This window comes from Mauremys mutica, chromosome 13 (genome assembly GCF_020497125.1).
Source record: "Mauremys mutica isolate MM-2020 ecotype Southern chromosome 13, ASM2049712v1, whole genome shotgun sequence".
NCBI classification, from domain to species: domain Eukaryota; kingdom Metazoa; phylum Chordata; order Testudines; family Geoemydidae; genus Mauremys; species Mauremys mutica.
The window spans coordinates 52,537,969-52,743,425 of record NC_059084.1 but is presented as its reverse complement, the minus strand read 5'-3'; the positions used below and the strand labels follow the sequence as shown (position 1 = coordinate 52,743,425).

The following is a 205,457-nucleotide window of genomic DNA, read 5'->3' as shown; positions in this document are numbered from 1 at the left end:
CTTTCCTATTTTTATATGAAAGCAATGTTTTGTGTTCTGGTGCATGTTGCTTGAATAATAAATTGTTGCACAACAAGAGTTGTTTCTTTTAATAATATTAAATGATTTTAACCTATAAATAGAATAGAAAGAACCTATAAATGGTAGAGAGATTTTCCCCTCCAGAGGTGTTAGCTCCAATCCAGCTCCATGTTGTGGGGGAGACTTTCTGATTTGGGGGAACAGGGAATGGAATATGGGCCTTTCCTCTCTAGGGGGCATCAGCTCTGATCCGTGCCAAGGCAGGGAGACTGGCTGGCTCTGGGGATGGGGAATGAAATACAAGACCTTTCCCATCTTGGGGTGTTGGTTTAATTTCACTCTAAGCCAGAGAGATTGGCTGGGATGAGTGAACAGGCTACAGGGCCTTTCTCCACTCTGGCCGCACATTGGAGGGACTAGATGTGGGGCAAAGGCAGAAATGAGGGAATGGGATTTGGAGACATTTTAAAAAATGAAAACAAAGAAATCATTTTTTTCCCCTTTTGCTACATGAATAAAATGACATTTCTTCCACCTTAACCAGAGTCCATGAAACTCAGATTGTTCTGGCTGTGAGCTTTTTGGCCCTCGTAAAATGAGGATATACAAATTGCATAACTAATGGAAAGAAATTCATAAAATAAAGAGATTCATTAATTGTGAATATTAAAAATATCTGAGTGCAGCTGGGAAAATAACTGATCTTTCGGTTTAGTGTTTGTATGAAAAATAATAAAAAGTTTTTCTCACCAAAATGAAAACATTATGTTTTGGGTTGAATACAATGATTTGTTTGACCTGAAATGAAATGTTTCAGTTTGGGGTGTTTATCTTTATTTAAAATAGTTAAATCTAACACCATTCTCATACAAAAAGTTAAAGCATTTTTTTTGTTTCAAAAATGCCAAAATGAAACATTTTGACTTTTTTTGGAAAGTTCTTACCCCCCCGCCCCCACACACATTTCTGGCCGCAACTATTTGTTAAATGTGACCCCTATACATAAACAAATTTCATTGACTTGAAACTGTATATTCTGGACAATAAACTAGCCACAAAACCGAAAGCCCAACCCTTACCCCACTCTAGGCAGGGCTGAGGTGCCTTAGCACAAAGGAGCTGGAGAAGCTTGCCAAGAATCAAAGGGTTTCAGAAGCACACTGGGGATTTAGGAGTGCAAATCCCATTGACTCGGAATAGAAATTGTGCTTCTAAATCCAAGATGTATTTTCTAAAATCCCAGCCTCTTCCTGGTTCTAGTCAGGGCTTTTCTGCCCAGAAAAATGAGGCCCTCTATTCCTCAAAGAGTTTTCAGTCCAGGAAGACTGAGTAAGAAATCCAGAATATGAGTGCCATTATTTATCCTATCTGTTATGGTCCTACCTAGAGAACAGTGCCTGATGGTGGACACTGAATATACCCAAAGTAACTGAGATCTGGGTCCCATTGTGCTGGGAGCTGCACAGACAGAGTCAGAGACAGCCCCTGTCCTGAAGAGCTTATAGTCTATGTAGACAAGGCAGGAAAAGGGAGTGGAATTGGCTACAGCACAAACCAAAGTGGGCGGAGTTTTGGTACACGCCTGTTGTAAGGTCTATGCTTAGTACATTCCACTAAAGAGCTAAGCAGCTTGAAAACCAGTCTCTGAAACTCAGCACACTCTGGGGTGGAGTTTGTTTGTTTTATAAAACAGGGGAATATGGAAAGTGCACAGCCACATTTCCTGCTTAGCGCTGGCTAGTCCCCAACCCTGCAGCTCTCGGAGACACAACCCACAGCCCCCTGGGTCCGTGGAGTTACCAGCCAACCCCCTGGGATCTCTCCCTACAATCAGAAAGATGCAAAACTGGCTCAGCTTCGTATCCATTCTATTCACGTTCAAAGGTAATTTAATTGCTGAAGATGTTGGAGGTTCTTTTACATATGAGTCTTACAATCTGTTTTTTTCCATTCAGGAGTCCAAACAAGCAATGAATTTGTGGCATCCGGTGGAGAAATTAAAGTGCTCGGGGACTCTCTCCGGATCTCCTGCAAAGCCTCCGGATTCAGCTTTGGTGACTACGGCATGAACTGGGTCAGACACGCTCCTGGGATGGGACTGCAGTGGGTTGCCACGATTAGCAACGCTGGGGATACAGTATATTACTCTGAGTCTGTGAAAGGGCGATTCACCATCTCCAGAGACAATTCCAGGAGCCTGTTGTATTTGCATATGACTGAGCTGAGACCTGAAGACGCTGCTGAGTATTACTGCACGTGGGACACAGTGTGCAGAAGGCAGTGGGAGCTCAGACAAGAACCTTGACTTGTGGTTGTTGGGGGAGCAGATTTCTGCTGGGGAAGCTGAAGGCTTCAATGCTAGAAAATCCTGATAGAAACAGGCGGAGACAATCCACTCTGTGTTAACAAGGGTTACCTGTTCCATCTTCTTTCTTTCTCTGGAACTGAACACCAAGAAACTTTTCCTTTTCCTCTGGCATCAGCTCTTTCCTGTCCCCTTGAGCACCTGAGTTTCCCCCACACTCCTGTTCCACAACTCCCACCAAAGGGAGTGCTGTATGATGGGGCAGAAGGAAATCTTGCAAGGTGTGGAGGGATGTCTCTAACATGGACTGGGGTTAAAGAGAATATATGAGATTTTATGTTTTTCTTGAACAGGGCACAAGGATTGGGTGTTTCTGACACACTGGATGTGCCCGTCTATCTATCTGGGTTGTATGCAGTGTTGTTGTAGGATGTTGGTCCCAGGATATTAGAGAGACAAGGTGGATGAGTGCACATCTTTCATTGGACCAACTTCGGTTGGAAAATGGGACAAGTTTTTGAGCTACACGACCTGAGGAAGAGCTCTGTGTAGCTCAAAAGCTTCTCTCTCTCAACAACAGAAACTGGTCCAATAAAAATATTACCTCCCCCATCTTTTCTGTCTGTCACCTAGTGGTTACTGTAATATAAATAACAAATACTAGTACCTGTGCTTTGGGCTGTTAATAAAAACTATACAGGACCAGACGGCAATACCCTTAATCAGGTTGAATAGTTCCATTGAAGGAAGGTGGCTACTTTTTGGAAAAAGTACTACCAAATGTAAAAGGATCACAATGTGACCCAGAGTCATGGACAGACCTTGTCCCAAGCAGTATACATCTTGAACAGACCAAGGAATAAAAATAAAAAATGAAATAAAGAAAAGAAAAAGGAAATGGGACCAGGATGCAACATAAGGCAAAGTAGTCAGCCCATGTGAAAATGAGCCCAGCTGTGGTTATTTCCATGAATATTATTTTCCCCCTCAGACAAGCAACACCAAACTGTGGTGTATTAAATGGTGGTTATTCTGGGCTGGAGTTCATCTGGTTTTTATAAAATGGAACATGTGCAAAATGCCTAACTGAAATTCCTGTTTAAAGCCAGCGATTTGCCTGACTCTGCAGCTCTTGGAGAGAAAATCTAGACAATCTGCATCGCCCTGTGTCTGTGCAGGTAACAGCAAATTCCCCATAGAACTCTCCTCAGAATCAGAGACATGCTATTATGGCTCAGGATTGCATCCTCTATTGGTTCTCAAAGGTGATTTAATTCCTATGGACATGGGAGATGCCCAGTTATTATTAGAGAAGTCTGAATGTCTCTTTTTTTTCTACCTAGGGAGTCAGTCAAAATTAGAATTCGTGGCATCTGGTGGAGAAGTCAAAATGCTCAGGGACTCTCTCCGGATTTCCTGCAAAACCTCTGGATTCAGTTTTGGTGATTATGGGATGACCTGATACAGGATCACGCCTGGAAAAGGTATCAACCATTAGCTATTGGGCCAGAGATACAAAAAGTTATGCTGCTTCAGTGACAGGTCGATTCACCGTCTCCAGGGACAGTCCCAACATCCTGCTGTATTTGCACTTGACTAACCTTAGACCTGAGGATGCTGCTGAGTATTACTGCATGTTGGACACAATGTGCACAGGGCACTCGGAACTCCGATAAGAATGGGTTTTACTGCAGAAGATTTCTGCCGAGGAAGCTAAAGACATGAACAGTAGCAAATCCCAAAGGAAACCGGCTCAGACAATGTGCTCAGCTTTAACAATAGTAACAGGTTACCTGTTTCCATCCACTTTCTTCCCTGACTCTGGATCTTGGGATTCCTTCCCCTAGTACCAGCTTTCCCCAGCCCCCATGTGCAGCCTTCATTCCCCTGCTCCATCCAATCTAAGTCTCCAGGGGACAACAGAAACCAAGGCCTCTCATCACCTGGCCTTGTAGGGACCCCTACCAAAGAAACTTAATTGTGCTTCAAAATGGGGGCAAAAGGAGGTCTTGGAAGATGTGTGGGGATGTGTCCACATGGGAGAGGGGACAAAGACAACACGCAGTGTGTTAGTGGGTTTCTTAAACAAGAGGGCAAGGATTGGGGGCTTTGCCATATTGGATGTGACCTGTGCAGGCCTCTATCTACCTAGTTATCTAATATAAACAATACAGAGTAATGTTTGTGCTTTGTTCAGTTAAAACAAACAAACAAACAACATAGAGGACCAGAACCAGAGCACTTCAATCTCCCTGGACACTCAATAACAGACCTAAAAATGGCAATTCCTCAACAAAAAAACTTCAAGAATAGACTGCAGCGTGAAGCTGCAGAACTGGAATTAATTTGCAAACTGGACACCATCAGATTAGGCCTGAATAAAGACTGGGAGTAGTTGGGTCATTACAAAACCTAAACCTAATTTCCCCAATACTAATTTCCCCCTACTGTTACTCACATCTTCTTATCAACTGTCTGTAATGGGCCACTCTCTTACCACTTCAAAAGTTATTTTTCCTCCCTTGGTATCCTGCTGTCAATTGATTTATCTCATTAGACTGACCTCACACATGGTAAAGCAAACCTCATCCTGTCATGTATTTATACCTGCTCCTGTATTTTTTGCTTCATTCAGCCAATGAAGTGGGTTCTAGCCCACACAAGCTTGTGCCCAAATAAATTTGTTAGTCTCTAAGGTGCCACAAGGACTCCTCGTTGGTTTTGGACTTGTGGTTGTTAGGGGAGCAGATTTCTGCTGTAGAAGCCAGAAAATCATGGTAGAAAAAAGCAGAGAAATTCCAGTTTTCTTGAAGGAAAAGAAAGAAAAAAATTAAAGAAACCCTGGGTCCATCTGTGCAAGAGAAAGTTCATTTGTATGCACATCTATTCAGAGTTTGGTGTGCAATGAATAGGCACATGCAAATGTGAATGCCTTATACACTGCATTTGACTGAAGAATGCAAGTTAAGAACTAGAAAAATGGGTCTTTTTAGACTCTAAAATGTTGACTTGCATTTTATCTTGCTTTATACATTAGGATGCAAATTGGGGCTGATAATTTAGGGGCTAATTTTAACCATGATACCATATTCTTTATGGGCCAGATTTCCCAATATACTTAGATCCGTAAAGATGCAGATGGAAGTCAGGTGATAAATATCTTTGAGGATCCAGGCCCTAGTGAGATTTTTAGATTCTAAGTAGGTTAGTCAGTTAACTGCTATTTAAATCAAAACCATTTAGCATCTAGCCTATTTAGACACCTTTGAAAATCCCATTAGATGTCTATCTGCATCTTTAGGCATCTAAGTACATTGGAAAATCTGGCCACATGGTTAGGATTTTCAAAGGAGCCTAATAAGTTTGGTGCCCAACTCACATATTTGAAAATGCCATCCAAAATGAGATTAGTTGAGAAGTACGGCACAGTATGGGCAAAGAGCTGGGGAGGTGGTGGAAGAACAGAACTGGAAGCTTAAACATTTCAGATTGTGAAGACAGGAGGTATCTATGCATTCTTTTCTCGCTACGGACCTCCATTGCGAGGTTCGTAAAATCAAATATTTTACCACAAACATCAAGATGGGTATTTTAAAAGTGATTTAGGCACCTTAATCCCATTGAAATCCAATAGGAGTTGGGTGCCAAAGTCACGTATGCTCCCTGGAAAATTTATCCAAGGTATTTATATGGGTCACATTACCATAGTATTTGTTTTAACATATTTATCCTCACAGTGCTCCTGTCAGTCACCTGGTGAAGCTCAAAAGCTTGTACACCTGGGAAAATGAGGTATAAGGAGCATGAGGGTATGTTTCTCAAAAGTACTAAGTGATCTAGGAGCCTATAAGTCCCATTTTCAAAAGTGACTTAGGCACTTAGGGAGGCCTAAGTATCTTTGAAAATCAAGCCTACGCTTAGCTCAGTCACAATTTCCACCTCTCTGGTTCTCCTGAATTCTTTCCTTTCAATAAGAGTTTGTTGGCATTTGTTCTTTGTATGTCTCATCTCATCAATGTATTTTGGTGTCCCAGCTAAGAGCAAATATTTGTTCAGAGTCAGAGAAAAGAGTCTCTGGGTGTATTAGTGTGAAAATGTTTTAGAAAAGCCTTTGAATTTACAGTTTGTTTAATCTGGTTCCAGAATATGTGTATCAAAAGAGGCAGCACAGCGTGGGAACATTGCGTCCAGAACTTCACACGACAGATCATAGAACTGGTCTAGAGAACGTTACACCGACCACAGGCTATCAGGATTCTCTACCCATGAGTAGCTGATTCGATTTCCTCTTTCTCACACTGGGAACTAAAAGGACAGATTCCTTATCTGGTGTAAACTGTGCTATGGCAGTGTACAGCAGATGAGGAACCCCCAATCTTAAAATCCACTGGAAAAGGCTATGAGCGTCTCAAAAATATTTTCATTTTTAAAATCTCAGTATTAGAAACATTTTCGAAGATCCTCCCAAGGTAAGACAAATTGCTGAGTTGTAATTCTTTTTGATATATTTAAACTAAATAATTTTTAATTGATGGGCCAGCTCCTCAACTGGTATAAATCATCAGAGCTCCACTGACCTCACCACAGCTGTGCTGATTTATAGAAACCGAAGTTCTGGGGTAAAATTTTCAAAAGACACAAATGACGTAGAAGTCTAAGCCCCATTTTCAAAAAGGTATTTAGGCACTTTAAGGTGCAGATAAGATGTAAATAAGTGCCTGGTGGGATTTTCAAAGGTATTTAGGCTCCTAAAGATGCAGATAGACATCTAGTGGGGTTTTCAAAAGCACTTAAGCAATTTAAGCAGCTAACTGCCATTGAAATGAATAGGAGTTAACTGCCTAACTCACTTAGGTACTTTTGAAAATGTGGCCCTGTAAGTGCTAAGTCATTTTTAAAAATGATACTTAGTCTAAGATAGTTTTGAATTTTTTACCCTTGATCTGATATTTTCTATATGAATATACTGTGGTCTTGGTAAGAGGCAGAAAACATAGCTTTTTATTTTTAATTTGAAAAATTCAAATGGAAGGAGTGACAACTAACTTTTAAAGAAAATCTCCCCTCAGATATTTTATTTTGGAATGGGTAAAGGCATTAATACAAGGCACGGAAGGGAAGAACAGTCACTTTTCCTAGGAGAGTCATGAATGTGTATGTGAAAGAACTGGACTAGCTACTTAAAAAGATTAATGTTTATCTTGCACGCTCCTTTGCTTTGTCTGACAATTCAATGGCTTACTACACTCAACAAGGAGATGTAAAGATATTTGGATAGATTTTTAGGAGCATACTTTATTTTGCTCAATAAAATTGATCCTTCCTGCTGCAGCAAACTGAATTAAATTGGAATGAACAGAGTTTTGAGAAGTCACCTCCCTTCATACCCTGCCACAGCCATAGAGGGGGACGACAACTTTGTAAAGAAGTGTATCACTGTGGACTCTGACTCTCCTGGGACAAAAGTTACAGTAGATCCAAGTAAGTTCTTGAGGTAAACCATTTTAACATTATGGAAAGAGAATTCTTATAAGTCTATATGTTATTATAATCTGGAAAATCACAATGTATTGATTTTTTTAAATCGAAATATTATGCATTCCTGTTTTATGAAGGCTTCTTTACATGATTACAAATAACTATGTGTCTAGGGAACTATGTTTTAGTAAAATGGATCCAAATCCTCAGCAGGTTTGAACCAGCATTCTTTCAGTAAGTCACTGCAGCCAGACATCTCACTGGTGTAAATTGGCTGTAGATCCATTGGAGTCAGTGGGCCAGAACCCCAGAGGGCATGAATCCTCTGTAGCACCATTTGTGTCGGTGGGCCAGATCCCCAGCTAATGTAAACTGGCACAGCTCCATAGAGGTCAATGGAACACTGTGGCTTTACAGTACCTGAGGATTTGGTCCATTATGATTAGAACTTGAAGACACGATTGGAATTAAGAAGAGAAGTTTAGTTTTGGGTCAGTCCATTCTTTGCTGGGCTCATTCTTTGCCTGCACATTTTCTGGAATTATTGCTGTCAGGTTGCTGTGTCATATTTATATCCCATGACAAAACGCAAAACTCTCTTCCAGTTTGGGTGATGGTTTGACATCTCTAACCTGTAGCACAGAAAAATCTTATAGCAGGTACTTCTGATTTCTAATATAAATTGATATAGTTACCACTCTCCAAGGGAGCGTATTCCATAGTCTCTTTGTTCTCTGTGTGAGCATTTTGGTTTATTACCCAGACAAAAAATATTTTCTTAATTTATCCAAGTTTCCTCTCACTAGATTCCTGGAAAAATCCTGAACATTTTTCTTATTCACCCATGTTGGGAAGCCCCTTTGTCTGTTTTCAAAGAGTTGTCACTTCCTCCCTTAGTTTTTGCTTAGCCATTCAATACATGTCTACTTCTTCTTCTTCCATCCAGTATCAACAATCAAGATCCTGTCCCAACCAATAGGACTTGTGCTCCTAAATCACTTGGAAGCTTTTTGAAAATCTCAATGTAAATAGACTAGACAAAGTTGAAGGGAAAAGGAATGACCATTACCCCCATTTTACAGATGGGAAAAGAAAACACAAGAGAGGTTGGACTGGGACTAAGGCAATCTTGGTTCTAAAACTTCCTCTTGGATCGACTCCCTGAGTGGTTTGGTGAAGTGACTTCATCTCTCTTTGCCTCAGTTTCCAATGTGTAAAATGGTGCTAAAAGTTCATTAATTCACAGGCCTATTTTCACAAAATGGGATTCTTTGACTTTAACTTGAGTTGGGCCAGAGCCCAATTTATGAATATCTATAAGGTGCTTAGAGATCACTTTCATATAAGAAGATACATCAGCTGAGCTCTGTAATAAAGGTGGAATGCCTAGCAACTTCACTGGGTGAAAGGGTCAAATTCCACCCACAGTTACATGCACATTACCATGTTAAAATCAATAGACATACATCTGCATAGATAAAAGCAGAACTTGGACCCTTTCATACCTCAGCAATCTTCAGCACAGAAAAGATATCTGGCATGCAGATGATCATAGAACAAAAGTGTGCTTTTGTTCAAAAGAGGTTTCCTGCCAAATTGATATACGCCCCCCACCCCCAACAGCCCAAGCTGTTTTATGCTCTGCAGCGACATAAAGCCATCTTAACTGTCTGATTAAATTGGGCTTGTGGCTGCTTTGGGTTGCTGGAGTGGTGCAAAGAAGGTAGAGTTTTACTGGTGAAGCCAGTTCTTGGATTCAAATAGAAAGAAACACATTTTCTTTCTTCACCTTTGAGTTTGTTCATGAAATCAGAGAACTGAACTTGAAAATGCCGAGGTAGAAATTCAGTTACCAACTCTGCATGTATATATGAAGATGCTGCAGACATTAAATTTGGACTTTTAGCCCTTCATTCTTGAAAGAGATTAGTAATTTTGGGTGCCCAACTTGGGATCCCATAAGTGGGACTGATTTTCAGAGTGTGGATGGCACATATATTTTGAATCAGGCCTCCTTAAGGTGTCCTAAATTGGGGAGCCAAAAACTGAAGCCCACCAAATCACAAGTCACTTTAGAAGATCTTGGCCATTATGCCCTTAACCCCTAACCTCAACCTCAGCACCTAACCCTAAAATGTCCTGTGAGATTTCTTTTCATGACAACAGTGACATTCAGAGTTGAGCTTTTGCACTGCCATGCATGACAACATGATCAATTCCTCCTTTCAGATAACCCAACACCTTCTCAGCCTTCTCTCACGATTTTGAAGTCTGCAGACTCCAGTGGTTCAACTGCTTGTTTAGCAAGGGATTTCTACCCTCCTGAACTGAAGATGTCCATGAATGCTGACAGCCCAGTTCTATATGAAACCACTGAGCCTGTCCTTTCATCTGGAAAATACCGTGCTGTAAAGGTTGCCAACATTACATCGAATGAGGATGTGCATTGCTCAGTACAACACCACAACCAAAAATTTAATACAATTCTAGCATCAGAGAGACCACCAGGTATGCTGTTATGGGTCAGAGAAGAATGACCCCTAGTAAATTCTTTAATACTGGACAAGATCCTCAGCTTGTGTAAACCATTGCTGTTTCATTGAAGTCAATGGAACAACACTGATTTTCAACAGCTAAGGATATGTTTTTCAGGCTAGAAGGGAGCATTATGATCATCTTATTTGAGTTCCTGCATAACCCAGGCCCGAGAAGTCCATGCAGCAGTTCTTGCAGTGAAGGGAATGAGTCTTCCCTACTCTGTTCATTAGCACTTGTGGGCAGACCTCCATTCTCAATTTTCTGTGTCCAGTTTACAGTTTAGATTTTTTAAATCTGCATAAGGAATTTGCAAATTAGCTACTCTCATCCTCTAATCATCTTTGAAATCTGAGATTCCATGTGATGATGAGTTTATCACCTCCCTTGGTAACACCCACAGGTTAATTACCCGCACTGTAGAGAAGTTTCGTAATATTCCCAGTTTGATATTATTGACTTGGAGAGGGCTTTTCAAAAGTACCTAAGGGCTCGATTCACAAAGGTATTAATGTGTCTAAAGATAAATATTGGCCTCTAGTGGGATTTTGCAGCAGCATCTAATAGGTTAGATGCCTGAATCCCATTGAAAGCCAATGGTACTTAGGATCTTAACCTGTTTATTCCCTTTTAAAAATATTACCTCCATCTTTAGTTGCTTACCTTTCAAATCTGGCCTTTTTAAGCCTAAACTCCACTGACGTTCAATGAAACTTTGGCTTCCAAATGCCTATATCTCTTTTGAAAATGAGACTTAGGATCCTAAGTGAAGTAGGGACAGTTTAAAAAAGCTATTTAGCCATTTATAGATGCACCTAACAGACTTTTCAAATGGACCTAGATTCTTAATTTCTACTGATATCCACTTTTGAAAATCCCTTTAGGAGCCTAGCTGCAAGGTAATTAAATACCTTTAAAAACCGGTGAAAAATTTACCCTAGATCTTCTTCTCTTTTTGTCTCCTATGCTAGAAATCCTCTCCCTGTGTAGGTACTTTTAGAATGCGAGCCCATCACCTCTTAATATTCTTTTAAATAAGTGAAATAGATACAAATTGGGAGATAATCTTTCAGGGCTTCGTCATCAGTCCCAGCTGATGTTAACTGGGGTGGATCCACTGAAGTCAAAAGTGCTATTTACATGGGCTAAGAAACTGGATCTCGGTCTAGAAACTTAACTGAATCAAAAATCTCAGACATTTCATTTGTTCATCATGGAAGGTTTGTGTTCATCGCTTGTGTTTCATTTTCTTTCTCTTCAGTTTTAACAACTCCTGCACCTACCACAAGCCTGATGGAGGTCTGCAGAACTTCAACTCTTAGCCTTCAAGGTTAGTTTGAAAATACATGGAATTTTAGGGCTTGATTCACTATTGAGTTATTCCAGTTTTATCTCATCGTAACCCCATTGATTTCAATGGCGTTACACCAGTGTCTACTTGTATTTCAGTGGTGAATCAAGCCTAGAGACCAGATCTTCAACTGATATAAATCCATTGGCTTCCATTGGCTTCTATTCCAGTTAAGAATCTGGCCCAAAATGTGGTTAGACTCACTGAAAACTATTAGTGCTCTGAACAGGGCCGGCTCCAGACCCCAGCGCGCGCCAAGCAGGCGCGTGGGGCGGCATTGTCCCGGCAGGGCGGCATTTGGCTCCGGCGGACCTTCCGCAGTCATGCCTGCGGGAGGTCCACCGGACCTCTGGGACGAGGGGACCTGCCACAGGCATGACTGCGGAGGGTGCGCTGGTCCGGAGGCCCGGACGGAGCTCCCGCAGGCGTGTTCGCGGATGCTCCACCGGAGCCGCGGAACCAGCGCACCCGCCGCAGACACTTCTGCCCCGGCCGCGGGACCGGGGAAGGGCGGCGAGCGCGCCGCCCTACTTGGGGCGGCGTAATTTCTAGAGCCGCCCCTGGCTCTGAACAATGTAAAATCATCACATTTAGGGCAAAATTGTCCTTTGCCATCTGCACTGAACATCTGTTATCCTAGAGTCAGATTTCCAGTGCACATTCTGCACTGTTTCTACACCTGCAAAACTGTATCAGTTTGTTTACCACATTGTTTTTGTGCTGATAGCAAATTACCACTTCAAAGCCACAATCTCTCTTGCACTTTTGCAGATGAAGATATGGAGAAAATGAATGCACTGTCTATCACTGTGCTGGGCTTGAGGGTGTTGCTAACGAAAAACATTGCCTTGAATATGCTCCTGGTCACTAGATACCTTTATTTCTGAGGTAAGAACTGAGGGTCAGTGGGGTTTATGCAGTGCATAGACCCTTTTTATGTCCTCCAAAGAGCTGTGCATTACCCGTAGGGGAAAAAGATTGTTCAGTTTCCAGTGTCTATCCTCCCATCCTCTTTTACTAATGAAGAAACAAGGCCTTGAGATTCAATCACTGATTTTAGGTTTTAGAGCTGGGTTCAAGTCCAGGTATCCTCTACATTAATTTAGGAAAGACAGACAAAGCCATATTTTAAAGGCTTTTAAGCACATATGCACCTAACAGGTTTTTAAAAAGGAGTAGGCACCTCACCCCTATGGTGCATTTGAAAACTCCTATTTTCATCTTCATGTGACAAAATACCTTTAAAAACCTGTCCCTTAGGACGGAATTTTGAAAGGGGTTTTAGATTCCCTGGAAAATCTCAGAATTAATCTCTCTGCGTTCAAATGGCAACAGATTGTGGAGAAACTCCTAGGTTGAACAGGGGAATGGAGGGCATATCTTATGAGAGGAAAGGAGGTTAAAAGAGCGTGTCTTGTTTAGCCTAGCAGAATGAAGGCTGACAAGGGATTGGATTGATCAGGAGGGTAAACACCAAAGGGCTATTGAAGCCAGCTGCGGCTCCAGGCACCAGCAATGCAAACGCGTGCCTGGGGTGGCAAGCTGCGGGGGCCTCCCTGCAGGTCCCTGTGAGGGCGGCAGTCAGGCAGCCTTTGGCGACGTGCCTGCGGGAGGTCCGCCGGTCCCACGGATTCGGCAGCCTGCCTGACGTGCTTGGGGCGGCAAAAAAAGCTAGAGCCGCCCCTGATTGAAGCTAAGGGACAGGGCAGGCACAAGAACAAATGGCCATGAATCTTGTACATTCGACTGGAATGTACAAGAAGGTTTCTAACCATCAGAGGAGGGATGTTCTGGAGCAGCCTTCCAAAAGGAGCAGTTCAGGCAAACAAGTAGTTTAAAGATGGAGTTTGGTATGTTTATGAATGGGATTATATGACGGCATTGCCTAGAATAGCAGGAGGTTGGATTTGATGACCCAGGAAGACCCTTCCCATTTTACGTTCCTCTGGGCCTAGGTTCTCCACCCGTAAAACAGGGAGAATGATCTTCTCTGTCTCATCTATTTTGGATGTTTAAGGACTTAGATGCCCAACTCCCATTGGAAATATACAAGACTTGGACACCTAATTCCCCTATGTTCTTTGAAAATTCCACCTGAAGGAGCTGATGCAAAACCCATTGACTTCAATGGGACACTTTCCACTAACTTGAGTGGGTTCTGGTCCAGCACTGATGTGAATATACTTGGAAGAATCTGACCCATGAGACATAACAACAAGCATGAACTGCTCTTTTTCTTACAGGTTGGATGAAGGGAACAAGCAATGATTTGAAGAAGATAGCAAATAATTCATTGGCTTTTTTTCTTTATTAGAGCTGGTCAAAAAATGAAAATCAAATGAAACTTTCCAAGTTGACATTTTTGGAGGGTTCAAAATGGAGCCAACTTTTGTGTTTTCCAAAATCTCCACTGAATTTTTATATAACAAAAAATTAAATTTTTAATTGAAAATATTGTTGAAATAATTATCAAAATTTTCAGTCTACTGAAAACCTGCTGTTTAGCAAATGAACAAATAAGTCTTTTGATATTTTCAATAAAATTTTCAATACATTTTGTGAAAATTTTCACAAAAATTTAAAATATTTAAACAATGACTTTTTTGAGAGAAAAATATTTTTTGAATAAAAGCTCTTTTGGATTAAAACTATTTTTTCCAAAATTTTGACTAGCTCTTCATTTTATTTTACTTTCCCTTAGCACTTTTAGTTTTTCTTTTATTTTTTCCAGTATATTTTAATTTTGAATAAATCAGCTCTTTCTAGATATATGAAATGCTAGTTTCAACAGATGCAGTTAAACGTCATATTTTTTTAATTGTATTAAATGGCAACATTTACTGTTTGTTTGTGCTAGCTGTATTAGAATGATTTTTATTCTAATCTATTTTATGTTTTAATAAAGTCAAACCCAATTAAAGAGATTCATTTTATTTTACGTACATATGACAGACATATAGAAAAGCTAATTTCAGTATAATTGGATTTTTATTCAGAATTATATTAAGTGAAGAGTGCCTCTTAAGACCTAGATTTATCCATGTTTTTGTTTTCTTCATGAATAATTTTAACAAAAATGAAACATTTTCATTAAAACTTTCAGTGGCAAAATTCAACCGAATTGAAACAGTAAAATATTCTTTGGCCAAAAAACTGCTGAAACCAAAATCTTTTTGTTTTTCAGATGAAAATTTTCAGTTTTTGGCTTTCCAACAAAAAATAAACCACAAAAATTCTCAAGGAAAGCAGACACTTCCAATGTATAATTTTGTTTAATTAAATACCCAGTTTTCCATGAAAATGTTCTAATGGAATTTTTTTATCAGATATTACATTAATATTCTATTGCAATTTATTTTATGGCTTAATAAATTCAAACCCAGTTAAAATGACTGATCTATATAAATGTTACTTGTATTCTTATTTTGATTACATATGACTGTCGGAGAAAAACTCAGTTCTCGCTTTTTGTTTGGGTGCAGCAAAATCAAATACTTTATTATTTCTCCAGTAATTACAATGGAGGGAGAGAGTGCCATAGGACACAGGGTCGCCCCAGTCCCGGACAGGTCTCTCAACTGGTAAACAATTACAGCAAGCTTTATACCTTTGTTACAGACAATTTCTAGCAATAATACAGACGGTAAAAAGCAACAAATACATTTTGTTTATACATAAGCTTTTCTGCTATCTTATTTGTCTATTGCAATTTATTTTATGGCTTAATAAATTCAAACCCAGTTAAAATGACTGATCTATATAAATGTTACTTGTATTCTTATTTTGATTACATATGACAAATGTATGTAGCAACCCTAACCCTAAACCTCACTTATTAAAATTTTGTTCACATCCTGAACTATGAGGATTTACCTCTTTTCGAACACTGTTGTTTTTCAAATCTTTACTGCTATAAAGGCACATTCTAATTTCTGTGTAAATGCCCAGTCCTCTTCTGAATGCTGCCTGGCTTTTGGCCTCAATGACTTCTCGTGGCAATGAGTTCCACAAGCTAATTTCTCATTGTGTGCAAAAGTATTTCCTTTTCTCAGTTTAAAAATTGTTGCTTATGGTCTTTTTTCTCTATTTACAAATTATGCTTTGCTGTGAATGTTCAGAGGTCCAAAGTTTGCAAAGTATATACAATCTAAAGCAAAGATGGCAATTATGAATTGATTTCCCACCAAAGTAGCAGCAATATTTTTTTTGAAAATTCTAACAATTTAAACCAGCTTTGTTTTTCTCCCCCTGCCCATTTTCATAAGAGTCACAGAGAAACGAGTGACATTCAAAGTTCACACACACACACACAAATACTGTTATTTTTGCTGCCATCTGATAACAGGCAGGTGCTGCAGGGAGGCATGGGTATTTGGCAGTCTGACAAAGAAGAAGGTTGCTGTGGTAACCTGGATCTTAGAGACACATCTGTCCACATGCTCCGCTTCACACCAACTTCTCACCCCAAAGTCCTGCCAGCTTTTAGTGAGTAGCAGAATGAAGCTGGAGGGCTGGGGTTGCACACTGCAAATAAGTCACATGCTACAAACCACTGAACACACACACATTTTTTTTAAAAAGCATTTAGACAACTTGGGACAGATCCCCACCTGGGGGAAATGGCATTAGCGCATCTGAAGTCAGGGTGCCAGATCCACAGGTGGTGTGAATCAGCATAGCTCCACCAGAGTCAATGGGCCAGGCCCCCAACTGGTGTAAATCTGAGTTGCCCCACTGAAGTCAAAAGGTCAGATCAGCAGCTGGTATAAACTGGCCATGGTTCCACTAGAACAAATAGAAACAATGAGGAGTCTGGTGGCACCTTAAAGAGTAACAGATTTATTTGGGCATAAGCTTTCGAGGGCAAAAAGCCCCCTTCATCAGATGCATGGAGTGAAAATTACAGATACTGGCATAAATATATCAGAGGGGTCACCGTGTTAGTCTGGATCTGTAAAAGCAGCAAAGAATCCTGTGGCACCTTATAGACTAACAGACGTATTGGAGCATGAGCTTTTGTGGGTGAATACCCACTTCATTGGATGGCATAAATATACCGACACATGAAGAGAAGGGAATTACCTTACAAATGGAGAACCAGTATAAGCTAGGTGGCTATGGTTTCACACTGTAAATAAGTCATATGCTACAAACCACCAAACACATTTTTAAAAAAAGCATTGAGATAGCTTGAGACAGATCCCCGCCTTGTGGAAATGGGCATAGTGCAACTGGTGCCAGATCCTCAAGTGGTGTGAATCAGCATAGCTCCACTGGAATCAATGGGCCAGGCCCCCCAATTGGTGTAAATTAGATTTGCTCCATTGAAGTCAAAAGGTCAGATCAGCAGCTGGTATAAATTGGCCATAGATCCACTAGAATCAGTAGAGTTACACAGATGAATATCCATCCCTCTGTTTCTAGAGAACATGAGAAGTCTCTGTTCTGATGGCTAGGTTGAAAGCTAGATTGATAAGTGAAGAGCTCCCACTAGTGTCAGGAGTGTTAAAAATTTTCTAACTCAAGCACATACATTTTTGAAGAGGAGTCGCGAGTGGGATGAGGGATAGGGTCAGGTATTGAGGTTAAAGTTAATCATTAAGAGAAGAGTATAATTTGCATTGGGAGTAGCATTACAGTTGGAATACTTTCTTTTACCACTTTGTTTTCTGACACAGACAAGAAGTCTCTAATGTGGATGTTATTATTGTGTGTGTTTCGATAGCATCTAGTGGGCCCCACCCGTATCTAGGCCACGTTGTGCTGGGTGCTGTACAGACACATCGTAAGAGCATGCCCAGGCCCCAAAGGCCTTACACTGTATATAGGCAAAGGGTGGAAAACAGGAAATATCATTGTCCTCGTTGTGCATGTGGCCTTTGGAGGCTGAGATTTTGAAAACCACCCAAGGGATTTAGACTTAAATTTAAAAAGTTCTAATTCTGAAAATCCTGGAGTACGGGACTTGTCCATGATCACACAGGGAATCTTTGGTAGAGCCAAGAATTGAACCAAGAGACCAGAATCCCAGTTCACAAATACAAGACCTACCTTTCCTGACACATATTTACACATATACACAAGCGTGCAGTTACTGTAGAGCCCTGCAGACACCCGGTAGCACTGTGGATGGCGCAGTAATAGGTAGCAGTGTCTTCAGCTAGGACGGCAGAGATCAGCAAGTGGAAGGCTTTTCTGGCATGATCCCGCCTCACAGAAAAGCGCTCCTTGACAAAGTGAGCATCAAACGACCTTGAATTATCCCTGTAGAGGAGGAGCTGAAGGGCTTTGTTGGAAACCAGGCGGTACCAGTATAAACCTGGGTCCATTTGCGGAGTATCATAATTGCAGCTTAGCTTTGTTTTGTTTCCCATCTTCACTGTGAGGACTGAGGGGGTCTGGGATATTTTGTGGCACAGGAAGCCTTTGCCTGCGAAATAAATTTTACAGGAAATCAGAATAAATAACTAGCGCAGCATGGAAATAAGTGGTTCGTTGGCTACAGTGATTAATCCAGCTGGAAGTGTGAATCTCCTGAATTAAGGTGCCAGTTACACTGGTGTAAACCCAGAGTAAATGTCCTGCCACCAGTCAGTTTAATGTGGACTTACAGGAGTGCAAGCGACTTTACTGATAAGGGCACATGACGAAAGAAAGAAAGAAAGAAAGAAAGAAAGAAAGAAAGGAAAAGGTTTACAACTGAGACAACTTACAAAATAGCATTAGCAGTAAATTATTTAGCACAAGTGTCTGAGTCAATTTTCTGCTCTCGCTCATGGTGGTAGATAAGAGTTTGAAACCTTCTGTGACCTCTGCTTCTCAGAGATTATGATAGGAAGAAGGAGCACAGTTTTGTGTGTGAGTGATTATGTGAGGATATGTAGAGGGTGTGTAGGGAGAGGATTATGGGTAACATTTTCAAAAGCACTTAGGAAATTTAGGAGCCTAATACTCATTAGCTTTCAATGAATCTAGGGCTCTTTAGAACTTCGGTCACTTTTGAAAATGGGACTTAGGATAAGAAGCAGTTTAGGCGATTTGGAAAATTTTACCCCACAAGTTTGTGGAAGCCAATTTATGGTGACAGCTTTACAGGCGAGGGATCACTCTTGTGCTAAGGTTGCCAAAAGTCACCATGTCCATTTGCGTGTGCATGTCTCTCTCTGTGAGTGTCTCTGTAGATATGTGAGTTTACATATGTGTATAAATAAACAGTTATACCTACTCATGCCTGTATGTGATTGTGGCCATGTGTATCTTTGTGAAGGACTTGTATCTATATGTGTGATGACTGTATGTATATACTGTATACATGAATATGTGGCTGTGGGTTGTTATGACACCATATGCATGCAAGTTGGTGGGGGTGTGCGTACATGTGGATGTTAGGGTATGTGTGTGTGTATACGTGTGTGCCTCCCCATAGTAAATTTGTGCAACTCTTTATGTATATGTGACTGTGAGTTTGTGTTTGTGTGAGGTTGTGGGTGCATACGTAGATAGTTTGTGTGCTTGTCTATGTGTGTTATGAAGGCTGTGCAAATGTGTGTGTGTAAATGAGAAACTGCATGAGAGTGTGTATACCTCTTTGTGGCTGTGAATGTGTATAAGCCTGGGTGTCTGTCAGTGCAACAATATGTGTTGGTATCTGAGTCAGTAGGGGTGACTGTGCATATCTGAATCTATGACTGGGTATGTTTTTGATTGTGTGACTGTGTGTGTTTGTGGAGGGGGGTAGAACTGAGAACAAGAAAATGAAGAGAGGGTGAAATGGAAATCAATCAATAGCTTTGTATAAAACTAAACCAATTAGCAAAATACATTAAAAAAAATCTTATTGCACAGCACAACCCTATTGTAATAATAGGAGATGTATCTATCTCCTAGAGCTGGAAGGGACCTTGAAGGATCATTGAGTCCAGCCCCCTGCCTTCACTAGCAGGGCCAAGTACTGATTTTTCCCCAGATGGCCCTTTCAAGGATTGAACTCACAACCCTGGGTTTAGCAGGCCAATGCTCAAACCACTGAGCAATCCTTCCCCCCTGTTAAAAACTCCCTATACAGGTTATCTCATTGGATTCTACCTGCCAGCACAGCTCTGGCCAATTTTTCAATTATGCACTTCAATTTAGAGAGGAATCAATATCTTAAATAATGTGTAACATTTCTTATCACCAGCAATGTGGATTTGAATGAATTTCTTTCTGTGGTCTCATTTGCCCCCTGCTGGTGAAATCCTTAATTTTTCTGCTAGCAAAATTTTAAATTGAACAATTCCAGTAAATAGGTCAAAGGAAAAACAATTATCCTCTGCTTATACCACAAGGCACGTGTCTTCGTTTTTCTTGCAGTTTTTCATCTTGTCAGCTGGCTGGTGCTTCTGCATGCCGAGCAATGACAATGCGGTTTGCTGGGTGCAGTGATCAGGTTGCTCCCTTTTAAAAAGAAGAGGGAATGAGGCGATCGCGTTCTAAAAGGAGCCCTGAAGAAACTTTCCCTTTGGACAAGTGCTACATTAACCGTATGACAAAGTAAGTGACTTATAAAAACTACGATGGAATTTGGGAAACCTTTTTCATGTTCGCCTCAAGGATTTGGATACTCAGTTCAGTTAAGCTTAGTGGAAATCAGACATTCAAATAAATTTCAGTCATGTCTAGTCTGAAGGCAGGAATATCATATTAGTAGGGTTAGGTAATGATCCTGTGGAACTCATTGCCACAAGGTACCATTCTGCTCAAGATATTAATAATGTTCAAAAAAGATTTGGACGTCGATATGAATAATGGGAACACCCAGTATTATGTTAGAGGTCTGACATGTATTAAGGGTATAAACTATAGCTGGTCAATCAATTCCAGTGGAAGGTTTTTCTGTCAGAAAATGCTGTTTCATCAGAATTAAAACTTTCTGCTAAAGGTGTGGATCAAATGCCATCTCAGAAAAATATGGAACAGATCATTCTGATGAGGTCAAAACATCCTTTTCTGATATTATTGGAATGGAAAATTTCAATGTTTCATTTCAAAATGATTTTTTGCTTCCAAATGTTTAAATTAGTTTTTTTTTCTGTTAAAAAAGAGGCCAAAATCAGAATGAAACATTTCAGTTGTTTGAATGTCAGTGCTCTGGTAGACCAAAGATAGAATTGTTTTGAAAATTCCATATCTGTGGAAAATTTCAATTTTTTTGTTTACAATTTGGAATAAAAACTAATTTCAAAAGTCTTGAAATCTTTCATGAAACAGAAATTCTGCTTCCCTCCAGCTTCAGTGCACAAACCAACCATTAAATGATGGGGTCAAGAAGAAACTTCTCCTCTGGACGGATAAGTACTAATGTCCAGGTATCTATCAACTTCTTTTGAAGCATCTGGTACTGACCATGGCTGGAAAAGGGCATTGGACTAGATAGAACATGGTCGATTACTTTGTGCCTATAAACCTCTAGAGTTTTTGCAGAGGGACTTATCACTGTGGGAACAAAGTGTTGCATCCTCTCCACTGACATTTGAGGATGGATCAGACCGCTTCAAATGCCAGGTAAGAACCACATCAGCACAGGAACTTTTTATACAATAAACATATATATATATATATAATTATAAAAATGTTCTTTTAGTGTGTTGAAATAGGACTCAGGAGATCTGGGTTTAATTCCCAGCTCTGCCACAAACTTTCTATGTGACCTTGGGCAAGTCACTTAATCTGCCTGTGTCTCAGTTTCCTCATCTGTGAAATGGGTGTAATGATCCTTCCCTATGTCACACTGGAAGGTTAAATATTAAAGTTTGTAAGTCATCAGTCAGATATAGCACTGATGGGAAGTCATATAAGTAACCAAGCAGAGAGACAGAACAGAAATATATGCATTGGTTGTACTTCCCCCCCCATTCCACTTACAAATGTCCCAGATACTGATTCCTCATTGATGTCAGTGGGAGAGTTTCTGTTCACTTCCGTGGCTTTTGTATTAGGCCCTTGCAGGGAGGTTTTCAAAGTTGTTTAAGTTCTTTGACCCTTTAATTTTGGCTGAGGTTTTCAAAGGAGTCTCAGGGAATTAGGCACCTGCCAACTATTGGAAAATCCCAGACTTTAATGGGAATTGGGTGTCCAAATCACATAGGAAATCACAAATCTCGCCCTTTCATGAATGAACACATTTTGAACATCTGTAAGGACAGAACTCCAGTAAGCTTCATACTCCCAGATTTCCAAAGTCCTAAAGCAATTTAAAAAAACATTGTGTATTGTGAAGCATGTCTGGAAATTGGGAAGAGTATTCAAGGAAAAACTCTTAATCTAAACTGGGCTGTAAGTAATTTACAAATGAGGAAGAAGAAGGTTTTGATGGTAAGTGGCTTAGGGGAGATTTCTGTAAAGTGGAGTCATGCTGTGGTGATGCTGATGGGTATAATGAACTTGTCTTTGGATCAGGAACTAAACTTAAGATTCAGCCAAGTAAGTATGAACTTCATTTAAAACCTGCCTGTCCTGATTTTTCACACTAGCTATCTAGTCACACTATGTCCACATGGAGGAATTGGCTAGCCGAATTATTCTCGAATAGCTCTTCTAGTATAATTTAGCTATTTTTGTATGCTCCAGAATAATGTCCCCATGTGGACATTCTATTACAGAATACAAGTGATTTTATTCCATCATAATTACTCCACTTTGGGAACAGTCTCGTTATTCTGAATAGCGTGTCCACACGGGGAGCTACTCGGATACAGTTTATTCCACAATAGCTACGCAGATCAGTTTTCCCGTGTAGACAAGGCCTAAAGGAGTTAGATGGCCAGTTCCATTCCATAGAACCAGGTGGCTTTGAAAATCACCGCCCAAGGGTCAGCTCCATTTGTCTGCTCTGGCTACTTTGTGCTATGCTGAGGGTGCAAAGTAGCAGAGAACTGGGTTTAGCTGACCAGTTAAACGGGTGGCTGTCAGTTTGTGAACCAGCCTTGGGAACATGGCTGTGATTTTTGCCAGGGGGTTAAATTAGCAGACGTGTGGCCACGCTGAATGAAATGGTAATGACTGTCTGCGGAAAATGCAATTTTAACGTCATTATTTCAGTAGCATCGAGACGCCTCAGCTGGACTTGGGACCCCTGTACCAAAAGCACAGTGATGGACACTCCCTTCCCTGAAAGATTAAACAGTCAAAGGGTGGCAGGGGAAATAGAGTTACAGAATGGTGAAGTGACTTGACCAAGTCACATTATAAAACAGTAGCAGAGCCAGGAATAGAACCAAGGTTTCCAGACTCCCTGTGCAGTTCTTTAGCCACTAGACTATGCTTCATCAAGCTGTGTGTAATTTGTAACAAAGGCTGAGATTTACAAAGCCACCTGTGATATCTGTATGCCCAGGTCTCATTAATTCAAGTAGGATTTGGGCATACAAATCCCATAAGTTCTTGTAAAATACCACCCCTATCTTCCACTAACGCTAAGGAGGATATGTAAATGAATCTCTTAGATGGATTAAAAAAAATGTCACCCACACCCTTTCAGGCTGGGATTTCCAAAGAATCCTAAGGGAGTTAGGCACACAAATCCCTTTGAATGTAGATATGAACTGCGTGCCTAACTCACATAGGCCACTTTGCAAATCCCAGCCTGGGGTTTTTATAACCAGATGTCAGAACTCCTTTCCCCAAGAGCTGTTAGAAACAATTCTGGCAACATTTGGATCAAATCCCCAGCTGGCGTAAATCAGCATCGCTCCATTGAAGTCATGTGTGAGACCCTTCGCTGATGTAACCTGGCATCGCTCCACTCAATGGAGCAGAGCTGTGAGAATTTACCAGGACTGGCCAGAAAATAACAATTCTGGTCCATGAAACAATTGTGAGTTTTACAGTTTGCTTCCATTCCGCATCAGAATGAAATGGAGACCTCTGGAAATCTAGAAAGAGTGAGAGAGACCCCAGAATAGCCACTCGCCCAGTGGCTGTTGGAAATCCAATTTCAAGCCCCTGACTTGCTTTTGAAACTTGCATCCATGATGAATTAATGGATTAATATATATGGTGATAAAGGCGGTCTGGACAGACAGACAGACAGTTAGATTGCTAGCTAGGCAGAATGTTCACAATATGCAATGACGGCAGCTCACAGAAAAGGCTAGTTCCGTAGCTGAGCAGGGGGAGGGTTCTTGTAAAGGGCAGAGGGACTGTGTCGATGCCAACAATTTCAAGTTCACATTTGGGAGAGGGACAAGATTAAAAGTTGAGCCAAGTAAGTGTTTCCATTGCAACTGGCCAAACACTGTAATTGTTTGTATTCCCGAGAGCATATCGCCAGCGAGAATCATCGGGGTGTGTAGGGTGATACACAATGCAAAACAGACCTGGAGACAAAGTGGAGAACACTGTGTGTTTGAGGTGGGGTTTTTGTAAAGTGATGGACGTATGTGGGAATCAAGGTGACAGGAAAATGATATTTGGAGCTGGGACTACACTTAAAGTACAACTTGGTAAGCACTAAACATTCAGATAGAGGGAATTTGATTTTGCACGGACCATAAGTGGGCATTGGAGTCACTCCTGCTGATTGGCCAAATATTATGAGCACCAAGTTGTATTGGGTTGATGGCTGGTACAATGGGACTTTCTTGAGAGAAGTTTAAACAAAATTTGGAATTTTACGCAGAATATTTTTAATCAAAATGTTCTTGATATTTGAGAAAACTAAGCTTTAAAAGCAAAGATTGAGCTGCAGAAGGGATCTGGATGCACGAATCCCCTAGCAACTTTGAAATCTCACCCAAAATATTTACATTTTTCCCCAGATATATTTTATTTTTAGAAATGGTTCACTTTTTAAAAAATGTCTTCAAGTGGTGAAGCAGATCAATCAAAAGAGGCAACGTAAAAAGTCTGAGACATTAAAACTCTTTCTGATAAAAAATGGAAATTTTCAAGAAAATAAAAATGCTTCTATGGAAATTTCTGTTTTTGAAAATTTGCCAGTTTTTGTCTTGTTTTACTGAACTACTATGAATTAATTAGATGGGAATGAGAAGAAAGGTAGAGATTTTCAAAAATGCCATGGGTATTTGGATGTCCAATTCCCATTAAAATTTACTAGGAATTAACTGTGCATCCAAATCCCATAGGTGGCTTTGGAAGTCGCAGATAGACACTGTTGCCTTCATCTGGTGTAAACGTGTGTAGCTCCATTAGATCTGATTTACAGCAGCTGAGCATCTGGCCCTCTGGCTGTGTGTATTGTTGAAAGTGATGTAGGTTCTTTGGTGAGCGACTAGTTTTTGTAAAGCTCTCTGTGAGAGTGTAACACTGGTTCTAGCGCTGAGAAGCTCACATTTGGAAAGGGGACAAGGTTGTCTGTATATCCAGGTAAGTTTCAACGAAACAAACTCTCTATAAACGTATAGGGTGAAATCCTTGGATGTGGTGACTCCACATTGACTTCAGTGGAGTTACACAACGTGATAATTTGTTGTCCTGAACTGTACCATTTTCAACCTAGGCTAGAACCACAGCTAGCATAATTTGGCAATGAATAAAACTATGATAAATTACACCAGTTGAAAATCTGGCCCCTAATATTGTTCGTGTTTTTGTAGAAAATGTTCATGTCCTCACTGGCTAGAGAATGGGACATTTGTGGGTGCGTACAGGTAGGAGATGAGAATGTAATCTCAATCACTCAAGTGTAAATCATGAGTAACTCCATTAGGGGCCATTGGGGCCAATTCTCTGTACACTCAGAACAGTGTAAATCTGGAGTAACTCAACTGAAATCTGAGAGGGCGTAGGTACTTTTCAAAAATTTACCCTGGGTGCCTAAATCCCCTAGGGAGCTAAAGACAGACAGATAGATATATCACATTATGTAACAAATATACCTTATATTTCAGAGAGGAAATGAAGGGGAGTTTTTGTTAAGGGCTTAGATGCTGTGAGAAACACCAATGGGAAGCTCACATTTGGGAGTGGAACACAATTAAAAGTAGTGCCAAGTAAGTCACTCAGTTTTAACTAAAGCAATTTTCGGATGGGCTTTCCAAAGAAGTCTAAGGGACCTGAATCCCATTGGTTCCAATGCAAACTAAGCACCTAACTCTGTTAGACTTCTTTGAAAATCCCAAGCTTAAATATTAGAGCCCACTAATTGTTGATGTGAATCATCTAAATGGAGGACAAAGGCTGAGCTTCGAGTAATGAATGATATAGATAACGAGTAAGAGATTCATAGAAATGTAGGGCTGGAAGGGACCTCAAGAGGTCATCCAGTCCATCTCTAGCTCTGTGGCAGGATTAAGTATACATAGATGATCCCTGACAGATGTGTGTTTAACCCTTTTTTTTAAACCACCAATGATGGGGATCCACCACCTCATTCCACATAATAAGAGAAAGCTGAATTCACTTTTTGGTTGCTATGAGTTTTTGTAAAGCAGTTGACTGGTGTGCTAATGATGCCAGCAATAAGCTGACTTTCGGAGCTGGAACTAGATTGCAAGTGCGACCTGGTAAGAAAGATGGATTGGAGATAGGGTGTAAATAAAGGGAGAATCGCAAATGATCATTTAAGTTTTGATAGTGGTCTCCCATACATTCAGTTGACCATGAGTGCCAGTTCTTAAGGCCATCACAATACATTGTCTTTGATGCCTAACTCAGTAGTTCATTTTGCTGTTGAGAATGTAGTTTTACAGTTAATCCTACTTGGCTCAGTAAAATAGCGTTGGGTAAGTACTCACCCAACATGACCAAGCATTGGACAGTCAAGTCCTTGGTTAGAAATGGAGTGAGAACCTTTAATTGGATAGATAGAGAAAGAAACTGCATCTTGGATGAAAGTTACTTACAACACTATGTGTAAAGCCCTTGTTTTGGTGTAAGACTAGAGGTGACAGGTTTAAGCTCACATTTGGAAGAGGGACAAAGCTTAAAGTGAATGCAAGTAAGTTAACAAATATTTATATGAATTCTTATCTCATAGATCAGGGTTTCTCAAACAGGGGTCACCGCTTGTGCAGGGAAAGCCCCTGGTGGGCCAGCCTGGTGTGTTTACCTGCCCCATCCACAGGTCGGGCCGATCACGGATCCCACTGGCCGCGGTTCGCTGCTCCTGGCCAATGGGGGCTGCTGGACGTGGTGGCCAGTAAGTCACTCGGCCCACACCGCTTCCAGCAGCTCCCATTGGCCCGGAGCAGTGATCCACGGCCAGTGAGAGGCACGATCGGCCCGACCTGCGGATGGGGCAGGTAAACACACCGGCCCGGCCTGCCAGGGGCTTTCCCTACACAAACGGTGACCCCTGTTTGAGAAACCGTGTCATAGATTATAGGTCCAGATGGGGCCATTAGATCATCTGGTCTGACCTCCTGTGTGACACAGGCCTGAGATTTCACTCAGTTGCCCCTATGTTGAGCCCAATAACTTGTGTGTGACTAAATCGTATCTTCCAGGACTGCACCCGTCTTGAAGACATCAGGGGAACGAGATCCCATCTCTTCCATTACTAGTTTGCTCCAATAGTTCACCCTCACTGCTAAAAATGTGTGTCATGTTTCTAATTTGAGTTTGTCTGGCCTTAGCTTCCAGCCACTTGTCCCCCAATCCAATACCCTGTCTCTGACAGTGCCCAAGTACTATCTATTAAATAACAATGAAATAAATTAGTATTAAATAAGTCTTGTTTCTTAAATAGGAATTATTAATAGTTCCATTTTTATTTCTTATACTTTCAATTTCCGTGTTTGATTCTTATACTTTCAGCTGACAATAAATGTCTTCATAACAATTAAGGCCACTTTATATTAAGGCCTTTGCTACTCAGCGCTGTTAGACATGGAAAAAGAATCTTGGCTGCTGTAGGTAGAGAAGGAAAGGATCACTTTGGGGAAAGTTACCATTAGTCACTTTTTGTAAAGTCCTGTGTTATGGTGTAATGCTGGTGCAGGCGCCTATGCACTTATCTTTGGAAGTGGGACAAAACTGACAGTTGATCCAAGTAAGTCTGAATTTTAACAGCAACTTACAGTAATTTACACCAAGAATGTCAAACCTGGCAGTCTAAAGGGAGGCTCCTAAATCCCATATTTGGCCACCTAAAAACAATTCCGATTAATTTTCAAAGGTGCCAAGCACCTGTAACTCCCACTGACTTCAAAAATCTTAGCAGGTGCTCAGCACTTCTGAAAATCAGGACAAACTTTTGTGTACGTATCTGAATCTGGACTGAAGAGTGTAACTTTAGTCACTCAGCTCCAAGAATGCTGGCATTTTGCTAAAGACATCCCTAAATATTCAGTTTGTGCTTTTATACTGGAATTTTCAAAGGCTCTTTTGGGAATTGGGCTTCCAAAAGATGCCAAATATTTCAGTCTCCTTTGAAAATCTCAGCTTTAAAGCTCTGACTTTCCAGATATTGTGAGTGAAATATGTGAGGGAATACATTGTGAGTGAAGTATACCAGGAGAAAAAAGAAAGAAGAAGCAGAAACAGATTTTTAAAGGACAGACATTTACAACTGGCTAAAGAGACTTACAACACAATAGTTTTCTTAACATTCTTGTCTCTGCATGGTTTTTTATGCAATCCACATCACCATGAATGAATGCTATGAAAGTCATGTAAGTGCTGGTGAAGATTTTACCGTAGGGCTAGATTCTGCCTTCTTATAATCACAGCTTACTCCAGGAAATGTTCTGTTTATTTTGTCTCATTTTCACTGGGGAGAGGTGAACCCCATTTTGTGGATTTTTAAAAGAGACTATGGGAGGCAGGGCCCCAAATCTCATTGAAAGTCAGTAGGACAGATGTGCCCAATTCAGTTAGGTTCCTTCGCAAGTCCCAGCCTGCTTGTACAGGTTGTGACTTTCAAAGACCATGTGCTTGAGTTTTTGTAAAGCATCTGATCACAGTGATAATTCAGGTGTCAACAATAAGCTCATCTTTGGGCAAGGAACATGCTTAAAAGTAATTCCTGGTAAGTGGAAAACTCAGAGACGCTTTACAATGGCTTTTTTATCTGCTGACCATATTTCACTCTAGCTTGTGTGCTTAAAGTCACTCCTGCTTCAGCAAAGAGCATGATTCAAGGACTTGAGAATAGGCACAGTAGATAGCTTAGGTGATTTTGAATATCCCACCTACAGTAGGGATTAGAGACCTAGTTCCCATTAGTTTTAATTGGTTATCCAAATATCTTAGGCAGCTATGAACATTTCAGCATCTATCTATCTATCTATCTATCTATCTATCTATCTATCTATCTATCTATCTATCTGATACTATGGAAATGTAACAAGTTTGAGATCTGAGAGAGAGAGAGAGAGAGAGAGAGATTCACAATCTGTAATGAATGCACTTATACAGTGTCAGTTCTGAAGGGAAGGTGGATTTTTGTAAAGGGTTGAGATGCTGTGGGAAACAACAATGACAAACTCATATTTGGCAGTGGAACACAATTGAAAGTAGTGGGAAGTAAGTGGCTCGCTTTCAGCTAGAGAACTTTTGAGATAGAGATTGTCAAAGTTGATTATGGGATCTTGGGTCCCAGCTCTTTGCAGAATGATTAGGAAGTGGACAACCAAGTCCACTAAGTGGTATGAAATGTCCTGAGTGGAAAGACGATCAGTGCGACTCTTGAAGTGAATGGCAAGGGTTGGAGGTCATACATGGGAAAAGAGGTATTGAGAGAAAGCTGAAATCCTGAGATTCCGTGGGTGGGTTTTTGTAAAGCTGTTGGCTGCTGTGCCAATGATGCTGGCAGGAAGACGGTATTTGGAGCTGGGACTAGATTGAAAGTGCAGCCTGGTAAGAAAGAGGAAATTCTTTCATATTGAAATTATTGTGGGTTGGACACGAACAGCCACTGGAGACTATCAGGGGTTGACTCAAGGAACGAGCTAGTTTTGATAACTAAACAATTGGTGTTGAGGTCTTGGGAGAAGAGATGAATCAATGAGAAAATATTCCCTTAGGAACTCTACCTTCAGTTGCACCTGTTTGACCTTATTAACTTCAGTGCTTAATTAACTTCATCCTGCTATTAAGGCCCCAATACAGTAAAGTGGTCAGCACCTGCTCTGAGTCACATGAATTATACCGCTGAAGTCATTGGGGCGACACAAGTTGCTAAAAGTTAATCATGTTCTTACGTGCTTTGCTAAAACCCCATTGACATCGAAGCACTGACTTCAATAGGATGGCCGGATTGGGCCCACTGTTTTCACAATTAACACAATAGGGTATGAGAAAAACAATGGAAGGATGCGTGTAAATTACATGTCCTCAATGACTGAGAGCTGCTCTAGAAGATTTTGTAAATCTTTTACATACAAAGATCTCAGAAGTAGAGGATCTAAATTCACATTAGGGAAAGGATCATATTTGAGGGTAAATCCCAGTAGGTCAGGTCAGGTCAAGTCTATCTATCTATCTATCTAAAGATTGGAATAAGTTCTTGTACTAGTAAGAAGATTCAAAGATCACAAAAAAACATAGATGCTGAAGTGTTTGTAAAACAATAGAGGTTGGAGTTCTTGTTAAGCTTTTTATGACTGTGATACTACTGGTGGCCGCTATGACATTATCTTCGGGCAGGGGACGCGTTTAACAGTAAATCCAAGTAAGTGGAAAGATCAGAACACTTGACAATGATTAGTTTAAAGTCTGAAAATGATCTAACCTAGCTTTTATGCTTATTGTTGGTGATACTTCAATGGAATGCAACCAGCTCTGGATTGACTAAGGGAATAAGGACAGTGTATCAGTAGGAGACCAGATCTTTAACTGAAGTACATCTCCATTGAAATCAGTGGAGCCAGGCAAATTTACATCGCCTGAGAATTGAGTTTGTGGTCCCTAAATACAGATTGCCCAACACTTTCATCACAGCCAACAGTTGATGACTGGAAGTAGGTACAGTGTTCAGTTTCTTCATATTTTCTTTTGTGTCTAACGTAGGGTTTTATTCTAACACCTATCACCACAGGATCTGAACTCCTTCCTGAAAAACCTGTTATAAAAGCAGGTCACCCCAAGCATATACTCTAGGAATGAAGTTGTGAATTAGAGTCTCTGTGGTTGAACCCGTTCGAAAGAGAGGGACAGAAAGTCTTTGCTGAGCCTCACCGAGTATATTGGCTGAAAGTTACCAGGAAGAGTTTTTGTAAAGCCGCTTGTGATGGTGCAATGAAGGTATTGCTTATGAGAAGGTCACATTTGGAAAGGGGACTGAGCTCTCCGTATATCCCAGTAAGTCTCAGTGAATAGACTTCTCCGTTGATGTAACAGTGGGCCACATCGCCAGCTCATGTGACTCGGCCATAGCTTTATTGGCAAGCTGGGGACCTAACTCCCTTAGATGCTCTCAGAAATTGCAGCCATCATATTAAGGCCACTGTCTATTAAGGACTGTGCTACCAGTAAGGGGTTGAGTAGCAACCAGTTCCTCAGCTGGTGTAAATTAACATGAGTCCACTGAAGTCAAAGGAGCTTCACTGATTTATTCCAGCTGAGCATCTGGCCCTTAAACAGCACGTGTGGGAGCAAATAACCATCCCTGGTTATTGCAAAGCCCCGTGTTGTGGTGTAACACTGGTGCAGGCAATAACAAGCTCACGTTTGGAAGGGGGACACACCTGAGAGTATATCCAGGTAAGGCTGAGAGCGAATCACATTACCTACCGAAATATGCATGGGAAACTAGGAAACGCCAGACTGGATCAGGTATGGGGTCCATCGCATCCAGGAGCCAGCCTCGGAAAATGACCAGTACCAGCCGCTTCAGAGGAAGCTCTTAAAAACCCTGCAATGGACAGTGATGGGATAATCTTTCCCTAGGGGAAGTTTCTTCCTAGGCTCCATGAGTTAGATCTGGCTCCTGGTCTGAAGCAGAAGAGGTCATATCCCTTCCAATATCCTTATTAACATAGCTCTGGATGGCGTCTTTGGGGGGGATTTTGAAGGAGCAGAGAGCAGTTCTGTACTTATCACCCACTGCAATTCATGCGAGTCAGATCCTTGTTAATACTTGTGTCACTGAAAAGTTTCCCTCTGAGCTACACAATTGTTAGTATTTATTGGTGTATTACCGTAGCTCCTAGGAGGCCCAGGCCTGGCCCAGAACCCCACTGTGTGCTAGGCGCTGTACGAGCATAGAAAAAAGAAGGTTCCAAAGAGCTTACACCCTAGGTATAAAACAAGAGCCAACAGATGGATAGAGGCAGATGGGGGAGTACTGGGAAACAATGAGACTATATTGGTCAGTGTGATAGGAACTGATCTCTGTGCATCAGCAGCTTAGCCATTGCCAACACTTTTGGAGGCATCATGGCAAGGGACGATTTTGCCTTTTTTGGAATCCTGCTAATCTGTCACCTTCCTTGTGTCTTGTGGCAGTGAGTCCCACAGGCTAACTTTTACTATTTTTCCATTGTCACTATTAAAATGTATTGCCTTTTAGTTTTAATTAAATGTCACCTTGTTGCTTTATTATGAGGAAGAATGAGAAGCGCCAATCTCATGCATTGCTTCCTATTCCTTCCTGCATTAAGAAACCATTAGCTTTAGCGCTATTTCAATAATCTCATCAGTATGAAGATCATCTTAAGAATGGCGTGTTAAATCCCAGCCCACCTAGGTCAATGGGAATTTTGCCCTTTGTACCAATAATGCCAGGAGTTAAAAGGAGTGTTGTGCATTTCCATGTTGGTATGATAGGTATTCGCACAACCTGGAAATGAGGAATAGGTGAAACTATAATCAAAAAGTCTGATCTGTGTTACTATATTGGTTTTGTAACTAGTCCTATGTCTAGGAATGTATTCGTAGCACTTCAGGCTACTTTAGGTTAAGAGATATGCTTCTAATCATGTTAGAAATGAAGCAGGATCTTTTGCTTTGTAGTTAGAGAAAACAAAGGCAAGTTAGGTGAAAGTTGACTTGAAAAGTTTTTGTAGAGGCCTGTTGTATGGTGTTACACTGGTAACAACTATAAACTCACATTTGGGAGTGGAACAAACCTGAAAGTCAACCCAAGTAAGTCTCTGAATAATTAGCTACAATGAATTAAGCCAAAAAAAATCACAAAGTTGTGGCTGTGAATTTCAAAGCCCACTTACAGGATTTAGAGAGACATTTCCCATAAATCACTAGGGTTGGGATTTTCAAATGAGTCTAACGAGGGAAGGCACCCAACTCACAATAAATTATATATTGTAGTATCCAGATACTATGGTGAGTGATGGCAATCTAAGAAGATAGATAGAATGCTCAAAATATGTAATGACTCTGTCTGTATTTTCAGAGATGAAGAGAAGAAGTTGGGTTTTTGTAAAGTGTTGAGAGTCTGTGGGAAACACCTATGACAAAGCTGTGTTTGGGAGTGGAACAAAATTAGAAATAGTGCCAAGTAAGTGGCTGGCTGAATTTCAGCTAGAGAACCATTTAGATATTAGATTGCAGGAATCACTGAATTAAATCACCTATGCAAATGATTAATAGATAGCACGATGAGATTGTATTTGCAGACTGAATGCAATGAGTTTTTGTAAAGTGATTGATGGGTGTGTGAATAACGCTGGTACGAAGGTGACATTTGGAGCTGGCACTAGACTGAAAGTGAGACCTGGTAAGAAAGAGGCAATGTTTTCGTACTGAAATTATTGTGGCATAGACCATGAGTGGTCATTCGAGCCAACCTTGGTGTTGACTAAGATTCGAGGAGTATTTTCGGTTCACTAGCAGTTTTTGCAAAGCTTTTTATGGTGGTGTAACTCTGGTGGTGGTTATGGGAAAGCCACATTCGGAAAGGGAACACACCTGTTTGTAACTCCAAGTAAGTCCAAATGAACAAAACCAAAATCATTCTCTGTAAATACATGAATGTCCCAGATCCCCAGCTAGCATAAACCGGCACCATTCCATTGGAGTTCATGGGGCTAGATCCCCAACTGGTGTGAATCAAAGTAACTCCATGGAGATGGTCCAGTATCTTATTGCTTAAAATACTGCACTTTGGTTTTTACTGCCAGTACCACTTGTAGTTTGTAAAAGACTTCCATAACTAAACTGGACAAAAATAGGACCAAATGTAGGGGTCACTGGGGAATTATTTTTTGTTTAAATGGAGGAGGAGTTAGTGGGAGGTTTTGTATCTCCTGCTAGCTTTCTCCCCAGCTAACTCTTTTGTAGGTTTTTGTAACTGATGTGACGGGTGTTAGAGTCCCTCATTTGCACCTGAATGATTGTACCTTTATGTATAGTTTCTGAGAGGAAGAGGAGAGTTCTTTCTTTCTTCCCCCTACTTTTTTGTGTAAAGGGTTGAGAGGCTGTGGGAAATAGCAATGATAAATTCATATTTGGGAGTGGAACAAAGTTAAAAGTAGTGCCAAGTAAGTGGCTTAATTTCTCTTACAGAGACTGATCAATACCAGAGCGCATGGGCTGTTGTGAGTAACACGAGCAGATGCCACAGGCTTGACCTCATGTGATTATTAATAGTTATGAACAGGAGGTTGTGCTGGCTGTTTGGTTGCCAGGAGGTTTTATAAAGGTTTTGGCTGATGTGGGGATGACTGTGACTGGAGGGTCACATTTGGAACTGGAGCTAGATTGAAAGTGCAACCTGGTAAGAAAGAGGGAGTTTGTCCAGACTCAGATGACTGCAGAAGGGACCGTGACTGGACACTGGAGTCCATCCTGGTGCCTCAAAGAAGCAGCTAGGTTTGAGAACCAAGCAATGGGGGATTTGAAGGATCGATGGGTCAATGAGAATATTTCCTTACAAAAACTCTGCCCTCAGATAAACCTGTACGACTCTAATTTCTCACAACTATGCTCTGGGTGACCCTAATGGCTTCAAGGTTGTTTTGTCTCCTTATTAAGGCCCCAACAGAGCAAAGCACTGAAGCATTGGCTTAATTTTCAGCACATTTGTAGTCCAATTGACTCCATAAATGCTCAAAGTTAAGCACACGCTGAACTACTTATTAAAAGCCCACTGATGTCAAAGCCTTGACTTCAGTAAGGGAGCATGTGGCTACAGCTCAGGGCTGCTTTTGGCCCCCTGTTTTTTTCTACTCAGACGGTGTAGAACGGAATGAGAGAAACTCTGGAAGTGGCTGTTGAAATTCCAAGAGCACTTTGAGTGAGAGCTACCCTGGCACATTGTCATCGAATGGGCTAGGACACAGGGTGTCTGAAATGACATTTGGGTCGGACAAATTTGAGAGTAAAGCCCAGTAAGTCAAAACTCTCTCTCTGTCTCTAGACTGAAGACCTGTGTAGCTTGAAAGCTAGCCTCCTTCACCCACAGAAGTTGGTCCAGAAAAACATATTGCCTCTCACCAGATCTCTCCACAATCTAGCTATCAGTTTGCTAATATAGTAAGAGTGGAATGTGGTAAGTTCTCCTTCGAGAGGCGGGCAGGATACAAAAATGTCCATGCTCAAGTTTTTGTAAAGCTTTTGATGACAGTGATAACACTGTTGGCGCCGATAAGCTTATCTTCGGGCAGGGGACTCGCTTAACAATAAATCCAAGTAAGTGGAAAGATCAGAAATTCTTTAATATTGTTATTTAGTTGTTTGAAAACAATCTATTCTACCATTTAATAAGAATGGCCATACTGGGTCAGACCAATGGTCCATCTAGCCCCATATTGTGTCTCTGATAGTGGCCAGTACCAGAGCTTCACGGGAAATGTACAGAACAGGGCAATTTTGGAGAAATCCACTCCTGTCTTCCCCTCCTGGCTTCTGGTACTCAGAGGTTTAGGGTCAGTCTGACCATGGAGTTTCATCCCTGGCCATCTTGGCTAATAGCCGGCGATGGACCTATCCTCCATGAACTTTGATCCCGTATTATATTTATTGCTACTCGTCCTTCAGTGGAATGTGTCCATCTGTGGGGTTAGCAGAGGGAATAAGGACAATCAATCAGTATGGGGCCAGATCCTGAATTCATAGCTATTAGCTTAGCTCCAATCAAGTCAATGGAGCCAGGCCAACTATTCATCAGCTGATGGCCTGGTTCATGGTCCATAAATCCATTGTCTCCAGCAGTGTCATAGACACTAATATAAGTATCTGCTTGGATTCCACTCTAGAAAAATGGGTAGATAGAGGAGTATACATGAGAAAGAAAAGAAAAGAAAAGAAAGTGAGAAGTGATTATTTCCTTAATACTTTTGCCTAATTTGAGTGTTATTTTAGCTCCTATCACCATGGTATCTGAGCTCCTTCCTCTGAACTTTGTCATAAAAGTAGGTCACCCCACAGGCCAATTTCTGTAGCTTCACTGGGGTGCCAGAAACCCTTTCATGGATGGTTATGGGATAATCTTCACCTAGGAAAAATTTATTCTGCACCTCTCTTAATTTGAGATTATCTTGTGCCATGTAGCAGAGGGGTGTAAATACATTGTTAGAACAGATGGAGGGAGACTTCAGCTTTGCTTGATTCTACATCCGAATGGTTAGGGAACTCACAGGGGATGTGAGAGACGCTGGTCCCAGTCCTTAGTCTAAATCAGGCAGATCAGACACTTGTACCTTCTTCTTCCACATGCCAGGTGAGTGTCCGAATCACTAATTCTACCCTGGTCCTGAGAAACCTCTCGAATGAGAGTCTTGTGGAAACCAGCCCATTCTCACAGAACATTTCAATGATGAGGAATCAGAGTTTTACGAAAAGGAAAACTGCTCTGAAAGTTCCTGACCACCTCTAGTATTCATCTTCAAGTCAATGGGACTGCATACATTTTTAAAGTTAAACACATTACTGCTTTATTAAAGCCCCATTGTCTTCAAAAGCACTGACCTCACAAGAGACATAGCTCATTCAAAATAAGGCTGCTTTTGGTCCATTGTTTTCACTGTTAAACCGGCAGGCAATTGCATGGATTTTATGGAATTATGGATTATGCATTAAACTCTGGAATTATGCATTAAAATTACAAGACCCAAATGAATGAGAGCTAAACAAGCAACATTGTGAAGATTTTTCATACAGTGACCTAGATAACAATGACTTTGAATTCACATTCAGGGATGGGGCAAATTTGGGAGTAAACTCCTGTACATAAGTAAAAGTAATTCAGTCAGTCTGTCTATCTATGTGTTAATGCACCCAGACTGGAATGAGATAATTATCCTTGTATAGGCAGGGAAAATCCAAAGATTGCTAAAAAACTTAGATCTCGAGTTTTTGTAAAGCTTCTGATGACAGTGCTAGTGGTGGTAGCAACTATAAACTTTATTTCGGGCAGGGGACGCGTTTAACAGTAAATCCAAGTAAGTGGATGGAGCAGAAACTCCTTAATACTTTCACTATGAAGCCACTATGGAATAGTATGAGAGAAACTCAGGAACCATGTGTAAAAATGATCAAACCAATCTGAGTGAGCAGCAACAGAGCAGGTTTTGTAAAAAAAAATTACATACAGTGTCCTGGGTAACAATCTCTCTAAATTCACATTCTGGGATGAGACCTATTTGAGACTAAATCCCTGTAGATCTCTCATTCTCTCTCCCCTACATAGGCAGCCATCTCTCTCTCTCTCCCCCTTTCCCCCTCCAGTATCTATCTTTGATTTGTTCTTGAGTCAATTCTCAAGTGAGCTGTGTTCTTTCTATAGGCAGGGAGGACTCAGAGATAGCCATAAGCTAAACCGATGAGGTTTTTGTAAAGCTTTTCATGGCAGTGGTAGTACAAGTGGTGGCTATGGAGTTACCTTCGGGAAGGGGACACACCTAAGAGTACATCCAAGTAAGTGGAGAGAACAAAACCCTTTGAAAGGAATGTATTTGTCTGACAATAAGCCAGGGTTAGCGTCTATGCTTAATATCACTCTGGAGTTCATATGAAACAGGGAATTGGTGTGAATCAGTAAGTGACCGACAATATCCAGTAAACGATCGCTACCTGTATCTGGAAGACAGAGAGACAGAAAGAGGTGGGCAAATAGCATAGGAATGGAATCTATGTAAACACCTAGACTGATGGATGAGTGAGAAGATACAGAAGTGGAGTTTGTCCTTTAACACTCTTCTTTCTGTTCATCTTGGGGTTTTACGCTAGCTCCCCATTTCCGTGGTAGATTAGTGGCTTTCTGCAGAATTGGGATCATATCACATCTCCACACTCCTACGCTGTAGTGATGAAGTCTGTTTTTGAGCTAGTGGACAAATCTGTAGCTGGGGTATATTGGCATATCCACTGTCCCAAACTATTTACATGGGAATCTGGAAGAGTGCCTTTCTGGTCTGGATCACTGGAAAGAACGGTGCGGGAGCTCTGTCTGCAGGTCGGGTTCAAACAGAGAGTTGGGAGGCAGAGCTGCACCACTGGTTTTTGTAAAGCTCTTGATTGCAGTGTAATGCTGGGGGCAGTTTGGGGAAGTTCACATTTGGAAAGGGGACAAGGCTGTCTGTACATCCAGGTAAGTGCAATGGACAAAACTCCCCATAGAAATATCCATGGGACAGATCCTCTTGGGGTGCAATGTGCATAGGTCCTTTGACCTCAATGGAGCTGCACTGGGGATCTGGCCTCGCTAGGTTTAACGGAGCTTCGCTGAATTATCCCAGCTGGGGATCTGGCAGCACTGACTTCAATGGAGCTATGCTGATTTGCACCAGCTGGGGGTTTGGAATGACAGTGGTTAGTTCCTACAAATCCCACTTGGTCTTTTAAACCTATTTAACCTGTTGCCACTCATTCGTCTGGGAAATGGTGTCATATCCTCCCTGGACAAAGAACGTAAACTGAGGCTGACATTGACTTTGAAGGGAATTAGGCACCTAATCTGCTCAGGCACTTTTGAAAATCCCACAGGATGCCTGTCTGCATCTTTAGTCACCCCAATACCTTTCAAAACATGGCCCTTAGTCTTCCTGTGCCTCGGGTCCCCGTCTGTAAAGCTGGGGTAACAGCACTTGCCTACCTCATTTGTATTCAAAAGCAACATTGCAAACTTTCTGGCTCTGTTGTTGGAATGGCCAAAGCACCCCAGTCCACAATGCTCTCAAACTCTCCATCAACGTGCGAAGAGGTGCCCTCACCCTATGTAGAGCTGCCCATGGGGCTGCCCCAGAGACTGGTGGATTAGCAGGATTGAGCCAGATCTGGGAACTTTGCTACACAATGACTAGTGGGATCCCATCAACTGGGGTGACTATGGCTGACCCAATGGTCCTCTGATACCTCACAGAGGTGTCATGAGTAGGACCCTACCAAATTCACCATCCATTTTGGTCAATTTCATGGTCATAGGTTTTTAAAAATTGTAAATTTCATGTTTTCAGCTATTTAAATCTAAAATGTCAAGGTGTAATTGTAGGGGTCTTGGACCAAAAAGGAGTTGTGGGCAGTCGCAAGGTTATTATAGTGGGTGGTGCGGTACTGCTACCCTTCCTTCTGTGCTGCAGCTGTTGCTGGTGCTACCTTCAAAAATGAGCAGCTGGAGAGTGGCGTCTGCTGGCTGGGAGCCCGCTCTGTAGGCAACGCTGCCGCCAGCAGCAGCGCAGAAGGAAGGATGACATGATCTGGTATTGCCACCCTTCCTTCTGTGCTGCTGCCTGCAGAGCTGGGCCCTCAGTCAGCAGCCACTGCACTCTGGCCACCCAGACCTCAAGGCAGTACAAAAGTAAGCGTTGCAATTCCATGACCCCCGAAAATAACCTTGGGACCCCCTTTCAACTCCCTTTTGGTTCAGGGCCCGCAATTTGAGAAATGCTGGTGTCCCCCCTGCAATCTGTATAGTAAAGGGTAAAAACACACAAAAGACCATATTTCACGGGGATGAGGGTGGTGGGAACAACCAGATTTCATGGTCTGTGATGTGTTTTACATGGCCATGAATTTGGTAGGGTCCTAGCTATGAGTATAAATACATTAATGACTCTGAGGTGCTCCGTACTATAGTAATGAAAACCAAATAAGTACATAAAATAGATTAGATAGATAAATAGATCTAATAACAACACATAAGGGTAGTTCATGTCATGGTCTTTGCTCCTAATATTTAGAAATGGAGTGAGAACCTTGGGCTGTGTAGGTAGAGAGGCAAACAGCATCTTGGAGCAAGTTTACCACGACCGGTTTTTGTAAAGCTCTGGGCTATAGTGTGCTGCTGGGAGTGGCAACAATAAATATATATTCGGGAGAGGGACAAGGCTGAGAGTGAATCCAAGTAAGTTTGAAGGAAATTGTGATCTACAAAAAATATAGGCCAATATTCTGAAAATAGAGTGTCTGAAATTTAGGGTCCTACTTATATCAAGGTACAGACAGAGATTCAGATATCAACTAGGCTCAAGTTTTTGTAAAGATCCTGTGGAGGGAACAAAATGGACTTTGGGAAGGGAACATGTCTTATAGTAAATCCAAGTAAGTGAAGCAGTGCTAATAATAGCATGAGAACTTTTTACAGAGCTATATCATTGTCTGAAAATATTCGACTATGGTTGTGGGATCTGACTAATGTGACCAATGCTCCAGGGGACTATAATCTTTAGACATGGCTGTGAAATTATCTCTAGTCCTCCCTCCCTCCAAAAAAGGTGAAAATGATTTTTTTTAAAAAGAAGTTTTCATAACAGTTTCTCAGTCTAATGAAAAAAAAATTCCTCCCAAAATATTTTAGCTCCCCAACCCCCATTTTTTCGTAATCTGTTTTCGATTATTGGACAGAAACCTATGAAAAGAAACAATTTTCACAGAAATATCCATTTTGCATCAGCTTTTCAAAGGTATTTTGAAAATCTCTTTGAAAGGTGATTACTACGTGCTTCTATTTGTGTCTAAATACCTTTAAATATCTGGAACTTAGACAATACAGCCATTTTCTATTGTAAAAAAGAGTTTTGATGGATTTTTGAGCACCTCTATAACTATCTCTGGGCTGGCCGAGGGAATGGCAACTGTCATATAGGTATGGGCACAGATCCTTAGCTAGAGTAAATCGACATTGCTTTATTGATATCAGCAGTTATGCTTATTTACACCAGATGATTCTGTGGCCCCATTGACTCCAATGTACTATGCCGATTTACACGAGCTGGAGATCTGGTGTTGGTATGAATATCTAAGCACCCAGATAGTATGGTGATGGACTCCAGTGGAGAAAGATAGACAGACAGATCACGAGTTACCCACTTGGGATACCCTATAATGACTTCTCTTTGTGGGAATTATTGCTAGACGTCTTGCCCAGATATGTGAAAAGAGACATACATCAAAAGAGATGGGCTAGGACACAGGGTGTCTGAAATGACATTTGGGTAGCACAAATTTGAGAGTAAAGCCCATAAGTCAAATCTCTCTCTCTCTCTTTCTCTCTCCATCCATCCAGACCTGTGTAGCTTGAAAGCTAGCCTTTCACCAACAGAAGCAGGTCCAATATAAATATTCCTTCTCACCAGGTCTCTTTAAAATCTATCTATCAATTTGCTAATATATCAAGAGTGGAATGTGATACGTTCTGCTTAGATAGGAGGGCAGGATACAAAAATGTACATGCTCAAGTTTTTGTAAAGCTTTTGATGACATTGATAACACTTCTGGCACCAGAAAGCTTATCTTCGGGCAGGGAACACACTTAACAATAAATTCAAGTAAGTGGAAAGATGAGAAATTCTTTATGACTGTTATTTGGTTGGTTGAAAACAATCAGTTCTACCATTTAATAACCACCACCACACTGGGTCAGATCAATGGTCCATCTAGCCCTGTATTGTGTCTCCAACAATGGCCTGCACCAGAGCTTCGGGGGAATGTACAGAACATAACAATTTTGGAGAGATCCACCTCTGTCTTCTCCTTCTGGCTTCTGGTAGGGAATAAGGACTATCAGTTTGGGGCAAGATCCTGAAATCTTAGCTATTAGCACAGCTCCATTCGAGTCAGTGGAGTCAGGCCAACTATGCATCAACTGATGTCCTGGTTCATGGTCCATAAATTCATTGTCTCCAACAGTGTCATAGACACTAATATAAGTATCTGCTTGGATGGCATTACAGAAAAATGGGTAGATAGAGGAGTGTACATGAGAAAGAAAGAAGTGATTATTTCTTTAATACTTTTTGCCTACTTTATGGTTTTATTTTAGCCCCTATCACCATAGTATCTGAGCTCCTTCCTGTGAGCTTTGTCATAAAAGTAGGTTACCCCAAATGTACGCTCCAGCAACGATTGCTCCTTTGAACTAGCAACTCTATTGACTGGTCTAGTCTGGAAGAGGGGAGAAAGAAAATCTCTCCGTATGTGTTGGTGTGAGTGAAAGTGAATCTTAAGTGACACTGATAAGCAACGGTTATTGTAAAACTGTTTATGAAGGTGTAGCTTTGGTAGCAGCTACAGAAAACTCACTTTTGGAGAGGGGACACAGTTGTCTGTGTATCCAAGTAAGTTCCAGAGAACAAACTTCTCCATGAATGTGTGAGTGGGACAATTTGTCAACTTGTGTGAGCCAGCCATTGCTCCACTGCGATCAATGGGCCAGATCCCCAGGTGGTGCAGATCAGCATAGCTCCAGTGGAACTAATGGGTCAAATGCCCCAGGAAGTGCAAATTGGAATTGCTCCTTCGGACTCATTGGGCCAGGTCCCCAGCTGGGGCACATCTGATGCAGTTCCCTTGGAGTGAACAGAGCTGTGTCATTGTTACACCAGCTTGTGAATCCATGTTTCTGTGCTTGTGTCTTATACAACCAGCTGGCCATAAATACTTATGTAGGTTGGGATTTTTGGAGTTTAAGGGAGTTAGGCATCCAATCCCCATTGAATGATAACGAGATCAAAGCATCTAATTGTATTAGGTTCCCTCAGAAACCCTAGCCATAAGAGTTAAGGCTACAGTATATTAAGGACTTTGCTTAAAACCTGGTCTAAAATGGAGTGAGAGTCTACGATTCCAGAAGCAGAGAACCAGAACCGATTCGTCAGCTGGTGTAAACCAACAGAACTTCTTTGAAGTCAATGGATCAGCCTTGATTTACACCAGCTGAGGATCTTACCCCCAAACAGCATCTTGGGAGACATTTACCTTCCCCACTTATTGTAAAGCCCCGTGTTACGGTGTAACCCTGCTGGTGGTAGCTACAAACTCACCTTGGGGACAGGGACACGACTGAGCGTATATCCAAGTAAGTCCGAAGAAAATCACGTTCTCTGCAAAAATGTGCATGGGAACCTACGAAGTGCCAGCCTGGATCAGATGAAGAGTCCATCTGGTCCAGCCTCTTATATCTGACAGTGACAGTGTAGCTTCACATAAAGGTGCCAGAAACCCTTTCATTGATGGTTATGGGATAATTTTCCCCTAGGAAAAGTTTCTTCCACACCTCAATGAATTTCAGATTATCTTGTTCCATGTAGCAGACGGGTGTAAATACACTGTTAGAACAGGCAGAAGGAGTCTTCACTTTGCAAGTAGCTAGAAAAAGAGTATCCTGGGTGGAAGCTGACATGACAAGTTTGTGTAGAGGTTTGTTTTATGGTGTCACACTGGCACCAACTACAAAGTCACATTTGGGAGTGGGACAAAGCTCAGAGTCAATCCAAGTAAGTCTAAAAATAAACAGCCACTATCATGTAGGGAAAAATCTCAAGGGCACTTCTGAGTTTTTCAAAGCAATCTATGAGGTTTGGACACTTGCCTCCAATTAATGAATAATGCTGGGATAGCCCAAGAAACCTAAGGTAGTTAGGTGCCAGCCTCCCATTAAATCCTATATTGAAGCACCCAGATGCTATAGTGATGGGGGGCAATAGAAGCAGCTAAGTAGAAAGGTAGGTAGGTAGGTAGATAGATGGGGTGGATGGGGATAGATAGATAGAGAGATAGATTGTCTGTCATTTCATAGTCTGAGCATTCTGTGTCATTCTTTTCAGAGATGAAGAGAAGGTGGGTTTTTGTAAAGGGCTGAGAGGCTGTGGGAGACAACTACAATAACTTCATATTTGGGAGTGGAACACAATTAAAAGTAGTGCCAAGTAAGTGTTTTAGTTTCAGTTTGAGAAACTATTAAGTCTTAGATTACAGGGATCACTGAAGTGATTCACTTGAGCAAATGGCCACTTAGGTTGACCACCACACGATGATTAATGGATTTTAGGATGATTTTGTATTTGCTTTTGGTTGTGAAGAGTTTTTGTAAAGTAGTTGGCTAGTGTGGGAATGTTGCTGGCATGAAGTTGACATTTGGAACTGGCACTAGATTGGATGTGCAACCTGGTGAGAAGGAGGGAATTTTTTCTTGCTGAAATGATGGTGATATGGACCATGCGTGACTGTTCAAGCCCACCCTGATGTTGATTAAGATTCAAAGAGTATGTTAGATTACAGTCAAAATCATTCCCACAGTTACAGCTGGTTTTTGTAAAGCTTTTTATGATGGTGTAACATGGGAACTGCCCAAGGGAAACTCACATTTGGGAAGGGGACATTGTTATCTGTTATTCCAAGTAAGTGCAAATGAATGAAAATCTCTGTAAATATATGAGTGGTCCAGATTCCCAACTGGTGTAAATTGGCATTGCTCCATTGGAGACCAAGGGCCAGATCCCCAGGTAATGTAAATTGGTTTTGCTCAATTGGAGTCAACAGGGCCAGGTCATCAAGTAGTGTGAATCTAAGTAGGTCTACAAATCTGGTCCAACACCGTATTATTCCAAATGGTCCATTTTTTCACAGTATGCCACGGATGTTTTAGTAGAAGGGTTTCATATCTTTCTTGGTGTAGTGATAGGAACACACGTGTGGGTTGTTGGGGAATGATTATATTAATGAAGGAGAAGTTTGTGGGAGTTTGTTGGGAGATTACTTGTGTTGGACCAGCTGCTATTTTCTTCTGCCCTTCTAATTTTTGTTGTGAAGTTTCCTGCAGTCCTGCATTTGCACCTTATTTTTGTACTTTTCCTATACTTCCAGAGAAGAATAGAATGTGAGTTTTTGCAAAGTGTTGAGTGGCTTTGGGTAACAGGAATGACAAATTCTTCTTTGGAAGTGGAACAAAATTAAAAGTAGTGCCACGTAAGTGGCTTCATTTAAATTAGAGAAGATATGAACTATTTGATTGTACAGATCAATGAAGTGAATCACCTAACGAAACGACACAGGTGTGGATTTATTCCATTCATAGATTCATAGGTTCCCAGGTCAGAAGGGAGCACTGTGATCATTCAGTCTGACCTCCTGTATAACACAGGCCATAGAACTCTCCTGAATTAATTCCTGTTTGAATGGCCAGAGAGATCAGCGCTGAACAGGGATCAAGGTGATATCATGTGTGATTCGCTATTAGTTTTTGTAAAGCTGTTGGCTGGTGTGGGAATGAAGGTGGAAGGAAGGTGACATTTGGAGCTGGGACTAGATTGAAAGTGCGACCTGGTAAGAAAGAGGGAATTTATCCAGAGCCAGAATATTGTGGCAGGGACCGTGAGAGGTAACTGGAGCCCATTTTGGTAACACAAAAAATGAGCCGGTTTTCAGAACCAAGTAGCAGATGTTTGGAGGGCAGGTAGGTCAGTGAGAGAACATCCCTTTGCCATCTCTTCCCCAAATCAGACCTGTGCACCCCTCATGACTTCCTGGTTTTAGGTCAATTTCATCCTCCCATTTAGGGCCAAACAGAGCAAAGCACTTAAGGACTTGGTTAATTTTCAGCACATGAATAGTCACGAGAGCTGGTTGGGAACCTGTTTTCCCATTCTGCAAAGTTTTTGGGGGATTTAAAAAATGTCCCTGTTCTGCCTCAATATGAACCCGAGACCTTTCAAAGTGTCCATGTAACAGGAGAGGCCGAGAGCCCTGCCTCTGACAAGCCAATTGCCTGGTGGTTTGGGCACTGACCTAGGGCGTGGGGGACCCACTTTCCAGTCCTTGGTCTGCCTGATTTAGAGCAGGGGCTTGAATCTTTGTCTCACGCACCCGAGCTGAGCGCTCTAATCACCAGGCTATTGGCTAGTGTGCTGCAGAGTTCTTTCCACCTCTCCTGTTGCAGCATTCCCACTTCGTGTCAATAATTAGTCATTAGGAAAGAGACAGGCTGATTCTACATCCGAGTGGTTAGGGCACTCGCAGAGGAGGTGAGAAACGCTGATCCAAGTCCTTGGTCTAAATCAGGCAGATCAGACACTTGTACCTTCGTCTTCCACATGCCAGGTGAGTGTCTGAATCACTAAGTCTACCCTGATCCTGAGAAACCTCTCGAATGAGAGTCTTGTGGAAACCAGCTCATTCTCATAGAACATTTCAATGGTGAGGAATCAGAGTTTTATGAAAAAGAAAACTGATTTGCTCTGAAAATTCCTGGCCAGCTCTAGGGTTCACAGTGAAGTCCATCAGATTGCATACATTTTTAAAATTAGGCATGTGCTTTCCTGCTTTATCAACACCCCATTGTCTTCCAAGCACTGGCTCCACAAGAGAAGTATATCACTAGAAAAAAAGGCTGATTTTGGTCCATTGTTTTCACTGTTAAACCATTAGGCAATTGTATCAGATAAGATCTGGAATTATGCATTAAAATTACAAGACTCAAATGAATGAGAGCTAACCTAGTAACATTGTGAAGATTTTTCATACAGTGACCTAGATAACAATGACTTTGAATTCACATTTAGGGATGGGACAAATCTGAGAGTAAATCCCCAGAAGTAAGTTAAAGTAATTCAGTCAGGCAGTCAGTAAGTCTGCCTATCTGTGTGTTAATACACCCAGACTGGAATGAGATAATTATCCTTGTATAGGCAGGGAAAATCCAGATTGCCAAAAACCTTAGATGCTCGAGTTTTTGTAAAGCTTTTGATGACAGTGCTAGTGGTGGTAGCAACTATAAACTTTACTTCGGGCAGGGGACGCATTTAACAGTAAATCCAAGTAAGTGGATGGAGCAAAAACTCCTTAATACTTTCACTATCAAACCACTATGGAATAGTATGAGAGAAACTCAGGAATCATGTGTAAAAATGATCAAACCAATCTGAGTGAGCAGCAACAGAGCAGGTTTTGTAAAAAAAAAATTACATACAGTGTCCTGGGTAAGTCTCTCTAAATTCACATTCTGGGATGAGACCTATTTGAGACTAAATCCCTATAGATCTCTTTCTCTCTCCCCTACATAGGCAGCCATCTCTCTCTCTCCTCCATTTCCCTCCTCAAGATCTATTTTTGATTTGTTCTCGAATCAGTTCTCAAGGGAGCTGTGTTCTTTTGGTAGGCAGGGCAGATTCAAAGATTGCCATAATCTAATCTGATGAGGTTTTTGTAAAGCTTTTCATGGCAGTGGTAGTACAAGTGGTGACTACAGAGTTACCTTCGGGAAGGGGACATTCCTAAAAGTAAATCCAAGTAAGTGGAGAGTCAAAAACCCTTTGAAAGGAATGTATTTGTCTGACAGTAACCCAGGGTTAGGATTTATGCACAATAGAACCACAGGATTCATCTGAAACAGGGAATTGGTATAAATAGTAAGTGATCAAGCATATCCAGGTTTCAGAGGGGTAGCCGTCTTAGTCTGTATCAGCAAAAACAACAAGACATTTTTTTGTTGAAGAATTGCCACTTTTAAATCTGTTATTGAGTATCCATTTATTCTGTTGCGTAGAGACTGTCCGATTTGGCCAAAGTACATGGCAGAGGGGCACTGCTGGCACATGATGGCATATATCACATTGGTAGATGTGCAGGTGAAGAAACCTCTGATACTGTGGCTGATGTGGTTAGGCCCTGTGATGGTGTTCCTTGAATAGATATGTGGACAGAGTTGGCAATAGGGTTAGTTGCAGGGTTTGATTCCGGGGTTAGTGCTTTTTGTTGTGTGGTGTGTAGTTGCTGGCAGGGGCGGCTCCAGGCCCCAGCACGCCAAGCAAGTGCTTGGGGTGGCAAGCCGTGGGGGGCACTCTGCCAGCGCCGCAAGGGTGTCAGGCAGGCTGCCTGCGGAGGGTCCTCTGGTCCCGCAGCTTCAGCAGACCTCCCGCAGGCATGTCCGCTGAAGCCGCGGGACCAGTGGACCGTCTGCAGGCAAGCTGCAGAAGGCAGCCTGCCTGCCATGCTTGGGGCAGCAAAATGCCTAGAGCCACCCCTGGTTGCTGGTGAGTATTTGCTTTAGGTTAGGGGGCTGTCTGTAAGCGAGGACTGGCCTGTCTCCCAAGATCTGGGAGAGTGAGGGATCATCCTCCAAGATAGGTTGTAGATCCTTGATGACGCGCTGGAGAGGTTTTAGTTGGGGGCAGTCTTTATGTAAAAGAATAAGTGGACACAAATCAGGCGTCAAGAATTGTAACATTCAAAAACCAGTTGGAGAACATTTCAACCTCCCTGGACATCAATAACAGACTTAAAAGTGGCCATTCTTCAACAAAAAAAATAAAAAACAGACTTCAATGAGAAACTGTAGAACTGGGATTAATTTACAAACTGGACACCATCAAATTAGGCCTGAATAAAGACTGGGAGTACAAAAACTAAAAACTAATTTCCCCCACTGTTACTCACACCTTCTTGTCAACTGTTGGAAATGGGCCACCCTGATTACCACTACAAAAGTGATTTTTCCTCCTGTTGATAATAGCCCACTTTAATTGAATTGTCTCATTAGAACTGACCCCCCTCTTGGTAAGGCAACTCCCATCTTTTCATGTACTGTGTATATACATCTTCCTACTGTAGTTCAGATATCTGATGAAGTGGGTTTTACCCCACGAAAGCTTATGCCTAAATAAATGTGTTAGTCTCTAAGGTGCCACAAAGACTCCTTGTTGTTTCGACAATATCCAGTAAACGATCGCTACCTATGTGCTGTATCTGGAAGACAGAGAGAAAGAAAGAGGTGGGCAAACAGCATAGGAATGGAATCTATGTAAACACCTAGACTGATGGATGAGTGAGAAGATACAGAAGTGGAGTTTGTCCTTTAACACTCTTCTTTCTGTTCATCTTGGGGTTTTACGCTAACTCCCCATTTCCGTGGTAGATTAGTGGCTTTCTGCAGAATTGGGATCATATCACATCCCCACACTCATATGCTGTGGCGATGAAGTCTGTTTTTGAGCTGGTGGACAAATCTGTAGCTGGGGTATATTGGCATATCCACTGTCCCAAACTATTTACATGGGAATCTGGAAGAGTGCCTTTCTGGTCTGGATCACTGGAAAGAACAGCGCGGGAGCTCTGTCTGCAGGTCGGGTTCAAACAGAGAGTTGGGAGGCAGAGCTGCACCACTGGTTTTTGTAAAGCTCTTGATTGCAGTGTAACGCTGGGGGCAGTTTAGGGAAGTTCACATTTGGAAAGGGGACAAGGCTGTCTGTACATCCAGGTAAGTGCAATGGACAAAACTCCCCATAGAAATATCCATGGGACAGATCCTCTTGGGGTGCAATGTGCATAGGTCCTTTGACCTCAAGGGAGCTGCACTGGGGATCTGGCCTCACTAGGTTTAATGGAGCTTCGCTGAATTATCCCAGCTGGGGATCTGGCACCACCAACTTCAATCAAACTATGTTTACACCAGATAGGAATCTTGTCCATTGAATTAATGGAGCAACTCCAGTTTGTGTCATCTGGGGATCTGGCCCTATTGACTTCAATGGAGCTATACTGGGGGGTTGGAATGGAAGTGGGTTATTCCACTTGGTCTTTTAAACCTATTTAACCTATTGCATTCATTCATCTGGGAAATGGTTTCATGTCCTCACTGGACAAAGAACGTAAACTGAGGCTGACATTGACTTTGAAGGGAATTAGGCACCTAATCTGCTCAGGAACTTTTGAAAATCCCACAGGATGCCTGTCTGCATCTTTGGTCACCCCAATACCTTTCAAAACATGGCCCTTAGTCTTCCTGTGCCTCGGGTCCCCGTCTGTAAAGCTGGAGTAACAGCACTTGCCTACCTCATTTGTATTCAAAAGCAACACTGCAAACTTTCTGGCTCTGTTGTTGGAATGGCCAAAGCACCCCAGTGCACAATGCTCTTAACAGGGCCGGCTCCAGGCACCAGCTTAGCAAGCAGGTGCTTGGGGCGGCCACTCCAGAGAGGGGCGGCAGGTCCAGCTATTCGGCGGCAATTCGGCGACAGGTCCCTCACTCCCGCTCATGCTGAATTGCCGCAGATCACGATCATGGTTATTTTTGTTTGGGTTTTTTTTGGCTGCTCCGTCAACACACAAAGAGGTGCCCTCACCCTATGTAGAGCTGCCCATGGGGCTGCCCCAGAGATTGGTGGATTAGCAGGACTGAGCCAGATCTGGGAACTTTGCTACACAATGACTAGTGGGATCCCATCAACTGGGGTGACTATGGCTGGCCCAATGGTGCTCTGATAACTCACAGGATACATTAATGGCCGTGAAGTGCTGAGTACTCTAATAATGAAGGCCATATAAGTACATAGATAGATAGATAGATAGATCGACTTAATAACAGCATTAAGGATAGTTCGTGTCAGGCCCTTTGCTCCTAATACAGCTAGAAATGGAGTGAGAACCTTGGGCTGCGTAGGTAGAGCTGCAAACAGCATCTTGGAGCAAGTTTACCACGACCGGTTTTTGTAAAGCTCTGGGCTATAGTGTGCTGCTGGGAGTGGCAACTATAAATATATATTCAGGAAAGGGACAAGGCTGAGAGTGAATCCAAGTAAGTCTGAAGGAAATTGTGATCTACAAAAAATATAGGCCAACAATATTCTCAAAGGAGAGTGCCTGAAATGTAGGGTCTTACTCATATTAGGGTACAGACAGAGATTTAGATATCAGCTAGGCTCAAGTTTTTGTAAAGATCTTGATGACAGTGATGAGGGAACAAAATTAACTTTGGGAGAGGAACACACCCAACAGTAAATCCAAGTAAGTGAAACAGTAACAATAATAATATGAGAACTTCTTTATAGAGCTGTATCATTGTCGGAAAATATTCGACTATTAGTTTTCTGTTTGAATCTAACTAATGTGATGAATGCTCCCGGGGAATATAATCTTTAGACATGGCTGTGAAATAATATCTATTCCTCCTCACCTCCCTCCAAAAAGAGGTGAAAATATATTTTTTTAATTCCATCCTTTTCTCAAGCTATTATAAAAAAAATTCCTCTCAAAATAGTTTACATTTCCCCTGCCATTTTTTGGTAACCTGTTTTCAGTTTTTGGACAAAAACCTATGAAATGAACAGTTTTCACAGAAATATCCATTTAGTGCTAGATTTTTAAAGGTATTTTGAAAATCCCTTTGAAAGGTGGTGGCTGTATGCTTCTCTAAAGATGGTATCTAAATACCTTTAAATATCTGGCCTTTAGTCAATACAGCCATTTTCTATTGAAAAAAGAGTTTTGATGGACCATTTTTGAGCACCTCTAGAACTATCTCTGGGCGGCTGAGGGAATGGCAACAGTCGTATAGGTATGGGCACAGATCCTTAGCTGGAGTAAATCGACATTGCTTTATTGATAGCAGCAGAGTTTTATGCTTATTAACACCAGATGATTCTGTGGCCCCATTGACTTCAATGTACTATGCTGATTTACACAAGTGGGGGATCTGATCTTGGTATGAATATCTAGGTGCCCAGACAGCATGGTGATGGACTCCAGTGGAAGAAGATAGACAGACATAGATCATGAGTTACCCACTTGGGACACCCTATAATGATTTCTCTTTGTGGCAACTGTTGCTAGATGTCTTGCCCAGATATGTGCACAGAGGCATACATCGAAAGAGAGGGGAATGCAAATTGAATTCACTTGGTTTTTAGTAGTGCTTGTGTCACTGAATTAACTCTGGAAGCCGCTGGAAATACGTCTTTGGGAGTGGGACTAAATTGGTAGTGAAGCCTGGCAGGTGATGACAACTCAGAAAATCTTTTAAATAGAAAAGTGCTTTTTCATATACTAGATAACCAGCTGGGCTTTCTGGAGGAACATAGATAGATAGGTCGACTAGGAGAGTAACTGCCTAATATGATCCCAAAGGGATTGAAAACATGGATTTATGGGAGAGAAAGGAACACACACATTTGACACATAGAGCAAATACTGTGCATTTTAGTTACGAAGGCGTAAGATGGGAATGAGCCAGGGATGGAAGTTAATGGATGTGGATAGAGGCTCTGAGCATGTTTTTGTTAGACTGCTAAGCACTGTGGGAAAGGCAGTGGCTATGCAGTCACCTTTGGGAGTGGATCGAAGCCTCTTATTAAACCAAGTAAGAGACCTGACATTTACACATTTCAGTGATTTCTGGCAGTGGTTAATTAGCAATGTTGTGGATGAGACAGGCAATTTGAATGGCAAATGTAATAATACGTGAATCTGGACGTTTTATAGTGAAAGACTCCTTGAAATGTATGACCTTGCATTACTGAGATACGAGAACTTCATAGTATTGAGAAAGAGAGAGATTTCAGAGGGAAGGACAGCTAGACCAAAAGATAAGGGATTTGTATGCCCAGTCCCCACTGAGATTAATGTCAGCTGCATGCCCAAATCCCCTAGGCAGCTGTGAATATTTCTCCCTAAATCTCACACACCAGATTCAAGGATTTAGGACGTCTTCATGACCTTCCATTACAACAATGTGATTATAGAAAGAGTTTGAAGGATGGCATCTAAGGTTGGAATTTTCAAAGTTTTCTAAGGGACTTAGGGGCAGATTTTAAAAGATCTCTAGGTACCTAGTGGGATTTTCAAAGTGCCTAGGTACCTAAAACTCATGGTTTCAATGGGTATTAGGTGCCTAGGTGCTTTTGAAAATCCACCAGGTGCCTAAATACCTTTAAAATCCGGCCCTTAGATGCTTTTGAAAATTCCATTGGCCACCTAAAAGCCTTTAAAAATCTGGGCCTTAGGCACAAACTTGAACTACATTTTGATAGGGGTTGAGGATGTGATTCTCTTATGTCCCTTTGAAAATGCAGGTCTAAATATTTCAACCAAATTTTGTAAGGAAAAAAAACAGGACTGGGATGTAGTGAAGATGAGACTATGGAGAATATATGACTGCAATAAACACAGTAAAGGAAGTTAAATGCAGGTAGTTTTTGCTGGGCCTCATATCACTGTGTATAGCAGTGCAGACAAGCCGGTGTTTGGAAGTGGAACCAGGTTAAATGTGAAACCCAGTGAGTATCTGATTATTGAATTGAGAATGTCTTTTGTTAGAAATGACAAGGGGCAATCTATTGCTGAGGGAAGGACAGGGACCGATGGCTGGCTGGCTGGCTGGACAGAAAACTAAGGGCTTGGCTACACAAATACGTTTTTGCAGCAGGCTGGGGTGTAAATGTACCTCACACTAATGTACAGCAGGCAGACAGCAGGACACTACACGGCTAAAACTACCAGCAAGGATGGAGAGGCCCAGCCAGGGTAGAGCAGAGAGCCGTGTAGGATAGGTGGTCGGGTACATACCCACACCCTTCAGGCACGTCTTTACTCCACTCTCCTAAGCCTGAGATGCAGCCACAAAACAAAATCACTGCAGGACTCGGGCCCTGACCCATGCCCCTAGCAGGGTCCTTGGACCTAGGTCCTGAGTGCTTGCTGGCCCGAGTCAGACTGATTTGTGTGTGGACAGAAGCGGGGCTTGGGCTCAAACCTGACTCAGAGCCCGGGCTGTGGGTGCAGTGTACTGATCAGCCGCGGTACACACAGGCTCTTAGTATGCAACAGGCTAAAATGTACCCCCAGCTGGCTGTGAACTAAGTGTTCATGTAGACAAGCCCTTTGAGATTATGATGTCCAATACCAATTGACATTAATGTAAAAAATGTATCCAGTTCTCCATGGCATTTCTCACCCTCAATCTCATGCACTTCATTCCATTTCTTTGTCGCTAGCTTACTGCAATAGAAAAAGACTGACTAGTGGTGTCCGAGTTGCAATTTTCAAAGGCATCCAAAGTATTGCATTTTGTTGGGAGGTGAGCATCTAATTCCCTTGAGCTCCTTTGAAAATGTATATCTGAATGTTTCAATAGAATTTGGTGGCAAAAGTCAGATATGAAATGGAAATGGAACATGAGTGAAGATGCAATGACTAGGTACACATGAAGGGTAGCTGGTTTTTGTTGGGGCTAATATCACTGTGTGTATAACAATGCAGAGAAGCTGGTATTTGGAAGTGGAACCAGGTTAAATGTTAAACCTAGTGAGTATCATTATTGAATTAAGAATTTCTATTTTCAGTAATGATGGGCACATGAAATTGATGAATGTGATTGAACCAGGCTGACTGAACCTGATTTCAAGGATCAAATATCCAAAATGGAAACAGCCGAGTGAGACGGAAAATATTTTTCCATTGTAATGAAAACGCATTTATTTTTTAACAACATTTTTCTTCAAAAGGTTTCAGGTTTGGCTGAAAAAAAAAAAGCAGGTAACATCTGAGTTTAATTTTGATTTTCAGATTTTTTACATGAACCTGAAAAACTCCATTGAAATTGTACCTTTCCCACATAAGTTTTGACAAAAAAGTGAATTTTTATTGAAAAAAACCCAAACATTTCAAATGAAAAATTACAAGAAGTTTTAGAATTCTTTACAGTCAATGTTGTTGCCTTTTAAACCCAGGAATTTATTTACCCATTTGTGCATGATAATCTCTCTTCTTTCACGTGATGAAAACGTAGCATGTGGAATTCATGATGTTGGAGTCTCTGGTGTATTTCAGGATTAGAAGGGGAGGCTGGGTTTCTGGAGTACATTTCTGACTCTTTTACAGCCCACCTGTGAGACCTTGGGCGGATCATTCAGGGTTAGATTTTTAAAAGTACTTAAGTGCCTAACTCCCATTGATTGAAATGGGTTGTAAGTACCTAAATACCTTTAAAAATCAGGCCCTTAATCTCTTGGTGTCTCATGTTTCCCTATGTAACAAACCTTCCTTTTTGCTCTTCTTTCTCTGTATTGTGTGGCTGCCACGGTGCTGGATTGGGACCCAAGAGCACGGGGTTCTATTTCTGGGTCCTATGGTCTTGGGCAAGTTGCTTTATTTGTAATTTTCAAAGAAGCCCAAGGGAGTTCGGGATGTAAGTCCCATTGAATTTCACCTCCTTGAAGCTCTTTTGAAAATTTCAGCATTATTCTCTCCGAACCTCAGTTTCCCCTTCCACTTTTTGTTAGTCCTTCTGTTTAGATTTTAAGCTCCTGGGAAAGAGAACTGTCTCTCACCATGTGTGTGTGCAGCATCTGGCACACGGGGACCTCTGAGAATGACAAAGAGGAATAATAGAGAATAACAGAGGAGCAGGGAATGGCAGAGAGACACTCCAGCTGCATGTGGAACAGTCTGCGAGTGAGCTGACAGTTTATGTAAAGTGTTTGGGGACAGTGTAACTCTGGCAGCGGCGGTTTGGGGAAGCTCCTTTTTGGGGATGGAACTCACTTGAGAGTAATTCCAAGTAAGTCTTGAAGAGAAAAGCCTGGTCTGCGAATATACACGGCTTTTCCCAAGTCTTTCCCACTGGGCTCAGATTCTCTCACCAGTGACACAAGAATAAATCCAGAGTGTGTCCACTGAGTCCAGAGAATAAGCCTGGATAAACCCCAGTGTATCGTAGATCAGATTCTTTTCACTCTACTCAGCTGAATGCCAACCATGTGTCGGCTGAAGGATTCCGAGAAGAAATATGCTTCAATAAGATCCGTTAGGTTCAGGGCTTCATTAGGCCTAAATGTTCCCCCATGTCAATAAGTAATATTTATAGAATGAGTCTGAAGGACATTGGTACAAATGCAGACTCAAGATTTGGTGCGAGCACTCAGAAGTTATGGTTATGTAGCTAGCTAGCTAGCTAGATAGATAGATAGATCACAAGTTGTCCACTTGGTACACGCTATAATGACTTCACTTTATGAGAATCGGTGATGGATATTTTAGCCTTCTGTGTGGAGAGACATACATGAAACGAGATGGTGCTGTAAATTGCATTCACTTGGTTTTTGCTATTACATGTGTCACTGTGTTAACACTGAAGGCAACTGGAAATTCATCTTTGGAAGTGGAACTAAATTGATAGTGAAGCCTGGTAGGTGCTGATATTTCATGCATTCTCTGAGATATGAAAGTGTTTGTTTCAAATGACTGATAACCAAGTGGGATTTCTGGAGGAACATAGAAAGGGAGATGCTGTTATCTGCCAGAAATATCAATGACATAGAAGTGAAGTTTAACTGTAAATGGGTATATGGAGATTAGGCAAAAAGAATGAAAAGATTGAAGGGAATAAAAGAGTGAGAGAACCAGAGATTAAAAAGCCCTCACAACACGTGTGTGTAGAAGGAAAATGTGTGCCATTATAATTAGCCACAATCAGCTCGCACGCAGATAGAGCTCTTGTTTCTCAATCACCTTCTCTCTGCTATCAGTTTCCAGGGCAGGTCCATTAAGCATCAGGATGCCTGTAGGTTTGGGCTCATGTTAATTTCTCCTGTAGGAATTAGACTGAGAAGATTAATGCTTCTTCCTGACGAGTTATTGTAAAGCATTGCATGACTGTGTAAATACAGGCAATCAGAAATTTATATTCGGGCAGGGAACAAGATTGACTGTAACACCAAGTAAGTGAGAACAAACTAAAGGATTTAAAACCACAAACAATCATCATTCCTCCTCCACATTGTCCTTTTTATCGTCAGTGTTGCTTTTGATCCAGATCCTTCTATTTGCCATCTACACGAGGAGACAAAGAGAGAAAAAGAGAAAGAAAGAAAGAAATGGATGCAAAGCCATGGGGATAGATAGATAGATTTTGCAGAGGGAAGAACAGGTGGACTGACAGATGGCTGGGTGGACAAATAGAACAGCTGTGAATTTTGATGCCAAATACCAACTGAAATAAACGTCAAATGTAGGTCCTAATCTCCTAGGCAGCTTTGACTATCTCAGCATAAATCTCACACAGTTGATTGAATTGTTTAAAAATTCTTTATTCCCTCCCATTACAGCAAGCTTTGTGTTACAGAAAGGTGGTGGGTGTCTGAGACTGCAATTTCCAAAGTGTGAATGCTGCTATAGCATTTGGTTTGGTATAAAATGGGGTGAATAAAACTGCGAGTGAGCTGACAGTTTATGTAAAGTGTTTGGTGACGGTGGAACTCTGGCAGCAGCAATTTGGGGAAGCTCATTTTTGGGGATGGAACTCATGTGAGAGTAATTCCAAGTAAGTCTTGAAGAGAAAACCCTGGTCTGCAAAAATACAAATCTTTCCAACTTGGCTCAGATTCTCCTATCAGTGACCCGAAAGTAAATGCAGAGTGTTTCCACTGAGTCCAGAGAGTTAGCCTGGATTGATCCCAGTGTATCATAGATCCGAATCTTTTCACTCTACTGTCACATGTGTCAGCTGAATGCCAACCCTGCCTTGGCTGAAGGGCTAAGACGAGTAACATGCTTAAATAAGATCCATTAAGTTCAGGGATTCATTAGCCCTAAATGATCTCCCATATCAATAAGTTATATTTATAGGAAGAGTTTGAAGGATATTGATTGTGGGTTTTGATACAGATGCCTACACAGGATTTGGTGTGAGAATTCAGAAATGATGGTGATGTAGGTAGATAGATAGATAGATGGATAGATAATTTTGCAGAGGGGGGAACGTGTTGATTGATAGATGGCTGAATGAGCAAAGAGAGAGGCTACAGATTTTGATGCCCAATCCCAGTTGAAATAAATGTTACATGTATGTTCAAATCTCCTAGGCAGCTTTGAATATCTCAGCGTAAATCTCACACACTTGATTCAATCGTTTAAAAATTCTTTAGTCCCTCCATTACAGCAAGCTTTGTGTTACAGAAAGGTGGTGGGTGTCTGAGGCTGCAATTTCCAAAGACATCCAAGAGGTATGAGGCACAAAACTCCTATTGCATTTCATTGGGAGATGAGCACCTAAATCCCTTGGGTTTTTTTGAAAATCCCAGTGTGAATGCTGCAATAGCATTTGGTTTGGTTTAGAATGGAAATGGAATGTACAGGAAGATGCGAATGTTTGGAATACACAAAGGCTATAAACTAAGGGAAGGAGATGAAATGTATTTTTGGGGGTAGGGGGCTTCATATCACTGCGTGGATATGAATGTAGACAAGTGGGTATTTGGAGAAGGAAACGAACTTTATGGACACAATTGAATTGTGTTCACTGTAATTGGTTTCAGGAACCAAGATGGAAATATGCAGAGTGACTCAGAAAATAGTTTTTGTTCACATGAAAAATTCTGTTGAAAACCAAAATGGGTTTGGTTTTACTGACATTTTTCTTCAAAAGATTTCAGGGTTCTGTTGAACAAATGAAAACAGAAAATATTCAAATAAAATCTGAAAAAAAAGTAACCAAAAAAAAAGGAAACTTTTTTATTTTCAGTTTTTGGATGAAAACCCCCAAAATTGCATATTGGACACTTCCCTGAAAAAATTCCATTTGGTTAACACAGCCATTTTTCATCAAAAATATACTTTTGGTGAAAGAGTATACCCAGCCCTGGAAACAATATTGGCATCAAAGAGAGACTCCAGTGCGTGTGGAGCACTCTGCGGGGGATCTGACAGTTTACGTAAAGTGTTTGGGGACGGTGGAACTCTGGCAGCGGTGGTTTGGGGAAGCTCGTTTTTGGGGATGGAACTCACTTGAGAGTAATTCCAAGTAAGTCTTGAAGAGAAACGCCTGGTCTGCGAATATACACGGCTTTTCCCAAGTCTTTCCAACTGGGCTCAGATTCTCCCACCAGTGACACAAGAATAAATCCAGAGTGTGTCCACTGAGTCCAGAGAATAAATAAGCCTGGATAAACCCCAGTGTATCGTAGATCCGATTCTTTTTACTCTAGTCGGCTGAATGCCAACTCTGCATTGGTTGAAGGACTAAGACGAGTAATATGCTTAAATAGGATCCATTAAGTTCAGGGATTCATTACCCCTAAATGTTCTCCCATGTCAATATGTTATTTTTATAGGAAGCATTTGAAGGATATTGGTTGGGGTTTTGATACAGACGCAGACTCAAAATTTGCTGTAAGCTCTCAAAAGTTATAGTGGTTAGATAGATGATAGATAGATAGATAGATAGATCACAAGTTGCCCACTTGGTACACACTCTGTAATGTGGGAGTTATTGCTAGATGTTTTAGCTGTCTGTGTGGAGAGACATACATGAAACGAGATGGTGCTGTAAATTGCATTCACTTGGTTTTTGCTATTACATGTGTCACTGTGTTAATGCTGGAGGCAACCAGAAATTCATCTTTGGGAGTGGAACTAAATTGGTAGTGAAGCCTGGTAGGTGTTATTTTATACATTCTCTGAAATATAAGATATTCATAAATGATCTGGAAAAAGGGGTAAACAGTGAGATGGCAACATTTCCAGATGATACAAAACTGCTTCAGATAGTTAAGTCCCAGGCAGACTGCAAAGGGCTAAAAAAGGAGCTCTCAAAACTGGCTGACTGGGCAACAAAATGGCAGATGAAATTCAGTGTTGATAAATGCAAAGTGATGCATGTTGGAAAACATCATCCCGACTAGACATATACAATGATGGGGTCTAAATTAGCTGTTACCGCTCAAGAAAGATCTTGGAGTCACTGTGGATAGTTCTCTGAAAACATCCACTCAATGTGCAGCAGCAGTCAAAAAAGCGAACAGAATGTTGGGAATCATTAAGGGGATAGATAATAAGACAGAAAATATCATGTTGCCTCTCTATAAATCCGTGATACCCCCACATCTTGAATACCGCATACAGATGTGGTCGCCCAGTCTCAAAAAAGATATATTGGAATGGGAAAAGGTTCAGAAAAGGGCAACAAAAATGATTAGGGGTCTGGAATGGCTGCCATATGAGGAGAGATTAATAAAACGGGGATTTTTCAGTTTGGAAAAAAGACGACTAAGAGGGGATATGATAGAGGTCTATAAAATCATGACTGGTTTGAAGAAAGTAAATAAGGAAGTGTTATTTACGCCTTCTCATAACACAAGAACTAGGGGCCACAAAATGAAATTAATAGGCAGCAGGTTTAAAACAAACAAAAGGAAGTATTTTTTTCACACAACACACAACCTGTGGAACTCCTTGCCAGAGGATGTTGTGAAGGCCAAGGCTATAAGAGGGTTCAAAAAAGAACTAGATAAATTCATGGAGGATAGGTTCATCAATGGCTATTAGCCAGGATGGGCAGAGATGGTATCCCTAGTCTCTTTTGCCAGAAGCTGGGAATGGGCAACAGGGGCTGGATGATTTGATGATTCCCTGTTCTGTTCATTCCCTCTGGGGCACCTGGCATGGGCCATTGTCGGGAGACAGGATACTGGGTTAGATGGACCTTTGCTCTGACTCAGGATGGCCGTTCTTATGTTCTTATATAAAAGTGTTTGTTTCAAATGACTGATAACCAGGTGGGATTTCTGGAGGAACATAGAAAGGGAGATGCTGTTATCTGCCAGAAATATCAATGACGTAGAAGTGAAGTTTAACTGTAAATGGGAATATGGAGATTAGGCAAAAAGAATGAAAAGATTGAAGGGGATAAAAGAGTGAGGGAACCAGAGATTAAAAAGCCCTCACAACACGTGTGTGTAGAAGGAAGGACCATGCCATTACAACTGGCTACAAACAGCTCACACGCGGATAGAACTCTTGTTTCTCAATCATCTTCTCCCTGTAATCAGATTCCAGGGCTTGTCCATTAAGCATCAGGATGCCTGTAGATTAGGGCCCATGTTAATTTCTCCTGAAGGAAACAGACTGAGGGGAAGATGAATGCTTCTTCCTGACCAGTTATTGTAAAGCATTGCATGACTGTGTAAATACAGGCAACTATGGGAAATTTATATTCGGGCAGGGGACAAGATTGACCATAACACCAAGTAAGTGAGAACAAACGAAAGGATTTAAAACTACAAACAATCATCATTCCTCCTCCACATTGTCCTTTTTATCCTCAGCTTTGCTTTCGATCCAGAGCCATCTAGCTACCATCTACATGAGGAGAGACAGAAGGAAATGGATGCACAGATGGAGGCAAAGGCATGGGGATAGCTAGCTGGCTGGATTTTGCAGAGGGAAGAGCCGGTAGACTGACAGATGACTAGACAGGGACACAGAAAGGCTCAGGATTTTGATGCCCCATCCCAATTGAAATAAATGCCAGATGTCTGTTCAAATCTCCTAGGCACTTTCAATATTTCAGCCTAAATCTCACACACTTGAGTCAATCCTTTAAAAACTCTTCATTCTCTCCCATTACAGCAAGTTTGATGTTACAGAAAGGTGGTAGGTGTCTGAGGCTACAATTTTCACAGGCATCCAAGTGTGTTAGGCACAGAACTCCTCTTGCATTTCATTGGGAGATGAGCATCTCATTCCCTTTCGTTCCTTTGAAAATCCCACTGAGGATGTTGCAATAGGATTTCTTTTAGTATAACATGGAAATGGAACATAGGTAAAAATGAGACTTTTAGGAATACATGAGGGCAATAAAGAAAGAAAAGGAGATGAAATGTTTGGTTTTTGTTGGGCCTTGTATCACTGTGTGGATAGTAATGTTAACAAGCAGGTATTTGGAAGTGGAACCAGGTTAAATGTGAAACCTAGTGAGTATCCTGATTGTTTAATGATTTCTTTTATTATTAAAACAAGTGTGGGGGGGGGGGTGAACGTTATGGACACAATTGAACTGTGTTCACTGGAAATAAGCAGAATGAATCAGAAAATGGTTTTGGTTCACATATAAAATTCTGATGAAAGCCAAAATGTGTTTGGTTTTACTGAAACTTTTCTTCAACAGATTTCAGGCTTTTTTTCAAAAATATGAAAACAGAAGGAATTCAGCCAAAATCTGGAGAGAGAAAAAAAAAAGAACATGGCAATGTTTTTGTTTTCAGTTTTTAGATGAAATCTCCCAAAAGTTATTGATATTGGACATTTCCCTGTGAAAAATCCATTTTGATAAAACACCATTTTTCCAAAATACATTCTCAATTAAAAATTATAACCACCTCTAGAAACAATATAGGCATCAAAGAGAAACTCCAGCTCCGTGTGGAGCACTCTGCGAAGGAGCTGACAGTTTATGTAAAGTGTTTGGGGACGATGTAATACTGGCAGCAGCAATTTGGGGAAGCTCATTTTTGAGGAATTATTGCTAGAGAGTAATTCCAAGTGAATCTTGAAGAGAAAACCCTGGTCTCCAAAAAGACACAGTTTTTCCTATGTGGTTCCAGCTCAGATTTTCCTATCAGTGACTCGAGAGTAAATCCAGAGTATTTCCACTGAGTCCGGCAGAGTTAGCCTGGATTCATCCCAGTGTAGCGTAGATCCGATTCTTTTCACTCTACTGTCACACGTTTCAGCTGAATGCCAACCCTGCCTTGGCTGAGGGACTAAGACGAGTAATATGCTTAAATAAGATCCATTAAGTTCAGGGATTCATTACCCCTAAATGTTCTCCCATGTCAATATGTTATATTTATAGGAAGCATTTGAAGGACATTGGTTGTGGTTTTGATACAGACGCAGACTCAAGATTTGGTGTGAGCATTGAGAAGTTATGGTGAAATAGATAGTTAGATAAATTGATCCATCACAAGTTGCCCACTTGGTACACTCTATAATGACTTTATTTTATGGGAATCAGTGCTAGATATTTTAGCTGTCTCTGTGGAGAGACATACATTAAACAAGATGGTGCTGTAAATTCCATTCACTTGGTTTTTGCTATTACATGTGTCACTGTGTTAACTCTGGAGGCAACTGGAAATTCATCTTTGGGAGTGGAACTACATTGGTAGTGAAGCCTCGTAGGTGCTGATATCTCAGACATTCTCTGACATGTAAAAGTGTTGGTTTCAAACAGCTGATAACCAAGTGGGATTTTTGGAGGAACATAGAAAGAGAGATGCTGTTATTTGCCAGAAATATCAATGAAGTAGAAATGAAGTTTAAATGTCAATGGGAATATGTAGATTAGGCAAAAAGAATGAAGGAAATAAAAGAGTGAAAGAAAGAAAATGTGTGCCATTATAATTAGCCACAACCGGCTCACACGCAGATAGAGCTCTTATTTCTCAATCACCTTCTCTCTGCTATCAGATTCCAGGACATGTCCATTAAGCATCAGGATGCCTGTAGGTTTGGGCTCATGTTAATTTCTCCTGTAGGAATTAGACTGAGAAGATTAATGTGTCTCCCTGACGAGTTATTGTAAAGCTTTGCATGACTGTGTAAATACAGACACCTGGAAATTTATATTCGGGCAGGGGACAAGATTGACTGTAACACCAAGTAAGTGAGAACAAACTAAAGGATTTAAAACTACAAACAATCATAATTTCTCCTCCACATTGTCCTTTTTATCCTCAGCATTGCTTTTGATCCAGATCCGTCTATCTATTATCTACATGAGGAAAGTAAGAGAGAAAAAAAGAATGATGCAAAGGCATGGGGATGGATATATAGATAGATAGAGAGGGTGTATGGGGATAGATTTTGCAGAGGGAAGAACAGGTAGTCTGACAAGTGGCTGGATGGGCAAGCAGAAAGACTAAGGATTTTGATTCCCCATTACCAATTGAAATAAATGTCAAATGTGTGATCAAATCTCCTAGGCAGTTTCAATTTTTTGCCCTAAATCTCACACACTTGATTCAACCATTTAAAAAATCCTTATTCCCTTCCATTATAGCAAGCTTTGTGTTACAGAAAGGTTGTAGGTGTCTGAGGCTGCAATTTTCAAAGGCATCCAAGACTGTTAGGCACAGAACTCCTCTTGCATTTCATTGAGAGATGAGCACCTAACTCCCTTGGGTTCCTTTGAAAATCCCAGTGTGAATGTTGCAATAGGATTTGGTGGGAAAAGTTTGTGTATAACAAGGAAATGGAATGTAACTGAAGATGAGTTTATTTGAATTCACAAGGGCAACAGACAAAGGAAAGGAGATTAAATGCATATTTTTTGGTTGGACCCCGTATCACTGTGTGGATAGTAATGTAAACAAGCAGGTATTTGGAAGTGGAACCAGGTTAAATGTGAAACCTAGTGAGTATCCTGAATGTTGAATGAATCATTTATTTTATTATAAATACGGGCGGACGGACAGAACGGACAATTGACCTGTGTTCACTGAAGTTGATTTCAGGAACCAAATGTCCATAATGGAAATAAGCAAAGTGAGTCAGAAAATGGTTTTTGTTCACATGTAAAATTCTTATGAAAACCAAAATGTGTTTGGTTTTTTTGAAACTTCTCTTCAAAACATTTCCAATGTTTGTTGAAAAAAATGAAAACAGAAAAAAATTAGAACAAAAATCTGAAAAAAAAATTAACCAAATAAATGGATTCCCCCCCCCCCCAGTTTTTGGATGAAAACCCCCAAATGTTACTGATATTGGGCATTTCTGTGGAAAAATTCCATTTGGCTGAAACACCATTTTAAACTGAAAAATACATTTTCAATTAAAAATTATAACGAGCACTAGAAACAATACTGGCATCAAAGAGAGACTCCAGCTGTGTGTGGAGCACTCTGCTAGGGAGCTGGCAGTTTATGTAAAGTGTTTGGTGACAGTGTAACTCTGGCAGCGGCGGTTTTGGGAAGCTCGTTTTTGGAGATGGAACTCACTTGAGAGTAATTCCAAGTAAGTCTTGAAGAGAAAAAAAAATGGTCTGCAAATGTACACAGGTTTTCCTAAGTCTTTCCAATGGGCGTCGATATTGCAGGAGTGTCTTGTACGGTGCATTAATAGAAGAGGAAGGTTGGTCTTGTGGGGAAGGCATTGGCTGGGAACTTAGGGGATTTGATCCCATTTCTGGCTCTACCGCAGGCTCCCGCTGTGACCTTGATAAAGTCACTTTACCTCTTTGTGCCTCAATATTCCAGAAGTGATAATTCTTCATTTGTCTAGTTGGATTGTAAGCTCTTTGGGGGCAGGGACCATCTGTCATTATGTGTCTGTGCAGTGCCCAGCAGAAATGGGGCCTCTTGGAGGTCCAGTAATACAAATGGTAAATGATGATGATAATAGACGAAGGAGGGAGTTGCAGAGAGACAGTCCAGCTGCAGTCTGAATTTCAAAGAGCACTCGGCGGCGCAGCTGACAGTTTGTATAAAGTGCTTTAGGATGGTGTAGCTCAGGAGGCAGCAGTTACGGGAAGGTTGTGTTTGGGGATGGGACTCACCTGACAGTAATTCCAAGTAAGTCTTTGACAGAAAGGAATGGCTCAGATTCTACTATCAGTGACACGAGAGGAGATCTGGAGTAATTCCATTAACTTCAGCAGAGGTAGCCTGGATTCCCACCAATGTAACAGATATCGGAATCTAGAAAACTAGCTTTGCCTTCCAGTTGCGAGCCAATCAGTTGACTACATCCAGCAAGAATCACACTGGATACGCTTAAAACAGATCCAATAGACTCAGTCATCTATCGAACCTTGATTCCCCACCCCCCATTTCAGTCCTGTTATTTTGATAGGAAGATACAGATTCCAACTCATATTTTGCTATAAGCATTCAGAAATTATGAGGAGGGCAGCTGTAAGGTAGATAAATAGACAGATATTATTTGCCAGGAACAAATCAGTGAAGTAGAAATGAAATTTACTTGAAAGTCTGAACAGGGAAATTATCGAAAGGCAGGATACAAAATGAAGGGAGAAAGACATGAGAGAAAGAGAGATCAAAAACTCTTGAAACGTGTCTGTAAAAAGAAAGAATGTGTTGTTATAGTTAGCAACACAAGGAGCATACCCAGCTTGAGTTCTTGTTTCTAAATTGCCTTCTCTCTGCAATCAAATTCCAGCTCATGTCCACCAATAATCAGAATGTCTGTTTCTTAGGGCCTTTGTTAATTTCCCCAGTAGGAGAGATATTGAGCAGAAGGTTAGAGTTTCTCCTTGAACAGTTTTTGTAAAGCATTTCCTGGCAGTGTACATAAAGACAGCTATGGGAAATTAATATTCGGGCAGGGGACAAGTTTAACTGTGAAGCCAGGTAAGTGAGAAAAACAAACCAAAACAAATGACTGATTTACCAATCTCACCAATAATCAGACTCCTGCACATTTTCCATTTATCCTCACATTTAGTTGTTGATCTCCATAGATAGCTCTATCTGTCTATCTAAATTGTTCAGCTAGGGCAACAAACTCTTCATCTACATTGTAAACAGAAATCTTTAACAGTCTGTGTCCCCATGCAGAGTATGTGGGAAAGATTTGGAGAGTCTGGGACAGGGATAAACAGAAATAGAAAGTGAGAGACAAATAGGCAAGACAGACAGGCAAAGAATGAGTGAGAGAGAGAATTTTCCTTTCCAACTCAAGCCATGTTATGTCTTAGGTAGATCAGTTCTGTCATACAGATTCCTGAACTACATGCTTTGGTTCTGGAATCTGCCCGGCTTGAGACCTGGATAGGAAAAAGCAGAGCTCCAAGCTGAGGTGGAGACTCCGAGGGCCTGCAGAGCAGGAGAAGGTTTTTGAAATGGAGTTAAGCAATGTGTGAGTGCAGGCTCTGGCTACGACAAGCTGCAGTTCGGGAAAGGCACAAAGTTAACTGTTAGACCGAGTAAGTGCATCTTCTGATTTTAAACTTTTCAAAGTACCAAGCAGAAGGAGAGGGCTCGATCCTGAATTCAACAGAGCTATGTTGATTTAGGCCAGCTGGGCTGTGGCCCATTCTCTCAAATGGAGGAACAGCAATTTACACCAGTTGCAGATCTGGCCCTTTATTTTGATCAAACGTTACATTAAGTTTCCATGTATAATTGGTTTATTGGGGGCTGATAAATTATTGCTAGTTGTTCTAACAAATGGTTATTGAATAGTTGCAGATTGTATTAGAGTCCCACAAGAGAGAAGATTGCTTGGAACCAGGCATCATATAAAAAGGTGGACCATTTATATACCACATCTGTGCAGTGATTAAGGCTTCCTCTGAAGCATTTGATTCTAGCCTCTGTCAGAGTCAAGACTCGGGATTGGATGGCCCTTGGATCTGAGTATGTCACTTCCCACACTTCTATGTGGCTAGAAAAGCTTCCATCCATGTGCTTCTAACACACCCTGCTTATGCCTGTACCAGGCTTATCACATCTGTTCATCGTTTATAAACTTTGTACAGGGCCACCCAGAGGATTCTGGGAGCCTGGGGCAAAACAATTTTGGGGGCCCCTTCCATAAAAAAAAGTTGCAATACTATAGAATACTATATTCTCTGGGGCAAATTGCCCCACTTGTCGGTCCTGCCCCGGCCAGTCCTGACTTTTTATGCACTTTAGTAGAAAGTGCTGAGCATTTTTTCCCGACTGCGCCGACAGTCAGGGGAAGGAATAATTCAGCTCATGATCTGGCCTGCTATCTTCAATGGGAATTTTTGTTTTTCAAACCTGGGCAGAGAAACAGCAAATGCACCCATTTCATGGGGAGAAATTGCACATTTGCACAAGCTAATACTTATTCCTGTTTGCAGAATTGTCTTGTGCACAATAAATGAGCAATAACCACCCCTGTGCCTGTATTAAAAAATTAGATTACGTGCTCACTCTGGATCAAAATGCATTGTGCAGATGTTCCCATCGTGTGGAGATTTGACACTTCTGCCTCTGTGAGGTAGTATCCTTGATTGCATTGCTGATTATTCATTATTCTTATTTGCATTGCGATAGTGTTTAGCATACAGGTGGTTGGGATTTTTTAATTACAATATTTTTTACAGAAAAATGCATATTCCCCTTGAAAACAAAAAACCTGTCTGTGAGAAAGGGTCAGTTTTGATGAATTTCCTGACCAAAAGAAAAAGTCAGAAAAAAGTTTCAAAATTGCCTCTGACATTGCAAAACTAAAAGTTTCATTTTTTTTGGTTCCAAATGACATTTTGTTTAGAAACTTAACTTCATCTATAGTGAAAAAAATAGTTAAAATAAAGGTCAAAATCAAAACAAAATATTCAGAAATTATATAAACAAAAGTGACCCGAAGTAAAAAGAAAAAAAGTCAGTTCATTAGTTCATGAAAATTTGGGACAGAATTATTTTTTCAAAAAAACCCCAAATTTTCATGGGACAAGAGAATAGTTACCCACTCAGCCCTAGTGATGCACTAATCAAGACTGGTACCCCATTGTGCCAGGCACATTGAGAAAGACAGTCCCCACCCTAAAAAATAGATAAGAGAGACAGAGGAAAGATATTTAGATCCATTTTTCAGATAGGGAAAATGAGTCAGAGAGAAATTATCTGGTCTTTTCAAAGGGGATTTCAGTGGGATTTGGGTATCTAACTCCCTTAGGCTTTTTGAATATCCCAGCCATAAGATTTATTTACTTCTGAGATTATTTTAGAGGCGTCACCCAGAGAGTGGGTTTTTGTAGAAGGGTTTGTGGCTGTGTGACATATGGCAATGGGAAACTTGTGTTTGGATCAGGAACGGTTTTGAATGTTAAACCAAGTAAGTAAAACAAAACTTTTTTAATCTAACGGGAAAAAAATCAAAGTCACAAGATGCATTTAAGCTCTGAATTCTCATTATGATTCAAACTCCCTTAAATCCTATTGAAAATACCAGCTTCCTACTGGATGGTCTATGGGTTGGCAATTCTTCCAAGGTAATTGTCTGAACATTTTGGAGTCAACGGGTAGAATTTTCAAAGCACCAAGTGACTTAAGACCTAAGATCCAGTTTTAAAAGTTTCTTAGTTGTTTAAGGCTCATTGAAACTCCAAAGCTTGTCTCTTTTATCTATAGAAGTTGGCCCAATAAAACCCTAGCCACTTTGTCTAAGTGTCTAAGTCACTTTTGAAAATGGGATCTAGGCCCAACAACTACTAATTAAGAGTAAGATTTTCAAAATTTCCTTAGGCATTTTTGGACATTCCATACAAAGATTCATTTATGTTTAGAGCTGGTAAAATTATTTAAATGTTTTTTGAAAACTTAAAAAAAAATCAGCAAAATTGGAAAGACAAACAAAATGTTTTTTCTTGTTTTTCTCATTTGGTTTCTGGGTTATTTGTTTTATCATCATTCTCTCTCTTCTTTCATTCACAAAACATAAAAAAGGAAAAAATGGAGAGAAGTAAAAAGAAAAGGAAATTTGAAACCTCAAACAAAAATCTGAAAATAACAAAACAAAAATTGAAAGTGATTTTTTGGGGAAAATTTTGAACAAATGAAAAAAATATTCCTTTTCAAAACCTTGCAGAATGAACTTGATTTTAATTTTTCAGAAAATTACCAGCACCTTCTACCCTTCCTTTCTCCAAGGATCAAATCCTAGATTCACTGAAGTCAGTGAGCATTTTGCCATTGACTTCAATAGGGCCAGCATTTCATCTCAAGTTTCCACTGCACTAAGAGACGGTGGTGGAACGGCTGTGAATGTAGGTTCAAAGAGAGCAACAAAAAGTTACATGAGCAGTTATTGTAAAGGTTCTTGTGACGGTGATAATGCAGGATACGGCGAGAAGCTCACGTTTGGGAGTGGGACCATCCTCTCTGTAAACCCGAGTGAGTCCTGTAGGGAAAAGAGAGTGTTCTAAATATCACTCAGACAAAAAGAGGCCAGATCCTCAGTTACTGTAAATTAAGACTGCATGTTTTTCTCAAAGATCTGTCTTGGAATTGTTTTAGGGAAGTTCTCTGGCCTGTGCTCGGCAGGAGGTCAGACCAGAAGATCCCAATGGTCTCTTCTGATTCTATGACAGTATCTCCATTGATTTCAGCAGAGGATCTGCCCTCAAAATACAATGTTATCTTTTGTTATTTAAAGTACTGGGTTTGAGTCCAATGGGTTCCTTACTGGACAGATGTGTGGTATGATGATACTGATCGGGTTGTGTGTGTTGGGGGGTTATTATGCTATTTTGAAATAGTGAAAAGTTCTTTGAGGATTTCAAATACTTGAAATTCAGCAGGAAAAGTTTCCAAAGGAGAAGCTGTAGAGGATCACCTTGGCCATATAAAACCAGCAGCCGTGTACACACGTTAGAGAGATGGGAGGAGGGTTAGTCTGAGGGGTAGAAAACTGATCCTGGCTCAGGACTCATGTTCTTCATCTGAAAGGCAGCAGGGCTATGTATCAATTTACATTCCCCTTGGCTCAAGATGTAGATCAGAATGGTCTGAAGCACAAAACCAGACATGCAGCTGTGAATTGGCCCCTTTCTATCGTCCCCCTAATAATTGTTCCAAGGCACACTTCCTGTGATGCTAAATAATAGAGGGTTGAAACACCTCATTGGATCTGCCACAGAATTCCTGTGTGAACTCGGGCAAGTCTCTTCATCTCTCTGTACTTCAGTTCCCTATTTATCAAACGGACATAACGATACTTCCTTGCCTTGGGTCTGCTTAGAGAGAAGCCCTAAGTAGCTGGGAGGGAGTCAGAGGCTAGAGTAGTTAAGACGTAGAAATGAATTCACCATAGAAGGCAGAATCATATCGTATCTATCTCTCTAATCTATCTATCTGGGTGTGCATGGAGATAGATAGATAGATAGATAGATAGCTGTCCCAGGAGGTCTTTTCCAATTCTAAAGTGCATGATTCCATGGTACACAATTAGTTTGTGGCTAGACAATCATGAAATCACCAAGGAATTGGTGTGAGGTGCATTGTAGGTTTCTGGAGGGACTAGGAAACGAGCAGTGACTCAGTAAAGACCCTTTTTGTAAGGGGGATCCTCACAGTGTGTATTCAGGAAACACGAACAAACTCATCTTTGGAAAGGGAACTAAACTGCTGGTTGAACCCGGTAGGTACCTTCAGTCAGTTTGATCCAGAAAGATTCCAGCCATGTGGGGTTATCAGCAGGAATCTCTGGAGCGGGTATAAACTGGGCTTAGCGCCCCTGGAGTCAGTGGCCAGCTCCCCAGCTGCTGGAAATCAGCCATAGCTCCACGGTCAATGGGGCCTGATCCTCAGTTGGTATAAACCAATCATAGCCCCATTGGAGTCAATGGGGTGGGATCCCAGCTGATGTGCATTGATGTAACACCACTGAAATCAATGGCTCAAGTGCCAGTTTACATGAGCTCAGGATCTTATCCAAAATCACCAGGCTCTTACTTTGCCCCCAGGCTTGTAAGCCCAGTTAAGGCTAGAGTAAGCGAGGGGAGTTTTTGCTTGGCTCTAAATCACTGTGCCAAATAGAGGAGGATCAGAGAAGTTGATTTTTGGATCTGGCACTAAACTGATTGTCCGGCCAAGTAAGTAACGAGTATGAGGACAGCAAAATATTTTTTTCTATGCAGAATTTCTTGTCAGTTCTCTTTATTTGTCTAACTTTTTATTGATCTGTTGCTTTTGTTTCTGGGACTAGATTTGGGAGGAGAAGCAGACAGTAAAAAGGAGCTGGGATGTTCAAAAGGGAGTTAAGTGTCCAAGTCCCACTAATATTCCATGTAGGTCAGACTGGATGTTCTACTGGTACCTTCTGACCTTAAAATCTATGAATCTTCCTCAGTAGGTGTCCTTTGAAATCCTGCAAAAATAGCAAATTCAGTGAGCCCCACTAAAGTTACTGTGGTTCTACCTTTACGCTGATTTTTGTAAAGACTACTGGATGGCAAGCTTATTCTCTCTCTCTCTCTCTCTCTAAACACTTTTGTTTGCTTGAGGTTAAACGATATTATTATAGTAATTTCTTGGGCTAAAAAGAACTTTCTTTCTTTCTTTCTTTCTTTCTTTCTTTCTTTCTTTCTTTCTTTCTTTCAGCAGGTTAGAACAGTAGCAAAATTCAAATGTTAGGCCAGATCTTCAGTTGTTTGAAATTGCCACAGCTGATTGAATTGAATTGAATAAAACTTTGCGCATTGACCCTAGCTGAGGATCCAGTCCCTTCATTAGAGGATCACACTGTTAATGTATTCTTTTTAGAAGAAGATTCATTGCTGAATGTGCCTCTCTGTTGGTTCACTCATTTGTGTCACCTCTGGAAAGTGCTTTACAGAGGTAGCAAGCAAGGTTTTTGTTAAGGCTGGTATTACTGTGAGCAATAACAACAATAAGTTCACCTTTGGAACTGGAACAAAGCTAGCAGTGAATCCCAGTAAGTATCAGAAATATTATTCAACATGTCTAATCGGGCAAGAACAAGAGTCTGTTCCATAAAACACACCAGGCAGCAAATTTAAAAGAACTAAAAATACTTACACAGAATTAGCCTGTGGAACTCACTGCCACATGATACCATTGAGCTTGACAGGATGTTTAAAGAAATGATTGGATATTTAAGAATAGAGGACTGGAAGGGGCCTCATGAGACACTGAGACTTCTCCCCTGTTATTGCATCCAACCCTGGCATATCATCTCATTGATTATTGTCGGGAGATGTTCAAAGTGCCTCTGGTATTTAGGAGCATAAATGCCATTGGTTTGCTATGGAACAAATGCTCCTAAATCTGTTAGATGCCTTTGAAAAACTTCTTCATACATGGATAATGGGTGAGATTTTCAAATGTATCTACACCATTTAGGTGCCTATATGCCACTGAAAGTCCCCGGGCATTAGTTGCTTAGCTCACATTGGAACTTCTGAAAATCTCACCCAACGAGACCATGGGCAGTTACACTAGAGAGGGGGGGATGCAACAGAGCTATAAATCTGCCAGCTTTAGGGCATGCGGCAGCCACTAAATGATGTGGAGTTAGGGAAAAACATCAGACTCCTGCACCACTCCCCACGTTGGGGCTCTTGTACGTTCCTCTGAGACAGCGAGTTCTAGTTCTTGCTGGAGCTTGGGCTAGATGCTCTTATCCACACCGGCTATTCCTATGATTGTATTTCTTCAAGGAGGTGACGAGTTACATTTTATCAGGCTAAACTCACCCCCTGTATTAAATTGACTGATCTGAATGGAGCTACACGTGGGAAGAATTTAGTCCCATTATCCCTCTTATTATAGCCACTCAGCAGTAATGACACAAGTCAGGGAATTCAAAGTGGACATTTATTTCAACGGCTGTGATTGGTTCATTTAAAACATATCCAGGATCCCTTGGGGAAAAATAAGCTTTATTTTAAAGGCAACTTTTGTACAAACTAACTGGTCTCATGAAGTTTTAGATGGTTAAAAATACCTGTCATTGTGCGGGTAGGGGTGTGTGTGTGTGTGTGTGTGTGTATGGATAGCTAGATAGATAGATAGTTGGGGTGTATGGGGATAGTTAGCCATGTATGTTCAAAGAGACATGCATCAAAAGACATGACAGTGTAAATTGGTTCACTTGGTTTTTATTATTGTCTGTGTCACTGTGTTAACTCTGGAGGCAGCTGGAAATACATCTTTGGCAGTGGGACTAAACTGATGGTGAAGCCTGGTAGGTGCTGATAACATTTGTAAATGTAAAATTTTCTGTTTAGAATAACTGAAATAAGCTGGTATTTTGGAGAGAAACACAGATAGACAGATGCCCAAAATTGACCTACCTATATTTGTAAATTCAGTTCTCGTCAAAGTATTGAATTTGTATCAATTTAGATATGGGGCTTTACCCAGTGTATGGACCTAAACTCAACTTGCAAAATAAAGTGATGTGTAAAAAAGCACCAGCTTTTCAAAGGTGCTGACAGGGCAGCCTTCCAAAGGCTCCTCAGTACCCAACTACCTTTGAATTAGGCAACTAGGCTCTTTTGAAACTCCCACTAGGTGCCTATCTCTGTCTTCTGCTACCTAAACACCTTTAAACTTCTGGCCCTAGATCCTTAACCCTCCTGTATCACTTGACCAAGGATGGAAGTGCAGGGAGCCTTCCACTGGACAGGAAAAGGCTCTTTCTTCTCGCTCTGTGGTTCTTGTAAAGCTATGAGCTGCTGGGGGGATTCTGGAGATTTTAGTGCTAAACTAATTTTTGGAATGGGAACGAAACTGTCTGTCAAACCGAGTAAGTGGTGCAGTGTTAATAGAGTTTCCATAAATGCAACCTACATGACGTGAGCTAGGAATTTCCAGAGCTGTGATGGTCTTTGCATCATTGCCTAGAGCTATTGATGGATTATGAGTGGGGATAGAGAGCTACATTAATAAATCTGTTAGACAGACAGAGACAGACAGACAGATAGATGGGGTATATTGGCATAGATGGAGAGAGAGAGAGAGGATGGATGGATGGATGGATGGATGGACAAAAAAGCAGATATCATTCTGTATCTACTCACTCAGGACTTCACTTCATTGTGGCAAATCTAAAGGAAGAGTAATGTTCATAACACTGAATTTATAATCGGTTGGGGGATATGGCAGTAATTGTTGTATGGGCCTAAACTCTGTTTTATAAGGAAAGAAAGCAGTTCATGATCCCTGGGTCTTTAATCTTCTCTGCTATAGCAGCAAAGATGGAAAGGTAGGAAGCCTTTCCCTGTGTAGGGATAGGTTCCCTCTCTCACACATATGGTTCTTGTAAGGCTGTGTATTGCTGTGGGAACTATGGGGGAAGCAGCGCTAAGCTCATCTTTGGAAAGGGAACCAAACTCTCAGTTAAACCAAGTAAGTGGTTTTGTACTGCATGGTATGTACAGAGTAATAATCTGATTGATATTCAAACTCAGAGTTACTGGAGGCAGTCTCACTAATTGGTTAGATAGATAGATATGCATGGGGATAGAGAGCTAAACCTAGCTATCTAGACTGATTGCCAGCTAACTAGCTAGCTAGGTGGGGGATAGAGTGCTATACAGATGGATAGCTGAATCTCTCTATGTAGACAGACAGGCAGATAGACAGATAGAAATTCATTACTTTAACATAACTCCCGTCCTGGAGTTTTCAAGATGATCTATCAGGTTGGGGATGTAGCACCAATACTCCATTTCACTGTGGAAATAAAATGATTAATAATGTTACATGGTGAGTTTCCCCCTTCTTTGTTATGGGCCTGATCTAAAAGCAATTAAAGCCACTGGGATTCTTTCCAAAGATCTCAATGGCCTGTGGATCAGGCCTTCTGTGAACAAAGATGGGGATGTGATGAGTCTTCCACTGTGGAGCAAAGGGCTTGGTCTCCTGTGCATGGTTATTGTAAGGCTGCGTGTTGCTGTGGGAATTATGGAGGAGGCAACACAAAGCTCATCTTTGGGAAGGGAACGAAACTCTCTGTAATACCAAGTCAGTGGTTTTGATTTCGCACTTTAACTGAACGCGTGGTTGTGGGCAATACAAATTATTATAGTTATTATATTAAATAAATATCTGTCACCCTGTAGGAAGTGGGTTTGATTCCCTAGAGTTTGCAGAATACAATATAGTTGAAAAAAGTTAAATTATAAGAAGTGATAATGAGGACCTCTAGGTAGGTAGGTCAATCGGTCACAGGTTGCTCTGTTATGGGATGAGATACTGGACTATACTTTTTTCTTTTGGAACCTTGTTTGAAGGTAAAATTCATGTATATATCCCAAGAGCCATAAATTCAAAGAGATGCTGCTGCACTGTGACTGCACTTAGTTTTTGTTACTGGATGCGTCATTGTGTGTCTTCGGGAACAGGCTGGAAACTGATCTTTGGGAGCGGGACGAAATTGACCGTGGAACCTGGTAGGTGATGATATCCAAGATATGCTCATAAATATCTAATAGACTTGAAAACCTAATTTGTATTAATTGAAAACGGGCCACAGAATCCCTTGGGTAGCTTTGAAAATATGAACATCAGTGATTTTTTAGAAGACTAGAGGTGGATCTTTTGCCATGGGTTTTATCACTGTGAGTAACAATAACTTCAAGCTCATCTTTGGATCAGGGACACAAGTAATTTTAAAGCCAAGTAAGTATTTGGAACGTTATGTGGGATTTTCAAATACGTCTCAGGGAGTTGCACTTCCAGTTCTTACTATTTTAGTTCCAACAGGAATATTTTGGGGGGAATTTCTCTGGTTCATATTCTAGATCATCACAGTGGTCCTTTCTGACCTCAGAATCTATGAAAGCCAATGAGAATTAGGCACTTAACTCCCCATTAATTCCCTTTGTAAATGAGGCATAATTCCCTGTTATTAAAGTGATAAATAAAATATAAGAGCAGAAGAAGTGAGAAATTAAGGGAAACCCTCAAGGGCCAGAAAGGATTGGACAAGAGATGGAGTATCTGTCTAATCTTCTGAAGGTGGCATTGATCACTGTCATTTCTGAGCAGGAAAAAATGTCACCGTGCTTCCAGGAGTAGATGTTACCCTTTGTCTGACCCAAATGTAATTGTCCAAGCAGACTCTGAGAGCCAGAGCCTCAATTCTGTTAACTTCCATGTCGTTACATCAAGTTACCCTAGACTGGACACCTGGTCGAGCAATCTAGACCTCCGCATTAGGCACCATCCCGGTTTGACATGTCATCTGGTAGAAGGGAAATGGTCTCTCCATGGTTATTGTAAGGCAGTGTGTTGCTGTGTGAATTTGGGAAGTGGCTTTGCAAAGCTCACCTTTGGAGCAGGCACCAAACTCCTTGTTATTCCAAGTAAGTGGCTTGCTTTTTTGTTGCTGCTAGAGAGTTTGTATAAAAATACCACAGCCAATTTGTGGCTACTCATGGTGTTGGCACAATGGGAGGTAGAGAATGGACGATCTATTAGGTTCCCTCACCTGGGACCATGGCAGGCGTCTTCCTGATGGTAGAACATCCACCACAGATTTGTCCACTTCTCATGTTAGCTGTGTCAAGCAACGGGGATCTACTATTTCCCTGCTTCTCTAGCTAGGGGTCCTCATGGTTCTAGTATCTGAGCCCCTCTTAGTCGAGGCTCAATTCAGATCAGGGCACCATGTAGGGCTGCCAGTTTTGGTTGAACATCTTTCTGGAGGCCTCATTGCATGACATAATCTTTAACTAAAGATTAATCTTTAATTACTGGAGACTCCAGGACAATCCCAGCGGGTTGGCAAGCCTAGTGCCATATTACTGAGTGCTGTAAAAACACATCAGAACAATCTCTGCTTTCAGAGAGCTAACCGTGTAAGTAGACAAAGGGAAGAAGGAAGTATCATTGTGCCCATTTTACAGATGGGGGAACTGAAGCAGAGAGAGCTTAAAACTGGGCTTTTTCAAGCAACCTTTGGGACTTGGATGCCTTTAATTTTTTTTTGTCTATGAATAAACTGGTGTGGCTCCACTGGAGTCAATGAAACAGTGACAATTTCCACCTGCTGAGAATCTGGGCCAAATAGTCATGCTGTGATTTTCAGGGATCACTGAGGGGTTTGGGCACCTGCATCCCACTGAATTCCACTGGCCTCTCTGAAAATCCCAGCATGCTTTTCTCCTTGCACTCTATCGCATAACATGCCCACCTGGCGTCTGCGGTAGATAGATTTTTGTCATGGCGGAGACCACTGTGGGACCACAAGTGGGTTCAGTAAGCTGGTGTTTGGCAGTGGAACTAGACTGGTTGTCATTCCAAGTAAGTTTCCGTCGCTAATTTCTGCTACTGTATGGCCTCTGAAGCAGGGCTGCCTGGACATTCTTTAACCAAAACAGTTTTTCCATCAGAAAATGCAATTTAGACAAAACCATTTTTTTTTCATGAAAAATGTGCTGGTTTCGCTGAAGTTCATTTTTGAAAAAAAAAGAGAAAAATATCTGTGTCCCTCTATTGTTCATTATGAAACCAGGTTTTGTTCTGAAGTTTACTTCATTTCATATAAAAAAATTGAAAATAAAGGGTCAAAACCAAAACCATCTGAATGACCCAAAACAAATTATTTTATGGAATTTCATTTCACATAACTTTTGAAATGGCTTTTCATCCCCATTCAGGATGATTTTTTTTTAAATCTTTCCACCAGCTCTTGTCTTGTATCATTTGTACCACCAGGTCTCCTCTGAGGATGGCAGATCTGGGAGAGTGAAATTCACCTTTGTGCAGAGGGGGCCAGCAGAAGTTATGAATCATCCAAAGCTGAGCTTGAGGGCGAATGTGGCTCCAACATGGTTTATTGGCCTTCCCCCACCCCCAATATAGGAGATATTCCTATCTCCTAGAACTGGGAGGGACCCTGGAAGGTCATCGAGACCAGCTCCTTGTCTTCACTAGCAGGACCAAGTACTGATTTTGCCCCAGATGCCTAGGTGGCCCCCTCAAGGAATGAACTCATAACCTTGAGTTTAGCAGGCCAATGCTCAAACACCGAGCTATCCCTCCCCTTTTGATTTGATTTTCTGCACAGGAAGTGAAGAACTGATACTCTGTGGGATAGTTTAACAGTTAAAATGGTATTTCCAAAGTCACCCAAGTATTTTGGATAAAATTAATAGGACTTGGTTAGCCAAATATCAGAGGTGGTTTTGAACATCATCTCATTGCTTCCTTGTGCTTCCCTGTTGGACTGTCTGTATATCCACCATTTGTCTTGTACTTAGATTGTAAGCACTATGGGAAAGGATTGTCTTTCTGTCGGGTGTTTGTACAGCACCTAGCACCACAGGTCCTGGTTCCTGAATAGGGCTCATAAGTACTGCTGCAATAACAACTCCTACCCCTTGTTTGTAAGGGACAATGTTGAAGCAGCACCCTTCCCCTGACTCCCCACTGAAAGACATCTTTTGCACATAAATTAAAATTTTGAAATCTTCATTTTGGTCAAAATTCTCCAATTTTTTTGGATGAAAAACATGGAAACTCCCTTTTTTGCTAAACATTTTCACTTTGGGTAAATAAAATGTGGTGACCAAACACTGATTCCTTTAAAATGGAAATTGCTATTTAAAAATCAAAAGTATTTAGCTTTTGTTTATGCAACACAAAACTAAAGAAAAGGGCAGGAAAGTTGGGGAAATATTTTTTTTTCAAAATTTCCCACAGAAATTTATTTACATTCCAGCTCTATAAACAATACACAAATCTAAGCTATACATGGTTATGGGAGTAAATAACACTGTGATATAGGTGAGAAATGTCCTAGTAGTTTTTGTTATGGTGTTACGTGCTGTGTGACTAATGATGTGCACAAACCCATCTTTGGAGGTGGAACTCAGCTACTGATAAAACCTAGTAAGTGCTTTTCCTTTCACTCAGTGTTTGAGGGTAAAAATAAACGATATTTCAGGATATTTCAGGAGTGGAAATTTTTTGAGAAGCCCGTTAGGTGCAGATCTGCATTTTTGGCACCTAATATCTTCAAAATTATGGCCCTCGATGCCATTGACTTCAAGGGAGTTATGTTGATTTACAACAGTTGAGGGATTGGCCCATATTGTATTTTATCTAAGAACAAAATGTATCTCAGATAAAACAATGGGCCAGATTCTCAGTTGGCGTAAACCAACATAATTACCTCCGAGTCATAGAAGCTGCATCAATTTACAATAACTTTATTTCTGATTTAAAATTGACTCCTGCTGAGAAAACTCTGGGCATAAATAGATTCACAGAGAGCTCGTGCTCCTTAGAGTGACAGCTGGTGTTTTTGCTGTGGTGCAAATTGCTGTGTGAATCCTGGGAACGAGAAATTGACTTTTGGGAAAGGAACGAGATTGATTGTGGGGCCAAGTAAGTGTGTTTTGGTTTTTAATCGAGACCCATTTTTTAAAAAGGTGAATTTGATTTCCAGAGAGTTGGTTGAACCGGGGGGTTATTTTATTAGGTTTCTCTTACGCACAGAGAGGGACAAGGCACAAATGACAACACGGTTCCCATCTAAGTCCATGGGCATTGGGCACCTGCCTTTAGTATCATTCAAAGAATCTCCCCCCTTGCACCTAATTATGTTTAACTGAGAGCAGGAAGATGTCAGACTATGTGAGCAGCCACTAGCCTCCTGATTCCCCCACCTTGCTGTAACCTTCAAGGCATCACTCTTCTCCTTGAGCAGGGGCTGGAACCCAAGTGTCTGCACTCCCAGCCCATGCTTCTCTCACCACTGGACCCCATAATTCACCCCCAAACTGAGGGCAGAAATTAAGAATCTTAATTCCCAGCCTTTCCACAGTGATCACTAGATCTCTGCTCACATCTCAGAGCTGGGACTAGAACCCAGGATCCTAACCCTCCCCTTCCACAACATGATTCCTTTCCCAGAGCTGGGGTAGAGTCCTGGGAGTACTGACTCTTAGAACCCTGCTCTAACCTACACTTATTAAAGAAAATCAGGGAGCTGTAGCCAGACAAATAACAAAATACATTCACTGGTGTATATTGGTGTAACATCATTGACTTCAATGGAATTACACTGATTTACAGAAGCTGAGAATCTGGTCCATTATGTGGAACAATATCAACATTTCATATCATATTTCCACTGGGGGCATTTTCCTGACAAGGGCTGGAGAACAGCGTACGTTTTTGTAGGGGGAGGAAACACTGTGTGAACTATGGCAACACATTCACACTTGGAAGTGGGACGAGACTTCTTGTGAAGCCCCGTAAGTGTAGCTGATTTTCTTTCCTACTTGACAGAAACACAAATTTTCCCAGTTTTAAAGGTGTTTTCCTTTTAAGTGTGAGGCTGAAATTAGTGTCCAGGAAAAGGAGAGTGAGAAAATTCAATTTGGATTCCACTCTACTGAGGGTAGATGTTATGAACAGCTCTCAGAACGTCCCTCAACGCAGACCCAGAATGGTCCTGTTAATGTACCTCCCAACACAATAGCTAATGCCCATCGGTCCTGATTCACAACCCCCAGCCCTGGGATCTTCACACCACATCCAACTCTTCCAGTGCCCCTTAATCCTGACCTGCAGCCTCCTGCTAGTCCAGTCCTAGGCTTCGCTACAAACACACAAAGCTCTGCCAGTGTCCCTCAATCCTAAGAACAAATGTCTCCTCATTAAATGCCTGGTGTTTAAAATCAGATTGCTGACCTTGAAGTACTCAGCTTAGCCAAGTGGGGTGGGATAGCTCAGTGGTTTGTGCCTTCTTCCCTCAACCCAGGGTTGTAAATTCAATTCTTGACAGGGCCATTTAGGGATCTGGGGCAAAAATCAGTGTGTGGTCCTGCTAGTGAAGGCAGGGGACTGCGCTCAATGTCCCTTCCAGCTCTATGAGCTAGGTCTATATTCACAGGGTTTTAGTTATGGAGGTAAACATTGTGTGAATGCTGCCACAGGGAGATATGGGCTCATTTTTGGCTCAGGGACCAAATTATCTGTTATACCAAGTAAGTGCTCTGCCTTCATGGGTACTTCTGTGATACAAGGGTCGTTTTGGTCTTCAAGGACCTCTTGAAAACAGCTGCTGGTTTTATTGCTGCATTAGTGTTTGGATGGATAGACAGATAGAGGGGTGGATGGGGATAGACAGATAATATCTGTCATTCATTTTGATGGGAGGGATTTTCAAGGGCACCAAGGGTTTGAGGTACTTACTTTCTGTAGGGCCCTATGGAAATCCCATCCTATACTGATAGCCAATGCCATGGGGTGTGTTGCCTAAGGGGTGGATAGTGGCTGCAGCATTGTGCCCCTGGATTCCTGGCCTATGGGCGTCGGTTCCATGGGGGCAGGTACTATTCTCTGCTAGGGTTTTTGTTGCAGTGGGAAACACTGTGTGAAAGACGGTACCTATAAGCTTAGCTTTGGGCATGGAACGAGGCTCCTTGTTAAACCCGGTAAGTCCCCACGGCTGTGTCTTGGGCGTTAGTTGAATTTGTGACTTTCCGAGACTGTCCATTTTTGAGATGTTTGGGGAGTGATTATTTTTGTTAATGGATGTGGGAGATTTACTCAGTGCTGGATGCGGCTTCAGCTTCTCTCACAGCTTTGCCAATGCCCCTCAATTCTGACCCACAGCCCCCAGCTCTCCGAGCCTGGCTTCCTTCTCCCTCCCTGGATCTGCTGATGCCCCTCAATCCCAACGTGTACCCCTCTGCTATCCTAGCCATGGGGTCCCCCTGTACCCCAGTTCATCCGGTGCCCCTCAATCCCAACCTGTACCCCTCTGCTATCCCAGCCCTGGGCTCCCCCTGCACCCCAGTTTATCCAGTGCCCCTCAATCCCAACCTGTACCCCTCTGCTATCCCAGCTCTGGGGTCCCCCTGTAGCCCAGTTCATCCAGTGCCCTTCAGTCCCAACCCATAGCCCCTGCTGTGCCAGCCCTGGGTCCACACCTCAGCTCTGTTGATGTTACTCAGTCCTACGAAGAAAGTTTCTGCTTTTTTGGTATCCTATCACCAGCCTTTAGGGGCTGAGTTCTGCCCAGCTATTTGCAGGGTTTTTGTGATGACAGGAAATGTTGTGTGAACACTGGCACAGGGGCATACAGGTTAATCTTTGGCTCTGGGACTGAATTGTCTGTTAGACCAAGTAAGTGCTCTGCCTTTCCGTTGAAAACATTTCTCAGTTAAAAATGAGCTTTTGGTCTTTAAGGACCTGATGAGAGCAGCAGAGGATTGTATGGATGTTTACACTAGACAAGGTTAGCGAGGATCGCTGTACTGATATAGCTGCACCAGCACAACCTGCTAGCGGAGTGCTCTTGATTTACGGCTTTGACCAGCTTCCCTAACAAAATAAGATACCCAGGCAAACACGCTCTTTACTAGAATGACTGTCCGCGCTAGGCCTGTCGTACGAAATCACACTTCTAACAAAACCTGTTGTACCAGCAGAAGTGTCTAGAGTAGACCTGGTCTTAGTGTAGTACAGCTAGATCTCGTTCTCTCTCTGAATTGATTCTGATGTCTAAGTACCTTCACAGGGAGAAAATCCCTGGCACTAAAGGGCTTCCTGTTCTGGTGGAGAAAGGCAGAACAAAAAACAATGTCTGAACAATTTCAAATTTTTAAAAAAGGCACAATTTTTATAACCCGACCACAGGAACAATCTAAACCAAGGGCAGTGGTAGGTTCTTCATCTCTTGAGTTTTCAGCTCAAGACTGGAAGCCTTGCTGGAAGGCATGCTGTAGTCAAACACACATTACTGGAATCACTGCAAGGATAAGTGAGTGAACTTCTATGGCCTATGTGGTACAGAAGGTCAAACTGCATGACCTGATGGTGCCCCCAGCCTTAAAAAAATATTAAGATCCATATATGGTCCCCATTACTGTGCCATCTGAGCAGCTCACTGTTTTCAGTGTAAGAGTGGAGAGATTATCTTGCCTCTGTATTTGGCACTGGTGCGACGGCTGCTGGAATCCTGTGTCCAGTTCTGGTGGCCACAATTCAAGAAGGATGTTGATAAATTGGAGAGGGGTCAGAGAGGAGCCATGCGAATGATTAAAGGATTAGAAAACACATTTATAGTGGTAGACTTGAGCTCAGTCTATTTAACTTAACAAAGAGAAGATTAAGTGGTCACTTAATTACAGTCTGTAAGTAGCTGCATGGGGGACGAATATTCAATAATGGGCTCTTCAGTCTAGCAGAGAAAGGTTTAACGTGATCCAGTGGCTGGAAGCTGAAGCTAGACAAATTCAAACTGGAAACAAGGCCAATTTTTTTTATCGGTGAGAGCAATTATTCATTGGAGCAATTTACCAAGTGTCATGGTGGATTCTCCATCAAATCAAGATTGGATGGTTTGCTGAAAGAGCCGCTCTAGGAATGATTTGAGGGCAGGTGTCTGGCCTGTGTTACACTGTCTCTGCTGGCCTTGGAGTCTATGAATCTAGTGTATGTAGCCACACACCACCATCGTGAGGTGGGGAAATAGTGTCCCCATTTCACCAATGGGAGACTGAGGCACAGAGCGTGCATGTGATGTGCCCAAAGGAGTCTATGGCAGAGCAGGGATCTGAATCTGGATTTCCCAAGTGCTTTGGCTAGCACCCGGACCACTCCACTTCACACACTGCAGAGCTATCTATTTACCCACATATGTTCTCATGTTTGGATTTTCAAAGGAGCCCAGGGGATTTGGAGGCTCTCATCCTTTAGGTTCCTTTCAATATCCCACTTGGTATCCGTGTCTAATATAACTGGAAACGTTGCCTGAGGTAGGGGGCAGCACCTTCCTCCGCAGTCCTTGCCCAGGGAGGTCAGTTCCTAGTCAGTGGGAAACCCTGTGAATGTTGGCGATAAACCCACCTTTGGGAGTGGGACAAGGCTCCTTGTAGCACCCAGTAAGTGCCCGGGCTCACGTCTGAGCGATTGGCTTTAGTTGAATTCGTGAGTTTCTGAGCATGTCTATTGTTCATACATGTTGGGAGCTGGAGAATAACTCAGTGCTGGCCAGAGCTGAGTTCCCCCCTCACCCCCAATGCTTTTCCGATGCCCCTCATTTCTGACCCACAACCCTTTGCTCCCCTCCCAGCTCTGCCAGTGCCCCTCAATCCCAACCCACAGCTTTCTGCTGCCCCAGAACTGGGATTCCCCTCCCCCTCTCCCAGCTCTGCCAGTGCCCCTCAGTCCCAACCCACAGCTTTCTGCTGCCCCAGAACTGGGATTCCCCTACCCCCTCCTAGCTCTGCCAGTGCCCCTCAGTCCCAACCCACAACTTCCTGCTACCCCCGAACTGGGATTCCCCTCCTCCTCCCAGCTCTGCCAGTGCCCCTCAGTCCTGTCCTCGCAATTCCCTAGACAAAGGGATTCTAGTTAGACCGTTGGGTTTTGCTGTCATGTCTCTTACCCATGTCTGGGGAAAGGGCCAAGAACTTTGCAGGGTTTTTGTGCTGGCAGGAAATGCTGTGTGAATACTGACTCCGGGGGCTTCAAGCTCAGCTTTGGCTCTGGCACTAAATTGTCTGTCAGACCAAGTAAGTTGCCTTCCTTCATATGGAATTTCTTTGCCTTCAAATCCATTTTGGTCTTTGAAGCTGAGTCCTGTTTCTAGGGTCACATATCCATCTGTCCATGCATCTATCCATCCATCTATGTGTGAACAAAAGATTCCCAGAAGGGAAGAATAGACAGATAGACTCACAGATTCCAAGGCCAGAAGGGACCATTGTGATCATCGAGTCTGACCTCCTGTATGACACAGGCCATTCAACTTCTGCTCTAGGAATTATTGTGGGGAAGTTCTCTGGCCTGTGTTCTACAGCAGGTCAGACTAAATGATCACAGTTGTGCCTTTCTGGTCTTGCAATCTATCTAGACAGACATCCTTCCCTTCAGGGAATCGCTTTTTCTTTCTGTTCTGTCTTGCCATATTTCTTTCTCTATATTCTGATTTCTTCCCTCTCTCTGGATGTCTCGCTGTCCTTCCCTCTTTCTTTCTTTCTTTCTTTCTTTCTTACTTGTAGTATCTGACTGCCCAACTCTGTTAAGTCTCTTTGTTGGTTCACTCATTTGTGTCACCTCTGGAAAGTGCTTTACAGAGGCAGCAAGAAAGGTTTTTGTTAAGGTTCTTATTACTGTGAGCAATAACAACTTCAAGTTCACCTTTGGAACTGGAACAAAGCTAGTAGTGAATCCCAGTAAGTAACAGGAATATTATCCAACATGTCTAATCAGGCAAGAACAAGAGGCAGTTCAATAAAACAGACCAGGCAGCAAATTTAAAAGAGCTAAAAATACTTACACATAATTAGTCTGTGGAACTCACTGCCACATGATACCATTGAGCTTGACAGGATGTTTAAAGAAATGATTGGATATTTAAGAATAGAGGACTGGAAGGGGCCTCATGAGACACTGAGACTTCTCCCCAGTTATTGCATCCAACCCTGGCATATCATCTCATTGATTATTGTCGGGAGATGTTCAAAGTGCCTCTGGTATTTAGGAGCATAAATGCCATTGGTTTGCTATGGAACAAATGCTCCTAAATCCGTTAGATGCCTTTAAAAACTTCTTCATACATGGATAATGGGTGAGATTTTCAAATGTATCTACACCATTTAGGTGCCTATACGCCACTGAAAGTCCCCGGGCATTAGTTGCTTAGCTCACATTGGAACTTCTGAAAATCTCACCCAACGAGACCATGGGCAGTTACATTAGAGAGGGGGGGATGCAACAGAGCTATAAATCTGCCAGCTTTAGGGCATGCGCCAGCCACTAAATGATGTGGAGTTAGGGAGAAACATCAGACTCCTGCACCACTCCCCACGCTGGGGCTCTTGTACGTTCCTCTGAGATAGCGAGTTCTAGTTGTTGCTGGAGCCTGGGCTAGATGGTCTTATCCACTCCGGCTATTCCTATGATTCTATTTCTAATAGGAGGTGACGAGTTACATTTTATCAGGCTAAACTCACCCCTGTATTAAATTGACTGATCTGAATGGAGCTACACGTGGGAAGAATTTAGTCCCATTATCCCTCTTATTATAGTCACTCAGCAGTAATGACACAAGTCAGGGAATTCAAAGTGGACATTTATTTCAACAGCTGTGATTGGTTCATTTACTTTACTTAAACCATATCCAGAATCCCCTGGGAATAATAAGCTTTATTTTAAAGGCAACTTTTGTAAAAAACTAACTGGTCTCATGAAGTTTTAGTGGGTTAAAAATACCATTGCTGTCCCTATTGTGCAGCTAGGTATATGTTTATGGAGATAGATAGAGGGGGTGGATGGGGATGGATAGATAGATAGATAGATAGATGGGGTGGATGGGGATGGATAGATAGATAGAGAGAGAGGGTGGATGGGGATGGATAGATAGATTAGATAGATCACATGTTGCCCACTTGGGACACTCTATAATGACTTGTCTGTGTGGGACTTATTGCTAGATGTGTTACTCATATACATGCAAGAGACATGCATCAAAAAAGATGACAATGTAAATTGAATTCTCTTGGTTTTTATTATTGTCTGTGTCATGGTGTTAACTCTCGAGGCAGCTGGAAATACATCTTTGGGAGTGGGTTTAAGTTGGTAATGAAGCCTGATAGATGCTGATATTTCTATAATGTTTTTAAATATAAAAGTGTTTCAAATAACTGATAACGAGCTGAGATTTTTGGAGGAACATAGAAAACCTAAATCTACCTACCTGACTTTCTATATTTGTAAATTCTATTCTGGTTAAAGTATTGAATTTGTAACAATTTGGATATCTTGTTTAGCCAGTGTATGGACCTAAACTCATAGGTCCTTATGAGGAGGATGGATAGCTCAGTGGTTTGAGCTTTGGCCTGCTTAAACCCAGAGTTGTGAGTTCAATCCTTGAGGAGGCCCATTATGGATCTGGGGCAAAAATTGGTCCTGCTAGTGAAGACAGAGGGCTGGACTTAATGACCCTTCAAGTTCTAGGAGATAGGTATATCTCCTATTATTATTAAACTCAACTTGCCAAATAAGTGATTTGTAAGATAGCGCCAGATTTTGAAAGGTATTTCGGCATCTGAAGGTGCTGATAGGGCAGCCTTCCAAAAGTACCTTGGTACCCAACTACCTTTGAATTAGGCAACTAGGCTTTTTTGAAACTCCCACTAGGTGCCTATCTCTGTCTTCAGCTACCTAAACACCTTTAAATTTCTGGCCCTAGATCCTTAACCCTCCTGTATTATCTCACCAAGGATGGAAGTGCAGGGAACCTTCCACTGGACAGGAAAAGGCTTTTTTTTCTTGCTGTGTGGTTCTTGTAAAGCAATGAGCTGCTGTGGGGATTCTGGAGGATACGGCACTAAACTAATTTTTGGAATGGGAACGAAACTCTCTGTAAAACTGAGTAAGTGGTGCAGTGTTAATAGAGTTTCTATAAATGCAACCTACATGACGTGAGCTAGGAATTTCCAGAGCTGCTCAGATACTGTTGTGATGGTCTTTGCATCATTGCCTAGAGCTATAGATGGATTATGAGTGGGGATAGAGAGCTACATAAATAAATCTGTTGTTAGACAGACAGACAGGCAGACAGATAGATAGATAGATCTGATGGACAAATAAACAGATCATTCCATGGCTACTCACTTAGGACTTCATTGTGGCAAATCTAGGTAATGTCCATAACACTGAATTTATAATTGGTTCGGGGATATGGAAGGAATTGTTGTATGGGCCTAAACTCTGTTTTATAAGGAAAGAAAGCAGTTCATGATCCCTGGGTCCTTAATCTTCTATGTTATATGAGCAAAGATGGAAAGGTAGGAAGCCTTTCTCTGTGTAGGGATAGGTTCCCTCTCTCACACATACGGTTCTTGTAAGGCTGTGTATTGCTGTGGGAACTATGGGGGAAGCAACATTAAGATCATCTTTGGAAAGGGAACCAAACTCTCAGTTAAACCAAGTAAGTGGTTTTGTATTGCACAGTATGTACAGTGTAATATATGTGATATTCAAACTCAGAGTTACTAGAGGCAGTCTCACGAACTGGTTAGATAGATAGATAGATAGAGAGAGAGAGAGAGAGAGAGAGAGAGAGAGAGAGAGAGAGAGAGAGAGAGAGAGATGTCCCAGGAGGTCTTTTCCAATTTTAATGCATATGATTCCATGGTATACAATTATTTGTGGCTAGATAATTGTCAAATCACCAAGGAGTTGGTGTGAGATGCACAGCAGGTTTCTGGAGGGACTAGGAAATGAGCAGTGACTCAGTAAAGACCCTTTTTGTAAGGGGGATTGTCACAGTGCTTCTTCAGGATATGCAGACAAACTTATCTTTGGAAAGGGAACTAAACTGCTGGTTGAACCCGGTAGGTACCTTCAGCCATTATGGTCCAGAAAGATTCCAGCCATGTGGGGTTATCAGCAGGAATCTCTGGAGGTGATGTAAACTGGTCAGTAGCTCCATTGGAGTCAGTGGCCAGATCCCCAGCTGATGGAAATAGGGCCTGATCCAGGTCAATGAGGCCTGATCCTTAGTTGGTATAAACCAATCATAGCCCCATTGGAGTCAATGGGGTGGGATCCCAGCTGATGTGCATTGATGCAATGGCACTGAAATCAATGGCTCAAGTGCCAGTTCACATGAGCTCAGGATCTTTTTCAAAATCATCAGGATCCTACTTTGCCTCTGAGCTTTTAATCCCTATGGCTACAGTAAACGAGAACAGTTTTTGCATTTCTCTAAATCACTGTGTCATATACAGGAGGCACAGACAAGTTGATTTTTGGACCCGGCACTAAACTGATTGTCCGGCCAAGTAAGTAACAAGGATGAGGGCAGCAAATGATTTTTTCTCTGAAGAAGTGCTTGTCAGTTCTCTTTATTTGCCTCACTTTTTATTGATCTGTTGCTTTCGTTTGTGAGACTAGATTCAGGAGGAGAAGCAGACAGTCAAAAGGAGCCGAGGTGTTCAAAAGACCCTAGAGGAATGAGGTGCCCCATACCCACTGAAGTTCCGTGTAGGTCATAAGAACATAAGAACATAAGAAAGGCCGTACCGGGTCAGACCAAAGGTCCATCTAGCCCAGTATCTGTCTACCGACAGTGGCCAATGCCAGGTGCCCCTGAGGGAGTGAACCTAACAGGCAATGATCAAGTGATCTCTCTCCTGCCATCCATCTCCATCCTCTGACGAACAGAGGCTAGGGACACCATTCTTACCCATCCTGGCTAATAGCCATTTATGGACTTAGCCACCATGAATTTATCCAGTCCCCTTTTAAACATTGTTATAGTCCTAGCCTTCACAACCTCCTCAGGTAAGGAGTTCCACAAGTTGACTGTGCGCTGCGTGAAGAAGAACTTCCTTTTATTTGTTTTAAACCTGCTGCCTATTAATTTCATTTGGTGACCCCTAGTTCTTGTATTATGGGAATAAGTAAATAACTTTTCCTTATCCACTTTCTCAACATCACTCATGATTTTATATACCTCTATCATGTCCCCCCTTAGTCTTCTCTTTTCCAAACTGAAGAGTCCTAGCCTCTTTAATCTTTCCTCATATGGGACCCTCTTTAAACCCATAATCATTTTAGTTGCTCTTTTCTGAACCTTTTCTAGTGCTAGAATATCTTTTTTGAGGTGAGGAGACCACATCTGTACACAGTATTCGAGATGTGGGCGTACCATGGATTTATATAATGGCAATAATATATTCTCAGTCTTATTCTCTATCCCCTTTTTAATGATTCCTAACATCCTGTTTGCTTTTTTGACCGCCTCTGCACACTGCGTGGACATCTTCAGAGAACTATCCACGATAACTCCAAGATCTTTTTCCTGACTCGTTGTAGCTAAATTAGCCCCCATCATGTTGTATGTATAGTTGGGGTTATTTTTTCCAATGTGCATTACTTTACATTTATCCACATTAAATTTCATTTGCCATTTTGTTGCCCAATCACTTAGTTTTGTGAGATCTTTTTGAAGTTCTTCACAATCTGCTTTGGTCTTAACTATCTTGAGTAGTTTAGTATCATCTGCAAACTTTGCCACCTCACTGTTTACCCCTTTCTCCAGATCATTTATGAATAAATTGAATAGGATTGGTCCTAGGACTGACCCTTGGGGAACACCACTAGTTACCAACATGATGTTCTAATGGTCCATTCTGGCCTTAAAAATCTATTACTCTTCTTCAGTAGATGTCCTTGGAAATCCCAGCGCTAGGGTGTTTGTTACTGGGTTTGTCACTGTGTGGCTTCTGGATCGAACTGGAAACTCATCTATGGCAAAGGCACAAAATTAATGGTGAATCCAGGTAGGCGTGGATATGGGCAGATGTTTCACTGGAAATATACAAGCGTCAGGTTTTGCTGTCCTCCTTAATCATGATGAGTAGCCCCTTGCTTCTGGAGTAGACCACTGAGGTCAAAGGAGCTATTTGGATTCACACCAGCCAAGGGTCTGGCTCATTGGACACAAGGGTCACAGAATCAGGGTGTAAATATGCTTGCTAACAATAACTATGAGCCAGGCAGGAATTCTAGGATACAAACCTGCATGTTTCCTCTTAGTGAGGACAGACTAGTTCACAGACAGTCTCATGAGATAGTGCTTACATGGCTTGGGCTAAATCCTCCGCTGATTTAACTCCAATAAATCAATGGATTTGCACCAATAGAAAAGTTTGGCTCCTACATCTCCTGTTTGGTGCAGGAATTTCTACTCCACTGCAACCTGCCAATCCTGCAAAAATAGCAAATCCGTTGAGCCCCACTAATATTACTGTGAATTATATCTATTGGTTCTACCTTTACTCCCATACTTGTAAAGACTGGTCATTGGGTTAAGTTTATTTATGATCTGTGGTTTGGTTGGTAACTACTTGATGGCAACTTTATTATTTAATCTAATCTAATCTCTTTTGTTATGCTTGTGGTCAAACTACATTAGTGTAGGAATTCCTTTTTCTAAAATAACTTTCTGTCTGTGCGTCTGTCTGTCTGTCTGTCTACAGTTAGATTATTTGTCTGTAGAGCTAGTAGCAAAATTAAAATTTTAGGCCAGATCTCCAGTTGTTTGGAAATCGGCTCAGCTGATTGAATTGAATGAAACGATGGTAGTTTACCCTAGCTGAGGATCTAGTCCCTTCATTAGATGCTCACAGTGTGAAAATGTTCCTTTTAAAAGAAGATTCATTGTTGAATGTGCCCCTTCGTTGGTTCACTCATTTGTGCCATCTCTGTAAAGTGCTTTACAGAGGTGGCATGAGTGGTTTTTGTTAAGGTTCTTATTACTGTGAGCAATAACAACATGTTCACCTTTGGAGCTGGAACCAAGCTGGTAGTGAATCCCAGTAAGTAACCAGACTATTATTCAACATGTCTAATCAGGCAAGAACAAGAAGCCATTCAGTAAAACATGAGAGGCAGAAAATTTAAAAGAGCTAAATATACTTACATATTTAGCCTGTGGAACTCACTGCCCCATGATACCATTGAGTTTGACAGGATTTTAAAAAAATGATTGGCTGTTTAAGAATATAGGACTGGAAAGGGACTCCTGGTGCACTGAGTCCACTCTTCTCTTATTGCAGACAAGCCTGTTATATAATCTCATTGATTATTGGGGCGGGGGATGTTCAAAGTGCCTCTGGTATTTAGGAGCATAAATGTCATTGATTTGTAATGGAACGAATGGCCCTAAATCCATAAGGTGCCTTTAAAAACTTCCTTGTATATGGATTATGGGTGAGATTTTCAAAAGAATCTACATCATTTAGGTGCCTATGCCCCAGTGCAAGTCCTCAGGAGTTAGGTGCCTAAGTCACGCTGGAACTTTTGAAAATCTCACCCAGCAACACCATGTGCAGAGTCATATCAGAGAGGGTGGAATGCAACAGAGCTATAAGTCTGCCTGTTTCCCCGCATGCACCTGCCACGAAATGACGTGGAATTAGGGAAAAACATCAGGCTACCCCATCACTCCCTAAGTAGGGGATCTTGTACTCTCCTCTGAGATAGCGGGTTCTAGTTATTGCTGGAGCCTGGGCAAGGTGGTTTTGTCCATTCTGGCTATTCCTATGTTTCTATTCCTAATAGGAGGCGGCGAGTTATGTTTGATTGGGCTAAACTCACCCCTTTATTAAATTGACTGATCTGAATGGGAAGAATTTAGTCCAAATGTCCCTCTTATTGGAGCCAGTTGGCAGTAATGAGATGAACCAGGGAATTCAGCGTGGTCATTTATTTCAACAGCTGTGATTGGTTAATTTAGTGTACTTAAAACCTATCCAGAACCCCCTGGGAAAAATAAGCTTTCTTTTTAAGGCATCTTTTGTACCAACTGACTGGTCTCATGATGTTTTAGATGATTAAAAATATCATTGCTGTCCTTATTGTGCAGCTAGGTGTGTGTGTGTCTGTTTATGGGGATGGATGGACAGATAGCTAGAGGGGGTGGATGGGGATAGATAGACAGATAGCGGGGGTGGATGGGGATAGACAGATAGCAGGGGTGGATGGGGATGGATAGATAGATAGATAGATGGATAGATAGAGGGGGTGGATGGGGATAGATAGATAGATAGCAGGGGTGGATGGGGATAGACAGATAGCAGGGATGGATAGATAGTTAGATAGATGGATAGATAGAGGGGGTGGATGGGGATAGATAGATAGATCACAAGTTGCCCACTTGAGACACTCTATAATGACTTCTCTGTGTGGGACTTATTGCTAGATGTGTTACTCATATACGTGCAAAGAGACATGCATCAAAAAAGATGACAATGTAAATTGAATTTGCTTGGTTTTTATTATTGTCTGTGTCACTGTGTTAACTCTGGAGGCAGCTGGAAATACATCTTTGGGAGTGGGACTAAATTGGTGGTGAAACCTGGTAGGTGCTGATAATGTTTGTAAAAGTAAATGTTTCTGTTTAAAATAACTTAAATAAGCTGGTATTTTGGGGAGAAACACAGATAGACAGATGCCCAAAATCTACCTACCTATATTTGTAAATTCGGAACTGGTCAAAGTACTGAATTTGTATTGATTTGGAGATGTGGCTTTAGCTGGTGTATGGATCTAAACTCAACCGCCTAAATAAAGTGATGTGTAAGATAGTGTCAGCTTTTCAAAGGTATTTCGGCACCTGAAGGTGCTGATAGGGCATCTTTCCAAAAGCACGTCGGTACCCAACTACCTTTGAATTACGCAAGAAGGCTGTATTGAAATTCCCACTAGTGCCTATCTGCATCTTCAGCTACCTTTAAATGTCTGGCCCTAGATCCTTAACCCTCCCGTATTACGTGACCAAGGATGGAAGTGCAGGGAGCCTTCCACTGGACAGAAAAATGTTCTTGCTTCTCGCTCTGTGGTTCTTGTAAAGCTATGAGCTGCTGTGGGGATTCTGGAGGATTCAGCACTAAGCTAACTTTTGGAAAGGGAACAAAACTCTCTGTCAAACCACGTAAGCAGTGAGGTTTTAATAGAATTTCTGCAACTGCAGTATACACATGCCATGAGCTAGGAATTTCCAGAGTTGCTCAGATACTGTCATGATGGATATATCATTGCCTAGATGTATACATGGATAATGAGTGGGGATAGAGAGTTAGCGGATAGAGCCAGGATGGACAAATAACAGAGTTCATTCTATATCTACTCACTTAGGACTTCACTTTATTGTGGCAAATCTAAAGGAAGAGTAATGTTCATAACACTGAATTTATAATTGGTTGGGGATATGGCAGTAACTGTATGGGTCTAAACTCAGTTTTATTAGGGAAAGAAGGCAATTCGTGGTCCCTGGGCCCTTAATCTTCTATGACATAGCAGCAAACTTGTAAAGGCAGGAAGCCTTTCTCTGTGGAGGAATAGAATATCAGGGTTGGAAGGGACCTCAGGAGATCATCTAGTCCAACCCCCTGCTCAAAACAGGACCAATCCCCAGACAGATTTTTGCCATAGATCCCTAAATGTCCCCATCAAGGATTGAACTCATAACCCAGGGTTTAGCAGGCTAATGCTCAAACCACTGAGCTATCCCACCCTGGTACATGGGCTGCTCTCTCCCTTATACGGTTTTTGTAAGGCTGTGTATTGCTGTGGGAAACTATGAGGGAAGCAATACTAAATTCATTTTTGGGAAGGGAACCAACCTCTCTGTTAAACTAAGTAAGTGGTTTTGTACTTCACAGTATGTACAATGTAATATAGCTCCTTCATATTCAAATCTGACTTACTAGAGGCAGTCTGACCGTTTGGATGGATAGATAGATAGATGTCCGAAGAGGTTTTTTCCAGTTCCATGGTATGCAATTTGTTTGTGGCTAGATAATTGTGAAATCACCAAGGAGTTGGTGTGAGGTGCACAGCAGGTTTCTGGAGGGACTAGGAAATGAGCAGTGACTCAGTAAAGACCCTTTTTGTAAGGGGGATTGTTACAGTGCGTATTCAGGAAATGCAGATAAACTTATCTTTGGAAAGGGAACTAAACTGCTGGTTGAACCCGGTAGGTACCTTCAGCCATTCTGGACCAGAAAGATTCCAGCCATGTGGGGTTATCAACATGAATCTCTGGAGCTGGTGTAAACTGGTCAGTAGTTCCATTGGAGTCAGTGGCCAGATCCCCAGCTGATGGAAATAGGGCCTGATCCAGGTCAATGAGGCCTGATCCTTAGTTGGTATAAACCAATCATAGCCCCATTGGAGTCAATGGGGTGGGATCCCAGCTGATGTGCATTGATGCAATGCCACTGAAATCAATGGCTCAGGTGCCAGTTTACATGAGCTCAAGAGCTTCTCCAAAATCATCAGGCTCCTACTTTGCCCCCAGGCTTGTAAGCCCTATTGAGGCTATAGTAAGCGAAGGGAGTTTTTGCTTGGCTCTAAATCACTGTGCCATATACAGGAGCAGCAGACAGGTTGATTTTTGGTTCTGGCACTAAACTGATTGTCTGGCCAAGTAAGTGACAAGGATGAGGGCAGCAAAAGAAGTTTTTTCTCTGAAGAAGTGCTTGTCAGTTCTCTTTATTTGCCTCACTTTTTATTGATCTGTTGCTTTCGTTTGTGAGACTAGATTCAGGAGGAGAAACAGACAGTCAAAAGGAGCCGAGGTGTTCAAAAGAGCTTAAGAGAATTAAGTGCCTAATTCCCAATAAATTCCATGTAGGTCAGACTGGATGTTCTAATGGTCCATTCTGGCCTTAAAAATCTATTACTCTTCCTCAGTAAGTGTCCTTTGAAATCCCAGCGCTAGGGTTTTTGTTACTGGGTTTGTCACTGTGTGGCTTCTGGATCGAACTGGAAACTCACCTTTGGCAAAGGCACAAAATTAATGGTGAATCCAGGTAGGCGTGGATATGGGCAGATGTTTCACTGGAAATATACAAGCGTCAGGTTTTGCTGTCCTCCTTAATCATGATGAGTAGCCCCTTGCTTCTGGAGTAGACCACTGAGGTCAAAGGAGCTATTTGGATTCACACCAGCCAAGGGTCTGGCTCATTGGACACAAGGGTCACAGAATCCGGGTGTAAATATGCTTGCTAAGAATAACTATGAGCCAGGCAGGAATTCTAGGATACAAACCTGCATGTTTCCTCTTAGTGAGGACAGATTAGCTCACAGACAGTCTCATGAGATAGTGGTTACATGGCTTGGGCTAAATCCTCCACTGATTTAACTCCAATAAGTCAATGGATTTGCACCAATAGAAAGCTTGGTTTCTACATCTCCTGTTGGGAATAGTAATTTCTACTCCACTGCAACCTGCCAATCCTGCAAAAATAGGAAAATAGCCCCACTAATATTACTGTGAATTATATCTATTGGTTCTACCTTTACTCTGATTTCTGTAAAGATTATTCATTGGGTTAAGTTTATTCATGAACTGTGGATTGGTTGGTATCTACTGGATGGGAAGTTCATTATTTTATCTAATCTAAACTCTTTTGTTATGCTTGTGGTCAAACTACATTATTATAACAAGGAGTCCCGTGGCACCTTAAAGCTAACAGATTTATTTGGGCTTAAGCTTTCATGGGTGCCACCGGACTCCTTGTTGTTTCTGTGGATACAGACTAACACGGCCACCCCTTGACACTTTACATTATTATAGTAACTCCTTTGGCTAAAATAATCTTGCTTGCTTGCTATCTTTCTTTCTTTCTTCAGCTTAGATCATTTGTCTGTAGAGTTGGTTGTTTCTGTAGATACAGACTAACACGGCCACCCCTTGATACTTTACATTATTATAGTAACTCCTTTGGCTAAAATAATCTTGCTTGCTTGCTATCTTTCTTTCTTTCTTCAGCTTAGATCATTTGTCTGTAGAGTTGGTAGGAAAAGTTTAGACCAGATCTCTAGTTGTTTGGAAATCGGCTCAGCTGATTGAATTGAATGAAACGATGGTAGTTTACTCTAGTTGAGGATCTAGTCCCTTCATTAGCTGATCACGATCTTCATGTCTTTTTAAAAGAAGGTTCATTGCTCATTGTGCCCCTTTGTTGGTTCCCTCGTTTGTTTCAGCTCTGGAAAGTGCTTTACAGAGGTGCTAAGTGAGGTTTTTGTTAAGGTTTTTATTACTGTGAACAAGAACAACTACAACTTTATCTTTGGAAAGGGAACAAAGCTGGTAGTGAATCCTAGTAAGTATCAGTAATATGTCTAATCAGGCAAGAACAAGAGGGTGTTCAATAAAACATGAGAGGCAGAATATTTAAAAGAGTTAAAAAGCCTTATGCATAATTAGCCTGTGGAATTCACTGCCCCATGATACCATTGAGCTTGACAGGATATTTTTTTAAATGATTGGATATTTAGGAACATAGGGCTGGGAGGGGCCTCCTGGGGCACTGAGTCCACTCCCCTGTTATTGCAGGCAAGCCTGTTATATAATCTCATTGATTATTGGGGCAGGGGATGTTCAAAGTGCCTCTGGTATTTAGGAGCATAAATGTCATTGATTTGTAATGGAACGAATGCCCCTAAATCCATTAGGTGCCTTTAAAAACTTCCTCGTATATGGATTATGGGTGAGATTTTCAAAAGAATCTACACCATTTAGACTATGCCCCACTGCAAGTCCTCAGGAGTTGGGTGCCTAAGTCACGCTGGAACTTTTGAAAATCTCACCCAGCGACACCATGTGCAGAGTCATATCAGAGAGGGTGGAATGCAACAGAGCTATCAGTCCGCCTGTTTCCCCGCATGCACCCGCCACGAAATGACGTGGAATTAGGGAAAAACATCAGGCTACCCCATCACTCCCTAAGTAGGGGCTCTTGTACCCTCCTCTGAGCTAGCGGGTTCTAGTTATTGCTGGAGCCTGGGCAAGGTGGTTTTATCCATTCTGGCTATTCCTATGTTTCTATTTCTAATAGGAGGTGGTGAGTTATGTTTGATTGGGCTAAACTCACCCCTTTATTAAATTGACTGATCTGAATGGAGTTACACCTGGGAAGAATTTAGTCCAAATGTCCCTCTTATTACAGACAGTCAGCAGTAATGAGATGAACCAGGGAATTCAGCGTGGTCATTTATTTCAACAGCTGTGATTGGTTAATTTAGTGTACTTAAAACCTATCCAGAACCCCCTGGGAAAAATAAGCTTTCTTTTTAAGGCAACTTTTGTACCAACTGACTGGTCTCATGAAGTTTTAGAGGATTAAAAATATCATTGCTGTCCTGATTGTGCAGCTAGGTGTGTGTGTGTGTGTGTGTATGGGGATAGCTAGCTAGAGGGGGTGTTTGGGGATGGATAGATAGATATGTGTGGAGATAAAGAGCTAAATCTATCTAGGCTGTCTGCTAGCTGGCTAGCTAGATGGGGAATAGAGTGCTATACAGATGGATAGCTGAATATATCTATGGAGATAGATAGAGACACAGATAGAAATCCATTGCTTTAACATACCTCCTGTCCTGGAGTTTTCAACATGATGCATCAGGTTGGGGACGTGGCACCAATGAGTTTATGGACCAATACTCAATTTCACTATGGAAATAAAATGATCAATAATATTATTACATGATAACTTTCCCCCTTCTCTCCTGTGGGCCAGATCTAAAAGCACTTAAAGTTAATGGGACTCTTTCCAAAGACTTCAATGGCCTTTAGATCATCTCTTTTCTGAACAAAGAAGGGGCTGTAACAAGTCTTCCACTGTGGAGCAGAGGGATATGTCCCCTGTCCATGGTTACTGTGAGGCTGTATTTTGCTGTGGCACTTATGGAAGAAGCATTGTGAAGGTCATACTTGGGAAGGGAACAAAACTCTCTGTAACACCCAGTAAGTGGTTTTGCTTTAGCATTTTAATTGAATGCACAGTTGTGGACAGTACAAAGCTATTATAGCTGTTAGTTTAAATAACTATCTGTCATCCGGAAAAAGTGGGTTTGATTCCCTAGAGTTTGTAGAATACAATATAGTTGAAATAAGTTACATTGTAAGAAGGGTTCACGTGCTATAATAGGTAGGTAGGTAAGTAGATCAATCCATTACAGGTTGCTCTGTTATGGGATGAGATACTGGACTATACTTTTTTCTTTTGGAACCTTCTTTCAAGGTAAAATTCATGTTTACAGCCAAGAGCCATAAATTCAAAGATGACGCTGCACAGTGAATGCACTTAGTTATTGTTATTGGATGTGTCATTGTGTGTCTTCAGGAGCAGGTTGGAAATTGACCTTTGGGAGTGGGACGAAATTGACTGTGGAACCTGGTAGGTGATATTGAAGATATGCTAGTAAATATCTAATGGATTTGAAAGCCTAATTTGTATTATTGGAAATAGGCTGCAAAGTCCCTTGGGTAGCTTTGAAAATATCAGCATCAATGGTTTTTGAGAAGACTAGAAGTGAGTCTTTTTGTCACGGGTTTTACCACTGTGGGTAACAATAACTTGAAGCTCATCCTTGGATCCGGGACACAATTAACTGTAAAGCCAAGTAAGTATTTGGAATGTTATGTGGGATTTTCAAAAACATCTCCAGGAGTTAGTCATAGATATACTTTAGTTCCAACTGGAATATTTTGGGGGGATTTCTCTGGCCTGTGTTCTGCAGGCGGTCAGACTAGATGATCACAATGGTCCTTTCTGACCTCAGAATCTATGAAAGCCAATGAGAATTAGGCACTTAACTCCCTATCAAGTCTCCTTGGAAATGAGGCATAATTCCCTTTTATTAAAGTGATTAAATAAAATATAAGAGCAGAAGGAGTGAGAAATTAAGGGAAACACTCAAGGGGCAGAAAGGATTTGACAAGAGATGGAGTATCTGTCTAATCTTCTTATAGTGGCATTGATCACTGTCATATCTGAGCAGCAAAAAAAGTCACAGTGCTTCCAGGAGTAGAATTCAGCCTTTTTCTGATCCATACTTAGATGTCTCAGCCATGTGGCAACTCCGTTTCACATATCCATTTTAGACAATGTAATTGTCCAACCAACCTCTCAGGGCAAGAGCCTCAACTCTGTTAACTTCAATGTCATTGCATCAATTTACCCTAGACTGAGCACCTGGCCTAGCAATTTAGATCTCTATATTCGCCATCGCAATTTGACGTGTCATGTGGTAGAAAGGAAATGGTCTCTCCACGGTTATTGTAAGGCAGCATGTTGTTGTGTGAATTCGGGAAGCGGCTTTGCACAGCTCACCTTTGGAGTAGGCACCAAACTCCTTGTTATGCCAAGTAAGAGGCTTTAGTTTTGGTTGTTGCTAGGGAGTTTGTATAAAAATACCACAGCCAATTGGTGGCTACTCATGGTGTTGGCACAATGGGAGGTAGAGACTGGAAGATCTATTAGGTTACCTCACCTGGGAGCACTGCAGGTTTCTTCCTGATTGTAGAACATCTGCCATAGATTTGTCCACTTCTCATGGTAGCTGAGTCAAGCAACAGGGAGTCTCTTATTTTCCTGCTTCTCTACCTAGAGGTCCTCCTGGCTATAGTATCTGAGCCCTTCTTAGCAGACTAGTGCCTACAGCCTCAATTCACATCAGGGCGCCATGTAGGGCTGCCAGCTGTGGCTGGACGTATTCCTGGAGGTCTCATTGCATGTCATAATCTTTAATTAAAGATTAATCTTTCATTCCTGGAGACTCCAGGACAATCCCGGAGGTTTGGCAAGCTCAGTGCCATTGTGCTGGTGTTGTACAAACACATTAGAACTGGCCCTGCCCGCAAAGAGTGAGCTGTGGGAGTGTACACACACCGGGTGGGAGGAAGGAAGCATCGTTCTGCCCATTTTATAGGTGTCGGGAACTGAAGCAGAGGGAAATTAAAAATGGGTTTTCCAAGCAACCTATGGGACTTGGATGTCTTTAATTGTTTTAAATCTACATACACTGGTGTGGGTCCATTGAAGTCAATGCAGCCATGACAGTTAAAAATGTGCTAGTGTTCTGGGCCAAAATATTCATGCTGTGATTTTCAGGGATCACTGAGGGGTTTGGGCACCTGACTCCCACTGAATTCCAGTGGCCTCTTTGAAAATCCCAGCATGCTTTTCTCCTTGCACTCGATCGCACAACATGCCCACCTGGCACCTGCGGTAGATAGATTTTTGTCATGGCAGAGACCACTGTGGGACCACAAGTGGGTACGACAAGCCAGTGTTTGGAAATGGAACTAGACTGGTTGTCATTCCAAGTAAGTTCCCGTCCTTAATTTCTCCTGACGTATGGCCTCTGAAGCAGGGCTGGCTTGAATTTTTTCATCAAAACAGCCTTTCCATCAGAAAATGTGAGTTAGAGAAAACAAACTTTTTCATGACAGTGTGTTGGTCTGTATGAAAAATTCTGTTAGAAAAATTAAGAAATGTTATAGTGTCCCTTTTTGATTTTTCATTATGAAACCTTTTTTAAAAAATCACTTTATTTCATATTTGAAAAATTAAACATAAAGAGTGAAAACTAAAACCTTTTGAATGACCCAAAGTGAATTATTTTTTGGAATTACATTTCACTATTTTTTTTTTTTTTGAAAAATTGTCTTTTCATCCAAGTTGAGAAAGATTTTTCAAAAAACCTTTCTAGTCTTAAGCACACATCATTTGTAATATCATTTCGCCTCCAAAGATAGCAAATCCATGAGGGTGAGATTCACCTTTCTGCAGAGGGAGTCAGCACAAGAGTTATGAATCATTTACAGCTTAGTTTGAGGGCTAATGTGGCATACACATGGTTTGTCGGCCTTGAATTGATCCTCTGCACAGGAAGTGAAGAACTGATACTCTGTGGGATAGTTTAACAGTTAAAATGATATTTCCAAAGTCACCCAAGAGTTTTGGATAAAATTGGTTAGCCAAATACCAGAGGTGGCTTTGAACATGGTCTCATTGCTTCCTTGTGCTTCCCTGTTGGAGTGTTTGTATCCCCCTTGTCTTGTACTTAGATTGTAAGCGCTATGGGAAAGGATTGTCTTTTTGTTGGGTGTTTGTACAGCACCTAGCACCACAGGTCCTGGTTCCTGAATAGGGATCGTAAGTACTGCTGCGATAACAAAAACAAATCCTAATTTCTAAGATAAAGTGTGGAAACATAACTCTTTCCTCCTCCCCCACCAGCCCAGTGAAAAATGCCTTTTTCCAAAAAAATAATTTTGAAATTTTTCATTTTGATCAGAATTTTTTTGTTGAAAAACATATGTGCTAAACATTTTCACTTGGGAAAAATAAAATGTGGTGATCAAAAACTAATGTTCTTTGTGGAAATTGGTTTTTGAAAATCATAAGTGTCTAAGTTTAGTTTTTGCAACATAAAACTAAAAAAAGCAAATGTGAAAAATTTGGGGAAAATTAAATATTTTCAAAATTTCCCCACAAAAAATAATTTCCATTTTTGAACCAGCTCTATAAACAGTACACAAATTTAAAATATACATGGTTATGGGAGGATATAGTTGAGAAATGTCTTAGAAGTTTTTGTTATGGTGGTACACACTGTGTGACTAATGATGCGTACAAAATTATCTTTGGAAGTGGAACTCAGCTTCTGATAAAACCTAGTAAGTGCTTTTCCTTTCACTCAGTGTTTGGAGGGTGAAAGAAATGATAGTTCAGGATATCTCACGGTGCTTTTTCAGATACATCAGAAAAAGTGAAGAAGTTAGTTGAGTGAAAACACTGTGCTTAATTGAATAGTCTGGTGTGGATGTTGTTTTCTGATCTTGGTACATAGATTAAGGCTCCAAAGAACATTGCCATCACTCAGATAACTGCAATCTGACCAAATGCAATTTTCAGAGTTTCATGGGATGGCCAAATCCCCTTAATTTCCAAAACCCAACTCTAAATATTCCAGAGAGGGGCTGTATCCCATCTATTTTTCTGTCCTCTCTAATGTAACTCTGGAGGTTTTCATTATCCATATGAACGTCCAGTCCTTTATTGAATCCTTGAAGCACAGTTCTTGGTCTCAACAGTGTCTTTCTGGCAATGGACTATACGTTATGTAAAAAAAAAAAGTCTCTCTTTTGTGCAGTTTGAAATTAAGCTTAAAATAAGGCTACCTAATGTTGTGTTTCTCCAAACAGTAGAAAAAGCGAGTCGGAGTGTCAGCTGGTGTCTATGAACATAGGGCCAATTTTAAAGGTATTTAGGTGCCTATAAGAGCAGAGAGTCATGCAATGGCATTTGAAAAAAAAGAGCCTAGGCACCTAACTCCCATTGATTTCTGGAGAATTAGGAGCGTAGGCTCTTTTGAAAAGCCCACCGGGGCACAGCTGCATTTTTAGGCATCTAATATCTTCAGAAATATGGCCCACGGCACCAAGGACTTCAAGAGAGCTGTGTTGACTTATACCAGTTGAGGAATTGGCCCATATTTTATCCAAGAACAAAATGTATCTCAGATCAAACCAACATAATTCCCTCCAAGTCATAGAAGCGACACCAATTTACAATAACTTTATTTCTGATTTAAAACTGACTCCTGCTGAGAAAACTCTGGGCATAAATAGATTCACAGAGAGCTCGTGCTCCTTAGAGTGACAGCTGGTGTTTTTGTTGTGGTGCAAATTGCTGTGTGAATACTGGGAACGTTAAAGCAACTTTTGGGAAAGGAACGAGATTGATTGTGAGGCCAGGTAAGTGTTTTTAGTTTTTTTTTTATCAAGAATCATTTTTTAAAAAGTATCAGAGGGGTAGCCGTGTTAGTCTGGTTCTGTAAAAGCAGCAAAGAATCCTGTGGCACCTTATAGACTAACAGACGTTTTGCAGCATGAGCTTTCGTGGGTGAATACCCACTTCGTCGGATGCAAGTCATCTTGTATCCAAAGAAGTGGGTATTCACCCACGAAAGCTCATGCTGCAAAACATCTGTTAGTCTATAAGGTGCCACAGGATTCTTTGCTGATTTTTTAAAAAGGTGAATTTGATTTCCAGAGAGTTGGTTGAACCGGGGGGTTATTTTATTAGGTTTCTCTTACGCACAGAGAGGGACAAGGCACAAATGACAACACGGTTCCCATCTAAGTCCATGGGCATTGGGCACCTGCCTTTAGTATCATTCAAAGAATCTCTCCCCTTGCACCTAATTATGTTTAACTGAGAGCAGGAAGATTTTGGGCTACATGAGCAACCACTAGACTCCACTCCCCTGTCCAAGCTGGGGATAGAGCCCAGGTGTCCTGAGTCCCAGCCCTCCGCTCTACTCTAACCCTCTAGCCCCCACTGTCACCCAGAGCAGGGAGTTCAATCCATGCGTCCTGATTCCCAGCCCCTTGCTCTGTCCTTCAGGACAGCTCCTCTCTCTGAGCAGGGGCTGGAACCCAAGTGGCTGCACTCCCTAGCCACTGCATCCAATAATTCCCCCAAAACTGGGGACAGAATTTAGGAATCCTAATTCCCAGCCCCTCCATGCCTATCACTAGATCCCTCCTTATGTCCCAGAGCTGAGAACAGAACCCAGGAGTCCAGGGTCCTAACCCATCCCCGTCCAGCTCACTGGCCTTGATTCCTTTCCAGGAACTGGGAATAGAACCCAGCCTGCCGCAGAGATAGTGGGCTCTAGTTATTCTTGGTGAGTGGAGACTGGGCTATTCCTAGCCAGTCTGGCTATTCCTATGTGTCTATTTCTAAACTTTCTGTAAGGCAACTTCTGTACAAACTGACTGGTCTCACCAAGTTTTAGAGGGTTAAAAAAGATCATTGCTGTCCTGATTGTATGGCAAGGTGTGAGTGTGTGTAGCTAGATAGATAGAGGGGGTGGATGGGGACAGATAGATAGATCACAAGCTGCCCATCTGGGGCATCTAGAATGACATCTCTGTGTGGGATTTATTGCTAAATGCGTTACCCATATACGTGCAAAGGGACATGTATCAGAAGAGCTGACAATGTAAATTGAGTTCACTTGGTTTTTATTATTGTCTGTGTCACTGTGTTAACTCTGGAAGCAGCAGGAAATACATCTTTGGGAGTGGGACTAAATTGGTGGTGAAGCCTGGTAGGTGCTGATAATGTTTGTAAATATAAAAGGGTTTGTTTCAAATAACTGATAACGAGGTGGGATTTTGGGGAGGAACATAGATAAACAAATATCCTAAATCCATCTACCCATATTTGTAAATTCAGTTCTCATCAAAGTATTGAATTTGTATCAATTTAGATATGGGGCTTTAGCCAGTGTATGGACCTAAATTCAACTTGCAAAATAAGTGCTTTGTAAAATAGCGCCAGATTTTCAAAGGTATTTCGGCACCCGAAGGTGCCGACAGGGCAGCCTTCCAAAGGCTCCTCGGTACCCAACCACCTTTGAATTAGGCAAGAAGGCAGTATTGAAACTCCCACTAGGTGCCTATCTGCATCTTCCACTGCCTAAACACCTTTAAACTTCTGGCCCTAGATCCTTAACCCTCCTGTATTATGTGACCAAGGATGGAAGTGCAGGGAGTCTTCCACTTTACAGAAAAAATGTTCTTTCTTCTCACTGTGTAGTCATTGTAAAGCTAGGAGCTGCTGGGGGGATTCTGGAAGATACAGCACTAAACTAATTTTTGGAATGAGAACGAAACTCTCTGTCAAACCAAGTAAGTGGTGCGGTGTTAACAGAGTTTCTACAAATGCAACATATACATGCCATGAGCTAGGAATTTCCAGAGCTGCTCAGATACTGTGTGATGGCCTTTGCATCACTGCTGAGGTGTATTGCTGGATAATGAGTGGGCATAGAGAGCGAGAGCGAGATGGGGGATGGATAAAAAGACAGATCATTCTGCATAATACTCACTTCGGACTTCACTTCATTGTGGCTAATCTAGAGGACGGGTAATGTTCATAACACTGAATTTATAATCGGTTGGGCGATATGGCAGGAATTGTTGTATGGGCCTGAACTCAGTTTGATTACAGGAAGAAAACAATTCCTAATCCCTGGGCCCTTAATCTTCCATGCGATAGCAGCAAAGATGGAAAGGTAGCAAGCCTTTCTTCACGGAGGAATAGGTTCACTCTCTCCCATATACGGTTCTTGTAAGGCCTTGTATTGCTGTGGGAACTATGGGGGAAGCAACCTCTTTGGGAAAGGTACCAAACTGTCTGTAAAACCAAGTAAGTGGTTTTGTACTGCACAGTGTGTACAATGTAATATATCTGAATCACATTCAAAACCAGAGTTACTGGAGGCAGTCTCACAATTTGGATGGACAGATAGATAGATAGATATGTGCGGGGATAGAGAGCTAAATCTATCTAGGCTGTCTGCTAGCTAGCTAGCTAGCTAGATGGGGGATAGAGTGCTATACAGATGGATAGCTGAATATATCTATGGAGATAGGCACACAGATAGAAATCCATTGCTTTAACATACCTCCTGTCCTGGAGTTTTCAACATGATGCATCAGGTTGGGGATGTGGCACCAATGTGTTTATGGACCAATACTCCATTTCACTATGGAAAGAAAATTATTAATATTATTACATGGTAAGTTTCCCCTTTCTCTCCTATGAGCCTGATCTAAAAGCAGTAAAAGCCACTGGGATTCTTTCCAAAGATCTCAATGGCCTGTGGATCATGCCTTCTGTGACCAAAAATGGGGATGTAACGAGTCTTCCGCTGTGGAGCGAAGGGCTTGGTTATTGTAAGGCTGTGTGTTGCTGTGTGACTTACGGAACAGGCAGCACAAAGCTCATCTTTGGGAAGGGAACGAAACTCTCTGTAACAGCCAGTAAGTGATTTTTCTTTAGCATTTTAATTGAATACATAGTTGTGGACAGGACAGCACAAAAGTATTATAATTATTAATACCCATACTCATTAATAATAATGAGTATCTGTCACCCCGAGGAAAGTGGGTTCGATTCCCTAGAGTTTGTAGAGTACAATATAGTTGAAATAAGTGAAATTATAAGAAGGATTCACATACTATAATAGGTAGGTAGGTAGATCAATCGGTCACAGGTTGCTCTGTTCTGGGATGAGATACTGGACTATACTTTTTTCTTTTGGAACCTTCTTTGAAGGTAAAATTCATGTTTACATCCCAAGAGCCATAATTCAGAGATGACACTGCACAGTGAACACTCTTAGTTTTTGCTACTGGATGCATCATTGTGTGTCTTCAGGAGCAAGTAGGAAATTGATCTTTGGGAGAGGGACGAAATTGACCGTGGAACCTGGTAGGTGATAATATCCAAAATATGCTGGTAAATATCTAATGGATTTGAAAGCGTAATTTGTATTATTGGAAATGGGCCTTGGAATCTCTTGGGTAGCTTTGAAAATATCAGCATCAATGGTTTTTGAGAAGACTAGAAGTGAGTCTTTTTGTCATGGGTTTTCTCACTGTGGGTAACAATGACTTCAAGCTCATCTTTGGATCTGGGACACAACTAACTGTAAAGCCAAGTAAGTATTTAGAACGTTATGTGGGATTTTCAAAAACATCTCCAGGAGTTAGTCATAGATATACTTTAGTTCCAACTGGAATATTTGGGGGGGATTTCTCTGGCCATTGTTCTGCAGGCGGTCAGACTAGATGATCACAGTGGTCCTTTCTGACCTCAGAATCTATGAAAGCCAGTGAGAATTAGGCACTTAACTCCCTATCAAGTCTCTTTGGAAATGAGGCATAATTCCCTTTTTATTAAAGTGATAAATAAAATATAAGAGCAGAAGAAGGGAGAAATTAAGGGTAACACTCAAGGGGCAGAAAGGATTGGAAAAGAGATGGAGTATCTGTCTAATCTTCTTATAGTGGCATTGATCACTGTCATATCTGAGCAGCAAAAAAATTCAGCCTTTTTCTGATCCATACTTAGATGTCTCAGCCATGTGGCAACTCCGTTTCACATATCCATTTTAGACAATGTAATTGTCCAACCAACCTCTCAGGGCCAGACCCTCAACTCTGTTAACTTCAATGTCATTGCATCAATTTATGTCATTTCATCAATTTACCCTAGACTGAGCACCTGGCCTAGCAATTTAGATCTCTATATTGGCCACCATCGCAATTTGACATGTCATCGGGTAGAAGGGAAATGGTCTCTCCACGGTTATTGTAAGGCAGTATGTTGCTGTGTGAATTCGGGAAGCGGCTTTGCACAGCTCACCTTTGGAATAGGCACCAAACTCCTTGTTATGCCAAGTAAGAGGCTTTGTTTTTGTTGCTGCTAGGGAGTTTGTATAAAAATACCACAGCCAATTGGTGGCTACTCATGGTGTTGGCACAATGGGAGGTAGAGACTGGAAGATCTATTAGGTTCCCTCACCTGGGAGCACTGCAGGTTTCTTCCTGATTGTAGAACATCTGCCATAGATTTGTCCACTTCTCATGGTAGCTGAGTCAAGCAACAGGGAGTCTCTTATTTTCCTACTTCTCTACCTAGAGGTCCTCCTGGCTATAGTATCTGAGCCCTTCTTAGCAGACTAGTGCCTACAGCCTCCATTCACGTCAGGGCGCCATGTAGGGCTGCCAGCTGTGGCTGGACGTATTCCTGGAGGTCTCATTGCATGTCATAATCTTTAATTAAAGATTAATCTTTCATTCCTGGAGACTCCAGGACAATCCCAGAGGTCTGGCAAGCCTAGCGCCCTTGTTGTAGGTGCTGTACAAACACATTAGAACCAGCCCTGCCTGCAAGGAGTGAGCTGTGTAAATAGACAAAGCATGGGAGGAAGGAAGAATTGTTCTGCCCATTTTACAGACAGGAGAACTGAAGCAGAAGGGAAATAAAACTGGGCTTTTCCAAGCAACCTTATGGGACTTGGATGCCTTCAATTTTTTTATTTTTTTTAAGTCTATGAATAAACTGGTGTGGCTCCACTGGAGTCAATGAAACAGTGGCAATTTCCACCTGCTGAGAGTCTGGGCCAAAATATTCATGCTGTGATTTTCAGGGATCACTGAGGGGTTTGGGCACCTGCATCCCACTGAATTCCACTGGCCTCTTTGAAAATCCCAGCATGCTTTTCTCCTTGCACTCTATCGCACAACATGCCCCCTGGCCTCTGCAGTCGATAGATTTTTGTCATGGCAGAGACCACTGTGGGACCACAAGTGGGTACAATAAGCTGGTGTTTGGCAGTGGAACTAGACTGGTTGTCATTCCAAGTAAGTTCCCATCGTTAATTTCTGCTACTGTATGGCCTCTGAAGCAGGGCTGCCTGGACATTCTTTAACCAAAACAGTTTTCCCATCAGAAAATGCAATTTAGACAAAACCATTTTTTTTCATGAATATGTGCTGGTTTCGCTGAAGTTCATTTTTGGAGAAAAAAAAAAAAGAGAAAAAAATTCAAAAACAGCAGTGTCCCTTTATTGTTCATTATGAAACTATGTTTTGTTTTGAAGTTTACTTCATTTCATATGAAAAATATTGAAAATAAAGGGTCAAAACCAAAACCGTCTGAATGATCCAAAACAAATTATTTTATGGAATTTCATTTCACATAACTTTTGAAATGGCTTTTCATCCCCATTCAGGAGTATTTTTTTTTTAAATCTTTCCACCAGCTCTAGTCTTGTATCATTTGTAACACCAGCTCTCCTCCGAGGATGGCAAATCCGGGAGGGTGAAATTCACCTTTGTGCAGAGGGGGCCAGCAGAAGTTATGAATCATCCAAAGCTGAGCTTGAGGGCGAATGTGGCTCCAACACGGTTTATTGGCCTTGTATTGATCCTCTGCACAGGAAGTGAAGAACTGATACTCTGTGGGATAGATTAACTGTTAATGTGATATTTCCAAAGTCACCCAAGAGTTTTGGATAAAATTAACAGGAATTGGTTAGCCAAATACCAGAGGTGGTTTTGAACATGGTCTCATTGCTTCCTTGTGCTTCCCTGTTGGACTGTCTGTATCCCCCTCGTCTTCTACTTCGAATAAGCGCTATGGGAAAGGATTGTCTTTCTGTCGGGTGTTTGTACAGCACCTAGCACCACAGGTCCTGGTTCCTGAATAGGGCTCATAAGTACTGCTGCAATAACAACAACTCCTACCCCTTGTTTGTAAGGTACAATGTTGAAGTGGCACTTCACACACACACACACACACAAACAAAAGCTGTCATTTGCAAGCTAATTACAACTTTGAAATGTTCATTTGGTCAAAATACTCCAAATTTTACTAATCATTTTCACTTTAGGTAAAGAAAATGTGGTGATCAAAAATTGAGGGTTTTGTTTGTGGAAATTGGTATTTGAAAATCAAAACTATTTTGTTTTAGTCTTTGCAACACAAAACTAAAAAAGGGGCAGGAAAGTTGGGGAAATGAGTTTTTTTTTTCAAAATTTCCCACAGAAAATTATTTACATTTTTGGACCAGCTCTATAAACAATACACAGATCTAAGCTATACATGGTTATGGGAGTAAATAACACTGTGATATAGGTGAGAAATGTCCTAGTATTTTTGTTATGGTGGTATATGCTGGGTGACTAATGATGCGCACAAACCCATCTTTGGGCTTGGAACTCAGCTACTGATAAAACCTAGTAAGTGCTTTTCCTTTCACTCAGTGTTTGGAGGGTAAAAATAAACAATATTTCAGGAGTGGAAATTTTTTGAGGAGCCCGTTAGGTGCAGATCTGCATTTTTGGCACCTAATATCTTCAAAATTATGACTCTCGATGTCATTGACTTCAAGGGAGTTATGTTGATTTACAACAGTCGAGGGATTGGTCCATGTTGTATTTTATCTAAGAACAAAATGTATCTCAGATAAAACAATGGGCCAGATTCTCAGCTGGTGTAAGTCAGCATTGGTCAGTTCCAAGTCATAGAAGCTGCATCAATTTATAATAACTTTACTTCTGATTTAAAATTGACTCCTGTTGAGAAAACTCTGTGCTAGTGCTCCTTAGAGTGACAGCTGGTGTTTTTGTTATGGTGCAAATTGCTGTGTGAATACTGGGAATGATAAAGTGACTTTTGGGAAAGGAACGAGATTGATTGTGAGGCCAAGTAAGTGTGGTTTTAGTTTTTTAATTGAGAATCATTTTTTAAAAAGGTGAATGTGATTTCCAGAGAGTTGGTTGAACCGGGGGGTTATTTTATTAGGTTTCTCTTACGCACAGAGAGGGACAAGGCACAAATGACAACACGGTTCCCATCTAAGTCCATGGGCATTGGGCACCTGCCTTTAGTATCATTCAAAGAATCTCCCCCCTTGCACCTAATTATGTTTAACTGAGAGCAGGAAGATTTTGGGCTACATGAGCAACCACTAGACTCCACTCCCCTGTCCCAAGCTGGGGATAGAGCCCAGGTGTCCTGAGTCCCAGCCCTCCGCCTACTCTAACCCTCTCGCCCCCACTGTCACCCAGAGCAGGGAGTTCGATCCGTGCGTCCTGATTCCCAGCCCCTTGCTCTGTCCTTCAGGACAGCTCCTCTCTCTGAGCAGGGGCTGTCACCCGAGTGGCTGCACTCCCAGCCCATGCTTCTCTCACCACTGGACCCCATAATGTCCCCCAACACTAAGGACAGAATTTAGGAATCCTAATTTAGAGCCCTTCACACTTAACCTCTCCTCACATCCCAGAGGTACGACTGGAACCCAGGAGTCCAGGGTCCTCACCCTCCCCTTTTAAGTCACTGAACTAGAGCCCTTTCTCGGAGCTGGGGATAGAACCCCCGAGTCTTGATCCACAATTATGAAATACAATCAGGGAGATGTAGACACGCAGATAAAATACATCCGGCTGCCATATATTGGTGTAACATCTTTGGCATCGATGGCATTACACCGATTTATAGCAGCTGAGGATCAGGTCCATTATATGGAACAATATCAATACGAGGCTAGGATGTCTTGGCTAATCCATCCTGAAGAGCCCATGTTTGCACAAGGAACAGCTCTTACGTTTTTGTGGGGGTGGAAAACGCTGTGTGAACTATGACAACACATTCACATTTGGAAGTGGGACGAGACTTCTTGTGAAGCCCCGTAAGTGTAGCTGATTTTCATTCCTACTTGGCAGAAACACAAATTTTCCCAGTTGAAAACTGGGCTGCAGCTTGGGCTTTTAAAGGTGTTTTCCTTTTAATTGCGAGGTTGAAGTTTGTGTCCAGGAAAAGAACAAGAATGTTCAATTTGGATTCCACCCTACTTAGAGTAGACGTTATGAGCAGCTTTCAGAACATCCCTCAACGCAGACCCAGAATGGTCTTGGTATTCTACCTCCCAACACAATAGCTAACATCCGTCTGTCCTGATTTGCAACCCCCACTGCTGTCCCAGCCCTGGGATCTTCACCCCACATCCAACTCTTCCAATGTCCCTTAATCCTGACTCACCACTTCCCTATCCCTTTGGGCTCCTCCCTGCAATCTGCCGGTGTCCCTCAATCTCCACCCATAGCCCCCTCCTATTCCAGCTGTGGGCTCCCTGGCCAACACGTGCAACTCAGTCCTACAAACAAATATTTCCTCATTAAATTCCTGGTTTTCAGAATCATATTGCTGGCCGTGAGGTGCTCAACTTTGCCAAGTGATTTGCGGGGGTTTTTGTTATGGAGGGAAATGTTGTGTGAATGCTGCCACAGGGGGATACGGGCTCGTCTTTGGCTCAGGGACCAAATTGTCTGTTAGACCAAGTAAGTGCTCTGCCTTCACAGGTACTTCTGTGATACAAGGGTCGTTTTGGTCTTCAAGGCCCTCTTGAAATTAGCTGCTGATTTTATTGCTGCATTAGTGTTTAGATAGATAGATAGATATTATCCATCTATCATTTTGATGGGTGGGATTTTCAAGGGCACCACGGAGTGTGTTGCCTAAGGGGTGGATAGTGGCTGCAGCATTGTGCCCCTGGATTCCTGGCCCATGGGCGTCGGTTCCATGGGGGCAGGTACCATTCTCTGCTAGGGTTTTTGTTGCAGTGGGAAAGACTGTGTGAATGACGGTACTTATAAGCTCAGCTTTGGAAGTGGGACAAGGCTCCTTGTTAAACCCGGTAAGGCCCCCCCCACCCCGCTGTGTCACGGTGATGGGCATTAGCTGAATTTGTGACTTTCTGAGAATGTCCATTTTTGAGATGTTTGGGGAGTGATTATTTTTGTTAATGGATGTGGGAGATTTACTCAGTGCTGGATGGGGCTTGAGCTTCCTTTACAGCTGTGCCGATATCCCTCAATTCTGACCCACAACCCCCTGCTCTCCCAGCCTGGCTTCCTTCTCCCTCCCCTGGATCGCTGATGCCCCTCAATCCCAACCTGTACCCCTGCTGTGCCAGCCCTGGGCTCCCCCTGCACCCCAGTTTATCCGGTGCCCCTCAATCCCAACCTGTACCCCTGCTCTGCAAGCCCTGGGTCCACACCCCAGCTCTGCTGATGTTACTCAGTCCTACGAAGAAAGTTTCTGGTTTGGGGGATCCTATCACCAGCCTTTAGGGGTTGAGTTCTGCTCAGCTATTTGCAGGGTTTTTGTGATGACAGGAAATGTTGTGTGAACACTGGCACAGGGACATACAGGTTAATCTTTGGCTCTGGGACTGAATTATCTGTTAGACCAAGTAAGTGCTCTGCCTTTCCGTTGAAAAAATTTCTCAGTTAAAAATGAGCTTTTGATCATTAAGGACCTGATGAGAGCAGCTGAGGATTTTATGGATGTGTTAGACCTAGTTTACATGAGACAAGGTTAACTAGCATCGCTCTGTTGATATAGCAGTACCAGCACAACCCGCCAGTGGAGTGCTTGTGATGCTACGGCTTATACATGCTCTTGAAGGAGATTGATAAATTGGAGAAGTTTCAGAGAAGAGCCACAAGAACGACTAAAGGATCAGAAAACCCACCTTATAGTGATAGACTTGAGCTCAATCTATTTAACTTAACAAAGAGAAGGTTAAGGGGTCACTTCCTTACAGTTTGTAAGTTCTTACGTGTGGGACAAATCTTCAATATTGGGCTCTTCTGTCTAGCAGAGAAAGGTCTAGCACGATTCAGTGTCTGGAAATTGAAGCCAGACATAATCAGACTGGAAATAAGGTGTAAAATTTTAATAGTGAGAGCAATTAACTGCTGGAACAATTTACCAAGTGTCATGGTGGATTCTCCATCGAATCAAGGTGGGATGGTTTGCTAAAAGAGCCTCTCTAGGAATGATCACAGTGGTCCCTTCTGGTCTTGGAGTCTATGAATCTAGTGTATGTAGCCACACACCACCATCGTGAAGTAGGGAAATAGTGTCCCCATTTCACCAATGGGAGACTGAGGCACAGAGAGTGCACGTGACGTGCCCAAAGGAGTCCATGGCAGAGCAGGGATTTGAAGCTGGATTTCCCAAGCCCTTTGGCTAGCACCCGGACCACTCCACTTCACACACTGCAGAGCTATCTATTTACCAACATATGTTCTTGTGTTTGGATTTTCAAAGGAGCCCAGGGGTTTTGGATCCTTTCATCCTTTAGGTTCCTTTGAATATCTCATTTGTTACCCATGTCTAATATAACTGGAAACGTTGCCTGAGGTAGGGGGCAGCACCTTCCTTCCCAGTTCTGGTCCAGGGAGGTCAGTTCCTAATCAGTGCTGTCAGGGTTTTTGTTGCAGTGGGAAACACTGTGTGAATGTTGGCACCAGTAAACTCACCTTTGGGAGTGGGACAAAGCTGCTTGTTGCACCCAGTAAGTACCATACTCGCAGTTTTAGCTGAATTTGAGTTTCTGAGCTTGTCTATTTCTAATATATTTTGGGAGCTGGAAAATCACTCAGGGCTGGACAGAACTGAATTTTCCCCACACAAGTTTTTCTGATGCCCCTCATTTCTGACCCACAACCCTTTGCTATCCAACCCTTGGCTCCCCTCCCAGTTCTGTGGATGCCCCTCAATCCCAACCCACAGCTTTCTGCTATCCTAGACCGGGGATTTCCCCCTCCCTCCCAGCTCTGCCAGTGCCCCTCAATCCTGTCATTGCAATTCCTAGACAAAGGGATCCTAGTTAGACCTTTGGGATTTGACTAAGTTGTCTGTCAGATCGAGTAAGTTGCCTTCCTTCATATGTAATTTCTTTGCCTTAAAATCCGTTTTGGTCTTTGAAGCTCAGTCCTGTTTCTAGAGTCACATATCCATCTATTCGTCCATCTATGTATCCACCTGTTCTTTCCTCCAGAAGAGAGGGAAAGAAATACAGGATGAGCAAAAGATTCCTAGAAGGGAAGGATCGATAGATAGACTCGTAGATTCCAAGGCCAGAAGGGACCATTGTGATCATTGAGTCTGACCTCCTGTATGACACAGGCCATTCAACTTCTGCTCTAGGAATTATTGTGGGGAAGTTCTCTGGCCTGTGTTCTACAGCAGGTCAGACTAAATGATCACAGTTGTGCCTTTCTGGTCTTGGGATCTATCTAGATATCCATCCTTCCCTTCAGGGAATCGTTTTTTTTCTTTCTGTTCTGTCTTTCCATATTTCTTTCTCTATATTCTGATTTCTTCCCTCTCTCTGGATGTCTCGCCATCCTTCCCTCTAGAACATCTTTCTCTTTCTCTCTCTTTTATACTATACCTGTGATTATCGTATCTGACTGCTCAACTCTATGAAGTCTCTTTACTATTTAGATTTTTTCATTCTTTTAGGACTTAGGTGAATATTTACTGACGTTGTAAGGAAAAATAGGAACAAGAATCCCTTCATCCCAGAATTCTGTCTCCAGCCATTACCAAAGGCTTCAGAGAATGGCTGGGGAAACCTCATGGTGGAAATTATGGAATAACCTTGAGAGGAATAGCTCAGGGAACCCATCTGTAAGTGCCCACCCTTCAGGAAGCTCTGTAGAACTTCTTGTAAAGGTGGCAAACACTGTGGGATTATGGGACTAATAACAAACTAATCTTTGGAGCTGGGACCAAGGTCGTTGTTAAACCAAGTAAGTTTTTTCCTTCTTTGGACAGAGCAGTGGCAGGGGAAAGACAATTGGTCAGTTTGGCAAAATATATCTATAGTCAGTAAAGGCCATAGAGCAGAGCCTTTACTCACACTGATGAGTTATTTGCATGAATAATAATTGGTCCCTAGCATGAGTGAGACGTTCACAGCCCAGCACTCATATTTTGAGTGTCTTTTTGACGTGTTTCTTGGCTGAATCTGTCTATCTTTGATTTCCAGTCATTGGATCCTGTTCTACCCTTTCCTACGTGGGCTCTTCCTTCCAGCAGACAAAGTTGTAACAGGATGCAGGGGCTGGATGCTGAAGTTAGAAAAAATTTGAAGTGGAAATAAGATGCAGCTCTTTAACAGTGAAGGTGATTCATTATGGGAGCAGCTTCCCAAGGGCTGTGGTGGATTCCCCATTGCGTGGAGTTTTTCAGTCACAACTGGATGTCTTTTTAAAAAAACACCGGAAGTTATGGGAATTGTGGGGTGAAAGTCTCCAGCCTGTGTTATACAGGATATCAGAGTAGCTGACTGTAATGGTCCCTTCTGACCTTGAAATCAAGGGATGTGATTTTCAAACCCTCCTGATGGCCAGATCCCTCAGGTAGCTTTGAAAAATCTCATCGTTTGAATCTATGGAAGTGTATTGAATCAATGTGTCTTTTCATGTGTGACATAAGAGCAAGGAATTACGCAAGGAATGAAGTTCTGCTTTAAAATAAACCATAAGCATATGGAAAGGAAGGTGAGGAGACTGAAAGATGAGTTATTAGTTCAGAGAAGATGCTCAGAGACTATGGTGATGTGGACAATATGAGAACCTGGGCAAACCATTGTCTCCTCAAGAGTCAAAGCAGCAGTTACATTTGTGTCTAAAGCCAAACTTTGCAAATGTTGAGAAAAATATCTTGGCATGAAAGCTCATCAGTTGTGCTAAGATCCAAGGAGGAGTTTGTGGAAGTAATATTAAATCATTTTAATAAGGGACTCCTGAGACTGGACACCCTAAAAGTGCACTGTTCTCAAAGCTGCAAAAAAAAAAAATTTTTTTTTTTGCACAGATATAGTGAAAAATAAGGTGAAGGAATCACATGAAACTTTTTTCACTTGATCCAGGGCTTATATTCTCATAGAATATTTCCTGGAGCTCCCCCCCCCATGCTCCTCCACCAACATACTATGAAAACTGCAAGGGGGTTAACAATATTTACTGGCACTGTGCTCTGGACAGCCCTGGCTGAATTGAAGCCCTGACTTGATCCCTTTTGTTGAGACCTAGAGCACAGTATGGAAAACAAGGGTGATAAATGAAATAGGAGAGAGGGAGTCATGGAGAGAAGAAGTGATCAGGGTGATGGTTTTAGTAAAGGCCCTAAGCATTGTGTGAATACTGGGTCCAGTGTTGGTAAACTGATTTTCGGAGGAGGAACCAAAGTCTTCATCCAGCCAAGTAGGTGGCTTGTCTACATTTGAAGTCCAACCCTCAGAGATTAAGTAGAATTTAATGTAGAGTTATGGAATCAGATCCCTAGTGGGTGTAGATTGTCCATAGCTCCATTGAAGCCAGTGGGCTCAGATCTCCATCTGGTGTAAGTCAGGGGACTTCCCTTGAAGTCAAGAGAGCTGTGAAAATGTCACCAGCTAAAGATCCAACCCTACAGGTTTATGTAAAGCGCCGTGATACTGTGATAATCAAGGCTATAAATATTACTTTGGATCAGGGACTAGACTGACTGTATTGCCAAGTAAGTATATTTGCTACTATTACTAATTTAATGGTGAGTGAGATATATGTATGAGGTGAGATTTTTTTTTTGAAGCTGCTTAATGTATTCCACTGTCTAACTCCCATTCATTTTATCAAGAATTGGGCACCTAGGCCACTTTGGGGTCTTTGCTTTGACACTCTCAGTCTTAATGTATTAATAACCCCCTGGAACTCATTGTCACAAGATATCACTGACTGCTAGGACATTGCAAAACACCCCAAAGCAGTAGATATTGCTCCATCCCTTATTGAATTGGGGTGCCTAAATCCCATCCTAAACAAAAATCTTTATCTCTTTATCATTTGAAAAAAATTGTGTGCAACAAGGGAGTACATGCAAGAGAAATGGGATGAAATAAATATGAGAAAAGCAGATATATTTCAATGGGATTCAGGTGCCTGGGCACTTTTAAAAGTCCCACTAATGTCACATAAGAAATCTGTAATAGAGTGGGAAGTCAAAGCCAGGTCTCTCAATATCACATCAGCCCCTTAATCATTGGACCAGCCTTCCTCTTCCTTGCGCATCCAACCCAGCAGGAGGAGGAGGGTAGGGAGCAGGAGAGAGAGAGAGAGCACAAAGGGGTTCTTGTAAAAGGGATGTGTATTGTGTGGATGGAGGTTCTGGTTGGGGGAAACCCACCTTTGGAAGTGGAATAGTGGTGACTGTGACTCCAAGTAGGTGACTCCTCAATTTAATTCAGAAATGACCAAGAAATGATTGACGAGTTGGAGTAATCTAAGCTCAGTGTAGAGATGGTCAAAGAGTGTCAAGTATTTTTCACAGGAAATTATGAAAAATGTTCATTTTTTTCCTAAATTTCTCTCTCCCCAGATACAAAATCCCCATAAAACCAAAATCCATGAGTCAAAAATGATTTTCAGCTTTCTGTAAAATTTTACAACACTTGAAAACCAAAAATGGAATTGTTTTACTGAAAACTCAAAAATTTATATATATAAAACAATCAGTTTCTGGGGTTTTTGGACAGACAAATGGAAAATTTCATCCAAAATTCATTTTGGCCATTAAGCCATTTGTCAGCAAAGAAAAGAACGAGTTGATGAAACATAATTGACCAGCTCTACCCCAAAAGAAGGGAACGATCTATATGGAAATGTTTGGCACCTGTAGATTGCTGGGATTTTTAAAGGAGTTAGATGCACATCTGTCTCTGAATTTCTCTGGGATCTGGGTGCTACAAACTCCACTGAAAAACCCAGCCTCAGGCCATGGAGCCCCTTACAACAAATAGTCGCTGCTGTTGTTGTTAAGCTGCATAATGCTGTGATGATAACGCGAGGAAACTCCACTTTGGGCTGGGGACAAAGTTGTCAGTTCAACCAAGTATGTGACTTTTTCTCTGTTTGCTTCCCTCCCATATTCTTTTTCTCTCTCTCATGGTTTTATCCTGCTGTCCATCCCTGTAGTATCCGAGCACTTTCCACATATAATTAATAGGAATCACGATGTCCATATTGGATTTGGTATAAATACATTGGCAGATTCTTTGTTTAAAAGCAGAAATGTTAAGGCACTGTTACCAGATTTGAAATATTTTTTCATAACATGTTACCAGTGATTATTGATCAACTTAATTGATTTCTGTGTGCAGAAGTCATGGATTCATAGATTCCAAAGGCAGAAGGGACCATTGTGATAATCTAGTCTGCCCTCCTGGATAACACAGGCCATAAACCTTCCCCAAAATAATTCATTGAGCAGTACTTTTTAGAAAGCAATCCAATCCTGATTTAAAAATTGTTAGTGCTGGAGAATCCACCACAGCCCTGGGTAAACTATTCCAATGGTTAATTACTCTCACTGTTAAAAAATTATGTTTTGTTTCTAATCTGGGAAAGACATATGATAAAATGTGTTTCAGTGATAATTACCTAGCTATAAGGCAGGAAATAGTATTCCCATCCCATGAATATTTTCAAAAGTTTAATTTTTTTCTCCATTTCAAATCAAGACAAAAAGTCAAAATCTCAGAAATATTCATAAACCAAAAAACATTTTTTTCCTGGTTCAGCTCACTCAAAACATTTGTTTCAGTACTTTCAAAACATTTCATTTCAACTTTGACCTCCACACCCCTCTTTTTTTTAAGTCTCATGGGCTTTAATAAATTAATTTCAGTTTCAACTGGAAAACTGGAATTTTTAATTTTGAAAATGTCAAAACAAAATGTTTAGACAATTTCATAATTTTTTCCTCAACATTTTTTTTTCAAGTCAGGAAATTCATCAAAACCAATCTAGTTTTATGAACAGTTTTGGTTTCAATGAATTGGCATTTTTTTAACAAAAAAACAACCACAACATTTAGTTGAAAAATTCATGACCAGCTCTTATAGTGATATAGGATTTCCCAGACTGGGTCAGACCTATGGTCCACACAGCACAATCTCCTATTTCTAATAATGGCCAGAATAATAGGAACATAAGACATAGGACTGGAAGAGACCTCCGAGGTTATCCAGTCCGGATACTTAGGAGGAAGGTGCAAGAAATGCTGATGAGCACAAATAGAGTGGGAGCAAAGCACCCAAATTGCCTTGATTATCAATAGGAGTAGGACGCCCAACTGACCTCTTGTGCCTTTGAGAATCTCTCCTTCGTTAATGAATGACATCAGGAGACGAAGGGCAAAGGAGTTCTCGTAAAGGGAATGAGTATTGTGTGCATGATGGTTCTATCAGGGGGAAGCTGATCTTTGGAGGTGGAACTACCGTTACTGTAACTCCAAGTAGGTATCTCTCTCTTTCAATCCAGAAATGACCAAGAAGTGGTTGAAGAGATACCATAACTAAAACCCAGTCCCAAGGAAAAGATCTCGGTAGAAATGTTCGGCATCTATACCTGGCTGGGCTTCTTCAAGTCATCTAAGGGAGTTTGACCCCAAGGTCTCATTACATCTCAGTGGGATCTGAGTACTGAAACCCCAGCCTGAATCAATGGAGCTTCCAGTTGTTAGTGTGGGGAATGAGCACTGAGTGGGCCAGAGGCCATATGACAAGCAAGTAGCAGCGGCTGGTATTATTGTTAGGCTTCGTAGCACTGGGTGAGGAGCGATGCAAGAAAACTCCAGTTTGGGGTGGGGACAAAGTTATCCGTTCAACCAAGTATGTATCCATCCAGCTGTCTCTGTTTCACAAAGTTTCTTAAAAATACTGGGCCTAAATCCGGAGTAACATCAACAGTGATAAGAGTTTGAACTGGAGGAGGACCTGAATCAGAGACCTTGGGTCTAGTGGGTTTTTGATGAAGCTCAGAGCACTGTGTGTATAGTGGGACAGCTGGAAAGCTAACCTTTGGGAAAGGAACCAGGTTAACTGTGAGCCCCAGTGAGTATTGGTGTTAAAATCAGCCATTCTACTTTTATAACACAACAAAGTGCCAAAGGGTTCTTTGAGGATTCTTTAAAACTTGTATATTTGGTCGGTTTTGATTGATCTGAAATATATTTTCACTGCAGTTGTTGCTACCCTAACTTGACATATGTTGAAATCGGGACAGGAAATTTCAAAGCAGCGTAAGAGCTACATGCCCAAATCCCTCTCAATTGCCATGAAACTGGGCACACAACTCCTGAAGGTCCCCTGAAATCGCCACCTGAAATGTTCAGCTAGTAAAATAACTTTTTGTTAATTCCCCAGAGTTCATGCCCATAGAGATAGTGACAAGAGCTAGCTGGATGGGTGTGTCGGGATAGGTGGATAGATACAAATGATGATAGGCAGTTGGCATTGCCTTGCTTGCAGCTGGGATGTAAGGGATGTATTTGTATGGAGTTGTCTCACAGTGTGTATGATGCAAACAGGTTCATATTTGGAAAGGGGACGGTGCTTTCGGTGATTCCCAGTGAGTATAACAGGCTGTTGGGAAGATAAACAAAACTTTTTTTTGTTTTGTTTTGTTTTTTCCCCCCATTATTGTAGTAGTGGTGAAGAAAAGAGAGAAAATTAAGGGTGAAAATTTCCAAGGCACTGAAGATATTGAGGGCCAGATTTTCAAAGGTGGTTTGGCACCTAAAGCTGCCGATAGGAGCCCAGTTGCATTTCCAGAAGCACCTAACTCCCATTGAAATCAGTCAGTTTTATGAACCCAGATGCTTTTGAAAATCCCACTAAGGAGTCTAAATGCCTTTAAAAATCTGGTGCTAAGTCTCATTTGAAAATGGAATTTAACCTCCTAAGGGTACGTCTACACTGCAAAAAAAGACCTACAGTGGCATGTCTCAGAGCCTGGGTCAATTGACTCAGGCTTGTGCTACGGGGCTAAAAACAGCAGTGTTTGGGCTTGGGCTGGAGCCTGGGCTTCAAAACCCAGTGAGTGGGGTGCGTCTCCTCACAGCCTGGCCTCCAGCTCTGAGTCCAAATGGCTACACTGCTCCTTTTCATCCCCTAGTGCAAGCCTGAGTCTGAGTCTGATCCAGGGTCTGAGACTGATCGGCGTGGGATTGACCCTAAATCACTTAGGGCCCTTTGAAAACGTCCCCGAGTCTACCTTATTCAGTCACTAGAGCCATTTAGAATTCTCCCTGTGTGAGAGAAGGAGAGCGATAGACAGTTCAGTCTTCTAACCAGTCCAATGCAGCGTAGAGGTCAACTCTCCGCTCTGCGTTCCAGGGATGACTGATAAATAATATCCACGAAAGAGCAAAATCTCTCTCTCAGGGAGGACAAAGCACTGCTGGTTTCTGCTAGGCCATAGATCACTGTGTGAATGCTAACAGAGACAAGCTGATATTTGGCAACGGGACCATTTTAACGGTGAAACCCAGTGAGTAGCATGAGTGAATTAAGGATTTCCTTTACTAATAATGATCATTGATAAAACTTTATCGACACAAGTGAATGCTGTTTAGCAAACCTGATTTCAAAGACCAAATTTCCAATAGCAGTGCATCCATTTTTGTGGCATTTTGTATCCCCTTGTAACCATCCAGTGACATACCTTCAGCTGCCCTAAATTGGCTAAGTTTCATGGACCAAAATGGGGCAATACTGAATTACATGAGCCGAGGCTGTCACATGACTGGGTGGGTACTTAGACTCATAGACTTTAAGGTTAGAAAGGACAATCATGACCATCTAGTCTGAGCTTCCTGCACATTGCAGGCTACAGAACCTCTCCCACCCACTCCTGTCATAGACCCTTAACCTCTGGCTGAGTTACTGACATCCTCAAATCATGATTCTAAGATTGATTTGTGCGTGAAATGACCCCTGCCCTTTTAGGATTTGATAGTGTAAGTGTAAAACTGATAAAAAGAAATAATTTCTCCCCCACAAAATGGACAGTTAACCTGTGGAACTCCTTGGCACAGATTTCATTGAGCAGGACAGTCATATGGATAATGATGGAGAATTACATTAGCAAAGAGTAAATCTCATCAGTTTGGAAGGGATATAAACCAGGGTATAAGCCAAACTCTGGGTCCTCTCTCGACTGTCCATTGCAGGGTCGCTTGCACTTTCCTCTGGAACAGCTGGTACTAGCAACGAGCAGAGACAGGGTAATAAACTAGATGGAAAAGTCCCATGTTCTTATCCTGTAGAATTGGGCTTTTCCAAGTTGGGAAGGTGAGAATTGCTTCCACAAAGGAAACAATTCTTCTGATGGCTCCAGTATTTCCTGATAAACGTAGAACACAATTAAATTTAATCTAATTTACAATCTATTTTATTTGCTAAACTCACAAAGAAATGAGAATGAAGCAGTTAGCAAACCCAGGAGTGATCAGGTTAATTTATTTAAACCATTAGTAAAAAGCTCAGACTGGAGAAGAGAGAGGCTAGTTTTTGTTGGGACACAGATCACTGTGTGTTTGACATGAACAAATTGATATTTGGGTCAGGAACCATTTTAAATGTGGAACCTAGTAAGTAATTATGTCAGTCTAGCTACCTTCCCTTGTGTTGTCTCTTTATCATGGCTGGTTGGGAAATTTTTGACAAAATGTTTGGTTTTTTTGGTTGGAAAATGCTTATCCATTGAGAGTGTTTCTCAGGTGCAGGATGGAATTTCTGGTCAAAACATCAGAGTCCCATCCCATAATAGCCAGGTAATTACAACACTTATCTGGCATGCGGGTGACCCAGGTTCTCAGTCCTCTTAATGAGGAATAAGAGGGACACGCACCTGGGTTTCCCACATTGTAGGAAGGGCCCTAACCACCAGGCTATTGGCTATTCTGGAATGTTGATCGCTCGCTCTCTTGCTCTAAAAAAGAATAATAATGAAAATCTGAGTTTTGTTCCAGTGCAGAATGGGGAAGCTTTTCGAAATCTCAAAAATTCTCACAGGATGGGGGAATCATTTCCCTTCCATCTCTCTCTACACCTTTAGCATGGAGATGCTGAGAAGGCTAGAGATGAAATGTAGAATCTGTACTGGTATATTTCACTGTGTATGATACAGGATATAAGCTCCTGTTTGGAAAAGGAACAGAACTCTTGGTGATCCCCAGTAAGTACGAACTTTGGTTGGGAAAGGAAAGTCTTCCTCACCTCAGCTGAGGATTTCTGTATTTCTAACTGTCCTGAAAGAGAGACATTTATACCTCTTCCCCGGATGACTGGATCACACTTCTTTCCTTCATATGATATCTTTATGGTGTAGGTTATGTCCAGTGCCCAAGGGCCAGATTTACAAAGGTATTCAAGCCCTAAAGGTGCAGCTAAGTGCCTAAAGGGAATTTCAAAAAGGCCTAAGTATTAAAGTCCATGGGAGTCAGGCACCTAACCTACTATGGCACTTCTGAAAATATCACTAGGCACCAATTTGCATCTTTAGGCATCTAAACAACTTTGAAAATCCAGCCCTAAATGCTGATCTCAACAATAAGAGAAGAAACTCAAGGAAAATAGTTAAAACCAAGACTCATTGTGGGGTGGGAAGAAATATCATGAACAAGAAGAGAGCTTGTAGGGACATCAGAGGGATCTATTTGTGTAGCTAGAAGGGATTTTGATGGGAAGTGTAGCATTGTGTGAATACTGCAGGAAACAGGCTCATCTTTGGGAGTGGAACAAGAGTATCAGTGGAGCCCAGTAAGTACAGAGGGAAAAGAATCTTACATGGGTTAGAGGGATAGATTGACCATAACATACACAGAGACAAGGTGGTTGAGGTTATATCTTTTACTAGACCCACTTCTTCAGGTCTGGGGAACTAACTCTGTGAAAGGGCTCTGTGAAAGCTCGAAATCTTGTCTCTCTCACCAACAGAAGTTGGTCCAATAAAAGATATCACCCCACCCACCTTGTCTCCATAATATCCTGGGACCAGCATGGCTACAACAACACTGCCCATGACATACCCTGGTAGGAATGCTGGACTGAAATCGAAACAAATGGGGTTTAGTTCCTTGCTTTGCAACAAACTCCTTGGGCAAGTCCGTTACAGGTTTTTCAATGGTACCCAACTCCCATTGATGTTAAGTTAAATTCGGGTGCTCAAATCAATTGAAAGGCCTGGCCTTTCTTGTTCATCCTTGTGCTCCAGAAGTGCTTATTAAACTCCCAATATCATATTGTACCTATATAGCAGAGTACCCAACAGCCTTATCCTTACATTCTGGATTTAGCCCAAAGAATGTTGGCTAAATTGGTAAAGAGATGATGGGAAGTGTGGGGCTGGGGTTTCTGTCATATGACCAATCACTGTGCGGATTATGGAGGAACTCGTGGCAAACTCTTATTTGGGGATGGAACCAGACTGAGAGTGAAACCAAGTAAAATGATCAATATTCTGGGAGCTGATGAATGTGAACATGGAGTAGCAAAAGGCACTGCTTTTGGGTGGGTTTGTTGAAGGAGCCCAAGTGAGTTTGGGCTTGTCAACAGGGGGACACTCAGGAAAGTTAAACCAAATTCACTTTCAAAGTGGATACATATAAGTGGATTAAACCCATGTGTAGACCTTAACTTGGTTTAGTTTAATTCACACCATTAGTTAATTTGAATTAGTTTTGCACAATGGCAGTTAAGGGGGCATGTTCAAAAGCATAAGAAAAGAGCCAGAAAATGTATTTGAGTGCAGGAAAAAATGCCTTACGCTGTGAGATTCAATCTGTTTAGCTTGTCAAAAACAAGCTCAAGCAGTGACTTGATCATGGTGTCTTCAAAGGAGAAGATACTATGTGGAGACTCTAGTGGAGAAAGCTGTAACAAGAACCAATGGCTGGAAGTTAAATCCAGATACATTCAAATTAGAAACAGAGCACAACATTTTAACAGGGAGGGCAATTAACCATTGGAACCAAATACTAAGGGAAATGGAGAATCCACTCTCTCTCAAAGTCTTCAGGCCAAGATGGGGTGTCTTTCTGGAGGATATGCTTTAGTCAAAAACAATACAGGGTAACTGGGTCACTATAATCAGTGATAGGAGGTCAGACTAGATGATCTGTCTCATGAGTTCTTCTGGTTTTTAAATCTATTGAAAAGTCCCATTGAAAACCTACAGGACTGTACTTGTTAATACTTTAGGCGCATTTGAAACTCTGCCCCATTGCATCGAATTCCTGAGCCTCCTTTAAAATGTCCAGCCTGAAGACTTTCCCAGATGGGTAACACTAGGACTAAGGGAGAGAAGGGAGTTGTGCGTACGTACAATGGAAGAATAAATGCTGTATGTTTTAGTTAAGTCGTCCCAGGATGGGAATGAGCAAGGATAGAAGTGGTGCGTGTCTGGCTATGTGGTATTTTTGGGGATGTTTTTGTTGTGCTCATAAGCACTGTGTGAACACTGGTGGCTACAAATTCATCTTCGGGAGTGGGACCAGGCTTCTTGTTAAACCAAGTAAGAGGCATCCATGTTCTCCCCTTGAATCCTTCATTACTATTTTGTATTTGATGGGACAGGTGAATTAGAATGGCAGCGTGCTAATAAATGAGCCGGATATTGGTGTAGCGAAGATGTCCATGCTGTTAGCTTATTGCGATATGAATACCCCCTTCCTCCATTCTAGTTCTCACACTGCTGTCCTTCACTCTAGTATCTGATGGGAACTGATCCAAGGAGATGATAGATGGATAGACATTGTTAAAGTTACTCCTGAATGTTACTGTGGTGAGTGAGGAGTGAATTACCCCCATCCATCCACGATAATGTAAAACACAGAGGTAAACAGAACATTGGTCTGTTATTAGCATGTCCCAGGACTGCTTTCTGTATCTGTAGAGGTCATTTGTGACTTCACTACATTAAATCCTGACCCTAGCCTGAAGGAAGGTGCAGACGTTGGTAAAGGGATCAGAGGAAGTGGAGGAATGACGTTTCTGTCACAGCATCAACCACTGGGTGAATAATGTAGGCGCTGGGGCCAAACTCACTTTCGGGGATGGAACCAGATTAAGAGTGAACCCAAGTAAGTGTGACTTTAAATGTGGTAGTGTGGTCTAGCAGATAGGGGAGCTGTGTCTGATTGATTCCAGACACTCAGCGTCTGTTCCTTTCTCTGCTCTGTGACCTTGGAGGTATAATTTTGCCTCTGTTTTCCATCCCACCCTTCCTCTTCTAGACTGCGAGCTCTGTGGGGCGGGGACCGTCTCTCCACATGTGCTTTACGTAGCTCCCCAGTGCAATGGGGTCCTGATCAATGACTGCTGTGCCTAGGTCTCACAGCAATAGGAATGAGAGTGATCAGAGTGCGGCCCTGGCCTTGGATGGAGATCCTAGGTGTTACGAGAGGCTAAAATCTGACGGGTAGGAAGAGTAACTGCTTAACTTGGTCCGAAAGGGGGTTAATATAACTAGGACTAAGGGGGACACAGGGAAACATTGGACAGGTCAGAATAAATGATGTGTACTTTATCCAAGAAGTGGAAGGATGGGAATGAGCAGGGTGGAATAGGCGTATATAAGATGGTTCCAGGGAAGATTTTGTTGCAGTGATAAACACTGTGTGAACAATGATGGCTTCAAATTCACCTTCGGGAGTGGGACGAGGCTTCTTATTGAACCAAGTAAGATGCGTGTGGTTGATCCCTCTTAATTATTCAAGGAGTTTACATTGGTTTACATTGGAGGTTACAAAGGTTTTACATTGGAAGAGAGGGGCAATTTGGAATGGTCAGGTAATAATAAATAAGTTTAGTGTTGTTTTAGTGAACATGTCAGTGAAGAGAACTAGAAATACCTCTGTCTATCTGTCCGTCTGTCTGCCACACTAATTTGTGAGGGGACCAAATGGAAGAATCTAGATAGCTAGATTGATTGCTCTGTGGAGAGCTGTGCTTTGGGGTTAAACATTATCCAGCTAGATTACAGCCACCAGAGTCCACAGAGGGGATGAGGCTTCTTAGGCTAAGTTGCCCACAATGTTCTCATTAGGCTCATGTTGTCTGTACCCTGGAGGTCCAACTACCACCCTTGGGCTACCATTTCACTGGCCAGTACTCTCTCTATATCCTTAACCCTCATCCACCCGTGTGACACCACAGACAGGCCATTTTGTAGGGCTTTGTACCACAGTGCAAATACTGGAACACTGGGGAAGCTGGTATTTGGAAGTGGGACCAAACTTCTAGTTACTCCAGGTGAGCTGATTTCCCATTCGCTGTGAGCCTTGTTCTAATCTCCACTGGCTACAATGTGTGCTCAGATACTACGGTGATGGGCATGACATAAGAACTGAAAGAGAGAAAGGACAGAGAAGGAGGAAAACATTGAGTTTCAGGTGCTGGATTGGGACTCAGATGGTCTGGGTTCAATTCCTGGCTTGACGCCTGACTCCGACCTTACAATAAATCCCTTTGGCAAGGAGTTTTCCAATGAGCCTAGGGGGATTATATGCTTGTCTCCCATTGGGCAAATAAACCCCTTTGAAACTCAGCTCCCTTACATTTTTTGGAAAAGCCTAGCCATAATCTCTCTGTGCTTCAATTCCTCATCTGTAAAATGGGGACATTACTCCCTTTTTTGTGTGTCTTGTATAGCTAGGCTAAACTCTTCAGGGCAGGGGCTCTTTTTCGCTTCGGTGTCTGGGCAGTGACCTGCACTATGCAATCCTGATCTCAATTAGGAACTTTATGTTCCACTGTCATATAAACAGGAACACAATAGACTTGCACCAGTGTAACCGAGGGCAGAATAACACCCAGGGCATGTCTACATGGCAAGTTAGTGCGCAGCAAGCCAGGGTGTAAATCTACTGCATTCCAGCTGCCAGCATGCCACACACTAACTGTTCAAGGTATCTCTAGCCGCACCCTGGCAATGGCAGAGCTTTCCAGCCCGACTGGCAGGGTGTGGAGGGTTCATTAATTAGTGGTTGTGTAGTGCCTTGGCAATTTCAAAGGAGCCTGAGTTGAATTTGGCACCTAACATGCTTAGGGCGGCATACATGAATAGGGGTCAAATGTTTCTGAATATGCCAACAGGCCAGTTAGATTTTAAAGCTGAAATCTAACAAACTAGATTTGCCAGTCTGATAAATATTATAGCCAATATTCCAATGGACGTCTCAGAGGGTTCTTTGAAAATCTCTCTAGAATGACTATAAAATTGTTATTTAATCATTATAGGGGGAGATCTGCAAAGACACAATTGGATATTTAGAAACCTAAATTCCACTGGAAAAAAAAAAGGGAGTTCATCACCTAGCTTCCCTCTGTGCTTTTGAAATTCTTCCCCATGGTTGGCATTAATTTTGTTACTGCTGCTAAGTCATCTGAGGAGGATGGTCAAGATCTTTGTGATTGTATCCTTGCTTCTCTAGCTGAAGGTGTGATCATGGAAACACCTAATCCATTGTTTTGAGATCAGTGCTGATGAATGGAAGTTGAGGAACAGGTTCTGTGAGCTTAGGCCTGTTTTTGATACAGTGCATAGCACAGTGTGAACTATGGGGCAGGAGATAAATTCATCTTTGGCAAAGGAACAAAATTATCAGTCGAACCCAGTGAGTATGTAACCATTGCAAGATAAAACAACATCAAGGGATTTCAAGAGGTGATTGAATTACGGAAAAAAATAATGGATAAATGTTTCACTAATTGATGAGTAAATATTGCAAAACTGTATCTGAATATTATTCAGTCATCTCTAGAGATGGTAGAAACATTTCTTTGTAAGGGTCTTAACTGAAATTTGATGGGGAAATTAATCAGATAATTTATCCACAAATAGTATTTAACCAACACTAGGATGGGATTTTCAGTGGAGTCTAAGGAAATTAGATGTGTCAATGGGAGTTGGGTAAAGAACTACCTTCATCTCTGTTACCCAGTCCTCGTTCATATATACGTAAATAATGACGAGGGAACTATATGAAAATATGTTTTGTGGTTCTTGAGTGGTACTCTGATACTGTGCTGATGGGCACTGAGAGAGAGAGACTTTATAAGCACATTACTGACGTATGGATGTCAAATATGCCTTGAATATTTATCTTACAGCATTTAGAGATGGAAGCACTTTGATTTATCAGGCTATATAGAGATAGATACTCTGAATGGAAGGATGGATAGAGGTATTGCAATTGAAAGAGAAAGAAGTCGATATCTAGGCATGTTTTTGCTGCAATAATAATTGCTTTTTGCATACTAGTAGCTTCAAAGTCATGTTTAGGAATGGGATGAGGGTTCTTGTTAAACCAAGAAAGTTGCATTCAATGTTTAAATGTAACAGGGGGGAAGTGTCTGTATATTTGGCACTTGAGTGATCATGCAACACATGCTAGATGCTGATATAAACAAGAAAATAAGTGGCTATCTCTTGAGTTGCCATCACTCTAGGTATCCAGAGAACCACTGTAGATTCTCTAGGTCTTCTCTACTCTCCACCTTGGTAACACCCCACTAGTGTCTTTATCACTCCAGTATTTATAAGTCTCTGAACAGCATCTCTTCACTCACTGTCAGTCTGAGGTGGAAAAGTTCAATTCCCAGCAATATATTACCCAGGGTTACAATTTAGGCTCCAATGAAGTCAATGGCCAAAACTTGCACTGACTTCAAAGGTCCAGACTTTCACCCCAGGTTTAACAGTCCAATCCCCTGGCCTATGACACAACCCCCAGGTCTCTCTTCGGTCCATGTCCTAGGTGCTGGGGCCCCCACAACTATCTCACTGTCCTATATTGCTGTCCCTTGAAGACCATTGGGTCTTGACTTAGACACGCTATTTTGTAGAGGTCTGTGTCACAGTGCTGATTCTGGAGCAAGGGGGAAACTCCTATTTGGAAGTGGAACTAAACTTCTAGTTACCCCAGGTGAGCTGAAATTCTATTCTCTGCGAGTAGCTGGACCTGATGTTGATCTAAGTTATGTTAGGTTATAGAAATGGGAGTGACATTGACTCCAATGGACGTACTCCTGATTTGCACTGGGATGAGTGGAAAGAGAACCAGTTCCATTGACTTCAGTAAAATTATTTCTGATTTACATGTGGATGAGTGAGGGAAGAATCACTCTGATCTGTCTGAGATAATGGAAAATATATGGGCAGAGGACTAACACGTTCCTATTTATCAACATATCCTAGAAAGGCTTTTGTGGATCCAAGAGGTCATTTTGTAGAGTCCATAACTGTCTGCCTTATACCCTGCACTTAGCAAAGATTCCACTGACCACTCAGTGAGGAGATGGTGGTGGATGCAGAGTGAGGGTTTCTGTCACGCTGTCAACCACTGTGTGAATTATGGAGGCGCAGGGACTGGACTAATCTTTGGGGATGGAACCCAGCTGAGAGTGAAGCCAAGTAAGTGAGACGTGGCACGAGAACGTAAAAGTGTCCGATGAGCGTGAAGTGGAGCAGAGCAGGGAACAGCTTAGAGTTGTCCATGTTGGATGTAAATAGGGTTAAGGAGAACTAAGAAGGTCAGGGAGTTTGAGGTGGGATTAGGACTAAGCAGAGCAAAGTTCAATTCCCTTATTTACCCTTTTGGGGCAAGTCACTTAAGCTGGAATTTTCCAAAGAGCCTATGAGATTTGAGTGCTCAGGTCCTATTGAAACTCAATAGCAGTTAAGTGTCAAAATCCCAGCTACAATCTCTGTTTCAGTTCTCCAGCTGTAAAATGGAGACATTAATCATTTCCCCACACACACGGTGGCTGAGATTTTAAAAGCCACCTAGGGGATTTGGACACCCAATTCCTATTAATTTGTAATGGGAACCTGACATCTGACTCCTTCAGGCAGCTTTGAAAACCCCAGTAAACTCACTTAGGTGGGCATGGTCTTGGCTCTGCATATGAGCAGTCCCCCAGTTCAATGGGAAAAAAGTATTTCTTTTTAGCAGTGTTACATTTGCTGCCTTTCAATTTCTTTGAACGTCTCCTTGTTCTTGTACTATAGATTTTCATAGCAGAAGGATATGGATAACACAGGCCATAGCATTGCATCCATTTACCCCTGCCCTGAGCCCAATAACTAGCGTTTGGGTAAAGCATATCTTCCAGAAAGCCGTCTGAAGCCACCACAGAGTGGAGAACCCACCATTTCCCATGGTAGCTTGTTCCATTGCTTAAGAGGCTGGGTAAATAGATGTGCCAGATCGACCATCTCTCACATTCATGTTATATGCCTGTAGTATGTCCCCTATTATTCTCTTGACTGGCTTTTTCAAAGCTGCCTCAGGGACTGAGTTCGTCTCCCTTTAATTTAAATGGAAACTTGAATATAATGACATGTGTATTGGAGTTGAACTCAGCAGATGTGGGTTCTTGTCAGAACTCTTCCAGTAACCTTTTACTTCACCACCCTCTGCCTCCGTTTCCCCATTTGTAAAATGGGGATACAGATGCTGACCTCCTTCGAAAAGTGCGGTCAGATCTACTCATGGTAAGAAGCAGGTATTGTTATCAATAACTCTCTTCAGCCCCTTTGACACTCCCAGCCCTCCTCTCTAAAGTATTTTATGAATTCAATGACAGGTTAAGCTACAGAAAAAGGTCATATCAGAAGCTCGAAGCGTAAGAGACAGATAAAAATATTGGTTTCAGGATTCAAAATGAGCAATGGGTTCTGAGGAAACACAGGCCTGTTTTTGACAGCACAATGGGGCTATGCCAGAAACAATCTTATTTTTGGACAGGCACAAAGTTCTCAGTTGAAGCCAGTAGGTATAAAAACCCCTAACAGACAGAACAATGTCAGGGAGTTAGATGTGGAAAATATTATTCATGATATGAATAAATAATGCACTGATTAACGGGGGGAATCTCATCTGTTTGCAGCAATGTGCACTGCTAAGTGATGGGAAAAGAGTAGTTAATACATTAGTCATAGCTGCAAGGAGTCCTGTGGCACCTTATAGACTAACAGACATATTGAAGCATGAGCTTTCGTGGGTGAATATCCACTTCATCGGATGCAAGTGGGTCTTCACTCACGAAGGCTCATGCTCCAATACGTCTGTTAGTCTATAAGGTGCCACAGGACTCTTAGTCTGGATCTGTAAAAGCAGCAGACACGGCTCCCCCTCTGATACTATTAGTCATAGCTAGTGTTCCACCTGCTCCCGCTGATGTAATGTGAAGAATTAGAATGTGGCTGTCAGCCGATATCCAGTGGAGAAGCCATGGAATGGAAACGGGCAGCGAGGAGAGAAAGAAAAGACGGGCAGACCTATGTGGCAGTTGCCAGGGTATTTACTACGTGATAAATACGGAGAGAGTGAAAGGGCCGGAGAAGCGGCCCAATGGAAGGGGAACGAGTGATGGACTGAAGGATAAATAGAGGCACAGACAATGATCGATAGAAAGAGGTGGGTGGCTAAAGTGGTAGAAAGAGTGAGATAAGATTTAGTGCTCATGATCCTTGCAAGTGTTTTCAAAGCTCATTGCAAAGAATATGTGGGCCAAATCCTCAGCTGGTGTAAATCAATGTCACTTCACTTCACTTACCATCTAGTTCCTTCCCCTCCGTGCCTCTTTAGCCCCATTTTACAGAAGGGAATAACAGTGCACAAAGCATGTTGAGAGCTATGGATGAAACGGGTTGTAAAGGTCAGAGGTGACATCTGTTATTGAACCAGCCTCTGCTGGCGAGAGAGACCAGCTTTCGAGCTACGCGGGGCTCTTCAGGCCCTCGAAAGCTTGTGTCTCCCACCAACAGGAGCCGGTCCCATAAAAGAGATTACTTCACCCACCTCATCGCACTAATATCCTGGGGCCAGCATGGCTACAACAACACTGTGTCTAAAGAGTCGGTATTAGTCTTAGAAGTCCCAGGAATGACACTGATTTACACCAGGTGAAGATCTGGCCCGTGTGGAATAAGTGCCGTGAGTCTGATTCTTCTCACACCAGGGATAGGCCAGTAATAATTCCACGATTCCAGTGGCGGCCTCCTGATTTACGCCCCTGTCAGTGAAAGGGGAACTGGCCTCTTGTAGTTCAGGGAGGCAGGCAAGGAATTTGGAGGAGGGAGAGTGGAAGTTGCAGGGGTGTGTGTGGACAATTCTGAGCACGTTCTTGTTGTACCAGAAATCACTGTGTGAACATCAACAACTACAAACTCAGCTTTGGGAAAGGGACCCGGCTGCTTGTCAAACCAAGTGAGAGGCCAGAGTTTTATTCCTTTGGACCGTGGCTAGGGCGGCTGGATTCCCAGGGAGTTTTAAGGGCAATGTAGGGGGGCAACAGACTAGTGAATGTATGTTTGGTGTTGTAGCAGTGACGGTGTCAGTGACGTCCAATCTGTCATCTTTGTCCCATGGATTCCCATCACCGTCGTGTCCGATGGGCATCGTTAGAGCAAATGGAGATTAGGCAGGCAGATAAAGTGGAACCATTATTTTAAATAACCCAAGTGTCAGGGATTCCACCCACTTCCATGAGATGCCATCCGCAAACCAATACTTTCTGTGTGTTGCCCTAACTGGTCTCCCATGACCCCACACGCCATTTTGTAGTGCCTCGTGTCAGGGTGTGAACACAGGGGGTTACAGCAAACTCACATTTGGAGCAGGGACCAAACTTCTAGTATCGCCAGGTATGTTGAATGCCCCAGGGTTTTTTTTAAAACTGGTTTGTCAGCTTCATTAAGAGTAGAATTACATACAGGCGTGTAGGGCAATTCTCCCCATTAGTGTAAATCAGGATACATTGACGCTCAGTTGAGTATGGAGCTATGTTGATTTACACTAGACCTGAAGATGCCCTTGGGATGTTCATTGGCGGGTTTGAGAAAATCAGTAATAATTAGATGTGGGCAGAAAATTGAAGGATATTTTTCATGAAAATTTTCAACAAAAAACAGAGTTTTTTTGGTTCTCATTGGAATTTGCATCAGAAAAGGTCAACTTTTTAGTGGAAAAATCTAAACATCAATAATTCCTCTATTGCCAGCAACTGAAAACCAAAAATATTCAGCTGAAAGTTTTTACCCAACAATTTTTGATTTTCAAGTTCTTTGGGTTTTCCAAAGAAGAGTAATAAATAAATAAATAGAGCAAAGCAGGCAGCTTCCATGAAAGTTTTCATTCAGTTGAAATTTTTCCAACCAGCTCTAATAAGGAAATCAATTTTGTTTTCTTAGCCCTACACAGATATTTTTTTCTAGAGAGTGGTAATTGTCTTGTAGCTAAGGCAGTGGCTAGGGACTGAGAACAACTGGGGTTTCTTTCCAGTTCTGCCAGTGTCTCCCTGTGTGATCTGGGACAAATTATTCCTGGTGCTTCAGCTCCTCCTCTACAAATTCATAACAGGTACTTTCATATCTGTTTCCACTGTAGGATCTTTGGGGCAGAGGGTGTCTCTTCTTCAGTTTGTACACACTGTGCTTCCGGTTTTGTTTGGACCTCTAAGTGTGTTACTGTACTGTGTGTGTGTGCACGTGAGAGAGAGATTACACATATATTCTCTTTATATATAACTGTAAGTGTATATAGACATATATGTCGCTGGAGCTTGGACATTAGCCTCGTTGCTAAGAGGAACTCAGTGGAGAAAAGCAGGGAAGTGGAGTTTTGGCTGCATCCAAAATCACTGTGTGAACTAGGAGGCTCAGGAGCCAGACTCACCTTTGGGAGTGGCACCCAGGTGAAGGTGGAACCCAGTAAGTGAGAAGTAAGATGAGGAATATGGGTTAATATGCAGGGTGCAGACACCAGAGGGGGGTACTTAATTTGTTGGAGGGGCTGGAATAATGGGATGAAACTGAGCAAAAAAGTAAGAAGTCTTTTTAAATGACAAGAGATGCAATAGACTCCCCAGGTGCTCAGAAATCATGGGAAGAAGGGTCATATGTATACCAAGACAGACAGATGGACGGAGATACTGCGGTGAAAGATACCCCAGCTGGAAAGACAGATGGATAATGCAGATGAAATAAAGGGCATAGATGCTGTGGATGGAAGGACAGATAACGAGAGAGGTGCAAGAACAGGTAGCCAGATTTACCTGTCCTGGGGGATGGGGCTTCCATCCCCTTCCCTCGGTGGGTCATTCCACTGTTCAGTGCCTCCTGTGCACGGACAGAGCTCCACACCCAGTCCAGGACGCTAGCCTCCGCCCCACCATTTTGTAGAGGTTTGTGTCACAGTGAGGACTGGGGGATTCAATAAGCTTCTCTTTGGAGCTGGGACTAAACTTGTGGTTTCTCCAGGTAGGTTCACTGTTCCCAAGAGACTCGTTTTGTTTAATCTGCTTTGGAGGCTTGGGCAGCGCTTTCCCCGTTAGCCGGTTGTGTTTTGGCCATTGACCCCAAAGGAGCTGTGCCGCCTGAGGCCTCCTGCGGCTCTGGCCCTTCACCACGAGCCATTACAGGGGTCGGTGGCAGGAGGACGTGCTAGAAGGTGACTGAGAGCCTTGCCCGGCTGGAGCAGACCTGGGGTCTGTCTGCCCCAGTCTCTTTTCTCTGGTAGTGGCCGTTGCCATCATGAATGACTATGGATGGGCCCACGAACGGCCTGTGCATAGTCAGTCTCACTCTTCGCCTGGCCCAGTGACTATCTACTTCTACAAAACCGTCTGCTCCACCTTGGAGTTAGCTGTGCTGCTCTGAGCACCGTTCCCAGACCTGAAGACGAGCTCGGTGTAACTTGAAACCTGGCCTCTTTCACCGGCGGGAGTTGGGCCGGTAAAAGCTCTAACCTCGCCCGGCTTGTGAGGCTCTAGCCCAGGGTTTAGGGCGTGGATGTCTGAGGCCTGCGTTCAAGCCCCCGCGCCAGTGACTTAACTAGCTATAAAAAGTGGAACAGCTTCAACCGGCGAGAATGGGAAAGCCTTCTCCCACTCCCACGCTCTCCCAGAGCCCAGTCTACAGCATTCTGCGGCAGTGCGAGAGCCGGGAACAAATCCCATCTCCACACCAGGCAGAGAAGGGAATTGGATGTGGGTCTCCTACCCGACCCACTGGGCTAATATTGATAAGGGAGCTCCCCTCCGATCTGGGGTAGGCCTGAACCAGAGGCAGGTACCTCTGACAGCCAAGTTTAGACTGCACATGCTTGGAGTAGTTAAAACACTGCCATGTGAGACAGGACTCCTGGGTTCCATTCCTGCCCCCGCGGCTGACTCACTTGGTAACTTTGAGCCAGTCATTTATTCTCTGTGACTCAGTTCCTCAAAATAATGTTTCTCCTTTGTCACCGGGCTGTTGTGAGCATCACTGTATGAAGGCCTGCGAGGCAGCCAGAAATCACATACCTCTATAGATAGATGGACCTGAGAGAACAGAAAAGACCAGCCATTGCGGTAACAGAAATTCACCAATAAGCCATTTTTATTTTGAACAGCATTGTGCAGTGTACTTACATCCCGAGTTGTTATTGGCTGTTTGTGCTACCGTAGCCTGGGAAAGAGGAGGAGCTGACTGTGCTAGGTGCGGTACAAACACAGATCCGAAAGACCGTCCTGAGGTACTTTGCAATCCAAGGGTGTTAAAGTACCATTAGGACCCCAAGCTAAACTTGGAATCCCAGGGACAGCTGAGCTGAGAAGAAAGTGAGAAGGGGTTTGTGTTGATGTGTGCAGTGATGGTTTGCGTTATAGCATCCACCACTGGGTGAGTTTGGGGGCATCTATAAACAAGCTCACCTTTGGGAGAGGAACACAGCTGACAGTGAGACCAAGTGAGTGAGCTACATACAATCCCATATCGCTCACCTCAAAGGGGGAAGATGGTTTGTTTGGGGAGCTGGGATAACATACACTGAGGATGAACATTTTCATAATGGTGACAGAGGGACTAGCTTCCCAAAGTGATGAGACACCACTGTGAGGATCGATTGTAGCCAGAAGGCTGGGATGGGGGATGGATAGATATCAGAAAGGACAGATATTATACAGTGACACAGAGATGTAAGATAATGAGTGGAAAATTTAAAACCATGGAACTTCTTGCCAGAAAATATTACCGAAGGGAGTTTAGTAGGATTTTAATCAGGATATCGTTATATCTGTTTGGATAATGAGGACATCAACAGTTCATGTACATACAAACTAAGATATTTAGAAGGGGTATAACCTCATAATACTCAGGCATAAGCTCTGCCCAATGCGAAGTATTTTGCACCTTTGTCTGGTCTGACCTTCAGTTAAGAAATCTAGCCAGAGAGGGATGGTGGCCATAGTATCGGATGGGGAGTTGAGGCATAGAGAGAGGTTGGCTGGAGGCAGGGGATAGTAGCACGGACTAGATGGGACCTTCTCCATCTCTAACTCTCCTGAGGCTGTGAAGCACAAAGGATTCATAATAGACACATGGGAGGGCCAGTCAGAGACAGGCAAAGGTAATAATTGGAGATATACCCATCTCCTAGAACTGGAAGGGACCTTGAAAGGTCACTGAATCCAGTCCCCTGCCTTCACTAGCAGGACCAATTTTTGCCCCAGATCCCTAAGTGGCCTCCTCAAGGATTGAACTCGCAACCCTGGGTTTAGCAGGCCAATGCTCAAACCACTGAGCTATCCCTGCCCCCCCTGTTGGTCAGAGCTGAGATTCTCTCAGGTGTATAAGGGATTTTTACACTCTGGGGTCATTCAAATTCATGGGAATTGAGCATCCAAATCTGAAAGGCAGCTCTGGAAATGTCCCCATGGTTTCCATGGCGCAAGACATTCGGGAAATAGTAAATAATCCAGAAAAGCTAACTGCGAGCAGAATCGTAGGTGAGAGCAGGACAGTCAGGAAAGCTTGTGAAGGTTTCCTGGGCTGTGTGGAGTTTGGAGCCGATCAGCTGCTGTTTGGATGAGGGACATGGCTAAGGGTCAGCTCTGGTTAGCAGGACACGGATAAAGCCAGAAAAGCAGACTGTGGAGAGTGCATGATGGAACTGGAATGCAGCGCTTCATATTCGGTGGCTGGTTTTCATGGGAAAGATTAATATTACCTGGGGAATGCACTGCTTATAACCCTCCTATGTATTGCGAGAATCTCTCGGGTCATCACACACATCCTAGAGTTACAGAAGTTAGGGATGAAAGAGCTGGGCGGGTCTTTCCCCATCCATGTGCCAATGGTCTGTTGTTCCCTTAATATTCACCAGGGACCTTTTACGATCCTTCCCATCACTTCCTCTGGGAAATCATTCCACGGTCCTCTGACCTGTTTTGTATGACAAGGTAAAGGGACTGTTGCCTGCATTTCGTAGAGGCTTGTGTCACAGTGGGAATAATCAGGGAGCACGGGCACTCGTATTTGGAACTGGGACCAAGCTTCTTACTACCCCTGGTGAGTTTGATTTGCCTAATCCCTCTTAGACAATTATGATGTACTGAGAAACAGTGCTAAAATGACAAGCTTTCCCTTTCAATTCCAAGGGGGCTGCTTGCAGGTTAGGGGCTCAGAGGGAAGTGCATGATCCTCAGCAGTTACTTTGCAAAGAGCCAGCCCAGAGCAAGGTGGGGTGAGTTGTTCCTCTCTGCCTTAGGGAGAAGCCTGCTTTGTGTCTCGCTGGTTTTGGTTCTTGATGATGAGAGTTGTGGAGTCTAAGAGATAAAGCAGTGTTACTTTGCAATCTTCCAGAAAGATAAACCATAAACTACTCTAACTTCCCTGCATGTGTGCTCCGAACATAACCCCAGTGGGGGGTGGGCCAGGCTTTCATGGGGCACCCACGTTGCCTAGACAGCTTTGACAATGTCAGCTTATGTAACTTGACCAAGGTCACACAGAGTCTGTGACGGCAAAGCTGGGATTTGAAGGCAGATCTCTTTTGTACCAGCCCAGCCAAACCAAAAACCGCCTTTCCCTTTACTTCATTAGCCGTAGCACGTACAGACTAAGTGGGACCTAGGAATCCCGGCAGATGGAACTAGATGCATCTTTTCCAGCTCCAATTCCCATGTGATGGTGGCAGAAAAGGGGTCCATCATGGACACATGGGGAAATCCAGTTAGAAATGGATTTATAGACCTGCTGTCCAAAGCAGGCAATGTTCTGGAAACCCTAACTGAGGGCAGAATCATGTCAGACATCAGCCCAGTCAGGGAGGTTCTTGTAAAGGCTTCCTGGGTTGTGTGAATTATGGAGGTGGGGGATATAAGCTCACGTTTGGAAAGGGGACAAGGCTGACGGTCAAGCCAGGTGAGTATAAAATAGCGATGAAATGATAAGAGCAGAACAAGAGTGTGTGTGATGGGGGCAGAAGATAATGATTCATGGTCCATGGACTATAGAGAGATGCCTAAGTGATCCTGCAGCTGGAAAGATAGAAAGCTAGACAGAGGGTTAGGAAGAGGTATGCATGGGGATAGATCAATACCGCAGTGCTGCACAAAGAAAGAAAGGAAGGAAGAAAGAAAGAGAGAGAGAAAATATAATAATGAGGGACTTGCAATTGACAGACAGATCTGAGTAACTAGACGTGTACGTATGCAGATGGCAGGGTACAGATAAGTAGGATCTTGAGGCCTGGAGATTATATTAGGTGCCCCACCTGGGCATGAACCCTTGTATTTAGTGAGAGGGAGTAAAACGTTCAAATGAATGACTTTGGGTCCCATCTTCGAGTGACTCAGGACGCTGAGGGGGAAAAAAATCCTTTGACTTAGAATCCTAAGACCCAGTGACTTTCAACAAAACAAGGGCTCCTGACGGCCAACTTTTCCTAGGTATTTCGGTGCCTAAAGATGCAGATGGGAATTCAATGGGAGTTAGGCACCTTACTCGGTTTGACACATTTGAAAATCCTACTAGGTACCTATCCACATCTTTGGGCTTCTAAATATCTTTGACTGTCTGGCCAAAGGTGCTGAGTGGCATTTTTCAAAAGCACCTAGACACTTAATGTCTATTGATGTTAATGGGTGTTAGGTGCCAAGGGGTTGTTGAAAATTCCACTCGGTGCCTAAATACCTTTAAATCTGGCTCATGTCACTTCTGAAAATGGGACTTTGGCTCCTAATTCACTCAAGCGCATCTGAAAATTTTACCCAGAATCTTTTCACATGATCATATAATTCCTAGATTTACAAGAGTCAGGGTAGGAAATTACTTAGTAAATCACCCAGTCAAACTCCAGTCTCTGGGTAAATATTGGATTCTTGACAGATTTCCCCAGGGATTTCTTCAGTTCTTTTAATAAATGATTCGAGTAATGTGATTTCTCAGTTGAAACGAAATAGTTTTACAAATTTCATGTCACCTGAAAAAAAATCAGACTGAATTGCGACAGTCCCCTCCCATTTTGTAGAGGCTGGTGTCACAGTGAGATAACACAGGGCTATGGAAAAGTCCTATTTGGAACGGGGACCAAACTTCTTGTTACCCCAAGTAAGTTGACCTCTCTGTGCTGCTTTAACCAAAGGACCATCCATCCTTCTCCACCTCCTTTAGCCATTGGGGAGCTGAACTGGGCATTAGGGAGTCTGGGTGTCCAAATCCCCTAGGCAGCTTTGAAAATGTCAGCTTAAAGGAGTCTGTGGTACAGCTGGGAACGGAACCAAGATTTCCTGACTCCCATCCCAAACACAAGACCATCCTCGCCCTTTAATACATTAGCAAGTAGGGGGATGGACCAGCCAAGGGCAGGAGTATGGGCCTAGATGGAACTTTTCCAGCTCCAGTTCCTGTGAGGTTTTGAAATCAAACAGGGTCCATGATGGACACATTGGAACCTCAGCTGGAAACAGACTTGTAGGCTTTGTGTCCAAAGTAGGAAACACTCCGTAAAAACTTAAGTGCAAGCGGAATGTTAGGTAAGGTCAGCGCCATGAAGAAAGTTCTTGTAAAGGTTTCCTGGGTTGTGTGAGTTATAGAGGAGATAAGCTCACGTTTGGAAAAGGGACCAAGCTGATGGTGAACCCATGTGAGTACGGCACAAGGACGAAAGGAGAAAGGCTTCAGGGAGAGAGGCAACCAATTCTCATTGAAATTCAATGGAAGTTGGCTGCCTAACTTTGAAAATATCAACCGCAATGCGGAGGATACGTGATGGAACTGAAGTGAGTGTCTCGGTATTTTGTGGTAGGTTTTCATGGCGAATCCATAGATCTATGGATGGAAAGGAGGATGGATAGATACCACATTGATTAGCCATGAACTTTCAAAATGTCCAGGTTTTGAAAACTGTCTTTTAAACTGTCAGTTTCAAAATGGAATTTGGGTAACTCCCATTATGAACCAAAAATGAGCAATCAAAATGGGTATATTGAGGCTCTATTTATAAGTAATGTAGACAGGGTCAATAATGGGTTATTGGGTTTTATGAGCCTGTCAAAGGCACGGTTAGTATGTACCGTGAACGGTTATAACTCATTAGCAGACGGTGCTAAGGAAAGGTACAGTTCCTGGTTATGAGCTAGCTACTGACTTGTTGGATTCTTTTACAGTCTAAGAACAGTTGTTTAACCATTCAATAAACACCTCTCAGTCATTCCTTTAACTTTTATAAACCATACGTAAATGGAGCCGGAGTATAACGGGCTGGAATCTAGTCTAGTCAGTCTCTATACCCCACTCCTCACCGTAGTATCGCAGAGGGCTGGTAGATCATATTTAGCTGAAATCCACTCTGACAATATTTTTCCTTGCCTTATGCTGTAGGGACCTCGCTTAGTGTCTATGCGAGCTTGGAAGATGGCCAGTTCTATAGCGACAGGCACCAATGCAAAGCCCTGTGGTAGCTAGACAGACAGACACATGCATGGTTTGGAAATGCACTAGCTGACCCACCACGGCCTTAGAACCCTCACTTATTTCTCTGCATGTCATCCTATAAATTCCAGAAAGAAAAATGTGAGAGAAGAATACGGGATTACTGGGTCAGTCAATCCCAGCCTCCATCTCTTAGGCATCGCTGGATTTTCCCCACCCACCTGGTTCCCCAGAGATGTGTTAAATTGTTATGTCCAATGGGATTTCCCAGCCCTTCACTGGGAGAGCATTTCACAAGCTTCTCCACTTCGTACCCAAGAGGAGCAGGAGTTGAAAGAGTCTCCTCCCATTTTGTAGAGGCTGGTGTCACAGTGTGAGTAATGAGGGGCTAGGAAAACTCATATTTGGAATGGGGACCAAAGTTCTAGTGACTCCGGGTAAGTTTTTCTTCTCCTTCTCCCACTCCCCCCGCCCAAGGGTTTGACGTTTTTGTTTAGCCTGGATTCTGTTTGTCTTGAAGCGGCTTCCCATGTAGGTTTAAGGCCAGGTAAGAATAAAAATTGCCCCTATGTTACTATTCATCCTGTTTATGACACTAGTGCCCAGCCCAGAAAGGGGCCCTGTGGCGCTAGGTGCTGTACAGACACAGACGGAGCGGACAGTCGAAAGAGAGCAGACGGGCCCAGGCTGAGGGAAGGGGTCCGAGTGAACAACGGGGTGGCAGGACATGGCGTGTTAGTGCCACGAGTTTCTGAACTGAATTTAGTGAGGAGGGAATCAGCCAAGAGAAAGGAGAAGGGAAGGGGAGGGGGTGAGGAGGGCAGGACAGGGCAGGGGAGGAGGAGGTAGGAGGGCAGTGTGATGTGCTTAGCATAATAAATCTTCACAGTCCCACCAAAATAGAAGAAAACGGATTTTTCCTCCAAAATGGAAACTGCTCCAAAGTACAAATTTTTGCTATGGGGGAAAAAACCAACAGCAGCCATGTGACAAAAATGTGCAATCAAAGAATTGCTAATGAAAAGCTCAAGTGTGGTCATCCAGTCCAGTCCCCTGCTCTCATGGTATTATCCAGACCGGTGGTTCCCAAACTTGTTCGGCCACTTGGGCAGGGTGAGCCCCCTGGTGGGCTGGGCCGGTGTGTTTACCTGCCGTGTCGGCAGGTTCAGCCGATCGCGGCTCCCACTGGCCGCGGTTCCCCTCTCCAGGCCAATGGGGCTGCGGGAAGCGGCGCGGGATGAGGGACGTACTGGCTGCCAGGGGCTTTCCCTACACAAGCGGCAGAACAAGTTTGGGAACCACTAGTCTAGACCATCCCTGACAGGTTGGAAAAAAATCTAGGGCAGTGTTTCCACGTTTGAAAATCAGGCATATTGTATGGGGGAAGAGAGGCAGCAAAGAGAGGTTTCAAGCACCTCCACTTGGTATCCCTAGGACGAAGTAACCGAGAGCTAAACTCTGGGAAATGGAACTAGGTCTGGGAAAGCTCCCTGGAGTGTGCAATCCGGAGGTGGAGGCTCTCAGGTTACAGCTGGAAGTGGAACCGCGCTGGCCGTCAAGCCACAAAGCTGAAATGAGAGAGGCAGACTAGGAGAACTCTCTGCCGGAACCAGAGCTGAATGATTGAGAGTACATAGAGTGAGCACAGTTTATCCATGGATATTTTAAACCATGTTTTCCAAACTGGAAAGTGTAGAAAGCAACTTCTTTCCATTTCAAAATGGAGTCTGGACAACTCCCAGCATGTTTCCAAATTGGTAGAGGAAATTTTACATGTTGGATGAAAACTGAAATGTCTGAACTAAAACTGGTGGGGGGGGGGAAGGGCGTGGTCAACTAAAATTTGAAACTTTTTTTTCCCGAAAAATGAAGAAAAAAATCAGTTTGAGAAGTGGACAAATATCCATTTTCATGAAATGGCCTAATAACTAAAATATTTTGAATGAAAAATTTCAGCTAGTGTACCTAGACTGTTTCCGACTTTGGCACTAAGAACATGTAATTTTGGGGCAGAAACACTAGAATGTGTAAGTGCAGTTTTGGATGCTTGTAAAGGCTTTTGCTGGGCTGTGAATGATGGTGGGGAAATGACAAGCTTACCTTCAGAAGAGGGAGCAGGCGGAGGGTCAAACCAGGTGAGTCTGACCCAGAGAGGCAGGCTACGAAAAGCATAGGATGGAACCAGAGTGCAATGATAGATAGAGAAATTGATGGAACTCGAATCTGTGAGGATCAACTCCATCCAACTTTATGAGGGGCCAGATACTGTGAAGCTGGAACCTATGTAAGCACCTAGGTTGAGGGAACAGTCAGAGAAACCACCACATTCATCCTGAAGTCGCTATTCTGTGCTATATGAAAAGGAGAGTTTCCCTGAGTGCATCCGAAGAAGTGGGGATTCACCCACGAAGGCTCATGCTCCAATACCTCTGTTAGTCTAGAAGGTGCCACAGGACTCTGCTGCTTTCCCCGAGTGGTTTCTCTGACTCATTCTTGGAGGAGGGTATTTGTAATGGTTCAGACTGGGGTGGGAATACCGGGTCTAGGACGGTGACCTTTGGGGCTGGAACAGAACTCTTAGTGCTTCCAAGTAAGTTTCCTAATTAAAATAGCCATTAAGGCAGAGATTTGTAAAATCATCTCTTCTCTAACCAGGAATTTTAATGTGAACAAGGTATCCAGGCCCTGAAGCAGCCAAATCTAGGCCAAAGCATTCTTTTGACTTTTCTAGATCAACCTACAAATATTCTAGTTTATGTGCATTTTCTTTTTTCTTCTTTGTACTTGATTAAGTGGAGCTTTTTGGCACTGCTTGGAAATTATATGCTTTAGAGCTGGTACTCCCCGTGCCCTGTTTAAAAAAAAAAAGTTCAGCAATTTTTAAAACGTCATCTAAATATTTTTCAGAAATGTTTGGTTTCCATTGAAAAACCAAACCCTCTTTTCCCCCCACCCCATTTGTTCTGGTTTGGGCAACCCAGTATGGTTAATTGAAAACAAACGGTTTGGGATTTTGCCACAACAAACAACTCCCAAAAACCCCCAAACAGTTGTCAGGTTTATGGCTCTTCAACAAACATGCCAAAGTTTGTCGCCGAAAGCAGAACTTTATTGCTTAAATATTTTCGTTTCATTGAAAAGCAATTGATGTTGTACCAGCTCAATCCTTTGTTCCCAAAGGGGATTACGTTGTTTTGCCTGTGTGGGGTTCTCTGGCCTGTGTTCTACAGAGCAGGCTAGAGCATTTTGTGATCCCTTCCCACCTTCAGTGTCTGGCTGGGGAGCCAGAGGCCAGGTCTACACTGCAGCCTTGGGCTGCCCAGCGCTGTTGGTTCGGGGCGTGGTGAGCTGGCCGAAGTCCCTCCTTTAGTTGTGGTTAGGGCAGCAAAGCTGCACTTTTACTGACAGAGCTTGTCTCTCCGAGGGTGGCCTGGCTACACTGGCTCAAAGGGCACCTTTGCTGATGTCTGGTGTCTGCACTAGGAGTCCTTTGTGTGCATGTAGCCTAAGGGAGTTAGGCACCCAGGTCCCAACTCTCAGCCTGTGCATGTATGTAAAGTTACCTTCAAGGAATTTGTCCTCCCCCCCCCACCCCCACCCCCCCACCGTGAGTTTAACACGTTCCTCAGGAAGAAACTTCTGCTGTGGGAAAATTGTCTCACAAGGGCCAGATGTTTAAAGATGCTTTGAAAAGCATAAAGGAACTTAACACTCGATATCAATACGTATAATCATCCAGCCACGACAGCCCATTGCGGAGACCCTTATATCTTCCTAGGAAGCAGCTGGCCCTGGGCTATATGGACACTGGGTCTGATGGGGAAATAGCACCCCAAAGACCTGTGGTCAGTTCTTAACTGTGCCACAGGCTCACTGTGGGCAAGTCACTTTCTCTGGGACTTTTAAAGAGATTTAGGCACCAAATCCTAGTGAATGCCAATGGGGTTAATTATGCCTAACTCCCTTTGTGCGTCTTTCTTTACAATACCTGAGCCTCAGTTTCCCCTGGAGTGGGAATACCACTGAGTGGTGTGGGAGGATAACTTGTCTGAGCAACTCAGCTACTACGGTGCAGGGCACCAGATAGGAACTTAAATGTTAGGTTACAACGCTGATGTTGTGCCATTAGAATCGCTTCCATCGCACCACACTAGGAGGTCACAAATGCAGCATTCTGATGTCTTCAGATTCTAAAACAGAGAATATCAGGATGGGGGGAGAAATACAAGAAACAAGGGCAAACACGAAATTTCTTTCTGCGTCAATGGTTAACACACAGAGTGGGGAGAAATTCTTCTTCTGAAACTTTTTTCGGTAGAAATTGCAGAGCTGGCAACACTGCTTAGCATTTCGCGAGTTTGTCAGTTGTGGCAAATGGTTCTTTGGAAAAAGAAAAAACCACCCAAAACTGAAGAAAAAACCCCCAGTGTTTCATTTCAACATCTTTTAAATGAATTCTTGACTTTTCAGTCTGGAAGAACTTTGCTTCAATGTTTAATTTAATTTTATTTAAATAAATTCAAAAACATTTTAAAAAGTGGTCAAAATTGAAACAATGGGGAGTCTGGTGCACCTTAAAGACTAACAGATTTATTTGGACATAAGCTTTTGTGGGCTAAAACCACTTCAGATACCGGCATAAATATACTGACACATGAAGAGAAGGGAGTTACCTTACAAGTGGAGAACCAATGTTATATATACATATTTTATATTTATGCCGGCATCTGTAATTTTCACTCCATTTATCTGAAGAAGTGGGTTTTTTACCCACAAAAGCTTATGCCCAAAGAAATCTGTTAGTCTTTAAAGTGCCACCAGACTCCTCATTGTTTTTGTGGATACAGACTAACACGGCTACCCCCCTGATACTTGGCAAAATTGAAACAAAACATTTAAGTTTTGTCCAAGTGAAACATTGTTTGACCCCAATATTTTTTTAAAACTTTTCCACTCACCAAAACTTTTCATTTCGTCTGACCCCAAACAAACCATTTTTGGTTTGACTTTTCAAAATGACCAATGAACCCCCTCCCCCCCAAATCATTCTATGATTTGTCCAGCTCTAGTTGAACTGTGCCCCAGGCGGATGTCAGCCCTTTAATGGTTGGGGTGGGGCATGGGATTGTTTTTGCAATGCCATTTCCTTGAGTGTGAATTATGGAGGAAATAACAAACTCACTTTTGGGAGCGGGACCAGACTAACAATAAATGCTAGTAAGTAAGGTGACATGTTCGTAGTGTACATCTTTGTGCAAAATCCATGTACAATGGATGGCTCAGTGGGGCAGGGAATGGGATATAGGGCCTTTCATCTCTAGGGGGTGCTGGTTTCAATTGGCCCCAGATCTGGGATGGGATATGGGGCTTTTCATAGCTGGGGGGTAGTTGGAATCCAGTCCCAGGTCAGGGGGACTGGCTGGCTCAGGAAAGTTGGGGGAATGGAATAGGGGCCTTTCAGATGTCCATGGCACTGATTCCCATCCAGAGGGACTGGTGAGGTCAGGGGATAGGATGTGATGCCTGTTACTTCTAGGACACTCGTACCAATCCAGCGCGAGGCTGAGGGAATAGCTGGCTTGGAGAGGATGGGCAATCAGATACCGATGCTCACACCAATCTGGCTGAGAGTTTTCTACACTGGCCTGCATGGAACAAATTTGGTCTGAGGCCACAACTGAACAGGCGTTCACCTCTGAGTCACCACTGGGGCTGGCCTCCCAAGGGGCGGCTCAAGGACTGAGTGGTCCCTGGACTTCCCTGTGAGGCTAGCAAGGCCCTGGCAGTGGAAAGTTGAGGTCCGTTGGCAGGAGGTTTTGTACCGTTGGGACCAGCCCTGTCCATCCTGCACCCATTCTGTAGATAAAGGACCTCAGAGATACCAGAACGCAGCAGCTCCGACAAGCCCTCTGTTCATAGAGAATAACAGGAAATGGGGGCGATAGGGCTGCGGTTATAATAGCACCTATTTACCAAAACAACTTGCAAAGTCTCAGAGCGAGGTGTGAATTCTGTGGGCGGTTACAGGAAATCGGCCTTTGGAGCTAGAATAAAGTCACCGGTCGCGCCGGGTAACCTTGAGAAACAAACACGCGTCACAGGCGCTGCACTCTGCAAAACCAGCCTCGAATTATTATTTGCTCAGTGAGCCATTTGCAAAAGTACTGAACAGTCAGAAAGGGAGTGAAAAAACCACCACCACCATGCACCACCCGCCTCTGCTAGTGCTAGTCAAGGGTTTGGGGTACGGAGCACAGAGTCAGGCAACTAATGATTAACTGTAACACTAATGAAGAATCTATCTGGCCTTTCTCCGGCGATAGCTAGCTAGCCGCCCAACCATATCCATTCTTTCCTCTTTGAGCTCTACCCATTGATCCTCACTCCTCCAACAGCTAACCAACCATCCATCCATCTTTCCCTCTGTAAGGCCTATCCTTGTCTCCCAAATAGTCTAAAACTGAAATCTAGCCATCCATGAGCAGAGATCAGAGAGCAGAACTGCTGCACCACACCAGGACACATTCAGTACAGAATGGGGATGAGCGAGTCACTTTTCTGGGTATCCCAAACCCGTAACAAAGGGAACACAGAGAAAAGCCAGACAACTGAGCCACTGGCTAGAGCATCTGACCTTTGGAGAAAGATTAAAAAAACAAACATCCACCACTTGAAGTGATGATGTCTATGTGGTAATTATCAGCTGGTATTCGAATAGGTGTGGGGAGGAGAAATTTTTAAATCAAGGTTGCTCTTTTTCTAGAAAGACATGCGCTAGTTCAGGGATTGGCAACCTTTGGCACGCAGCTCGCCAGGGTAAGCACCTAGCGGGCTAGGCCGGTTTGTTTACCTGCCACGTCGGCAGGTTCAGCCGATCGCGGCTCCCACTGGCCGTGGTTCCCCTCTCCAGGCCAATAGGGGTGGCGGGAAGTGGCGGCCAGCACATCCCATGGCCTGCGCTGCCAGGGGTGACTCTAGGCATTTTGCCGCCCCAAGCACGGCAGGCAGACTGCCTTTGGCGGCTTGCCTGCGGGAGGTCCACCGAAGCCACGGGACCAGCGGACCCTCCGCAGGCTGCCACCGAAGGCACCCTGCCTGCCACCCTCGGGGCGACCGGCAGAGTGCCCCCCGTGGCTTGCCGCTCCAAGCACACGCTTGGCGTGCTGGGGCCTGGAGCCGCCCCTGTGCGCTGCTGCCTGCAGGCCCCATTAGCCTGGAGTGGTGAACCGTGGCCAGTGGGAACCGCGATCGGCCAAACCTGCAGACACGGAAGGTAAACAAACCGGCCCGGCCGTCCAGGGTGCTTACCCTGGTGAGCCGCATGCCAAAGGTTGCCGATCCCTGTTCTAGTTCAAACAGGAGTTAATTCAGTCAACTCTTCCTGTCCATGTAATACATGAGGCCAGACTAGATTAGAACAGTGCCTGGCTTTCTAATCTATGATTTTGTTCAGCCTTCGCTAGATTAAAGAGCTGCCTACTATCAGAAATCTCTTCCTCGTGTAGACCGGGGGGAAGTTGCCCCTTGCCCAGTCTAGTCTATCCAAGAGGAGGTTATCTTAAGTCTCTCGCTGCAGGGCCTGGTTTTCAGAGTTAGATGAGGAGGCATGCAAGGACTGTGGGTACTGACCCCCGGCCATGTGATTTTTCTCTTTCACAGATCTCCCAGACTCTGAACCTTCTATCTACCAACTGAAGTCCAAAGATGGAAATTTCTCAGCTTGCCTTATCACGGACTTCGCCCCTGATGGCATCTCAGTTGGGAAATCATATGATGATACAACAGAACGCAATGGCTCCATTGTGCAGGTGAAAAACCCATACAACGAAAAAACAGAAGCAAGCTATGGGACGGTGCTTTGGGAAGAGCATGAGAACTTTGACTGTTTCGCTACACATGGAAATAGAGATTTCAAGATGAGTGACAGTGACGAGGAAGGTAAATGTGCGGGCTGGGAGGTGGTCTCTAGGCTGCAGGCTGGGCTCTGGTCCCTGGTTGGTGGTGACCAAGGAAATGACCCGTTGGTGTTGACGTGTGGGAGATATGGATGAGCTGGTGGTGGGGATGATGGGTCTTGTGATGGAATTGCTGATATGGTTTAGAGTTGTCTAAAGGAGTCAGGCACCCAAGTCCCGCCGGACGTCAATGGGAATCATCAGTGAATGGAATTGTTTCTAGGAGGGGTCCAGAGGCACTGGTGCTAGGCAAATGCCATTAAATCTCTTTATCGATGACCTGGAAGTAAATATAAAATTTCTGTTCTTAAAATTTGTGGGTGACCCAAAGATTGGCAGAGCGGTAAACAAGGGGGTGGCCAGGGCACCGCGGTTCACTTGGCCAGCCGGGCCCATTCACATAAAACGTACTTTGAGACGGCCCAAGGCACAGTGATACATCTCGGAACACAGACCATCCCACGGAACGAGGGTCTGTATCCCAGAGAGCAGCGAGGCTGAAAGGGATTGTGGGGTCACGGCGGACGAGCAACCGAACATCCGCTCCCAGTGTGGCCCTGCACCGAAAAGGGCTAATACCCTCTTGGACATGGCAGCAGGCACCCTGCTCACCCGGAGGTGTCCCTTCGCGCCATGTGCAGCTCCTGGCCGGGCTAGCGTGTCCCCCCCCACCACCCCGGTGACCGTCACTGCACCGAAAAGGGCTAATACCCTCTTGGACATGGCAGCAGGCGCCCTGCTCACCCGGAGGTGTCCCTTCGCACCACGTGCAGCTCCTGGCAGGGCTAGCGTGTCCCCCCCCCCCCACTCCGGTGACCGTCACTGCACTGAAAAGGGCTAATACCCTCTTGGACATGGCAGCAGGCGCCCTGCTCACCTGGAGGTGTCCCTTCGCGCCACGTGCAGCTCCTGGCAGGGCTAGCGTGTCCCCCCCCACCACCCCGGTGACAGTCACTGCACCGAAAAGGGCTAATACCCTCTTGGACATGGCAGCAGGCGCCCTGCTCACCCAGAGGCGTCCCTTCGCGCCACGTGCAGCGGTGCAGCTCCTGGCGGGGCTAGCGTGTTCCCCGGCCCAGTGACCCTCACTGCAGCGCTCTGGGGGTTTCTTTGACAGGTGGCTCAGCCCTCTGGCTGGGTCAGTTGTTAGCCCACCGCTGCCAGGGTCACAACTCTCCAAACTATCCTTCCAAACTCTTTACCAGAAACAAAACCTTCTGGCCTGTCCTGCCGCCAGGCTCTGCCCCAGTGACTGAGGGGTTTCCTACAGGCATTCCCCTCTGGCCCTTCCCCCAGCTGGGCCCTGCTAGTGCTTCCACCTGACTCCTGGTACCTCAGCTGGGGCTCGTCCTCGGCAGCCCAGGGAGCGTGCCACCCTGTTACGGGGGGATGGGAGTCGGACTGGGTGGGGGGTGGTTTTACCTGTGTACACAGCCTGGGGGACCCCCGTCCTGCATCCAGCTCCAGCATCCGCATTTCAAAGGGTGCACACAGAGCTACGAAAATCCTCTGAAAGGCTGGGAGATCCCTTGCAGCCAGCTCAGTCTGTTTATCTGACCACAAAGAAGGTCAGGGTGGCTTGATCAGAGTGGAACACGCAGGCCCTGGAGGCAGGGCCGGCTCTAGACCCCAGCGGGGCAAGCACCCGCGTGGGGCGGCCCTTTCCCGGGGGGGCGGCAGGCTGGGCCGGCGGACCTGCCGCAGTCATGCCTGCGGAAGGTCCACCGGAGCCCCGGGAGCAGCGGACCTGCCGCAGGCATGACTGCGGACGGTTCGCTGGTCCCGCGGCTCGCCTGGACCTCCCGCAGGCATGACTGCGGCAGCTCCAGCGGAGCTGCCGGACCAGCGAACCGCCCGCAGCTGCGGGAGGTCCAGCCGAGCCGCGCGACCAGCGGACCCTCCGCAGTCATGCCCGCGGGAGGTCCGCTGCTCCCGCGGCTCCGGGGCGCCTCCCGGGCATGACTGCTTGGGGCGGCCAAAAACGTAGAGCCGCCCCTGCCTGGAGGGCTCTTTCCCCTAGCTGAGAAAGGCACAACAGGAACCCCCGGCTGCAAGCTAAAGCCAGAGAAGCTGAGATGAGATTTGAGGCACAACTTTCTAGCAGCAGGAGTGATTAACTACTAGGACAAAATCCCCGGGGAAGGCTGGATTCTTCAGCTCCGGCTATGTCTGCCCAAGCCTGATGTCCGCCTGGCAGGTGCTTTCCTCAGACACACGATTGGGATCAATACAGGGGTGCCTGGGAGACATTCTCTGGCTGTCTTATGCGGGGGGTCCGACTAGATCTAATATTCCTTCTAGCCATAAAATCTGTGATACTCTGAACCTCAGTCCGTGTGCGCACAGCACCTAGCACTGGAGCCCTGTTCTCAGCTGGCCTCTTAGCACAGCCACTGGAAACATGCGAAACACAAAGACACAAATACTTGTGTGAATTTAAATTGTTTTGATTATTTCTATTAATAGCTGATGGGCATTTTTATTTTTAATTACAGGTGACACCTGCAGGATAACAGAGCTGGATGACAATTTTGAGACAGGTATGGATGCAGTGTCCAGGACAAAGCTAGGACTGAGAAGAGGAAGCATTTACATAAGACTGGCCCGACTGGGTCAGACCAAAGGTCCATGTAGCCCAGTGTCCTGTCTACCGACAGTGGCCAGTGCCAGGTGCCCCAGAGACAGGGCATGGATCACCTGATGATAACCTGTCACCCAATCCCAGCTTCTTGCAAACAGAGGCTAGGGACACCACTTCTTTAACCTGTGGAACTCTCTGCTGCAAGGAATTTCTGAGGCAAAGAGCTTTATCTGGGACTGTCAAAGTGGGCCGAAGGGAGTTAGAGACTGACTTTCAAAGGGAGTTGGGCACCCAACTTGTGAAAATCCCAGCCTCTGTGAACAGGGTCAGCTAGTCTCTGGTGGGGTCAATGTCATCCCATTCCTTGTAGCTTCCAGCTGCATCTAGCCCCCGGGTATGAGCCAGGAGTGAAGCAGACAGAAGCCGTAGCGTGTGTGTGTCTGATCTGTTGTGACCTTTGCTTTCCTGTTGCCTTGCAGACGAGAAGCTGAACCTCCTGTCATTCACGCTGCTGGGCCTGAGAATCGTTTTTGTGAAAGGAGTGGCGGTTAACCTGCTACTGAGCATCTGGCTGTGGAAGAGCTAAAGTGAGTGGGATGGGGAAGGGGATGGGGATCTGTGCCAGCCAGCCAGCCAGTCTTCCTTCGCCCTCTAATCTCTCTCCCCACCCAGCCTTTCCTCAGCAGCATCTCCTGTGTAGCTATCTAGCCATCTTCTCCTCCGGAGCATCTTTCTCTCTGTCCAATCTAGCCATCCATCTGTCCATCCTTCCCTCCACAGTCTCTATTATCCATCAATCCATTCTTCTCAATATCTGTCATCTATCTACCTGTTACCTTCTATCCTTCATTTGCACTTGGGTTATCTATCTAAGGATCCATCTTTTCTATCACTCCTTCCTTCCCAGGATCTGTTTAGTCATCTCCACCCATCCTTTTCACTCGCCAGCTATCCAGCCACCCATTTTCCTGCCCACTGTCCATTACCAAACACATCTATCTACACCCAAACACACACCCCCGTCCATCCAGCCCCCTACACAGCTATCCATCCATCATACCCGCTGTCCATACATCTGTCAATCCATCTTTCCTTGCCAGTAGCTATGCACCTGGCTAGCCATCTCTCCCACGCTCTGGTTTATCTTTCCATTCCTAGTTCTCTACCCAGCACACTGAAATCCCTCATCCTGCCTGGGTCTCCAGACCCGACTGTACTGTAACCAGTAAACTGACCCTCTCGTCCTGCTCTCTCATTGCAGGAGTGGAAGGAAAGAGGACAGATGGAATCTGGAGTGATGGGAATTCCTCAGAGACCTGGTGTCATGTCTTCACCTTCCCATGCAGCAGGAAATATGATGCAATGAATGATCCCCATATCACCTCTGTATATAGGCCTGTTGTATAATGATCTGATGTGCTTTCCCTTAGCAAGTTTTAGAAGGATCTCACCTACCTAGCCTGGTTTTTCCATGACCCTCATCCCTTTCGCCCTCCACAGACTGACACATTTATCCTCATAAGCTCCCAGTGTGAGGCAAGGAATTTTTTGTTAAGTAGAGTTGGTCAACAAATGTGTGGAAACATTTTTTGATGGAAAATTAGGGTTTCAATTTTTTTTGGCAGAAAGTTCCCATCTTCCTAGGGAAAAAAAACTTCAAATCTTCATCAGAAACTCAAAATGTTTGGCTAAAAACTGAATATTTTCAGGGTTTTTTAAGTTTTTGGCCACAAGATTTTTTCAGTTTTTGTCTGAAAATTTTCAGTTTTCAGTTGTCAAACACCAAAAACAACTTTTTAAAACATTTTTTTCCAGGGAAAATTTCAACAAAAAGTGATTTAAAAAAAAATTAGTGTTCATTGAAATTTTCTGCAGAACAAACCAGCTTTACCATTAACCCTATTTTGAAAGGGGGAAATTGAAGCACAGAGAATGAGGCTGAGATTTTCAAAGCCACCTAAGGGCTTTGGGCTCCTGCTTCCCTTGGAAATCAATGGGAATTGTGCATTAAAATCCCCTAGATTGAATTTTACACTCGCTGCCACACACTGGGATTTTCAAAGCAGCCTAGAGGAATGAGGCATCCATCTCCACTTGAAATTCAATAGCATTTAGGCAGCTAGTTCCTTTGAAAATCCAGCCAACACATTCTGATAGCGGTGGGTTCTTTAAGGCAGATGCGTGGAAGTTGATGCTACACAAATTCAGCCTAGCACTAAAGTGCAAATTAACAGTCAGAGTAATTAACCATTGGATGGTGTTAACTAGGCGTGTGTGGATTTCCCCTCACTTGTGCTCTTTACATCAAGACTGGGATCCGTGGCCAACACTCTCTGGCTTGTGTTATATGCAGGAGTTGGGCTAGAGCAGAATGGTCCCGTCTGGCCTCTTGAAGAGACTCATACAAATGACTCCATGCCACAGTCTCTTCCCATCCCCGCTCTGCAGAATTGGCGGCCAGGTCCCGGGCGGTAGAAGCCAGCACCACCTCACCGATTTTCATGCAGTGACAGCAGTTCTGGAGGACGTGCATTACCCAAACACAAGACGGGCGTTAGTCACAGACAGGTTCTGGGCTCATTGCAGGGCAGATGTAATAGCCAGGAAGTCAGACTAGACTTTCATGCTGTAAACGCTATAAATTTATACCAGCTCTGGACTGATCCTACATTTTATTGTTCCAATCTGCATTTATATTGTCCCTTAGCTCTGTTAACCTGACTTTCAAAGTGTATCTCCCTATTTTAAACATTTTTAAATGTGAGATTTGCTCATTTATGCTTTGGAAAAGATTTTATCATTTGTTTTCATTTCCTGCCGAGCTTCTTTGTATGGCGTTGCTGAGATGATCATGTACTCAAACTTCCTCTCCAGTCCGCCCTGGGCTGCTAGTAAAGAGCTTGGCTGATTGTGAGAACTCTTGCTGTTTTGTGTGTCTAGCCCTGGGGGATTTATTCGGACCACCGGCTGGGGAAATACAGGGAGCAAGTCCATCGACAGGACAATGGGTGGGCTTGGGTGAGAAGATGGTTGATTTTCCTACCAAGCATCAAGTCTTGGCCGTTATTGGGAATGGGATACAAGGACTTTCCCCTCTCTCCGGTGCAGGATGGGGGGTCAGGGAATGGAGTATGGGAGCTCTCCCCTCTAGCCAGTTCCAATCCATCCCCACGGCTGAGGGACTTGCTGGCTCAGAGGGGTGGGGAATGGGATATGGGGTCTTTCCCCTCTAAGGGGCACTGCCTGAAAATACCAGCCAAAGCAAATGGCCCACATTGAAACGACAGGTCTTCCGGGGCCTGTCCTAGTCACTAGCCACTCTGCCTCTCCAGCAAGAGCTTCAGCACACGCCAGCGTGAGGCGGCTCCACTGATATCCAGCTGCTGTCAGGAATGGAGGCGAGGACGTCACACACTCATGGGACGGCTCCTAGCTAGCCTCTGCCCAACCATCCTCATCATCTCTGTTCCACCGGGGCCACAGGGAGAACAGAATTCCCTGCCCTCCTCTCAGCACACTCCTAACTTCTGCCCCTCTGCACTAAGTCACCGACTCTCATCCATTCTCATGCTTCAGGGCTGCAGCCAGTCGCTGGCTGACACACGATTGGCCGGATGTATGCCGGATTTCCCCCCCCACACACACACACACCATCCTCTGAAGCTCAGGGATTGGCCCCAGCTGGAGATGGGACACCAGGCAGGGCTGGCCAGGGCGCTGTGGTGATAGGGAATCAATCCTCTGTTTAGATGCTGGGCTGGTGCATCTCGTTCACTTGATCAAGATCACCAGACTGGGGGTCAGGAAGGAATTTGCCCTGGGTCACATTGGCAGTGACCTGGGACGGGGGAGGGGTTCGCCTTCCTCTGCAGCATGGAGCACTGGATTCACCTGAGCATCACTCCCCTAAACAATGCCCTGCCCCGGAGGGGACTGGGACGTACAGGGGGTCAGACTAGAAGTTCTAATGCTCCCGTCTGGCCTAAAAGCCCATGAAATCTACAAGAGAGCCCTTCTCTCCAGGCAAACCACAGCCCCCTGGCACCCGCGGCTCTGAGCCGCGCCCAGCGAGGGAGGGGTTCTGCAAGGCCCCCTCTCACACTGCATGCAGTTCAGTCATCCAGCCAGCCTCAGGCAAAGCGGGCCAGGTGCAGAGAAGGGCGACTGGGACGAGCGGGGCAATGGGGAGCAGCTCGTAGGAGAGGGGGTGGACAGAGCGCTCCCTAAATAGCCTGGGGGGCGAGGAGCACCCAGCAGGGAGCTCTTGCAGCAGCTGAAGGACAGTGTTGGCCGGAGAACAGATGGGTATAAACTGGCCGTGAACACGTTAGAGGAGGCAGGGTCTGAAGCAGCCTCTCAGCAGGAGCCAGTGGAGGTTTAGGACGGAGTGTGGTACGTTTAGGAACAGGATGGACTGCGCCAGCAGGGTACAGGACTCAACAGCCTGGGAGGCGCCTTCCAGCCCTGTGCCCGATCGCTAGGGCCCTACCGAATTCACAGTCCATTTTGGTCAATTTCACAGTCATAGGATTTTAAAAATAGTAAATGTCAGGAGTTCAGCTATTTATCTAGGATCAGAGGGGTGGCCGTGTTAGTCTGTATCCACAAAACCAACAAGGAGTCCGGTGGCACCTTAAAGACTAACATCTATTTGGGCTTAAGCTTTCATGGGCTAAAACCCACTTAATCAGATGCCTGGCTATTGAGCTGAAATTTCAAGGTGGTGTAATTTTAGGGGTCCTGAACCACAAAGGAGTGATGGGGGGAGGTCACAAGGTTATTGGGGGGGGGGCTACAGTACTGTGACCCTTACTTCTGCACTGCGGCTGGCAGTGGTGCTGCTTTCAGAGCTGGGCAGCCGGAGAGCGGCGGCTGCTGGCCAGGATCCCAGCTCTGAAGGCAGCATCGCCGCCAGCAGCAGCGCAGAAGTGAGGATGGCAGGGATGGGACTGTCACACTCTGGGCTGTGGCTGGCAATGGCTGGAGCCGGGTAACCGGAGAGCGGCGGCTGCTGGCCAGGATCCCAGCTCTGAAGGCAGAGCCGCCGCCAGCAGCAGCGCAGAAGTGAGGATGGCAGGGATGGGACTGTCACCCTTCTGGGCTGCTCCTGACAGGATGCTGCCTTCAGAGCTGGGCCCTTGGCCAGCAGCCACCGCTCTCCTGCTGCCCAGCTCTGACGGGCACAGTGCCCCCCCGCAACTCCCTTCTGGGTCAGCCCCCCCCCAGTCTGAGAGAGGCTGGTCTGTATAGCACAGGGGTAAAAGCACACAAAAGACTAGATTTCATGGGCCATGACACATTGTTCATGGCCGTGAATTTGATACAGCCCCACCTGTCATTCACGCTCATGGCCTGCGAGACTGGGAAGGCTCATGACACCCTCGTCACAGATGGGAAACTGAGGCACAGCACTATAAAGTGACTAGTCGGCAGGGAGGGGGAGGGTGTCACCCAGGGAGTCTGAGCACAGCTGGAAATCGAACCCACGTAAAACAATAACTTCCAGTGAGAGAGTCCCACCGCTCAATGCCCTGAGTATCACAGGGGAGGTGACGAGGTGACGAGGGAGATTTCCGACAGCAGAGGACTCTTGACCTGGCACACAAATGCAAACTGGGCTCCTATGGCTGCAGTGTGGAGCTACACAAATTGCTAACACCGAGGGGAATTAAGCACTGGAGCAAAGCCCCTGGAGATGTGGTGGACTCGCTCGCAGTTGGGCTCGGATTTCAAAGGACACTAGGGGAGTTGGGCTCTGGATTTTCCATTGCACAGGGAATACTGTGCGTTTGAACTTCTTCCCCAGCCCGAAACCAACCAGTTTTAAAAAAAATTCTCAAAATGAAATTAAAAAAAAACACAACACAGTCATTCTGGGTCAATCCAAACATCTCCCTCCGATATCCCCAAGACATTTTGTTCTGATTTTGACTTTTTATCACGTTATGATTTATATATAAACAAAAACTCAAAACGACCCATTCCACAATGGGTGGAAAGCTCATGCTGTAATAAATGTGTTAGTCTCTAAGGTGCCACACGTGCTCCTGTTCTTTTTGCGCATACAGACTAACCCGGCTGCTGCTCTGAAACATTCCACAATGGGTGGACGCGACACGGTCGAAATGCTTGGACACATCCCTCTCGACGGTGCCCCCAACCTTTTGATTTTGCTGAAAAATGGCATTTTGGTCATAAACTGATGGGCTGAGCCCATCCTGCGTGGCTCCGTTCTGCACCTTTGGCCAGCCCAGCCTGCATCGAGCTTGGCTGGCTCTTCCCCAAAGGTTAGCTGAGCCGCTAGTGGCCGGGCTAGACACTGGACTCACCGGGGAGCCCACCAGGGCCTGTGTTTTTACCGGAGGTCACATGAGAGGATCTCATGGTCCCTGTTGTCCTAAAATGCACCAGCAGCCAAGAAGTTGGTGCGTTTGCTTCACAGACTTTGAGGTTTCCTACCCGACCCCCGTCCCCGCTTTGGTTTGTTGTTTGTTTCAACAAGTCCCCCCTGCACAGCTGGGAGGCAGGAAATAACAAGTAGGACAGGAAGTGGAAAATGACTCACAACCCAGGTGGGGGTGAGGTTAAGGACACGTCAACATTTCCATGACAACACGGTCGCCCAGAGATCTGGGTCACCTTTGAAGCTCCCCCCCGTGCCAACCACTTCCTCTGGAAAGAGGAGTTAAAAATATGACTGGGGCAGAGAGGGGCACGTGGCGGGGTGAAGGGGGGCACGTGGCGGGGGAGGGGCGAGCACGTGGCGGGGTGCACGTGGCGGGGGAGGGGGGCACGTGGCCAGGTGGCCGTTACACCGCCAGCCGGGGCACAAAGGAGCTGCTGCCCGCAGAGCACGCGGCCCCGACCGCACCCGGGGCGTGTGGAAAACACAAGCTCTGTTTAGTGTCACACAAGGGGAGTGGAAATCACCCTGCGGGGGAGGGGAGCTCTGCATACACACCCTGCCCCTCCCCCCCTCATGCAAGGCCGGGGGGTCCCCTTCGGGATACATCCTTTCACCCGCTATCCCCCCACCTCTGCACCCCTTTATACAGGGCAGGGCCCCCCGGGGAGACGCCCCCACCCCCCTCTGCACCCCTTTATATAGGGCAGAGCCCCTGGGGATACCCCCCACCCCCCTCCGCACCCCTTAATACAGGACAGGGCCCCCCTGGGATCCCCCCACCCACCTCTGCACCCCTTTATACAGGGCAGGGCCCCCTGGGGAGACGCCCCCACCCCCTCTGCACCCCTTTATATAGGGCAGAGCCCCTGGGGATACCCCCCACCCCCCTCTGCACCCCTTAATACAGGGCAGGGCCCCCCTGGGATCCCCCCTACCCACCTCTGCACCCCTTTATACAGGGCAGGGCCCCCCGGGGAGACGCCCCCACCCCCCTCTGCACCCCTTTATACAGGGCAGGGCCCCCCGGGGATACCCCCCACCCCCCTCTGCACCCCTTTATACAGAGCAGAGCCCCTGGGGATCCCCCCACCCACCTCTGCACCCCTTTATACAGGGCAGGGCCCCCAGGGGATACCCCCACCCACCTCTGCACCCCTTTATACAGGGCAGGGCCCCTGGGGATACCCCCCACCCTCCTCTGCACCCCTTTATACAGGGCAGGGCCCCTGGGGATACCCCCACCCACCTCTGCACCCCTTTATACAGGGCAGGGCCCCCTGGGGATACCTCCCACCCCCCTCTGCACCCCTTTGTACAGGGCAGGGCCCCCCGGGGATACCCCCCACCCTCCTCTGCACCCCTTTATACAGGGCAGAGCCCCTGGGGACACCCCCACCCACCTCTGCACCCCTTTATATAGGGCAGGGCCCCCCGGGGAGACGCCCCCACCCCCCTCTGCACCCCTTTATATAGGGCAGGGCCCCCCGGGGATACCCCCACCCACCTCTGCACCCCTTTATATAGGGCAGGGCCCCCCGGGGATACCCCCACCCACCTCCGCACCCCTTTATACAGGGCAGGGCCCCCTGGGGATACCCCCTACCCCCCTCTGCACCCCTTTATACAGGGCAGAGCCCCTGGGGATCCCCCCACCCCCCTCTGCACCCCTTTATACAGGGCAGGGCCCCCCGGGGATACCCCCTACCCACCTCTGCACCCCTTTATACAGGGCAGGCCCCCCTGGGATCCCCCCCACCCACCTCTGCACCCCTTTATACAGGGCAGGGCCCCTGGGGATACCCCCCACCCACCTCCGCACCCCTTTATACAGGGCAGAGCCCCTGGGGATCCCCCCACCCACCTCCGCACCCCTTTATACCGGGCAGGGCCCCTGGGGATCCCCCCACCCACCTCTGCACCCCTTTATACAGGGCAGGGCCCCCTGGGGATACCCCCCACCCCCCTCTGCACCCCTTTATACAGGGCAGGGCCCCTGGGGACACCCCCCTACCCACCTCTGCACCCCTTTATACAGGGCAGGGCCCCTGGGGACACCCCCCAACCACCTATGCACCCCTTTATACAGGGCTGGGTCCCCTGGGGATACCCCCCACCCCCCTCTGCACCCCTTTATACAGGGCAGGGCCCCCGGGGATACCCCCACCCACCTCTGCACCCCGTTATACAGGGCAGGGCCCCCCGGGGATACCCCCCACCCACCTCTGCACCCCTTTATACAGGGCAGAGCCCCTGGGGATACCCCCCACCCACCTCTGCACCCCTTTATACAGGGCAGAGCCCCCCGGGGATACCCCCACCCACCTCTGCACCCCGTTATACAGGGCAGGGCCCCCCGGGGATACCCCCCACCCACCTCTGCACCCCTTTATACAGGGCAGAGCCCCTGGGGATACCCCCCACCCACCTCTGCACCCCGTTATACAGGGCAGGGCCCCCCGGGGATACCCCCACCCCCCCTCTTCACCCCTTTATACAGGGCAGGGCCCCCTGGGGATACCCCCCACCCACCTCTGCACCCCGTTATACAGGGCAGGGCCCCCCGGGGATACCCCCACCCCCCCTCTTCACCCCTTTATATAGGGCAGGGCCCCCTGGGGAAACCCCCCACCCCCCCTCTGCACCCCAATATTCCGGGCAGGGCCCCCCTGGGATCCCCCCCCCCACCTCTGCACCCCTTTATACAGGGCAGGGCCCCCTGGGGACACCCCCCACCCCCCCTCTGCACCCCTTTATACAGGGCAGGGCCCCTGGGGACAACCCCCTACCCACCTCTGCACCCCTTAATACAGGGCAGGGCCCCCTGGGGACACCCCCCACCCCCCCTCTGCACCCCTTTATACAGGGCAGGGCCCCTGGGGATACCCCCACCCCCCTCTGCACCCCTTTATACAGGGCAGGGCCCCCTGGGGATACCCCCCACCCACCTCTGCACCCCTTTATACCGGGAAGGGCCCCCCGGGGATCCCCCCACCCCCCCTCTGCACCCCTTTATACAGGGCTGGGCCCCTGGGGACACCCCCACCCACCTCTGCACCCCTTTATACAGGGCAGGGCCCCCCGGGGATACCCCCACCCCCCCTCTGCACCCCTTTATACAGGGCAGGGCCCCCCTGGGATCCCCCCACCCACCTCTGCACCCCTTTATACAGGGCAGGGCCCCCTGGGGACACCCCCCACCCCCCCTCTGCACCCCTTTATACAGGGCAGGGCCCCTGGGGACACCCCCCTACCCACCTCTGCACCCCTTTATACAGGGCAGGGCCCCTGGGGATCCACCCACCCACCTCTGCACCCCTTTATACAGGGCAGGGCCCCCTGGGGACACCCCCCACCCCCCCTCTGCACCCCTTTATACAGGGCAGGGCCCCTGGGGTCACCCCCCTACCCACCTCTGCACCCCTTAATACAGGGCAGGGCCCCCTGGGGACACCCCCCACCCCCCCTCTGCACCCCTTTATACAGGGCAGGGCCCCTGGGGATACCCCCACCCCCCTCTGCACCCCTTTATACAGGGCAGGGCCCCCCTGTGATCCCCCCACCCACCTCTGCACCCCTTTATACAGGGCAGGGCCCCCTGGGGACACCCCCCACCCCCCCTCTGCACCCCTTTATACAGGGCAGGGCCCCTGGGGACACCCCCACCCACCTCTGCACCCCTTTATACAGGGCAGGGCCCCCGGGGATACCCCTACGCCCCCTCTGCACCCCTTTATACAGGGCAGGGCCCCCCTGGGATCCCCCCACCCACCTCTGCACCCCTTTATACAGGGCAGGGCCCCCTGGGGACACCCCCCACCCCCCCTCTGCACCCCTTTATACAGGGCAGGGCCCCTGGGGACACCCCCCTACCCACCTCTGCACCCCTTTATACAGGGCAGGGCCCCTGGGGATCCACCCACCCACCTCTGCACCCCTTTATACAGGGCAGGGCCCCCTGGGGATACCCCCACCCACCTCTGCACCCCTTTATACAGGGCAGAGCCCCTGGGGATACCCCCACCCACCTCTGCACCCCTTAATACAGGGCAGGGCCCCTGGGGACACCCCCCACCCCCCTCTGCACCCCTTTATACAGGGCAGGGCCCCTGGGGATACCCCCACCCACCTCTGCACCCCTTAATACAGGGCAGGGCCCCTGGGGATCCACCCACCCACCTCTGCACCCCGTTATACAGGGCAGGGCCCCCCGGGGATACCCCCCACCCCCCCTCTGCACCCCTTTATACAGGGCAAAGCCCCTGGGGATACCCCCCACCCACCTCTGCACCCCTTTATACAGGGCAGGGCCCCTGGGGATACCCCCACCCCCCTCTGCACCCCTTTATACAGGGCAGGGCCCCCTGGGGATACCCCCCACCCACCTCTGCACCCCTTTATACAGGGCAGGGGCCCCGGGGGATCCCCCCACCCCCCTCTGCACCCCTTTATACAGGGCAGGGCCCCCTGGGGACACCCCCTACCCACCTCTGCACCCCTTTATACAGGGCAGGGCCCCCCTGGGATCCCCCCCACCCCCCTCTGCACCCCTTTATACAGGGCAGGGCCCCCCGGGGATACCCCCCACCCCCCCTCTGCACGCCTTTGTACAGGGCAGGGCCCCCTGGGGACACCCCCTACCCACCTCTGCACCCCTTATACAGGGCAGGGTCCCCTGGGGATACCCCCCCACCCCCCTCTGCACCCCTTTATACAGGGCAGAGCCCCTGGGGATCCCCCCACCCCCCTCTGCACCCCGTTATACAGGGCAGAGCCCCTGGGGATCCCCCCACCCACCTCTGCACCCCTTTATACAGGGCAGGGCCCCTGGGGATCCCCCCTACCCACCTCTGCACCCCTTTATACAGGGCAGGGCCCCCCTGGGATCCCCCCACCCACCTCTGCACCCCTTTATACAGGGCAGAGCCCCTGGGGATCCCCCCACCCCCCTCTGCACCCCGTTATACAGGGCAGAGCCCCTGGGGATCCCCCCACCCACCTCTGCACCCCTTTATACAGGGCAGGGCCCCTGGGGATCCCCCCTACCCACCTCTGCACCCCTTTATACAGGGCAGAGCCCCCTGGGGATACCCCCCACCCACCTCTGCATAAATAAAGTATAGTCCTCAGCCTGTGTGCAATTCATAATGCTGCCACCAGATGACAGTAGCCTCTGCAGAAACTGCAAGAAAGGAAAGGAAGGAGAAGGAGAAGGAAAGAAAAGAGGGAGGGAGGGAAGGCAGGATTGTGAGGCCTAAAGGTGTTTAAAGAAAAATATCCTCAGGGAATTTGGGCCCATCAGTGGAAAATCTGTCACCACCGGGGGAGAATGAGCCTTTGAAATCCATGGCGGGTGAAGCTGGGCCAGGCCACCAGGTGGCCCCCTTGCCCTGTCCATAGGGACCGATCCCCTGGGGGAGGCCCTGTGCCCCATTCAGGGCCGGCTCCAGACCCCAGCGCGCCAAGCGGATGCTCCACCGGAGCCGCGGGACCAGCGGCCCCTCCGCAGGCACGTCTGCAAGAGGTTCTCCGGAGCCGCGGGACCGGCGACCGGCAGCACCCCCCACCGCAGCATGCCAAATTCCTAGAACTGCCCCTGGCCCCATTCCTTCCCCCTGTGTCAGCCAGGCCAGACTGGCCCGAGGGCGGGAGAGGCAGTGACACGCCGGACTGGCCAGTGCGGCAGGGCTTGGGGAGACCCGGGAGCGGACGGACGGGGCGGACGGACGGGGCGCTCAGCAATCCGGGCAGGTACCCACTGCCCTGCTCTGATCAGTCAGGGCAGGACGGAGGGAGGGGTGTGTGGAGGAGCCCACTGGTCTGACCTGACAGCAGGAAATGTGTGGGGGGGTGTGGGGGTGAAGTGGATTAGGAAAGGGGCAGATTTTAAAGTTTTATTAAAGCTTATGTTAAAAAATGCTGCAGTACCTAGGTTGGGGAAAGAGTCTCTGTCCATGTGGGCACAGTGCCTAGATTACCCACAAATATACAGTTAGTTTGTAACAGTCATGGGATACAGAGAGCACAAAATCACAGGAACCCGGCCCAGTACAACTGAGAATACCCTCATGCCAGCGCACCCGCCCATGCCCCCAGCCCGGAGACATTCCCGGTGGAGAAGGTGCAGAGAGGGGCTTCGGGCTGGGACAGCTTCCGGAGGAGGAGGGGTTGAGAGGACGGGGACTGGTCCGCCCGAGGGGGATACGATGGAGCAGGGGCTCTCACCGAGGGGTACAGAGCTCTGGGGGTGCAGAGCTCTTCCAGGGGGACAGCCTAGGTGGAAAAAGCAGCAGCAGAGTTTCCTACACTGACAGGCTGTTCATGCTGCTCCATCTCCTGTACAATCCTGAGATTCCAGCGGCTCTATAGTTGGAGGGCACCAGTGCGACAGTCGGCCGTCGCTCGGCACGAAGGGGCCTGGGACACTCGGCAGGTTCGGGTGGGATTTTGTCAGCAAGTCACGTTCCAGTGAGGGGAGACTCGGCCCAGAACAGCTGCTCCTATTTCAGAGTCCAGTGGTGGGAGGCCATTTTGGGCAGCGCCCACGGCCGGTTACTCCCCTGGATGCTCTTGGCTTTAAGGATAAACGGTACAATTGTCCTTTGGGAAGGTTTGTTAGATACCTGCCTCTACTGTGACGTGCCATATGGAGCCCTGCAGCAGTGACCAGCCCAGGGCAGCGGGGGGGGTGCCGGCGTGGAAGAGGAAAGGGAGGGTGGCAGCTGGCCCTGAGCGGGCGCTGTGGGGGAGCAGGGCCGCAGGCCGCAGGGGCCGAGTGGCAATTCCAAGCCGCCCGCCCAGGGCTCCGTGTCCCACCGAGGAGGGAGAAGCAGGACGTGCTCAAGGATACAGACGAGGGCTGGCAGGGCTGGCCTGTGACCTGGGAAAGCCGAGAGCCGCAGGGATCCCCCGGCACTTGGGAGAATCCAGAAGTGGAACAGAAAAGCTCAGGACTCCCACCACCAGCCAAGTTCCTCGCCTTGGCTTTCTGGGGAGCATGGGAAGGGGGAACCCACAGCCACGGCTGGGCACTGAGCTCTATTCAACACCGCCGGGTGCTCCCGGTCCCTCCGTGCGAGCACCCAGTGCTGAGACGCACCCCCCAGCGCCAGACCACGTGGGGGGATGGAGTCGCCATCAGAGGCAGGAGCCCCCGGGGCAGGCACCCCTGCCCGGCCTGCGGCCTCCTGGCAGCACCGCCAGGCTTGGCTGCTGATGCCAGGACCAGGGAGCAGCATGTCCGCAGCTGGGTCCTTGCCCCTTTGGGACGAGCCCAGGAACAGGCACCTCCCTGAGAAGACTTGGGGTGACACATGGGGAGGAATGGCAGCCTGGGGGGTGGGAGGACCCATTGGTCTGATCTCAGGCAGCAGGTGTGAGGTCTGATCTCAGGTGTGCAGGGGGACAGCGGCCTGGACAGGCTGGGGGTCCTGCTCCACTGGAGCCAGGTCCGTATCTGGGGTGAGGAAAGCTCCGGGGTTAGATCCACGGGGGGGCTGGGGTAGCAGGGCCCCTGCTCTAACCCAGCCTGGCGTGGAGGGGGGGAACCGGCGAGACGGGCCCGTGTCTGCTCGGCGAGTAGGCAGCAGAGCACTGCGCAGTCACAGCAGCACCTTGGTACCTGCCCCACATGGACCCTGATGTCCTTGACCCGTGGAGAGGCCAGTGCAGACCCTTGAACTGGGGTTTGTCCCAAAGTCATGGCCCTTGCTGGCCTGCCAGCAGCCTCCGGCCAGCCCTGCAACGCCGCCGCAGGAGAAGCCCTGCTCCTGGAAAGCATGCGGCTGGGGGTGAGCTCCGCGCTGGGAGCAGGGACTCGAGCCCTGGGAGGAAAGCACAGGCCGGGGGCCGGAAAGCTTGGGGCGCTTAGCCCAGCAGAGGGAAGGCTGAGAGGGAGCCCACCGCTCTCCCTGAACACCAGCAAAAGGCAACGTCGGCAGGGGACCACACGGGTGGGGAGCCATCAGCCCCGAATGAACAGAACCCGGAAATGAGAGAAAGGTTCCCAGCCCTCTCCAAGGAGCGAGGGCCTGGAGCAGCCGGCGCTAGGCGTGGGGACAAGCCCCCTAGCCGGGCGGGAGAAGGGGATTGCCTGGCACAGCTGCCCCCGCTTCTCAGCTCCGAGCCGCGGCAATGGAGAGACGCGCTTTGGGATCTCAGGAATGGGGAGGGTTTCGTAGGGGGGTGGGCAAACTAAGCCAGCACCCGGTTTAATGCAGCCCTCGAGCTCCTGCAGGGGAGTGGGGTCTGGGGAGCTGCTCCACACGGCTCAGGGAAACAGCGGCATGGCCCCACTCTGGCTCCTGCGCGTAGAGGCAGCCAGGGGGCGCCGCATGCTGCCCCCGCCCCAAGCACCGCCCCCATTGGCTGGGAACTGCGGCTAATGGGAGCTGCAAGGGCAGCGCTGGCAGACAGGGCACCTGGCCGCAGCTCTGCGGAGGAGCCAGGGGGAGGACAGGCCGCTGCTTCCGGGAGCCACTTGAGGTAAGCACCGCCCAGAGCCTGCATCCCTGACCCCCTCCTCTGCCCCAAGTACCTGCCCCAGCCCTGACCCCCCTCCCAGCCTCTGAACCCTCCTACACCCACAACCCCCCCCAAACCACTCATCCCCAGCCAGAGCCCCACAGCCTGCACCCCACTCCGCCGCCCCAGCCCTGACCCCCCTCCCAGCCTCTGAACCCTCCTCCACCCACAACCCCCCCAACCACATCCCCAGCCAGAGCCCCACAGCCTGCACCCCACTCCGCCGCCCCAGCCCTGACCCCCCTCCCAGCCTCTGAACCCTCCTACACCCACAACCCCCCCAAACCACTCATCCCCAGCCAGAGCCCCACAGCCTGCACCCCACTCTGCCGCCCCAGCCCTGACCCCCCTCCCAGCCTCTGAACCCTCCTACACCTCCAACCCCCCCAACCACATCCCCAGCCAGAGCCCCACAGCCAGCTCCCCACTCCGCCGCCCCAGCCCTGACCCCCCTCCCCCCCTCTGAACCCGCCTACCCCCACAACCCCCCCCAAACCACTCATCCCCAGCCAGAGCCCCACAGCCTGCACCCCACTCCGCCGCCCCAGGCCTGACCACCCTCCCAGGCTCTGAACCCTCCTCCACCCCCAACCCCCCCAACCACATCCCCAGCCAGAGCCCCACAGCCTGCACCCCACTCCGCCGCCCCAGCCCTGACCCCCCTCCCAGCCTCTGAACCCTCCTACACCCACAACCCCCCAAACCACTCATCCCCAGCCAGAGCCCCACAGCCTGCACCCCACTCCGCCGCCCCAGCCCTGACCCCCCTCCCCGCCTCTGAACCCTCCTCCACCTCCAACCCCCCCAACCACATCCCCAGCCAGAGCCCCACAGCCTGCACCCCACCCCACTCCGCCGCCCCAGCCCTGACCCCCCTCCCAGCCTCTGAACCCTCCTACACCCACAACCCCCCCCAAACCACTCATCCCCAGCCAGAGCCCCACAGCCTGCACCCCACTCCGCCGCCCCAGCCCTGACCCCCCTCCCAGCCTCTGAACCCTCCTACACCCACAACCCCCCCAACCACATCCCCAGCCAGAGCCCCACAGCCTGCACCCCACTCCGCCGCCCCAGCCCTGGCCCCCCTCCCAGCCGCTGAACCCACCAACACCCACCACCCCCCCACACAACTCATCCCCAGCCAGAGCCCCACAGCCTGCACCCCACTCCGCCGCCCCAGCCCTGACTCCCCTCCCAGCCTCTGAACCCTCCTACACCCACAACCCCCCCCAACCACATCCCCAGCCAGAGCCCCACAGCCTGCACCCCACTCCGCCGCCCCAGCCCTGACCCCCCTCCCAGCCTCTGAACCCTCCTACACCCACAACCCCCCCCAAACCACTCATCCCCAGCCAGAGCCCCACAGCCTGCACCCCACTCCGCCGCCCCAGCCCTGACCCCCCTCCCAGCCTCTGAACCCTCCTACACCAACCCCCCCAACCACATCCCCAGCCAGAGCCCCACAGCCTGCACCCCCCTCCGCTGCCCCAGCCCAGACCCCCTCCTGCACCCCACTCTGCCGCCCCAGCCCTGACCCCCCTTCCAGCCTCTGAACCCTCCTACACCCACAACCCCCCCCAAACCACTCATCCCCAGCCAGAGCCCCACAGCCTGCACCCACTCCAGACCCCCTCCTGCACCCTGAACTCATTTCTGGCCCTCCCACACCCCAACCCCAATTTCATGAGCATTCACGGCCCCCCCATACAATTTCCATATCGAGATGTGGCCCTCGGGCCATAAAGTTTGCCCACACCTGGTCTAATATCCCCCCTCTACACTCCAGCTGCCCAAAGAGGAGCTCCTCCCCAGAGGAAGCAGCTTGCTCTCCCCAGCCAGCCTCGGGCGACAGGAGAGGGTCAGGGGGTGGTGAAGCCCAGTCCAGCTGGTCAGTTGGGAGCTCTCAGCCTATCAGCAGGGGGCAGAAGCTGCCCTCGCCCGTGGTGGCATGAGGAGAGAGGCTCAGAGGCTCAGTGGGGTGGGGGGCGCTCCCCAGTGCCCCAGAGCAGAGTCGGGGGCGCTGTGCTACACACAGGAGGGGGCACAGCTGGCCCCAGGGTGGCACGAGGAGGGGCTGGGGTCCCAGGGGGTTCACTCCACAGGGCAGGGCGTGTGGGGAATAGGGGCACAGGGCCTTGCCCCCTGCGGCTGGTCCGGGGGACAAAGCACACACACAAACAGCTGGGAGAGCGTGTGCCTGGAAGACCCAAAAATAGAAACAAGCCCCCGCCAGCGCCGTCTCAACCCAAACTTTCCACAGCCCCCCTCCCCCCCAGCAGCTGCGGGCCCTGGGCCACAGAGCGATGGTTTCCATGCGATAAGAGCCGGAAGTGGGGGGTGGGCATGGGCTCTGGGTCTCCATGGCAACCTGCTTCCTGCTTCCCCCCCCCACCCCCGAAACTGGGTCAGGCAGAGAAGTGGCTGCTGGGGAGAGGGGGGTGGGGTTGGGTGAGTCTCCCTGGCCTTGGGGGTGTCTGTGAGCTGGTGAGAGGAGAGCCAAGGAGCCCCCCCTCCAGCACAGAAGCGCCAGACACAGAGCCCCAGAACAAAGGGGTTTATTGGGGGAGGGGTCACAGGCGGTGTGGGGAAGAGGCTGGCATCTTCTCACAAGGCCTCGTCAGTTTGCACTGCTGCAGCCCTTCCCCAGGGGGGCAGGACCCACGTCCATGGGGGGCTGGCACACCTGTCCCCGGGCACGGCAGCAGCCGAGCACGAGAGGTAGTCAGGAGCTGCAGGGAGACAGAGGGGGCACAAGGTTATCTGGACTCACTGCAGGGGAAGATAGGGGATCCCCCAAATTACACAGCTCTCCCATGGCCCGACCCCCAGAGCTCACAGCCAGGTTCCATGACCCCCATCTCCTCAAATTCCTTCCCTCTCACAGCCATGGTCCAACCTCCTCCATCGCCCCAAAGTCCAGCCCAGTGAGAACGGCCATCCTGGGTCAGCGCAGTGTCCTGTCTGCCGCCAGTGCCAGTGCTAGGTGCCCCAGAGGGAAGGAACCGACCAGGGAATCATCAAGTGACCCACCCCCCATCGCCCATTCCCAGCTCCTGGCAAGCAGAGGCCAGGGACAACGTCCCTGCCCAGCCTGGTTCCAAGGGGTCCTGACCCCCGTCTGAGAACCTCTGCTGTAGATCATACACATCTCCAGGTCTGTAACCCCAAACTCCAAACACTCCTTGCCCTCCAGGTGCCCTACACCAGGTGCCCTACACCAGGATTAACCCCCTCTCGGCCTGGGCCAGAACCCCGGCTCCCTGGTCCCTCTGCCTCACAGCAGCCAAGAGGAAAGACGTCTCCAGAAATCCTGTTTGCTACTGACAGAGTTCACAGGGCATGTCAGCCTCAGGCAGCACGATGAGCAGTGGGGGTCTTGGAGTCGGGACTCCTGGGTCCTATCCCGGCTCGGGGAGGGGAGCGGGGCCCAGCAGAGGGGCCGGGTGTCAGGGCTCCTGGGCCCTATCCCGGCTCGGGGAGGGGAGCGGGGCCCAGCAGAGGGGCCGGGTGTCAGGGCTCCTGGGTCCTATCCCGGCTCGGGGAGGGGAGCGGGGCCCAGCAGAGGGGCCGGGTGTCAGGACTCCTGGGTCCTATCCCGGCTCGGGGAGGGGAGCGGGGCCCAGCAGAGGGGCCGGGTGTCAGGGTTCCTGGGCCCTATCCCGGCTCGGGGAGGGGAGGGGGCCCAGCAGAGGGGCCGGGTGTCAGGGCTCCTGGGTCCTATCCCGGCTCGGGGAGGGGGGGGGGCCCAGCAGAGGGGCCGGGTGTCAGGGCTCCTGGGCCCTATCCCGGCTCGGGGAGGGGAGCGGGGCCCAGCAGAGGGGCCGGTCTCAGGGCTCCTGGGCCCTATCCAGGCTCAGGGAAGGGGGGGGGGGCCCAGCAGAGGGACCGGGTCTCAGGGCTCCTGGGCCCTATCCCGGCTCAGGGAGGGGGGGGGGGCCCCAGCAGAGGGGCCGGGTGTCAGGGCTCCTGGGTCCTATCCCGGCTCGGGGAGGGGGGGGCCCAGCAGAGGGGGCGGGTCTCAGGGCTCCTGGGCCCTATCCCGGCTCGGGGAGGGGAGCGGGGCCCAGCAGCGGGGCCGGGTGTCAGGGCTCCTGGGCCCTATCCCGGCTCGGGGAGGGGAGCGGGTCCCAGCAGAGGGGCCGGGTGTCAGGGCTCCTGGGCCCTATCCCGGCTCGGGGAGGGGGGGGGGCCCAGCAGGGGGGCCGGGCGTCAGGGCTCCTGGGTCCTATCCCGGCTCGGGGAGGGGAGGGGGGCCCAGCAGAGGGGCCGGGCGTCAGGGCTCCTGGGTCCTATCCCGGCTCAGGGAGGGGAGCGGGGCCCAGCAGAGGGGCCGGGCGTCAGGGCTCCTGGGTCCTATCCCGGCTCAGGGAGGGGAGCGGGGCCCAGCAGAGGGGCCGGGCGTCAGGACTCCTGGGCCCTATCCCGGCTCGGGGAGGGGGCGGGGGCCCAGCAGAGGGGCCGGGTGTCAGGGCTCCTGGGCCCTATCCCGGCTCGGGGAGCGGGGTCCAGCAGAGGGGCCGGGTGTCAGGGCTCCTGGGCCCTATCCCGGCTCGGGGAGGGGAGCGGGGCCCAGCAGAGGGGCCGGGTGTCAGGGCTCCTGGGCCCTATCCCGGCTCGGGGAGGGGAGTGGGGCCCAGCAGCGGAGCCGGGTGTCAGGGCTCCTGGTCCTTATCCCGGCTCGGGGAGGGGAGCGGGGCCCAGCAGAGGGGCCGGGTGTCAGGGCTCCTGGGCCCTATCCCGGCTCGGGGAGGGGCGGGGGGCCCGGCAGCGGGGCCGGGTGTCAGGGCTCCTGGGCCCTGTCCCGGCTCGGGGTGGGGAGCGGGGCCCAGCAGAGGGGCCGGGTGTCAGGGCTCCTGGGCCCTATCCCGGCTCAGGGAGGGGAGCGGGGCCCAGCAGAGGGGCCGGGTGTCAGGGCTCCTGGGCCCTATCCCGGCTCGGGGAGGGGAGGGGGGCCCAGCAGAGGGGCCGGGTGTCAGGGCTCCTGGGCCCTATCCCGGCTCGGGGGGGGGGGGGGCCCAGCAGCGGGGCCGGGTGTCAGGGCTCCTGGTCCCTAACCCGGCTCGGGGAGGGGAGCGGGGCCCAGCAGAGGGGCCGGGTGTCAGGGCTCCTGGGCCCTGTCCCGGCTCGGGGAGGGGGGCCCAGCAGAGGGGCCGGGTGTCAGGGCTCCTGGGCCCTGTCCCGGCTCGGGGAGGGGAGCGGGGCCCAGCAGAGGGGCTGGGTGTCAGGGCTCCTGGGCCCTATCCCGGCTCGGGGAGGGGGGGGGGGGGCCCACCAGAGGGGCCGGGTGTCAGGGGTCCTGGGCCCTCTCCCGGCTCGGGGAGGGGAGCGGGGCCCAGCAGAGGGGCCGGGTGTCAGGGGTCCTGGGCCCTATCCCGGCTCGGGGAGGGGAGCGGGGCCCAGCAGCGGGGCCGGGTGTCAGGGCTCCTGGGTCCTATCCCGGCTCGGGGAGGGGAGGGGGGCCCAGCAGAGGGGCCGGGTGTCAGGACTCCTGGGTCCTATCCTGGCTCAGGGAGGGGGCCCAGCAGAGGGGCCGGGTGTCAGGGCTCCTGGGCCCTGTCCCGGCTCGGGGAGGGGAGCTGGGCCCAGCAGAGGGGCCGGGTGTCAGGGCTCCTGGGCCCTATCCCGGCTCGGGGAGGGGAGCGGGGCCCAGCAGAGGGGCCGGGTGTCAGGGCTCCTGGGCCCTGTCCCGGCTCAGGGAGGGGAGTGGGGCCCAGCAGAGGGGCCGGGTCTCACGGCTCCTGGGCCCTGTCCCGGATCGGGGAGGGGAGCGGGGCCCAGCAGCGGGGCTGGGTGTCAGGGCTCCTGGGCCCTATCCCGGCTCGGGGAGGGGGCCCAGCAGAGGGGCCGGGTGTCAGGACTCCTGGGCTCTATCCCGGCTCGGGGAGGGGAGCGGGGCCCAGCAGAGGGGCCGGGTGTCAGGGCTCCTGGGCCCTATCCCAGCTCGGGGAGGGGAGCGGGGCCCAGCAGAGGGGCCGGGTGTCAGGGCTCCTGGGTCCTATCCCGGCTCAGGGAGGGGAGCGGGGCCCAGCAGCGGGGCCGGGTGTCAGGGCTCCTGGGCCCTATCCCGGCTCGGGGAGGGGAGCGGGGCCCAGCAGAGGGGCCGGGTGTCAGGGCTCCTGGGCCCTATCCCGGCTCGGGGAGGGGGTGGGGGGGGGCAGCAGAGGGGCCGGGTGTCAGGGCTCCTGGGCCCTATCCCGGCTCGGGGAGGGGGGGGGGGGGGCAGCAGAGGGGCCGGGTGTCAGGGCTCCTGGGCCCTATCCCGGCTCGGGGAGGGGAGCGGGGCCCAGCAGAGGGGCCGGGTGTCAGGACTCCTGGGTCCTATCCCGGCTCGGGGAGGGGAGCGGGGCCCAGCAGAGGGGCCGGGTGTCAGGGCTCCTGGGTCCTATCCCGGCTCGGGGAGGGGGGGGGGCCCAGCAGCGGGGCCGGGTGTCAGGGCTCCTGGGCCCTATCCCGGCTCGGGGAGGGGGGGGGGGCCAGCAGAGGGGCCGGGTGTCAGGGCTCCTGGGTCCTATCCCGGCTCGGGGCGGGGGGGGGGGCCAGCAGAGGGGCCGGGTGTCAGGGCTCCTGGGCCCTATCCCGGCTCGGGGAGGGGAGCGGGGCCCAGCAGAGGGGCCGGGTGTCAGGACTCCTGGGCCCTATCCCGGCTCGGGGAGGGGGGGGGGGCCCAGCAGAGGGGCCGGGAGTCAGGGCTCCTGGGTCCTATCCCGGCTCAGGGAGGGGAGCGGGGCCCAGCAGAGGGGCCGGGTGTCAGGGCTCCTGGGTCCTATCCCGGCTCGGGGAGGGGAGCGGGGCCCAGCAGAGGGGCCGGGTGTCAGGACTCCTGGGCCCTATCCCGGCTCGGGGAGGGGAGCGGGGCCCAGCAGAGGGGCCGGGTGTCAGGGCTCCTGGGCCCTATCCCGGCTCGGGGAGGGGAGCGGGGCCCAGCAGAGGGGCCGGGTGTCAGGGCTCCTGGGCCCTATCCCGGCTCGGGGAGGGGGGGGGGCCAGCAGAGAGGCCGGGTGTCAGGGCTCCTGGGTCCTATCCCGGCTCGGGGCGGGGGGGGGGGGCCAGCCGGGGGGCCGGGTGTCAGGGCACCTGGGCCCTATCCCGGCTCGGGGAGGGGAGCGGGGCCCAGCCGAGGGCCGGGTGTCAGGCCTCCTGGGCCCTCTCCCGGCTGGGGGCGGGGGGGGGGCCCAGCTGTGGGCCCGGGCGTCAGGGCTCCTGGGTCCTATCCCGGCTCTGGGTGGGGTGGGGGGCCCAGCAGAGGGGCCGGGTGTCAGGACTCCTGGGTCCTATCCCGGCTCGGGGAGGGGAGCGGGGCCCAGCAGAGGGGCCGGGTGTCAGGGCTCCTGGGCCCTATCCCGGCTCGGGGAGGGGAGCGGGGCCCAGCAGAGGGGCCGGGTGTCAGGGCTCCTGGGCCCTATCCCGGCTCGGGGAGGGGGTGGGGGGGGGCAGCAGAGGGGCCGGGTGTCAGGGCTCCTGGGCCCTATCCCGGCTCGGGGAGGGGAGCGGGGCCGGGTATCAAGGACTGTGGGTTCTAGTGCCAGCTCCCTTCCAGCCGCCATGGCGAACAGACTGGCCCCCACCCCTGAGCCGTACCTAAGGGTCCCCCGGCTCAGCCCACGAAGTTGATGACGACGAGGTGCAGGATGGTGCTGGCGAAGAGGAAGTCGGCGAAGGCCCGTTCTGGAGAGATGCCCTGGAAGTCGCCTTTGTTCTGTGGATTGATCTGGATCCTCAGGCAAACTAGGGAACGAGAGGAGAAAGCACTCTTCAGCCAAGCTCAGCCAGAGCCCGGGGCGCTTGGTTTCAGTCTCTCCTCAGGTGAAGGATGATGCATATGTCTCTCTGCCCCTCCCCCATGTTACCCCAAAGTTTACGGTGTTTTGAGAGCCACAAAGGGTCCCAGGGTGCAGAGTCTGAGCGCCCTCTGTGCTCACTGGGCTGCTGCGTGTTAGCTTTGTTCCCACAGATAGAAACGTGCTTTCATTGTGTTCTGCCAGGAATCAAGCCCTCCAGACCGGTAAACACCCATTCTTTTACCTAGGGAAACTGTGCAAAGATTGTACACGGGCAGCCGTGTTGGTCCCGGGATATTAAAGAGACGAGGTGGGCGAGGGAATCTCTTTTATTGGATCAACTTTTGTTAGCAAGAGAGACAAACTTCTGAGCTTATGGAGAGCTCTTCTTCAGGTCTGGGAAAAGCTCCGTGCACGGCTCAAAGCTTGTCTCTGTGGCTAATGGAAGTTGGTCCAATGAAAGCTATTACTTCACTTACCTTGTCTCTGGCGTGCTACAATTATGTTTCAGTCATTACAAAGTGCGTTTTGTTTGTTTTATTTGTAACCTTCCCTGCCTCTTTCACTTGTAATCAGTTAAACCCATGCTCTTGGTCAATACACTTGTTTTTGTTTGACTACAAACCATCTTAGTGATGTCTGATAAACTGAATAGGTAATAATTGGAGATATACCAATCTCCTAGAAGTGGAAGGGACCTTGAAAGGTCATTGAGTCCAGCCCCCTGCCTTCACTAGCAGGACCAATTTTTGCCCCAGATCCCTAAGTGGCCTCCTCAAGGATTGAACTCACAACCCTGGGTTTAGCAGGCCAATGCTCAAAACCACTGAGCTATCCCTCCCCCCCCGGGAGTTTAGCTGAAGTGAAGGTCTTCAGCTAAACTCCCAGGCTGGTGTGGGCTCTGTCTGTTTGGAGGCGGTGAATGTAATTTGTGTGAGGGTCCCAGGAGAGGGAGCGGATGCTGCGGGGGAGACGCGGGACTGCAAGGGCTGCTGGTGTCACCCGGCGAGCAGTGACCAGGCTGGTGGAAGGCCGGGGGAGGCCAGTGCGCTGGGCACAGGCTGCTGGTGTCACCTGGCGAGCAGTGACCAGGCTGGTGGAAGGCCGGGGGAGGCCAGTGCGCTGGGCACAGGCTGCTGGTGTCACCCGGCGAGCAGTGACCAGGCTGGTGGAAGGCCGGGGGAGGCCAGTGGGCTGGGCACAGGCTGCTGGTGTCGTCCGGCGAGCAGCGACCAGGCTGGTGGAAGGCCGGGGGAGGCCAGTGCGCTGGGCACAGGCTGCTGGTGTCACCCGGCGAGCAGTGACCAGGCTGGTGGAAGGCCGGGGGAGGCCAGTGTGCTGGGCACAGGCTGCTGGTGTCTCCCGGCGAGCAGTGACCAGGCTGGTGGAAGGCCGGGGGAGGCCAGTGTGCTGGGCACAGGCTGCTAGTGTCTCCCGGCGAGCAGTGACCAGGCTGGTGGAAGGCAGGGGGAGGCCAGTGTGCTGGGCACAGGCTGCTGGTGTCTCCCGGCGAGCAGCGACCAGGCTGGTGGAAGGCAGGGGGAGGCCGCTGCGCTGGGCACAGGCTGCTGGTGTTACCCGGCGAGCAGCGACCAGGCTGGTGGAAGGCCGGGGGAGACCAGTGCGCTGGGCACAGGCTGCTGGTGTCACCCGGCGAGCAGTGACCAGGCTGGTGGAAGGCAGGGGGAGGCCGCTGCACTGGGCACAGGCTGCTGGTGTCTCCCGGCGAGCAGTGAGGCTGGTGGAAGGCAAGGGGAGGCCAGTGCGCTGGGCACAGGCTGCTGGTGTCACCCGGCGAGCAGTGACCAGGCTGGTGGAAGGCCGGGGGAGGCCAGTGGGCTGGGCACAGGCTGCTGGTGTCGTCCGGCGAGCAGCGACCAGGCTGGTGGAAGGCCGGGGGAGGCCAGTGCGCTGGGCACAGGCTGCTGGTGTCACCCGGCGAGCAGTGACCAGGCTGGTGGAAGGCCGGGGGAGGCCAGTGCGCTGGGCACAGGCTGCTGGTGTCACCTGGCGAGCAGTGACCAGGCTGGTGGAAGGCAGGGGGAGGCCGCTGCACTGGGCACAGGCTGCTGGTGTCACCTGGCGAGCAGTGACCAGGCTGGTGGAAGGCCGGGGGAGACCAGTGCGCTGGGCACAGGCTGCTGGTGTCTCCCGGCGAGCAGTGACCAGGCTGGTGGAAGGCCGGGGGAGGCCAGTGTGCTGGGCACAGGCTGCTGGTGTCAGGGCCCTGAGCTGAAGCTGCACAGAAGCACCCAGGGTAGGCAGTGACACGACTCCTTACTGGCCTGGGTGAACCCCCGTAAGATCAGAAAGGGGTTACTATGGGTGGTGCTGCCAGGGAAAATATGGTGGGGTTACCCTGGGGTAGGGCTCACATAGATACAGTCACCATGAGAAGATGCTGTTGCCATGCGGGGGGCAGGGGTTTACTATGGGCAGGCGTTGCCATGGCAGGGCGGGGTGACTATAGCATGAGGTTGCCGGAAGGAAGCAGGGAGGTTGCTACAGGAGAACGCTGCCAAGGAAACCGGGGGTCACTGTGGGATGGCATTGCCTGAAGGGAACGGGGGGAGGGGAGGTGGAAAGGAAGGTCACTATGGGACAGGGCAGGGGATTACTATGGGAGCGCATTGCCGGGGGCGGCAGAGTTACTACGGGATGGGGTTGCCAGGGGAAGCGGGGGAAGGGGCTCCTAGGGGACGGGGTTGCCGGGGAAGGGGGTTCCTGGGGGACCGGGTTGCCGGGGGGGTCACTATAGTATGGCGTTGCCGGGGAAACCGGGGGGGGGGTCACTATGGGATGGCGTTGCCTTGCAGGCTGGCCCGTCACTCACCGCCCAGGATGAAGCTGCCCACGGCCGAGATGAAGCCGCTGAGGAAGGAGTTGAAGGGGAAGGTGCTCACGGCCAGGGGAGAAGGCGGGGGTTACTATGACAGGGCGTTGCCAGGGGAACCGGGGGCTTACTAGGGGATGCCATTGCCTGGGGAACTGGAGGTTACTATGGGATGCCGTTGACGAGGGGGGGAGATTACTACGGGATGGCATTGCTGGGGGGCGGGAGGGTTACTATGGGAGGGCGTTGCCAGGGGAACCGGGGGTCACTAGGGGACGGCGTTGCCCCGCAGGCCGGGCGCCGGCCCGTCACTCACCGCCCAGGATGAAGCTGCCCACAGCCGAGATGAAGCCGCTGAGGAGAAAGTTGAAGGGGAAGGTGCCCACGCCCAGGGGAGAAGGGGGGGGTCACTAGGGGACGGCGTTGCCGGGGGAACCGGAGGGGGGGGGTCACTAGGGGACGGCGTTGCCGGGGGAACCGGAGGGGGGGGTCACTCGGGGACGGCGTTGCCGGGGGAACGGAGGGGGGGGTCACTAGGGGACGGCGTTGCCGGGGGAACCGGAGGGGGGGGGACACTAGGGGACAGCGTTGCCGGGGGAACCGGAGGGGGGGTCACTAGGGGACAGCGTTGCCGGGGGAACCGGAGGGGGGGGTCACTAGGGGACAGCGTTGCCTGGGGAACCGGAGGGGGGGGTCACTAGGGGACGGCGTTGCCGGGGGAACCGGGGGGGGGGTCACTAGCGGACGGCGTTGCCGGGGGAACCCGGGGGGGGGTCACAAGGGGACAGCGTTGCCGGGGGACCCGGAGGGGGGGGTCACTAGGGGACAGCGTTGCCGGGGGAACCGGCGGGGGGGGTCACTAGGGGACAGCGTTGCCGGGGGAACCGGAGGGGGGGGTCACTAGGGGACAGCGTTGACGGGGGAACCGGAGGGGGGGTGTCAATAGGGGACGGCGTTGCCGGGGGAACCGGAGGGGGGGGGTCACTAGGGGACGGCGTTGCCGGGGGAACCGGAGGGGGGGGTCACTAGCGGACGGCGTTGCCGGGGGAACCGGAGGGGGGGGTCACTAGCGGACGGCGTTGCCGGGGGAACCGGAGGGGGGGGTCACTAGGGGACGGCGTTGCCGGGGGAACCGGAGGGGGGGGGTCACTAGGGGACGGCGTTGCCTTGCAGGCTGGCCCGTCACTCACCGCCCAGGATGAAGCTGCCCACGGCCGAGATGAAGCCGCTGAGGAAGGAGTTGAAGGGGAAGGTGCTCACGGCCAGGGGAGAAGGCGGGGGTTACTATGACAGGGCGTTGCCAGGGGAACCGGGGGCTTACTAGGGGATGCCATTGCCTGGGGAACTGGAGGTTACTATGGGATGCCGTTGACGAGGGGGGGAGATTACTACGGGATGGCATTGCTGGGGGGCGGGAGGGTTACTATGGGAGGGCGTTGCCAGGGGAACCGGGGGTCACTAGGGGACGGCGTTGCCCCGCAGGCCGGGCGCCGGCCCGTCACTCACCGCCCAGGATGAAGCTGCCCACAGCCGAGATGAAGCCGCTGAGGAGAAAGTTGAAGGGGAAGGTGCCCACGCCCAGGGGAGAAGGGGGGGGTCACTAGGGGACGGCGTTGCCGGGGGAACCGGAGGGGGGGGTCACTAGGGGACGGCGTTGCCGGGGGAACCGGAGGGGGGGGGTCACTAGGGGACGGCGTTGCCGGGGGAACCGGAAGGGGGGGTCACTAGGGGACGGCGTTGCCGGGGGAACCGGAGGGGGGGGGTCACTAGGGGACAGCGTTGCCGGGGGAACCGGAGGGGGGGGTCACTAGGGGACAGCGTTGCCGGGGGGAACCGGAGGGGGGGGGTCACTAGGGGACAGCGTTGCCGGGGGGAACGGAGGGGGGGGGTCACTAGGGGACAGCGTTCCCGGGGGAACCGGAGGGGGGGGTCACTAGGGGACAGCGTTCCCGGGGGAACCGGAGGGGGGGGTCACTAGGGGACGGCGTTGCCGGGGGAACCGGAGGGGGGGGGTCACTAGGGGACGGCGTTGCCGGGGGAACCGGAGGGGGGGGTCACTAGCGGACGGCGTTGCCGGGTGAACCGGGGGGGGGGGCACTAGGGGACAGCGTTGCCGGGGGACCCGGAGGGGGGGGTCACTAGGGGACAGCGTTGCCGGGGGAACCGGAGGGGGGGGGTCACTAGGGGACGGCGTTGCCGGGGGAACCGGAGGGGGGGGGTCACTAGGGGACGGCGTTGCCGGGGGAACCAGAGGGGGGGGTCACTAGGGGACGGCGTTGCCGGGGGAACCGGAGGGGGGGGTCACTAGCGGACGGCGTTGCCGGGGGAACCGGAGGGGGGGGTCACTAGGGGACGGCGTTGCCCCGCAGGCCGGCCCGTCACTCACCGCCCAGGATGAAGCTGCCCAGGGCCGAGATGAAGCCGCTGAGGAAGGAGTTGAAGGGGAAGGTGCTCACGGCCAGGGGAGAAGGCGGGGGTTACTATGACAGGGCGTTGCCAGGGGAACCGGGGGCTTACTAGGGGATGCCATTGCCTGGGGAACTGGAGATTACTATGGGATGCCGTTGACGAGGGGGGGAGATTACTACGGGATGGCATTGCCGGGGGGCGGGAGGATTACTATGGGAGGGCGTTGCCAGGGGAACCGGAGGGGGGGGTCACTAGGGGACGGCGTTGCCGGGGGAACCGGAGGGGGGGGTCACTAGGGGACGGCGTTGCCAGGGGAACCGGAGGGGGGGGTCACTAGGGGACGGCGTTGCCGGGGGAACCGGAGGGGGGGGTCACTAGGGGACGGCGTTGCCGGGGGAACCGGAGGGGGGGGTCACTAGGGGACGGCGTTGCCGGGGGAACCGGAGGGGGGGTCACTAGGGGACGGCGTTGCCGGGGGAACCGGAGGGGGGGGTCACTAGGGGACGGCGTTGCCGGGGGAACCGGAGGGGGGGGGTCACTAGGGGACGGCGTTGCCGGGGGAACCGGAGGGGGGGGGTCACTAGGGGACGGCGTTTCCGGGGGAACCGGAGGGGGGGGGACACTAGGGGACGGCGTTGCCGGGGGAACCGGAGGGGGGGGTAACTAGGGGACGGCCTTGCCGGGGGAACCGGAGGGGGGGGTGACTAGGGGAAGGCGTTGCCGGGGGAACCCGAGGGGGGGGGTGACTTGGGGACGGCGGGGGCGGGGGAACCGGAGGGGGGGGGTCACTAGGGGACGGCGTTGCCGGGGGAACCGGAGGGGGGGGGTCACTAGGGGACGGCGTTGCCGGGGGAACCGGAGGGGGGGGTCACAAGGGGACAGCGTTGCCGGGGGAACCGGAGGGGGGGGGTCACTAGGGGACGGCGTTGCCGGGGGAACCGGAGGGGGGGGGTCACTAGGGGACGGCGTTGCCGGGGGAACCGGAGGGGGGGGGGTCACTAGGGGACGGCGTTGCCGGGGGAACCGGAGGGGGGGGTCACTAGGGGACGGCGTTGCCGGGGAAACCGGAGGGGGGGGGTCACTAGGGGACGGCGTTGCCGGGGGAAACGGAGGCCCGCCCGTCACTCACCGCCCAGGATGAAGCTGCCCACGGCCGAGATGAAGCCGCTGAGGAAGGAGTTGAAGGGGAAGGTGCCCACGCCCAGGCAGTAGCCGAACTGCAGCGCGCCGCTCAGCAGCACGTAGAGCAGATACGCGTCCAGCACCTTGAGGCGGCTGGCGGTGCCGCTGCTGTACTCGGCCAGGAAGCGCCGCACCACGGAGCCCACCGAGCCCCCGCCGGACCCCGCCGCGCCCGACATGTTCGCCCCACCGGCGAGCTGAGCTGGCCGGAAACCACCTATGACACCGCACCGAGCACTTCCGGTTGCCGCGCGCAGGCGCAGAGAAGCAAATGGCCGACTGCGCAGGCGCAGTGATTGACCCCCTTCAGCAGAGCGGCGCAGGCCTATTGGGCACTTCCAGCTCGGATTTGTACTCAAAGCGCATGCGTGTTACTGTGACCGCCATAGGGCGCCGACTCCGATGTTTACGAGGCATGCGCACTGCCGACCTAGCAACAGCAAAGTCCCTCATGTGCGCACGCGTAGAAACGCCCTGTTTCAACTCCGTGTGTGTCTCCATGGTCCAATCAGATTGCAGCGCTAGGCTGTTGCTGGGTAGATTAGGCATTTGAGGAAGGAGGACGAGGAAAAAGGACCGAGACCCCGGAATCATTTCGTACCTATACGGGCACCTGAGCCCCCTCCATATTATATCCCCACGTGTGTGCCCCCCACATATAGTATTATCCCATACACCGCTCTGCTCTCCAGCGTAACCTATGTGCCCCCAAATCACCCCCATCTGAGCCCCCCGCCATACCCCATGTGCCCCCAAATCACCACCATCTCAGCCCCCCGCTATACCCCATGTGCCCCCAAATCACCCCATCTGAGCCCCCCCATACCCCATGTGCCCCCAAATCACCCCCATCTGAGCCCCCCCATACCCCATGTGCCCCAAATCACCACCTCAGCCCCCCGCTATACCCCATGTGCCCCAAATCCCCCCATCTGAGCCCCCCATACCCCATGTGCCCCCAAATCACCCCCCATCTGAGCCCCCCATACCCCATGTGCCCCCAAATCACCACCATCTCAGCCCCCCGCTATACCCATGTGCCCCCAAATCACCCCCTCTGAGCCCCCCCATACCCCATGTGCCCCCAAATCACCCCCCATCTGAGCCCCCCGCTATACCCCATGTGCCCCCAAATCACCCCCCATCTGAGCCCCCCGCTATACCCCATGTGCCCCCAAATCACCCCCCATCTGAGCCCCCCACTGTACCCCATGTGCCCCCAAATCACCCCCCATCTGAGCCCCCCACTATACCCCATGTGCCCCCCACTAAACTATCCCACATCTGAGCCCCATTATAACCCACGTGCCCCCCACATATTCCCCATCTGAACCCCCCATTGTACCCCATGTGCCCCCCACTAAACCATCCCACATCTGAGCCCCCACTGTACCCCATGTGCCCCCCACTAAACTATCCCACATCTGAGCCCCCCACTATACCCCATGTGCCCCCAAATCACCCACATCTGAGCCCCCACTATACCCCATGTGCCCCCCACTAAACCATCCCACATCTGTGCCCCCAAATCACCACCATCTCAGCCCCCCGCTATACCCCATGTGCCCCCAAATCACCCCATCTGAGCCCCCCGCTATACCCCATGTGCCCCCCAAATCACCCCCCCTCTGAGCCTCCCCCATACCCCATGTGCCCCCCAAATCACCCCCCCTCTGAGCCTCCCCCATACCCCATGTGCCCCCAAATCACCCCATCTGAGCCCCCCCATACCCCATGTGCCCCCAAATCACCCCATCTGCGCCCCCCCATACCCCCTGTGCCCCCAAATCACCCCCCCTCTCAGCCCCCCGCTATACCCCATGTGCCCCCAAATCACCCCATCTGAGCCCCCCCATACCCCATGTGCCCCCAAATCACCCTCCATCTGAGCCCCCCATACCCCATGTGCCCCCAAATCACCACCATCTCAGCCCCCCGCTATACCCCATGTGCCCCCAAAACACCCCATCTGATCCCCCCCCTACCCCATGTGCCCCCAAATCCCCCCCATCTGAGCCCCCCCATACCCCATGTGCCCCCAAATCACCACCTCAGCCCCCCGCTATACCCCATGTGCCCCCAAATCACCCCATCTGAGCCCCCCCATACCCCATGTGCCCCCAAATCACCCCCCATCTGAGCCCCCCCATACCCCATGTGCCCCCAAATCACCACCATCTCAGCCCCCCGCTATACCCCATGTGCCCCCAAATCACCCCATCTGAGCCCCCCCATACCCCATGTGCCCCCAAATCACACCACATCAGAGCCCCCCGCTAGAACCCATGTGCCCCCCAAACACCCCCCATCTGAGCCCCCCGCTATACCCCCTGTGCCCCCAAATCACCCCCCATCTGAGCCCCCCGCCATACCCCATGTGCCCCCCAAATCACCCCCATCTGAGCCCCCCACTGTACCCCATGTGCCCCCAAATCACCCCCCATCTGAGCCCCCCACTATACCCCATGTGCCCCCCACTAAACTATCCCACCTCTGAGCCCCCCCCTACCCCATGTGCCCCCAAATCACCCCCATCTGAACCCCCCGCTATACCCCATGTGTCCCCAAATCACCCCCATCTCAGCCCCCCGCTATACCCCATGTGCCCCCAAATCACCCCATCTGAGCCCCCCGCTATACCCCATGTGCCCCCAAATCACCCCATCTGAGCCCCCCTCTTTACCCCATGTGCCCCCCAATCCCCCCCACCTGAGTCCCCCGCTATACGCCATGTGCCCCCAAATCCCCCCCCATCTGAGCCCCCCGCTATACCACATGTGCCCCAATCACCCCCATCTGAGCCCCGCGCTATACCCCATGTGCCCGAATCATCCCCATGAGCCCCCCGCTATACCCCATGTGCCCCCCACTAAACTATCCCACATCTGAGCCCCATTATAACCCACGTGCCCCCCACATATTCCCCATCTGAACCCCCCATTGTACCCCATGTGCCCCCCACTAAACCATCCCACATCTGAGCCCCCATTGTACCCCATGTGCCCCCCACTAAACTATCCCACATCTGAGCCCCCCACTATACCCCATGTGCCCCCAAATCACCCACATCTGAGCCCCCACTATACCCCATGTGCCCCCCACTAAACCATCCCACATCTGAGCCCCAACTGTACCCCATGTACCCCCAAATCACCTCAGCTGAACCCTCCATTGTACCCCATGTGCCCCCCACTAAACCATCCCACATCTGAGCCCCCCACTATACCCCATGTGCCCCCCACTAAACCATCCCACATCTGAGCCCCCATATATCCCCCATGTGCCCCCCACTAAACCATCCCCCATCTGAGCCCCCACTATACCCCATGTGCCCCCAAATCACCCCATCTGAGCCCCCCATTATACCCCATGTGCCCCAATCATCCCCAGCTGAGCCCCCATTATAACCCGTGTCTCGCACTAAACCATCCGCACCTGAGCCCCCCATTATAACCCATGTGCCCCCCACTAAACCTTCCCCATCTGAGCCCCCATCATAACGCATGTGCCCCCCCAATCACCCCCATCTGAGCCCCCATTATAACGTGTCTCGCACTAAACCATCCCCCTATACGCCCCCCTTTATAACCCATGTGCTCCCCAAACCACCCCCACATGAGCCCCCCACTATAACCCCTCCTTTTTCCAGTGCCCTCCCTGTGCCCCTCTGCCCCGGTACAGGTCACTCTGCAGCCCTATCACCCCAAGGCCGGAGGCAGGCACCCCCCGTAGAGCCGAGCCGAGCCCCCCCTTACTGCCGGCTGCACCCTAAGAGTGCCCGGGGTCCTTGGGCCAGTAGAGTCCCCCCCCCCCCCGGGGTCGGCAGCGGCCCCGCCCCACCCTCCAGTTACATAACCCGGGCATGCAGCCCGCCCTCCCCCATTCATAAACCTAAGCCCCGCCCCCGCCCCGCTAGCCCCGCCCCCTGAGTCCCCAGCCGCCCTGCCCCGCGCCCGGATCAGCTGCTGCTGCGATGAGCTCAGCTGGGGGCCGCGTATGGAGGAGGAAGTGGAGGAACAGTGAGTCTGCGCTTCCCCCCCCCGCCTCGCTCATGGGGGGAGGGTTCCCCAGGTTTGGGGAGAGGGGCCCTGGCTCCTCAGCGCCCCTTGGACTGTGCAGCTCGGTGCTTGGGGTGGGGGGTGCCCCCGCCCCCCAGTCCGTGCGCGGGGGGTCCCCTGTGGCCTGGCCAGAGGGGGGGGGAGCTGGGAATGGGGGGCTGGGGAGTTTGGAAGCTGCAGGGCCGGCGGGGAGGTGTCTGGCAAAGGCCGGAGGGGGGACAGGATAGGGGGCTCTTGGGGCAGAGGGAGGGGTTATTGGGGCGAACAGGGGGGAGTGGGGGAAGGAATGGAGGGGTTACTGGCGCGCAGGGGATTGTTTGGGGAGAGGGGAGCGAGGAGAGGGATCCTTGAGGGAGGGGGCTGCTGGGGGGCAGGAAGAAGGGAATTATTTGGGGAGCAGGGGAGGAGTCAGGGGAGGGGACTCCATTGGGGGGACTGAGCATGGAGAGTGGGGGGTTATATGGAGTGAAGGGGGAGGGGGCTGTTGGGGGGGAGTCCAGAGGGGGCTAGCGGGAGGGGGCTATCTGGGGGGAAGGGGGTCGACACATTCTGTCAGATTGTTTGGGGGCAGCAAACAGCTGGATCCTGTTGTCCCCGTGCCCCACTGGGGGAGGGGGGGGTCCCCTGGGTGTGTGTCCCCCCCCCACCATGGGGAGGCAGCCAGCACCTGCTCCCCTGGAGAGTGACTCAGCAATATTCCTGCCCCTCGCCATGGGGCAGCGACCCCTGAAAAGCCCCTGGGTGGTGGTGGTGCAGGGGGGGGCACAGTAGGGGGCAGTGGGACCCTGGGAGAGCAGCTCTGGGGTCCTGTGGGGGGCAGCTGGGACCGCAGTGAGAGAGGCAAAGTGGGGGGTGGGAGCCTCTGCCCCCCAGCAGAGTGAGGGACCCCCCAGCCTGGGGGAGGGGGGAGGTCCCTGGGTCCCTCTATGTGGGGGGTCAGTTGATGCCCTCATTTGGCGCCAGACCCCAACGGGTCACTAATGTGTCCCCCCTCCCCCCATTGCTCCTGTGTTGTCTGTCTGCCCCCCGGCTCAGGCCCCAGGGCTGGCTGAGCGGCTGGCTCCCTGCCTGGCGCCCCACGTCCATGTCCCACCTGAAGAACGTGGAGGCCCGGATCCTGCAGTGTGAGTGCTGAGACCAGCGGGGGGGAGGGGGGCCGGGGGCGGGGGAGGGCTTGGGGTGGATTTCCTATGGGGGGTGGCTGGGGGCAAAGAGCAGCAGCTGAGTAAGGAGGCCATGGGGTATATCCCCCTAAGGGGGCTGGGCTGGAGGCCCCCGTGCTTACACTCCACCCAGCCCCCCCCCCCCCCCCAACTGTATCAGGGAAGCGGGCCCGGGACGCCAAGTACCCTCTATGGGTGCGCTAGCTGATCCAGGGGCTTGGGTAGGAGTCCAGGGAGTGTATCCCTCATGGGAGCACTGGGGGAGCATGTGGGGGGCTGGCTCAGGGCTTGGGGTTGGGCACGGGGACATGCCCCTATGGGGGGGCTGGGATGTGGGGGGCTGGCTCGGGGCCTGGTTGCCAGGCTGGGGTCCAGGCAGGGGCATACACTGCCTCTGGGGGGCTGGCTGAGGGCCAGGGGGCTGGGGTCTAGGCAGGGGGACACCCCCATGGGGGGCTGGCTCGGGGCCCCCCTGACACCTCTCCCCGCGCAGGCCTGCAGAGCCGGTTCGTGGGGCGGTACGTCACCCTGCCGGGCCGGGCGCGCGTCTGGACCGTCTCGCTGTGCCCGGAGCAGGGCGAGGGGCGCACCCCCCTGGTGCTGGTGCACGGCTTCGGGGGCGGCGTGGGGCTGTGGGTGCTCAACCTGGACCGGCTCGGGGCCCGGCGGCCCCTTCACGCCTTCGACCTGCTGGGCTTCGGGCGCAGCTCCCGGCCCCCCTTCCCCCCCGACGCCCAGGGGGCCGAGGCCGAGTTCGTGCGCTCCATCGAGGACTGGCGCCAGCAGCTGGGCATCGGCAGCATGATCCTGTTGGGCCACAGCCTGGGGGGCTTCCTGGCGGCCTCCTACAGCCTGACGTACCCCGAGAGGTGAGACCCCCCCCGCAGCCCGGTCCCCGCTACCTGCCCCCCGATCCTACAGCCTGACGTACCCCGAGACGTGAGACCCCCCCCGGCCCCTGCTACCTGCCCCCCCCGATCCTACAGCCTGACGTACCCCGAGAGGTGAGCCCCCCGCAGCCCGGCCCCCGCTACGTACCCCCGATCCTACAGCCTGACGTACCCCGAGAGGTGAGAACCCCCCACCCCGCAGCCCTGCCCCCCTGATCCTACAGCCTGACGTACCCCGAGAGGTGAGACCCCCCCCACCCCGCAGCCCGGCCCCCGCTACCTCCCCCCCGATCCTACAGCCTGACGTACCCCGAGAGGTGAGACCCCCGCTACGTACCCCCGATCCTACAGCCTGACGTACCCCGAGAGGTGAGACCCCCGCTACGTACCCCCGAACCTACAGCCTGACGTACCCCGAGAGGTGAGACCCCCCCACCCCACAGCCCGGCCCCCGCTACGTACCCCCGATCCTACAGCCTGACGTACCCCGAGAGGTGAGAACCCCCCCGCCCGGCCCCCGCTACGTACCCCCGATCCTACAGCCTGACGTACCCCGAGAGGTGAGACCCCCCCACCCCGCAGCCCGGCCCCCGTTACGTACCCCCCGATCCTACAGCCTGACGTACCCCGAGAGGTGAGACCCCCCCAGCCCGGCCCCCTGCTACCTGCCCCCCCAGATCCTACAGCCTGACCTACCCCGAGAGGTGAGACCCCCCCAGCCCGGCCCCCACTACGTACCCCTGATCCTACAGCCTGACGCACCCCGAGAGGTGAGAACCCCCCCAGCCCGGCCCCCGCTACGTACCCCCAGATCCTACAGCCTGACGTACCCCGAGAGGTGAGACCCCCCCCACCCCGCAGCCCGGCCACCTCTACGTACCCCCAGATCCTACAGCCTGACGTACCCCGAGAGGTGAGACCCCCCCAGCCCGGCCCCCGCTACGTACCCCTGATCCTACAGCCTGACGCACCCCGAGAGGTGAGAACCCCCCCAGCCCGGCCCCCGCTACGTACCCCTGATCCTACAGCCTGACGCACCCCGAGAGGTGAGACCCCCCCAGCCCGGCCCCCCCTACATACCCCTGATCCTACAGCCTGACGCTCCCCGAGTGGTGAGAACCCCCCAGCCCGGCCGCCAGCTTCCTGCCCCCCCTGATCCTCCAGCCTGATGTACCCCGAGAGGTGAGACCCCCCCCAGCCCAGCCCCCGCTACGTACCCCCAGATCCTACAGCCTGATGTACCCCGAGAGGTGAGACCCCCCCACCCCGCAGCCCGGCCCCCGCTACCTGCCCCCCCGATTGTACAGCCTGACATACCCCGAGAGGTGAGACCCCCCCGCAGCCCAGCCCCCCGCTACCTACCCCCGATCCTATAGCCTGACGTACCCCGAGAGGTGAGACCCCCCCAGCCCGCAGCCCGGCCCCTGCTACGTACCCCCCCGATCCTACAGCCTGACGTACCCCGAGAGGTGAGCCCCCCACCCCGTGCATGCCCTGCCCTGCTGCTTGCCCCGTCTCTGCCCTACCCCTACTGCCTGGTCCCCATTCAGCCCTTTGCTCCCCCGTCCACCCCCGTCCACCCCTGCCAGGATCCCGGGGGGGTGAGACTCCCCCATGCCCAGGGGCTCAGAGGAGAGAGGTTGAGGGCAGGTGGTGTCTGGGGTGGGGGTTGAGTCGGGGGCTGTCTCTGTCTGGGGGACGGGGGAATCTCAGGGTGGGGGGGGAGCTGTGCGTCGCCTTGTGGGGGTGTTGGTGCGTCTGTCTCTTACCCTTTCTGCTGCTGCCCCCCCGGCCTGGCGCAGGGTGAAGCACCTCATCCTGGTGGACCCCTGGGGCTTCCCCGTGCGCCCCACCGACCCCAGCCAGATCCGACCCCCCCCAACCTGGGTGAAGGCCATGGCCGCTGTCCTGGGGCGCTCCAACCCCCTGGCTGTGCTGAGAGTCGCTGGGCCCTGGGGTGAGTCACCAGGGGGCTGTGGAGGTGGAGGAATGAGGCTGGGGGATGTGAGTTTATTTTGGGTGGTAACTAGGGGCAGGGGGTGGGACTGGGGGGCAGGAAAGTGAATCTCTGGGGCAGCTCCCCCCACCCCACGTCACGGGGTGTCTGTCTGTCTCCACTTCCCTCCGTCCAGGCCCTGGCCTCGTCCAGCGCTTCCGTCCTGACTTCAAGCAGAAATTCGCAGAGTTCTTTGAGGACGACACCATCTCGGAGTACATCTACCACTGCAACGCCCAGGCGCCCAGGTGAGGGGCAGGGGGGCCCGGGAGCCCCACCCCCTCGGGATCACCACCGTCTCCCAGGCCTCAGGGAGGGAAGGGGTCCCACGCTTCCAGGATGCCAGTGCGGGGAGTTCACCCACAGGCCCCAGCGCCAGGGAGAAGAGACTCGGACGGTGAATGGGACCCAGGTGTCCGGGGCACCATGCCAAGGGAGGGGGAATGGGGACCCAGAGGGTGATCATGGTGAGAGGTGGTTTGTGAGGGAGACGCGGACCGGGCGAGGGACCCAGGCGTTCGGGAATGGGGTATTGGGAGGGAGACGCGGACCGGGCGAGGGACCCAGGCGTCCGGGAATGGGGTATTGGGAGGGAGACGCGGACCGGGCGAGGGACCCAGGCGTCCGGGGAGCGCTCACCCCTCCCCCGCCCCCAGCGGCGAGACGGCGTTCAAGGCCATGACGCAGGCACTGGGCTGGGCGCGGCGCCCCATGCTGGAGCGGATCCACCTGCTCCCGCGGGAGCTGCCCATCACCCTGATCTACGGTGCCGAGTCTTGGATCGACACCAGCACCGGGCGCCAGGTGCGAGAGCTGCGGCCCCACAGCTACGTCCGGCACCTGGTACGGCTGTGCGCCCCCAGGTGTGGGGGCAGAGTCTTGGGGAGGGGTAGCTGGGGGGCAGGTCCATGGGGGCCGGGCCGGGGGGGGAGGGGGCAGGTCCATGGGGGCCAGGCCTAGAGGGGTGCGGGGAAGGGGCAGGTCCATGTGGGCCAGGCCTGGAGGGGGGGTAGTTGGGGGGCAGGTCCATGGGGGCCAGGCCGGGGGGGGGGGGCAGGTCCATGGGGGGGGCAGGTCCATGGGGGCCAGGCCGGGGGGGGGGGGCAGGTCCATGGGGGCCAGGCCGGGGGGGCGGGGGCTGCAGTGAAGGAGGGACGGGAAGGGAGCCATGCACCTTGGGGCAGGCTGCAGGGGAGGCAGGGAGGGGCACAAACCTGTGTCCTGACCCCCCCGCCCCGTTTCTCTCCCCCCCCCAGGCCATCGCCGGCGCCTCCCACCACGTCTACGCCGACCAGCCCGCTGCCTTCAACGCGGCCGTGCAGGAGATCTGCGACTCCGTGGACTGAGGGGCCGGGCCGACCCCACCCAACGCGGGGGCCCAGACCCCCTCCCCGGCCACCTAGGCTCCTTCGCCGCACCCGGAGCCCGGGGCCCCGAGCTGGGGGCGGGGGGGACGCATCAAGCTTGTGCTGATGGAGGGTTTTATTCCTCTGTCTCCTGGGCTGATTCCTTCCCCCCTTCCCCTTTGCTTCTCGCTCTCCTGGGCTGTCCCCTCCCCTGTGGCGGGGGAGGGGGGGACACGGGGGCCTTTCCCCCCTAGGGTGCTAGATGTGATCCAGCCCCAGGGCGGGGGAGGGGGAAATAGAGCCCCCCCCCCCCAGCCATCCGCATCTCCCTCTGCTCTGTGACCCTCCTGATGTGCCTTAGGCTGCTGCAGCCACCTCTGGGGCACGAGGACCCCGTGGTCGTGTGCGCGACGCACGGGTTTGAATGCACGTGGCTGGCAAGCTGCCAGGGGTCCTTTGTCCCTGTTGTGCCCCCGTCAGCCCCCCAGCCTGTGCGGGACTGAACAGCGCGGCCGGCGGCCCTGTCCCAGCTCTGCCCTGGGGCTCGGCCGCGATGCTGAAGCCCAAGGGGTGGTGCCCCGCTGGGGGCCGGCTGGGACCGTCTAACGGTGCCATGTTCTGAACCCGTCGGCTCCCCCGCGGGCCATGCCGCGGAGCTTTGTACAGGAACCCCCCTTTGTGCCAAGTTTCTACCTTAATAAACAAAACAACACTGGAAAACTGCATGTGGTGCCAGGGGTGGGGGGCTTGGCAGGGGGCAGTCCCCATTGCTCAGTGGGGTGGGGGGCTCGGCAGGGAGCGGTCTCCCCTCACTCAGTGCAGTGCCAGGGGTGGGGTGGGGGGCTTAGCAGGGGGCAGTCTGCCCTAGTGCAGTGGGGTGAATGGCTTGGTGGGGTGCGGTCTTCCCTCAGTGCAGTGCCTGGGGGGCTCGGCAGGGGGCGCTCTCCCCTTGCTCAGTGCAGTTGGGTGGGGGGCTCGGCAGGGGGCAGTCCCCATTGCTCAGTGGAGAGGGGTGGGGGCCGGTTCCACCCTCGCTCAGTGCAGTGCCAGGGTGGGGTGGGGGGCTCAGCAGGGGGCAGTCTCCCCTCGCTCAGTGCAGTTGGGTGGGGGGTTTGGTGGGGGGTGGTCTCCCCTCAGTGCAGTGGTGGGTGTGGTCTCCCTTCACTCAGCTCTGACCCCAGTGCCTAGCCTGGTGCTGCAAGGAGCGGTTGGGGGGGGGCTCGGCAGGGGGTGGCCCCCATCACTCAGTGCAGTGCAGCGGTTCCACCCTCGCTCAGTGCAGTGCCAGAGATGGGGTGGGGGGTGGTTCCCCCTCGTGCAGTGCTGGGGTGGGGGGCTCGTGGGGGGGGGCGGTCTCCGTTCGCTCAGTTCTGACCCCAGTGCCCAGCCTGGTGCTGCAGGGAGGGGGGCTCAGGAGGGGCCTGTCGCCTTGTGCTGATCCCAATGGGGTGCTAGGGCGCATCCGACAAAGAGTCCCTGTTTAACCAGTCCTGCGCCCCACCCCAGAGGCAGCTGCATCTCAGCACTGGGTGAATTTTGGAGGGGGGGGCTATGGGACTTTCTCTTCTTCCAACCCCCCCTCCCCCCTTTGAGACCGTCCGGTCCCTGCACTCAGCGGCCCCATGGGACCCCCTTGTGAAGTGACCCCCCTCGCTGCCCCAGTGGTGCCCTGTGGCGTGAGGGCAGCTCGAGGCGTTGGCTGGAGACTGGCCCAGCTGGCAGGGAGAGCCTGGGCTCCGCTGGAGAGAGGTTGAAGTACGAGGGGATGGGGGCCAGTCCCCGGAGACGGTGGGGGGGGGGCGGCAGGATCCCCTGAGCTGCTCCCCGAGGAGCCCGTGACCGAGCCGAGGGCGTCTGCGTGGTTCCCCTGCTCCCTCCACAGCTCAGTGGGGGGGGGGGAGCGGGCCCCTCTCCAGGGGATGGGGGCGGCGAGCCGGTGAGGCCGGGGGCAACGTGCTGCAGGAGCCAGGCTCCGGGCCCAGCGGCTCTGGGGCCTCTGGGCCGGTGGGGACTGGGGCCCCAGAGGCTACGGGGCGAGCTGTGTAATTGGGGCTTTGGGGGGCAGAACTGGGGAATCCCACGGTGCCTGGCAGGGACCTGGTTCCATGGAACCAAAGCCGCACGTCTCCCATTTGGTGGTTGCAGCGAGAACCTCCCCGTTCACGGAGCGTGGGTGGAAAGAGTCTTGATTTGCAATGAATGTCCCCCGCCCCGCCTGCTCCAGGCGCCTTTTGCCCTGTTTTCATTTCGTGCCTGGCCACACGTACGGTTGAAAGGCCTTTGCCGATCGCCGTGAGCCGCGGCGGCACGAGCGGTTTGGATTCTCTTCATCCCCCCCCCCCCCCCCCCCCGCGCACACACTGAAATCGCGCGGTGAATTTGGTGCATAGTTTCAAGCCCTCCAAACATGCAGTTTGTGGTGACAAATCAATTAGTTGAAAAGCTCTTGCTCTGCTTTAGGCCTGCGCGCTTCTCATGGGGTGAGACGGGCGGGTTCTCTCCCGGGGCCTGCCCTGAGCCTGCACCCTGGGCTCGCTCAGCACTGTCCAGCCCCTCGGAGCAGAGCAGCCCATCTCCCCCTCTCCGGGGCGGGTCCCATCCTTGCCTGGGACCTGCCCGGGCTCCGCGCTCCTGCCCGGGCTCCGCGCTCCTGGGCCTGAACCATGTGCCCCAAATCTGTGCTGCTCCCTTCCCGCCTGACCCCGCTGCGCGGCCGCCCCTGCTGACGGGCCCCTCCTCTCCGGGCCCTCCTTGGGCAGAAGCAGCCGGTGGGATCGGCAGAGGCCTCCCAGCCCGGAGCCCCCCCCGTTCTCCTCCATCATCCAGCAGGGCCCCCCTGGGAGCCAGCGCAGCCCCCCCCACCCAGCTCCCCCTCCCCTGGGTGCTGCCGGAGCTGTGGGGAGAGCTCGCTGCAGGGCAGGAGGCTGCTGGAGTAGTCGAAGGGGACGGGAGCAGCGGTGGGGGAGACACCGGGCACCTTCCCCTGGGTCCCTGTTGGGAGAAAAGGCTAAAGTTCAATAAAGAGACCCCCCTGCCCCCCAGCCCCCCATGCTACAGTCCACAGGCTGCGGCTGTGTGTGGTGTGAGGCCAGGGGGCTCCAGGACGCACGGTTCCTGGGTGGGGGGGGAGGGAGGTGCTAGGGGGCACTGGGCTGCAGAGAGTGGGGGACTCAGTAGGGGGCACTCTTCCCCGGCCGTCAGTGCTGACCCCAGGGTGGTGCTAGTACCAGGGTGGCACTAGGGGGTGCTGTGGGGCAGGGAGCAGGGTGGGGGGCTCAGCAGGGGGCGCTCTCCCCTGCAGGCATGGCTGATCCCAGGGCGGCGCTAGGGGGCGTTGTGGGTCAGGGAGCAGAGTGGGGGGCTCAGCAGGGGGCGCTCTCCCCTGCAGGCAGGGCTGGCCACAGGGTGGCACTAGGGGGTGCTGTGGGGCAGGGAGCAGGGTGGGGGGCTCAGCAGGGGGCGCTCTCCCCTGCAGGCATGGCTGATCCCAGGGCGGCGCTAGGGGGCGTTGTGGGTCAGGGAGCAGAGTGGGGGGCTCAGCAGGGGGCGCTCTCCCCTGCAGGCAGGGCTGGCCACAGGGTGGCACTAGGGGGCGCTGGGCTGCAGGGAGCAGAGTGGGGGGCTCAGCAGGGGGCGCTCTCCCCTCCAGGCAGGGCTGGCCCCAGGGCGGCGCTAGGGGGGCTGTGGGGCAGGGAGCAGGGTGGGGGGCTCAGCAGGGTGCGCTCTCCCCTTCAGGCAGGGCTGGCCCCAGGATGGCTCTAGGGGGCGCTGTGGGGCACAGAGCGGGGCGGGGGCTCAGCAGGGGGCGCTCTCCCCCGGCAGGCAGGGCTGGCCCCAGGGCGGCGCTAGGGGGGTTGTGGGGCAGGGAGCAGGGTGGGGGGCTCAGCAGGGGGCGCTCTCCCCTGCAGGCAGGGCTGGCCCCAGGGCGGTGCTAGGGGGTGCTGGGCTATGGGGAGTGGGGTACGTGGGGCTCAGCTGAGGGGCGCTGACTCCAATGCCTGGCCTGCAGGGCAGGTTTCTATCTGGGGCCTCCAGCCCTCTGCTGCGGAGACCTGTTCTCATTCCTTAGCGTGTGCTGCCCCCCTGTGGCCCTTCCCAGCAGGGCCCCCCTCTTGCTGCTGCGGCTGCTGGAATAATCCTAGAAACACCCGGCCACCCCCTGGGCAGCGGCAGGGCCACATAACCGGAGACCAGCTCTGCTGGGACTTTGTCCCCCTCTTCTTAAAAACCTCCCAGGACTGGGACTCCACGATCTCCCCCGGAGCCGGGCCCAGAGCATCGCTCCCCTGAGCATTAGAAAGGGGTTTTTCCTAATATCTAACCTCTCCTCCCTTAACGTGTGCCAGGGCCGGCAGTGCGGAGCCCCGGCCCTCTGGGCTCGCTGCATCGGTTCTGGCTGGACAGTGATTGCTGCAGCCCCGGCCCTGCTTTTCCTGCAGCGCTGTGTAGCCATCACGTCTCGTCCTCCCCTCGGCGGCGATGCCGAACAATGGACCCCCAGCCCCTCTAGAGCAGCCGTCCCAGATCTGACCCCTCTATCTCTTCTCCTGACTAACCAGGCCCAATTGCTTTAACCCAGGGAGCGGCAACCTTTGGCACGCGGCCCGTCAGCGGGAAGCGGCGGCCAGCACATCCCTCGGCCTGGAGCGAACCGCGGTCAGTGGGAGCCGTGATCGGCTGAACCCACCGACCCTGCAGGTAAACAAACCAGCCCGGCCCATCAGCAGATTTCCCTGACAGGCCATGTGCCAAAGGATGCTGATCTCTGGTCTAAGCTCTCCTCAGAGGCTGGGTTTTCTAAACCTTTGATCATTTTTGTTGCTCTCCTCTCCTCAAATGTCTCCAATTTGTCCACGTCTTTCCTACCGCCTGGGGCCCGGATTTAAATGCAGCAGCCATCCGAGGCCAAATAGGGCTGGACCATCATCTCCTGGGATTTACATTGTTCCAACCTCTGAATGATATTTGCCTTTTTGGTGACTGCATCATGTTCTCCCAGGGCTCCTCCATCCCAGACCAGTGGGTTGCCTCTATCTGGCTGTGGGCTGCCCTGGGGCTGTGGGGAACATTAGGGGGTCCCACAGGGGATTGTCAGGAGCGGTGGGCAGAAGTGTTGTGTATTTGGTTGTCATGGTTTTTGTTGCTATGGCAACTGAGTTAGATTATTATGGGTTAGCTCAGCCGGTTTCAACCGGCTGGGTGAGCTCTCTGTCTCTGTAAATAAAATGGAGGTTTTGGTTAGCTGTCTGCTCTCTGGCCTCAAGTGATTGCTTCCTAAACCGGCTGCCCCAAGGACATAACAAGAAGTAAGCAAGGGGAGGAATGGAGGGTGAAGGGGAAGGTGTCTGGCTCTGGGGGGGATGGGACAGAGCCCTGGGAGCTAGACGGGGGAGATCCTGGAGAGGGATAATGGGGTGTGGTGGGACCCCAGGGGACTTGATGAGAGCTGGGGGATCTCCTGGGATCTGGCTGGGGAGGCAGTGGGGCAAGCTGGGGCCTGTCTGGGATCCTGGCGGGATCCTTTTGGGCTCTGGTGAGGATCCAATGAGATCACTCTGGATCTGGCTGAGACCTCCTTCTATGACGCTGTTGGCCTCTTGTGAGGTCACGGCTGGACTCTGAGGTCACAATTTTCCTCTCTCTCCTCCGGGGCTCCCAGGCACGGAGCGGGTGCATGGAGATGGGGAGTGGCGCCTCCCTGGAGCCGATCTCCGCGCCGGGGGGAGCCTGCAGCCGGTGCGAGGCAGGGGAGAGACGGGGGCTCTTTGGGTGCTGTGGGCCCGGCGGCTGCGCAGTGAGTGACAGCACAGAGAAGGGTGGATGGACACACACAGGCCTGGCACGTGAAAGCTGGGCCCTGGTACGTCGTGTCCCTTCCCATCTCACTTTCTTTGCACTGAAATTTGGGGGGCTCCCCCAAGCTTGGGACCCTGTTACAATTGTCCTCCCCTGCCCCGATCAGCTCTGCGTGTGCACACGCACACACTGCCTCCCCTGTGCAATACGTGTACAACGCACAGCACGCGCTAACCGCTCACTGACACACGCTGGCGGGGAAACTGCTCCCATCCAGGGAGCGTTTTCAAGACAGACCAACTCTCCCATCGCAAATCCCCACAAAGTCGGAATCCTCACAAATGTTAATGAATCAGAAATGCCCCCAACAATTTTGGTTTGGGGGCTGTCCATAGCATCGGGGGAGGAGGTGGGGCCTTACTTTTGCATGTATGTGTCAGCGTTGCAAGGGGTGTGTGCATCCTGAAAATCACCACCAAAGGTGGTACGTAATTCATAGCCAGCCCTGGGTCACTCAAAATCTTTCACTTCGGTGGTGATGATTTTTAAATTTTATTTTTACTCGAACATCACTCCAATTTCCACATGAAAAGCTGGTTTTAGAACCAGAAAAAAAAAACTTTTTGGTTTGAAAATGTCAAAACAACTTCAATTTTTTTTTCCAGTTGAAAAATTCATTCAAACTGATCTTTTCCATCCAAAAGTTTTGGTATCAATGAATGGACAGTTGTCTGTTTATTTTTTTTAAAAAAAGGTCAAAATTCCTGCCCGGATCATACTTGTGTGTTGTGGAAGGGTGTATTTTGTGTGGTGCAGGGTATGCTGAGTGTATTTTGTAAGAGGTGGGGAGGGCGTGTGGACGATTGCTCTGTTTTGAACCTAATGGGTATGTGTAAACCAATGTAGTTAATCCGCCCTTTGAATGCACCACATGAGTTAGGCCATACTTACAGGGCGAGGGACGCTAGCCTGGGAAGCAGTGATGGTGCAAATGCTTTAGTGTCACGGTGGAGAATCAGCTGAACATTTGCTCCCAGTGCGACACTGTGGCCAAAAGGGTTAATGTGAGCTTTGGAGGCATGATCGGGAACCTCGCGGAGGAGCAGAGAGCTTATTTAATCTCTGTATTGGTCACTGGTGGACTCCTCTGTCCAGATCTGGTGCCCACAATTTGAGAAGGAGGCTGATAAATTGGAGAGGGTTGAGAGATGAGCGTGAGAGTGATTAAAGAACTGGGGAAAATGCCTCACAGTGATAGGAGTGAGGAGCTCATCTATCGGGCTTAACAAAGAGACGGTCCGGGGGTGACTTGACCCCATCTATAGGTACCTATGTGGGGAGCAGAAATGTTATAATTCTCTAGCCAAGAAGGTCTATCAAGATCCGATGGCTGGAAGCTGGCGAAATTCAGACTAGAAATAAGGTTTTAACAGTGAGAGTAAATGAACTGTTGAAACAACTTAGCAGGGTCACGGTGGATTTGCCAGCAATGGCAGTTTTTTAAATCAATATTGGATATGTCGCTCTGTTGAAATAGCAATTAATTCAGAGGAGTCCTCTGGCCAGGGAGATACAGGTGATCTGACGAGGTGATCACAACAGTCCCTTCTGGCTTTATACTATATAGGTTCAGGGAGGACAGGTCCCTCAGTGGCTGTTAGCCAGGCTGGGCAGGGATGGGGTCTCTGGCCTCTGTTTGCCAGAAGCTGGGAATGGGCGACAGAGGATGGATCACTGGCTGATTCCCTGTTCTGTTCATTCCCTCTGGGGCACCTGGCACTGGCCACTGTCAGAAGACAGGACACTGGGCTAGATGGACCTTGGTCTGACCCAGTGTGGCCGTTCTTATGTTCTCTGAGTTCTCCTTAAGGCACCCGTGCTAAGACCCAGGCTCTCCTGTTCCCTTCCAGACCCCGCTGCCCCCCAGGTCGGCGACGCCCCCTAGCACCGGAGACGTGAGTTCCCCGCGGCCCGGCTTTGCCGCGCCATCTCCCCAGGCCGGGAGGAGCTGGAAGGAGAATTTCCACTACCGGGACCGGTGCCTGTCCCTCTCCGTGCTGCAGCGGGTGGAGGCGTCGCTGGCGGAGCTGGGCTGGGCGGTCTGCCAGGAGGCAGCGCTGCAGCGGGGGGATCCGGGCCGGGGCAGCTGAGGAAGTGGCTGAGGAGGGAGTGAGGGGAGGCTGAGAATAAAGAGCAGGATATTAAGCGGATGGCCCTGGAGCGTCTGTCTTGCTGGGAAGGGGCGATTGGAGCAGGGAGGGGGAATGAGGGAAAGGGATGGGGGGGGCCAGGGGGGCCAGGGAGGGTGCCCTGGAATGGGTGGGGAGCAGAGATTTGTGGGGGATACTTTGGCTGTGGTGGGGGCTGGGTGGGAGGAAGCAGGTGGCAGAGTGGGGAGGGCAGCTGATTTTGAGGGGGGGGCGGAGATGAGGGGGTGCTCCAGAAAGGATAGGGGTTGAGTTTGGGCAGCGGGGGACACCTGGAAGTAAGGAGGGAATGGGGCAGTGGGGGATGGGCAGGGGGATCTGTGTGGGGGTGGGGGGAGCAGGGATCTCAGTGGGGTGGGGAGGGGAGCCGAGACCCCCTGGCCCCCTAGGCTGAGTGCAGTGTGACAGCCCCCTGGCCAGCCCTGAGGTCACAATGGCTCCGGGGCTGTGCAGCCCCCACCCCCAGGCATGGGGCGCAGGGCAGGGCAGGCGGGGAGGGGACCCCGCCATGGGGAGCACGGTCTCTTTGAGGAGGTCGTGGGAGGAGCGAGTGCTGGCATCAGGGCTGCTGAGCTCCTGGTGGAGGGGCCGGGGGACGGTGAGTAAGATGGTGGGGCCCAAGCCCCCCCACTGGGTCTGTCTGCCCCTCTGTAACCCAACGCTCCCCTTCTCTTCCAGCCCAGAGAGGTGCTGCTCAGCTCCCCGGACACTGCGCCACCACCTGGAGACCTCGCTCTGGGGGGCGGCCTCGGATCGGAGAGGCTGGCGCCGCAAGCCCAGACCCCTGCCGCCCCCGTCCTTCTCGCTGTGGGTGGCCGGAGACGGAGGCACGTGGGAGGAGAATTACCGCTACCACCGGCTGGCGGGCAGCCTGGTGTCCTCCGCAGAGCCCATGGAGGAGGTCCGGCCGCTCATCCCCCGGGAGGCGCCAAGGGGCCAGGCCCAGGGGCCCCCGCTGCCACTCCGGGACCTGGCCTATGGCCGGATGTTGGGTGAGGGGCACTTCATGCTCCATCTCCCACCATAGCGCCTCGGGCACTGGCCCGATGAAGAAAAGAGCTGGAGGAGGATGAGCCATCTCGGTGGTATCTCCGGGAGAGCCGGGTTCTTTTGGGCCACTGGCATTTGTGGGGAACAATCAGTTTTGGGTCAAACAAAATCTTTGAGTCACGGCCCTTTTTTTTTTAGTGTTCCCGGGTTTCTGATGAAAACAGCAAAGACTTTTTGAAGAAACTTTCAGAGAAAGTTTTCCATTAGTCCCCCGTTTCCCTTTCCAGTTTTGACCAGGGGAAAAGTTAGGGCAGAAAACTTGTAAGGCATCCCTGCCCTCTGGGAGGTGTAACTTTCCATGGGGCTGAGGGATGGCTTTCTTCAGGACTCCCCCTGTGGCGACTGAGCAGAGCCAGCTAGCACCAACTGCTCCCATCACTGTATTTTAAGCTGCACAACAACACTAACTGGGGGACCTTGCTAGGAAATTGCAGAAGCCTTCAGTCCGTGCCCTGTTCGGGCCTTCTGCAAATGGCAATTCAGCTTCATGGGTCAGCCATCTTTGAACTCACAATCTAGGTCTTCCCTCTAGCACTGGGGCGAAAGCCCAATATATGGTGCTTTCAAAGGGGTTTAACTTAATTCCTCTAAATTGCTTTGACAATTAATAGGGGTCTGAATCAAGACCCCATGGAAATCAGTGGAAAGATGCACGTTGACTTCAGTAGGCTTCGGATCAAGACAGGCCTAAACAGTAGTAGGCTATTACCCTTTGCGGGCCTCCAGGTTCTCACAGCAGGCCGTCTCACTTGGGGGTATATCACACTCTTGGTGTATACAGAACACACAAACTTTCAGAGATTCAAAGGCTAGAAAGGAGCGGGGTGATCATGTGGTCTGAACCTCCTGGATTCCCTAAGTCCATGCTTGCTTCGAGGTCGGTCGCAGCAATTGGACTTGAACAGATGGCTTAGAAAAACAGCCAGGCTTGATTTCCAGATTTCCAGCGATGCCACATCCACCACAGCCCTTGGCAAGTTGCACTAGTGGTTCATTCCCCCCTACTTGCATTAGGAAAGATCAAAATACAAACATGTTGAGGTTGTCAACATGACGGCTTTCAACGGAGCCTAACTAAATTGTTTTCCTAGTTTGTCAGTCCATAAAACATGTTGAGATTTTAATGTTTTCATCATCTCAATCTGGGATACAAAATCCCCAAAATTCTCACGGGATGGGAAAATTCTTCCTTCCCAGGCCCACTCAGGAGATGTGGTTTCTGGTGTGACGGGTTGGGCCCCTTGGCAAGTCACCTGATGTGCTGATATCACTGAGTCTACCTGTTCTGCCAGCCTGGGCCCCCTTGAACCTGTCTTGCTGAGCCAGGCTCTGCAAACCTCCTCTAACCCACCCCCAGCCGCAGATCAGCTCTGGGCAGACTCAGCTTCAGGGACTGGCTCCAGCACTGAGCTGTCCCCCCCCTTGGCGTGCAGACCCAAAGATGTATTGTATTCGCCTCTGCCCTCGCTGTGGCCGAGGGTATGCACAATTCCCGCCCCCCCCTTTAGAAACCGGGTTGTATTTTAATCCAGAAATCAATGTATGAACTAGAACAGGTGTATTTTAAGTAGTTAAGGAGGTAGCAGACAGAACAAGGCTGAACTAAGAAAATAAAACAGAGCCCACAAACTAAGCTTAATACACTAAAGAAACTGGTTCCATGTAAGTTCTCACCCTAAATGTGGTTCTAATAATCTTCACAGGCCAGACGCCCTTCCAGCCTGGGCCCAGGTTCCCCCCACCCCGGCCCCAGTTCATTCTTAGTTGTTTCCAGCTGTCATCTCGGGTGGGCGACGGGAGAACTGACAGCCAGGATTATCTCACTCCCCACCCTGACATAGGATCTGCATAAGGCGGGAGCCCTTTGGTTCCTAGTTTGAGCCCCCTCCCTTACAGTGGAAAGTTACAGGAAGTCCCAGGTAATGTCAAGAGCACCTGACTCTGTAGAGCAGGGTCCCCAAGGCAGTGCCCGCGGGTGCCATGGCGCCCGCATGGGCATCTAAATGCGCCCGCGTCCGGGCCCCCGGGAGCGCACCCGCCAAAATGCTGCCGAATTTCAGCGAGGACACCTCTCGATGATGACGCTTGTCGCCAACAAGTGACGTCATTGAGAGGCGTCCCAGCCGTGGTCCTTCGTCTGGCGCCCGCCAGACAAAAAGGTTGGGGACCACTGCTGTAGGGCCCTCGTAGCCGTTCTTCCCAGGCCGACCCACATGGTCACAGGAAGACTAAGCTCTGTTACAGTCCATTGTCCTCGCAGTCGGGTTTTCCATTGTTGTACCTGAAGTGGTAGCAGGGGCCGTCACCCAAAGAAGCACAGTTGAAATACAGCTACACAGTCAATATTCCTAACTTCAGATACAGGAATGAGCCAGGCACACAAACAGGATATTCACATTCAGTAAATCAGAACCTTTCCAATGATATCTCACGTGAGCCATCTTGCATAAAGTGTCTCTCAGTTATGTCATATTCATATCCTAAGCATATTTTCATGAAGAATATGGAATGAGACATCACATCTGGTTCCTAGTTCTGCCACTACCCTGCTGTGTGCCCTTGGTAAAGTCATGTCCCTTCTCTCCACCCTCCCACCCACTGTCTATTTAGGCGGTCAGCTCCTTGGTGCCTAGCTGTCTTTGTGCATGCAGCCCCCGGCACAGTGGGCTTCTGATCTCAGTTACTGTGTCTCTGATCATCCACAAGGAGCAGATTTTGGTCACCCATGGCTGACCTGTGGTGGGATTCAAACCCATACCTCAGAGGATAGCTTGCTCAGTGGCAGGGAGCTAGCTATTAGAGTAATGGAGGCCAGGTAACTACCTTAGTTAACTAGATTTGGGGAACTGAAAAAATGAAGAAAAAAATCCGGTGGGGGAAATTTAAAAATTTCATTTCAATGTTGACCTTTTTTTTTTCTTTTTGGGTAACCTTTTCACGTGTCTACTTAGTTTGAATTTCAAAATGAAGTCATTTGAAACAAACCGAAGTCCAGTTTTCCAGTGATGACAGTGTCGAAACCAAAAGTTTCAACGGCTTCAAAACTTTTATTTCAAAAAAATTGTTGAGGAGTGATTCACCCAAATGGATCCACCTTTGCAAATTGTTTTGGTTTTGATGAATCATCATTTTGTCAAAAAAAAAAGTTTTTTTATTGACAAAGTCCTGATTCACTCTGGATTTTAAGGTGGGATAAGACCATTACGGTCATCTGGGCTGATGTCCTGCATGACATTAGCTCCTGCATCCGTTTCTATGGTTCATGATCTTCCTCCCATCGGCAGCCCACCCTGGAGTAACTCCTAGGAGAGGAGTTCCCTGAGGGTGCTGCCTCCGTAAATAACATGCAATTAAGGAGGAAGCTCTTGGGCAAGTCTTTATCTTGAAGCAGCATCCATCAGACACGCACCAACTCCTTGTCCACTTGTTTTACTCAGTGAAAGACTCCTCGGGCCAACTGCCTGCATGGAAACCATGAGTATCTCTGCTTTGCATTGGGATGTAGGCTGGCGAGAGATAGACCTTGCTGCTACTGGAGAAGGTCTCGACTAGACCACGCTGCCTGGGAATCTAGCAATAGCGAGTGCCACGGCGTCTGCTGGGCCATGGGTCTCATGACACACTGATGCCATTGCAAAGGTACGTTCACACCCGTGACTGACATGACTGCGCAGATGTGATTCACGTATGAGGGAGTAGGATAGCAGCAGTGTGGGTGTTACCCACCCACAGCACAGACTCACCAACACACTAATCCACCAAAAATACAGCCCTCCCCCCCCCCGCCCTGCAGTCACAGTGGCTACACATTCACACACTAATCTCACCTCTCAGGTAAGTCAACATTTCTGTTGTGCCAGCGTGAGAAAGCTTCATTCCAGATGGTTTATATCATCCAAACGGTGTTGTCCTTGAATGCCTCAAGCAGTTAGCGCAGTTCACGTCCAAACCCCGTTGCCAACTCTGTCCACATATCTATTCAGGGACACTATCATAGGACCTAACCACATCCGCCACGCCCTCAGGGGCTCGTTCACCTGCACATCTACCAATGTGCCAGCAATGCCCCTCTGCCATGTACATTGGCCAAACCGGACAGTCTACATGAATAAATGGACACAAATCAGACGTCAAGAATTGTAACATTCAAAAACCAGTCGGAGAACACGTCAACCTCCCTGGTCACTCAATTACAGACTTAAAAATGGCAATTCTTCAACAACAAAAAACTTCAAAAAAAGAGAAATTGCAGAACTGGAATTAATTTGCAAACTGGACATCATCAAATTAGGCCTGAATAAAGACTGGGAGTAGCTGGGTCACTACAAAAACGAATTTCCCCCTGCTGATACTCACCCCTTCTTGTCAACGGTTTGAAATGGGCCACTCTGTTTACATTGGCCTCATTACCGCTACAAAAGTGATTTTTCCTCCTGTTGAGAACAGCCCACTTCCACTTTAATCGCACTGGCTCCTTAGCACTGACCCACCCCACCCCTACACACTTGGTAAGGCAACTCCCATCTTTTCATGTACTGTGTGTCTCTATCTTTCTACTGTATTTTCTATTCCAAGCATCCCATGAAGTGGGTTTTAGCCCACAAAAGCTTATGCCCAAATAAATGTGTTAGTCTCTAAGGTGCCACAAGGACTTCTCCTTGTTTTTGCTGATACAGACTAACATGGCTGCCCCTCTGAAACCTGTTTCCATTCTAATGTAGAACCATAGAGAGGTTTTTTTGTTTGTTTGTTTGGTTGGTTTTTGTATTGCTTTTTGATTTCTGTGCTTTTTTGTTGGGTGCCTGGTTTCATTTATTATTCCATTTTTATTTTTTCATTTTCTTTTTTGTGTGTTTTGATTTCAATTTTTATTTTTGTTTCTGCTTTGTTTTCTTGTGTTCAGTTTGGTTGGTCAGTTTAACAACATGGTCAGATTTTTAAAAATTAAAAAAAGAAGAAATTATTGGGTTTTTTTTGACACCCAAAATTTCATCTTTGAAAACTACTCAGTTTTCAAATGGAGAAAAATGTCAAATATTCACAGGAAAGTTTTCAAAGCCAAAAATCAATCAGTTTCAAAACTCGACGCAATGAAGTTGTCTGTTGTGAGAGTTAAACAATATTTTAACATTTTTTTTAACCTCTACTTTTTATGCGTTTCTAGTTCATTTTTGGAATAACCAGGTAATCCTTCTAGGCATCTAAATGTGTCCTTACGCACCTAAACACCTTTCAAAAGCTGGTCTTGCTTTAACCTCCTTTCCTGAATCTGGGTGGGATAAAACAAACACTTGAAATATTTCAAAGGTTACTGCATAGAAATGGAGCCAAAAAGAAAAGCTGCCTGGTTCTCTTTGTTATCCTGGGGCGCCTCCTTGTGGCTACACTTAAAATAACTTCTCACCACTTTGAAAAGTCCCTTTCCTACCTCAGAAAACACTGTTACTT

At 47.9% G+C, this 205,457-nt stretch overlaps 3 protein-coding genes, 1 long non-coding RNA gene and 1 gene segment (V, D, J or C); 4 read left to right on the top strand and 1 right to left on the bottom strand.

Moving 5' to 3' along the window:
- Positions 1–11,533: 11,533 nt before the first annotated feature.
- Positions 11,534–14,182, top strand: LOC123348178. Its single transcript, XR_006573185.1, has 3 exons — positions 11,534–11,669; positions 12,462–12,578; positions 13,934–14,182. It is a non-coding gene; the product is annotated as an uncharacterized LOC123348178 (long non-coding RNA).
- A 6,813-nt stretch (positions 14,183–20,995) lies between these two features.
- LOC123348177 lies at positions 20,996–155,284 on the top strand. The segment is given in 5 exon segments: positions 20,996–21,233; positions 149,499–149,777; positions 152,290–152,334; positions 152,855–152,962; positions 153,637–155,284. Coding segments are annotated over 4 exon segments (438 nt in total).
- Positions 155,285–169,840: 14,556 nt separating this feature from the next.
- On the bottom strand, positions 169,841–181,729 carry DAD1 (defender against cell death 1). Its single transcript, XM_044984654.1, has 3 exons — positions 181,451–181,729; positions 174,880–175,026; positions 169,841–170,030 (listed from the first exon to the last, which is right to left on the bottom strand). The coding sequence occupies exons 1-2, from the start codon at positions 181,680–181,682 to the stop codon at positions 174,896–174,898; spliced, it is 363 nt and encodes a 120-aa protein (XP_044840589.1). The 5' UTR covers positions 181,683–181,729; the 3' UTR covers positions 169,841–170,030; positions 174,880–174,895.
- A 3,670-nt stretch (positions 181,730–185,399) lies between these two features.
- On the top strand, positions 185,400–191,675 carry ABHD4 (abhydrolase domain containing 4, N-acyl phospholipase B). Its single transcript, XM_044984533.1, has 7 exons — positions 185,400–185,522; positions 186,597–186,685; positions 187,218–187,593; positions 189,417–189,571; positions 189,747–189,858; positions 190,267–190,453; positions 190,867–191,675. The coding sequence occupies exons 1-7, from the start codon at positions 185,500–185,502 to the stop codon at positions 190,954–190,956; spliced, it is 1,032 nt and encodes a 343-aa protein (XP_044840468.1). The 5' UTR covers positions 185,400–185,499; the 3' UTR covers positions 190,957–191,675.
- A 4,896-nt stretch (positions 191,676–196,571) lies between these two features.
- Positions 196,572–201,052, top strand: LOC123348683. Of its 3 annotated transcripts, none has more exons than XM_044986286.1 (3): positions 196,572–196,750; positions 198,663–198,790; positions 199,638–201,052. In XM_044986286.1, exons 1-3 carry the CDS (start codon positions 196,631–196,633, stop codon positions 199,984–199,986), a joined length of 597 nt encoding a protein of 198 aa, XP_044842221.1. In that variant the 5' UTR covers positions 196,572–196,630; the 3' UTR covers positions 199,987–201,052. The 3 variants fall into 3 exon arrangements, 2 of the variants coding, with proteins under 2 accessions (XP_044842221.1, XP_044842220.1); XM_044986285.1 differs by having other exon boundaries at positions 196,572–196,816; XR_006573240.1 differs by lacking the exons at positions 196,572–196,750; positions 198,663–198,790 and adding an exon at positions 199,364–199,557.
- The last annotated feature ends 4,405 nt before the right edge of the window (positions 201,053–205,457 follow it).

Excerpts from the sequence above, each read along its gene's own strand:
- ABHD4 (XM_044984533.1), top strand. The coding sequence starts at position 185,500 with ATGGAGGAGGAAGTGGAGGAACA. Across the intron at positions 189,572-189,746 it reads GAGAGTCGCTGGGCCCTGGG|GCCCTGGCCTCGTCCAGCGC; the intron begins GTGAGTCACCAG and ends CCCTCCGTCCAG. Across the intron at positions 189,859-190,266 it reads TGCAACGCCCAGGCGCCCAG|CGGCGAGACGGCGTTCAAGG; the intron begins GTGAGGGGCAGG and ends CCCCGCCCCCAG.
- LOC123348683 (XM_044986285.1), top strand. The coding sequence starts at position 196,631 with ATGGAGATGGGGAGTGGCGCCTCCCTGGAGCCGATCTCCGCGCCGGGG. Across the intron at positions 196,817-198,662 it reads CACGTGAAAGCTGGGCCCTG|ACCCCGCTGCCCCCCAGGTC; the intron begins GTACGTCGTGTC and ends GTTCCCTTCCAG. Across the intron at positions 198,791-199,637 it reads AATTTCCACTACCGGGACCG|CCCAGAGAGGTGCTGCTCAG; the intron begins GTGCCTGTCCCT and ends CTTCTCTTCCAG.
- DAD1 (XM_044984654.1), bottom strand. The coding sequence starts at position 181,682 with ATGTCGGGCGCGGCGGGGTCCGGCGGGGGCTCGGTGGGCTCCGTGGTG. Across the intron at positions 175,027-181,450 it reads GGGCAGCTTCATCCTGGGCG|TTTGCCTGAGGATCCAGATC; the intron begins GTGAGTGACGGG and ends CTCGTTCCCTAG.